At 38.5% G+C, this 277,124-nt stretch overlaps 11 protein-coding genes and 2 long non-coding RNA genes across 23 annotated transcripts; 6 read left to right on the plus strand and 7 right to left on the minus strand.

The window, feature by feature from the left end:
• The first annotated feature begins 25,398 nt into the window (after positions 1–25,398).
• On the plus strand, positions 25,399–39,680 carry nags (N-acetylglutamate synthase). Its single transcript, XM_041976170.1, has 8 exons — positions 25,399–25,880; positions 29,869–30,149; positions 31,012–31,225; positions 31,321–31,501; positions 31,700–31,739; positions 31,833–31,964; positions 32,053–32,235; positions 37,422–39,680. Exons 1-8 carry the CDS (start codon positions 25,425–25,427, stop codon positions 37,588–37,590), a joined length of 1,656 nt encoding a protein of 551 aa, XP_041832104.1. The 5' UTR covers positions 25,399–25,424; the 3' UTR covers positions 37,591–39,680.
• Positions 39,681–41,748: 2,068 nt separating this feature from the next.
• LOC121634655 (cytochrome c oxidase assembly factor 3 homolog, mitochondrial) lies at positions 41,749–44,433 on the plus strand. Its single transcript, XM_041977482.1, has 2 exons — positions 41,749–41,978; positions 44,156–44,433. Exons 1-2 carry the CDS (start codon positions 41,819–41,821, stop codon positions 44,260–44,262), a joined length of 267 nt encoding a protein of 88 aa, XP_041833416.1. The 5' UTR covers positions 41,749–41,818; the 3' UTR covers positions 44,263–44,433.
• A 116-nt stretch (positions 44,434–44,549) lies between these two features.
• On the minus strand, positions 44,550–48,375 carry LOC121634660. Its single transcript, XR_006009269.1, has 4 exons — positions 48,347–48,375; positions 47,722–48,042; positions 46,669–46,961; positions 44,550–46,585 (listed from the first exon to the last, which is right to left on the minus strand). It is a non-coding gene; the product is annotated as an uncharacterized LOC121634660 (long non-coding RNA).
• A 7,308-nt stretch (positions 48,376–55,683) lies between these two features.
• On the minus strand, positions 55,684–73,369 carry LOC121634732 (macrophage mannose receptor 1-like). Its single transcript, XM_041977631.1, has 4 exons — positions 73,300–73,369; positions 58,035–58,346; positions 57,325–57,617; positions 55,684–57,241 (listed from the first exon to the last, which is right to left on the minus strand). The coding sequence occupies exons 2-4, from the start codon at positions 58,330–58,332 to the stop codon at positions 57,047–57,049; spliced, it is 786 nt and encodes a 261-aa protein (XP_041833565.1). The 5' UTR covers positions 58,333–58,346; positions 73,300–73,369; the 3' UTR covers positions 55,684–57,046.
• A 10,645-nt stretch (positions 73,370–84,014) lies between these two features.
• On the minus strand, positions 84,015–87,524 carry LOC121634740 (C-type mannose receptor 2-like). The gene is made up of 4 exons (XM_041977643.1): positions 87,502–87,524; positions 86,863–87,183; positions 85,843–86,135; positions 84,015–85,759 (listed from the first exon to the last, which is right to left on the minus strand). The coding sequence occupies exons 2-4, from the start codon at positions 87,155–87,157 to the stop codon at positions 85,565–85,567; spliced, it is 783 nt and encodes a 260-aa protein (XP_041833577.1). The 5' UTR covers positions 87,158–87,183; positions 87,502–87,524; the 3' UTR covers positions 84,015–85,564.
• Positions 87,525–99,654: 12,130 nt separating this feature from the next.
• On the minus strand, positions 99,655–100,530 carry LOC121634749 (homeodomain-interacting protein kinase 1-like). Of its 2 annotated transcripts, XM_041977653.1 has the most exons (4): positions 100,447–100,530; positions 100,262–100,330; positions 99,985–100,166; positions 99,655–99,897 (listed from the first exon to the last, which is right to left on the minus strand). In XM_041977653.1, the coding sequence occupies exons 1-4, from the start codon at positions 100,486–100,488 to the stop codon at positions 99,846–99,848; spliced, it is 345 nt and encodes a 114-aa protein (XP_041833587.1). In that variant the 5' UTR covers positions 100,489–100,530; the 3' UTR covers positions 99,655–99,845. The 2 variants fall into 2 exon arrangements, 1 of the variants encoding a protein (XP_041833587.1); XR_006009286.1 differs by having other exon boundaries at positions 99,981–100,528.
• Positions 100,531–104,370: 3,840 nt separating this feature from the next.
• LOC121646465 lies at positions 104,371–105,491 on the plus strand. Its single transcript, XR_006011646.1, has 4 exons — positions 104,371–104,421; positions 104,518–104,625; positions 104,782–105,250; positions 105,354–105,491. It is a non-coding gene; the product is annotated as an uncharacterized LOC121646465 (long non-coding RNA).
• A 15,317-nt stretch (positions 105,492–120,808) lies between these two features.
• emp2 (epithelial membrane protein 2) lies at positions 120,809–137,238 on the minus strand. The gene is made up of 5 exons (XM_041975537.1): positions 137,103–137,238; positions 127,374–127,661; positions 127,165–127,273; positions 126,945–127,085; positions 120,809–123,166 (listed from the first exon to the last, which is right to left on the minus strand). The coding sequence occupies exons 2-5, from the start codon at positions 127,449–127,451 to the stop codon at positions 122,997–122,999; spliced, it is 498 nt and encodes a 165-aa protein (XP_041831471.1). The 5' UTR covers positions 127,452–127,661; positions 137,103–137,238; the 3' UTR covers positions 120,809–122,996.
• A 19,302-nt stretch (positions 137,239–156,540) lies between these two features.
• Positions 156,541–166,341, plus strand: nubp1 (nucleotide binding protein 1 (MinD homolog, E. coli)). The gene is made up of 10 exons (XM_041973665.1): positions 156,541–156,635; positions 157,809–157,913; positions 158,030–158,163; positions 162,056–162,124; positions 162,306–162,338; positions 162,429–162,519; positions 162,607–162,761; positions 163,959–164,069; positions 164,999–165,185; positions 165,582–166,341. Exons 1-10 carry the CDS (start codon positions 156,605–156,607, stop codon positions 165,632–165,634), a joined length of 969 nt encoding a protein of 322 aa, XP_041829599.1. The 5' UTR covers positions 156,541–156,604; the 3' UTR covers positions 165,635–166,341.
• A 1,595-nt stretch (positions 166,342–167,936) lies between these two features.
• On the plus strand, positions 167,937–190,715 carry ciita (class II, major histocompatibility complex, transactivator). Of its 3 annotated transcripts, none has more exons than XM_041973558.1 (21): positions 167,937–169,296; positions 178,921–178,974; positions 180,538–180,573; positions 180,714–180,773; positions 181,165–181,263; positions 181,373–181,429; positions 182,504–182,731; positions 185,355–185,405; positions 185,523–185,636; positions 185,735–185,788; positions 185,871–186,088; positions 186,239–187,569; positions 187,808–188,344; positions 188,797–188,976; positions 189,070–189,141; positions 189,220–189,300; positions 189,388–189,471; positions 189,559–189,642; positions 189,763–189,846; positions 190,033–190,116; positions 190,205–190,715. In XM_041973558.1, exons 1-21 carry the CDS (start codon positions 168,003–168,005, stop codon positions 190,278–190,280), a joined length of 4,878 nt encoding a protein of 1,625 aa, XP_041829492.1. In that variant the 5' UTR covers positions 167,937–168,002; the 3' UTR covers positions 190,281–190,715. The 3 variants fall into 3 exon arrangements, with proteins under 3 accessions (XP_041829492.1, XP_041829501.1, XP_041829509.1); XM_041973567.1 differs by lacking the exon at positions 167,937–169,296 and adding an exon at positions 174,986–175,136; XM_041973575.1 differs by lacking the exon at positions 167,937–169,296 and adding an exon at positions 175,261–175,725.
• Positions 190,716–192,619: 1,904 nt separating this feature from the next.
• On the minus strand, positions 192,620–194,625 carry dexi (Dexi homolog (mouse)). The gene is made up of 2 exons (XM_041973681.1): positions 193,684–194,625; positions 192,620–193,588 (listed from the first exon to the last, which is right to left on the minus strand). Exon 1 carries the CDS (start codon positions 194,075–194,077, stop codon positions 193,808–193,810), a length of 270 nt encoding a protein of 89 aa, XP_041829615.1. The 5' UTR covers positions 194,078–194,625; the 3' UTR covers positions 192,620–193,588; positions 193,684–193,807.
• A 723-nt stretch (positions 194,626–195,348) lies between these two features.
• clec16a (C-type lectin domain containing 16A) lies at positions 195,349–242,581 on the plus strand. Of its 8 annotated transcripts, none has more exons than XM_041973617.1 (24): positions 195,351–195,563; positions 196,905–197,033; positions 198,268–198,401; positions 199,914–200,062; positions 201,664–201,769; positions 203,630–203,635; positions 204,597–204,720; positions 204,988–205,147; positions 205,845–205,895; positions 206,326–206,442; positions 211,452–211,749; positions 214,644–214,755; positions 214,872–214,972; positions 217,154–217,273; positions 217,549–217,658; positions 218,975–219,019; positions 222,582–222,632; positions 222,766–222,894; positions 223,927–224,047; positions 234,434–234,585; positions 234,953–235,157; positions 236,244–236,414; positions 236,754–236,891; positions 239,870–242,581. In XM_041973617.1, exons 1-24 carry the CDS (start codon positions 195,490–195,492, stop codon positions 240,445–240,447), a joined length of 3,381 nt encoding a protein of 1,126 aa, XP_041829551.1. In that variant the 5' UTR covers positions 195,351–195,489; the 3' UTR covers positions 240,448–242,581. The 8 variants fall into 8 exon arrangements, with proteins under 8 accessions (XP_041829579.1, XP_041829551.1, XP_041829543.1 ...); XM_041973590.1 differs by having other exon boundaries at positions 195,352–195,563; positions 204,988–205,162; XM_041973636.1 differs by having other exon boundaries at positions 195,352–195,563; positions 204,988–205,162; positions 239,975–242,581.
• Positions 242,582–249,220: 6,639 nt separating this feature from the next.
• socs1a (suppressor of cytokine signaling 1a) lies at positions 249,221–251,228 on the minus strand. The gene is made up of 2 exons (XM_041977397.1): positions 251,002–251,228; positions 249,221–250,044 (listed from the first exon to the last, which is right to left on the minus strand). Exon 2 carries the CDS (start codon positions 249,985–249,987, stop codon positions 249,355–249,357), a length of 633 nt encoding a protein of 210 aa, XP_041833331.1. The 5' UTR covers positions 249,988–250,044; positions 251,002–251,228; the 3' UTR covers positions 249,221–249,354.
• Positions 251,229–277,124: the final 25,896 nt, after the last annotated feature.

The following is a 277,124-nucleotide window of genomic DNA, read 5'->3' on the forward strand; positions in this document are numbered from 1 at the left end:
CTCAGCGGTGGCGTCAACATCTCTGGGCTCGGAGGCATCTTTGTTAGACCATTACATAATAGAAACATGGGTTCTGCTCCAACCAATCAGTATTAAAAAAGAAAATGAGACAGTTTGTTTCAAATCAAAGACAATAAGACATAATCCAGGCTCAGGGTGGGTTTAGTATTATTTCTCCTGACAAAGCTTCTGTGATTAATGCAGAAAATGTCAAAGATTTTAGAGAAAATCCATGCATTTTTAACTGGACGATGCAAAACAACATTCAGCAAACATTATAAAAACATGGCTGAGGAACAGGAGGGTGCAGACGCTGGACGGACCACTGTGACCTTGTACTGTTGCAAACCTTAAGACATGTTTGCAGGAAGACAGGAATAAAACGACACCTGAAACACTTCATCACATCAGGGTAAAAACGTCATGGTCCCAGATTTTATAAAATGTGTTGCAGACCTGAAAGAATGGTATTATGTGAGTTATTTGCAGTTTTTGTGTTGAATTAACACTTTAAAGCTTCAAACTTCAAATAAATGTGTTGGAGCAGCACCATTTTGCCAGCCAGTCCTACTTTCTCTGTTCTCTTTATTAAAAAAAAATGTTAACCATCAAAGAAAGAAAGCTGTTGATGTCCACTGATGTGACATGGTGTTTGTAACTAAAGCCAGGTTTAAAAGAAAACTCTTTGACATGAAACCATGCATTATCAAACATACATTTACTGCCTTTTATATGTCTGAAAGTAAACAAAGCTGTTGTATGAGAGAAAAACATCCCTGTCACACACACAGAGGCTGCTAGCCGTCTAATCTGAGATGCTCCAAAGCTTTAATTCAATCAGGCCTCTCACCCCCAGAGGGATGATGGACCACAGTCTGTGTTTAAAAGGCCACCCACACGGACACACAAACAGACTGACGGACACGCAGCCACACAGGTAAGAAACAGGCAGGTGGGCAGATGAAGAAAAACCACAGACCAGCTTTGCAGGAATTAAAGTTACTGTTTTGAGCCGATGCAGAAGTCGAGTCAGACCAACAGAAAACAGTGACAGCACAGCTCAGATAAACAAGTTTGTTTTTATTTAGACTCCTTATTTCATTATCATGTGACTAATGTAATAAGAAAATGTCATTTTTAATTAAATGAACCCATTTCTTTAGTCTTTAGCAAATGAGCTGTTATTGTAGCTGAAAAGGAAAAACATGCTTCACCAAGTTATTCTTTAACTTTAAATTCAGGGGAACAAATGAATGAAACTAATGAGCTATTTTTTTCCACAAGCTCTTAAATGCATGGCCTAAAACTTCTCCAGGAATAATCTAAGCAACAAGTTCCAGTTTAAAATTAGTAGAAGTTCAGATTTGCTGGTGTAAACAGGTTTCACCACCAGGTCCTGCTTTTATGTGTCTGACAGAAAGTAGGTGCATAGTGTCTGTTAGCACGGTTAGAGCTGATTACCTTGCTGCTCCCTTCAGTCATTTTCACTAACATGTTGTTTTTATTACTTACACACACCAATGAATTTAATCATTATAAGCTTAGATTATAAACATAATAACCACTATCATTTTTACTGCTGTTGTTAGTACAATGATTGTTACATAACTCCATGACAAAAATGTATTTAAAGAGATGTTGATTATGTAAACTGAATATTGTTTTCAATACTATTAGAAACTGATGTTAAACTTATCAATAAATGACTATAATGAGGTGGTATTTTGTGGTGTTTTACTGGGGTGTGGGTTTACGCTTCCACCTGCTCCTTATGAACCTTTTTTTTTTTTTTTTTTTGGTAGGGGGGTTCCATATTTCTCACTCTATCAACAGATTAAAAACAGATTTAATCTGAATGAGACAAATTCTTGCTACAGAAATAATAACTAGATAAATAGAAATTAATGATGGCAGATTAGCAGCTGTGATTCAGACCTGCTTATTTTACGAACTGTTGAAGGTTTAAAAAGTATTTTCAGCTTAAATGACAATGACATAAAAAAAAATCATTCAATTAGATTTTTGATTTAAAAACAGAATTTAATTAAAATGTGAGATATCACAAAGTTCATGCTAAAAAATTTATTAAAACAAGGTTTGGTTCAAAAATATCAGATGTGGCCCCATTTTTGCTTGATAACTGAAATAATTAAAAGCAGCAATCAGCTCAACTAACATGATGTAATATTATAATGTACTGGAAAAACAAACAACACTGGCTTTGTGTTTACAGGCCAGTTTCAGTCTTTTTGTTAGTGTGGACTCTGTCGGATCTAACTGGTGCATTTCAGGACCCACTGCAGAGTTTTAGTGGTGGGAATTTAGATAAACAAAAAGCAGAAAGCCCACAAAAAAGGATAATTGATGTTTTGTAAAAAGAGCAAAAGTAAATCTTATTTGAAAAGCTGGAATTTTATTTGAACTTCCATCCACAGAGTTAAGCATGCTGTGATTTTGGTACAAGATGTTTGAATTTGGTTGCATTAAGTAATAAATATTTGATCAGAAAATTGTGAGAAATGCTCAACCCAGTTACCACAAGGACACCTTCATTATCACAACGTGATAACCGATCAATAATTGAATCAATTAAATAAAACTATTGTGAAATTAAATAAATTATTGTGAATGATTCTTTACTAGAATAAAGCTTAAGAAATTTCATTTTAATGTGTTTTTAAAATTAAATTAATGTATTTAAATTGAAAAAATTATTGTTATTAAACATCTGACCCATAGTTGACATAATAATTACACAGTTATTTATTTATTACATGTTTCGAGGCAAAGATAATTTCATAGTTACTTTTAATACCATTTTTACCCATAACAATAACACTTGGGAAAAAATATTCCTTTTCATCACTTAGAAAATCTTCACATTTGGCAGATTTATTATTTGGAAATGTTTTTTTTTTTGAGCAAGTCTTTTCCACACAAAGCTTCATCTCCAGAGAGTTCTGTCAAAACCAAAGTTTGTCGTTTGTCTAAACTTCATTTAAATGAAAAAATAAGAAACAAACAAATGTTCCAAAGACATCCTTACCATAAACCTAGACTTAACATTAACCTGACCTTAATGCCAACTTTAATCCTATAAATCTTAGATATAACATCCTTAAAAGAAATAATTTTGCTCTCCAGAATTTTCCTGACAGGAGGTCTAAAGCTTAAACTCAAACAGTCGAGTTTGCATCATTTTATTGGTTTAAAATTATTTTCTAAAAACTTATTATAACCATCAACTTGCCACCTAAACGTGACTCTAACGTCAAGATAAAGTCTTCACATTATGGATGAACTGAACTTTGTTCATGGCTCTTGGAGAAGTTTGAGTTCTCATCCACACATTCTTCAACAAGTCCAGTTGATTTTATTCAGCTCTAAGGCCTAATATGAGCTCAGTGACTGAGACTTTATGGATCCTTGCTGTTTGCCTGCAAAGAAAAAGAAAGGAACACACACCTATACAGGCCCTGGTGTCTCCTGCCCTCTACTGGTCTCATAACAGTCAAAGAAAATAAGGAGAAAGGATAACAATGATAAATAAAGTTCAGTTTTCATTAAATGTTTGTTTTTTCTAAGGAAAACCTTATTAAAATAATAATAATAATATTAAGTACATGAGATACATGAGTGTGTGTGTGTGTGTGTGTGTGTGTGTGTGTGTGTGTTTATGTTTAAAAACAAAACATGAAATTTAAAAGAAAAATAAAATGATTAAAACAATTAGCAAATTCTAATCCAAATTATTGAGCATATTTTTAATGTTAATACAACAGTAGTATAAGAAGCACCAGCATGCATATTATATCAAAGTCACAACATTTTTGTTGATTTGTTTTTATTTGATTAAAAAAATGTTCTAATGTATTTAACACTCAATGTAACATATTTGATTTATCCAGTTTCTGAGACCTATTTAGACACCATATGGTAAAAACATTGCTCGTAAACCTGAAGCTTTTCTATCCATGTTTTCTTGGGTCAGAATTTAACGGGTTTAACACAGTGGTGTCAAACTCTTTTTACTCCAGGGGCCACATTCGGTGCAATTTCATCACAAATGGGCTGGACCAGTAAAATAACAACATAATGACCTGTAAATAACTAAAATCCAATGATTTTAAAAATCCCTTTTTTATAGCACAACGAAGAACAAGAAAATTCTCAAGTTATTTACATTTAATGAAGAGTCCTTTTATAAACACAATGAAAATCCTGAAATTCCTTGGCAAAAATAAGAGCAGGTTCAACATCATTTTGAGTCAGTTTAACATTTACACGTGCAGATTGCAATGGATCTAAAATGTCACAAAACATGGCAGGAATCTGGAACAGTATTTCACATTATGATCGGAGTGACTTTTGAAGAGCTGAAAGTTGTTTTAAATGTATATACGTGTACTACATCTGTATAGTAATCCTGACCAGCTGAACTGACTCCCTGTTATAATATAAACTGATGTCAGGTCGATATTAAAAATTTTTTTTAAAATGTTGCTTTTTATGAACCATTGCACTAAATGCTGATTTAAAGGGTTAGTAAAGTTAATAGTAGAGCTAATAATGAGATGTAGGTTTTCTTGGTTTTTGACACATTTGGACTATCAAACATGGCCGGGGTAGACTGACCCAGTAACAATATTGCTGCTCCTGAGAAACAAACATAACACACGGGTCAAGCAAGAAAAATTTAAAAGATATAAAACTAAACATAAAAAAATTAAACCCAACATAAACATATTAAGAATTGCAGATCTCTTCTATGTATTTTCACATTTGTTAAATCCAACCCCTGGGCCAGATTGGACCTTCTCACTGGTCCAGAGGTTTTGCCCTCTGGGCCTTCTATTTGGCATCCCTTGTTTAAAAGCCCATTTATGCTCTTTGCAGAAGACTGATACTTCCTTGCGTCTCAAGCGTTGTTTAAGTGTGTAATTTGTTCAGTTTTCAGGGGTCCAGGTTGTACATAGATAAGCATAAATGAAAATAAAATAAATAAAAAAACATGAGCATAAACAGACTTAAAAGATCCATTTATGCTCCCTTACATATGTAATAGTCTTTTATAAGCAATAATAAGCAATGTGATACTTTGCTGCCTTCATACTTTCATGTGTCTTGTAAGTTACCATGGTTGTTAGGTCATTTTGAATGATTTGCAACCACCCAACACATTTATATGCCTTTACATCTTCCGTCATCTCTACAGTTCTTATCCTCGTCATCATTGTTTTCTTTTCTTTTCTCTGGTTTGTTCATTGTTAATTTCTCTGGTTGCATATCAGCTATACTGCTCAAAGCAATAACCCCCTGTAGTTCAACACTTACACCCCCACACAGTACTCGTACACATGCACCAAACCCTCCACAGCCACACACTGAAGAGTCACACTTTCTCAGACACACACACACACACACACACACACACACACACACACACACACACACACACACACACACACACACACACACACACACACACACACAGAAAGAGACCTCCATCCTTGTACTAAGATGCACTTTATCCTCCCTGTAAATATTACTGTCTGTCGTGAATTCTTCTGTAAATATAGAAGTGTTCTTATATACTTTTTTTTAATCTTTTCTATTTTTATTTTTTATGTGTTTTATAGGGGGGGCTGAAGCTCAGGAGGAAGAGCAGTTGTCTTTCCACCGGAAGGTAGGCGGATCGATTCCAGGCTTCCACTGACTACATGCCGAAGTGTCCTTGGGCAAGACACTTAACCCCACGTTGCCTCCCGATGTGCCTATCGGGGTGTGAATGTGTGTGTGAATGAGTAAAATGTGATAAGTAGTGTAAAGCTCTTTGAGTGGTCAAACTGGCTGGAAAAGTGCTATATAAGTACAAGTCCATTTATCATCCATCCATGTATTTATGTGTGCCTTTTATAGTTCTATTCTTTTTTTATTTAGGTGTGCTAAGCCAGGAGACTCCTCAAAATTTTGTTATGCTTGCATAATGACAATAAAGATCTTATATCTTGAATCTTAGGCCATGGATCCACAAGGCCCTTGAAAACACACCAATTACGCCCGTAAACAAGTTCCAGTAAAAGTACCATAAAACTACGATGATTGTTTAAATATATTCCATCTTTGACAAATTCAAACAAGAGTTTTTCATCCATTATTCATTCATTAAGAAATATTCAGAGAATATTGATCTAAATGGCTTTTGGGGCATTTTTTAGAAGCTGTTTGGGCGTCAGTTGTGTTGAGAGATGCAAAGTTAAACATAAGGAAGCTGTCTGTTGTATGCCCTGATGTAGGACGGAGGGAGGAATGCGTCCCTTTGATCTCACACCCCTTAATCACTTCCTGAAGATTATACAGTGCATGAACCTCCACGCTGAGTGTGTGTTTGTGCGCATGTGCTTCTGTGTTATGACCTGAGGGCAGCCGGATGTAGTCGTCCTGCCTGATGACAGACAGCGATAGGGAAGCAACAGAGACAGACGTGTGATGTCATCAAACAGTGACAACCAGGGGAGATATAAATAAAACTGGCAGCTGCACTGAAAGGCAGAAAGTAACCAAGAGAGTCAGCACATTTTTATACTACAAAAATGCAGAGTTGGAAATGCTAATAAAGTAATTTGGCTCAGTCCTCAGTGTGACTTTGGCATGTTGGAATGTTATTATGGTTTGTGGGGGCAGTTAAATATGTGAAGGAGTCAGAACTGAGGTTCCAGGAATGAGCAAGAGATAAAAATGAACTTCATAGAGGTCATATAGTTTCAGTCAAGAATGTTGAGGTACCATATCTGTGTGGTTACAATAACTTTTAAAATACTGAAGGTAGAGAAGTCATGTTTAGGTAGTAGTGGTCTTTTGCTCTGTGTTGCATTTGCTCAACTGAATTTTTCACCAGTCCATCACTAGGCCAATACAGAGAAACAAACACCTACTCAGAATATAGGAACACCCAATCCACCTAACTTGTATGTGTACTGTGGTCCCTTGTCATATCGCAGTTCATCTTCTGCTGTCTGGCTGTTTCGCGGATTTGTTTTGTATGCAGCACTGCATATTTAAGTATTTGTAAATCCTATAAACCATTCTATGTCCAAGAAATTCACGTTGTTAAATATATGTGTGTGAGAACATTCATTATTGTTTGGGAAAGGTCTATAAACATTCAGAGGAGAGATAATTAGGCCTAAACACACATTTGTATTATGAAAAATGAGAAATAAGATCGTCATTTTGTGGATTTTTATTTATCGCAGGGTGTTTTCAGAACGTAACCCCCGCAATAAATGAGGGACCACTGTACTCATTGTCCACTTTATCAGGTCCACCTTGCTATTTCTGGGTTGGAGTTGGAGGTGTGCAGTCCGTCTGATACAACACATGCACAATAACCCATACAAACAGTTGCAATAACTTATACGTGCAGTAGTGAACTGGGAATCTGTACCACCTCTACTGTGTGCAATGCTTGTTTATATTATTTTATTTAACTTATCTTATTATTTATTGCATTCTATTTATACTTTTCTTGCACCTTATTGCCTCTATTTTACTTTATACCTGTATATATTATATCTTGTGCTTATCCTGCTTTACTGTTGGTGTTGTATTGCTGCTGGTACCCAAATTTCCCTGAGGACTCTCCAAAGGGATTAATAAAGTATTTTTATTCTATTCTATTCTATTCTATTCTATTCTATTCTATTCTATTCTTTTACCTTCAGAACTGCTTTAATTCTTGGTGGCATAGATGTTAGAAACCTTCCTCAGAGGTTAGGCTCCATATAGACATGATGGTATCACATGATGATGGACTGAGCTTTGTGACATGGAGCATTATCCTGCTGGAAGTAGCATCAGAAGATGCTCCACTGTGGTCATAAAAGGACATGGTCAGCAACAATACTCAGGTAGGCTGTGGTGGTTAAACTAGACCACGTTGGTACAAAGGGGCCCAAAGTGGGACAAGAAAATATCCCCCACACCATTACACCAGCAGCAGCCTGAACCATTGATCCAGGGCAGGATGGATCCATGTTTTCATGATGTTTCCACCAAAATCTGAGCCTAGCATCTGAATGTGGAGCTGAAATGGAGACTCATCAGACCAGCAACATTTTCCCTTCTTCTGTTGTCCGGTTTTGGTGAGTCTGTGTGAATTTCCTGTTCTTAGCTGAGAGGAGGCACCCGATGTGGCCTTCTGCTGCTGTAGCCCATCTGCTTCAAGGTTGGATGTGTTGTGTGTTCAGAGATGCTGGTCTGCTGACCTTGTCTGTAACCAGTGCTCATTTGACTTCCTGATGGTTTTCTATCATTTCCAACCAGTCTGCCCATTATCCTCTGACCTTTGAGTCTCTGTAAACCCTATAGATGGTTATGTAGGAAAATCCCAGTAGTACTGAAATACCAACAACCATGCCATGTTTAAAGTCACATAAATATCCAACAAATCTGTGTCATGGTCTGTGGGTTTTTGGCTTAGTTCTTGTTTAGTGTCCTCTTTTTGGTGTTTATTGTCTCAGTTCTGCCTACTTTCCTGCTTTATTTTGTAGGTTTATCTCCTTCCATATTCTCTTTTACTTGTACATCAGCACACCTGGTTTCATTCACTAATTTGCTTCACCTGATCCATGTTAGTTCACCTCAGTGTATATATCCCTTAGTTTTAATTATTCACTGCTAGATAGTCGTCATTTCCCACTGTTATCTTCGTGTTATTGTATAAGCCTGCTTCTAAGTTTTTGGTTTTCCAGCCCTCATATTTTTGAGTTCATCATCATTTATTTACAGACCCTTTTGTTATTTTCATTAAACCTTTTACTTCCAACATCTGTCTGTCTCCTGTCTTTCCGCTCTACATTTCCTACACGCACCTTGACATTCTGCTTATTTTCCTCTGACATCATCAAGACATTTTTGTCCAGACAACTGCTGCTCACTGGATATTTTCTCTTTTCAGAAAACTCTCTGTAAACTCTAGAAATGGCTGTGTGAAAATCCCAGTAAACCAGCAGTTTCTGAAATACTCAGATCAACAACCATGCCACGTTCAAAGTCACTTAGGGTGCATTTACACCAGCCTTTTTAATTCGAATCCTAATCTGTTTGCTTAGAAAGTCTGCTTCATTTAGGGTATTGTGAATGCACAACTAATCCTCAGTCGCGGACTTGGTCTGCCTACAGAAGCAGATCATGGTCCGTTTCAAGTGGACCAAATACAGGACACGGACTACAAAACAAAGAGCATTGTGGGTTCATCACGCAGCATCGTGGGTAAACACAACTACGTGTGTGTGTGTGGAAAGATAGCTGACTCTGGTCAGCACAAATGGCGGTTAGACGTAGAACTCAGTAAAAGTTTAGAGCGAAATCTGATCAAACAAAGACCACGAAGATCTAATGCAGCTGCATGTTTAGCTGCTGGAAACCACAGTTGTCCTGCATTAACCAAGAGATGAACCAGGTTTTACTTCCTCGTTGTGTGTCTTGTCTACACCTTTAGAAAATCTCATACAGCTTATACTTAAATCTTATACAAGACACCTTTCTATCTGTCATCTTTTCTCCACTTCGCTCACAGCACTCATCACTCTGTTTTCGGTCGTAACGCCTTCCACTTTTCTGCTGCAAATGACTGGAACACACTGCAGAACAGTCTTAAATTTCCATCTCTGATATCTGTTTCTTTGTTTAGACAGAGACTTCAACAGATTATTGTTGACACTTGTTCCTGCTGACGATGCTGACTCTCACTTAGATACAAACATTTGTCTACTACTTTTTCTTTCATATAGATCTGCCCCATATACTGAGACTTCCCCCTTTTATTTTTATATATTTGTACTTGCTCTGCATTGTTAGGTGTATTTTTTGTATTGTGGTTCTTGTGTATGCACAGTTGTATGTTTGTATGTATGTACGTAATTTTTTCCTGCTGGGGCCTCTTGGCCAGGTCATGTTTGCAAATGAGAACTGGTTCTCAAACATTTTACCTGCTTAAATAAAGGTTAAAAAAAAAAAAAAAAATCTTGGTCAAGCTGGAGGGGAGTGGAACACGTAAGGTCTGATTTCATTTGAGAAATACAACATCAATGCAATCTCACTCCAGAAGAAAGTTATACCCCAAACTGAATAATCTGGTGGACTATTCTGGTTTGAATGCATCCTTAAATCCTCTTGAACTTCAGCAAGTCATCTTGACCATGTCTACATGAATAAATTTAGTTGCTTCCATGTGATTGGCTGATTAGATTGCTGCGTCAACAAGTCATTTAACAGGTGGTACTGATAAAACGGTCAGTGTACATATATGAGCTGTGGGAATAATCCAAAGTTATGAGCTTTCTTTGAAATAAAATCAGTCATTAGAGGGTGCTGCTGTGCAAAATGAGCATTTTAAAACTGTGGCCCTTAGATTCCTGAAAGTGGGGTCCTGCAGGAACACAGTATTGTGTAATATTGTCCAAAGTTTGAACTTTTTTTTAACAGCTTTTAATGATTTTGGCTCATAGGCCATGTGTCGCATCACTTCTACACATTTCTGCATTAAAATTTTACCATAATGGTAAATATATTCCACTACTGTGATAGAGTCCTGTGCCATCATTTTGCCTCAAAGGAGCAGGACTTGCCTATCAAGTCTGAAGGCCTTTCAAAGCTTGTCTTTGGGCATTGGCTGCTTCTCACTCATTCTCCGTCCAGTCCTCATTAATGATGAACCAGTGTTGTGGTATGCACGCATACTAGACCACTTACCAAAAAAAAAAAAAAATTATTAAATAAAAAATTAAATGTTCGCACTTTGTTATTAATAGCCTTTACAAAGGCACATGATTTGTCCCAATTTTAATCACACCTATGAAATATTTAAAAGGTAACATTGTTTTCCAAACATAAAATGTGTTCGCAACAACAGGGCAATTCCCAAAGATCTATTAGCTAAAAATCAAATTAAATCAAACTTTATTTATAAATCACTTCATGCATCCAGCAGCACAAAATGATTTACTCAATTAAAAACAATTTCTGGATATTAAAATAAAGTAAGCTTTCACACATTAAAGTGTATAACATAGCAATTTAAAAACACACACATCATGATTGATTGATTGATTGATTGATTGATTTTCCTGCCAATACAAGAGTAGCACTTAAAAGACACAGAATGAGGTTGTTTGCTGTACTTGTAATTTGTTTTTTAATTTAACACTAATGCCAGAGAACCAGGCAGAACATGCATAAATTCCCCTATAAGTGACGGATCAAATGTTAACCTCAAATATATCACATTTGATTTAGCCACTACTTTTGCTCCATTACACATTTAAAGCATTAGATTTAGCTAGTTTTCTTTTTGCTCCAAGTAAAATGACTCAGTCTTACCCAGATGTATAGAGAGGTTATCATCGAACAGCCACTTGTTGACTGACTCAAGCTCTTTTCCAAGAGTAATTCCAATGTCCTCAACATTACTCTTTGGGACAAGTAACACAGCATCATCGGCATACAAATGTAACTTGCCCTGTGTGGCAGCTGACATATAAATAATGTAAACCAAGAATAACATGGACCCCACATGTCATGCATGGAGGATCAGAAATGGTTCCGTCAATATCACAGACTGAGTCCTGCCTGTGAGGTATGAAGATAACCATTTCAGTGTAATCTCACTAAAGCCCATGCACTGTCATTTTGAGAGTATTACAACATGATTGACAGTATCAAATACCTTTTGCAGATCAAGAAGTGGTATACCAACAAAAATTTCCTTGATTGAAATTCTGACGTACATAAAGAGATAAATGACACAGGTGTCAGTTGAGTTTGCTGTTCTAAATCCTGAATGGAACTCATATAGCAGATGTTTAATAATATACTCCTCCATCTGCTCATATATGAGAAGCTAAAGAACCTTTAGCACAGTGGTCAGAATTGATACTGGCTATAATTTTCAACATCAAATCTACTATTTTTCTTAAAGAGGGGGACAACCCTCTTTATTTAATTTGAAAAAAACATCTTGACTAATGGAGAGATTTGTTACCTGAGTAAGAATACTAGACGTTACAGCACTATCTCTCAGAAACCGGGGGGGAATGAGCTCCAGACCTGTGGCCTCATCAACTGACAGGGAGGATAGGCTCACTCTCACTTTGCCCTTACAGGTTGACTTTGACAACTGCAAGGTAATAGTGTCATTTGCCAAAATTGGGAATGCACACTGAAAATTCTTGGTTAGTAAATGAAAACAATTATTTCTTTCATCCACATGTTCAATTCTTATTTGAGAAAATGGTGAATTTATTTAATTTTACATTTGTTCTTGTTGTTACAGTACATTGATGTAGGAAGCAGCCATGTGTACTTGACTGATCCAGCTAATATTTCGACAGAGCAAGAGGAGTGTGACCATGCTACCGGAAGATTCTGGCAAATTACATAATTTATACATATAAAGAGTGCTTTTTAATGTGTTATACACATTTGTGATTCTGAGGCTAGGCTGTTAGGAGAAGATATGGATGTAGAATGACGAGATAAATGTGACTAATAAATAAAATAAAATTATGAAGGAAGTTGACATGTTTTATGTTGAAACAGAAATTCATTTTTATCATAATTAGTGATGATCAGACTATTTACAATACAAAGATTGAAGGTATTTGATTGAAGTTTTGTCTTTTGGGATAACCCGAATAAAAATTTTCTTATATCTCTATGTGTTTACACATTCATCATGCCAGACAAACAACAAATAAGGAATTTCAATTTTAAGATAAGCCGGATATTCTACAACAAAACTGACTGGGTGGATCTCAAACTCAGGAGGAGTCATACACACCCAGTTCAACTGGAGGCAGCAGCTGTGGTGTGATCGTCTTCGTGGTAAAATGACGAACCAAACCTTCTTAAAGACTTTTAGAGTTAATGTAATACCAAGTTGAGGTAAAACAATGTTAATTTTAACCAAGTATGATCCTGCTTTAAAAGTAATTCTTAGTTTCTAACCTGGACAATTAGTTAATTAATTATTATACACGTTAAATCATCATAATTCTTTTTATGATTTGATAAATGGACTTACTTTTAAACACAGAAAAATGTAAAAGTAAAATAACAATAAGTAACATCCTTTTTTAATTAATTTCAAATGGCTTTTCATATTAATTGATATTGGTTGGTTTTTCTCTCTATGTCAGTGTTTGACATGATCACAGGCCAAAAAAAAAGCTCAATAATAGTCTGAACAGACCTTCACACTGATGCAGAGGCTTCTCTTGATTTTTTGTACAGAGCTACTTCAGGAAACTCCACTGTCAAAGATTTATCATTTCACTGTAAAACAGCAGCCATAATACACTCATGTAAACACCACTGTATAGCTCCAGCAGCTACAGAACTCTTCAAAATTATACCAACTTGAGCGATTTGATTTTTGCTGTAAGTTCATGTAAGTACGACAAACTTAATTTAACAAATGTCACAAAAATTAGAAGAGATATTTCACAATCTAGATGGATCAGCCAAACCACCACTTCCAGGACCTTCATTCACAGACTAGGTAAGCTGTCTAATTATCTTCCTTATTATTTAGTTACTTACTTAAGTCTATATATTTTTTTAACCACCTGGTTAATAGCAGTCATTGTGTCCCGCTGCGCCGCCCATCCCGCTGGAGCAGCAACTAGAAAGAAATATTATCTAACACTAAATAAACTGCTGCCAATTTCAGATGTCTGTTTATTTTATAAATGAAAACAAATTACCGGCATCATTATTGTCATTTAGCAGATGCTTTTCTCCAAAGCGATTCATCACTCTGGGTATCGAACTTTGGCCTCCCACATGGTAGACAGATGCGCTACCGACTGAGATATCCAGCCACATGTTCTGATGCTTCTGGCTTGTCTTGCCACCTCCTGCCACTATTCTGCTTTTCTGACACAAGTAATGCCCACACCTTGCCCACCAATTAAACATTTTTACGTTTGTCATTGTGGTCCATCAGGATCTCAGTCTTACACCCTGAAAAATTCCACTTCTTAACTCCTTTTCCCTCCCGAGGCATCATGGAAATGATGTGATGAATATGTATTATAGACGTCCACCTGACCATTTACAGCCACCATGTGGGCGTGGGAAGGTGGTCCCTCACGTGCGCTTTAGAGTTGATTGTGATTTATGAACGGAAACAGGCGTGGGATGTGTATGTGCAGGCTTTTGTAAATCTAAATGTAGAAGTGTGCAGCATTTCCTTTTTGCGCAGCAGACGCCACAGGTCTATTTTACTTAATGATTTCTGGGATTTTATCAGATGAAGACATCTGTGGCAGATTTACTTCACATCAATATTGTCCACACCATGCAATTGTTACAACCTCACCTGGCCAGGGCTGGTAGGCCTCCGGCAGCTCATCTCATTCTCCAAACCTGGTCCTGATCTGCTCACCATAATCAAGCCCAACCAGTCACACCTGTCTCCTGGTCCTCATATACACCAGCACTAGTTGGCTTTATTTGTGTGTGTGTGTGTGTGTGTGTGTGTGTGTGTGTGTGTGTGTGTGTGTGTGTGTGTGTGTGTGTGTGTGTGTTAATTTGAGTGATTCAGTACAATTAACTAAAACTGTTTTAGCTTTTAGCTTTTACAAACTTGATCAATTTGATTTTGCTGTAACTAAATGAGGTGGTGGAACAAACTTGACTTCATAAATTAGAAGAGATGCTTCACAAAATGTTGTTTTTATTTTCTACACATGATGATTTTAAGCCCCCTGACTTAAAGTAATTGATGGATTCATCGTTGTTCTTGCTGTGCAGCAGGAATTTGGGGTGGGCTAATGTCAGACCATAGAAGTCTTTATGATACGCCTGGACAACTGGTTTTAAACACACGGATGACCAGTAGACAAACTGGAGAGCAGAACATGTCGTCTATTCACTGAAACTCAGAACATGTTTTCCTGCGTGTTTGGCTGAGAACTGGTTTCCTCACACCCAGAGATGTGGAGGAAGAGATCAACATGTATAACATGGGATTATGGTTATTATTATTATTAATAATAATAATAATAATAATAATAATAATGATGATGATGATGATAATAATATTACCAAATAATTTTAAAAAAAGAGTAAAGAAAGCTAAGGAAAATTTGAGCTATTTTAGCTTGGATGATTGGAAAATGGACATTTAATTTAGATTTTTTTTACATATTTCTGAAATCAGTCAAAAACTTTTTGTGTAATTTGAATTATTCATTAACCAAATAAATAAAATAAAAACAAAAAAGTATTTTGTAATTTCAACTATTACTAATCTGCTAAAATAAAAGTGCAAAGTTCCATCTCTACCTGTAACTTGTTTAACATAGGTGAACTGCATTGTGGGAAGTCCTGCTCCCCCACTGTCATGTACTTATCTTAGTACACTTATTCAGCTTAAGCATGTACATTTATTCAACATTTTGCTCTCCAAAGTTCACATATTTTTTTTTTTTTATATCAGTATTACTAACATCTATATTAAAATGAAGTTATATCCACTGGTGTTGCTGTTGGCAGACATCTTAGTTTTTCTTGAAACTAGCATATTCAATAACTTTGTCAAATAAAATCATGGTTCTCGACTTTTCTAAAAATTAGCTCTGTGAATTTTCATTAAAACTACTTTTAATATTTAGTATGTAAAGGAGAGGACATATAAACAGGTGGTCTTTCTAACCAAACGAGATTTTGTGCTGTTCTGGTTTTAGTTTCCTGACGTTGTGGAAGAGATAATGTGGAGGTATTCTGTAAAGGATGCTATGCAGAGATGGATCCATGCTGTATTATACAATATACAGGACCTTGATGGAATAAATGTCCACATCATCATCAAGAAGTGCACTGAAACCCAAACAGATGAAAGTGGTTTCGTCTGGCAGCAGAGTTGTTACTAATCATTTGTAGATCTTTCTTACCTGTTTCAAATTATCTGTAACAAAAAGCAGTGTCCAAATATGAGGAAACGATGTTTCAAGATAACAGCAGAAAAACGTTTATTTAAACAGTGGTGTAACAAAAGAACACGTCTTCTGTAGACATAGAACAACTAAGAACACGTTCTTTAAAACTAAATTATATGTGCATGCTGCTTGCAATGGACGGGTTAGCAAAAATGTGCTAAAAAAGTGTATATGAATGTAAACTAAAACATTCTTTTAGTTATGGGGAGAAGCTTTTCATTTTTTTTTTTTTTAAGTTCTCTACTACGGACACAATTGCAAGGTCATAAGACATCTGAACACTTCTGGATAAAGGACTGCAGCGTCAGCGTTGCTCCATTTACTGGGGCACATGCCCCAGTATTTAAATAAGCTGTACCCCAGCATAAATGCTACAATTAATTTTCAACAATAAATATTTATCATGCATTAATTCAGATAATTCGGATGGGAGAAGATTTATATTTCAACTCAAACACATAGCCAGAGTATTAACTCAAATAGAGAAACAGCTCAGGGTCACATTCTGTCCCTGCTTATCACCGTGCACGAGCAGCAGGTGAACCACACACACGTCACGCAGCTTTCCATGTGTCAGGAGGGCGGTGAGCGCACAGCGCAGTTTGAGGTCTCGTAACGTCACAATAACAGTCAATTTTGGATTATTTTCATAAATGAAACCTGTCATGGTTCTCTGTGTGTGTGTCCTGCGTGTTTGGCTGAGAACTGGTTTCCTCACACCCAGAGATGTGGAGGAAGAGATCAACATGTATAACATGGGATTATGGTTATTATTATTATTAATAATAATAATAATAATAATAATAATAAATGAAACCTGTCATGGTTCTCTGTGTGTGTGTCTGAGTTTGCAGGTAGGGCTGAGCAGGTTGCCATGGGGACTGAGGGCGGAGTCTGGAGCCACAATTGACACCACCTGCAACTTATCAGCAGGCTCGTTATCTGGCTCTACTCCCTGCTATTTAGGGTCAAGCAGGAGCTCCAGTCTTCGCCAGATTGTCACACTTTACTGCGTGTCTTAGACCTTGCTTCCTTGGATCACCACAGCACCTTGGATAAGGACTGTCCCTCATGCCAATTCGACTGCCTGCCTGCTCGCCCTGCCTGCAACCAAACTCCTTCCACCTCCGCCAGAAACCATCTCCTGGCTCACTCCTCCACCGTCAGTCTTCCTCTGGAATACAGTAAGCCGCTGCTATAGCAGACATAACCCAGCACCCTCTCAGACCCACATTAACCCTCTGCCCTCTCATAGGAAGAGCTTCCCGGACCTGGACCAAGCCACTAACATTTTATTATAAATAAATATTGTTTGCATCTCCCTCCTTGTCTCACTGAGTGTTCTGCATTTGGGTCTGCTTCTTTGTACCGTGGTCTCCAATCTTGTCAAAACCAAATGACCTTTTACCAGGGGTGTCCAGCTCCGGTCCTCAAGGGCCACAATCCTGCAGGGTTTTTATGTGTCCCTGTTCCAGAACCACCTGACTCAAATTTAGGAGTCATTGTGCAAAACCTAATTGGCTGTTGGATCTATTTCATTTGAGTTAAGTGTGTTGAAGCAGGAAACACTGGAAAATCTGCAGGACGGCAGCCCTCGAGGACCGACTTTGGACACCCCTGCCTTATACTAACAAACATATTCAGGAAATTCTTCACCCGAAGCAGAGACAGGAAAGCAGCAAGGAGAGATGAGATAAAAGGAGGTAAGACCACAGTGAAATCAGTTTTAGGTTGGATATTCAACAGATTTGCACTGGATCAACCAGCATCTTGTTTACCAAACAAAACAATATTTTATTCTAAAGAAAAGCAGACTTGTGATGTAAACAGAGAGAAATAACACATATTTTTGGGTTTTTATACATGGTGCCAAATCTTTTGAATTGATTCACATTTTAATTGAGATTTTAATAGTTTCTTAAGAGAGGAAAAAAAAAAATCCAACAGCTTCTAAATCAAGTGACCAAGTTACTTCAAACCACAGCTGAATTGAACCAGATGACCATCCAAACAAGATACTACTCTAGTCACAGTCAAGTGATCGACCACTTTGTGGAATTGAAAAATGGGCAGTACGCTTTAATGCTCAAAAATTAAACAAACTGTTTAGAATGAGTTGAACTATCACCCTGAAAACCAGTTAATAACCATTACTGTGGAATGTGTATGAAGTTCTCTCCTGCCATCGTTTGTCATGGCATTTATGCTTTTGCTGCCATATTGAAAGTGTTTGTGTTTATTAAATGTGAGCTGTGTGTGTGTGTGGGAGACGGGGATATGTGGTAGGGGGCCTGTGCCCCAGTAGAGCTTTATGCCTAGCAACGCCCCTGACTCTGTTACTGAAAACACAATGCTGTTAGTAACGGCGTTATACTTAAACGCTGTTAATTCCATCACTGGTAAAGAAACAACCTATTAGTACTGAGATAAAACTAGTTGTAAACCTGTTGTATCAGTGAACTGTATTGTAAAACTAAGAGGATAATTATAATTTTTGTCTTTTATCCTGTGTTTTGCAGGCTCCCCTAGATCCAAGCATAGACATCTCTCTTGAAGAAGCAATCTATACTTACCCTCCATAAACTCACATAAATAGTCATATAAAGAAAATTTCCCCACTAAATCCCTTTGTCTGGTCCAGCCATCAATCCACTGCTCAGCTAAAGACGATACAGAGTAACACCAATTACCTCTCTTTACAAACTTAGTTTCCTTCTTTTTCTTCTTCTTGTGTACTTCTTGCACTTTTCTTCAGTCTTTCTCTGATCATCAGAAGATGAGGAGGAAGAGGATGATGAAGGGGAGTAAGATGCTGCTTGCTTGAATGACTCTGATGAGTTAGAGTAGTCTGAGTTATGTAAGTCAGTGGAAATATCTAATCCAGCCCTAATGTTCTTCCTGTCTAATGAAGGCGAGAGAGAGCGACTAGTAAAAAGCCAAAACACAAAGGTACAGTTATAACCTACCAAGTTATACCCAGATAAGTTGGGGCCAGTTAAAATACCCCATAGTTTTTTTTTTTTTTAATTTAGTACAAACCCTTGAGAATGACATTCAATAATTTTCAAGGACGGTGTAAGATCACACATGTTGTCATTCCCCAAAAATGGGCAAAGAGGGGGAGCTGAAAGGGGGACTGTAAGGTGGGGGTGGATGATTGACCCATCAAACTCCAAGCTGCCGTTGCTAAGAGCTAACTGAGCTAACCCAGAGCTAACAGTAGCTAACCAGCTAATGGAAGCAGGGAGGCTAAAGCTAAGGTGCGCTGTTACCGGCTAAAAACCGTGTTTGTGCTGCACTCTCCCTTCTTGCCACAGATATTGGACACATATCAAGCAAAAGGACACGCCCCTAATTATGATGAATTTCAAGATTAAATAACATCCAAACGGACGAGTTAGAAAAAATTTCACGCCCCTCACAGTTGTCATGAAGGTAAACTTGACCTATTAATCCTAAAATGGATTTTTGTACCAGGCTTTAAACATGTTTATTTCTACTGTGAAGTTCGTCTTTTTAACATGGGAGTCTATGGGGATTTGCTTTGTTTTGGAGCCAGCCCCTAGTGGATGAGGGGTGAACTGCAATTTTTTGCACTTCCACATAGACTTTACATTTTACCGCCAGAGGTTGCTGCTTGGTTTTAACATTTGTAGCGGTGCATGCAGAACTCTCACTACTCACGCTGAAAAGGACACCATTTCCCTACGGCGGAGAGGCAGATGCCGTGTGAATATAAATCCACATTAGGTGTCTCACATTAAAGCCCAAAGGCCTCATGTTGGCTAGAGTTTAGTGATGAGCAGACTGATGTCCTTGGGCCACAGACTACAGTCGAGCAGGCTGAGGGCAGCTAGGGACAAAGTAAATGAAACTGGAATTCTGTCTTCTCCAACACTAACCCTCCAACAAGGGTTGCCAGATAACTGTAAAAGATATAAAGCCTAAATTTATCAAATAAATTGGATATTTTTTACCAGGGCTATAAAAATGAACCCAATAACGAAGAGACAACTCTTTTAAGTCAACATCTTTTCATACACTGACACATTTTTCTTCCTCTGTGTGCTTCTTTGATGCTTCAAAAACCACCTTCTTACATGCAGTTGACATTATCATAAGTTTCGGTGCAGACTTAAGCGGGATACACACATAAAGATTACCGTGCTGTTTTTGTCCAGATTTTCCCCTTACCGACCAAGGACGGCAAACGACAGATTATATTAGGTCTGATTTTCCTCTAAAGATTTTCTGCCCACATCTGCAGCTCATCCAGAACGCTGCTGCTAGAGTTTTAACCAGGACTAAGAGATCTGAACACATCACACCAGTTTTAAAATCTTTACACTGGTTTCCAGTCAGTCACAGAATAGATTTTGTTTAGGCCCAGAATACATCTGATATGTAAGAGAGAATATAAACCTAGCAGAGCTCTTAGATCCAAAGACTCTGGTCAACTAGTCCAAACCAGAGTCCAGACTAAACATGGAAAAGCAACATTTAGCTGTTATGCTGCAAACAAGTGGAACAAACTGCCAGTGGAGATTAAACTTTCACCAAATGTAGACATTTTTAAATCCAGGTTAAAAACATTTCTTTTCTCATGCGCCTATGCATGAAACCTGCATGTTAACTTTTTTTTTAACTTATCTTGCTATTAATCATTTTAATGTAATTTATTATTTTATTGTGATTATGTGTTGATGCCTTTTACTATTCCTAAATATCTGTAATGCCTTTGTTTTATGTAAAGCACTTTGAATTGTCCTGTACATGAAATGTGCTGTACAAATAAACTGCCTTGCATCTAAAATGATCATTTAGTCTGAGGTGTGTTAAGAGCGAATTCATCCTGACAATTGGCTCCAAAACGGGTCGTGGCCAACAATCAAAAGAAATGAACATGTTCAATATTTACGACTAAAGATCTTAACGTGTGTGAAGAACGCCGACGACTCCTGAGTTGTGACAGTGTTGGTGGTGACGTGGAACGCGAGAGAGCGAGTTGACTGGGGAGCAAGGAAGGATATAAAGTCCGTGTTCATGCCGTCCCCAGTCTGTTTTTTTGTTGTTTTTTTTTAAGTTCTGGCTTTTTATGTTAATAATAGTCCCAAGACCACCGTCATTCCCTCGTCCTGTAGATCCTCTGCCATGCTGGGTGTTGGTGTTGTTTTCTGGTTTTTGCCATGGTTCTTCTTTTTTGTTTTTGTCAGATTCCGTTTGATGATGACAGATGTCCAGCTCGGAGGACTAGATTCTAGATCGATTGTGGGACAGTATTGTGTGTGTGTTATTCTGTGCTGAGATTGTCAGAGCTACCACACACAGTACAATCAAAACTGTTAATGCCTGATGTTTTATCTTCATGTGTGAGTTCCTGAACAGATAAGTACATATGAATGATAAACGCACTGAAAGAACAAATATGAGGTCGAACTCTTATTCTTCAACACCAACATATGTCATTCTGGGGGTCGTTGCTCAAAAGGTTTGAGAACCACTTCTCTAACAGACAGGGTGTGTTTGTTTTTTTATTAGATCCCCATTAGTTACTGTTATCTCACAGCAGCTATTCTTCCTGGGGTCGCCACAAATCATCAACTCAGTACATCCATTAATTAAAATACATAACATACAAGCAAACAACCAAAACATCAAACACAAAGACACTAAAGGACAAAAATAACATCTATAACATAGCAGGCAACACAATGGCATCGTAACTCTACATTTCCTCTTTCCTAACTAATGAATTACATCGTCTCCCCACCAGGGGCGCTTCCTGGACGTGGGAACATTGGGGGCTGAGCCCACACCATCGTTACGAAAACTCAGTGAACCAACACAGTAAAAACGGCTTTTTATTTAAGCTTTCTTGAGCATTGTGTCACTTTGTTTAAAGCCAAATACTGCAACATGTGCTTCGATATGTATTTATCTTCAATCTTAAACGTGACAATGTAAACAAGATCTTTAAAATCAGTATTAAACTTTTCTTTTCCAGACATCTGCTGTTTATCTCCACAACCTGCTCTTTAGTGCACATCTTCTGCAACAAAATGATGAACGTGAACTTTTTTCAGTCACTTGTAATTTTCAGAATAAAGTTCATGCAGTATTTACTGTACCTCTCTATCATCTCATCTGTCTTTTCCTTCTTTCCCTACAGGCTTCATCACTTGTTTTCCTTTCATTATTTCCCTTCCTTCTTTCTTTCACTTGCTGTTTTCCATCTTTACCACCACTACTTTTTCAGTAGCATAGCTGAGTTTAAACTACTCTGATTTTTCCTTCCAGTCTCGAACACCTCTGTCCTGGAGCAACACACACATACAAGAATCACCAACCTCATTAATACATAAAGTAAACACCCACACAAGGGTGAGACAGTGAAAGACTGGTTTTGTATTCCAAATATAAACATATTGTGAGCAACATAAAATGTAAAACACTCTTTAAAACTCTTTAACTACTGACCAGCCAGTGACATGGAGGTGAACAAAAACATCAGTAAATAAATTTATAATAAAGCTTTATCTATATTTAAACTAAAGCAGCATCTAGAAACCAAACATCCAACACTGGGAAAGCCGTTTCCATTTACTACAACACAAATGCATGCATGCGTGCGCGCACACACACACACACACACACACACACTCACAGCAGCGAGTAAACCAGCGAAATACATAGACTTCACCACTGGATTTAATGCAAATGTGTAGAACAGAAAAGGGCAGGGCTAATGGTTTAGTACAGCTAGCTTAACCTTCTAAGTATCAAGTACTGTCACGAATGATCTGCCTAATGTTCATTTAATTTTTAAAACATACAGGGTTTAAATTATTTGTGGTTTACCTGTTTCATGTGTTGGCCAAAGTCTTACAGCCCATCGGCAGCGATCACAACTGAAGAGTTGTCTCTCTTCTCTAAATAAAAAATTGTCTGATGTCCATTTTTGACCGCTAATGATGACCGCTCGAAATAACACTACAGTGTGTGCAGAATTATTAGGCAAATGAGTATTTTGATCATATCACCCTCTTTATGCATGTTGTTTTACTCCAACCGGTACAGTCTTGAAAGCCTACTACCAATTAAGCATATCAGGTGATGTGCATCTCTGTAATGAGAAGGGATGTGGTTTAATGACATCAACACCCTATATCAGGTGTGCATAATTATTAGGCAACTTTCATTCCTTTGGCAAAATGGGTCAGAAGAGAGATTTGACGGACTCTGAAAAGTCAAAAATAGTGAGATGTCTTGCAGAGGGATGCAGCACTCTTAAAATTGCCAAGCTTTTGAGGCGTGATCATCGAACAATCAAGCGTTTCATTCAAAATAGTCAACAGGGTCGCAAGAAGCGTGTTGAAAAAACAAGGCGCAAAATAACTGCCCATGAACTGAGGAAAATCAAGCGTGAAGCTGCCAAGATGCCATTGGCCACCAGTTTTGCCATATTTCAGAGCTGCAACATCACTGGAGTGCCAAGAAGCACAAGGTGTGAAATACTCAGGGACATGGCCAAGGTAAGGAAGGCTGAAAAACGACCACCACTGAACAAGACATACAAGATAAAACGTCAAGACTGGGCCAAGAAATATCATAAGACTGATTTTTCTAAGGTTTTATGGACTGATGAAATGAGAGTGAGTCTTGATGGGCCAGATGGATGGGCCCATGGCTGGATCAGTACAGGGCAGAGAGCTCCGCTCCACTCAGACCCCAGCAAGGTGGAGGTGGGATACTGGTATGGGCTGGTATCATCAAAGATGAGCTTGTGGGACCTTTTTGGGTTGAGGATGGAGTCAAGCTCAACTCCCAGTCCTACTGCCAGTTTCTGGAAGACACCTTCTTCAAGCAGTGGTACAGGAAGAAGTCAGCATCGTTCAAGAAAAACATGATTTTCATGCAGGACAATGCTCCATCACACACATCCAAGTACTCCACTGCGTGGCTGGCCAGAAAAGGTCTAAAAGAAGAAAAAATAATGACATGGCCTCCTTGTTCACCTGATCTTAACCCCATAGAGAACCTGTGGTCCCTCATCAAATGTGAGATCTACAGGGAGGGAAAACAGTACACCTCTCTGAACAGGGTCTGGGAGGCTGTGGTTGCTGCTGCACACAGTGTTGATCGTGAACAGATCAAGACACTGACAGAATCTATGGATGGCAGGCTTTTGAGTGTCCTCGCAAAGAAAGGTGGTTATATTGGTCACTGATTTGTTTTTGTTTTGTTTTTGAATGCCAGAAATGTATATAAGTAAATTTTGAGTTGTTATATTGGTTTCCCTGGTGAAAATAAATAAGTGAAATAGGTACATATTTGGTTTTTGTTAAGTTGCCTAATAATTATGCACAGTAATAGTCACCTGCACACACCGATATCCTTCTAAGATACTAAAACCAAAAAAGCCCCACTCCAACTTCCAAAAATATTCAGCTTTGATATTTATGAGTCTTTTGTGTTCATTGCGAACATAGCTGTTGTTCTATAATAAAATTAATCCTTAAAAATACAACTTGCCTAATAATTCTGCACACCCTGTAGAGTTCAGATTAGAGATAAAACGCCGGGCTGTTAGCCAACATGGAGAATTCCCTGCTTTCATGATAAAATTCCTTTGTGATTGGTCATATTGTACCTGTGTTGCATTCACATAAGCCAGGAAATTACAAAACTACCATCTTCTTTAATGTCATAAGGCGGCTGATAGAATGTAAACTTATTCCTTCTGGGATGAAAAAACATTGCTTGATGTGAAATGTTCGGGGCTAGAGCCGGGAATGCCCAGGCCAGGCGATGCCCCTGCTCCCACTCTCAAAAAATGTAAAGTAAAAACAACTCAATAGTTCACCTCTAAACAGGATATGTTGATGGGAGCAGCTTCTCTGGCAGAGCACAGTGGACTAACTACAAACTCATAAGGTTAGAAAATCCATTCACTACTTCATTTTTTCTTTGACAGGTTCCATATAGTAATTTCTGGAGGCGTTGGTGGCTTTTCTAGAAAGGTATTTTAAAAACAATGCACATTTTTTTACAGTTGAGTGACTTTGTATAGTTTTTCAAATGTTATGTTATGTTATGTTATGTAACCTCAACAGAGAAAGTTGTTTTAGTGACTTGTCTGGGTGTTGGCTGTTGCATTTTGGCATCTCAACAGATTCTCTATGGCATCACCTCAGTTAAATGAATGTTTAATTGAGTAAAAAATATATAAAAATAAAAGGACACAGCAGTTAAATACGGTTTTGACAAATAGCAGAATAATACCCTCATAATCTTTCTGTAGCCACACTTCAGCATCACACTCCCTCAGCGGGAAGATGAAGCTTGTTGCAGCATGGCCCTCCCCCCACCACCCCCACCTGTTGAAATGTGAGAAACGCCGACGCAGCAGCCGCGTGTTAAATGAAACTGTCCGCACTCGGGAGAGCTCCAGCTGTCAGCTCGGCAGGGTTCAGGACTGCGCCAGCTTTTAGCATGTCCAAAGTGAACAGCGGCTCCACTGGCTGTCGGGCCATGGTCATGGCTGGAAAGTACCTGGCGAGTCCCAACCCGCCCTCCACCTCGCTGAAGCGGAGCTCCAGCCAGCAGCAGCAGCGGAGGATGTTCGCTCCCCAGCGCCGCATGGTCAGTTCCGACGCAGCGAACACGAGGGTGAGAGTCCCGGCTTTGGCTCAGCAGGAGAACCTGGGGTATTTCTCCGCTGCGGATCGGCACGCGCTCGCCTCCCGGAACCTGATTTACCGGGATGTGAAAGCTTTTCTCAGTGAGGTTGGAGGAGACCCCCGGGAGGCCCGGTACTGGCTGACCCAGTTCCAGAGAACCACTACGGCTCAGTCTCCTGCCTTTGCTGTACTGGAGGTAAACTTTTAAATAGTTTATAGTTAAGTCGTTGTGCACACGCCCTGGTTTTGTCTGTTATAATCAATTACACTACTAAAGTATGTAACATTTGTTTATTCTCAATTACATCTTGTCAGCAGCTGATACATAGGCCTACAGTTGTTTGAAGAAAGAAATGTCACCCTCTTTTAGTTCTAGGCTTTAGAAGTAATAATAAAAAAAAAAAAACCTGATGCCCTGTTTCCCTGTTTATGGTCTTCTTGGAAAAGTCTTCCAGCTGCAAGTCCGTCCAAACAGGCCAAACTTGTTTAGTGTCAACTTAAGCTTGTTGCTATGGAAACCCATTCTCACCACTTGTGAATTAACAATTTTGACAAAGATTGTCATAATTAATAAATTAAAAGTAATAATATTGAGATTTAAAGTTATAACAATGAGATTTAAATTTATAATAATGATGTGTGATGAAGCTTCGTGAAGCATTGAAGCTTTCCAGCAAATGAGTTTAAAAAAGGGGTTCATTCCTGAGGCTTCGTGTTCACACAAAACCACCTGCTGAACAAGACAGCGTTAATCTTAACCACGTTTTATGTGATACTCTGTATTTTGTAAAAGCTCACAGATGAATTTACATCTTTATTGGTCAAATTAGGGCACTTCCTGTGTCTTCATCAGACCCACAAGTGAACACATGAAATGGGCAGATAAATAGATAGATAGATAGAAGTACTTTATTCATCCCAAGTTGGGAAATGTAGGTGTTGCAGCGGTACAGTCATTTAGCAGTTGTGCTTCTAAAGGTAGCAAAATAAAAAACAGTATAAAAAATTTCAATATCTACAAAAGACTTATATTTCAATATCTACAAAAGACTTATAAAGACTTATAAGTGTAGACAATTTAAGCCATGTGTACAGAGTTCATCAGTAGAATCATGCCAAAAGCCCAGTGGTCAAAACAGAGTAAGGTGGAGCTTACCTTTGTGTTCACTATATGCTCACCCAGCAACTTTCATATAGTGAAGAGGAGCATAATAGATCACAAAAGATAGTCAAAGATCATGAGCAAAACAAAATATTGAACATTTATCAGTTCAGCCACGTCATGGAGATCAACGCAAAAATCTAGCAACATTTTAAACATGACAGATTCAGATCTTCATCAACACCAAAGGGTTTCACTGTGTTAAGAGTACAAATCCACTGTGCCTCTCTGTGAAGTAAAAACCTAATAATGTCTCCTCCTTCAAAGGAAGGGAGGATTTTTTCTATTCCCTAGAACTTCAAGGATGCTGCGGGACCATGATTGACTTGTGCATAATGCCGGGTGATCGCACAGTCCATATTTTGTGCAAGCTTTTAGAGCTCTATTACTCTGTACGAAATAAACCAAACTACAAGGACATTTCAGTAGATACACAACATGTGTGCTGCTAAATAAATAAATAAAGGACTGAATGGGGTGTTTTTTATTTGTACGTGGACGAGTGAAGAACTTAGTATCAGATGAAATGTCCACAGTGAAAAAGTATGAAGGTAAAAATGTGCCAAAATGAACAAACTTGTAGATTTGATGTGAAAACTTGTAGAATACAGTTGCACATCAAAAATCTGAACTTGTATGTCAAAATTTTCTGCTGTAAAGAAAACTCACACACATGTGAACTGAATTTGAAGTTACAGAGAAAAAATAGTCCATCTGACAAATTATCTTCCATAGTTTACTTGTAATAAAAAATATTTTCAAGTGTTCATTTTGCTTTACAACTTCAACTTAGCGTTTCGGGGCTTAACCAATCAGAGTGAATGGTTGTGAGCCCATTTAAGTGGATTAAGGAATATAAGGAATTATTATATTTCAGAAACTCAAACAGTTCTTTTTCAATCACCTCCCCAAAAATTCAAGGATGTCGTCAATATATCTTTTCCACACGACTATTTTGGGAAAAAAAATATATTAGATACCGGGTTGGAAATAACTTTTTCTTTATCACTAAGCAAGCATAGGAAGGGACAAAGGCACTACCCATAGCTGTACCTTGAGCTTGTAAAAAGAAAGGATCAAATGTAATTTGAAGAAGTTGATTGAAAGAATAATTTCTGACAAGGTCAGTAGAAACTCATTTGGAGGCAGAACACTCTCTGGTCTATAAGATGGTGAGTTAGAGTATCACGGCCTACTGGACGGGGAATGCATGTATACAGGCTCTGTAGTGTTATAATATCCTGCTGTTCATACCTGAACTCTTTAATAGTAATAAGAATATCCACAGTGTCACCAAGGAAAGAAAGTAGAGTAAAGACATGTTTTATACAAAAATGCCACAATCGGGCAAAGAAGCGGATATTCCAAACATTTATTCACTTTAGGTAAGCCATAAAAAAACAGGTCAAATAAGATTCTTAGCAAGTAAGGCCTGGTACACACATCACCATTTTTGGGCTGTTTTTGTCCCGATTTTTCCTTTTCCTGATCATCATCGTGAGATTTCCCTGTCCAATTATCATTTGGTCTGTGATGTGTTACGAGCCGATTTGTCCCGATAATCCTCTCCGAAACGGGTCATAGCCGACAATTGGGAACATTGAACATGTTCAATATTTCTAAGACTAACTTTAGTTAATAATAAACATGCTGATGGTGGAGGAGATCATAATAATGTACATTTTCAGGAAGAGACATAAAAAGAGGCAACACAGTAGACATGGTGGTCTGTGCAGTCATCAAATACATTGCAGATTCTTCTTCTTTGTTTCTTTTGCAGGTCACATGTTAAATATACCTTTTAACACTACCACTGCGGTTTCCGGTGGTACAACTCTGTGTGCTCTGTCAGGGTACGGAACACATTACACACTTAAAAGATGCTAAAGACGGACAAAATGCTCCATGTACGTCTTTAGCATAGAGCGTAAATTGGCCTAAAGTACGTAGGAGAAGATGGCTGAGAATCTAACCATCTGAAGACTGAGCTATGATGAGCCTGCAGCACTGAAACTACCGATGTTCAATACAAAACTCTACCGAAAGTTTAGATAATTCCTCTCATGTCTTACAGTGTGACAGAGGTATATCATGTTCATATGAGATTAAAAGGTATGACTATTAGAAATGTTGGTAATTAGAAAAATAAAAATGAACAAATGTATGTATAGCTGGACTCGTAAAATTAAGCATTGCTTTGAAACCACAAGGAATTATGGGATGGAATTGTCTCCTTCCTTTCATAAGAAATGGTCAAGTGCTGCTTGTGCTAAATGTTATAAACAAGTAAGCATCAGTATTCAATTTCCTTATTTAAAGGATTCTAACCATCCTGAGTCAAAAAGACTCTGACTGGATATGCAAGATTAAACTGGAGACTATGTTCAGCTGGTTTCACTTTAACAACCCCTCTTGCTATGATGAGTCAGTTTAACCTGGGAACTGTTTCAGTTCTGAGTTAAAAGACTTTAGTTTCTGATAAACAGGCTGGCCGTGTTCTCGTTTGATGTTTTTCCAATGGAAAAGTTTCAGGATGAATGGCTGTTCAGGCCTCTGCGAACTTTACATGCTTGGTGATCAGCCTGAAGATATTATAGATCATTACTGCTATCTGCTGAGTGTGATTTTTAGTACAAGAATCATCATGAGTCATACAGGCTGCGGGTGATGTGGTGGTTATCGCCGTTGCCTCACAGCGACCGCAGTGGTTTGACCATCAGATGGGATCGTTCTGTGTGGCGTTCCAGGTTTTCCCTGTAAATTCTCTCCAGGTATTCCTGCTTCTTCCACCAGTCCATAAACGTGTGTTAGGTTAACTGGTGGTTGTAACTTGACCCTTGCAGTGAGTTGGTTGGTCGTCTTCTTTGTGTCTGTGTTGACCCTGTGATGGAGCGGCGACTAGGGAAATCACTAATTTCCTGAATCGATTCGATTCACAGCAGCAACTTGAGTTTTCCTTTTTTTAGGTATTTACCAACTCCAGTCAGTGTTGTATGTGTTTGTTTTTTTTTGCCCATTTTAGGTGGACAGTTCTGTTTTCCGCAGCAGGGAAACGGTTCAGAGCCTGGCCTTCGGACTGTCCTTCCTGCAGCGTATGGACATGAAGCCTGTTGTGGTGATAGGCCAAACTCAGCTCCTGGAAAAAGAGCCTGCTGAATCAGTGACGGGGTCTTGGTGCACCAGAGTGCTGGTGGAGCGGTGCCAGCAGCTGACCGAGGTTCTGCAGCAGCACTCTGCTACTGTCCTGCCGTTCTTCTCCGCAGAGTCCTTCCTTCAACTGCATGAAGCACCACCAGGAAGCAGGTAATGGTAAATTACCGAGTTAAGAGTTCATTTTTTTCTTTTTTTGGATTAACCTACGCTTTTGGGTAATCAGAGGAAAATGACAGATTAATATTTCTCTCACTTTTTTTGCACAGATCTTTCAATTAACTTCAGTCATAATAAAAACTACCAAATATGTGATTATTCAAATTATTATTATTCATTTTAACCCTTTAAATGTTGGTTTGATGATGTACTGTCACAGTTTTAGGAAATGAAAAACACAAAAATGAGAATCTGTATAACAGATTTTTAAAACTAGGGGATTTTATTTGTAAAACAAACTAAGACTGATCTGTTAATCAAATCCCAGCCACCACAATCTATTATATGAGGAAAAAATATTTTTGTGTGTTTTTTCTTTCTTAAAAACAGTGACATGATGTCGTGAAGTTTGTATTTACATGGTTAAAGTTTAAACAACTACCTATTTGGTATTTTTGATTAGGAGTGAAGTTGATGTAGTTATTTGAGTAAAAGAAATTGGGTTAAAATCGTTAGACTAATTATATATTCAGTGTTTTTCATGAGGACTGAAACTGATTCAGTGATTTGTGCAAAAGAAATTGGAAAAAAATAGGAATGTTTTGTTTTTATAGCAGTTTTTGAGAGAGGACTTTTTGCCCACCAATGAGCTCAAAGGGCTGTAAAAGTTGAAATTTCAAAGTTCTTTAACAAAACACTTTCTTACAAAAAATCCTCCCATATACCAAAAATGGTGGGGAAAAATTGAGGGAAAATTTAATTGAACGGATAAAAAAGGTCCATAATGACCCACACGGGTTAATGTGACTGGAAAGAAGCCCAGGAGATGTGTCCTTTCCTTCTTGTTGCCCTGCAGTGCTGCACCCTACATTTCTGTGGACACCAGCCTCCTCCAGTGGAGTCTGGACTGTGGGACAATCCCGCTGGTTTGTCCGGTGGGAAGGGACTGGAGGGGATGCTCTGTAATACTGGACCCAACGGAGGTGACGGTGGCCATTTCCCGAGCTCTTCAACCCCACAAAGTCATTTTCCTGAACAGCTCCGGTGGCCTGCAGAGCCCAAAACACAAGGCACGGTATCTGGTTTACTTCCTGAACAGTCACTCAAATCTCAAAATAGCTTCGGTCTGAGGTGCGTAACTCCTCTGGTGTTGTTTCCCCTACAGGTGCTGGGCACCGTGTCGTTGCCCACCGACCTGCCCAGTCTGTCCGTGGCAGAGTGGCTGAGTGGTGCAGAGCGCCGGAAAGTGAGCGCCATCGCCAGACTTCTCAATCAACTGCCCACCGAGTCCTCTGCTGTGATCACGTCAGCGGGAACGCTGCTGACTGAGCTGTTCAGCCACAGAGGTGAGGCATGTCGTTGACCCACCGACCGTCTGCAGCATGCACACACAGAAATAAACACACACACATATATTTAGAAAGCTGTCTATTTTGAGACTTACCCTGACTTACCCTGAGGACACCATATTTGTAGGAATAGGGCAGATGTTTGTTGCCTCCTGAGAAAACTTTTTTACACATCTCTTTCTCTTTCTCTCTCAGGCTCTGGGACCCTCTTTAAAAATGGAGACCCCATACACCGGTTGGTAGATATCACACATGTCCCACACTGGTTAAACACCCAAACAGACACAGCTTTGTCGTGCACTAACACACCTTGCTGTTTTGTGTGCAGGTACAGCTCTCTGGATGAGATCGATGCAGACCGTCTGCTGGCTCTCATCAACAAGTCCTTTGCTAAAACTCTGAGGCAGGATTACATCGACTCTCTGAAAGGACGGCTTCACTCCATCTACCTCTCTGAAGGGTGTGTGGAATCATTCCGGGAAAAGAATTTCCAGAATTCAGCATCAGTCTTACAACCATAGACCTGTTTTGTTTGTGTGTTCCTCCAGTTACAGTGCGGCGGCCATCATCACCATGGAGCCAGTGAACGGTGGCACCCCCTACCTGGACAAGTTTGTTGTGAGCAGCAGTAAGCAGGGTCAGGGCACCAGTCACATTCTGTGGGAGTGCATCAGACAAGACCTGGGAAAACTGTTCTGGAGGTCCAGAGCCACCAACAGAATCAACCCATGGTAAGACACGCACACACATTTTTGTTGGTATTCAATCACGTAACTTGTGCCGCCCCACGTCCTTCAGGTTCAACGAAGTGGTGGTCAGATAAGCAAAATGCTTAATGTATAAGTATTTTCACAGTTTAGATACGAGTTCACATACTAGATACCTTAACTTCTCCTTGACGAGGTATATTTTTCTGTCTCCTGTCGGAGATGACACCCAAAATGAAGTCTAACTACTGACACAAGCTGAGACGTGAGATCAAGATGTGTTCATGTGTCAGAGGAAATTCACCTGGAACACACTAGAAAATGTAAATGATCTCCTCCTAAAAGAAAACCACATGGCTTTGAGTGAAAACCAGATGATAGAAGCTCAGTTCATCTAGAAATGAGTAAAGTAATGTCTGATAAGGAAATAGAAAAAGGGGAATCTGGGCTGTTTTACAGTTGTTTTAATTAGGGGTGGGACTTGATTCTAATAATCTAGTTTATTCGAGGCTTTGTAATGAAGTAATTTTGATTAATTGCATTTTAATTGTAAAACAATATTTGTCCCATACAGCAACTAGTCAAGCTCTAGTAATGTCTGGAAGATTAAAGCTTTTAATTGCAGTTCAATTAAAAAAAGTAAAAAAAGAAATAGAAAATATCCCTAGCCAAAACTGAGCAGGATGTTCTCTAATTAAGAGTGTAAAACATGTTACGGTACTTTTAACATTTTAAATGGTCATGGAGCTCTGACTGCAGCTGGTTCAGCTGCAGCGAGGATGGGGGAGTGTCTGCGGCTGCTCCCGCTTCTCACTGAGAAAAGTAAACTATACATGCTTTTATGTCAGGATCCAAAAGTCTCCAACAACACCACTAAATTTGTCTCTAGTCATTGTTTAGAAAAAAAGTTAAGGGCTCTGAAAACTCACTAAATGTAGCAGCAAAGTCACTAAGTTGGCAACTGGTGTTAGCTGAGCCCTGACTTGTGCATCAAATAAAGTCGGTGTACCAGGAAATCGTGCACTGATAAACGACTTGTTTGGAACACAAACTACGATTAAAGATGTCAGTTTTTTTAACACGTTCATTTTTCTGCAATTAATTAATCAGAAATAACGAGTTAAAGTCCCATCCCAGGTTTTAATAGAGGTGCAGGTAAATATCTTAGGAAGGGATTGGTCGATGATGATGATGATGATGATGATGGACACCTCAGTCAGGAGAATCCAGGGATAGCCCCGCATTCACCTTAGAAACACCACAAGGACCCAGAAAGACCTGAAGCCCAAGATAGTCTATGATAGGAAGAGTGAATACTTCACTATAAAACCTCCTTCATCTCCATGGAAACCAGCAGGACCTTCATGGTTCATGTCCAACAAAGGCAGAGTCATAGGAGAACACCTTAGTAGAGTTTTTAGAGCTGGAATCAAACTTTTCACCACAAACAGCAACAGTGTTGTAGAATAAATTACCAAGAGCCTGGGATGAGTGAAAGCATATAAGGTTTATTACAGGAGAAGTATAAAATACAGACAAAACTTGCAAGCTGTCTTGCTGACCCCAGAAGCCGACAAGAGGACTCTGCCTTGCTGCATTTTCGGAATCAGTTTTATTCAACCTGATCCAAGCTGAAGGCCAGTCTCTAAACTGATAAAAAGGAGAAGGGAGACTGGAAAGCACAGCTCTCTTACTGTCTCGCCCAAACAGGCTGCTATTTTCTAAACAACTGTTTGTATCTAGCAGCTGCTCATCAGTCTCAACTTTTCCCCATATCACGAGTCAGGAAAAAAAGTGGTCAGCCTGACCTCACACAAGAACCCAACAGGAGAATAATAACTTCAGTGTTCTGTATAAGGAAAATACACTTTATGAAATGTAGTTGAGGGTAATAAATGAATAAATGTATTGTATGAACTTGTGATTATTATATGAGTAAATATGATTGATCACCGTATGCATTAAAATTACTTCCACAACAGTAAGACCTGATTTCTGGTTCTGGCTGCTAGCTCCAGAGTTTCTGTCCCAGTGATGAGACAGACGTCTTTGTAACCAGCAGAGTGCTGCTGTCATGTGACTCCTTGTTTGTGTGGAGAAATTAGCAGAAGCTCTAAAGTGGACAGAGCCGTTCTCATGTCTTTCTTACATTCCCATATAACTGCTTGGGGTTTAAACTGTGTTTGGTTTGGATGCCGATGCTTGGCAGAGTCTTTTAGCCGAGTTTCTCCCTGTCGTTTCGCTACATGTTAGGATTTCTGCTTCTTAGCATGTGCAAACATCTTCTGTACTAAAGAAGAAGTGAAGAAGAGGTTAAAGATGAGCTGTGTGATGTCATAGATCCCCATTATCTTGAGCTTTGTGGTGCTTCAGACGAGTCTAGATTCTCTTCATGCGTGGTAAATGAAAACAGTTGGGATTAAAACCTTTCATGACAAATCCTGCATTGTTCCGGCTCCTGTATGTACCCACGTAGGTGTTTTATCATGTTGCTACGTGTGTTTGTTGTGGATGTTTCACTTTATCGTGGTCTAGATTCTTTACAGGAGCCCAGTCTATCTCGTCTCCATCAGACGGGTTGCTAGGACATCATACTGGATGAAGAAAAACTTTAGCTCTTTAGTTCAAATTAGCTCAACTCGCATGTTGTTTGCTTCTTGCTTAGCAAACAAGTCTTGATTAATAAAACAGCTTTATTTGATCCCACAGAAAGATTTACATTAGGCCTGAACCATATGAGAAAAACATTTCATTGCAATTTTTTCAGACCAATATTGCAACTTGGTTTGCAATTTAATCTTTAAATTCCTGCTTCTGTTCAGTGCTCATGCAGAAATGTATTTTCTATGAGATGGATGATTATCACATGACATCTACATAAGAACTGCTCCATATTCTAAGAAAGATTAAAAGATGAGATGAGACTTTCCAGCAACATGATGCAACCTGTGGCTACAACATTCCGTCACAGGGTGCAGCTGACTCAGCCGTCATTCCAGCCAATTCTGAGTCGGATTACAGCTTAAAACGGGTCCAGTATTCTCTGGAGGTTTTTTTTAGCATCGACATGAGATCTGAACTCCATGAATATTTAGAGCGACTCTACTCAATAAAACCGTCTTTATTCAGGTCATCGGGGCATTTCAGAAGTTGTGTTATGTGTTTGTGTTATTTTGTCTCAGCGTTTCAGTATTTTATGGAAAATTAGTCTGCGACGAGGTTTAACTTCACAGTTGAGTGCAGCTGTCACACAATGCTTCATTTAAACCTGTAGCGTACCCCGTCTTTGCCTCAACTTATTCAGGTGTTGAACCCTCTCGCCGGGAAACACTTGATAAGCTTTGCTTCCTCCACGGGTGCGAAACCCATCCGAGACTATGAGGAATGAGAGTAACTCGCAGGTCTGCGCGGTTTTGCACAGTTACTCTGTCCTCCTGGTGCTGCAGATTCCTTCCTTCCCGCCTTCTTATCGGCTGTGAGAGAGCAGACGATAATAAGCGAGGGTGAGAATGAAACGCAACACAAATCCAATAGAAACACATTTGAAGCTCAGAAAGAATCACACCTGAATGCATTTTCTACCCTACTGTCACACAAGAAAGGATGCTGCGGGTTTAAAACCTGGATCAGGAGCCGTGTAATGTTTAACTTTATCGCTCTGTTTGTGATTTGCTAAATGAAACAATGATTAATCATTCAGCCCCAGTTCTCAAACCATTTGTCCCAACATATGTCTTTCACTCACTTCCCCCTTTTTTAACCCCTTTTCAAGGAAACCTGAAGTCACTTTGGTCGGTTTTACAATTTGAACATCTGGAACAGCCAGAAACAGCAAACGTAGCAGCATCTTCCACAGGTCAGGAACGTTTTCCAGAGGCTGCAGTTTCAGGAAAACTGTTTCAGGACCCTCAATTTCAGGGTCATGTTTGGTGCTTTTATGCACATTTTGAACTTTTGCCTCATCATTTCATCATTTCAACACAGTAATTTAATAAGAGTAAAGGCCCATTTTTCGCTATGCTTGAGATGGATACGGAGCCTTCTTCCCATCTCCTGCATCCTTCTCGTGTTATTTTGTCTATTTTTAGAGCGCTTGCGGATGTGTCTCCTGACACAGCAAATGTAGATGAGAAAAGAATTAAGACAAACAATTCGGTGGTAGAAGTTGGGGAAAAATGTAATACTGCTGATATCCATTAGACAACAAGTCCGAAACTTTCTGCCACCAGTAGTCTCCCATTTAAAATACATTACCTTAATTATGTAGTATGAACTCTGATCTTTGTTCTTGAGGTCATATTGAAAATGATGCTGTTATTAAAAAGGGATGAAGCGTTCCACTGCGCACTTCAGCTCCATCCTTTGGTTCAAATAAGCTTGTTTTGGCTCCACAATAATGTAGCTTCACCTGTATAATGTAGCTGGTCTACAACCAGTCAACCCATCAGTCCAGATTGACTGGTTGATCTTCATGATCTGCTCTGTAGATCCCCAAGACTTTAAGTAAATATGTCGAGCTTTCTCGCTTGTAGCTGGCACAGCTTCGTTTAGATGGACTTTTCAGAAACTCTCAGTAGTTCTTTGTTTAGAAAAAAGTGCCGAGCAACAGATCTGGCAACTTTTAGGACAGCTGGCAGTTCTGCTCGGCTAGAGTGTGTTCTCTGTCCCGCTGAGGCAGCATAGTCTTTGTGATGTGGATGATGGTGCACTGTGTTGGAGACAGGGGCTGTCTCGCATTGTGAATATGATCAAAGTTACAGATCAGACATCCTGTAAAAGAATAAAGACAGAAAGACTTCTGTTGTTCAGAACATTTCAGTTCTCATCTAAAAGAGTTCTTTACTTTCTGTCTTATAAGATGATAAGAAATTAACACCAGTTTGTTGTTTGGGTCATTTAAGTCACTTGACCTATGAGTCATAACTGTCATATTAATCAGTTTACACTGTGCCGTACATGCACAGCACAGGAGAACCACTTCAGGTCAGGATTTAGGTATCTCACCTTCATCTCAAATAGAGATACAGTACTGTCTACTATGAGCTTTGTGACATGGTGTATCATATTTTAAAGCCACTTTCTTCAACAAGTCGCCTTGATCTGGTCTAAATAACTAAATGTACTGAGTTGCTGTCACATGATTGGCTGATTATTTGTGTTTACAAGCTATTTAAATTGATATTTATGATGTAATCTGTCTATCTGTGCAGGTATTTTAAGCACTGTGACGGCAGCTTTGCGAATGGAGCGTGGATCGTCTTCTGGTTTGGTCTGACAGACATCAGAGATTCCTACGCGCTGGTGGAGCATGCCAAGAACCTCCCCAACTCATTCCACAACTCCTCCTCTGAGCCTCCGCCACCTGATGCAGGATGCTGAGCAGCTGCCTGCAGAGCTGCCGTTCACTGTAGCTCAACCCTGAAGAACTGAACATTGTTTTCTAAGGTTTACTCTGACTTGCTGTGGCCGGGATTTGCAAAAAAAAACACTACATCAAGTGAAACACTTTTACATATTTACATCACAGAAACCATGTTTACATTTACAAAAGTACAAAGCTGAAACACTTTCACCAAGGACTGCATTTCAGAAAAAAACACTGTACAAAACGTAAAACACTTGAATAATCCTTGATGCAAACTTGCACCTGGAAAACACAAAGTTCTGAGTACATTGCAGAAACATTTTTACCAACGACAAAGAAACTTTACATTGGCGTGAAACACTTTCACAAGTTCAGGAAACACAATTACAAAGATGAGAACTGGCCGGTGGTACATCAAAATCTTTGACTAGAGGGTGCAATAGCGTACATTTCTCTGCATGTACGTCTTAAAAGACGAGCAAAGTCCGGGAAACACCTTTATTGAAGAGCTGAGTTCATTTGGATGCAGGCACAGTGAAGTCACACATTCTGGTTGCTATCAGACAAAGTGGCATCTGTGACTGTGTGAGGGCCACAAAATGTTAGAAGAGTCCAGACTTAGGGGTGACATAGGTACATGCAGAGAAAGGTACACTATTGCCCCTGGCGGTCACAGATTCTGATGGGTCACAGATTTTGGTGCAACACCAGTTCTTTGTAAAAGTGTTTCTGTAAACTTTTAAAAGTGTTTTGCGTCACTTTGCTTTGCAGTTGGTAAAAATATTTCAGCGGTGTATTCAGAACTTTGTGTTTTGCAGTTGCGCCTGTAAATTTGCATCAAGGATTGTAAAGGTGTTGTACGGTTTGTACCGTTGTTTTTCTGTAAGGAAAACTGGTTTAGCCCTTGGTGAAAGTGTTTCAGCATTTTAAACATGTAAATTTGCATTGCGACAATATAAACGTGTTTCACTCGATGTAATATTTTGCACTTCGCGGCCACCATAATGACTAGACTTCCCTCTGCTTTGAAACCGAGAGCGGTATTGTTCTTAAATGTAGAGAATGCACGTCTGTCCACCATGCTGGGGGAATATTTTCTGTCGCTGGTACCGTCTCTCTTGTTGCGCTTGTCTTCTCTAAATATTTGCTGCTGTGCAGATGTTAGAGACACAGGTTTGATCATTTAGGGGCCATGAATGATATATATATCATATATATTATATTCTAAAATAGAAATCAGAGCAGCAGCATTTTTCAACAAAGTAGCTGACAGCTGGTAGAAAGGATGTATTCTTTAAAGACGCAGGACGAGTCTAATGAAGTTTCGATGGGGGACCAGGAAGGGGTGATCAGGAAAAGGAGGGCACAAATTGGACCTTTTTTTTCTTTTTTTTCTTTTTAAATGTCCAGATTTTTTTTTATGAAATATTGACATTATTACAACTGAAGTGATGATCTACTAGAATGTAGATAAGTGAAGAAAAACCCAAATAAATGTTAGTTAACATTTAATATTTATAAGCATTGGCTCTTTCTGTTGATACGATACTGTAAAAATGAGCATGTTCCAGGCATAGTCGCGATGGATATTAATCATGATTAATTAATTTGTAAGCTGTGATCAATCAAATCATTTCATTTTTTTGTAGTTTAGCCATTGAATTGCATTAACAATATTTTACATCAAAGTCTACAATAAATATAATTTCTTTAAATGGTAAATTTAATAGACTTCATAATAAAATAACGCAGGTATTGGATCAGTTCTTGGGATTAACAGATACCTAAACTCCAGGTATTAAAATCGGTAAACAAAAAGAAAAAAGTTACCGGAACAACCCTGTTTATAACACAAACGATGGCTAATGACCAACATGGAGACAAAGTGCCACTACAACAGGATGACAAATTACAAGAGAAAATAAAGATGAACAATCAATTAAATAAATACAAGAATAGAGAAATAAATTACAAGTTGTTTAGGTTCAGGTTGCCTGTCACTGTACTAAAAACAACAAAGCTTGGTAAGCATAACTAAACACCCCACAAGTTTGAAATGACCGGAACCTCTGAAAACAGTCCTCACTCCCTGAATGCCTGAATTTAAAATACGTTAAACACACACAGTGAACGTCTGCAAACAGAAATGTTACTCCCCCAACATGGCGGATCCGTTCCACAGCTCGTGCGTGGTGACGCTTGTGTGCAGATTCTCTTGTTTTTCTAGAGGAAATGCTCTGTGTAAAGCTGGGTTTAGCCTAGAGTGTGGTCATGAGACATATCTCTGGGTTCTGTCTTTAAAAAAGAAAAAACTGGGGACAAATACACATCAAAAACGTTCTCATCCTAACATGATCTTGTAAAGTGGACCAGGAAGTTGTAATGCATCCAGGTGCTGCTCCACACCTGTCACATGTCTGCCAGGAGGTGTCATTAAACAGGCTCTATGCCGATTTTGCACATGGATGATGTCTGTTCGTTTCCTTGAAAGAATTTTAATCGCCCCCTATGAAATTAGCTAAATTTAATTTATTTCTTTGGGACAAAATATAAAAACCCCAAAGGTGTCACTGCTGTGCCAGTCAGGCTGTCTTTGGTTGGGTTTAGAACTAAATGTAAAGCTGCAGTGTTTAGAAGAGGCAGGTAAAAGTACAGATTTATTCATGGGAAATGTGGGAGCTAGGATTTTAATAAACACAAAGTGAGGATATAACTTTTGATATATAGACTTTCCAACTTTGATTTTCACCTCTCATGTTTTCATTTAAAATAGCTGGAAAAGTGTTTGTATTCCTCTGTCTGAGGGGAAAATCTACATTTTATTGGCCTGATTGTCAAGGACAAAGTAAGTCCGTCCAAGCACAGTTCAGTCTACACTCTAATCAAGCTTTCCTGAATCTTCCCTTGTTCTTTTACAGGAACCTGTGCTGTTTTTCCATTTCCAGCCCACTAACACATAATTAGCTGTTTTCATAGACGATCTTCTGGGTTTTGGTGCACATGCAGTGTTAGTTGATAAGATGAAAAGAATGATGAAACAGGTTTACGGATTGTATTTTCTGAATTGAAATGCATGTAGAGATGAGATTTTTCCTGAGCCTGAACTCAGAGCAAGACCCCCCCAATTGGCCTTCCTGTGTTTCTACTGGTGGTTTTCCTCTCTACTGTCTCCTTGTGCAGCTCAGAATGGAGGATTGAATCAAAGAGAAGATTTGATGCATTCTGATGGTTTCATTAGTTAGGTAATTATTTTTTAAGAACTCGTTTATATGATCAATTATTAATTGGACTAATGTGGATCATATAATGAATTTAATTGTATTATAGTTTAGCTACAATGAACTTGAGTGAATTGGACTGTATTTTTAAAGTTCCTTGAGTTAACTTTGTTGTGAATTGGCACTAAAAACAAATAAAGCTGACTTGAACTGAAGATCTTATTTCAGTAACTGAGATATGAAGAAATAAAAGATAAAAATGGTAAATGTGTGCACAACCATGACATCCACTATACGACTTTGTGGCATGGGAAGCAGTTTGCAATGATGATCTTTGAATAATAATCAACTAATAATCAACATATTAATAATAATCATAATCTGGCTCGGAACAAGCTGAACCAAATACCATTCTTTGCACAAAGATAAATTGTTTTACAAAGAAAATGAAAGAAAAAATTATTTGCTGTGTAAAGTGTATAAAAAAAATAAAAGGAGAAAAAAAAGAAAAGAAAGAAATTGGTTTCTGGACCTTATAAACATTTTATTCACAATCGGACACAGAAAACGTATCAAATGTTGAAAGTTAGAAATTTTACCATTTAAAAAAATAAAGTTGATGTGTGAAAAGGTGGCAACCAGAAAACATGTCTGGGAACCGAGGAGAATGTTTGACCTTTGTGAGAGGCATGTTGTCCCATGCTTGTCCGATTCTTCGGGGATCACAGCTGCTCAACAGTTCATGATGCACCACGTGTTTCCAGCTGGTTAACGTTCAGCAGGTCTGTCCAACAGCCATGCTGGTGTAGTAGATAAAGTTTAGCATCGTCTTGCTGAGAGCGTAAATTTGAAAAACAGTAACTCAGTTGACAATAAATTCTACGTATGTCCTGTAGGGGGCGGCAAAGTCTGCAGGTGCTTTTAATATAATGCATTTTCTCAGAAGAAGAAGACGTGACGGGGAACTTCCGCTTCCCGGTTCTACAGCTGAGTTACCAAAACACGTACGACCGACACAGAAGCGATGGCGGAGAAAGGCACAGCCAAAGCAGCGCAAACAGCGGCAGAGAAACAGCTTCTTCTCCGCAGACAGCAGCTCGACTACTTTAAGAAAAATGCGGAGCGGCTCCGCACGCGGAACCTGCTGACCGGACTGTGTATCGGCGCGTTTGTGGCCGGCGTGTGTATCCTTCACAGGTCCTTCAGACTGATGGACATCATCACTACATCGCATGTAGTGATATATTTATATATATATATATATATATATATATATATATATATGTATATATATATATATATATATATATATGTGTGTGTGTGTGTGTGTGTGTGTGTGTGTGTGTGTGTGTGTGTGTGTGTGTTTATACAGACAGCATTAATGAGGCTTCACATAGTTGCTAGTTACTCATGCCATGTAAGCAAGTCAGATGTCAAAGAATCATTTCCAGGTTGATCAGTTTAAATATGATGAACTGCATTTTACCGTATTTGTTTTTTTAATATAGTTTCTTTTTTAATAACAGGATGTTGGACACTTCACTGAGCTGCATTATATCATGTGTTGGCTGCGTTTTTTCTCTGCTCCTTTTATTTCTTTTGAACAATTCAACATCAGACGAGAAAGATTTGCAGTGATGCTGGAAGTGTAAGTTATGTCAAATCATGCTCCTTACACACACACACACACATATATAAACAATGTGTTGATAAATATTATTTAACATTCCTGTGACACAGTATTCTGATTTGAGAGATTGGATCCAACAAATAAAAGCTGCAGACAGAAGGGAGCTGGAAATGATTTGAGATCAAGATTAAATCTGTCAGGTCTTCTTGTTTAATCACTATCAAACTAAAGTAACGGCCCCACACAGACCAGACGTCTCTGCAGGAGGACAGAACCCAACAGAAGTTTTTCCTCTGCAGGTCTTTGGTTAACCACAGTCGCTTCTAAATATGCTAGATAAATAGAAGTGGCCTGATTTGATCATTCAAACACACAAATTCCCAGCATCACTGCAGCTTGAGGCCAATTTGATTCTGATTTTCTTAAAGAGAAATAAATTTACTTTCATCCCAGAGAAGAAACCACATCCAACATGAATGTCATAACCCGGCTCGGCGATCGTCTGATCGGCTTTTTTAGGGTTCCGATCCATTTCTGATATCTGAAATTGGATATCGGCCGATACCGATATTTTCTGATACTAGATCTGTTTATGTGAAATTAAATAACAGACTATGTCTGTAGCAGCTACACAATATTAAAATCAAAGGGTAGGCATAATTTAGCTTATTTAACAGTCAGTGTCCATGAGAACATGCTGAAATGGAAGTAGGATGTATGTGAATAATCTGGGAGCACTAGACAGTCTGACAGCGTTACAGACAGATTGTGGTCCGCAGTTTCGGCTCCGAGGACTCGTTTCTGCTAAACCTCTGATCACAGAAGCTGCTTTTCAGTCTGGCCGGATCATTTTCATGAAGCCGATTTTTATCAGCTTTAAGTTCAGTTTGCAGGCGCTACAAACGGGACTGTGTAGCTCCGCAGAGGCTCGATGCACACCTCTTCCAGACCTCACGTGCACCCCTGCTACGCAGACGGTTATATGGAGTCTTTTGTGATTGGTCAGTTTGGGATCACGTGTTGCCAGATTTCTGTATCTTGCTGAATTTGTATGGAAACCAAGATTAAAACTAATTTTGGCAACCTAATAAAACCTATAAAGGAGATGAGGTATTACACTTTAGAGGAACATAAATTTGAGAATCATCTGTGTAGCATATGGAAAATAATTCTTTTTTTCTTTTTTTTTTTTTTTGCAATAAATAAAGTTTACATATATTTAAACAGGCTGTTACGTCCCTAAGGCAGTTTCAGGAGAAGAAGGGACTAACACAACTCCAGAAGATGCTAATGAGAAGACAGTCTTAAGTTTATGTTACCTTTAATGTGTGTATGGCAGTTAAAATGCAGAAAGGCCAATACCGTCAAGGAGAGCCAAAGACAACATAACACAACATCCCTGACTGAAAACAGAAAAAACTTACCTAACCACAAAAACAAAAGAATACAAACCTACTTCTGAGCTACCCGAACTTCAACATAAACATGGCAGCTTTCCCCTACCAGGCCAATCAAAATCAAGATGGCCGAAACCTTAAGGTTACCAGAAGGAAGTGAATTGGAGGAGGGCACAAGGGTTCAAGGCCAGATCAGTCAGTCGTCTGACTGATCAAAACACTGATAGACACTTAAAGTGTGATAACATTGCATCCATGTGACTCGTGTCTCAGCTGTTCACAGCTACTGACTTCTGTGAGGTGCAATGTTTTCCTTTAACCAGTGTTTGTCTAGTTGGCTACACCATCCTGTCGGTCAAACAGGAGCGAATCGTGGAGGAGCTGGATGAAGAAGCTAGGATCCACGTCATCAGAGGACCACGGACTGGTGCCAACTCCTGATCATTAACCTTTTTGGACTTGTTGCCATCTGGACCCTCTTTAGAGGGTTTGGCTCAGATTGCTGGTGTCATCTCACAGTGCATATGTGGATATTACTTTTTTATTGCCTTTTTATTTGCTGTAAATTATATAAAAACATGTAAGGTGGAAATAAAAGAAGTTTTAAAAAGCCTTCAGCTAAGTGTTTGTACACTCCCTCCCAAAAGTACTAGAACAGTGAGACCAGGTTCTTTATTTTTCCTGTAGGCTGCAAACATTTGACATCAAAAGATAAAAATAAAACAATCCAGATTTCAGCTTTTATTTCCAGCTTCTTACATTGAACTAAGTAGAAAAAATTACTTGTAACAAAACACAAAATTCTTAGCTGAGCAGAAGTATTGGAACATGTGACTGACGTGTTTGTTGATGCCCAGATGTGTCATATGAAATAGAGCTGAATGTCTGCTTACACAGCCAGCATGGCCATGTGGCCTCACCTGTGTTTACCCATATGGGTTGGTTCTGACTGAATTTTAAGCCCATGAGGGACCCATATTTCTAAAGAAAAAATGTAAATTTTCCCTGTTTTTGCCCACTAAGCCCACCTATATCCCATATTGTGCTCATACAGCCATCCCACAGGGGTTTCACATATAGACCCCATGTGACTGAAACCACATGGGACCTGCAAAGTTTGCAGGTCGAAGTCCATGCAAATAATAATAATGTATAATAAAACAGAAAAATACCAGCTGCTATACCTGTAAAAAAAAGCATATAACCTTAATATTGAAATTATAGAACAAACCCAAGATATGCCAGGAAGAATCATTGTATTCAGGATGCAATTATACAATAAGAAAGCTGCATTGGTATCAGTATGTATGCTCCCAATCCAAGAAATTCTATGATTCACTCACTACGTTTAGATCCCACAGGAGCTGATTTAATGCTGTTTGGAATCATGAAAAAAAAGGACCGTCATAAATGAAGCAAAAATCTGCATCAGCAGATCTGATCGGGGGCTAGTAGACATCTGGTGTGTGGCCAGTCCTACTGTATGTGGTTTTCCCACCTTTCGGCTTGCTATAAATCCTGGTCTGGAAATGATTTTGTCTTTGCCACTAAGAACATTTTCTCTAATATTATAAATTACTCCCTATTGCTAATGACTATCATGAATCACAAGGCGTCTTCTGCATAGTATCAATTGACAACACTTCAGCTTGTGGGACCAGATGTGTGTCAGATATTAGGATGAGAAGTAGATAGAGAAGCCCCCAAGCACCGGGCCACCAGCAGCCGTCCCGGAGCACAGAACCAGGCAGGCCACCACAAGGAGGACCAACCACCCACCAATAAGAAGGCAGGAGAAGGCAGCAGTCAGAGCCGAGGGCAGCAGCTTTTCAATGTTTCCCTCTTCCAACATATTGTTTAACATATATCTAACAAATTGCTGCTGTCGGGCAAAAACCTCCTAATGTGTTTTATAAAGAAAATATATATTTATTTCAGGGCATTTCATCTTTTTTGGGGACGTCTAGTGTGGATTTCTTGGTATATTTACATCACTGAGATTTCAGACAAAACAAGGAAAATTTGTAAATAATCATACAATTAAATATAAGTATTAAATGCTGTTATAGAAGTGTTGATAGCTTCATGTTCCCAAACAGCTGCTGATAATCTGTATAACTACATCATAAACTAACTGATAACGAGACTTACTCAATGTTTTTAATATGAAATCTAATCAGTGAAGGACAGACTCTACTGATCCATCACTGATCTGTTTTACTGTCTAACTTCAAACTTCTTATCAAATATGTGTTTGTACATCTGAGTGTGTTTCCAGTGATGTGAAGCAGAGTAGTTATGTGGAGCATTTACTAAGTAAAGGTTCTTCATTGTTGCTGCTTTACTGAGATAAACAACCATGCTGCAGTTACTGTCAGACTCCTGAAGGTGGAAGCAGAGGAACATTTACCTCTTATTCTTTATCAGAAAAACAATGGCAGCAGTCAAGCAGCAGCAATGAAGAGTGTTTACTTGTGGATGAGCTGCAGAGATTCCAGCAGTGTTTCTAAACTCCTGGTGTTGTTATTAACAGCAGGGAGAAGCAGCTGATAGATGAGCCCAGTGGCTTTCAGTCGTTTTAAGGCCTCTTGTAACAGAAGAAGTTCCTTCTCTGACTGCAGGCTCTGAGCCCAAAGGATGTGTTGCTGTTCTTCTCCAGGACACCACAGCCGTAAACCGAGCAGCTTGGAATATCCTGGTACTGCACTGGTTCTCCACCCACCCACAACCAGCCATCACCATGGAAACGCAGGCCTGTCCACACCTAGCAACATTTAGCAGAGACCCATATAAACACAGAGGATGAGCTGCTCAACAACACCAACACCGTGGAGAAAAGTGGCCCACCTCATCAGTGGTCGCCTGCTGTGCTTCCTCTCGTGCGTAGTCATGATCATCTTCAGTGATCAGGGTGGCCAAGTCGTAGCTGGGCTTCCAGGACACAGAGTCTGGATTCTTTGAGCCCTTTCCCCCCAGAGACCTGCAGTGGTCTAACGCCTCCTCCCACGTCTTGTTCTCCGTCACCAGAACCAGATTGTCATCATAACACAGGAAATTATATTTCTCCTGACACTCGTTATTCTGCTATTGACCATTATTCCACCTCACAACACAGAGTTCAGTTTGTGGGTTATTTGGTTCTGTAAGAAACAGGAGAAGAGAACAGATGTGGATGTTCTGATTACAATTTTCTAAAACTAAGAAAAAATCTTTTTTCCAGCTCCATGAAGGCCATCATACATGTAACAAGGTTTGTTAACAGATTTTAGCTGAAATTGTAAATAAATGGCGGGAAAAATCTTTGCTTAGATGGACACATCTTGTTTTTATCCAATTTCTCTCTTTGAAACTCTCCTATTTTTAATGTTTCATCTTCTATGTCAAGCTGTTTGAGTGATCTTATACTGCCCAGCAGCGTCCTAAACCTGCTCTATACCACGTTTTCATCCAGCATGCATTTGTTTTACACGTGTTACATGCTAGCAAAGAGGTATAAACACAGGGGCCGTTTTGAATGTGCACCGTGGTGGATTCAGCACAGAAACACAAGAAGACATTACCAGAGGAAGAGGGGAAAAGAAAGAGAGAAAAGGAAAGAACAGGAGTCAAGATAAGACTGTCTTTTACTAGCTGGAGAAATCTCACAGTGCAGGTAAGATGGATGCTGAATTAGCTGTTGGTAAAGGGAACATCACAGAAAATTGCAAAAGTTCTCTAGTGCATCTTTAAAAACGTAATTTCTGTTTGATCATCACGCACATTTCAAAGAAAAATGACTGAGTGAAGCATGAATATTAACATGATCTGACAAAAATAAACAAGTGGAATCTGCAGAATCATTTTGAATTTATTAAACTAAAATCCTGAAAACTTTCACATCATTAAATCAGTTCTGCTCACCATTATGTCCCCATTTGAAGTAGGTTGCATTCTCTCCACTGCTGGACCATTTCCATGGACTGTTCTCATCCTCTCGGTACAATCCGATCCAGCTCTTGTCATTAGCAATCAGCTGATTCTCGTCTTCATTTCTGATAGTGACTAGATCAGTGTGGTTCTTTCTGCAGAAAGACTGAGCTTCGTTCCAGGTCTTTTCTAGATGATACTGTATAAAGCTGGTTTTTCTGAGCCTTGATTGCTGCCCACAGACAGGAAGGACGAGCAGCAGGAAGAAGATGCAAATGTTCCTCATCATGTTTTTACTGAAGTATTTCCCTAAACCTGCAGTCACATTCAAACATTTATTTAACAATTCAAAGAAATTTACATCATCATATTACAAAAAACATGTTTAAAAAAATGGTTCTCACAAATTAAAAGGTTTAAAATCATCGAGGAACATAAAGGCAAAATATGTAAAAGGCTGATTCTAGGAGCAATGATCTAGATTTTATGGAATAATCATTTTCAAAAGTATTTCAAACTGATCACACACTGATTTTTTTGTGTGTTCAAACAAACAAATAAAAACCTCCTGCTGCTCCATCAGCCTCAACAATCCAGACCTGTTTACAGAAGTACTCACCTCAGTGTGGAAGACAGCTTTCCAGCTCTGCTTCAGGTAATGATGCTTCTCTGTCAGAGCGCTCAGTAAAAAGACGCCACTGTCCAATCACAGCACAGCACCAAACCTACCTGGATATGCAAAGTAACCTTCAACCTTCACTATGCTGGAGGTCACCATCCTGCCTCTGTTTCTCCCCACTGAGTTCAGATTTGCATCTCTTCTTTAGTCCTTTCATTCCAGCTGGAGCCTCACACTGTGTCATTGTGTCTCCTGCATCACTTATATCAGTTCGTTTTTTTCACCCTCACTGGGGAAGATTCAAATATCCAGCAGTTCAAATAAAAACAGTCCCATGCCTAGAAAAGACTAACTACACATGTAGAGAAACATACAGAAACAAGAGATAAATGATAATAAGGACCAACTGCTCCTGCATCTTCCAGCCAAAACCATCTCTCCATGTTGGTGGGGGCTGCTGGGAAAATAATTACAGGAAATACAACAGAAAGCGCTCTCTGGAGGGAATGACTGCACATGTCAACGATGCTATTTAAGAACTCTTGAGCACAAAACTGTTACACAATGATTGAGTTTTGTCTAATAAACTGGATGAAATCCATGTTTCGTTGTAGGAGTGTTGATGGTGATGGAACAAGAGAAAGACACATGCATGTTGGAGGCTGTTCCATGTGTTAGGTAGGGAACTGTTTTATTTCTGTTTTAAATATTGTTTTGTAATTTTGTTTGTGTAATATGTTGTATGTTTTGATATTTAAAATCAAGCTTTTTGATAATAGATACTTTGCACAGTGACTGTATCGTGATGTTAGAGGCGGTGTGGTGACTGTTGCTTCTGTTTGTCCATTTAGGTGCCATATTATACAAACACATTTCTACCTATTTTCTGTACTGGTTCTTTTTCTTTGTGCCATATTTTCACTATTTGGCTAATAAGTGGCTTCTGTAAATATATCTCAAGCCCACTTTTGATTTATTCTTTCTCTAGCCACAATTAAATATTACTGATAATAAACAAAAGAAATTAAACCAAGGCTCCACAAAGACAAAGAAAAACTGCATTTGGACTTCTGTGTGTCTGTTATACTGGTTTCATATTTTTATGGGAATTTTCTTAAAATGTCCTCATAAAATGTCCTATAGCATTTCGGTCAAAGGTCCTCTGAACCTGGACCTTGTCTCCACCAGGAAATGTGTGTCTGCAAAGTTGAAAGATGTGTGTCTGCAAAGGGAATATTAGGAATATTCCCTAATAAATTCAGATTAAATTGTAATGTCTTTTTATTAAAAATATTACTCCTAATTGCTAAGAAAAGGATTACCATCTCCTGGTTAAAGCTTCAGCTCCCCACCATTACTCATTGACAGAACAAATTCCAAGAAGTATTCTATATGGAACAAATAACAGCGGGATTACAGATGAAAACGGAATCATTTACCTTTCAACTTGAACTGCTGTACTCACCTGCACTTAGGATAGACATCTCTTTTCATTATAATGCTGACTGTAATTATGTCTATGTATATATGTATGTATGTATGTGTGTGTGTGTGTGTCTATATATATATATATACCTACATATACCTACCTATCTGTCTGTCTATCTGTCTGTCTGCCTGCCTATCTATCTATCTATCTATCTATCTATCTATCTATCTATCTATCTATCTATCTATCTATCTATCTATCTATCTATCTATCTATCTATCTATCTAGCATGCAACTTTCTGTCTTTTAAAACATTAAAAATATTAAACTTTTTCTAGAAATCTTTTATGTTGAATTCAGTTAACTTAATGCTTGCATTTAATCAATTTCAAAATCTACCTCCTTCCACAAAACATCATGAAGAGACATCATTCAAGTAATTTGGTTATTGAACTAATGTTCAGGTCTTTATTATGTTCACTGGTTTGGACAAAAGTCACATTCAAATGATTCTGCATGTAGGATTTTATTTGATGAAACATTTGGGTTTTCATTTTTCTGTGTTAGATTTATCTTGTGTTGTTCCTCCATCGTTTTAGATCGCTGATAACCATCTCACACAAGGAGGTTGTTCCACATTATTAAGACTGCCCCAGTTTCCATGCAATCTAAAGGAGGATTTGGAACTGGATTTGGAAACAGGTAAAATGTTCAAGAACCAGGGATTTGCACGACTAGTCGACTAATCGATTAGTCGAAACGACTCACAAAGTCAACGGCTTTTCTTTAAAGTTGACTTTTTGTTTGGAGGAGTTGTGTGTCATTGTGCAGAAATGGTGGTGTTTACTGCGCTGTGTCACAAGAACCGCGTGGCCTTTTTAAAGGTGAATTTATACTTGCATGGCGTCTGCATCTGCGTCACCACCATAGGTGCCTCGTAGGTCCGCAGAGGCTCGACGCGCAACTCTTCCAGACCTGACGTGCACCCCTGCTACGCAGATGGTTACGCAGAGGTACTCCCTTGTGATTGGTCAGTTAAGGATCACGTGTTGCCGAAAATCTGGAAATTCTCACTGAAAAACTTCCTGTTTAACGGTAAATGTTTTGTTTCCAGCTTTAGCAATAAACACCAGACAGCTCTGGTAGTTCTGGCAGAGTCCCGTGTCTGCTTTAGCATTGCAGGGTAGAGAAGGGAGCTAAGACTTAGGCTAGCTCCTGCTTCACCCTGGAGGAATCACCTCTCCTCCGCCTCCTGACCTCAGTGTGGAAGCAAAAAGTTTATAGCTGTTTCTATTGGAGTTTTTACCGAAAGTGGAACAAAAAGACCAGATGGAAAGACAGGCAAAATAGCTGGTTTTGCCGTTGCTGAACACTCCTGTGGGTGCGGTGTTTAGCTCATGTAGCATAGCAGGCGCTAGCCTATAAAAAGCAGCCAACCCAGGTTTATTCTTGATGTCTCCCTGACCCACTTTCTTATATACCTATATCGACTAAACATTTTTGAAAGGTCGACTTCAAAAATCATCTAAAATGCTCATCCCCATTAAGAATCAATTCTCTTTTCAGACATGATCTGGCTATTATCTCCTATGTAATGCAAAAATTACAACAGGTCAACATGTTCACTCTTTACAGCCTGTTTAATGTTTTGACACTTTTGCAGAATAATTTGGAGCACTTGGTTTTAAGTGATTATATGTAGTTTTGTTGTAGAACCTAATATCACTTTTGACAACTAAAAGATTATATCCACTGTCATTCTTATGGATTCTTTAAATAAACAAAAACAACTTATGAAGTACAATTCAGAACACAGTGTAGTTTTGCCTCAACAGTAGTTATACAGTTTTTAGTCTTTTACCTCCATTCCTTTAAAATCTTTGAGTTTTTATACATATAATCAGATGTTCAGGACAACATGTTCTTGAATCCAGTTTTGAAACACAAGAATTTAAAAGCCTCCATCACCAAGTGAAAAATAAAACAGAATTTGATAAACAAATAAGTGATACCTCTCACCCACCTGGTTTCACTTGTTGTTTGTGTTTCTGCGTGAGGCAAATTGCAAATTTTCTACAGGAAAAACACATGCTGTAAATAACTCATTATTAATATTATACATTTAAAGTATTGTCAGTTAGTCTATCAGTGGGATTGGATTAGATTAAATCTATGATTCATTAATTAATTAGAATTAGGGCTGTCAAATGATTGAAATTTTCAATCAAATTAATCACAGCTTTCAAATTGATCACAAATTTCAAATCATTTCCAAATGATTAATCACCAAAATTTGTGAGTTTTTATTTGTCTGAAATCTGTCAGTTTTTATTGTATTGTATCAACAGAACTAGCCAAAGCTACAAATAGTTACTCTAACTGACCTTCTTTTGGGTAAACGTCAGGTGTACAAGGGTCAGTAAATGCAGCATATAATGTGTTGTTCTAAATTATTTCTACCATGTTCTAGATCAAAATGCAGAATTCATATATCATCTCACCAACCGTCTCTATGGTGATAATTTCTGTCCTAAAACCAGCAGATGTGATAAATGAAGTTAAACAGCATTGATGAAGAAACTCTGATAAAACTGATGATCTGGATAAAAACAGCTTTTTCCTTTTATCATTGAAGTGTGAGTGTTGGATACATTGAAGTGTATAACAGTGATAAAAGTCCTACAGCAGCATCACCCAAAGTAAACACCTGCTGATAAAATACGTCATTGGCTGCTTGTTTTGTTTTTTGTTTTTTTTTTCATTTACACTTTTTTCCTGGTCAGTGCTCCTGCCTGGCCCCCATCAGAACTTTTCTAGACCCGCCCCTGCAAAGCTAAAATATAAATCCTTTCTACAGCTACATCCATTCATCAGCTACTGTGTTAGAGAAGGTCCTGCCAAAAACAATACTTTGTGGTAATTTTGTGATGGTGTGAACCATGAACTGCTAGTTTGCTCCTTCTCAGCTGAACTATTAACAAACGTAACAAGAGAAAAGCCGATCAGCTGATCACCGACAGCCATTGCTGCACAGAGACGACCAGAGATCCTCTAGAGCAGAGGTCCCCAACCCTGGTCCTCAAGGCCCACTATCCTGCAGGTCTTAGATGTCTCCCTGCTGCAACACACCTGAGCAGACATGTTGGTGCAAAGCGCAGCTGGATTGTCGCTAGTTAAAAAAAAAAAGGGAAAAGTGCAGATGTGGAACCCTCTCACCAGGAAAAGAGTGTGTGTTAAAACACCCCCATTCTCCACAGAGGCGGTATTTAACGCTGGTATTTTTGACAGCCCTAATTAGAATGTTTATTTTACAGGCAAAAATACAATGATTTCAATTGCCTTCACACATGGAATCAATGGTAACTTTCCACACAGACTATGAAGATATCAATGCGATGAATACTGATGCACCCCCTCAAACCATCACAGAGTCTGAGAACAGCCTGGATGGTCTTTCTCATCTTTGGCCCATGTAACTAGAAGTCAGTTGTTTTTCCCTTTTAAAAGCAGCTGTAACTCGGACTTACAGACCACAGAACTAAGTTAAATTGTGTTTCTGTCCATCTGAGATGAATTTCTGTCTAGAAAACTTTCTTGATAACACAGATATTTGGTTTGCTGCTTGTGTAAAACAGTTCTGGTTTATATTTCTGGAGGCTCAAAAGAAGTCGACTGGATGAATATGCACAAGCTGTCCTCAGTGCAGCTGGCTCTTGTTTAAGTCCTGCTTTGGATCAGTTGCTGCATGTTATTTCTCATTCCTTCTCTGTGACTTCTCTGCTGTCTGCCTGGTCTGATCAGATTGGACAGGGCCTGGGTAAAGGACACAGTGTGGCTGAACTTGCGGAAACTGTATTTAAACTGTGGTTCGAGTATACCTGAAATTAATTGTCATCTGAGGGCGCATTTACTCTGTTGCTGTTTGATCTGCTTTTAATGAACCCTGGTCTGCTTCTATGGATAGTATGATTAAACCCTGCTTGAAAACCAGGTGGTCTTGGTTTACTTACAAGTGAGTTCTGGTCCAGTTTGCTTGCAGACAGTGGACCGAGGAGAGAAAGTGATGTAAGAGCAAAATAACTCGCTGCCTTTCCTGCTGCTCATACTGGACACATTCAGGTGAAAACTGCCTTAGATTGAACACCAAAGTAAAAACAGAAACCCAAAAACTAAAGAAATTTATTGTTGTTTCATTGTTTACTTGTGGTAAGCCAGTCGTTTTTTTAGTCCTGGGGCCTAAAAAAAGAAAAAAAAAATAGACATTCAGGATGAATAACTAAGCTGGGCTGAAACCATTACAACTACAATCCACATAGTTAATTAATGTTTCCAAAAATGTAGTTGACGGTGGGCTGTGCTGTCCTCCACAGTGTGACCATTTTAGTATTATTTTAGTTAATATGCATGCTTTCAATTGAATATGACCTACACTGGCTGCGGATTTAGTGTCATTTTAAATAGATCTGGCCTCGTATGATGTGTGTGCTGTATACTGTGTACACAGGCCTGCCAGGAGATGACTGCATCCACTCATATGTCCATTAATTAGTTGCGCCTGGACGTGTCCTGCATTTATTACAGTGTGCAGACATGAGGGTGTATTATGTACAGACCTCTGTGAATGTCTGTCTTCTCTAGTGTTGTATAATATGCTTGTACTCTGTGCTTTTTAACTTTTCTATCTTTCAAACTGGGATCCCACAATAATTTCAGAGAATCTCTAGGAAAAAACAAAAGTATAAATATATGTTATGTGTGCGTGTGTTAGTGTACGTAGTGTACGTCATGTACGTTAAGTTGGATGTTGGGGTTCAAAATGTTTGGGAACCCCTGTTCTGTGTAAGTTCATGTTTGAACGGAGCTCATGGTTTAATTGCTTTGATTTGTCCGTATTTAATACAGAAATTGTGAGTTAGCTGTGTATTTATATGGGAAGTGCATTTTATATAGAGTCTAAACTAAATTATCTAATGAATGTAAAATCATTTATCTAAAATCATTAAATAATGACAATGGATCTAGTTGAATGTGATAATGTGTAGCGGACAATCGAATAAATATTGGTTTCCATTTGTAGTGACTGCTGGTTGTAATAACGGATGAGATTAAATAAATCCTGGAACTTAGCAGGCTCGGTTCACAGAATAAATCTCCCTCGTAACTTATGCCATAACCATCCCACTTTCCTGTACCCCGCCTTCATGTAACAATATCATGGATAATTTGATCCAGATGACCAACATATCCCGACTTAATCTTTTGTGCAATAGGCCACAGTAAGTACTTGGAAATCATATACGTGTGTACTGTTTTTTCTATGGTCCTTTTTGGTGTTACGTATTCTAAACGGTACTCCAGCACCTTTCAAACAAAGCTGGTACTGCAGTTTTCAAGAGGAGTTGTTTGTCCATCCAGAGACTCCGTAGTACACAGCTGCCTTGTATGTGGACCCACAACAAGTAGATATAAATGGCTTGCTCTAAGACAAAACATAAGCTAATTTAGTAAAATGATTGAGTTTTTAATATATAAAATTGTTCTGTCATTTACCTTGGATTTTGTTACATACTGCACCTTTAAGCAAATTTGCTTCTGCTAGAAAAAGTAGGATTAAAAAGAAGGATAAAGGAAAGTTTATTCTCATTACAGTTTTCCACAAGGAAATTCTTTCTGGGTTTATCACAAGCAGCAGAAATTGACAAAAGTTAACATCCCAAAAAATAAACTTACACAATTCTACAACGTGAACATGTGGAGGCAGTCTTGATGGTTTACATTTAGTTTATTGTTTAACCCTCTAAGGCCCGACCCATGAAAAAATGGTAAGAAAAGTCTATTTTTTTTAAATATATGAGGTCTTTATTTGTCCCTTTAACAAAATATAACAAAAAATATCAGATTGTGTTCAACAGGATTTTGAGCAAAGTTTACACCATAAATTGAAGTAAATGTCTCAGAAACTGTATGTGACAAATATGTCACGTCGGGCTCTTATGGCTTAAACATTTAAAAAAAAGGTTCCATCTCTTCAAAAATTTAAGGCCAACAAAAATCACATCATCCCTGACGAAGGATGAAAACTGAAAGATGAATCTAACAGGATTCACATCCAGTTTTCCATCACTTTACCAAACTCCCAACAATTCCTGAAGATAAGAACCAAATCAGATGACCTCAACCTGAACAGCGTAGCTCAGGATGAAGGTTTTATATCTGATTCAGTGCAAAAGAGTTTTCACTTAAATCTAAACCAAACATGTAGATTAAAGTATGATGAAAAAATATCAGAATAAAATGTTATCAAATCATCTAAAGTGTTTCACACTTAACTACTTCATAAATGAACAGCTAAATAATCTAATTACAAATATGAATGTAAAACATAAAATTACAAAGAAAAAAATGGTAACAGTAAACTTTAGAATAAATAAAAGACGAACAGATTACAGAATTTCCCTCTGAACTGCAGAAAACAAGTACTGTGATGAGTTAAAGTTAAAGACACACTTTAAATTTCTACTCCAGTTCACTCCAGTAAATGTATTATAATCCACTGGTGTCGTATTTTGCCTGCTTTTACCTGCCGTTCATGTTTTAATAAAACCACCAGATGTTCACACACTGAAATAAATTTTCAACTATTTAAACTGTCGTCATCTAATCAGTGAAGGACAGACTCTACTGATCCATCACTGATCTGTTTTACTGTCTAACTTCAAACTTCTTATCAAATATGTGTTTGTACATCTGAGTGTGTTTCCAGTGATGTGAAGCAGAGTAGTTATGTGGAGCATTTACTAAGTAAAGGTTCTTCATTGTTGCTGCTTTACTGAGATAAACAAACATGCTGCAGTTACTGTCAGACTCCTGAAGGTGGCAGCAGAGGAACATTTATCTCTTGAGCTTGTTACATACTCTGCACTGTTACATAGTTTGTTCTTGTTCTCGAGGCCGCAAGAACAAGAAAAAAGTTGGTATTGGTCCGGTCGTACTCTACGAGAAGCTTCGTCCATGACGGGGCGGGGATTACTGCAGGGGGGATGTCCGTTGTTTTTATGTGCAATGAACAGCAGACTGTGTTATTTCATATTTAAGTTTACACTTCTCGCAGAATTATTTTCTTTATCAGAAAAGCAATGACAGCAGTCAAGCAGCAGCAATGAAGAGTGTTTACTTGTGGATGAGCTGCAGAGATTCCAGCAGTGTTTCTAAACTCCTGGTGTTGTTATTAACAGCAGGGAGAAGCAGCTGATAGATGAGCCCAGTGGCTTTCAGTCGTTTTCAGGCCTCTTGTAACAGAAGAAGTTCCTTCTCTGACTGCAGGCTCTGAGCCCAAAGGATGTGTTGCTGTTCTTCTCCAGGACACCACAGCCGTAAGCCGGGCAGCTTGGAATATCCTGGTACTGCACCGGTTCTCCACCCACCCACAACCAGCCATCACCCAGGAAACGCAGACCCGTCCACACCTAGCAACATTTAGCAGAGATCCGTATAAACACAGAGGATAAGCTGCTCAACAACACCAACACCGTGGAGAAAAGTGGCCCACCTCATCAGTGGTCGCCTGTTGTGCTCTCTCTCGTGCGTAGTCATGATCATCTTCAGTGATCAGGGTGGCCAAGTCGTAGCTGGGCTTCCAGGACACAGAGTCTGGATTCTCTGAGTCCTCTCCTCCCAGAGACCTGCAGTGGTCTAACGCCTCCTCCCACGTCTTGTTCTCCGTCACCAGAACCAGATTGTCATCATAACATGTGAAAGACTGTCTGGACTGACACGGATAACTATGCCATTTACCAGTCTTCTCCCTCACAACACAGAGTTCAGTTTGTGGGTTATTTGGTTCTGTAAGAAACAGGAGACAGAAACCATCTTGAGGAAAAAAAAGTTTTAACTTGAACGATATTTTATACCTGTTATGTCCCCTTAATGTTATCATGTTTGTCCTGTTTTAGTAGTGAGGTTTAATGAAATATGTTGACAGGTCACCTTTAATTTGAGTTGTTTTTATGACTGACATTTTTCTACAAACATCATTTATGTCAGTCGAGGTCGGCTGAGGACAACAATATAAAAATGTCACACTTTCTGAACTCAGATTTCTTTGGAAATACATCTTTCTGTTTAATCACCATGTAGAATTAAAGGAAACATGACTGAGTGGAGCAGAAATAGTAACGTGGTCTGATTAAAATAAACGTTATAAAAATTATTGAACTCATATCCTGAAAACCTGAACATCAATAAATCAGTTCTGCTCACCGTTTTTGTCCCAATTAAAGAAGGCTGCATTCTTGTTTCCTCTGGACCATTTCCATGGACTGTTCGCATCCTCTCGGTAAAGTCCGATCCAGCTCTGGCTTTCACGAATCAGTTGATTATCTTCTTCACTTCTGATAGTCGCCAGGTCAGTGTGTTCCTCTCTACAGAAAGACTGAGCTTCTTTCCAGGTCTTGTGTTCCTCATAACATATAAAACTGATGCTTCTGAGGCCTGATTGCTGCCCACAGACAGGAAGAATGAGCATCAGGGAGACGAAGATGTAAATGTTCCTCATCATGTTTTTACTGAAGCCTGCAGACACATTCAAACATTCAGTTAACATTCATCTCAGGGAAAAATGCTGAAATGTTTCATGCAGGTTTTACTTTTCAGGTACAGTTAAGGTGGCGTGACAAGGAAATTATTTTTAGTTTGTTCTAGTGAATTACTTGATCTTTGTATTCAATCTCTTCTCTTTGCAGATCAATTTTACTGAGTGATGGTTTTACTGGCCCTCATTTATCAAAAGAAAGTAGAAATGAGAGCCCATGTGATCAGATTTCATTTATGAAACATTTGTATCTGACTCTGGACCACGAATAATTATAACCTGTAAATGATGATGGATTCCAGCCACTGCATTTATCAAGACCCGATCATTCCTACGTATTCCAATATTGATAAATGCAGTGGCTGGAATCCATCATCATTTACATGTTATAATTATTCGTGGTCCAGAGTCCTTGCCCAATGAGGTCAAGCCATGGAGAGATGCTCTGCCAAAAAAAAAAAAAAATAAATAAATTTTCAGAGGTTGAGATTGAAACTCACACTTGTGAGGTGGAAAAGAATAAAGAGGTGCTGCTTGGAAGCCTAAAATTCTACGAAGGCACACGGTTTTCTTCTCTCTCCCTCCTCCCCACGCTTCCCTGCTACTTGTCCTGTCATCTCTGAGACTTTCTCTGCATTTCTGTTCTGAATCTAGAATCTAGAACCATGGATTTGATCAGCTGGTCCCTAAATGCAATCGACCAAATTTATTCGAACCGGAAAACAGGCGTAGGAGAGCCTGCTTGTCCTGGCAGAACGTTTTCGGCTGGATATGTGATGGATTCCTGGGGTGTGTGGAAAGTCATGTGCCTGTCGATTCTCTCTGTTGAGGACGCAGAAGACATATACACATTCGGATTCATGATAACTGGGTTTCTGCTGTTTGGAGCGGGCGGTTTCCTGGCGTTTCGCAAAATTCGGATGATTAGAGTCGCCAGTGGGACCACTGAGAGACTCAAGGCAGACGAAACAGCTCTGGCCTGAAACTAAAACAAATGCTGTTATCTAATTTGGCTCCCTGTACTGGCCTTGGATGGCTGGTTATAAAGTTCTCCTGGAAGGTTTTGTTGACGGATGCTCAGTCCCCCCCACTCTCCTCTCGGGCGGTGGACTTTTCCTGGATCAGCTCTCAAGGACGCCCCACTATCATCAGGTGGCAGAGACTGGAGAAAGGAACTGGAAGAAAGTTCACAGGCTTACATACTGCACACACACATGCACGCACCACACTCACATACACCACTACAGGCACACCTCCCCTGATGATTCACTGCCTTGGTTGGTTCTCCCCCCACCTCCCTCCACTCCTGGGCGGCGGGTCGACTGGATGCGCTCATGTTCTGCTGCGTCCACACTTGGCTACCATATTCTAATTTTCTGGGATTTTGAATTTGAGATTTTTAATAGTTGCCAGTTATAATCATCAAAATGAAAAGAAATAAACATTTGAAATATTTCAGTCTGTGAGAAATGAAAGCCCACATTCCAATACAAACTGGGTTGCATGACGGGTGCCCGTTTCTTTTCTTCAGCATATGGCAAATATGAACTTTACAGAAATACTTGTTATACACCATGACTCTCCACAGTCTGTGTAATATCTTTAATGTATGTATGAGAGAAATATTCCTGCTTATCGTACAATAACGTGCAGAGAAAAGTCAGCAGGTGAGGCAGGCAGTACTCTGCCTCACCTCAAGGAGGCATAGTTGCATGCTGTTGGATGAATAGTGAAATAAAACGCTCTTTTCAGATCTTACGATAGTAAATCTGACTCCAGAGGAGTCAGTGCTTCACCAGCCATGAACCCCACCGCACGTCACTGATCTCCATCAGCATTCTTTGTTCAGCTGCTGAGAAAATGACAACTCTCGGCTTGCTCTCTTTTTCTGCAGCTCCTCTTTTCCACCATCCACTCATCAGGGCTTCCTACGTTCCTCAGGACCTCCCACATAGCCAGGCTATGTAAGCCTCGCTTGAAGTAGCCTCAAGTAGATGCAGCTGAAATGTGTTAGTGGAACAGCTTGAGCCTTAATGCAGAGATGGTGTTAGCTCAGCCTGGCTTTCATACAGTCGTGGAATATCCTCCTGGTGAGACGCTAACAATAGGTGCCCCCTAACTAAGTACTGAGTGCTGTACATGCTCATACTTTTCATGTTCATACTTTTCAGTTGGCCAACATTTCTAGAAATCCTTTTTTGGTATCGATCATATTCTAATTTTCTGGGATTTTGAATTTGGGATTTTCATTAGTTGTCAGTTACAATCATCAAAATGAAAATAAATAAACATTTGAAATATGTCAGTCTGTGAGGAATGAATGTTGACATTATAGAAGTTTCTCTTTTTCAATGGAATTACTGAAATAAATCAACTTTTTCATGATATTCTAGTTTTATGACAAGCACCTGTATATGCCCATGATTTTATAATTTTTTTATGTTAATATTATGTTAATAGCCTAAACCTGATAACTGAAAGTCACAATTCTTTACTTTGCGCAAAAAAATAAAAACAACACGCAAGAGATCAATGAAAACCTTAAAAAAAAGTTAATAAAACTTTTTCAAAAAGCTGAACATCTGTGTATACTTGCATTAGCTAAGCATTATTGTGTTCAAGGTTCTCTTATATGAAGCCACTTTTTATAGCCTATAAAATAGAAAATTGGTAGCCTACAGCATTTCCACTTGTCCAGTAAAGAACTTCAGATTCCTTTAGTGCACAGCATTGGAAACATTAGCCTACTTCTTAAATAGAGCAGTTATACAACTTTAAGGAATAGACCACTTTACTTGTTAGAATAGTTTACGTGATAGAAGGATCGGCTCCTGTCTCCTCCGTATAGCAGTGAAGGCTGTGCTGGGCACGATTCCCTGGGCATCCGCTGCACCAGGGCACCAAAAGGCTCCATTAGCCGGAGCACATTGTAAAGGACTGCACAGCACTTATGTCACAGACTTTGTTTGGAGAATACAGCAGCGTCCCCCAACTGTTCCGAGACACATCCACCTGCCCTTCAGCTGTCCGAAGGAGCGCTCCACCGTGCACGTGTGTGTGCACACTGTTGAACATGGGCTCCTGCTCTGTGGCAGGGTTTGCCAGCGGGGTGATGAGATGCTTCAAGAGTGAATATAGGTATTAGTTTGTGTGCAAATACAGATCTCTGTTTGTATTCATCATTATTTCAAATTGTAGTGTATGATATATTCATTTTAAGCTATTCTAATTGTCATGTGTGGCACTCCCAGCATATCAATAAGTTATTTTAAGTTATTTGTTTTGGGGATCCATTTTAACATGTTTTTTTCTTTTTTGGCAAATGGGTTAATTTTGAGTACTGAATATGTGGCTGCTTATGCTTAGATGATGGTTTGAAAATTGTTTAATAATTATTTTCAGGGTCTGCTGAGCTGCAACACTAATCCACATTGACTCATACTTGTGTAGCAAGGAATAACCCCACTAGGTAGGGGTGAACAATAAAAGCCCACCCTGAAAGACTGAGAGAATACCAGATCTAGGCCTCTATTCCCCCAGTACCAGTAGCCCCAGTGTATATGGTTATCTCATATCTCATGGGAAGTCTACCTCTTTTTTGCCTGACTGGATTGCTAGGTTGTGACACTCGTCCCACACTTCATCACTTTCTTCACCTGAGGCTGCCATAATCTTACACTGACCACTTGACTCACTAGGGCTTTGTAGGCTTTTAAGTCTGAACCAAGCGGCAACCTCTGGCGGTGAAATGTGAAGCCTATGTGGAAGTGCAAAAAATTGCAGTTCACCCCTAATCCGCTAGGGCCTGGCTCCAAAACAGAGCAAATCCCCATAGACTCCCATGTTACAAAGTTCACAGCAGAAATAAACATGTTTAAAGCCTGGTACAAAAAACCATTCTAGGATTAGTAGGTCAAGTTTACCTTCATGACAACTGTGAGGGGGTGATTTTTTTCTAACTCATCTGTTTGGATGTTTTTTTAATATTTAAATTCTGCATAATTAGGGCTTGTTCTTTTGATGGACAAGTATCCAATATCCACAGCAAGAAGGGAGAGTGCAGCACAACTGCGGTTTTTAGCCGGCTAACAGTGCTCCTTATCTTTATCCCACCTACCTTCATTAGCCAGTTAGCTACTGTTAGCTCTGGGTTAGCTCTTAGCTACAGGCAGCTCAGAGTTTGATATATGTCAATCATCTACCCCCAAGCTCACAGCCCCCCTCTCAGCTCCACCACTCTAACCATTTTTGTATTTTCCGGGAGGGACGGCAGGCGTGATGCTGCCAAGATGGTGACAGTAGGAACCGCCCAATGAGCTTCACTTTATCATGAGGCTCTGTCCATCTTTTATATACAGTCTATAGGTGGAACCTGACTCTCCAGCCACGTCAACTACCACAACCATGACATTTTGGGCTGCTGGCGTAATTGTGTCTGGTGTACCTGTGGTTCGTGTGTGACAAATAATTTGCAGACAATCATTGTCCAACTCCATTTGTGCTGATAGCCGGGGCACATTCTGCTGCCAATTTTGTGGGCAACTCAAAAGTGCACAACCGTAACAGCATGGTGTTGTCCACCCTCACTGGTTTGATAGTGTACAAAGGAATGTCTGGGTGGTTTTGTTTAACTACAGCATAAGACTGCAATTCCCACTTGTCTTGTACTTTATTTCTGCCCCTGTAGTTATGGTTACATAGCAGCACATGGTCGCCCAACCTGATACGAGATCAACGGCCGCTCACCCTTTTCTCTCTCCACTTGACAGGGCTTGCATCTCCAGTGGAGATACAATGAGCAACAGTGGTTGAATGTTCATAATCCCCCTCACATTCAGAGAATACATCCTCATGGGCAGCCAGCAGGTGTCAGAGTTGGTGATGTTGGGACTCTGTGAGATCCTGAGTGTTCACTGGGACTGGGACGGTTAGGTCTTCAGGCCCATCCACTAATTGTCTATTCTCAGAGCAACTCAACTGTTTAATGACCCCCCCTTCCTCTCTTCTCTCTGTACCACCTCTTTTAGAAGCACACCCTGTGGTCTACTTACAACTGCTACTCTTGCCATGGCATTAGCTTTGCAGCCCTCTTACCTAACTGGGACCTTACTGCCTGTGGTCTTTGCTAAGATGTTTGCCACTATGAGCTCCTTTTGGGGACTGGCCTTGGCGCAGCCTCCACTAGTATTTGACATTCCATCTTGTGTGAGACTCTACAGCGACCCTCTACTACTCTCTTGCTCAAAGGGAAAATGACAACGGGTTCTCTGCCTGCCACTTTTACAGATCCTATCTTGCCATTTGGACCTGGATACAGTTTTTTTTTTTTTTCCCTAACCTTGGCCATCAGCTGGCAAATATTGGCCTTCCTCTCATCAAAAGTGTCCATCTATATGTGATTGCTCTGGGCTGTAAAGAGGGTCTCCAGATCTTCAATCACATTCATTTCTACAATCCCTGGGAGCCTGCTGGACTTTCTAAGTGAGGGTGTGTATCTTTCAATACAAAAAAATGCACTTTTTGCCCACTGGTCTTCAAACACACTCCATCTCCATTTTCAGACATCGTAATACAGGGATATCAGGCCCATTAGCTGCAGTGAGTTCAATCCAGTTGGCTGACATCATCTTCTGTGCCTCAACATAGTTATGAAAATGAAAGTCTTTGATAGCTGTTATGTTGGAGCTTATGTGTCACAAATACAGGTTGTCTCGACTACCCTGATCTTTAGATTGACTGTTCAGCACTTCCTTAAAGCACTATTTAAAGGCTATCATTCACTTCTGTTACAACACAGTTTGCCATTTGACTCCCTGTCATTGATGGATGAGGAATTTTCTTGGCCCTATCAGGATTACTGGACCCTGTTGTCCCAATAGTGGTTTCATGTAGGGCAGTAGTGATCATCTTGTCTGCTTTCTTGAGCCAATGACAGCTGGTGTGGCAAGTTTCATCACATGTATAGCAAATATACCTCCCCTCATCGTCCTTTAAGGGTGGTTTTCTAGGGAGCATAGTTCTCTGTCCTTTCCCTGTACAATACTTGATACAAGCTACTGTAACGTCAGGTTGGACCTACCCCTCAGACCAGGTAATTGCAGCCTGTAACAGTTCAACAAATGTTAAATCTTTCTCATCTTTAACCTGCCTCTTTGATTCCTTTCTTAGGGAACTGTCTTTCAGACCCAGAACCAATTGTTCCTTTAACACTGCATCAGGGTGTGGGACACAGACTCCTTCCTTATAATATGTCCCAGTCCTTCCTGGAGGTCATAGGCATAAGACCTTAAGGTCTCCCCACACAGCTGTTTCCTGTCATATAATTCATTTAGCCTTGTTAGGTTTAACAGATTATTCAGACATCTTTTTACAAAATATATATATATACACAATGCACATTTATGTAAAAGAGAAAAAACTTAAAGACAGTCTGAAAAGGGTATACAGGCAGAAGCAAAAGCTTATAATGCCCACCCCCCCAAATCAGTTTACATCAAAATATAAAAGAAGCAAAATAGCTACCGTGACACTTACAATAATAGAATAGAGAAAATAATATACATATATCTACTGTTAATTAATTTGTTTCATATATCAACCCCGACAAAAGAAATACAACATTGTTTTATGTTTGTTCTTGCTTTTGGTTTTCTAAACATATTGTATCTTCTAAGATCATACATGCTATCTCTGATCGAAAACAAGCCCTGGATGTGTACAGGCAACAAATTATTCTTTACTCTATACATAAATTAAGCAGTTTTAAAGTCAACCAAATCTTAAACTTTAATGTTTTTAATTTAACAAAAATTTGTTTGTGAGCTCTCTGTAATCTGCTTTATTAACAATTCGAATTGCTCTCTTTTGAATTATGAACAAGGGATTTAAATTTGTTTTGTAGGTGTTTCCCCACACTTCAATAGAATACATTAGGTAAGGCAATACTAAGGAACAGTACAAGAGATATAAGGTTTTTTTTATTTAGAAACTCTTTAACTTTGTATAACACTGCCATTGATTTAGACAACTTTACTCTAATATGATCAATATGTAGTTTCCAACTTAACTTATTTTCTATTCTTACCCCAAGAAATTTGACATCTTTCACTATTTCGAGTTTTTTATCATTTATTTTCAATTTAGTGTTCACATTGACAGCAGAATTTGCGAATATGATAAATTTAGTTTTCTTTAAATTCAAAGTTAATTTGTTTGAATCAAACCAACACTTTAGTTTATTTAGTTCATTTTTGATTGTGTCCATTAGGTTTTTTTTTTTAAATCTTTGCCCGAACTAAGGATATTAGTATCATCTGCAAATAATATGAAATGCAATGTTTTCGATACTAAGCATACATCATTAATATAAAGAATAAATAACAAAGGACCCAACACTGAACCCTGTGGGAGACCAGTGGTCATTGTCAATAACTGCGAGTCAGTGTTTTCAATGTGGACATGATGACATCTATTCTCTAAATAGCTCTTAAGCCATGAGAAAGAGACACACCCCTGATTCCATATCTACACATTCTTTTAAGTAATAATTCATGGTTAACGCTATCGAAAGCTTTAGTTAGATCTAAGAACACCCCTACAGTATATTGTTTATTATCAATTGCATCAGATACTTTTTCCACAAGATCAGTAAGTGCCAGAGTCGTAGTCCTATCAGGTCTGAACCCATATTGTTGTCCACAGAGAATATTATGTTTTACAATAAAATCATAGAATCTTTTATGAAATATTTTTTCCAGTATTTTTGAAAATTGTGATAATAGGGAAATCAGTCTGTAGTTAGAAAAGTCATGTTTGTCCCCAGCCTTATAAACAGGGGTAACCTTGGCGATCTTCATCTTTTCTGGAAACCTGCCGAACTGCAAGGACTGGTTACAGATGTGTGCCAGTGGTTTGGCTATATACCCAATGATTTCTTTTAATACTGACACATCCAATCCATTCCAGTCTGCTGAGGTTTTATTTTTGAAGTTTTTAACAATTGTAATAATTTCATTTTCATTTGTACCCTGTATAAATATAGTTTTATCTAAATTTGTTATTTTACCTACAATTTTATCTACATCATCCTGATTAGAATAAATCTCCTTTGCCAAATTTGGCCCAATATCAATAAAATATTTGTTGAATTCATTTGCAATATCATTAGATTGTTCAATTTTATTTTTTCTTTTGTTAAAAAAGAATTAAGTAAAATAGAACTATGACTGCCCTTTTTTATTATCTCATTTAGAACACGCCAAGTATTCTTGATATTTGATTTGTTTTATTCGAATATATTAGTCTAGTCATTTTTTTTTACTTGATCGCATAATACTTATTAATTTATTCTTATAACTTTTATATTTTTGTTCTGTTTCCTGAGTTTTTTTTCAAAAAATCTTTGTGCAACTTATTTTTCTTTGTACAAGCTTTTTGAATAGCCTTAGGTAGCCATGGCTTTTCAGCATATTTATTTCTCTTTACCTTATAGATTAAAGGGCAACTTTTTTCATAAAGGGTAATAATGATATTCAGAAAATCACATTACTCTCAAACTGATCTTCAGTATAATATTCACACTGCGTACGTACTGTATTATAGAAATTATTCTCTGGATCAATATCATTTTGCCTATCCTGAGATATATACTCTGTGTAATCGAACATTTGCAACTATAAACTTTCATAGACTGCTTTACCAGTTTCTGTTCTTACTGCTGAGGATTTTGATCCATCCAAAGTCTTAGTAGGTCTTATTTTTTATTGTCTATATATTGTGAGTAGTCCCCAAAATAGTGTCATTTGTATTGTTCAAGCTCTAAAATATCATTGATAAAAATCACTTTGCCTGCTCTGGGGTTCCATTCAGCCTGCAGTTTCTCATCCAGGTGTCATGAATCATCTTCTCTCTTCTCAGAATCCTTGCTTGTCTTGCAATTTCAGTATTTCTTTTTGTAAGGTGCTCATTCACATATACGCTTGTGCCCTTCAATTTTTTTAGCATTTCTCAGCACCTCCATTTTGCGTTTCCTGTTAGCAAGCCTGATGAGAATATTTGGCTTTTTGCTATTTCTTTGAGCCAAAGTATGACAAGCAACAATATCTTTACTGTCTATTGTTATGTCTCTGCTATTAAAAAACTTGATTACCTGATCTTTCAATGAAGAAGTATCCAGATTTAGAGCACAAGGTAGCTCACTGTCATCTCCCCTCTCACCAACTGCAGCCTGTGCACAAGTGCGATGTATTTCAAGCCCCGATATCAGGTGGTCATCCATCCTTGAATAATGCTCCAAATCATCAAGTGTTTGTTCCAGATGTTCAATTTTTTTATCCTTTTCTTGCATTAGAGCCTTGAGTTGTTTGATTTCATCCAATGCTTCTTGTAGGCCTTTCTGTTATTTCTTGTGACATAAAATCAAAAGATTTCTTCTCCAAATCTTGAGCCAATTTCCCTGTGGGCATTGTTGCAGCAAATGTAGTCCTTAGATGATACAAAAAGTTTGGTGATGGTGTCTGCTTGCCAGCAGGTTGTAACTTTTGCTGAAAAGTTCCAAATATTTCACCAAATTCAAGAATGATTGTAGTCCAGAGATATTTGTGTCCTAAACCAATCGAAAAGTGGTTGAGATTAGGTGGATGTTGATTGATTTTTTAGAGATAGTTAGATTGTTGGAGCTCAGTAGTACCACCACATCGACACGGCAGCCATCTTAGCTATCTTGTGCCAATTGGGACCTTATTCCCATAAGTTTGGAGCAGGACATCAAATATCTCTTCCACTGAGTTCTTAGAGCCTGTTAGCATGAATTTGACTGTGGCGTTAGCTTCATTTTTTAGGTGCTGTTTGATGAGCTCTACTTTATCGTCTTCTGGCACCTTCATAATCTGGTATACAGACTTTATTACAGAGACCCATTTCTCAACCATTTCATCTCCGCTTTTTACTGGGTAGCTGGCAAAATCCAGAAGTTTACGATCCGGTGACTGTAAACAGTGGCAGGGGCTTTTAAGGCTGCTGTTTGCTGATCTACAACTGCTTTTGCAAGCAAAAGAGCTTCTCTTTGCCAATACCTGCCTGGTGCAAAGCACCTGCCTGCTCTGTGAGTTTCCTCTGTAACTCAACAAAATCCTTCAACTTCTGACATATTGGACCTGCTACATAAAAGCTAAATATGATACTGTGGGGTTTCCTTAATATAAGCAAATATGGGGCTGTTTCCTGTTCATGACGACACTTTTGTAGCAGTGAATAACCCCACTAGGTAGTGGAGAATAATAAAAGCCCACTCTGAAAGACTGAGAGAATACAAAATCTAGGTCTGTATCCCCTGAGTACAACAGTAAGTATGTGGGTAACTTTCTAGCTCAGTTTTTATCCAGGCAACAGTGTGTAGTTATGAGGGCCTAGCTGAAGTTTAAAGCACTCTCTTTATGCTAGCACAGCCTTCTCCTACCTTTATACTGAGCTACATAGGTGGGGTGCCCCTACTTCAGGGCAGCTTATAAACAGAAGCTAAAACAACATAAAACAGCTGGGAATTTATTTGAGTATCCCAATAATAAAGAAAACAAAATTAAAACAAATCTTCCGCTACTTAACCAGGGGGCATTCGACAAAACGAAAAATAAAAAAAAGGCAAATGCAGTAGAGGATCACAACAAGTGACACACAAGATGTGTTTCAAGGCACAAGATATACTCAGACAATATTTTACCTCAACATTAAACCATGCGTTCCATTAACAACAGCTAGCTGAGGAAAAGCCTGCTGGCTGATTTGCAGTCAAAATGACGCTTCAAATGCCCAGCAAGATTTCACCAATCTTTAATAAACAGTAAGAAAATAAACTTAACTCGACCCGTGCAAAGGAGATATAACAACAAGATGCTTAAAAAGTCCACTATAAGATCCAAGTTAGCTTGAGTAAGTTATTTTACATGCACAGTCCTCCTGATGATGCAGCATTAAATTCAAAGAAAAACTTGTCACAGTCTGCTGGCAGTTGGTTGCAGTGCTGACCTTAACTGGTAGTGTTAGTTTTACAGTGTAGTAGTTCTACTGCAGTCCTCCAGATTAACTGCTAAAATGGAAAAGAGAAAACTGTACCTCAGTCTCGGATACATAAAATGGATGTGTGGATGGCAGGTGACTTCACTCACACACAGCAGAAGATGGGGTTGATCGCTGAGATGGCAGCCTAATGGCAGAGCATCACTCAATTAAAGTTTATCCCTCCTCTGAACCACTGCTGAAAGCTCCCTGAAGCCAGCTGTCCTCGGTCTGTGGCGGCTTCCCTCTAATTCGACACGTAATTAGCCGACAAACTGTAGCTGCTATGTCGCTCTCACGCACTCCAGCACGTGGGAGAACTATATCCAGAAACTCATTCAATGTTCCACTGTAGGTCTGCAGTGGACCTAAACACAGCTGTGCCCGCACCTCAACACAGCGGATTACAAGCCTGAATGGTCTTTCAGACCTCTGTACATATCAGTTAATGCTGGGTCTCTAGCTTAGAGTCAACGTGCTCTGCCATCGCCATTGTCACCCGCTTCTCCTACATCACCTTGCCTACTTCTTCATCCGATAGTCTACATAGGCCCAATCGTAGACATAATATACATAGAAGGCTCATTACACTCTGGAGCATGATGCTGCATCACCGCCATATTGGATGGGTCTTTGGATTCCAGGCTAGCTTCAGAACCAACCGGAGTCAAGACAGCGCCAGCAACTATTTTAACTACTTTGGAATCTTCTTGTGTTCAGTGTTTTTCAGGTCATAGCAGTGTCAAATGGTATGTATGGCATGTTCTTATTTTCAAACTCTCAAAGTTCAGTTTTGATGTTGTTCCTAATTGATGGATCTGAATAATTTATTTGAAGGAAGCAAATTCTGACACTGATTTACACCCTCAAGACACATCTAGTAATTTTACACCCAGTAAATTTGCAGTGTGCTTGAATCATTTATTAATCAGGGACTGTACTGGAGCAAAACATGTATTGCTGCTGCTCTGTCACCATGTGTTGTGTTACATGTTATGAGTATTTGTAGAAAAGTCAGTAACTAAAATTACTAGGTGCTCTTGGGGTGTCTTGTTTCGCCGTGATCATATTGGTGAAACTTTTCTTTTGAAGGTATGTGTCAGTCATCGGCTTTGTCATTGACACTGACGCGTTGTTGTTGATTCCTGACCTGCTCCAAGTTCAGTTGTGTCAGGGCATCAGGTAGAATTTCCATATTTATAATTAGTGCTTATATGTGGGCTAGATCGGATATCAGTACCATCTAGGTGGGAAAATTCTAGTGGTGATTTTTTTTTTTTTTTTTTTATTCCCTATACATCACTAGTTTACAGTATGTTTTGATGTGATTGACCTCTCAGCCTGGTCACCTATTGGTGGTTATGACCTCATGAAGTAACCCAGTGGGAAAAAAAATTGGTATACAGTTTCCTTACTTACCCTCAAAAGATATATATTTTATGCCTCTCACTGTCTCCATCAACCAGCTCTCTTAGTGTGCTATTTTTTTTTTTTTTTAGGAGGCTGGAATAACAATCCCACTGCAAGGCAGTTCCAGGGCATTTTTGACCGTCTGAACCATTGTGGTGTCACACCAAGTGCGTCAGGCACAAATTGGAACCCAATTGTGGAGTTTGAGAAGGAAAACCCAATTCGAAATTGAGGACCACCATTTTATGCTTTTGTCTTTTGTTGTCTCTGTATTTCTCAAAGTAAGGCTGCACTACATTCCAAAATTAACTACCTAGAGTTACAGAGTGTCAGCACATGCAAGAAGCTGTGCAAAACAGGTCATTTTCAAGGGTTTTGCCCCCTGTGTGTGTGTGTGTGTGTGTGTGTGTGTGTTTGTGTGTGTGTGTGCACATGTATGTGTGTAACTTTTATTTAAGGTGTAAAATGAATTCATTTATACATTCATTAATATTTTACCATGTCTTTGTTAAAGAGCATGATAAAATGATTTCAGCATGAAAGCAGGTATTTTTAATGTGTAACAGTGACCTGTATCATAACTACATCTCTGCTGTTTTGTAACAAACGTAACCGTGGTAAAAATTTGTGGAGTTTCGATGGTTGTAGTTGGGCATACACTTTAGAAATAAATGCACTGGCGGCACATGGGAGACCCATCCAATATGGCGGCCGCATTGATGCGTCAGCTCCAATATGCAATCTCAGTCTACGAGGCGTTTGTATTTTATGTCTATGGGTCCAATATCTTCAGAGCCGATTGGAGACCGGATTTACCCTTATACTTAGGAAAACAATCTGAGACCTTTCATGAGATTTGATCGTATTGTACACTCACATCTTAATTAATAAATGCTTAGTCTTTCATGGAAATGGTTGTGCGCACAGATTTCCATCATATGTTCATTTGATAAATAAGGGCCACTGTGTCTCAGCAGCTGGTGTCAGAACATCTTTTGGAATTAATGAAGCTTATCTTATCTTATCTTATCATGGTATATACCACCTGACAGACCTTAATATCTGACAGACACTGAAATCAGAAAATCATTCAAACTGACGCAGATATCACTGATGCTTAGAAAATAGTTCAAAATACAGAAACTACAAAACCAAATGAAAGCTGCAGCACTGACAGTAGACTGTACTGACCTTTACTGACAAGAGATTTAGAAATGATCCAGTTAAAACAGTCTTTCTAATCAGAATCAACTTCTATGTGATCAATAATAAAAGGAAGTCACTTTCTGCAAACATTCATGTTTTCCTCAGGTGTGAAACTACAGCAGAAATGGGTTCAGTATATGTGTAGACATGCAGTGTCCCACGTCTCATGGGAGGATGCAGGTCTGCAGTCTGTATTTATGAGGAAGCTGTTTTACAAATTTGTCTCAGAAAAATTATCAGGAACTGATGGAGGGAGACTTTAACTCTACACAACAAACTGTTTACAAAAAAGCAGCAATATATATGAAACTCCTATATTTCTCTGCACTTGGAGACAAAAATGTGGACGATAGTCCTACAGAATTTAGGTTGTGTCCATTATAACAAAACAAGCAACATAAATGAAGCAAAGAACAAAACGTGGAAATCTAAGTATCTGGTACAGCAGCATGACTCTGCTGGAGTTTCCTTCACTTCCTCTCCTCCCGTCATTGCTGTGAAACACCTCCTCTGCACAGTTATGATGGACGCAGAACTTTAGACCTGCTTTTATCGGTAAATAATGACGTAATCAGTGTTGAAATGTCGATGCAAAAGTTGTAGTCAGCAGTGGGTCATGTAAATACTTTCTCCCCTGAATGTTGCCCTAAATAAACACACAACAAACCCAAAACATCAGCCTCCACCTTCTCCTACACAAAGTCAACTGCGCCTGCTAAGTACAGACAACCTCTTTTATTTTTCTTTTGACACTTTATGATTTTCCATATTGAGACATTTGCATCAATTATCAGACTTTTTTTTGTCACAAACTTTAAACCCCCACCCCTAATCCTGCGGTTATCCTCACAAACACCTCCACCCACACAAGCATAAACCAATAACGCACACAAAAGTTAAATAAACACATAAATTAATCTGTCCTTTCTTTTTTTAAAGTCAAAACCACATTTTAACTTTGATGCATTCTAACACACAAAAAGTTATTGATTTCTGACGACAAATCAGGGCCAAAAACTAGAAAGGGTACTTTTCCATAATAAACAGTTAAATTCTTCTTTAAATTTCTCATTGATATTTTTACAGTTTATTTCAGCAAAACATTTTATGGTAACAAACATTTTACACCATGGCTTTTTCTATGTGCAATAAAAATGTCAATAGATCCTTGCACATAATAAGAAATGGACAGAAATCATGTTTTAGGAAGGAGGCCATCATCTCCTGCAGGAATAACCCCCAACCCCTGTAGTGTTGGTGTCTCACCTTGCAGCAGCACTCAGCTCGGCCAACCAGCTCTGAACCTCTGCTTCAGGTAATGATGCTTCTCTGTCTCTGCACTCAGTAAAATTTGTGTTTTTCCAGCAATCACCATGTAGATGTAACACTGATGACCAATGCAAAACCTGTATGAATATTCAAAGTAACCCTGCACCCGTATCATGCACTAATTACATAGCACCACCCTCCCAGCCTGTCTCTCTGGTTTAAAGTAAAATAAAAAAAAAGGTTAAATCTTTTTATTTTCATTAACTAAAATTTTTTTTTCAAATGATATACTTAAAAGTCCCACTTTGAGTGATTGAGGTTGTTATAGAAACAATTGTCCCATCAGTGAAGTGGGGTCACATGATCAGTCATATCAGTGTTCCTTCACACGTCGGCTTCCACAGAAAGACAATATTAATGTAAAGGCTGCAACAGCCATGGAAGCTGAGTTGAAGTTTTATTTTAATGGTGAAGTCAGATTAAAATACTCTGGAAGAAAATAAATATAACAATATATTAAGATATTTTACATAATTAGAATGTTAAATTATTATCTATACATAATCTTTTACAGCACAAAGCCTTTTAGTTCTGGATTCATTATTTTATATATCATTTTCTGTTGTTCAGTACCTTTCAGACATCTTGTTTTCTCAGCAGATTCAAATCTGTTCTTCCAGCAGCAGTGAATTTGTTCATGGTTTAAACAAGGACAACATGTGACAGCCCGAAAACCAAAACAAGCCACAGCAGTCGAAGCAGCTGCTTTTCCTACCAAATATCACCAACACAGAGTTCCAACTAACATGTCAGTAAATGTCACAGGATGCAAAATGTTGCCTTGAGTGTTTACAGTATGGTCAGGTAACCCCATATTTTCATCTCATTGTTGTGCGTTTTATTGTGTGGTGAGACTTGGATGGTTACCTAACCATGAGCTCTAAACGAAGGCACACACTGCAGATGGACACACCTGAGCCTAATTGCGTTTGACTGCGATCTCCAGTTGTCTCTCCCATAAGTAAGGCACCAGATACCAAGCAAGGCAGGCAGGCAGGGAAGAACATGAACACACGGACGAACAGGTGGACTCCTGGATGGCGTGATAGGGATGTCGTCGCCCTGCTCGCTTTGGCTGCTGTCTCTCGGGCCGCGGTAGGACTCGCTTCCTTGACACCAATCATCTCCTGGCTTCAGTGGCGTTGTGACATCCAGATTCCATAGCTCATGAGCTCATCTCTGAAAGCTGTGGCGGCAGTGCGGAAGACCCAGCACTGGAAGTATGGAACAGACTGCAGTGGGAAGAGTCCAACAGGTGCGCCATCTGGTTGACAATCAGTGGGCCAAGGAAGGCCTGGAGCTCACACTGGACTGGACTATGTGGTATCACGAGTATAAAAAGAAGGAACTGCCTAGTCTAGGGCTTGCACAGCATAGGGTGGACTTTTATTTTCTTAAGTCTTCCTTTTTTTTTTTTTTTTTTTTTTTCTTTTAATTCATTTTTAGGTTTCTAAGCACCTTCATTTTATGGTGATTTCGTTTTAGTAATAAATACATTGTTTGTTATATGCTAAGTCTGTGCTTCTTACTGTGTTGGTGTGGCCAGGAATCTCAAACTACTTTGGAGTAGTATCATCTAAACTTCGTTACATAAACACACCATTCATCACTGTAAACACAGCATGTAAGAACATGTTCACTGCTCATCATAGTTAATAGAATAGCAGCTTTAATAGCTGTGTTTTCATTACACTATTTCGCAAAATAAGAGCGATATTTCTAACATTTCGATAAAGTGCAATCGCGATTTGCAGGTGTTTCCAATGAATTGTGTTTAGCGCATTAGCCATTATTCTCATAAAATCTTGTCCCACGAGACTCCACTTTAAGGAGGATAAAGATTTCTAAATCTTTGTCAAATTTTTGCATTTTCGCCGTTGTTTGCTATCAAGGATGACGATATTTTTTTCTTTACTTGTAAAAAGATTTCCGTCTCCTCCTGCATCTACTCAGACAATTCTAGAAGTAATGTAAACACACCTATTGTTAGTGTCTCACATGGGGGGTATTCCACAAACGTAGCTAAGGAAAACCAGGCTGTATTGAGAAAGCCTTGCTTGAACAAACGCCATCTCTGCATTAAGGCTCAAGCCGTTCCACTAACACATTTCAGCTGCATCTACTTGAGGCTACTTCAAGCGAGGCTTACATAGCCTGGCCGTGTGGGAGGTCCTGAGGAACGTAGGAAGCCCTGATGAGGGGATGGTGGAAAAGAGGAGCTGCAGAAAAAGAGAGCAAGCCGAGAGCTGTCATTTTCTCAGCAGCTGAACAAAGAATGCTGATGGAGATCAGTGACGTGCGGTGGGGTTCATGGCTGGTGAGGCACTGACTCCTCTGGAGTCAGATTTACTATCGTAAGATCCGAAAAGAGCGTTTTATTTCACCATTCATCCAACAGCATGCAACTATGCCTCCTTGAGGTGAGGCAGAGTACTGCCTGCCCCACTTGCTGACTTTTCCCTGCACTTTATTGTAGATCAGCAGGAATAATTCTCTCACACATACATTAAAGACATTTCTATAACATTTATTTTCTATAAAGTTCATATTGGCGATATGCTGAGAAACAGAAATGCGTCGTGCAACCCAGTTTGTATTGGATCATGCAGTCAGAGGAGGCACAGCTCGCCACTGCCTCACCTGGGATTTCTGCCCTGAATTTGATCGGGACATCCTCAAATTCGGCAATTTTTGTGTAGAGTCATACTGAAAATTCATTTTTAACACAGATCAGTGGAAAATATTAATATTTATTTTATGTACTTTTTTCTTTTTACTTTTTTATCCTGACGCCTCTCCTGACCGCACATCACTGCTGTCGAGTTCACCATTTTATGTGTCTTATTATTTATAATAGATATTGTAAATGCGTCTTATCGTCTACCTCATGAGTTTTTTTTTTTTTTGTTTTTGCACAGCTGATTGTTGTTGAATGTGGCACAGCAGTTTATAGCACACTGCACATTTATGTACATAGATTATTTAGTTTTTTATGTTATCTTTATCTTCTATCAATTTTTTTATGTTTATTTTTTATTTTATGATGTTTTATGACATTCACTGTGGATGGCAAAGTAAGATTTTCATTGTTCAGGGAAACTTGTTTCCTTACTGTGCAAATGACAATAAACACTTTGAATCTTGAAATGAATTATGAGAAAAATGCTCTGGCAACTTTGTGATGTGTCATAGATTTTTATTTAAAAACGTACTTCTCAATAATGTTAGGCTTTAGTCTGCTCCTCTTCTGGCACACTACCTTTCCAGCTTTGGAGAGGATGCACCTGAAAGAGATACAAGAATAAAATTGTAATTAACCAACTTTAAAATCATTAAAATTCTCTGCTGATGGTGATCAGAAACCAGCTCGGCTGTCTAAGGTCCTGCAGGTTGTGGTGTTTATCTGCAGCTGCAGACTGAGACGTTTCTTCTGATGCTTCTGGTTGAAGTTTATGATAAATTTTAAAGTCTGCTTTTTCCAAGGCTATTAAAAAAACAACTATATAAAGAAAGGGAAATAAAGCCTACCTGTGATGTTGAAGGCACCGCCTGCTCCGTCCTCTCACACTAAGGGCTGATGATGTACTGTAACAAGGCCTTGGTTTGTCTATCACGTGACTTTTGGCATGCTGAATCAATGCTCAGAAACAATGCTCGCAACACTTTCGTGTCACATGCTCGACACGTGATCGAGCAGATTGGCTGGAGCATAACATCCCTACTCTTGGGTATTGAACTTTGGACTGTTATAACAGACTGAATTTGGATTCTGGACCAAGCTTATTTCCTTATTGAATGAACTGAAGAAAACACTGGACCTCATGCAATTCCCTATTTGGATCACAGTAATCAAGCTCGTTTAACCCTCCAGTTCTCATTACAGTAATCTGTTCAGCAGTTGCTCACAGCTCCCAGGAGAAGATACCAGATCAGAATCCCACCATTTCTGCTGGTACGTTGCTTCATTGCCAAAGACGTTTTCCAATGGTTGTTCTGTTTCTCAAACTCTGTTCTCTTATGCCCACAGAAGAGCGAACTGCGAAGGACCAGATATAACAATCTTAAGACACCAACCTGAGCAAAATAAAATCTTATTTCATCCAATTCTAAGGTCTCTAAACTTTTGTGGGTCATATCTGCTGAACCAATACATACTGCATGGGTGATGATCTTCCAGCTGGGACAAAGTTATTTAATTTCAACTGATGTAATGAGGAGCTTCTCATAAACAGCCTGTTGTGGCTTCTCATAAACAGCCATGTGGAAAAACACAGTTTCAAATCATTGGCATCAAGCGGAGAAAACATCTAAAACAGCTACTAAAACTGAGTTAAGAACTGTCCAACGCATTACTAAAAACTGGAAGGATAGTGGGGAATCATCATCTTCCAGTAAGAAAAATAATCTTGAGTGATGTTGATCAGCAATCAACATTCGGTGAAATTAAATGGAAGAAAAACAACAGTAGAACTCAGTGTAGCATGCATAAACAATGCTGAGAGAGCAGAAGGGTGTCTGAGGTCAGAATCAGAAGATGTAGGTATCAGCTCTGGGAGGTGCAGGTACAGTAAACACACAGGCAAGATTTTGACTTTTAGTGGGTTTTTTGCCTTAGTGAAAAAATGACAGTATGTACAATATTTACAATCCGCAGGAGAAAAAAAAAAACAAAACAAAAAAAAAAAAAACATGTTAACAAGGCTTAACTTCAGGAGTTGAATTATTACAACCAGATGATTCACAACACTTAATGAGGTAATATGCACACTCAACCCAGTTGGAATTGCTCCATAAAGGATATCAAATTTATACCACAATCACTCTGTTCACATTTCACAATGCAATGTGTATAAATTGTCCAATAACAAAACCAAGTCCATGAGAATTGAACAAATGTCCAAATGCGCGCTACTCAACTGGTGTGAATGTGGATAATGAGTAGGGCAAAAACGTTGAAGTGGGCTGGCTTGCAGCAACCTCCTACCAGACTGCAGAAGGTTGTTGTGTGGTGTAGGGTTCAGACTCGTGAGTCAAGCTCGCCATTCAGGAGGGTTTGTACCCAACAGGACACACCTGGCCAGTCCTCTTAAAAATCCGTCCACCCAAGAACCCTGGCATCGGCAGTGGTTTAACAGCATATGTTGCAGCCTTCCCACTGCCTTACTCCCATAATCTGGAGAACACAGATTAACACAGGCTTGTATGGAGGCTACAAAGAATGGGATTGGCTGAACAGGTGTCATGTGACCAAATTGTTCCATCATGGACAACCTGGAAACCAATTATGGTTATATAACACGACCATTAGGAGGAATTTTCATATGGGTTACATCCTTCCCGCCTTAAAAAGTGCATGTCTTATAATAACGTTTTCTTACCTGGCCAAGGGAAAGGTGTATTTGAAAAATGGTTTGCAAAAGGGGTCAAAACAGTTGGGGACCTGTTTGAAGCAGAGACACTTATATCATTTAAACAACTTCAAATTAGATATGGAATATACCCCACTGATTTCTTTGCATTTACAGATTAGCCATTTTTTTATTTACTGACTGCAAATTTCTTGATGACAAATACACTAGGAGCCCTGTTGATAACTTTTTTCTTACACCAAATATAAAAAAAAAATCCTATTTTTATCAGAAGTGCAGCATCTGGATCCTTATAGAATCGATAAGATCTGTAGTACTTGGGAAAAAGATCTTGGAGTTAAATTAACTCAGGAAGAGTTGTCCAAAGTATTTTGGAGTAAAGCAAAATCTTCTTATGCAGTCAGTTAAAGGAAAGCCAATATAGAATTCTCCATAGGACACAACACACACCACAATTACTCAGTGAATATAGATCTGATTTTTCTCCTATGTGTAAAAAATGTAAGAAGGAGGTGGGAACATATTTTCATTTGATATGGCAATGCCCAGTGATCGCATGTTTTTGGAACAACATTGAAAAAGAGCTTTGTACAATTTTACATACAGAAATCAAAAGGGAGGCCACAATGTTTTTGTTGGGCTTCCCTCCAGAAAATTTTCATCTTAACCCCTCACAGCATTTTCTTGTAACAAAACTACTCCTATTAGCTAAACGATGCTGTCTGTTTCAGTGGATCAAAGATGATCCACCAACAGTCACACAATGGTACAGAGAGCTATGATTTGCCAATCGAGAATCTTTCTGCTGCCCTAAAGGGAAAAAATGCATACTTTTAACAAGTATGGTAACCAGTGTTATCTCATGTGCCACATGAAATTTCAGGCTTGTTACAAAAAGGTGGATTAACTTTTAGAATGAATCCTATAGATTCATTCTAAAATTCTATAGAAACTGGAATGAAATAAATGAAAATCTCATGTTTGTTCTTTTTTTTCTTTCTATTTTTTTGCTTTTGTAATTCTGACCATCTGAAATGAACCCAATATTTTCTTTCATTATTCCTATAACAGATTCTTTTTTTTTTTTTTTTTTGCTTCTCTCTCTCTGCACTAATGTAGTTTAGTGACCCACTTTTGTAATGTCATTAACTGGCTGGATGTTATTTATTTATTTATTTATTCTCATTCTTCTGTTTATAGGTGCTGTCATGAATGTTCTGTTATTATTTGGTTGTTCAATAAAAAAAAAAAAAAGTGCACGTCCCGGTGCATATAAAAACAGGTGGTAGAAGGACAGAATGACTAAGACTGTTAGTAATGACTGACCAACAAAGCGTCAGACAAACCATGTAACATTATTTGAACTACCGAAATCAACGGATTACCATGGGTGGAATACTGTATTCTTTCAGGTGGTGCTCTTCGTTGCTGTGAACGTCTAAGAGTAACGGCAGCTACGTCAGAGTCATTAGACAGTTCTACAGGATCAGACTCTTCAGGAGAACCTACGGTAGGTATTTTGTCAGGATCAGGTAAGGCTGTAGACGGGTCACAAAGATTAGCAGGGTTTTCAGGTTGGACCTCAACTGGTTCAATGTTAACAGTTAATCCAGTAAATCCTCCACATAGAACGGCTTGCCGCTGGACTCCACCACTGAAGGTGGGGTACTGGACAGAGTACATACAGGTTCTAGTTCTCTCTAGTGCTCATTCTCAGTGATGGGATTTGAAATAATCTGTGTGTGTAAGCTGTGTGTGTGTTTCAGGTGCTTGCAATCAACTTTATATCAACCTTACAGTGGTGCATTCCTGCCACCAAATGGTGTCTGAAACTGATGGCAGAACGTGGTAGTGAACTCTAAATTCAGTACTGCCCACTATTGGATGAATTGACTACAAAACCATGGCAACATAAAAGACACATGGAAGTATGAAGGGCAGTGATCTGTTACAATGCTTGGTCCTTTTTAGGCATTCCTTATTCCAAACAGTACTCTAGCACCTTTCCAACAAAGCTGGTACTACAGTTTTACAGCTCAGAAGGTTCTCACACAGAGTTGTTTGTCCATCCAGAGAGTCCGTAGTACACCACGGTACAAATATAACAGCTGCCTTGTATGTGGACCCACAGCAGATAGATGGCTCGTTCTAAGACAAAACATAAGCTAATTTAGTAAAGTGATTAGACAGATAGAAACACAGTTTTTAATATATTTAATTTTTCTGTCATTAACCTTGGATTTTGTTACATACTGCACCTTTAAGCAAATTTTCTTCTGGCTAGAATAAGTAGGATTAGATAGAAGGATAATAGGTTCATTGTCATATCAGTTTCCCACAAGGAAATTATTTCCGGCTTTCTCACAAGCAGCAGAAGTTAACGTCACAGTAAATACACAGTAAAAACACTAGCAGCACTAAATATCAAAAACTGTAAATAATATACGTGTATGTGAAGACCACGTCTACATTTTTTAAAAGTACATGTAAAAAGTAATCTATTACTTGGATGAAAAGAGAAAATAAATGGTGAGTTTCATTCGTGAGTGTTTTTTCTTTCATGTTGGTCTAAAAATAAATTTACACAATTCTACAAAGTGAACATGTAGAGGCAGTCCTAATGGTTTACATTTCATTTATTGTTTAAATGGTTTTTTTTTTTGTTTGTTTGTTTGTTTTAACTTGTCCTGTCCAGCATCATAGCAAGCAAAATGATAATCTGGTTGCTGTATCATGCTGAACAAATTTGCTCTGCCAAGGGGAGGCCTATGGGTAAGGCTCCTCTTGATAATCTGATTCATTTATTTATTTACTTTGAATCGTGGAATCTATGTAATCTTGCTGGACCTGACCGGAGGGGACAGAAAAAGATGGAAAATAGCAAAAAGAGCAAAAGGGAAAGAAGAAAGGAGACAAAAACATCACAGACAGAAGGAAACGACCCTTCAATCCACACCATCACCAGACAACAAACTGTTACACCTGTACATGAACACACCAGAAAATTTCTTTTATAAAAATTTCTTTTAATGCTTACAAAAACAAAACCAGAAACACACACACAGAAAAAACAGAGCTGCTAGTCATTAAGAGTTTTTAAATAATAACCAAATCAAAACGACACAACAACGTCCAGATACTAACTCACAGGAAATATAAACAAAAGAATTATCGCTTAGTATAAAAACCCACTGGACAACTCAGTGACTGTGTCAGCATGCAGAGGATGAGGAATAAGGAGTGATTAGTGATGAAGAGTGGTAGGTGAGATCGTGCAAATGCGACCACGCCTCTACGGAGGCCAGAGGCAGACCAGGGCCAGAGACCTGGGCCCTCAGCAGCAGCCCCGTAGCACCAACCCAAGCTACCCCATCACGAAGACGACTCCAGCCCCACCCGAAGGGCGGCAGAGGAGAGCCCCAGCAAGAGCCCCCCACGGTCTTGGGGCACAGGTCCCAGTGGGCCAAGATCAGCAGCCGCCGGCCACACCAGGGTCTGGCCACCCGGGGCAGCCCAAGCGAAGAGCCCAGGAGCCCAGAGGTGGCCGCCCCACCCCCCAAAGGCAGAGGGCCCGCAACATGCCGAGGAGGAACAGGCCCCCCCAGACAGCCACCCGGCGTAGGCCAGCACACACCCCGATGTTCCAGCCGCACACCCCGGGAACCAGGGCGCTGGCAACCACCCATCCCCCCGCCCGCCCACACACTCCTGACTGTTTATGCAGTGTGTGTTGTGTGCAATTAAAATTGAGGGGCAGTGACCGCAATGAGCCGAGCCACCTAAGTGGTCCCGCCCGACATGCACCGCATGCCATGCCCCCCAGGTGTTGTTTGTGTGTTGTGTTTCTTGTGTTTAGGTGTCTCGGTGCAATTAAAACTGAGAGGCGAGTCGCCACGGGGTGCATCCAAGGAGACCACTGAATGGCCCCCTCCTCTCCACCCCGCATGGCTCCATGCCTCCCAACTCCCTACGTGTGTGTGTGTGTGTGTGTGTGTGTGTGAGACAGAGAGAGCGGGAAGTAAGAGGGGTCCGGGGATGTACGTCCAGAGGGAACCACAGCCAGTGAGCCATCACCCTCCCACATCCCTAACGGGGAATGAGAGGATGGGGACAGCGGCAGACCCACGGCACCCCACCCCCAGGCCCGCCCAGGCCTCCCCCACAAGTGCACTTAACCCCGCCATAACCACAAACAGAAACACATGCACACACCTATTTCCTTGCACACTCCCGCTCATCCTAACGTATACATGCCTTGTTTAAATTGTTTATTGTTTAAATGTTAAAACAGGCATCATCTCTTAAGAGATTGAAGGCCAACAAAACACATCCTCCCTGACTAAGGATGCAAACGGAAAGATGAATCCAACAGGATTCACATCCAGTTTTCCATCACCAACAATTCCTGAAGAGAAGAACCAAATAAGATGACGTATGATGTGTGTGCTGTATACTGTGTACACAGGCCTGCCAGGAGGTGACTGCATCCACTCATATGTCCATTAATTAGTTGCGCCTGGACGTGTCCTGCATTTATTACAGTGTGCAGACATGAGGGTGTATTATGTACAGACCTCTGTGAATGTCTGTCTTCTCTAGTGTTGTATAATATGCTTGTATTCTGTGCTTTCTATCTTTTCTATCTCTTAAACTGGGGTCCCACAACAATTTCAGAGAGAGAGAAAAAAAAGTATAAATATATATTATGTGTGCGTGTGTTAGTGTACGTAGTGTACGTAATGTACGTTAACTTGGATGTCGGGGCTCAAAATGTTTGGGAACCCCTGTTCTGTGTAAGTTCACGTTTGAACGGAGCTCATGGTTTAATTGCTTTGATTTGTCCGTATTTAATACAGAAATTGTGAGTTAGCTGTGTATTTATATGGGAAGTGCATTTTATATAGAGTCTAAACTAAATTATCTAATGAATGTAAAATCATTTATCTAAAATCATTAAATAATGACAATGGATCTAGTTGAATGTGATAATGTGTAGCGGACAATCGAATAAATATTGGTTTCCATTTGTAGTGACTGCTGGTTGTAATAACGGATGAGATTAAATAAATCCTGGAACTTAGCAGGCTCGGTTCACAGAATAAATCTCCCTCGTAAATTATATCATAACCATCCCACTTTCCTGTACCCCGCCTTCATGTAACAATATCATGGATAAGTTGATCCAGATGACCAACATATCCCGACTTAATCTTTTGTGCAACAGGCCACAGTAAGTACTTCGAAATCATATACGTGTGTACTGTCTTTTTCTATGGCCTTTAAGCAAATTTTCTTCTGCTAGAAAAAGTAGGATTAAAAAGAAGGACAAAGGAAGGTTTATTCTCATTACAGTTTTCCACAAGGAAATTCTTTCTGGGTTTATCACAAGCAGCAGAAATTGACATTAGTTACATCCCAAAAAATAAACTTACATAATTCTACAACGTGAACATGAGGAGGCAGTCTTGATGGTTTACGTTTAGTTTATTGTTTAACCCTGTAAGGCCTGACCCATGAAAAAATGGTAAGAAAAGTCTAATTTTTTTAAATGTATAAGGTCTGTATTTGTCCCTTTAACAAAATATAACAAAAAATTTACATTTTTTTGTGGGGGATAGCTACCATTTATTACCATGTCATAGTTTAAAAATATTATAATGTGTTTTTTGCTTCTGGGAATCTTTTAGGGGACATCCCTGACGAAGGATGAAAACTGAAAGATGAATCCAACAGGATTCACATCCAGTTTTCCATCACTTTACCAAACTCCCAACAATTCCTGAAGAGAAGAACCAAATCAGATGACCTCAACCTGAACAGCATAGTTCAGGATGAAGGTTTTATATCTGATTTAGATTTAAGTGAAAACTATTTTGCACTGAATTAAACGTAGATTAAATTATGACAAAACAAATATGAATAAAACTTTCAAATCATCTAAAGTGTTTCACACTTAACTACTTCATAAATGAACGGCTAAATAATCTAATTACAAATATGAATATAAAACCTAATATTACATAGAAAAAAGATCATAACATTTAAATAAAAGACGAACAGATTACAGAATTTCCCTCTGAACTGTAGAAAACAAGTACTGTGATGAGTTAAAGTTAAAGACACACTTTAAATTTCTACTCCAGTTCACTCCAGTAAATGTATTATAATCCACTGGTGTTGTATTTTGCCTGCTTTTACCTGCCGTTCATGTTTTAATAAAACCACCAGATGTTCACACACTGAAATAGATTTTCAACTATTTAAACTGTTGTCATCTAATCAGTGAAGGACAGACTCTACTGATCCACCACTGATCTGTTTTACTGTCTAACTTCAAACTTCTTATCAAATATGTGTTTGTACATCTGAGTGTGTTTCCAGTGATGTGAAGCAGAGTAGTTATGTGGAGCATTTACTAAGTAAAGTTCCTTCATTGTTGCTGCTTTACTGAGATAAACAAACATGCTGCAGTTACTGTCAGACTCCTGAAGGTGGCAGCAGAGGAGCATTTATCTCTTAAGCTTGTTACATACTCTGTGAGAAGTTTGGTCTGGTGGTACTCTACGAGAAGCTTCGTGCATGACGGGGTGGGGATTACTGCAGGGGAGATTGTTTTTATGTGCAATGAACAGCTGACTGTGTTATTTCATATTTAAGTTTGTATTTTTCTCTCAGTTTTATTCTTTATCAGAAAAACAATGGCAGCAGTCAAGCAGCAGCAATGAAGAGTGTTTACTTGTGGATGAGCTGCAGAGATTCCAGCAGTGTTTCTAAACTCCTGGTGTTGTTATTAACAGCAGGGAGAAGCAGCTGATAGATGAGCCCAGTGGCTTTCAGTCGTTTTCAGGCCTCTTGTAACAGAAGAAGTTCCTTCTCTGACTGCAGGCTCTGAGCCCAAAGGATGTGTTGCTGTTCTTCTCCAGGACACCACAGCCATAAGCCAGGCAGCTTGGAATATCCTGGTACTGCACCGGTTCTCCACCCACCCACAACCAGCCATCACCCAGGAAATGCAGACCCGTCCACACCTAGCAACATTTAGCAGAGATCCGTATAAACACAGAGGATAAGCTGCTCAACAACACCAACACCGTGGAGAAAAGTGGCCCACCTCATCAGTGGTCGCCTGCTGTGCTTCCTCTCGTGCGTAGTCATGATCATCTTCAGTCATCAGGGTGGCCAAGTCGTAGCTGGGCTTCCAGGACACAGAGTCTGGATTCTCTGAGTCCTCTCCTCCCAGAGACCTGCAGTGGTCTAACGCCTCCTCCCACGTCTTGTTCTCCATCACCAGAACCAGATTGTCACCATAACACAGGAAATTATTTTTCTTCGAACAGTCGTCATTTTTCCAGTCATCTTTATCCCACCTCACAACACAGAGTTCAGTTTCTGGGTTATTTGGTTCTGTAAGAAACAGGAGAAGAGAACAGATGTGGATGTTCTGATTACAATCTTCTAAAACTAAGAAAAAATCTTTTTTCCAGCTCCATGAAGGCCATCATACATGTAACAAAGTTTGTTAACAGATTTTAGCTGAAATTGTAAATAAATGGCAGGAAAAATCTTTGCTTAGATGGACACATCTTGTTTTTATCCAATTTCTCTCTTTGAAACTCTCCTATTTTTAATGTTTCATCTTCTATGTCAAGCTGTTTGAGTGATCTTATACTGCCCAGCAGCGTCCCAAACCTGCTCTATACCACGTTTTCATCCAGCATGCATTTGTTTTACACGTGTTACATGCTAGCAAAGAGGTATAAACACAGGGGCCGTTTTGAATGTGCACCGTGGTGGATTCAGCACAGAAACACAAGAAGACATTACCAGAGGAAGAGGGGAAAAGAAAGAGAGAAAAGGAAAGAACAGGAGTCAAGATAAGACTGTCTTTTACTAGCTGGAGAAATCTCACAGTGCAGGTAAGATGGATGCTGAATTAGCTTTTGGTAAAGTGAACATCACAGAAAATTGCAAAGTTCTCTAGTGCATCTTTAAAAAAGTGATTTCTGTTTGATCATCACGTACATTTCAAAGAAAAATGACTGAGTGAAGCATGAATATTAACATGATCTAATGAAAATAAACTAAACTAAAATCCTGAAAACTTTTACATCATTAAATTAGTTCTGCTCACCATTATGTCCCCATTTGAAGTAGGTTGCATTCTCTCCACTGCTGGACCATTTCCATGGACTGTTCTCATCCTCTCGGTACAATCCGATCCAGCTCTTGTCATTAGCTATCAGCTGATTCTCGTCTTCATTTCTGATAGTGACAAGATCAGTGTGGTTCTTTCTGCAGAAAGACTGAGCTTCGTTCCAGGTCTTTTCTAGATGATACTGTATAAAGCTGGTTTTTCTGAGCCTTGATTGCTGCCCACAGACAGGAAGGACGAGCAGCAGGAAGAAGATGCAAATGTTCCTCATCATGTTTTTACTTAAGTATTTCCCTAAACCTGCAGTCACATTCAAACATTCATTTAACAATTCAGAAAAATTTACATAATCATCATATTACAAAAAACATGTTTAAAAATGGTTCTTACAAATTAAAAGGTTTAAAATCATCGAGGAACATAAAGGCAAAATATGTAAAAGGCTGATTCTAGGAGCAATGATCTAGATTTTATGGAATAATCATTTTCAAAAGTATTTCAAACTGATCACACACTGATTTTTTTGTGTGTGTGTGTTTAAAAAACAAACAAACAAATAAAAACATCCTGTTGCTCCATCAGCCTCAACAATCCAGACCTGTTTACAGAAGTACTCACCTCAGTGTGGAAGACAGCTTTCCAGCTCTGCTTCAGGTAATGATGCTTCTCTGTCAGAGCGCTCAGTAAAAAGACGCCACTGTCCAATCACAGCACAGCACCAAACCTACCTGGATATGCAAAGTAACCTTCAACCTTCACTATGCTGGAGGTCACCATCCTGCCTCTGTTTCTCCCCACTGAGTTCAGATTTGCATCTCTTCTTTAGTCCTTTCATTCCAGCTGGAGCCTCACACTGTGTCATTGTGTCTCCTGACTGATTGAGTTTTGTCTAATAAACTGGATGAAATCCATGTTTCGTTGTAGGAGTGTTCATGGTGATGGAACGAGAGAAAGGCACATGCATGTTGGAGGCTGTTCCATGTGTTAGGTAGGGAACTGTTTTATTTCTGTTTTAAATATTGTTTTGTAATTTTGTTTGTGTAATATGTTGTATGTTTTGATATTTAAAATCAAGCTTTTTGATAATAGATACTTTGCACAGTGACTGTATCGTGATGTTAGAGGCGGTGTGGTGACTGTTGCTTCTGGTTGTCCATTTAGGTGCCGTATTATACAAACACATTTCTACCTATTTTCTGTACTGGTTCTTTTTCTTTGTGCCATATTTTCACTATTTGGCTAATAAGTGGCTTCTGTAAATGTAGCTCAAGCCCACTTTTGATTTATTCTTTCTCTATCCACAATTAAATATTACTGATAATAAACAAAAGAAATTAAACCAAGGCTCCACAAAGACAAAGAAAAACTGCATTTGGACTTCTGTGTGTCTTTTATCCTGGCTTCATATTTTTACGGGAATTTTCTTAAAAATGTCCTCATAAAATAACCAATAGTATTTCGGTCAAAGGTCCTCTGAACCTGGACCTTGTCTCCACCAGGAAGTTATAAAATGTGTGTCTGCAAAGTTTACAATATTAGAAATATTCCCTAATAAATTCAGATTAAATTGTAATGTCTCTTTATTAAAAATATTACTCCTAATTGCTAAGAAAATGTCTATCTATCTATCTATCTATCTATCTATCTATCTATCTATCTATCTATCTATCTATCTATCTATCTATCTATCTATCTATCTATCTATCTATCTATCTATCTATCTATCTATATATATAGATATATATATTATACAACTTATTCAGAAGGTTCCAGATAGCATGCAACTTTTTATTTTTTTAAAACATTAAAAATAGTGAGTTAGTTGTTTCCTGTACCCCGCCTTTATGTAACAATATCATGGAGAAGTTGATCCAGATGACCAACATTTCCCGACTTAATCTTTTGTGCAATAGGCCACAGTAAGTACTTCGAAATCATATACGTGTGTACTGTTTTTGTCTATGGTCCTTTTTGGTGTTACGTATTCTAAACGGTACTCCAGCACCTTTCAAACAAAGCTGGTACTGCAGTTTTCAAGAGGAGTTGTTTGTCCATCCAGAGACTCCGTAGTACACAGCTGCCTTGTTTGTGGACCCACAACAAGTAGATATAAATGGCTTGCTCTAAGACAAAACATAAGCTAATTTAGTAAAATGATTAGATACAAACAGTACAAACACAGTTTTTAATATATTCAATTTTTCTGTCATTTACCTTGGATTTTGTTACATACTGCACCTTTAAGCAAATTTTCTTCTGCTAGAAAAAGTAGGATTAAAAAGAAGGATAAAGGAAAGTTTATTCTCATTACAGTTTTCCACTAGGAAATACTTTCTGGGTTTATCACAAGCAGCAGAAATTGACAAAAGTTAACATCCCAAAAAATAAACTTACACAATTCTACAACGTGAACATGTGGAGGCAGTCTTGATGGTTTACATTAGTTTATTGTTTAACCCTCTAAGGCCCGACCCATGAAAAAATGGTAAGAAAAGTCTATTTTTTTAAAATATATGAGGTCTTTATTTGTCCCTTTAACAAAATATAACAAAAAATTTTATTTTTTTGTGGGGGATATCTACCATTTATTACCATGTGATAGTTTAAAAATATTATAATGTGGTTTTTTGCTTCTGGGAATCTATTAGGGGACAGAAAACAAGTATCAGATTGTGTTCAACAGGATTTTGAGCAAAGTTTACACCATAAATTGAAGTAAATGTCTCAGAAACTGTATGTGACAAATATGTCACGTCGGGCTCTTATGGCTTAAACATTAAAAAAAAAGGTTCCATCTCTTCAAAAATTTAAGGCCAACAAAAATCACATCATCCCTGATGAAGGATGAAAACTGAAAGATGAATCTAACAGGATTCACATCCAGTTTTCCATCACTTTACCAAACTCCCAACAATTCCTGAAGAGAAGAACCAAATCAGATGACCTCAACCTGAACAGCGTAGCTCAGGATGAAGGTTTTATATCTGATTCAGTGCAAAAGAGTTTTCACTTAAACCTAAACCAAACATGTAGATTAAAGTATGATGAAAAAAATTCAGAATAAAACTGTTTAATCTCTTAAGCTTGTTACATACTCTGCAAGAAGCAAGAAGTTTGTTCTTGTTCTCGAGGCTGCAAGAACAAGAAAAAAGTTGGTATTGGTCCTGTCGTACTCTATGAGAAGCTTCGTCCATGACGGGGCGGGGATTACTGCACGGGGGATGTCCGTTGTTTTTATGTGCAATGAACAGCTGACTGTGTTATTTCATATTTAAGTTTACACTTCTCGCAGTATTATTTTCTTTCAGAAAAGCAATGACAGCAGGCAAGCAGCAGCAATGAAGAGTGTTTACTATTTAATGTTGCACTATAATTCTGCTATTGCAACAAACTTCTTCATATCTCAGTTGGGCTGATATTTACTAATGTTTTCATCGTTGTACTGATGTTTACTGATGCCCTAGCTATGCATTTTATGATCTATTTTCATTCCACTCATTTACTTATACAGTTAATTCATATCCTCTATATATCCATATTCACCTGTGTAATTTTACCTCACCACTGCACATCACACTGGGTGATGCTGTGTATATAAATACTGTTTGTTTCTTTTCTGTTATTATTATTATTTAATATTTGTTGTACATACTGTTTTTTGTGTCTTTATTTTTTTTTTAATTTTGTATGTTGTTTGTCTTGTTTACTTTGTGTTTGAGCTGATGTAACAGTGAAATTTCCTCACAGTGGGATCAAAAAAGGATCTTATCTTATCTTATCTCATCTTATCTTACCTTTTCCAAATAAAGGCAAAGTTTAAATTTATTATCTTTATGGTTTATGGAGGGACAGCTAATGAATGTGCAGGGTAAATCAACCTGGATATAGATTAATTTTTTAGGAATTGTGATCTGAGATACAACTCTTTCAAGCCAACCATTTAGTTTAATTTGGATTTTTTAATAGCATTTTGAATATTGTGTGTAATTCCAGATTCTTAACATTTAGTTATCCTGATTCCTAAATATCTGACCTCTTCTGTTAAAGGAATGTTCCATAGTGATGTGTGGGGGCAGCCATGACTACTCACAAGTTTGCAGATGTCATCCTGAGGCTTGAGAAAATAGGTCTATTGTTTGTAATCCAACAGGAATTTGCTTTTTGTCTTTGAGAAACATTGTTGTATCATCTACTAACTGGCTAATAACCAATGTTGCCCATTTATAGCTAGTCCTTCAACACTTGAATTTGCCAGCAGTTCACAAAGAGGTGAAAGAGTACACCCCTGTCTTATACCTTTTCCTATCCTGAACCTGGGACATGCTCCTTCTGAAACAACACCACTGTTAATATCAATGTGTAACATGATAATAATGTTAAAAAATTTATCACCAAATCCAAAGTGTTTGAATATTTCCAAAATAAAATTATGCTCAACCAAAACAAAAGCCTTACACATGTCAAAGAAGAGTATAAATCCATCTTCATTAATTAAATGTCTATAATCACTAAGATCCTGAACTAATCCAACATTGGTATGTATTGATCTTCCTGGAAGGAATCCTGATTGAGTTGGATAAATGACTTTAAGCAGAACGTCCTTTAATCGAGCTGTAAAAGCAGATGTAATGATCTTATAATCTGCATATAAATTGTAATTCTTTTATCTTTACCTGATTCAGGTAATAATTTTATTAGTCATTGCTTCATTGTTGTCATCAGTTTTTTTATTACTAATGTATTCCTTTAAAGAAATGTTTGTAAAAGTTTTCTGCTATACGATCTGGGCCAGGAGAGCAATCTAAATCTTTTTTTATGTCACAGTCATTAATTTTAGGAATCCATTTCATTACAGTTTTGAAGAGCATTTTAGTCTTTGGTTACTGTAGAATTTGCAGACTTCTCTTGATATTTGCTTAGAATCAATACAATCTTTTTTATCTGATCCTTGGCTGCAGAAGCTAGCTCTAGGGATGTGGAGCGTCACCTCTCTGGCAGAAAAGGAGCCTGAGCTGGTGCGTGAGGTTGATTGGTTCCGGTTAGATATAGTTGGACTCACCTCAACGCATGGCTTGGGTTCTGGATCCACTGTCCTCAAGAAGGGCTAGACCTTTTTCCATTCTGGAGTTGCTCCCAGTGAGAGGTGCTTAGCAGGTGTGCGCACTTATATCCCCCCGACTTGGTGCCTGTACGTTGGGGTTTACCCCGGTGGACGAGAGGGTAGCCTGCCTCCGCCTTCAGGTTGTTGTTGTTGTTTGTGCTTATGCACTGAACAGGAGTTCAGAGTACCCACCCTATCTGGAGTCCTTGGAAGGGGTGTTGGAGATCGCTCCTTCCAGGCACGCACTCATTCTGCTGGGGACTTCAGTGCCCACGTGGGCAATGGCAGTGAGACCTGGAGGGGTACGATTGGGAGGAACAACCCCCCTGATGTGAATGTTGTTTTTTAATGGGACTTCTGTGCTCATCATAGATTGTCCATAACGAACACCTTGTTCAGGCATAAGAGTGTCCACATGTGCACTTGACACCAGGACACTCTAGGCTGCAGTTTGATCATCGACTTTACTGTCGTATCGTCGGACTTGTGGCCGTATGTCTTGGACACTCGGGTGAAGAGAGGGGCGGAGCTGTCAAATGATCACCACCTGGTGTTGAAGTTGGCCAAGATAGTGGAGGATGCCAGTCAGGCCTGGCAGACCCAAGCGTGTTGTGAGGGTCTGTTGGGAACATCCCCTGTCAGAAAGAGTTTCAACTCCCATCTCCGGCTGTGGCCGTAAGGTTGTCGGTGCCTGTTTTGGCAGTAACCACTAAGTGGAATGCAGCTTCAGCGGTCGCTAAGGCAAAAACCTTATGGGAGGAATTTGGAGAGGCTATGGAGAATGACTTCCAGACAGCTTCGAGGAGATTCTGGTCCACCATCTGGCAGCTCAGGAGGGGAAAGCAGTGCTCCAGCAACACTGTATGTAATAGGGATGGGGGCTGCTGACCTCGACTCGGGACGTTATAAGGTGGTGGAGGAAATACTTTGAAGACCAATCCCACCAACACATCTTCCAATAAGGAAGCAGAGTCTGGGGACCCTGCTGTTCACCCTCCCATCTCTGGGGCTGGAGTCATTGAGGTGGTTAAAAAGCTCCTCCGTGGCAGGGCTCCAGGGTGTGGAAGAGGTCCGCCCAGAGTTCCTTACGGCTCTGGATGTTGTAGGGCTCTCTTTGCTGACATGCCTCTGCAGCATCACGTGGACATCGGGGACAGTTTCCCTGGACTGGAAGACTGGGGTAGTGGTCCATGTTCCTGCTCTGTGGTTATGGTGGGCATGGATGTTTCACCGGCAACCAGGATCTTCACCCGCACCTTATCCACAATCAGCAGCAGCAGTATTTAGACTGGCTCAGCCTTCCAGTCATTTCCAGATTGTTGCTTTACCCGGTGATAGCAGCTCTCGGCCTATTCTACATTTTTGTCTGTCTTGACCTTCAGCCTGCTTACAATAATCTTTGCTTTGCTCCTCTCAGAAACCCAGAAACCCTGTCTGCCTACCTGCCTGCCTACTTGCCTACCTGTCTACCTGCCTGCCTGTCACACCCTCCTCATTCCACTGTTCATCACCAGTGAATTATAATAAACCTTTCACTTCTACTCAGCTCTATGTCCACACTTGGATCCTGGTTTTACTCTGAACTCACAACAAATAAAAGCATCATGGCTTCTTCCTCTTCTCAGTATGAAATAAAGCGTGTGGTAGAAAATTTACTTTCTGTCTCACAAAGAAATGAGAATGTGACATTAGCTAGCAAAACAAAGGGAGCAGTACACAACACATATTTGTTTATCAAATTCAGTGTTTTGCTTGTTAACAAGGCTTGGGGGTATTTGAATATTTATGTGTTTGAGAACACAAACAATCAAAACTTATTTGTTTTAAAGAATTGATTTGGATAAAAAATTACACTTTTAGAGAATAAAGGTAAATGATTCAAGACTGATGAGGCCAAACTAGAAGCAGACATGTAAACTTGGGCTGATAGGAAGAAACGATAATATGAAAAAGCCAATTGAGTGAATCCTTTCCTCTTCTTTTTTTTCCACTTTCCTTTTAACTTCTACATCTCTGTCTTTTTTTTCTGTCCCCTACGGTCAGGTCCAGTGAGATTACATAAATTCCATAATCCCAAATAAGATAAAACAATATATTTGAATAAAAAAAGAAATAAAAATGAAATTACCAAGCGGAGCCTCATACCCATAAAGCTCCTCTTGGCAAAGCAAATTTGTTCGACACAACACAGCAGCCAGAGTATAATTCTGCCGCTACCATGCTAGACAGGACAAGTTAATGTTATAATCTTATTGAATCATTTTAAAAGCTTTTGTAATCCAGTAGAAATGTGAAGTTATAGCTGATGGATCCTGTAGTATTTGAAAACAGACATATACTGTAGTTTATAATAGCTGAGAAGATAAATGATAAAAATATTTTACTTAAATTGATGAACAAAAAGACGTGTTGAAGTGTGTTGAGAGACATGAGTATCTAGGAAGTACGTTGAACGTCCTGTCTGTGCATTTTTTTGTGTGAAGGGCTGTATGTATGTGTGTTTGTGTGTGTGCGTGTGTGTGTGTGTGTGTGTGTGTGTGTGTGTGTGTGTGTGTGTGTGTGTGTGTGTGTGTGTGTGTGTGTGTGTGTGTTAGAGAGAGACAGGGATTGTGTGTGTTTAAGCAAGTTAGCCTGTGTGTATGTGTGTGTGTGTGTGTTGGTAAGTGCTTGTACATTTAATCTATAAACATTAACGTGGTGCAGAAACCAAGGTTTAAACTGCAAGCTTTAATTAGTTTCTGCTGTCTGATACATCGAAATAAAAATCATTCTCACTAATAAGAATCTTCTCTTAATAAACATAAATTAATACAGTAGCACAGAAAATTAAAAGCTGAGCAGCAGGCTAAAAACAATGTCATTTCAGGGCACTCTACAGACACCAGTACAAGCCAATTTATAATGGACAATAGCCAGTTTAAGGAAAACCAACAGATTCCATTGTAGATCAGCTCATTGGTTTCATTGATGGTCATTGTAGGAATCGTTCTCAAAGCTGCACTCACATCTTCCAGGAGACTTTCCGATGGTGCCTCGCTCAGCCTCTGTAATTGGTGTCGGGGATGCCTGATGTTCATTTTTGCCATGCTCTTATCTTTTAGGTCAGTCTCTGATGATTGTGCTTATTGGGGCTTCGTACCCAATCTCTGGTTGGGGACTTGTTGTTAACTCCCCCCTGACCTGGCATCCTGGCTCCCCCTTGCCATAGCATTTGTGTTGTACCTCGTCACTTTCAACCTTATATATATATATACTGCGAACGGCAGTCAAATCGGAGCACTTTTAGGAAACATATCCCCCCCCCCCCCCCCCCCCCCCCCGGACCCCTTTGGGGCCTCGGGCAAGTAGAGGAGGCCCTTTTGGCCCCCTCCCATCGAAAGCCGTGGGCCTGGTTGGTCTCAGGGTCAAAAATCATTGCACGTGTATACATATTCCAGTTCATGGTGTGGGTGGATGGCTATCTACCTAAGGAATGGAAGCATGCCACTATCATCCCGATTGTTAAACTGTGGAAAAAGGCTAACGATCCAGGTTCTTATAGACCCATAGCCCTGACCTCAGTTATGTGTAAAATAATGGAGCGCATGGTTACACACAGGTTAGTTCAACACTTGGAGAAGAGTGGGTTTTTTGCGTGTTATCAAAGTGGGTTTAGGCAGGGTAGATCGACCATGGATGCTGTCTTGAGGCTGGATGTGGATAGTAGAAGAACTATGGCCAACAGAGAGGGGGTTGTTGCTGTGTTCTTGGATATTGAGAAGGCTTATGACATGCTGTGGAGGGACGGGCTGTTGATTGCCCTGTTCAATGCTGGGTTTCATGGGAGGATGTTTAATTGGATCATGGATTTTTTTGATTAAAAGACAATACTAGTGAGGTTGGGACAGGTGCTCTCTGAGGAGGTAGAGGTTGAAAATGGTACCCCACAAGGGAGTGCTATTAACCCTGTGTTGTTTAATGTCCTGATAAATGGTATGTCTAGTGGTGTAGGGACAGGGTTTGGGTTGTCTTTATTTGCTGATGATGGTACCATCTGGAAAAGGGGTAGGAATTTGAAATATGTTATGGAGCAAGTTCAGGGAGCTTTGGAGAAAATATGTGCTTGGGTTGATGATTGGGGTTTTAAGATCTCTATTGACAAATCTAAGTTCATGGTGTTTGGGCATAGGTTTGTTCGGGATGTAGATTTGAGGATTTATGGCATGAATCTTGAGAGAGTTAAAGAGTTCAAATTTCTGGGGATGTGGCTTGATGAGAGACTGACTTGGAAAGCTCACGTTAAGAAACTTTGTGTGAAGTGTGGAAGGATTATTAATGTCCTTCGATATCTTGCAGGGTCTGACTGGGGAGCTAGTATTGAGGTGCTGTTGATGGTATACAGGGCCAGTATCAGGTCTGTCTTAGATTATAGCTGTGCAGCTTATGGGTCGGCTACTCCGTCTGTGTTGAAAAAGCTGGATGTAATTCAGTCGAAGGCTTTGAGAGTGTGCAGCGGAGCTTTTATTACCACACCAATTTCAGCACTGTTGGTGGAATGGGAGAACTCCCGTTCAGCCTTAGAAGGTGTCAGTTGGGTTTGCAGTACCTTGTGAAAAGCAGAGGATGGGATGAGACTGATCCGGTTAAATCTCTGTGGAGTCAGCACTGGGATGTCCTGGGTCCTGCTAAGAAAGTCCGTACTAACTTTGGAGAGCAGCTGAAGAGTGTTGCTAAGGAAGCAGGTGTTGGTGAGCTGGATGTGTGTCCTCCAGTCTGCTGGTCTGCTGTTCCATCATGGCTGGGGCCGGCTGCACTATTTATGCAGTGGATTCAGTGAACATTAGTGATGCTGTTTTTATCATTCTAAAGAATCTTATTTTCCATTTTTATTTATCTATTCATTTTTGTTTCATTTATTCATTTGTTTATTGTTTGTTGGAGCCTCTGATAAGAAGGAATCCAGTTATTAAACCTGTTCACAGCTTGGATGTGAACACAGTCAAAGGTGGACTTAAAGCTTGTGTTCATTTTTATAAATAGGTCCTGTTGAGTTGGAAAGTCACGTATACACATGATGTTACTTCACACTTAACCCCCATTTGGAATAACAGGCATGTATTACAAGCTAGAAAATCTGAAAGTATACTCAGTGCAACAGTGAGAGGTGGAATACTGTTTGCAGGAGACGGGATCATTCTACCCAGTACCACGAGATCTGACATGCTTAAAAATGCTACATGTAGCTCATCGAGGGATGCAACGGACCAAAGCCCTGGCAAGGATGCATTGGTACTGGCCGGGGATGACCAGAGACATTGAAAAAACCTCTGCAACATGGTAGCAGTTCCAACCTGAAAACCAGAAGAAACCAATGACCTCACATCAAATTCCTGAACTTCCTTGGATTAAAGTTGGAGCTCGCATGTTTGAGTCACTCCTGATTATTGTAGATTACTTTTCAAAATGCCCTAAAGTGGTGAACATCAGAGACAAACCACACTGTCATCAGCAGAATGAAATCTGTCTTCTCTACACTGGGAATACCAGAAGAGATGGTGTGTCATATCCCGTTTGCAAGCCAGAAGATGAGAGACTTTGCAAAATTATGTGGCATGAAGCTCACGCATTCCAGTCCAGGCTATGCACAGTCTAATGGACTGGCTGAAAGAACCATAGACTGTGTAGCATCTACTAAAGAAAGCTCAGCAAACAAACACAGACCCTCATCTTGCACTACTCAAGAAACACACCTACAACTGGCATGGACTATTCTCCAGCTCAGCTGCTTATGGGGAGGGTCCTCAGACGTACTCTCGCAAGCTCCAACTTATGTCTGCAGCAGCAGTCTTGACTGTTTTTGTCTCCTGTGTACTTGTATATGTACTTCTGAGCATTGGTACTTAATTACTCACACAACATGTATTTGGTGATTGGCTGGTGGTCTGTCATTCTGAAGTAAAATGAAATGGATAAAGTGTAAACAGATCAGCGTGACAAGGCAGGATTTTGGACTCTGATTGTAAACTTCAAACTCCAAATGAACAATCTCTGTCTGTGATGCTCATTTTATTAAGATAGTAAACAACATTCTGCCTCTGTGTAGCCAGATGTTACTTTTCTGTTACACTATTTTCTCTCCTTATGGGATTACTGGAATCTAAGAGAAATTTATACTTTAAGATTCACATCCAAAGATGGAAAGTCATCCAGGCCTAAAACTGATCGGTTTCATCTGCTTCTAAGATAAGTTTATCAGAGAATATTTGCATGTAATGAAAGTTTAAGCTCTGATGTCTTAAATTATTATCCAAGCCTGCAGTCGGAGGATTGGCAAAACTGGAAAATTTAGCAGGAGTTGACATTAATTTATTATTGATGTAGTTGTTTTGTGTTTTTCCTTTGGTTTCAGGGTTCATTTTAAATCTGCTTCCATGTTAATTTTTTCATTTATTGACGCTGGTTGTGGAGCATGAACAGTCTGGTGGCAACATGAAAGAAGCTGCAGAGACGCTTGCAAAGCTGAGAATAGACTTTATTTACAATGTCATGCATACAAAGGCAGCTGGCTCGATTCTCAGCATAATTGTTCATGTACTTGACTCTGTCCCATGTGATTTGACTTTGGGGCACAACACAGCAGAGATCTCACAAAATGTGCTCAGATAAAACCTCTGTCCATCAGCTCCATGGTGCATCTTGAATTCACTGATCAGCATCAGTTTCTGAGCATGTGCACATTTAAAAAGCAAATATGTTGTTTTTTGCTTCATGAGCTCAATTCCAGTTAATAATCCCAGAGACATTTCTTCATGTGAAAGCTTCCTCCTCCATCCAAAGTCAATGTAACAGAAAAAAAAAGTTGTCAAAAAAGTTGAGTGAACTTTTAGCAAAGTTTGAGATTTCTTTTTTCTTTTTTTTTTTTTTTTTTTAGTATGGGGTTCTGGGTAAGATAGGATAGAATAACTTTGTTCACAGCATGTTCACAACTATGTTCACAAGCTGGTCGCCTTACTTTTTCAGGTTTCTTAACTACTCATTCTTTAGTTGTAGTCTTTAGTTTATACTCATTTTTTGGGTATAAAAAATGGATGGATGGAATACAGACTTCCCACCTGAAGAAAGAGTAGTTGAGAAAACTTAAAAAGTAAGACAACCAGTTGCAAAACATTTTTGAGTAAACAAACAAACAATCAAACAACAACAAAAAAACAAACAAAAATAAGAGTTTAAATCAAAACGAGAAGACGTTGGACAAACTGGAGACTGCTGTTCAGATTTACTCACGCAGTTAAGTTGAGGCAACTTGTGAACATTAGCTGCCTCAACCTTTCAGAGATATTTTCAGCTGAACAACTTGAGTTGTTTCAGTTCAAATGCACGTGCAGACCTGAATGGTCGTCATAAATGTGCTAAATTAAAGTGAGTTACCCTCTTTACTGGGGTTCATACATCACCAGAAACCCCTTAGTTGAGTTTACTTAAAATAAAAAAATGTTGCAGCTGGATGCTATACTATTTCATGTTCACCCAACTTTTTTTCTCTCTTTTTTTCCAGTGTGGAATGGATTTTACACAAAGCTTTCCAAATATCCATGGAATATCTCTTGCCAGCTAACTAAGCTAAGCTAATCAAAACATTGTTTAGGTCTCTCTAATCTCAGTGCTAGTACTTTCACATATGCACTTGTTTACTTCTTTTGTGGGAGATGCACTCATTAGTAGTGCTAGAGTCAATGGCTAATTAGCTTACATTTTGCAGTCTTCATCATCATCATCATCAGTGCCTCTTGGTCTCTTCTTAGCTTTTCTTCTATCAGACTGACCCATGATGGAAGGACCCTCAGCCTGGCAAGTGCTAAGGCTCAACTGAGCCTCATCTCCATTACTGATGGTCACCCTGCACATTTCGCATGTACTCCACACAGGATTTCACACTGCAAGACAAGGTGTCGTGTGGTCAAACGTCCTTCTGCATAGTCTACAGTATAGTCACACAGATGTCTTAACACACACACACTTACTGGAAGCTGTTACCAAATTTGTCCACCAGGTGGCTCATGGTGACAAATTGGTGCTGAAGAATTTGGTTTGGTTTGATTCTTTCAGCAGGATCCACCTTCAGCATTTGACGTATGAGCTGGATGAAGATGGTCTGGTCACAGCTGTCTGCGTCCGCATCTTCTCCCAAGACTTTCCAACCCATCTATGGTGGGAGCAGAGAAAACTAAACCATAAGATCATCTGAACTGGTTCTGAATACTTGCTCATATTGAACTGAACCTTAAGGAGGTGTCCCACCATGTTCAGATCATCTAGGCAGGAAATTGGACGGATGTTGCGCTTAACGTGCCCCTCCTCAGTCACTGACTGGAAAACAAATGCTTGAGTTAGATTGTTTCTTCCAAATGTAGTGACAGATCAAAGCAAGGATGAAGAAATCTGGACAATAAATGAAAGCATTTAAAGCTGTCAGTGGATGTTACCATGAATCTCCACGGGTTGGATTCTTCTCCATATTGTTTCATGAAAAAAGATCTTGTATGCAGCCCTGTGTTTAACAGCTGGTCTGGTGGCTTTTCAATTGTGCAAACGATTTGTCTCATCTGTGGGTACAACACAATGTTGGGTCACTCTGGGGAAAACTGAACATTCAAACAGAGTCTATAAGTCAGTCTTTAATATTTCTGATCTTAGCCCAGTCTTTTAAAGGTTGTTTTGTTTCTTCATAACTTGTGATACAAAGACCTTCTTTCTGTTGTATTTTCAGTGGACTGACTTTAGAGTGTTATACTGACCAAATCATATTTATCAGTGCAGGGGAAGAGTGGAGTGCCAAGAAACAACTGCACAGCAATACAACCCAGAGACCAAACATCTATGGCTTCATCAAAAGAAGCTCCTAGCAGGACCTCGGGACTTCTAAGAGGAACACAAACAACAACACCATGACTTGGTGAGAAGTAAACACTTCTTTAGTTTTCACTCAACATGGTTACAGGGTTTGGTCACTGTAACGTTGAATAAACATCAGATAATAGTATGTTTTAGTTTTCATTACACAGCTCATTGCAGTATAAAATATGTGCTGGCAGTTACCTGTACCACAGGGTCTGAAGTGTTCTACCCACATGTGCCGCAGGGTTTTTGATGGCCAAACCAAAGTCAATGACTTTGACTCTCAGAGGCTGCTTTAAATGGTCCACCATCATGATGTTTTCTGGCTTCAGATCAGCATGAACAACGCCTGCATGCTTCAGGAAGTTAAGAGCTTCGGCCAGCTGGGATGATGGAAAATCAACTGTTAGACTGTAGAAATATTTAAAAACTCCATTTCTTCATCCATTAACATGTCCCACCAATAACACAAACTGTTAACTGAGCTATTTGCCTGTTTTAGACTACTGGGACTTTGCAGTATACATGCATTAGTACTTTGCATTAGAAAACTAACCTGGTGGACAATGGGGCGAATCTCCATCGGTTTAAGAGATTCAAGTTTGCTCCTCTTCAGAAAGTCTAACAGATTTATGTCCAGTTTTTCAAACTCTAGGCAGTAGAATCCTTCATAGCTGAAGGAGTCTTTCCACACGACAATGTTAAACTTCTCCGAGCTGAGTCCCCTCATGAATTTCAAGATGGCTTCCTAGGGGGTCAGTTAAAGTGTTTGAGAGATGTCAAGTCAAAGTTTCTGAATGATTGTCCAAATATGTGAAATGTGTATTGAAATAGTTTTTACTGCACCTCTTTCTTCCCATCTTGAATGCTTGTGCTGTTCCTGAGTATTTTTAAGGCCACTGTTTCATTAGTGGCCACCTTTCTGCACTGGCTGACAGCTCCGAAGCTGCCAGAGCCCAGGAGATGCTGCACCTCGTAGTCCCATGATGCAGATGAGATCAGTTTTCCCACTGGGATCTCAAAGTTTTTGTGACTGTACATGGTGTTAGTTTTTATTTCTGGAAGATTGGAGGTAAAAACGTAAAAAAGTTCTTGCTGATTTAGAGATAAAACTGACAATCAGTTATGTAACTGATCATTTTCATCTTAAAGATGGATAAAGATATTGAATCCAGAGATTAAACTAAATATAGCTTAATTAAAGACCAACAAATGTTGCTCACTGATATAATCTTCCAATGACATACATGTTTATAGTGAACATTATTCAACAAAAAGGAATTAGCATATTTAAACCTGTTTAAATATGCTCACATACCTGCAAACACCATAGCTTGTGTTTATTGTTGTTATTCTTTCTATATTTACAAATGCCATGTTCATAGAAAAAGAGTTTAAAGAGTTTTCTATTTTTCTTTTTTCCCTCTCTCTCTTTTTAGTAATAAAACTGAATTTTCTTCAGAATTTTATATTGTAACTTCTGAACAAGCAACTTCTGAGCTTCACATTCAGAATTAATTGTGATTTATTTCAGCAAACATATAAATTTATGTCAACATTGTGATATTAATAAAATCTTGACTCTGGGTTTGATATTTTACCGTGTCAGTAGGAAAAATGATTAAACTTACCGAGGTGTCACTCCAGGTCACGTGATGTAGATAAAGTGTTAAATTAAATCAGTGTTTAAGCCTGAGAGAGGTAGATGGATTCTGCCAGAGGTACAATCTGTTGGAACGCATGTTTCCATTAATCAGATCATCATGTAATCTCTGAAAGAAAAAAGTAAAGGGCAAACATGAAATCAATGAAAGAGGATGTTATTATTAACAGCTAAATATGTTTAGTAATTACCTTTATCTGATCCCTGGAAAACACGGCCAGAACCCCTCCTCTCTCAACTGTATCCACAATCCTGCAGACAATGATAAAAAAAAAATTAAAAAAAATTAATTAGAAGCAGCTTGTGCAAAAATAAAAGATTACATGACTATAGTGACTTTATAAACTACATGGCCAATCATTTTTTGAAATGTAATTTTATAGTACTAACAGATAATACTGGTTTTTGTATGTTTTTAAAAATTGACTAATGCTCATATCCATTAGATTTACAATACCTCCAAATTTTTTTATGATTAATGACTAATGTCTTGAAAAGACATGGTTTTAGACAACTGAAAGATACTTTTTTGTTGTAAAGATGACAAGGATTTAGGATTAGTAATGCTCCCAAGCTGGCATTTTACTATGTTTAAATCAACATTCATTCAGATTTTCTTAAAGAAGTGCAGTACGCCAGCAAAATGTTCAACTTCTGCTGCTTTTTGCTTCTGTTATTCTTATGTGACACCAAAGACTACATTAACAAGAAAATGGTGTTGTGCCTTGTCCTGTCACTGGAAACTGCACATGCACAGTTGAATGGCTAATTTTTTATGAATGGTCTACGCTCACTAATGATGGCATATAGTCCATTGTTGGTTGGACCTTTAGTGAGGATGACTCTGATGGGGACACCACTATTGTATCACCTTTTTTCTTTTTTTACATTCGGTCAGATGGAAAGTTGCGTCATACGGGTTATAGTCTTGTCACAAAAAGGACAATGGAAATGACTTCCAACTCGGCAGGACAAATTACACCTGCAGATGACGTTTTCTGTAAAAGGAAAGTAATTTGTCTTAAAAATGTTTATATTACTGGCATCTTGCACCATTTACCAATACAGAAAGCAAATTGGGGAGGAATTACAACTCTGTAGCCACAAAATTAATAAAAACTGATATTAGCAGTATTACATACGTTATGCTATTTGTTTACACCGATTAAGTTCAGGTACTGGAAGTGACTGAACACAAATATATTTTATACCACAGCCCACCAAAAAGCAGATTAAATTCCCATACAACGTTGCCAAGCTTCTGATTAAAAGGACAGCTATTTAGCTAAGCCAACGTTAGCCCGGTCCACCGAATCGGAAAGTCCACACTCGCTTTAGTAAAGCTAACGTTAGCCCGGTCCACCGAACCGGAAAGTGCACACTCGCTTTAGCAAAGCTAACATTAGCCCACATCGTTGTATAAATCTCAAAGGGGGACTTTGTGGAGAAACAGCAGGTAATGACCTCTAAATATTTTATATGTTGTATTTGTATATACCAAAAAGAAGAAGAAAATAAAAAAGCATATTAGAGACGATACCACTTGTTAGATAGATGATAATTAAAACACTATTTTACTTACGTTCTTTCTCCGTCACGTCTCGCTTCAAGTAGAAGAAGAACTTCGGGTTCTGGACGCAAGCGCGTGTTGCTGCCACACGAAAAAGAAAACTTTCGGGAGTCGAGGTCTACTTGCATTCCGGAATAGAGTTGAGGTATGGCAGCGCTGTGTCCGCCATCTTAACTGCAGTTGGGTGCCTCTCCAAGTTCTACAGATAATTTATTCATTTCAGTCTTGTTTGTGAATACATTAAGTCGCAGATAACAGTACAGATTTTTACTAAGAACAGTCATTAAACAGCACCTTAAACTAAGGGCGCTGAATTTAAGTGACCAGCGGGTAAATGAAAATGTTATCAGTCACGTGTATGTATGTGTGTTCACACTTATACTGTATTTAAAGATGGATTTTTTGTTTTGCACCTTTTTCCAACAGATCTTTGAGCTTCTGAGGGTGATAGAGGAGGTCAGGGGTCTAGGAGCCAGGATAAGGAAAGGAGAGATCAAGCTTCTAGACTTCGTGTTTGATGTCATGCTCCCAGAGGTAATATGGTCAGTTTTGCTGGTTTGGGAAATCAGAGTAAATTATTGGTTGAGTTTGATCAGTATTTTATTCATTTGAAACTTGTAAGAAAAAAACAAAGAAGTGAATTCTTTAGAGCACCACAAGGTACGATTGGATCATTTAACTGTTTTTCAGATCCTGATAAGCATCCTGGACGATGAAGGACTGACCCGGCTACAAGCTGAGTTATTAATGACTAGAGGGAGACTTTTTTAAGTGTAAACCTCCATTTTGTTTATTCATTTTTCGTTTTTGACTCCTAATTTTGGAATATTCTTTTTTTATTTGCTCATCATTTTTGTTAAAGCTTCTACCTTTTGTCTTTATTCTTAAAAGATTTAATAAAGTTAATTGCAAATATGAGAACTTTTAAGTCAATTTCTTAATGTTACCAGTGTGATGGTGTCACCAAAATACTTGATTAATCCCAAAAAGTCATTTCAGTGTTGTGACAGCGTTTTATTAAGAAAACAATTATGATGATGAATTACTTAATCCAAAGGACGATGGCTACTGGCTGTAATGATCTCTTATACTTTTCTGCCTTCAAGCTAACCCGAGGAAGACTGATTGAACATACTATTTCCTCAGTGTTGTGTAGAGGGTGTGTAGTTGTCCTTTATGTCCAGCAGCTTATACAATATTTGCCTCTGGACAGTCACATCTCCCTTAGCTCAAGAACTAATCGGTTTGATCACTTTCTTTAGGGCTCAGGTTATGCTGCCCCAGCAGATGCTGGAAAGCAGATTGCACTTTCTACAACAGACTTACAGAAGACATAAAACAATCAGACATTGAATGATTTTAGCTTCCTTAAGAAGTAAGCTCAGTCCTTTTGTTTTTTCTAGACTACTCAATTTGGGCCCACAAGGGACACGGGCTTGCAGGTTTTCAATGTCTCCCTACGGCAACACACCAGATTTAAATTAAATGAGTCCATCAGCTTATGAGTTCTGTCCAATGACTCATTATTTTGAGTCTGCTGTTTTGGAGCAGGGATTCCAGGGAGGTATCATCCTGGAATTTATGGAGCTTCTTACAACAGAGCAGCTGAATTTTATCAAAAGCAATTGAGAAAATGGAGAACATGGTCTTGAAAGTGCTGCCTGAATGCTGTCCAGGTGAGAGTGGGCTCTGAAGCAAGTCTTTAACACCAAGAACAATATGATATGCAAACTGTAATCAGTCCTGGAAGTTGTTGACTTGCTTGGAGGTGAGTTGATAAAAGTCCTAAGGAGTGATATGTAGTCATGTTGTGTTTAACTGGATTATAGTAATAAAATGCTAACAATATGAAAATGCAGTGGTTACCTGGATACCATGTCTTATATATATGCACATACTATTCACAGTTAGGAATAGTCAACTTTCTGTTGAAACTGACACAAAATGCCCACAGTTCACAAAACAATGAGATCATGAATGTAAGACATTTAATTACAATCATGAAATGGTAATTACTTCAAAAACAATTTATAGAAAGAACAGTTAACAACAGTGGTGGGTATATGCAACATAATTAGTGTCATGGGTTCGGTGTAGCCTAGTCTAATGGTGTCTAAACAAGACTGTTCACATACAAGCTCTCATTGACAGAATATTTTCTAGTCCATTCATGGTACAGACGTTTTTGGAATTTTTGGTGGTTAATAATCTTAATGAAGTGCAGGATGTTGTGCAATTAAAAACATAAGTTTATCAATAAAGGTTATAGCGCAAAATAGATGCATTCTGACATCATACAAAAGCCAAATATCCTTCATTTGTATGTTTATTTGTTTTATTTATATAATGTAAATATTGGAATGTTTTAATATTTGAATGAGCACATTTGTGATCAATAAAAATACATGTGTTCATTAACTGTCAGTTTGAAGTATTTCAAAAGTATGTATAATAACAGTCAACTATAATTGTTTCATGTTTGATTCAAGATTAATTACATTCTCTTATGGGTGTGATGGTGTATGAAAAGTGTGTTTGCTCCTTAATTTAGGCAGGCCTTTTAAATCTGAGAAATATAATGATTATGATAATAATAGGCTGAATAATAATTATATTTAGTATTAAATGGACAACCACATCTACTTTTGACTGAAACATTGATATTTTTTCCATTCATTATATAATCAACTTACTCTAAACAAACACCGTTGAACATCTGTCTATGGTTATTATTGAGCAATTACATAGTAATTGTTTAATTTCTTCCACCATATATTTGACAATGAAAAAGAAAACAACAAACCAGTCAGCTGCAAAATAAAAAACTAATGTTACATTAAAATGGGACGTTTTAATGCAACATCCGTCCACTGTTCTCAAACCATGATCAATATGGTGGACGTGTTCATCGTATCCTAGCAACGGGCCGAAGCGGCTTCTATTTTTGCCGAAGAAGAACAATTTCCGGCGTAGAGATTACGTCACTTCCGGGATAGAGCTAAGTCACTTCCGGGATAGCGCTACGTCACTTCCGGGATAGAGTTGAGATATGGCGGCGCCATTGTCCGCCATCTTAACTGCAGTTGGGTACTCTTGAGAACTTCTCTGTCTTATGAACCCTGCCACATTCTATTCCGTCTTTATTTCATCACAGTCACTGAAAATGATGGAATGGAAGCTTTCCATAGAAGGCAAGGTGTCATGTTTAAAAAATGCATATAGAAAGACATTAATTATAAAATGTTTGTAATTGATTTCTTATGCTTGCCAACCTGTGATGCTTAAACACGGCAAATGCTGCAGCAATAACAAACACATTCTGATGAATTTGGGCCTAAATGTCCACCAGATGAACCCTGATTTTACTGATATGAAATTTACATTTGAATAGTTTTATTTATGCTAAAACATGTATTGATAACCATTCATTTGCATATAACTCTGTGTTCATTCATTCATTCATTCATTCATGTATTTTTTGTTTATGTACATGAATGTGTACAGTTACTGTATTGTGTACAGGGTGTAAAGACTTGTCCGTGATATTTAGCAGCTTGTGCATCACTGTTCTCTGGACAATCAGCTCCAGCAGCTCCAGAGTTATACCCAGCACAGAAACAGCCTTCTTGATGACTTTAGTATCGGCTCTGACGGATCTGTCAGCTCCATCAGGTTGGCCATGCCTATGAATAACAGCTGATGAACAACACGTCACAGCGGTTAAATAACACTTCTGAGCAAGAGTGCAGCCAGAATAGTCTCTATTTAAGAAAGAAGATTAAATAATTATTTTTCAGCCAGAAGAACCACAAGAGAAGCCAGCATTATGTATTATATTGTATTTTTGACACAATTAACAAGGTCTGAATTCTTAATAATAAACAGCACTGAGCAGTTAAATAATTCAGTTTATTTAATCAGTCACCAATAAATCATATCAATTAAACTTTACAGTCTAAACACAAGCAGCCAAAACAGTAAAGCAGCAACATGCTTGATATGGTTTCTGATTACAGCAAACCTCTTCATCTGCACTTGTAGCTAATCCGTTAAAGAACTACGTTCCGACATCATACTTCCTCTGTTAACATGGACATAATGTCAGGTGTGTGTGCTGTTATGTTGACTTGATGCTGAGAGGGACAGATCTGACCAGAAACCTAAAAAACTGAGCAAAACGGCTTTTAACTTTTGCTGCACAAACACTTCTACTCCATGAAATAGAAGAAAAACCTAAATCTTAAGTTTTATCTGTGTTTCTTCAGCATTATTGATCCTTTCATTCTGCACAATCTTCACATTTAGTGGCTTTATGACTTTTACATCCTCTTCATATGATGGGAACAGTTTGGGTAGATAAATATTATCATCCATATAAGCAGTTGGTGAGATGATGCTGTAAAATTCAGCTTTATTATACACATCATTGTATCCTGCCTGGTGTGTCCCTTGATTATTATTGTGTGTGTGACCAAATCACTGACAATGAACTCTTTATGGAAAGAGAAAAACAAAAGAAAAACAATTTTATAAACTCTTAAAAAGCAATAAAACACATCTTTATTTATTCCTTGGCCATGGTAGGATGAAATCAGGATTTCCATCATGGTTTGCATCATTCTGAAGGCATCAGATTTTATATTTTCCCTCAAATCTAGTTAATTTATGCATTTCATTTCATGCTGAGCAGCAGGCTGCTGGCACTGAGCTGCTCTGCTGACAGACTCAGGAAATCCTTCCTCTCCAGGGCCATCAGACTGTTCACTGGTGCACTGGTGAGGGGTGGAGGGAGGAGCCACTGTAGTACCAGACAGTGCTATGGACCACAGACATACGTATATATGTCGATGCTATGGACCATATCTATAACTGTCACTCATTCTGCCACTTTATTGACGTGTGAATTTAAGTGTCTTTGTCACTTTTAATGTGCCCCTGTGTGTATAATTTTCTGTTTACTTATTTGTACATTTTCATTTTTACCTCATTCTTTTTCCCCTTACCTAACTGTTACAGCTGACACTCATTGCCACCACCTGGGACTCATCCTGCATGTAAATGCCTGCCCTTTTTTTTTTTTTTTTCCACACTGAATTTATTGACTTTTTAGGGTCAGTACAACAAGTCAGGGTGTAAACAATCAACATTACAAAGTATAATAAAGAGCAACAGAACAAGAGACATAAAAGAGGCAAGGAGAACAATGAATGACAATAACAAATGCACAATAACAAATTAGAGCACTGTTACAAAAACAAGGACTTGCAGATACAGGTATAAATTTTGTTAGCTTTTAGATTCTTATGGACAAGACATTTAAGTGATTTAATGTAGCTGATAAAGCTGTTTATGAACCCATTGAAAGATGGAGTAGAACCTTTCCAAGTATGAATATGGTATTTCCTTAGCAAAATAATAAGATTGACAACATCTGCGATGCTTGTTTCTAGATTGTCCATGAAATAAATAATATCTTTGTAACTAAACAAAGGAATGTTATTCATTCTTAAGGATAGCCAGCTATGGATGTCAGACCAAAACAAGTTAACAATAGAGCATTCATAGAAAAGGTGTTCAATGGTTTCTGCCTTGGAAGAACAAAAGGAGCAAGGATCCACATCAAATTTAAATTAAATTAAATTAAAGCTAAAATTTCATTACAGAACAGCTTTTGATTTAATAGATGACTGTTGAATTTCCAAAGAGATTTTTTTGGTAGTGGGTGGTCCTTGTGTGATGAGATGGAGAGGATAATAGCACGGTGGTCAGTAACAGGAGAGGCACAAATTTCACAACTGAAAGAAAATTCCATCAAGTTGCTTGATCCCAGCCAATAGTCTATTCTAGAACATTTGGGACAGTCTGCCTTATTACTCCAGGTATATTGTATTTTGTCTGGGTTTTTCTTGCGCCATATATCAATAAGGTCAAAGGACCTAGAGAAATTGGAGATTAGAGGGTTGAAAACATGTGTAGTCAGCAGGGTTGGTGACCTATCTTGCCACTCATCTGGGACCACATTAAAGTCGCCTGCTATTATGACCTTGTCTGTAGAGAACATAAACTTCCAGTCGTCAATCATGGTATTCACGTTGTGCTTTAATCTCCTATTTTTAGATTGGTTATTATAGCCATAGATGTTAACCAAAATGTATTTACAGTCACTGAGTTCAATAACAACCATAATCCAGTGGCCTTCAGCGTCACCCTTTTGTTCAATGATCTTGCCATCATGGTGGTTGAAAAAAATAGCAACACCTGCTGAGTGTGCGGTTCACGTGAAAAAAATAAGTCACTGGTGCAGCCCCACTGGGATCTTCAAAAGTTAACATCATTTTTGGTTGAGTGTGTCTCTTGAAAAAGAAAACAATTAATTCTGGGCTGTTCCTTGCAGAAAAGAAAAGTTGCCTTGCGCTTTGTGCTGTTCCTTAAGCCTCTAACATTTAACGAAAACAAAGAAAGTGTCATAGGTAAAACCCGAGTAAGATTATCTATACAGTGCAGGTTTAAAATGAACATTAACCACACAAGGAGGACAACGAATCCTCAGCAAGACCCAAACTCGGGAAAAAAACATATAGCCTACACTTGAAACGCTACTACTTGTAGATGACAAAAAAACAACAACTTCTTAACAAGTTGCTTATTACTGTGAAAACATAAATGTAAACCATATAGGAACAAAATATGATGTACCTTTATCAATAAGCAACTAGAACCAGGAGGAAAAAAAGAGATCAGTTTGTCACCCGACGTCTGTTGATGAAAGCGCAGCCATCACGAAGGAAAGCTTTAAGTCCCTTCTTCCTCGCTTCTTCCACCTTTGGCCACAGGCGGCTGTGTGCTTCGCGATCTTCTTTGCAGAAATCCTCCTTGAATCATATTTTCAAGTCATTGCAGATCCTGGAATTCTTGGACATTTTCCAAACTTGATCACGAACAGTTCTCATCCCGAACTGAATGATGGTCTGTCTGGGTCTGTCGGCTGTAATCTTCTGGCCCAGCCGGTGCACCGTATCCAGTTGCTGTGTTTTTGTTCTTCCAACAGTATTAAAACTGTTTGACTTTGTGTTATATTTTGGTTCACTGACTGATAGTTGTTTTCGGTTTTTGGTAAGACTTAAAGCCCTTTTGGCTTTTCTTTTTGTTGTTTTTTGTTACTTTATTGGTAAAAATAGAATGTGTTGGGCTAGTTTAGATTTGTAGTTGTGTATATAGTATTTTTGGTTAAATTTTAAATATTGGAGCTGTTTCACCTTTTGTTAAAATATTGTAGATTTCGTAGGCCAGTTTTTCGTTCACCCTTTTGGTTATTATGAGTTTTGCTTTTTACTGGCTTGTTTTGAGTTGAATTTAGAAAATAGTTGTTATATTGTGTTTTGGTTTAAACAGCTTTGCTACGCCCAACATGTGATTCATAGCCTTTGTTTTATGTATGGTTCCTCAATTCCACTTGACACAATAAAATCTCTTAACTCCCTGTTTTACATCCATCGCAGTTCTCATTTTTGTTACGCTTTTCATACCCCTGTATTGGGTCATAACACTAACATTACTTTATTTAATTTCACTTTATGTTTTATGTATATGTTGTTCTTTGAAACGCTGCTGAGTCCTGAGATCTATCTTTGTTTTCCCTCCAAGAAAAAACCATGTCTCATTAGACAAAACAGAAATTAATTAGGACTTGTCATAATTTCCATCAAATTCTAGGATTACAGGCCACTGTGACATAATGAAATAAACAAAAATTAAATTTTTTTCTCCTATGGATGGTAAGGAGTCATCTATGCTGTCCTTGAGGATGACATCAGTTTTGTTACTGCAACACAAGTTAAAGTTTTAGAGAAATATATGCACTGCCTGGCCATAAACAAGTCACCACCAAAAAGGTAAGATCACTTCTAATTGTGTTTACTTTCACTTTTTATTTAAACTGCTTGCCTCAGATAATGTTTCAGGACAAAAACATGTGATTAATGCACCATAAACACATTTTTAAAACATGATAAATGCAAATAAATAAATTAAAAAAGTGACGTTGATCTGTCTCTTTTTTTCTGTGTTTTTGTTTGTCGGTTTATATTACAGGGACAATGTACATTAATACACACTATGTAGCAAAATTAGCCAAATAGCTATTTTTCATCGGCAGTGGCGTGGAGGGCAACAGTCCTAAACTTTAAAAGGTTAAAGTTTAGGACTGTGGCCCTCCACGCCACTCTGTCATCTGAAGACCAGGCGGCTGCCTTCATAGTGCTCCCTGCTGGTCCTGGGAAGGTACTTAGAGTTAGATAAATTGGACTTCAGGATTCTATTCTATTCTACAGTCATTTAGCAGATGCTTTTATCCAAAGTGGATAATAACTCTGCAGATCAGACGGAGTTTGGTAGATCTTTCCACCACCAGGGAACAACAGAGGAAAAGAGTCTACCTACTGATTTTGGGCCACGTTGTGGTGGGAGCACTGGGAGTCTTTTACTGGCAGAGCGTAACTGTCAAGAGGGAGTGAAAATAAAACACTACACAATAAAACAATAAAAGCCAATTAAAATTAAATAAATAAAAAAGAAAATCAATTAAAAAGGTCAAATCAATAAAAGAATAAAATCAATCAAACTAGAATAAAATGTAAAAGATGCGAATGTCATGCTCAGTTCATCACAGGGACTGACAAGATGCAGCAAAAAGTTAGTTAAAACAAAGTCTAATTAAAACTGCAACATCACATTCCACATACAGATGACTTAACCATTTCTAATGTGTTTCAACCATCAGGTGATGCAGGGGCTGCGGTTTGCACTGCAGCCCGCTGTGGAGGACATCTCACTAACATGGGATTTACCAAAGGGAGCGTCAGCCACCGTCCTCTTTCCACTAATCACAGCAATTTTCCAGGGGCAGAGGTCACTGATTTCTGTCTAGCTCACTGGACCGGTAGGAGCACCACCATAACTCTTGTTTAAATGGTTTTGGTTGCCAAAAAAAAAAAAAAAAAACAACAACAAAAAACATAAAAATAAAAAATAAAAAATCACATGTGCTATTATTGAAAGATATGTGTATTATTTAAAGCCTGTAATGATTTCTCAGAGTTAAGAGGCATCAGAACCAGCTGCCCTTCCATCTTAAACCAGTGGAGGACACTGCACAAATCATCTCCTGATTTGTTGTCAGAAATACATGCTGAGCTTTGAAGCAATGAGATGATTTTGGTTATGTGTTGGGCATTAAATTAGTCACTGTGAACATGTGGTTTATGACCTTTAAATGCATACCAAGCACCATTTTTTTGTCCCTATCTATCTATCTATCTATCTATCTATCTATCTATCTATCTATCTATCTATCTATCTATCTATCTATCTATCTATCTATCTATCTATCTATCTATCTTAGATCGGCCATTATTCTTTGTTACACATCGGTCTTCTTGTCATATGCCTTGCTGTAGCTGCTCCTGGATTTTGATTAAATCTTTTTAGTAATTAAAATGTGATGTTTATTATGTTTGTCTTCTTCTGAAACATATAGTTTTACATTATTGGGAGAACACCATGGACCCTCTGACTTGTTAGTCTGAACTTATTCCCATGCATGTGGCATGTTAAATGATCTGTCTATACATGTGTCTGCTATTCTTATGACACTTTGACTTGTATGAATAAATGCATCAACATCATCAGAATACTTTATTAATCCTGGAGGAAATTGTGTGCACACAGTTGCTCCATACCTAATAAAGAACGGATAAGATAAAGATAAAAATCACAATAAGAAAAATCAATAAAATCCCAAATTAGTTACAATATTTATATAAACAGATAGAGGATAAATCCTGCCAGTGAGTAATATGTACAGTATTATCAATATGATAAACAGTAAACATGTAAATGTAATGCAAAGTGTAAATGTATAACAGTAGATGTTGTTGCTCTATGGAGGAGTTGTACAGTTTAAAGGTAAGAATGATTTCCTGTGTCTATCACGGTTCAGCAGATTGGACCCACAAGGGAGAACAGAGGTGAGAACTGAACAACTGTAGGGCAATGTTTCAGGTATATTATTGACATACCGGCAGGAGTGAAGTGATCCAGATCTGGAATCTCCACCGGGAGGCTGCGAGCACTGCTGAACAGGAGACACTGAAAGATGGACTGAAGGGTTAATTGTGTCAGGTTAATATGATTCGGGCAGAGAACTCCAAGAGGTCTGGAATATCCTCCTAATCCTCCAAGAGGGAAGTAAACAGTGTCCACAATCCAAATCCAAACATTTAAAACAATCCGAAAGTCAAAGTTCCAGAGAGCCACAAAGAAACTGAGCTACAGAATTTTGAGGTCTGATTTAACCAGTTAAAAAGCCACTGGTAAATTAGTTGGTCATCTTCCTCATTCTGGCCCGTAGAGGGCTGTTCCCTGCCTGCCTCACGGTTCTCTAGAGGGAGCGACACCCTGGGCTGGGCCTCCCTCTTTTCTTCAGTATTTGCCATAATGATTGTGGGTCACAAATCCTCTGAATCTTTATTAATAATATGGACATAAAAACACAATTAATTGTTTAAGGGAAGAAAAGTGGCATTCAATTAAATTTACAAAAATGATTAAAATGGTGGTTGAAATTAGTTTCATTGGGATGAAATGTTATTGGGACTTCCAGGTCTTTTCATTATAGTCTAGAAGATTTTCTCAGATGGTTATGAGCTGAAATGATTCACTCCAAATGACTTACTGGCTTCAGGCTGCGTGCCCCTGGAGCACCAAATAATTTTTCGTGAGCACTATTATTAGTATTGTTTTATTGGTTTTTTTTTCTTCTATGTTCTATTTTCTATGTTTTTGTTAAAATTTTCTTATTTTTGTTAGTTTTTTTTTTAATTTTATTTAATTTGGGGGGGGATTTTTGTTAGATTTTTCTATTGTTTTATTTATTTATTTATTTTTGTTAGTTTTGTGTTAGTTATTTTGGGATGATTTTTTTTGGGGGGGGTTGTTGGGTTTTTTGATGTTTTTGCTTTGTTTTTTGGTATTTCTTAAGTGTTTTTCTTGTTTTTGTTAGTTTTACGTTTCATTTTTTGTTGTGTGGAAGAAATTTTACTTATCATGCTCTATATATAACATTATAATCACACCTATAATTAATTCCTTTACTATATTCATTTACACTTTTTTACATTGTACATTTTTACTCATCATGCTTTTATTCACTTTTAAGGTTTATTCTCTTCATATACATGTTCTGTTAAAGTTCACTACGAGGGTCAGATGACTTTTATCTGGTCCTGCCCCAGACTCTTAGTCAGACTGGTTTTGGTGGAGACACAACTATGTGAGGTTGTTTTGACGCCAGCTCTTGGAGTTGTGTGTCCACCCAAGGTCTTCAGCAAGGAGGACTCTTTCTACAGAAATATATAACTATTGTTTTTCCTCTTGCCTCCCCAGAGTCTCTCTCAACTTCACGCAAGTCGGGACGACCACTCTCATTACTTGCAAGTAATTCTTTATTTAATGCTTCTCCTGTAATAAACTTTTTTATCCTTTTACAGTTGTTCTGTTTTGGGGTTGCGCATGACGGTTGTTTTGCTTTCAGTTAGTCAGGTATGATTTCAGTAATGATGCAATGACAATTTCGGTCTCTCTTAACTCCCTTTTTAAAATCTGGAAGCCTCTATCCAGTCCATTTTCAATCACTGAAAAAAACATTGCTACTCTGCTCTTTTTTTTCGGTTTCCTTTCGACAAATAGTTGGTATGTGATAGATTCTAAAAGACCGTTGTCAAAACGTTCATCTTCTAATGTTGCTGCTTTCAAAAGGTTTTCTGTTGTGTGAAATGTTTTGTAAAAGTCTTTCACTAAAATCTCTCTAAGCTCTGCAATGTTTTCATTATTAACAACTACTCTGGTGTCAGTATGAGAAATTATCAGGTTTGAAAGCCTTTCTTTTATTTTTTCTATGTCAAATTTTGAGTTTTTGTCCTTGTCTTTGTGTTTAGACACAAGGCTCATCAGGAGCGCAATATCAAGGCTATCTTTCAAATTCTGGGCTTTGGAAGATGTGACTGAGTCTCTAGATGCTAAAGGACTTTTACTTTTTTTGAGATGGCATGATAATTCAGAATTAAAAATGGAAGTGTTCTCAGCTGAAACCATCTTGTCACGCTTTGTCACATCAGTTAAACTATGCCAGTCAGTTTTTGCTAAATCTTTTCCACTATGATCCTCACCTTCACTCATTCTGGGTTCACTTTCGGTATAAGTGTGTGATTTTGACCCTTTAGAGAACTTTGATCCAGGCTTCATATCATCTGATGTCATAACCCCTTTTGGAAAAAGATTTTTAATATCTGTGAGGGCACCTTACACTTTGCTTTGAATCGTTTCTTCTGATGATTCCCTGAGTTTCCAAAGAAAAACTTGATGCAAGAGTGAAAAAGTTTAGGATTTTTTCCGCTACAAATGCTAAATTTAAGCAAGCTTTAGGCGAGACTCGGCAGAATCCAGCAGGGGCTGCAGACTCAAGGCTTTGCACATTTTCTAACATTGTGTTGACGATTTCAGCAGCTACGCTCTGTTTGGAAGGAGAGAGCTGGATGGGTGAAGGGGCAACTGCAGTTTCTTCGGTTTGTGACCATCTCTCTAAGATGTTACTTACACACTTTGTTAATGCTCTAACAGACTCAAGGTTTTCCACGTTTTCCAGTATTGTATTGTTAATTTCAGCAGGTGCACTCTGTGCTGAAAGAGAGCACCGGATGGGTGATGTGACATGTACAGTTTCCTCGGTTTGTGACCATCTCTCTATTATGTCACTTACACACTCCATCACTGTACAAACAGACTCATGGCTTTCCTTGTTTTTCAGTACTGTTTTGACAATTTTAGCAGCTGTGCGTTGTGCTGAAGAAGAGGGCTGGATGGATGAAGGGACATTTACAGTTTCCTCGGTTTGTGACCTTCTCTCTAAGATATTACTTACACACTCTGTTACATCTTGAAAAGGCTCAAAGCTTCCCATTTTTTCCAATATTGTGCTGACAATTTCAGCAGCTGTGCTCTGTGTGGAAGAAGAGCGCTGGATGGGTGAAGGGGCATTTGCAGTTTCTTCGGTTGTGACCTTTTCTCCATATAGTTACTTACACACTCTGTTACTACACGAACAGGCTCAAGGCTTTCCAACTTTTTTAATACTGTTGTGAAAATTTCAGCAGCTGCACTCTGTGCTGGAAGAGATGTCTGGATGGGTGTAGGTCTGCGTGTAGTTTCCTCAGTTTGTGGCAATCTATCTTGGAAGTTCCTTTCATGTGTTGTTATAGATTTAGGAGATTTGCTGATGTGTTTTTTTAAACAGCAGTAAAAAAAAGTTTTGAACAGCATCTTCTCAGACGTTTTATATTTGGCGTAAAGCCGCCAACATAAACGGCAGGTGTTGGTGGAAGAACAGGTGACTTACATGCTTCTTTAAGAACTGAGCTCACTTTCTCTTCTATTTCCTTTTCAGCCAATTTAGTTAGTTCTTGGCAGTCTTCAACATTTTCATGTATTACATTTAAGATTGTGGAAGAACTTTTGGTGATGGAATCGCTAAGATCTGGCTTGATGGACACTGGTTCCGCTAAATGTGTACTTTGTTTAACATTCTCTTCAATCATTGGAAGTGCAACTTTTAAAAGCATGGCTGATATGGTTTGAATAATCTCTGATATGAGATTTGCAATAATGGCTTCCATTTCTGAATCGTTTTTTCCTGTCGCTAGCAAGGCCCAATTGGCTGCTGTCAAAGTGCTTCTTCTCTATTGGAATCAAGTGAAACTCTGTGATATGCATGATCTTTTCCACTGCCATTTTTCTTCTTTCTCTTGACAATTCTCTGGTGTGTGTGTATACAGCAAGTCTTCTGAAAAGTAAAATGTTGGTAAAATCCCTGGGAGTATATCTGCTCTGGAGATATGGTGTGTCACACTGATGTCGCATTGTTCTTTTAATCCGTTATTGCGTCATGTTTCGAACGCCCGGTGCAGTTCATTGCAAACTCTCATGACTTAAAAAAAAAAAAAAAAAAAAAAAATAGAAACTCTTTGTCTGTAAGAATAAATTATATTAGGACTCCCCAAAGAGCACAATTAAGTATGAATAATTTTAGACACCAGAGCAGGGCATGTGACCACAATGAGCAAGTAAGACATACACAGGATTAAGAAAACTAGACTAGGTAACACAACACTAAAATACAAAACCTAGACAAAATAGTAATTTAGTACAGTACTTTACACAGACATTACACACAGTCCAAAGACATGCATGTTAGGTTAATTGGTCAGTATAAATTGAGTGTGTGGGTGAATGGTTGTCTGTTTCTGTTTGTGTTGGCCCTTTCGATGGACTGGTGACCTGTCCAGGGTGTACCTGCCTCTCACCTGCTAAAATGCTGGGATAGGCTTCAGCTAACCCGCGACCTGCAATGGACTAAGCAGTAGAGAATGAAAAAAACATTAAACAGAACTATTTAACCTTGAAAGGACCATTACACATAACATACATAGCTTCTTGATCTGACATCCTTCTAACAGAAGAAGATACAAAAAAACCTGTCTAATATAGCCATGGATTGTAGGGCCTCTTGTTTTGCCTAGGAGGCCCTTACTCTTTATGTGTCGCACAAAATCTGTAACTCCCTGGTGGCAACATGTATTTTCCACATGCATACAGAGCACCAGTAGTGTGTACAGAGGCTTTCTCTAGTGATGAACGGACATGTTGTGGTCCACTCTTGTGGTCCACTCGTTCTTAAAGACCAATGTATATGTGGCAGCTCCACAGATGGCTTTACTCTTCTCAGGCCCCTGTCCTTGAGGTTTTTCTCTCTGCTATCGTTCTGTCCTTTCTGACTGTTCTTCTGTCAAGGCTTTTTTGCTGGACTTCTGATTATCTGAAAAATGAAACAATATTTTCCTCTTTCCTCCTGCCGTTGTCCCTGCTGCTTCACGGTGCATCCTTGAAACCGTTACAAATTCAAGTGGTCATATTGGTTTAGCAAATCTACACCAGTCTAACAGTTACTGTCTCTTAAACAGGTTAATGTTACAGGTAAAGATGATTAAATACCTCAGCATTCCTCCTAACCTTTTCTTTAATAGGTAAGAATACGATGTAGTATGTAAGTAATCATGAACATGTCCTTTAAAATGATATACATAGACATAAAATCATGTAAAATAAATGTTTAGAAACATTACAAAAAATCTTTCTCTTGCATTTGTCATATTAAAGGGCTGACCTTACCCTGGCACCAAATATTTGTGTCAGGCTTTGTCTCCCACTACTAACTAGAAGGCTTAAAATCATAGGATATGTTTGTTCTGTCCTGAAGTATGTGTTTCTCTTCTTAAACTATCCGGTTCCACCAGATGGGAGGACTAACTTAAGCGAACTGCTGCAGCAATAATTAAATTTAAATCTCAAAATAATGTTAACAATATGCTCGAAATGGATTAAAATGTTTTCACAACACACACAATGAATTAGCAGATGTTATTTAAAGCTTAAGGGCATAAATATTTAAAAATACATACCTGAAAAGTATGAAATCAACCACTGACAACACCTCTCTTGCCACTCAGTCCAACATGATGCAACTCTGGTTGAGAGTCAGGTTGCGTGTGCATCTGCTGTGTTGATAAACGGATAATCCCTCTATATCGTTTCCTGTTGTACCCCTCACAGTCTGCTGCATGCATAACTTATCGATCACGAGAGGCTCAACAGATAAATTACAAATATACTCAGCTGATGGCAATGCTGGACTGGCTAATATTTATTACTGCACAAAGTTCTAAAATCCTGCTGTCCTTGATGTGTATTTCAGCATGAGATGTCTGAGGTGTGGTGTGAGAGTGTGTGAAACCACTGAAGTGCGTGAGTCTCACGGCCAAAGCGTGAGAGTTGGCAGCCCTGTATTGTCAGAAAGTCTATTAATGAAGAGTGTGGAGGAAAACATTTAAATAGTTAAAATGCAGTGACGTCTTGCAGATTCCTAATTAAAAAAACAAAATACACTTAATAAAACTGAACTAAAAAACAAAAATATTGACCAAAGAATTTTATTTTTATTTTATTTTATTATTGTTATTTATTAAGTGGTTCTGAACATTTTTAGGTGGTCTTTTTTGTCAATTTTTAATTTTCCCATGACACGCCTGTCCACAGCAGCATCCATTACAACTGTACCAGGTTAATTATGCAAATTAGATAATGTCATTTAGCCACATCTAGTGACTTTTAGGACAGCCAATAGCTATTTTTCTCACTGAGAAGCTGGCAACAGTGCCTTTTGCTTGCCATGCATGCACATAAAAATGCCAGAGAGGCTAAAAAGGATAATTGCCTCCGTCAAATTATTCATCCAAGCTCAGTGCTTGTGATGCTGTAAAGCTCATCATCTACTTTGATATCTAGTCTTTTTTGGGCCAATGTTCAACCAAACCCCATCTTTTTTGTTTAACTTTTTCCCACGCTACAGCCTCATTATCTACTATTTTTAAATTTAGCTTTTAGATGTACTTCCCCATAATGCTGTTTTGCTTTTCAAAAGGCATTGCTGCCACCTGTCTGAAGTAAGAAACAGTGCAGAGGCAGAAGAGGTGAGACAATATTGCTTGTGAGCAACAAAAAATTTGAATTGAAAGGCAGCATGAGGGTCAAGAAGGCAACAAACAAGCACTGATGTATACATTTAGATTTATTGAGATCTTTTTCAACAGGTGAGGGGCAAAATTCTGAAGCTTAAAACCAAAATGCACACATGGCGCAGTTTTACATCAGTCCACTTGGTGTAGTTTAAACTGAATGTTTGATACATGATTATTTAAAAGAGGACTGGAGCTGCCACTGATGTTGCACCAGAGGTCAAAATAAATAGCTTCATGTCATTTAATCACTACAAAATAATGAATGCAGAATGCATATAAGAATTGATCAAATATAACAGGAAAAAATTAATTCCTTGCAATAAAACAAAATTATTTAATTAAACCTCTTAAAAAATGATAGAGCGACATGAAATCCTTAAATGTGGAATTAATACTTCACCAAAAACATCTTTTTAAATAAAAATAAAACAATGTTCAATACAGTTTTGGTTTCAATAGCTTGTGCTCATTTGTCAGCATGCTCCTGCGTTTCATAGTGTCTCCAAAAAGTCAAGTCTTTAAGACATTGTGATGGTTTGAGACTAATTTCAAGATTTTTAAAGAAGACACTAACAGCCAATTTTGACCTCTGCATTAATTTGGGGATTTTCTGAAAGATGAAAACCTTAAAATGAACCCTAAAGATGACAATTTAACCAAAATCCACAATAAACATCATAATCTATGGTATCTTATATCATTTGTTTATTTTCAAGTATCAGCTTGAGATAGCAGAGCATAATAAAATCACTTCCATGTCTTTTCCCCTCGATGGTTAATATTTTTTAGCTTGTCAGTTACCAGGCTCTGTGATCCAATCACTTTTGTGAGCTGAACATTTGCTTCAGCGAATTTTCTGGTTATGTCAGCTGTAAAATTAATATCCCTGCTGCTTTCCCAACATGTTCCACCCCCAAATGCCAACACCAACCAATATGACTATAAAGGCTGTTAGAAACGATTTAGGGAAATTGATGACTGGTAAAAGGTTGGGGCAAAATGGTAATATTCTGCTGAAATGTCCCAGCAATGGACCAACAGTAGCCTGCTCAGAGAGGGGAAATATGGCAAGACTTCATTACTTCATATATCCTCAGTAACGTTATGCTAAAATACAAACAAAACAGTGGTTTTTTTAAAACAATAAATAGCTTTTGACTTTTATCAGAGAGACTGAACAAAAAAGTAATTAATAATTGTAACAAAGAAATGTTCATTCTTATTTCAAGTTTGCATGTTTCCATTTTTTCTTTTTTTTTCATTTTAAATCCCAAATATCGCAGCACGTCATTGGTTTCTTTTTCACTATTAAAACACAAATCAGTACTGAAATAATACAAAAAAAATTAATGAGATTAAAATCCTACATTTTAACTTGGAACTACAACTTTACTACACTTCATGTTTATCATGATTAACATGTTCTTTTTTTGTTTGTTTTTTTTTATTACTAGAATCTAAGATGAACTATGCATACACATCAAATATGTACAAAACAAATCACGTTAAGTCTCCTTAATAATAATGGACTCGTTGGTGAATCCAGGTGTCGTGTCCCAGTCAGACAATTGTCAAAATATTCCTATGAAAAGTTAATGCCACTGGGGGGCAACAGGAAACAACAAGACAAAAAGAGGAGACTTCCGGAAACACAGCTTGGTAAAGATGCAGGATGTTCTCAGAAAATGCTACAACGAGCTTCAGGCGCCAACGCTGAGCAGTAAGTAAAGGATGAATGCTGCTGCATGTGGTGTGCATTTGCTACACGTGAATTAAGTTATCCAGCACAGTGGACTGAGCTGGCAAAAGTAACCCGACACTTTTCAGTTGAGGCATTTTTGGTGCATTTTTTTTCTTTTATCTTAAAAGTTTTCAGAAAAATAAAAGCAGAAAAATGAGGGTAAATCTGGTACTGCTATATCTTTGCAGCATTTAGTGAGAACATCACACCTTCAAGAAGGAGGAGGGCACCATGACCATGTTAATGCCACATCGACACAAATCTGTTGCTCAATATCATATAGGGAGATGTCCAGTTCTGAACATGTGCCTTAAAATAACACAGGGTTTGCTATGCTTTTGGTGTTTTTTTTTTTCTTTTTTTATTTCAATACTTAAAAGAAATGGTAGGGTTAGCAAAATAATGTTTATATAAATGTTTGTATCTGTCCAAGTTTCTATCTAAATGTCTGAATATCCTGTGTTGTAAGCGATTCCCATCTATTTGCGTTTCCGGAGCACCAGGTACATGAGGCCGCTGATGAGAGTCATGGGGAAGCTGATCCATGCCAGAACAAAGGAGGAGCCATAGGAGCCTTGATGGAGACTGCGCACATGAAAACTCTTATGCTCAGCTGTGTAGATGGATGCTGCAATCATCACACATAGAGCTGGAAGGAGGAGAGATGAATGGATATATTACACACAGATGGTGAATAACATACTATAAAGTATTATTTCCAACGACTCTTTTAAAAAAAACGTTGAGTGAACTTGAGTAGATCTGAATATCCTATTCTAACTTTAGGATTCCACTTTGAGTTGCCCTTTTAATTTAGATTCACACAGTACCAGAACCTCTTAGTTGAATTTACTCAAAAAAGCTTTGCAACTGGTTGCCTTATTTTATCAACTTTTTAACAACATGACAGTGTAGCTGTCATTTGCAGTCAGTTGCAGGCATTCTGTTCTTCGTTATTGGAATTATTTCACTCAGTTAATATGCTGGATACCAAAATGACTTAAAAGATATTTCATCTTCCCTTAAATGTATAAAAAACATTAGAGAAATACCTCAGGAAGCTTAAATTGTCATAATCTAACATACATATTGCATAAAGACAACAAATACATGCATGCATACATGCAGGTGACATCCAGGAACACCACAAAAGATATTAAGTCATGGATAAATACTGTTGGAAGTAAGAGATTATAAATTAACTAAACTACTGTAATGCTTTCCTTACAGGTCTCCCTAAAATGTCCATCATACAGCTGCAGTTAGTCCAGAACACTGCTGCTCAAATCTCCAGTCCTCAGATCTTTATACTGGCTTCCTGTCTGAAGAACTGACTTCAAAATCCTACTGTTAGTTTACAAAACAGAACAGTGGTGTGGTGGTTAGCACTACGGCCTTACAGCCAGAAGGTCGTTAGTTTGCGTCTTGGCTCGGGGGAAGTTTGAACAGTGGCCTCTTTGTGTGGTGTTTGCATGTTCTTCCCGTGTATGCGTGGATTCTCTCCAGGTACTCTGGCTCCATTGTCTGCCACTTATCTGGAGTCGGGTCACGGGGGCAGCTGCCTAAACAGGGAAATCCAGACTTCCCTCTCCCTGGCCACATTCAACACCTCATCCAGGGGGATCCCGAGGCGTTCCTAGGCCAGCCGAGAGATGTAGTCTGTCCAGCGTGTCCTGGGTCTTCCCTGGGGCCTCTTTCCGGTGGGACGTGCCTGGAACACCTCACCAGGGAGGCGTCCAGGAGGCATCCTGACCAGATGCTGCTCCTCCACATCAAGAGGAGTAGCAGAGACTCTACTCTGAGCCCCTCCTGTGTCACAGAGATTCTTACCATATCCCTATCCCTAAGGGCTACCCTGCAGAGAAAACTCATTTCGGCGGCTTGTATTCGCGATCTTGTTCTTTCATGTAATACCCACAGCTCGTGACCATAGGTGAGGGTAGGAACGTGGATCAAGCGGTAAATCGAGAGCCCTGCCTTTTGGCTCAGTTCCCTCTTCACCACAACAGACCAGTGCAGAGTTCGTATCACTGCAGACTCTGCACAGATCCCCCTGTTGATCTCCCGCTCCATCCTTCCCTCACTTGTGAACAAGACCCCGAGATACATGAACTCCTCCACTTGGGACAGGACCTCACTGCCGACCCTTTTCCGGCTGAGGACCATGGTCTCGGTTTTGGAGTCTCATCCCAGCTGCTTCACACTCAGCTGCGAATCGCTCCAGTGAGAGCTGAAGATCATGGCCCGATGAAGCCAACAAAACCACATCATCCGCAAAGAGCAGAGACCCAATCCTGAGGCCAACAAACCGGATCCCCTCAACATCTGCGCTTAAAAATTCTGTCCATAAAAGTTATTAACAGAATCGGTGACAAAGGGCAGCCTTGGCTGAGTCCAACCATCACCAGAAACAATTCTGATTTACTGCTGGCAATGCGGACCAAGCTCTGACACCGGTCGTACAGGGACCGGACAGCTCGTACAAGGGGGTCCGACACTCCATACTCCCGGAGTACCCCCACAGCAGTCTCTGGGGGACACGGTCGAATGTTTCTCCAAGTTGAGCGAATTCCCATGCCCCAACTAAAACCCTGAAGAGAGTGTAGAGCTGGTCCACTGTTCCATGACTGGGATGAAAACCACACTGCTCCTCCTCAATCCGAGATTCGACTATCTGACGGACCCTCCTCTACAGTACCCCTAAATAGACCTTACCACGGAGGCTGAGGAGTGTGATCCCCCTGTAGTTGGAGCACACCCTCCGGTCCCACCACCCCAGTTTATCAGTCCAGGGGAACTGTCCCCAATGTCCACACAATGCAGCCAAGACAGCCCTACAGCATCCAGAGCCATAAGAAACTCTGGCCGGACCTCATCCACCCCTGAGCCCTGAGCCCTGCCACTGAGGAGTTTTTTAACCACCTCTGTGACCTCAGCCCCAGAAATCGGAGAGCCAACACCAGGTTCCTCAGACTCTGCTTCTTCATCTGAAAACGTGTTAGTGGGATTGAGAAGGTCTTCGAAGTATTTCCTCCACCACCTCACAACGTCCCGAGTCAAGGTCAGCAGCCCCCATCGCCACTACAGTGTTGATGGAGCACTGCTTTCCCCGCCTGAACCACCAGATGGTGGACCAGAATCTCCTCGAAGCTGTCCAGAAGTCATTCTCCATAGCCACGTTGGGGGGCAATGAGCATGCCTACACCTGCTCGGCGCCTCTCACCAGGAGCAACTCCAGAATGGAAGAGGGTCCAGCCCCTCTCAAGGACAGTGGTTCCAGAGCCCAAGCCATGGGTCGAGGTGAGTCCAACTATATCTAGCCGGAACCGCTCAATCTCATGCACCAGCTCCTTCCCCGCCAGAGAGGTGACATTCCACGTCCCTAGAGCTAGCTTTTGCAGCCGAGGATCAGACCGCCAGGGTTCCCGCCTCTGGCAGTCGCCCAGCTCACAATGCACCCGACCCCTATGGCCCCTCCTGCAGGTGGTGAGCCCACGGGAGGAGAGGCCCATGTCACCCCTTCGGGCTGAGTCCGTCCAGGCCCCATGGGCAAAGGCCGGCCGCCAAGCGTCTGCCTTCCAGACCTGGCTCCAGAGGGGGGGTCTGCTTACCCACGTCCCGGCAAGGGAAACCCTGGTCCTTGCTTTGTCATCATCACAGGGGTGATTTGAGCCGCACTTTGTCTGGTCCCTCCCCTAGACACCTGTTTGCCATGGGTGACCCCAACAGGGGCATGAAGCCCCCGACAACATAGCCGCTAGGATCGTCAGGATGCACAAACTCCTCCACCACGATAAGGTGGCAGCTCAGGGAGGAGCCCCACTCTAATGCTTATAATGTTTTATGTGAAGCATTTTAATTTGTTTTTCCTACTCTCTGTGCTCACATTTACTTTATATTAATAAAGCAAATAAATGAACTTGGTCTTATTATTTACACATTTTTTTGTTCTTCGTCAGATGACACAACAAACTTGAAATTGTGGCATATAATAAACTCATAAAAGTTGTGTGTTGCCTTGTGCCATCTATTTCAAGCACTTCCATGGTGTTGCTCTGCTCTGCTAAAATTTTCATTTTGTAGCACCCTCCAATATAATCAGACAGTGTGTGTGTTACACATATTATGAATATAATGCACTTTTGGGTATACATGCATCTATTTCACATCACTAAATTGGAAACACTGGCAGTGTCAGCCTGCTTGCTTGATATAGCCACTCTGTCATTCATTCATTTGTTTTTCATAACGTGACAAAATGAATGTGTGTAAAAAAAAGTGTTAATTGTGTTATTATCATGCTCATTCAATGGTAGAGGTACTCTATGGAGATTTCATACTGATAATGCAAAAGTAAGGGATTGTAATTCAAGGAAAATGATAAATCAGACAATTAGCTTTGTTGTGTGTGTGTGTGTTTTACATACAGGCCAACAGCTGGATAATAGCTGTAAAAATGAATCGCTCTCCCTGCTTGATCCTGAAGAGTTGAAGGAGGAAGACGAAGAAGCTGACGCTACATAAAATGCTGGCCAGGATCATAGTGGCCTGGACTGCCTGCAGATAAGCTGAGAAAGAAAATGAGTTATATATACAAAACACACCTCAAGCACTTGTTGGTGGAACAAAATTACTGCAAATTCTCACCTGCATCAGCAGTGTGGCTGTTCTCAATGGGGTAACAGGTGGAGTTACAGGAGTACCACAAGTCAGAGTAAATTACATCACGTCCACTCGGAGACACAATCCACCATGCCTTTGTAACAGGAAAGAGGGGGGGCAAGTGGGTGGATTTAACATGCAACCTGGACTGTCACACTATATTCAAACTATGTTCATTTTGTGTGTATACTTACATTATGAATAGTAGCAACGAAGAGTATGATGGCTGCAGCCATGTGGAAAAGGATGATGAAGGCTAGGATGATCAACATGGCTCTCTTTCAGTGCGGCCCTCTATGGACAAAATAACTTGCAGGCTGTTTCACTGACTTGTTGCTGCTCCTGCTACCTTGTAGAGAATTTGCAGCTGTATGTTGCTGGTTTGGGTGGGATGTTTTCTGAGTGTTTATGCAGGCTGTCAGACAGGTGAGGCTGCAGGCTGATAGTGAAGACTGGATCAAGGTGTCTCACATTAAAAGATTCTGTGGGGAGCAACAAATGTGTAAGAATTTAATAACAAACACACGAACATGACAGATAAATTGCTTTGCAATCAGGTCATATTAATCACAAGTGTAGTATGGAGGTCTGCACATGAACAAAAGAAAATAAATACAGGATTGTTTTGAGTCAACTTTAGACTAACTGGTAGGTGAAGAAAATACCTTAAAGGCAATTCAAGCTGAGTGTATATGCACTTATAACTACTGGTACATCTGGAGCCAATTACCAACATACAGCATTTCCAAACAACTGAAACAAAATGCAGGGTTAATGAAACATAGAAATATTTGTCGCCTCGAAGTCTCCCCTCAAATTACAGAAAATGTGCTTGTATGTAAGCCAAAGTGTGTACATGTATATACACATTTATATTATGTGGGAGTGTGGTGTTTACTCTGCAGAAATTGAAGGCCTTAATCCAGACTAAGAGTTGTTGATGGAGGCTGACTCTACTGTAAATGCAAAACTTCAGATGTGTAAAGGCTTGCACTGGACCAGTCCAGGAATAATACATCTACATGACATGTTATTGTACATTCCCAAAGAATGTTATGAACTGATTTTCATGATGTTTACATACTTTAAATGAAACAAGGACACACAAATGCCAGCTTATCAGTTTTGTTTTGTGGTGTGATCTTGGAATCTATACCATTATAATACAAATGAAACACCCAGTAGTTTATGGCTACAGTTATAACAGATGTGTCTGTGCGTGACTCCGCTGAAGATGTGACCGTTTATCTAAATAAGGATTTTGTGCACTTCTGTTTCTGAACAAGCAGTTATAGTGCAGATGGAAAGTTTTTGGACCCTTGTGGTAGTACAGTATCTCTTGGTATCTAAACATAAAACTGGCATTTTGGATACTTTAGGGTTTTTAGATATGAATATTTTAAAATATCCATATAGGATACCCATTTTATTTTAGATATTAATCTTTGACTGCATTTATCAAAAACTTGGCTGTGTAATGTGTGCCAAAAAACAAAAACTCTAGGTTCTTGCTTACAACAAAGAACTGATGCAACGGAGCAGGTCATAAAACTGAAGAACAAACTAAGGCTAAATTTGGGCAAGGTTTAAGTAGTTTAGGTAAGGCAAGAGTATCAAAAACTAAATTGTTGTTTTCTCCCCCTGTTAATTAACACATGATAACCCAGAATTACAAAGCAAAAACAGGTTTTTGGACCATTTTGTTGCACAATTAAATATAATAACTGAAAATCAACATCAACAGAGCTCTATTGCATCCTATTTCTATTGATGGTGCCTGAAATGAATCTGCAACTTGAATGGAGCTCAGCTGTGTCTAAATCATTTCATTAGACAATGTGAAAATGGTATTTTTGCAACTTTCAATATGCAAAGAAAAAAAAAACACCCTGAAATATATCATAGCTGTTTGAGAACTACCACTAGACTTCCTAGATCTGGCTACTCCATCAAACACAGTGATCAGGAGCAAAAAGGTGGTCAAATGAGAAGCCAACAAGCCAATAACCACACCACCAGCAAGACCTTCAGCAAAGACAGAAGCCATTCTTCACTAAGAGGTACACAAACTTTTCTCAGCAATAAAAACAACCATCTGATCTGATTCATTTAAAATTGGATTAATTGGCCACAATCCCCAGTGATATTAGGAAAATCATGCACGGAGCAAGCATCCCCTCCTATACACCATTCCCAACAGTCAAACATGGTGATGGCACATTCACATTCATCCTGTGGGGACATTTTCTGATACAAATACTGGAAGATTGGTCAAGACAAAGAGAAAAAAAGATCTATGCAGAAAACAGAGGACATTTGTGAGTGAAAAGCCTTTCCAGATCCCCAGCTGTATCATAGGTTTACATTTCAACAAGAGAATGAATTTACTTTGTTAGAGACGGAGATTTGATTAAGCTTTTAAATGTTCTTTCAACACAACTCCACAAAGCCTCCAAAAGCTTCAGTTTATCTGTTAAAGAAAACTCTTACAGCAGTGCTTTAATGACTGTTTAAAAACTTAATATGAGTCCAGAGTAAAGGCAACATCTGTTCTCTGTCTGGTTTCATACATCAAACTCACTCTAACCATCTTCAGGGGATAAAGCACATAAAACTACACATATAGTCCACTCAGAATGATTTTGAATTAAGGAACAGCCTCTTATCAGCACTTTAGAAGTTGAGGAGGCAGACACACACACACACACATACACACACAGCCAGACAGCAGAGGAATTGGCCTTGTCTGCCAAAATGGAGTCACAGTAAAAACAACTGCTCCCCGCCAACAGGAAGCAGGCCACCGTTTTAGTGTGCAAGCATGTGGCTGTGGGATGTGACAGAGGATCAGTCCTCCCATTCTGAGCTGGGGGAAGAGGGAGGGAGGACAAGGGGTTAAAGAGTAAAAAAGGGAAGTGGGTAAACATATGGAGTATATGGATAGGAGTTCAGTTTCAAATAAGAACATAAATAGTAATGACTTTTGACTTTCCCAAGAGTCTTCATCATTATGCTCCAAAATCAAATTAAAGACTAAAAAGGATGCACGATGCAATTTTGAGCAATGAACTGGTCAGGCATATTTCAATTTACTCTTGATGCTTGTGAAAATGTTTGGACATATGTAGCTGAACTAATTAAGTGATAAATGGTATGAATGACAGTTCACACTGGGTGGGTAAGAGACGCACACTCATTTTTAGGCCTGACAACAACCTTCTAGAAGCCTGGGTTTTGCATCTTCAGACCTTAATATTCCCAGATAGACAAACATTTTATTATAAAGTAACAAGTAATAAAAGAATCACAGTTAAGTTTCGACCGTAAAACATTAACAAGTTTAATCCACTACATCAAGTGCAGAGCATCTCTATGGCAACTAAGTCTAATCTGACCTGCAGGAGCTTTCTTTGGAGTGGCAAATAACCTCACGGACATACACGTACATCCACACACACATACACACACACACGCGTATACAGCTGGATCTGCTGTCTGCCATTTCATCTCAGTGGAGAGAGGAGGAAAGAAAGGAGGGGCAAGGGGAAGAAGGAGGAGACAGGAGAAGGAAGGGAGCCCCATTGGAGGGAAATGGAGGGAAGAGAGAAAAACAAAAACATGAGTGTAGATGTATGCACACAAACACACTCACACATATTTGTGGTCGATCAAGGAACTCACAAAGAAAAAAGAAAATTGAACATGAGGTTCTCACAATTTATATGATTAAAGAAAGCAAAAAAAAAAAAAAAAAAAGCATAGATAACAGACTTGAAAGACTGGCAATAACAATGTATTTTTGCATGAATTTTATTTTAAAAAAATGTCCAGTCATCTGACTGCCCAGCCTTTTATTACAGAAAAATAGACATTTAACAAAAACTGCAATCATGCTCTTTTTTTTCCATCTTTCACTTTCAAGTGGTGCGATGATGCTTTGCAATATGTCTGTTACTTTGGTTTTACTGAGCAAACATCACAGAGTAATCCTATTTAAAATGAATAGCAAAAAGTACTTTGTTGAGAAATGCTCAAAATACTAATACACACACCTTAACACCCACAAAAACATACTCTTATAAAGGTTTGACTTGGACCTAATCACGAAAGAGACCCAAAAATACTCCTGACACTTGGCATTAGTCTTGCAACCCTGGTATGAATAAAACTGATATTTCACATATTCATGCATTATCTACCATAACAGACCTTACGTACTCACACACAAAGGAATATTTCTTCAGCTGTGGTGTCAATCAGAAGAACAAGCAGCTACAGTCCTCACTCGAATTTGCCATGGTTGCATTAATCTCTGAAGTCATTAATGAGGCAATCTGCATTATGATGAACTGATGTCTGTCCAACAAGAGACAATTTTACTGCTCCCATAGAAAGATGAAAAATGTAACCGACAGTGGCTGTGAAAAGCAGGTTTTTGGAGACTAAAACCTTTTTTTCCTCTTTAAGCCTGATGTTTTTAGAACCATCAAAAGAGGGTTTATATCTGGTTTCAGTGGCTTTAGATTTATGAGAGTTACTCTGCACATAAAAATGACCATGGAAAGTCTGTAGTTGGAGAAAAGGAAGCACAAAAAATGAAACAGTTTTATAATGTAAGTCACTTGACTATAAGCACATTATCCTACATTTTGTTTGTACAAGATGAGACTGTGACCTTTGCATTTTACTTTTAGGAACACACACTTGACACACACTTAAAGGAACTGTATAGAAGGAAACTGAAGAGGAGAAACCTCCAGCACTCTTCCCTCCCCTGATTTATACAACACATACACTTACTAACACACACAAATGCAGCCGTTCCTCCGCTCCACTCAGCCTTATAATAGGAGGCAGGGGGGACTCTGTGTTTGAGTGTGTCTGCATGTCGGCTGATTCCCTTGCCTGGTGGAAAATGCTGACTTTTTATGTTTTCATAAAACACAAAGCCACAGACTTAACTGGGCCTCTGAATCTCCCCTGTCTCGCTCACTGTCCCACTCTCCCCGACTCTGTTTGTCTCATTCCCTCTGTCTTTGGCCACGGAAAATCCGATTAAAGAGAAATGTCAAGAAGACTTCCACCAGAGCTTTCTGGCCCCTTAACCACCTTTCGAATGTAAATCCTGTTCAGATTTACTACTAATGGATGCTTAGCTGGTAAATGTTTGTTTTGTATTATTCCATTTAAAAAATTCAGCTGGATGCAATTTACAATCTGTGCTGCTTTTTTGTTTCTTTATCTGCACACTTGATATTAATCAGTGTAACAGAAGAAAATACTATAATTACTACAATTATAATGAATAGAAATTAACCTGAAGGGCTTTGAGATTACATTTGTTTCCCGAATTGAAGCTATTCAGATCAAAATGTGCTGTCTATTTTTGCATATAACATAAATTTGGTGTTATAATAAACCCATCTATGGAAGAAAAGACTGTAATATTTGCACTATATAAAAACAGAAGACCTGCATCTCTTGATGATATCAGTTTGATGACACCATATGCAGCAATACAGAATTCAGGAAGAATCTAAAGAAATGCAGCAAGACATACTGACTTTTGTCCTGAGAGCAGACTTGGAGTGTCTGTGCTCCCATCTGTGCAAGCCTATAAACAGCTGTTAAAGCATCTCTCTGCATCGTGCATCCAAACAAGTTTGATTGAGAGTAACTAAAACCCTGTACAGACAAACTAACTGTAACGTAACTGTAGATTTTTCTGTGTTTACATCTATTGTTCAAATGCAATTTTGAGCAGTCAACTGGACTTTGTGGAAAATGCCTTCCAGGGTGAAGAGTTTCACTGATTCCTACTGGAACATGCATGGACATAAAAACCAGGGTTTGCAATGTCAGATTGTCCTCTGCTCTCATTTTGGTTTAGCATCACAAATATGCCTTCATCTATTTAGTATCAGTCAAAAAACTGGACAAAACTTTGTCCTAACTTTTGACTGGTACTGTATAAGACAGCAGTAGACCTAGCCAGGACAGCTAACCTTGCTAACAGGACTAACTTTGCACTTAGCCAATCATCTACACTGAGGAATGGAAAAGTTACAGAGTAAATTGCTGTATCACCACACCCAGCACCAACATAGTTAACTTTTGAACCAGATTTGGTCAATCCTTGAATTGGAAGGTCAATTTTGATTTTGACTTTGCTGTTTCATTAGACCAAGCTACTTTGCCTGGGCATTGAAGGGCAGACAACTGCTATAAGATCATTCATCAATCCTGTTAAAAGGAGCAGCAGCCTGTGTTTCATACAAGCAACATACTTCTCACTCCCTATTACTAGAAAACTGCCCATGTCTGACCTGTGTATTTTGCCTACAATGACAGAGCGCAAACCAGGATGGTTGGCACTGACTGACAGCTTCAGTGTTGATATTAAAAAATAACAGTACGTTGTATACTGTTGCTGTAGCAAGAGATGAAACATGAGAGTTCTGTTGTTTTGTCTAAAAACTCAGGTTAGTGAATGTGAGAACTTCATAATTTTCTTCGTTAAGTCTGAGGTCCTCTGTAAAATCTAAGGCTTCATTTAAAAACACATAACATTTACTCAAGCAAAACTTGAAAGTAAATATTTCATATATTATTTATAAATCATAACTATGTAATATATATTATTTATCTCAAATTGGCACATTCTTGTGTTACAGCCTAGGAATGGAAATGTCTGTGCATATAAATTCCCCTCCTTGATGCTTTGAAATATTTATCATTGGTGGAGTTTTGTTGAGTACCAAATGAAACTAAAGCAGACATTAATGGCGACATGGTTGCAAAGGAATGTAAAAAAAAATGCACAGAACTGTCCTCCTGCTGTGTTTAAAGACTTCCCTCTGACACAAGAATTCTTTCAAGTTGGACACTAACGTGGTTTTTATGTATGTGTGTCTTTTCTCATACATTCCTTATATGACAGTGCTGAGTAATGGCTTCCACATGGCAAAGTGAGGCTGGGTAGCAAGAGGTGAAAAGATCTCCACTTACATCTCCATTTCCCTCTGTTTACCATTCCTCTCCTATCTGTCTGCACCATGTAAAACTTCACACTTAAACCTCCTTTATACTATCACTCTGTCCCATTAATTAGCAAGGCTAAGTAAAATTTAGACTGCTAGCAAAACATGGACAAATTTGTGAAATTTGGGCAAATGATGATGAATCAAGAACAGAGATTTCATCTACTAATAACAAAATATGATGAGGCATGTCTTTCTCTAGGTATGACCAGGTAATGGTCAAGTAACTGTAATGGTCGATGGTGGATGATGAGACCACAGTTAGTTTTATGTCTCAAAATTCTGACGGTAAAATCAGCATCTGACGGTATGAAGCCAAACAAGTTACAGCGCTACTTGGGGACTTCTCATCCTGAACACAAAGAAAAGCCGGTTGATCACTTTAGAAATAAACTACCTGTCATATAAAGCAGAGCTGTTCTCCTAAAGCAGTATTTATCTCATTGAAAGCTCAATTCACCTGAAGTAGATTTGCAGTTTCCTGGTTTAAAAGCCTCACGCTATAGTAGAGGAATTGATTATTCCTTCTGCCACTGACATGGTTTTAACTATAGTTAACAAAGAGGCCACCAATAAACTAAAGACTATTTCGTGGTACATTTCTTTGTGCGTTTCGTTGTAAGCATCGGGGTGCATGTGGTAGTGGAATTGGAGGTGGGTGGGTGGGTGGGGGGATGTCAATTATTATTAACTGACATCGTTGGCAATGAAAGGGGGCCCTGCAGAAAAAGCTTGGGAACCACTGCATTAACCTCCACACCATCCTGCACCCTCAGGAGCTCTGCTCTAGCTGGAGTCAAACACCCTCTGTTTTGATAGTTTTACCTATCATGAAGCTCCTACGACCAACTTCCATGTATTTACTTAGCTGTAAAGCTCAACATTGCTCAACACATCTTTTTTTAATGCATTACTTGGCAAAAGCCTTAAACTACACTTTATTTATTTACATTTGACTTCCGAGAAATCAGACTTTTTAATATCTTAAAGTGAGTCCAGTCCAGTCCTTGACATTTTATTTGATTTTAACTATTATTTATTTTTGCTTTGTGAAGCCACTTAACACGTATCGATCAATCATTCAAGTAATGAACCAGTGTTGTAGCTATAGTAACCAAAAGCCTAGCTAAGAACCAACTGGAAATAGTATCTTTGATGACTTTACCAGCAGCTTGTCAAAGATATTCACCCCCCCACCCCCCACACACATTTTTTCTGTTTTTGGTACGTCTGAGAAATAACAAGGATAACAGTTTGACAGACATCAAATTGTTTTTGTGTATCAACAAGGTGACTCCCAAAGAGCTGTTAGTTTATCTATACAAACTGTAAGGTGTGACCTTGAATAATTAAAGGAAACTGGTCAAAAGAGGGACTAGAAAAAAAAAGATAAAGAAAAAAAGTGTCAGGCCTAAAAAAAAACAAAAACAAAAACAAAAAAAAAAACCTTTTTGAAAGAGATCACTTGTCAAGGTTCGAGGCGTGGATGAGGTGAGGACCCAAATGCAGGCTTACGAAGAGGTAGGAGGCAGACTGATGCAGAATAACATTTTAAATAAACAAAAACTAACCTTAAAAAAACAAAACAGAGTTGAGGCAAGAGTGTGAGACTACATGACACGGCATAAAGACTGCGACACAAAGACTACCATGCACTAGAAACATGAAAAAAGAAATCAAGGGGTACATATACAAAAAAGGACTAATGATGAACAGGTGAAGTGAATGAACAAATCAAACCAGGTGAACTAATGAACAGGAAACAGGAAGCAAAACAGAATACACAGGGGGAAAAAAATTCAAAAGTAAAAGAGGAAACAGAACTAAACACAACAAGACCCAGGACCGACCCCCCTTCATGTTAAGCACCAGTCCCAAAGAGCAGGTTGCAACTTTAGGGGGGCCTAATTCTCCTTCATCTTTCTCTCACTATTTCTTCTTATAAGCTGTTAATAACTGCATTATAGGAAATGGGGCACAGATCAGTTTTCAAAAGGCTTGTGTGTGTTTATAATATGATGTTAAAGTTACACATTATGTCACATTATATTAAAAAGTGTGTGTTGCTTTGCATAGATTCAATTCTCCATTTAACTGCGTTCACCTCAGTAATTAATATTTCTAATTTTAACCACAAGAGGGCACAACAAACAAATGGAGACTGGAACTGTGATCAATTGTCACATAGAAAATACAGTAAAATAAGTTAACTATCACGAATACACTTAAATAGTTCTTAATAATACTTTTGAGATTATTATATATATTTTACTCGAATAATCTGACATTTTAGCATAAATACTCAAAAGTACTCAAGTGTGTTAGTGTATTTCTTTTATTAAAAGTTAACAAATCCTCCAAACCCAGTTGACGTTAAAAATGCAATTAATGAGCAGAACAGTAGCTTCTGTGTCTCATTAAAAAAAAGAAAAACATCATAAACGCGACACAAACACAGATTTTCTGCGTCCCTTGGGGAAAATTTGACTTTCTCTTTCTTTGCAGCCTACAAACATTCATTCAGTGTTTTGAGCCAAACGGGCTACGTTTCATTAACACACACTACAACACACACTTCTGGCTGACAACGCCCCTTTCATTTCCATCGGCTGAACTTATGAGCTGTGTAAAAACTGGGGGAAAAACTGCACCGGAGTTTTCTAACTATCCTTGACAAGTTGAAAAACAATCATCCATCCTATCCCACCAGTTATCACTAAAATCCTAAAAAAAAAAATGTAGGGGTAGAGTTATTTCCAACAGCAGCGGGCAGTCTAAAAACACCGCATGTCTCCGTGACATTTTCAGGAATTCCACACAAAAAGCTCCGTTCAACATTTCGGTTCTAAATAAAATAAAAATAAAAAGTCAAGGCTGACTCACCGAGGTTGAACCAAGAAGAAAACAAATCTGCGTTCAGTTTCAGGTGTAAAACAGAGAGAGACGAGGATAAAAAGGGATAAAACAGCTTTCTAACTTTACACACGCTGGAACGCTAACTTGGGGAAAAAAAGAGAGAGAGACAGAGAGAGAGACAGAGAGAGAACGAGAGACTGAGAGTCGTATGTGCACGCTCTCTCTAGCCCGGCTCTCGTGAGCGCGTGTGGAAGGTGTGGGCGTGTTTTACTCGTGCTGTGGATGCTTACTTTGACAGGGCTCATTATGAGAAAAATAGTTAAGTGAAAGTTAATATAAAGTTAACACAAAAAGTAAGGGAATTATGTTTGGTTAGATATTTTCTCCCTTAATAATACCAGTTGGGTTGTATTATACATGTTTGGAAAGCCTGATTAGTGACCTTCACAATGAGGGATAATTTGTAAAGATTGTGCTTCTGTGGAATAAGAAACACAGCTAAATGTGCTAAAATCTCTTGCAATATTCTCTTGTTTTGAGTTGCTTGGAGCATTGGATGATTGCTCCCTCAGTAGCATGTGGAATCCATATGAAGACATAACAGCCTGGCACCTCCTCCTCATGCTGGTCACCAGCCTGGACATATTTGCTGTTTGATGGTATCCCGTTCCTTAACCAGGGGTTGTTGAAGGTGCTTGTGTTGGACACTCTAGCCCCCCAAAGGGGATCCCACAGGTGTTGTTTCTAACAGGGGTTCAACAGGGTTTAGGCCTGGACTCACAGCAAGTCATTCCATCCTCTCCACTTCCAAATGTTGGATGTACTTCATGATGATCCTGACTCTGTGGGGGAGAGCATTGTCAAGTTAGCTAGCTCACCAATGACTCCAGAATCGCATTCCACTATACCTGTCTATCAATGCAGTGCCAATCAGGTGCAAGTCTGACTGACCAACACCTGGCACCACTTGAATCTCGAAACATGATGAATACCAACAGGGGAATATTGCAGGTAATTTTGTTACATTCTTGGTAGGTACTACTCACATGTTTAGCTGTGTTACTCATTTAACAGAAGAATAACCCTTACACGTTATACCTCGCTGTAAAAGTGACTAATCAGGCTTTTTAACCATCTGTTATACACCAGCAGTTGGTATTATTAAAGGGGAAAAATAATCAACAAAAGGCTAATTTAGATGAATGAAGGCAAGTTTAGATGAATAAAGTTGGCATTGTCTCAGGGAAATTAATGCTAGTGAATTATTGTTGACAAGTACGTGGGGTTTGGCAGTGGAGCAATGATTAGAGTAGCGTGAGGGAAAGTTTGAAAGTTTGTTTCCCGACATGGCAGAAAGAAGGGATAACAAGCAGAGGAGGTCAGACCAAAAGGGAAACCAGAGGAAATTAAAGAGATGAAAAGGGATGAAAAGTAAGGAGGAGGAGGGCAATAAAAAATGGGAGGAATATTGAAAAGATGGTGGGGGCTGAGCATGGAGGGAAATGACTGCACAATGATTGCAAGCAGGTTGTGCACATAACGCCAGTCCATCCCCTTATTTGCTGATTTCATTCATCCTGCAGGGCAGAGTGGTAGAAGTAGACACTTTACTGGGTTTGAATCACTTATTTCTTTGCAATTTCATGTGATTCTTATTCAGCTTGTTGTTGAGTTTGAACTGCATGTGATGTTTACTTCGTATAGGCTGATTTCTATCTTCTGGCTTGTCGCCGTCGCTCACTTCAATTCAATAGTTTTCCCTTTTATTTACTACTGCAGGTATTATACACCACACATTGTTTACTTCCTTACAAAGTGTGACCATCAAACAGTAAAAGCAACTCATGCTTCACAATCATAATCTCTCTGTTTTTATTGACATGTACAATCAGATGCTGCAAAAACTCTTCTTACAGTAGCTCCTGTGGTCTTTCTTGTGCATGACAATAAAGTTAACAGTTTTTTTTAGTAAATATAGGGGCCAAAATCAGAAGCTGGTTAGCATTACTTTGGACAAAGCATAAACAGCGGAAAAGCTAACCTGATTCTCTCAAGCTTGTACTACGTCCATTTATTAGCAAGCTAATGACAGAACTCAGTCAAGTCACCAAACAAGTGTAAGAACAATCTAATCTATAAAACCAAATTATGTTGTATTAATTTATTTGGACTGATTAAATGTGAAGATAATGGTACGTGTAACTTTTCAAGTTTTGGAAAGAAGATATCAGTTGCTTCACACAGTTTACGCCTATAAACTGAATTTAGCTAAATGAGCTCTGGAGACATCTTCACAAAAAGTAACACGAGAGCATCAGTTTTCTCATCTGAGCTGGAGCACCTCTCTATGTAGTGCTCTATCAAAAGCAAACAATACAATACACACTGTAAAATTTAAAAGCATGAATTGCCATCAGAAAACGTTACAGCGGATGCCTTTGTGCTCATGAGGGTGACATTTCTACTGCTTCATCAAATGCTGTCGGGCAGAGTCGGGCCTTCCTGGCTTGAGTTAACTTTACGCCTATAATCCCTCGATCAACGCATGGCATCAGCTTTATGAGCTCTGAGTTGTTATCTTTGTGCAGGATTGCATTGAAAAAATGACCCAGAATCCTTTAGTCAGTGGACACAGTCTACACAGTACACTATGTAGACTGACGCAAAGTAAATATCGACTCCAACTCTAAAAACTGACCTTAATCATTCACAAAATGTTGAAAGACTTTAAGTTTCTGACCTTAAAACTCTGTGCATCTGACTTGTTTTGATGGGACACTGATATTCATTTTGCACACTCCTGGGACCACCATTGCCCTGCAGTGTGCAGGGGCTGAGAAACCGCCTTCACAACTTTACGTTCCTTCCTGGAGCATCACGTGACAGCTGCATTTTGTCTTATGGCACTGCGGGCACCAGGATATCAACTCAATATAAACACACTGGCCATTTTGGATGCACACCATGTGTGATTCAGCAAAGAAACACGAGAGGACATTATTGGGTGGGAAAAAGGGTAGACAGTAACAGAGCCAGATATAAGACAAGAGTCAACATCAGAATGACTTTTACTGGCTGGAGAGAGCTCAGAGAAGAGATGAGATGCTAGGAGGCACCAAAGTATAAAAATCTGCTAAAGTTCAATGATGCCGCTTTAAGTCACCTCTGAGTATAAAAAACCTGAGTTTATGTAACGCTACAATAATTTTTGAAGGCCTCAGCTGTTGGGTTGAGCTGTAAAACAACTGTCCAATCAAGATTTGTCATTGGCAAATAATTCACTACTGAATAAATCAACATGTATTCATTATTTAGATCCTCATTAACTGCCACTAAGTTGGTAGCTACTCTTCCTGAGGTCTGCATACGCTTCCTGGGGTCCAGTGAAACCTCAACAATTTTCACACATGCAAAACTTGTTGTGACCAGTTGTATACTTAACAAAGCTTAGATTATGACTTCAAGATGTCAGGTTAGTACCTTCCTGTTCTTCATGGGCTGGTGTTGCCATTGTGACAACATGAAATTCTTTTGTGTGGTCATAAGGAGATGGTTAGTTTGGACAGACATGAGGTCATGGGCATGAAGGGGGTATTGTTGCAGCTTGCTGTGCTGCTCATAATTCCCTGCATTTTCCTGACAGTCACATGTTGGAAGGATGAGTGTCAATGGTTCAACAGGTTGGACCATTTTTCATTTTTGGGTGGGTGGGGGGGGGGTGGAGTTGAAAGTGCTTTGAAAGTGATGTCTAGAGAGTCAAGGACTCTCCATTCTATCACACTTTTATTAAAATGTAGGATTAAAAGTGACACTTTAAGTAATAAGAGCATAGTGCTGTGACACTCCTTAACCTCTTTGTTTTTACATGCTTACATAGCAAATAAGGCTGGAAGGTTAAGCTTCTTGGTTTTCCTTTAAAAAAATCATTCATGTTTCTGTTTGAGAGGCAGATTATTGTGGATAGAAAATCTCATTAAGGCCCTTTTGTTCATCTTCTGTGTTGGTTGCGGCATGTGAGCTAACCGGCTAACGAAGGTAGGTGGGCTAAAGCTAAGGTGCAATGTTAGCAGGCTAAAAATCGTGTTTGTGCTACACTCTTCCTTCTTGCTGCGGATATTGGTTACCTGTCAATCAAAAGGAGATGCCCCTAATTATGCCGAATTTCAAGATTAAATAACATCCAAATGCATGAGTTAGAAAAAATATTCACCCCCCTCATAGTTGTCATGAAGGTAAACTTGACCTTTGAATCCCAAAATGGATTTTTGTACCAGGCTTTAAACATGTTTATTTCTGCTGTGAAGTTGGCCTTTTTAACATGGGAGTCTATGGGGATTTGCTCTGTTTTGGAGCCAGCCCCTAGCGGATAAGGGGTGAACTGCAATTTGTTGCACTTCCGCATAGGCTTTACATTTCAGGTTGCCGCTTGGTTGAGTTGCAGGAGTTAACTCTTAACCTAGTACTGCCCACATGTGGAGAAATTGACTTAACAACCATGGCAACGCTAAAGACGCATGGAAGCATGAGGACGGTGACATATGACAATGTTTCAAATGGATGTTGCAGTTTATGTACGTAAGGGAGCATAAATGGACCTTAAAGGCATTACACTACATATTATACTCAGAATTTTAGTGTTTATGTACTAATTCCCATTAATGGGAAATATCACATACAGGGCTATTTGCAAGCTGACAGGAGAAGAAAAGAATCTCAATGCTCATCGACCACTTATTTAGGTACACCTGTTCAATTGCAGCAACTTAGTGTGTGTAGGCATGTGGACGTGGTCAAAGATGATTTGCTAAAGATGAAACTGATCGTTACAATTGGGAAAGAAAGGGAATTTAAATGACTTTAAACGTGGCCTCGTTGTTGGTGCCCAACTGGCTGCTCCAAGTATTTCAGAAACTGCAGATCTAAGATTTTCATGCACAATCATCTCTAGCTTGTTTGGTCTGAAAAAGAGAAAATATCTGATGAGCAGCAGTTGTCTGGACCACAATGACTTGTTGATGTCAGAAGTCAGCTGAACTTGCAGACTGGTTGGAGATAATATAAAGGCAAGAGTTAAGTCAAATGACCACTCATTACACCCAAGGTATGCAGAATACCATCTCTGAACACATGACATGTCAATCCTTGAAGCAGATGGGCTTCTGCAGCAGATACCACTCCTGTAAGCTAAGAACAGGAAACTGAGGTTACAGTTCACACAGATTCTCCTAAATTGGACAATGAAATATCGGAAAAATGTTGCCCGGTCTAATGAGTATCCTTTTCAGCTGCAACATTCAGATGATTGAGTCAGAATTTGGTATACACAACACGACAGCATGGATCCATCCTGCCTTGTATCAACAGTTCATGGTGGTGCAAAAGTGTGGGGGATAGTTTCTTGAAACATCTTAGCTCCTTAGTACTAACTGAGCATGGTTGCTGACCATGTCCATCCCTTTATGATCACATTGTACCATCTTCTGATGGTTACTTCCAGCAGGATAATGCTCCGTGACACAAAGCTCCAGTAATCTCAAACTGGTTTCTTGAACATGACAATGAGTTCACTGTGCTCCAAAGCCTCCACAGTCACCAGATCCCAATCTAATGGATCACCTTTGGGGCGTCGTGAAACAAGAGATCCTCATTATGGATGTGCAGCCGACAAACCTGCAGCAACTGTGTGATGCTTTCAGGCCAAAATGGACCAAAATCTGAGAGGAATGTTCCCAACACCTCGTTGAATGTATGCCACCAAGACTTAAGGCAGTTCTGAAGGCAAAAGGGGTTCAACTTCACACTACCAAAGTGGACTTGATAAAGCAGTAATGAGTGCACATTCAGCTTATAATATCATAGATACACATAAAACAACTGCTCGGCATCAATAAGGTTGAACATAGTTTTGCACCCTTTTTTTGTTTTGCTATCCTTAATTACTTAATTTATATTCCTTCTTCCCACAGACAAAGCATAAAAAAAGTTTAAATCTGATTAAAATACATTATTTTTTTCTTTTATTTAATCTGTCACCCATGTAAGACTACTGTACTCTTGTTCATTTCACCATCACAATTCCGTCCAAATACACACAAAAACCTTAAAACTAACAGACCAACTTAATCTTCCTCAGTTCCTCAGGCAACCCACACCCCCACCCCCGATGTCCCACACACATACTGGGAGCTGTGGGAACATGTTTAGCTCCTCTGACAGGTGTCAGGTGTCCATCACACAGGTTAATGCACTACAAACATTGTAGATTCCCTCATGCAAATAGACACACACACATACGATATACTATACACCTTTGTGGACACATGTAAGTTACCCTCTATTGTTGAAGACTTTTGGGTGGAACCAATAAAAAATAAAGAAATCTCCACCCAAAACCCTGCCAAAAGGATTTTTAGTAGTGTACTATCTCACCTGGGGCCAAATAAGATTAGTACTATTCATCTTTACTGGATTATAATTCTTTATAAATCTACTTATTGCAAAAAGTCAATCTGATAATCAGCACAGTAAAAAATGCATGTGAAACCTTAGTTTTTGAAAAAGATGCACCCAAGCCACATGGTTGTGTTCTGGCTGCTGTTAATATATAAATGAATTACTACACAAAGAGGCAAAGAGTATTACATAATAAAGGTGGGAGCGTCCCAACTGTTGCAATATACAATCAACAGCTTTCCTCTTTAAACAACAACAAAACAAGCAGGCAACACATAAATAAAAGTAAAAATATAAATAAATATTGATGATGTAATTTTAAACAAATGATGTCAACAGGTGATTGCAGCATGATTTGATACAAACTCAGTATCAGTGAAAGATCTTCCATCTATCTTTGCTCTTTTAAGACTCAATCTTTGTCAACAATTGCAGGAAAAATCACCAACATGTTCCTTTAAGAAAGATTGAAATGATTTGATTATTTCCCCCTTCTACAGTCTATAATATAATTAAGTGATTCAATAAATCTGAAAGAATTTGTGTGTAAAGGGCAAGAGTGCAAAATTTGATCCTGCATCTCTGTATCATTCATTAATAGCTGATATAACCACATGAGCAGGGATGGCTCTGAAAAGCCTTTGTCAAGTTCTGCAAAATGAAGCTCTGCTCAAAAATGCTATAACAAACTTTTCTGTGCTGCCTTGTTCAGAGGTAGTGTTGACTTGTCTGGGCGTAGAGGTACCTGAAGTGGACCATCACACAGTGGAAATGTTAACTGTGGTCAGATCAATCAGCTTTCCATAAACACTGCTCAAAACTATAAAGGGAACGCTTAAACCACACATCTTACATCCTGATGAATGAAATATTTCAGGTGAAAATCTTTATTCATTTCATAGTAGAATGAAATGAGAACAAAATAACATAAGATGATCAAAAGAAAGCAAAATCATTAACCCATGGAGGTCTGGATTCAGAATCATACTCAAAATAAAAGTGCAGTGATCAGAAGCTGGCTGACCCAACTTATGTGGAAATTCCTCAAGACAATTCAAAATGAGTTTCAGTTGTGTGTGTGGCCTCCACATTCTTGTATGTGTTCCCTACAACATCTGGGCATTCTCCTGATGAGACAACAGATGTTGTCCTCCCAGACTTGGACCAAGGCATCAGTCAACCCCAGATTTGGTAAACAGGAAGGCCAGTCCATAGCATCAATGCCTTTGTCAAGCAGGAACTGTTGACACACTCCGGCCACATGAGGCCGAGCATTGTCATGCCTCAGAAGAAATCCGGGTCCCACTGCAGCACCATATGGTCTGACAATATGTCTAAGGATCTCATCCCAGTACCTAATGGAGGTCAGGATACCTCTAGCTAGTGCATGGACATCTGTGCAGCCCTACAAAGACATGCCTCCCCAGACTATTACTGACCCACTGCCAAACCGGTCATGCTGGAGGATGTTGCAGGCAGCAGAACGGTCTCCATGGTGTCTCCAGACTCTTGTCTGTCACATGCGCTCAGTGTGAACCTGCTTTCATCTGTGAAGCGTACAGGGTGCCAATGGCCAATCTGCCAGTCCTGGTGTTCACTGGTAAATGTTAAGCGGGCTGCATGGTGTTGGGCTCTGAGCACAGAACATCACAAAGTAGAAAAAGATTTACCTGCCCAACCTTTTATGGGATGTGTTGCAGTCTGCACAGATAGACATTGATTCACAATCAAAATTAATTAGACAGGACAAAACATGTAATATTTTAGCTTCATACATCTACAGTGCAAAAAAATCAAAGAAATTTTAAGAATGACATTTTTCTCCTCTATTTTTGATGATGCAACTTTATCTGATTTGGGGTTGTTCACTGTTGTAAGCATGTGTAATTGTGCATCAGTAAACCCTTAAAACACTGGTCAGTGGGGTTTCTGTCCCACTGTGTTGAGCTCTTTGAGAATGAGAGCTAATACAATGATAAAAGCGAATACAGCTGTTCAGCCTTTTCAATCTGTTGTAAATGTAGCACAAAAAGTAAAGTAAGGCAATTTGTATAATAATTCTGCTATCTTATACTGGTGGAAAGCCTGATTACTTTCTCTTTAATTTTATGGAAATGCATTTATAAGGCAAATACATTTGTGGAATGAGTGGCAGAGCTGGGTATGTGGGTTGCACCCATGAAAAACTTGCTATATCTTCACTGCTAATGTCAAAGAGCTTATGCTGCTACTTGGCTCTCATTTTGAACTTTTTGACTTGCAGTTTTGAACAGGTGTTGACAATCAGGTGCCTGATTAGGAGCACCTGAGTATGGACCCTACTAAAGTGGTCAGTAGGGTGAAAGTGTCTGGAACACGCTACGCTAATAACTGAATACGGTAACAACTTTGGTAAATTTTCCAATCCAATAAATGACACCAAACTAGAATCAATAGCAGAGTAAGAGGCTGGGCATTGGCAGAGAAGATTTGGCAAGTTTGTTATGGGCACAACCCACATATTCAGCTCTGCTGCTCATCCCACAAATGCAAACATGGCGCCATTCAAAAGAAAAATAAACAAGTTTTCCAACAGTATACGACGTACTGCCAAAAAGCATTGTTATGTAAAAAATTTTAAAAATCCACCAAACACAAATGACCTTATTTTCTGTCTTAAGATTATATGACTTGTCAAATAAATGGTAGTCTTTTAAATATATACATCCATCACAGTTAAGAGATTTAAGTAATTCCTCATGCATTTGATGTTTCAGAGTTTCCATTGATTAAAAATGAGCAGCTTTAAGGTTACTGTATGTATGTATGGCAGCGTCCTTCATTTACAGCAGTGCTTCAAAAGTGACCATTGAAATCTTGTCACGATCTCTGTCTCATTCCCTGCACACACACGCACACACACACACACACACACACACACACACACACACACACACACACACACACACATACAGAAGCACACACAAAGATCTACAGCCAGACAGGAAGCACCCCCACCTCTCCTGTTCCTGTTTCTCACAGCATGTGTGAGTGTGTGCATCCATGCTCGCTCAGTAGAGTCCTGCTACTGTTGGCAATCAGCAGGAGGCAGGCTGAAAAGCACAGGGAAAAAATAACTACACCAAGAGACAAGAAAATAGATAGAGGATAGAAGAAATATTACTGGAGAGGAACAAATATGCAGAAGATTATACAGACAGAAAGAAATCATGCCAGAGGGATGTGATTGTGGAACAATGCTGGCAGTAGAAGTGTTTCCCTCTCCTCTCCAAGAAGCTCAGGCAGAGTTCACAAAGAGACAGAAAAATGTGAAACAAACCGTTGCCCTTGTGGGACCTTCTCAAATGGTTTGCTGTGTATATTGCAGTGCATCAAACAATAGAAGTGTTCTCTTCCAGTTTACTCTAATGACAGCTGTAGGTTGGTACCATTACTTAACTGGAAAGAAAAGTACTCTCTTCAGCTCTAAGATTTTAGGTATTAGGACAAAAAAATTAAAATTTGGTCCTTAAAATTAGATCAGTTAAATCTTAGATGAAAAACAGCACATTAAAGGATCGTAGTTGTCATTATTTATCCAAAAACTAATCCAAAATGCAGAGGCAGTGTTTACGCAAAGTGCTTTTGGACTGTGACGGAGGCATTGCATCACTGATTATTTTCTTTTTCAGACATTCTGTTGCACGTTTACTGCTGGTGTCATGGTCTTTGTCCCGAATGACAAATTTCAGCCAAGCTTTGGCTGTCAGACACTTTTGACTCTAAAATAGTTTGGTGAGTTTGTGGTCGACTCAATGACTGCAAAGTGTCCAGGTCATCAGCCCCGTACTGCCATGCTTGACATTTAGTATGAGGTGTTTGTGCTGAAGTGCTTGTACTGTTTATTGTGACCAAACATTCCCAGTTTGGTCTAATTTGGCACAATAACTCTGTAGTAATTTTCTTGGTGGTGCAGCTTGTTTCTAGTTGTACTGTGATGAACTTTAATGTGGTCACTGAGATCTGTAGAGGCTGAGATGATTTCATAGTTTCTCTGAGCATCATACAGTCTGATCTTTGGGAGAACTTGCTGGGACGTCAACCCTTTGGAAGATAGACAGCTGTCTTAAATGCGTTTCACTTGTGAATAATCTTTCTCACTGTTGAATGATGGACTCCAAAATAAAATAGAATTGACATTAATTGAGCTGCCATGGGGAAATTCAGCGAGGTTAGCCACATCTTTATCGCTCTGTCTTGCTCCTGGGTAGGATGAGTCTGTGGCTGAATTTGCTGTCCAACTGCTCTGGCAGACCAGCCACTAAGCCACCGTTCCTCACAAGCTTGTTCAGTTTGTTGGCATCTCCAAGATGCCTCCATCCCAGCACGTCACTGAAAAGAAGAGGGTGTTGCCGACTGGTAGCACGCTTTAGCAGTTTAATGCACACATACTGAATGATCTGGGTCTCCTCAGGAGAGTTGTTGTTTACCTGCATTCAAGATCTAGTAAGGATCAGATGATTTCTTTATTATGTCCCATTATGTACAGTCCTCAAACTAAAAGATGTTTTTCTTTGAAGTGAAACAACCCTGGGGCATCCTTGTGACCTTTTTTATTGCTTAGTTTGGATTCATTTGTGCCCTCCTTGATTTTAAGGTGGACACAAACATTTACATTTTAAAGATCCTATCTTGCAAGTCAAAACCGCCCATCAGGTGAATCAAAAAGAGGATAAATGAAATGCTTCAGAGCGAACACATTTTGGATTATTTTTCCTCTCCCATGTTTGTATCATCAGCCTAAGGAATATATCATTTATTTTAAAAAAAGAAGACAGGAATTTATTGGCTCATCATTTATGCATCATTTATGCTTCCAGCTTCTCCTTCTCCCTACATGTCCACGCCCTATGCTGGCCCACTGGTTGCTTTCCATTACATTTGCATCCCCAGATTTTCATTCATTTGCATGAGTGGCTGGCCAAAGGAGGAACAGAGCTTCAGATACAGAAGGAATCAACAAATGTGAAAACTGCATTGAAAATGGCAAGATGACAGAAAATTCTTTAACGAAAAATCTTTAACGGCCTGCTAATATCAAGGGCTTGCACCTTGCACATACACACCCCAGCAAAGCAGGTCAAACCACCCAAAGGCTACAAGTAAATAAGGAAATGACCACTGGCACAAATGCTACTGTGATAAGTAGCCAATATTTGGGATCTGTAATTTACATTGTGGTTTAATAAAAAAAAAACAAACAAACAAACAAAACAAAAAACAAAGCACACCCAAGAACAGCACACATGCACAAATTCAGGCAGGAACAAAAGAGACTGTTTAATCACCCAGTTCTGCAAATCAAAAGTTTCATGAGGGTAAGACTGAAAAACAAGCATACATCTGTTCTGCATTTTAAGAACATCAATTTTTATTTGCAATAAAAAAAACTTCTGAATATCTGTAGATCCTTAGATTTTATCTCTCATCCCAGTCTTCAAGATGAAGAACTCCATGTGTACAAATGCAGTGGAAAACATTAACATCTAACTCGTGTGCCATAAATAGATCACTAGCCTCACTTATCTTCCTTCCTTTACACAAACACTATGACACGCGAGGACACGCATTTACAACTCGCCTTCCTTCTTTGGAACAAAGATATTTTCATTATCATCACAAGTCTCCCCAGCTGTTGAATGAGGACTTACACATACAGACAAAGAGATAACAATGGTTATCCTGAGATTATTCTATTCAGGCACTCCCCTACTTCCTGCCACTCAACATATGACCTCTCCAGTGGCCCCTAACTGTGTTTGTGGGTGTGTTATGTTGTAGGACAAAAAGCACATCCTCATAATATAAATCCAGAAATATTAGTCCAAAGAATTGCTTCTAGGCTATATAAATTCCCTCACTAACTTCTGAGATTACTCTTATTTACTTATGATCAGGGCTCTAAATCAACATGTGCCAATCTGCCTAATGTGGCCTAAAGTTTTGATGACTGTATATAAAAAGTTCCAGTTTAGCAGGTGATGAATGAAGCAACTTGGTTCTTTGTCCCGGCAGTGCTATCAATACATTTCAGATGAACACTACTCCATGATGTATCAAACGTCCATTGGCTGCGTGCTTACTTTACCATGTGTGGTGACAATTACTGCCTGCATGAATAAAGTGCACCTGAATGAGGGCTGAAATTTCAACAAAGTGACGTGTAAAATGAAAAATAAAAAATTTTTGCCTGGTTGGACAGTGTCGGGGAGAATAACGATGACAAAAGAGGAGTTGAAAAAAAATTCAGATATGGTATGCAGACAATTTTAGTTTGCGCTCACACAGGCTAGAGTTTTTGCGCAAATTCAAATGCTAAAGAAATTGAGAATATCCAAGGTGGCACAAATTCAGTCAGAGGCTCTGAAGATCATGGTTCTGATCAGACATTTGATTACTTATTAATAAAATGATGAGATGGAGCTAATTTGTGCTTTCTTCAGGTTTCAGATGTTGTCAGCTATCACTGAGCCCTATATGTGCTTTACTTTGGCATGTCTGTGGGACAGTACATCCACATGAAGGCGATGCAAAGTTCAGAGTTATATCAGTTGCAATAGCAATATACAATAGCAAACATGGTGACGGTGGAGGAGATCAGGATAATATGCATTCTAAGAAAGAGATATTTAAATCTTTGTTCCTTTCTCTGGTCACGCTAGCTATACTGTGCAAAACTGCCCCCTGGATTTTCAGTGTTACTGGTCCGTTTGTTGCATTTGGGAACCCATCTGCAAGCTCTCTGAAACTGTACTAAAATATGCACAAAATTACTCCAGAGGCTCTGTCTGTAAACATATGTGTATTAACAGTGAGCATAAATAAGGATGATGATTTAGGGGCAATTTAATGATGGACAGCAAAAATAATTCTTATTTAACTGATGTAAAAAGTTTGTAAGCTAAAGTTTAAAGTGGACCATTTCAGATATGTTAAGAACAAAAGTTTCTTTGGTCTTTGCTGATGTTGTTAGACATTTTCATGGAAAAAAAGTCAACATTCTGTCTTTTCTCTGAGCTCTCACCAGCCAGTAAAAGTCCCTCCGATGTTGACTCTTGTCTTATCTCTTGCTCTGTCTCTTTTTTTTATTCACTTTCTCCGCTAATGTCCTCTTGTGTTTCTTCGTTAAAACAGACAAGGTGCATATTTAAAACTGCCAGCTGTTACGTGATGCTCTGGGCTGGGGAGACAAGTTGTGAACTATGTTTTTTTTTATTTCCTGGACACTTCAGGGCAACAGCAGCCCCAGGAATGTGCATAATGAATGTCAGTATGTCATTAAAATGAATCAGAAGCACTGACGTTATAGGTTGGAATTATGTAGTATTGCTTTAAGATTAGGGATCATTTAGCATAGTTTTAAATAGAACATTTTAATGTCGGAAAACTTTGCAGCCCCTGAGAGTCACAGTTAGGAGATATCCTACAATCTGAAAAATGAGTACAGGAGTACCATGTACATGGATTCTGATGTCACAACAGAATGTCCAAAAGCTGACCAAATATCAGTGTGTGATGGGTTCAGTGAGAGAACAGCCTGGTTATGATAAATAATCAGTATAAGTGAATGTTTGGTCTTCACATGCCAACTAGGAGGCTGTTTTTAAATTCAGTTCAATTCAGCTTTATTTGTGTATCACCAACGGATTACAATGAACCTCAAATAAATAAATCCCCCACCCTGAGGATACACAGGGCGACAGTGGAAAGGAAAAAGAACTCCCTTTTAACAGGAAGGAAAAACCTCTGGCAGAACCCAGCTCCGGGTAATTAAGGGAAATCTAATCCCACCTTATGTTAAAGTATGAATGTGTATCAAGTACTATGAGGCTGCTCTTGTCGGAAAAGTAAGAAACATGTTTTGTCCAGTTAAAGCTTCAATGTGTAGCATTAAAGATGAACTACAACAATTGGACCAGAGCCAATTATTCATGTTTTCAAATTGATGTTTTTATGAATAACTTAAAAGTACAGTATCCTTGGCTCTAGAGCAGAGAATTTATACTTTTATTTGCATACAGGGATTATTGATTTGGTAGCAGTTAGCAGTATGAGTCACTATATATCAGTAAATATCACACGTTAAATGTTTTTTTAGGTGGTATCAACTTTTAGACCAATAAAGTTATAGAGTTTTAACCAGGACTAAGAGATCTGAACACGTCACACCAGATTTAAACTCTTTACACTGGCTTCCAGTCAGTCACAGAATAGTTTTTAAACCCTTCTGATCGTTTACAAATCCCAAAATGGTTTAGACCCAGAATACATCTGTGATATGTTCAGAGAATATAAACCTAGCAGACCTCTTAGATCCAAAAACTCAGGTCAACAAGTCCAGACCAGAGTCCAGACTAAACATGGAGAAGCAGCATTTAGCTGTTATGCTGCAAACAAGTGGAACAAACTGCCAGTGGAGATTAAACTTTTACCAGATGTAGACATTTTTATATCCAGCTTAAAAACGTTTATTTTTTTTTTTATTTTTTTTTTTGCACCCATGCATTAAATCTGCATGGTAACTTATCTTTCTTTTTTTATTTTAATTTAATCTATAGTTTTATTAGAATTTTAACTTGATTTTTGTTATTTGTTGCTGCCTACTACCTTTAAATGCTTTCATTGCACCATCTGTAATACTTTCAATGTTTTATGCAAGGCACTTTGAATGGTCTCATACATGAAATGTGCTATACAAATAACCTTGCCTTGCCTAACTTAGAAAAATACCTGGCTATGTCAGAGAAGCAACAGTTTCTATGCTTTCATGAAGTATCTCTGCAGTGTGGATTTTCTAGGAAGCCTTCGAGTTTACTAGTAGTGTTAATGGGATATTTTTTTGGAGAGGCACCCCCAAAAAAGGCTCATGAAAACTGAATTCCTAAACAAGCTTGACAGATGTGTCTTTTAACCACACCTTAACAGGTAAATTGAGCTTAATACACTCGTTCACACACACACCATCTTGCAACAGTCAGTAAAAGCTCAGTAGACATTCAGAGATAGGGTGTGACAAGGTTAAGTCGCTCTTGGAATACATATCCAACAAAATAAAACACCACAGATAGTAAATGATTCACTTTAAGAAGGGAGAAACAATCTGTCCATGCGTGATAAAATCAGCCCAAAAGCCAATCAAAATCTCTTCATTAATACAAAAATGAGAGCGTACACCGCAGCAGACTCCAGCAATAGACTGCTCTGTGAGAAAATTGCCCAACACAAAATCATCAATGTTACTATTGCCACAGAAAAGACAGGACAAATAGATTACTGATATTTTGAAGTACATCAGGACAAATGTCTTTAGATAAACAAAGTGGTTCAGTAAAGTCTTCTTATCCCACTCTTGTCAGGAAGATAAATATGTATTTCCAAGTCATAGAGGTGAATACGGATTTCCCACTTATCAGAGGAAGCCTGCAGCTGTCTGCATCCTCCTCATATCAAAAAATGCTGTTAGACGCTTCAGGAACGGTCCCTGCAAAACTACTGAACCTGCATTTTTTTTTATATTTATGCACATTTTTGCAGCATTTCATTCACACTGTGAGACTACAATGATTGCTATACAATTATAAGCTGATAGCAGGTGTCCAGTAATGTGTCACTACACTGACACTGTTTCAGTCCAAAAAAATAAGTACAAAATATATTAATATAAAGTCATTTTTGTTCAGTAACTTAATTTATTTGCATGTGTTTTCATAAAGACTGAGTCCTTACCCATGCAAACACATGAACATAAGTTCATGCACACATGTGCATACAGTGTGTTCATTGTGTCTGTGTGCAGTTGTTTTGCATTAATCCCTGTGCTTTGCATTTGTGTTGCTTGTGTATAGTGAGAAACATTCTAGTTTGTAAGTGTGTTGCCAATTTTTGGAATATACCATAGAAATGTTTTGTACAAATTTATAAAATTTCAAGCATGAATTTTAAAATTGCTGCTCAGAAACAGACACATATAGATGCCATCAAGGTTTAGTTAATCTTGATGGCATCTAGTTGAAAGTGGAACCATCAATGACCAAAAAAAGGAAGAAAAAACCTCTAACGTGCTGTTTGGGGCAAAATCACTGACCTCAGCTATTTCAGGTTTAATATTTAAATTGTTAGATTAAATCTGGCAACATTTCCAACTATAAATTAATATTAATCATAGTGTGTGTTCTACTTGTGATGTACTTGTCGTATCCAAACAGCAAAAGGTTTTTAAAAGCTAGTAAAATGAACACTTTCTTTTCAGTGTTCATTTTGTCTCACTGGACTTGTAAACTGCATCCAAGTCACACCCATCTTTCCCCACCCCATAAACGACCCGCTTCCTCTTTCCTCTTCACGGTTTCCCCAAACAACACACTCACACACGAACACGCCCAAAACTCCCTCTGCTAATCTGCTAATTTTACAGAAAGTGAGGGTTGTGTTAAGGCTGGTGCTGTGTGGATGAGTGTGGCATTGTTCTCAGTGGAATAGCTTAACTTTTCTGCTGAATAACTCAGTGACCGAAGTCTGACCTGCGTTGTGTGTGCGTATGCATTGCTGAATCGGCAGAATGTGCCTGATCGAGTCAACTGAACTTGTGTTTAGGTTATCACTTAAATGCCACACTCACAAAATATTGATAATATTTAGATTAAATAATACTATTTAATCTACACATGACTATGCGACTGAAAGTGTGTAACACTGGCTGTTTGATTGGTGGAATGCTGGTGCACCACTTAATGTATGCAGATGACCTTGTCACCTTCAGTCCGAGCAGGTTGCAGCAGCTTCTCAACATATGTAGAGGAAATGGTGTGCAGTATGACATAAAGTATAATTGCCAGCAAGACTGCTGTGTTAATATGTAGAACCAAACAAGATAAATGGCTTGAGGTCAGTTAAAAGTAAATCGTATTTTTTTAACAATGATGTGAGTGATGATGATGATATATATAGACAGTGTTGTAAGTTATATGCACAGGCAAACACCGTTGCCAGTTAGTTTTTGCTCTACTCAAGTTAAACTGTCCTTGTTTAAAGCATATTTTTTACCACTCTACACGCCCATCTATGGTCATCTTCCATGTTGATGTTTAAGTTTATGCAATGTCTGGATCTGTCCACAACTAGTATTATTGTAGCATCTCACATCCTTCTCATCCTTATAGTTGACATCTCTGTTCTTGATTCATCATTGTTTGCCCATTGTTACTTTCACAAATTTGTCCATTTTTTGCTTGCAGTATAAAACTATTAGTTATTTTAGTTTTGTTAGTTTGTTAAACAGGTAATACATGTGATTCAGCTCTGTGTTGCATGTAAGATAATATGTTCTTTTTTAAAAACTACTTCAGTATTTGTTGTATTTCCATGAAATGGTGTAGGGAAGCAGGATAGAGACAGCAAAGGGGAAAGAGAAAGGATGTCACAGGGATTCGAAGTCCAGTCTCCAGATGTTCTGTTCAACCATGAAAACTTATAAGCTTTTTTATTGAAACATGACAGTAATTCTTTTTTCTTTTTCTTTTTTTTCCCTCCTTGGACAATGAGCTCTGGCAAACAATACTCCAACTCTATTATTTTTTTCAAGAGCTAATGGTTGACAACCTTCCTCAAATATTAAAGCATAGATGAGCAGAGAGTAAAGCTTGTTAATTTTTCTGTGAATACACCTGACAGCTAGAGATGAATGGGCCAACAGAAGGAAAATATCACATTACACAGTCTCAACAATGCAAACAGTTGAAGAGGATGGGACATGCACATGCAAACAAACACACACACACACAAATTGTGTGCATACAAGGATGCTAAAACACACAAACCTTGCTGAAAGACATATTAAATAAATTTAATTAAATGACAAACAGAGTAAATGAAAATATTTATCCCAAAAAGGAACATGTAAAATGCATTGCATGTCAAAGTATCTATTCTCACCACAGAAACTCACACACTGAAGCATTTACATGAACTTACTTGCACACTAAACACATCTCTTTTGTTCTCTGATTACAAACCCAAACGAATGATGTTATCCAATCAGCTTTTTATGCAAGCTGTTTGATGCAAACCAATCAAACAGCTTGTTCAGAAACTTTCCATTTGTTTGAACAGACTCCAGTTACAGTTGAGAAATATGCTAATAGTTGAACTATGTTTTTATTCACTGTCACTTTAATTGTTACTGACTTTAATGCACATAAATACCAGCTGTGTTGTTTTTCCAGACTATTACAATTGATTGGCCATTACAGTAAATTATTTTGGTTGTGCTCCTGAACTCATCACACTTAGATTTTATGTTCACACACGTTCAAATTGATAGAAAGCTGCTCTGTCTGAATGACAATATTGATGAAATAACAGACAGGGTAAGCTTTCTACAAAAACTAAACTGTGCCGACAGTGTAGCCTGCTTCGCGTAAACAAATGTAACTTGTCAAAGATTTTACAGTAATTAAAATTTCTTGCTGAATGAACACTGCTCCCTAGTGGACAACGTCATGTACTTTTAAGTGATCGCCTGGCTGTAGAATGATTACTTAATTAATTAATTAATTTATTTAATTTTTTACGCTTTTGAAAGTTTTATTTTATTGTTCACTTCTTTTTGTACTCTGTGACTATGACCAAGACAATATGAAACTTAGAAAGAAGTTCAGAAGTTTTACTAGGTTTTAATTGAAGCTTTTAAGCGTTGTATTAGCTACAGTTTAATTCCTTTTGCTTCTTAGACTGCATATGCGGGTTGTCTGGTAAAAACCAAATAATTACGCCTGCACGTGGAAACCAACCCTCAATAACTGTTAGGTAATGTAATGTGCCGAATATGTCGCCTTATTCATTGGGGACGGATATGGCACTATAACATGCTATTTCCAGAACATTTTTTGCTTGCCTGGAGATGTTGCAACTTTATCTTTGTGGTTATAAGATATGTCTTTGATGCGAGAGTTATTTTAGATGTAGAAGGTTGATACTTGAAATATTTATTCGGCGGAACCTTTGGTGGGGAAGAATATACCGAAAGGACCCAGGCGACAATGGCAGACGTACCAGAAAATGCACCAGAACGTGAGTGCTTGATATAACTTTAAAATAAATTAGTAACCAAATATTATTCTTCTTAAAATTATACAACTTTTCAAAAAGTTATTGTATTTTTATATGGTTTGGGGACTTATTGGTGAGTGTCAGTATTCCTCTCACATTGTTGTCCCTTTGAATTGACGTCGCATTTGTAAACACTGCTCGTACCGAGGTTCTGGTGCTGTCGTATGGTTTGTCTAAATGAAGCCGGGAAATATTAAACATAATTCAGATTTATGTCAATGACCGAATACTGACTGATTAAACAATTAGTTTATCATGTTTGCAAAGGGCTTTAAAGTGACACTTGTTAACGATGAAACAGCAGCTCAGTTGCAGGTGTTTTTGTTAAAAGGTGTGTGAAACTGTATCATTAATTCCATCCACCTGTTTGAATAAGTTCCACGTTGGATTCATTGGTAAAAATAAGTTATCAACAGCTTTAAAAGTACATCATTAAGCATCTTGTTTTCTCCTGGAAGAAAACTAAAAAACTACTAAATTGATTATGGCTTGTGCTCAAGGTTAAAGCATCCGTGAAAGTATATGTTCAAATTCTACACTACTTAAAATGTTGCTGAGTCATTATGACTCAGCAGTCAGAATCAGTGTGAAAAATGCTAACCAACTACAGCATGTTATTTCTGATAATTAAAAATGATTACTTCTACTATTATCATGCTTAAATTAGTTACATAATCTTACTAAAGTTATAATTATTTTGGGTAATTTCTCAGTTGAATTAATTGATGGACTCAAGCCTGAGAAATCAAATTGTAATTGATGCATACCTCTTTCAAATAGCATAATGCTAGATATTTTTGTATTATTTTATATAGGGATGTAAATCATTGCTTTGATTACGATACATTGATTTAATGGATAGTAATTTGATGTTTGCCAATATCTTAAATTCAGTTATGATCTGATTTTGCATATTTGGCGTCTTTACAATAATAATAATAATAATAATAATACATTTAATAAAAAAGTAGGTTTGAAAGTCCCTCCAGTAGTGGCTGAAGAAGTAAAAGATGTTTTATAATCTTGCGCTTGAGTTAAAACCACCAGAACCAAAAGATGTTTAGAGGTTCTGATTAGTTTAAAATGGTCACACAGTGCCATCGAGGACTCTGAATGGACTCTTTATCCTTTTAGACTGCCCAGGTACCACAAGTGAGCAAGCAGGAAAGTCGTCATCATGCCAGGGCTGTCCCAACCAGAAACTGTGTGCCTCTGGAGCCACAAAAGCCCCAGATCCTGGTGAGATTGGAACTTGTTACTATATTTTAACAATATTTTGAAAAATACAGGTCCTTAAATATATATATGGGATTGTATAAGACTTCAAACATCTCATTTCTGCTCACTGCTCTCAGCTATCGCAGAAATAGGAGCAAAGCTGTCAGATGTCAAACACAAGATCCTTGTGTTGTCAGGAAAAGGGGGAGTGGGGAAGAGCACCTTTAGTGCTCACCTGGCCCACGCCCTGGCAAGTGACAGCACAAAGGAGGTAATTATTAATCACTATTACATATATTTCCTCAGGGATCAGAGAGAGCTGGATACTGCATAACAGCTTCTTGTTTTAAAATTTAGGAAATAGTAAATATAGTATTATCTGTAACAAAATCACATGCTTCCTTTAACTGACTGCTCCGTCCTCTGATGCTGTTGTTACAGGTAAAAACAAAAGTGTTTCCATAAACACCCCCCCCCCCCCCCTTTGCCAAAGGGCATTCACCAAAATATTCATATCTTGGATTTGTTCGTAGCTGAGAACAAATCCTATGAACACTCAGGAGTACTCTGATGAACATCTGAAAGCTGACGTGTTAAAACAAAATCGGCATTTGTGTTGTTTTCTGCTATTCTGTTCATTAAAATCCAACAATAAAACTACAGTAATGTTGTTTTCAGATTTCTAAATAACTTTTGGGGAAGTATAGAGTGTTTTGTTATTTAAGATAAATACTAATATTGCAGAGCCAAACGTTATAATTTCCCTCAAGGGAAAATTAAACTATTTTTAATCCATATCATTCATTCAAGAACAAGTCACTGTCTTGTCGGATTTAATTCTGTTGCTGGTCTTCCTAACAAAAAACTGCACACACTCCAGATCCATTACCTCAACTACATGAATATCACTCCATAAATGTCCAGGCTACCTGTGACTTCCAGACCAACCTGCTGAATGTGGTCTTTAATAATTTAAATATAATGCAACCATGTCTTTTTATCACAGTAATTAATTTTATTAAGAAATCAAGGATATTTCCTGATTAAAAACACCCATCAGACTCACCTGGAGGATTCATGAGATGCACCACTCGCTCTGTAAGCAAACCACATCCTAAAATGATGCCACAGCAGGTGGAAATTTACCTACCTGTATGAAGTACAGTAGGTTATGTAATGAGATTTTATTCTACAGTGTACCACTTTCCTCTTTAGCTACGGCACCGCGAGGATGCGCATCTTGATGCGCTCAAGGGACCAGACTGCTGTCCGACTTCAGGAGTAATTAATGATCCGTTTGTATATAAAGCAGTTTTTATATTATTTAAAGCTCAACATGTGATTATTTATGATCAAGTAAACACTTGAAAAATGAGGAAAATCAGGCTTCGTTGCACATCCTTCTTATTTTTTTGTTTTCATTCATAATTTTTTCATTCTGTGGTATTTTTCCTCATTTATAAAGTTCAGCACGAACACAACGTCACTGTTTGAAAACATTTTAATTTGTTGGTTTATAATAAGGCATGCTTCAAAATGAAGATTTATTGGTTGATGTCAATTTATAGCACTGTGTTGGTTAATGCAGAATGATGCTGATAAATAAAAAAAGTTTTATAGATAACACCTGATGCATTTTGAACGAAAGAGATACATTTTTTTCTGTATCTGATGGCATTGTCCATCCATCCATCCATCCATTTTCTTCCGCTTATCCGGAGTCGGGTCGCAGGGGCAGCTGCCTAAGCAGGGAAACCCAGACTTCCCTCTCCCCGGCCAAATTTACCAGCTCATCCGAAGGGATCCCGAGGCGTTCCCAGGCCAGCCGAGAGATGTAGTCCGTCCAGCGTGTCCTGGGTCTTCCCCGGGGCCTCTTTCCGGTGGGACGTGCCCGGAGCACCTCACCAGGGAGGCGTCCAGGAGGCATCCTAACCAGATGCCCGAGCCACCTCATCTGGCTCCTCTCGATGGCATTGTCATCAAAGTAAATCACTTTCTGCAACTTAACAACTTTCCCAGTGATTTAAAAACCGATCAAGTGAAAATTCTTTTAAAGAAAGAGATCCTGGATATTCTAACACCCAGTAAGGTTAGGCCAAATTCAAATCTCCCATTCTTGAGTGATATTTTAGAGAAATTTGTTTTTAATTCCCCAATTACATTGTGAAACTCAAACACATCATTAGAGCTGTTTTAATCAGGTTTTACGTTGTCAGAGAACAGAGAGAGTCCCGTTAAACACAATGAAAGAAACAGACCTTTTCCTCTGTTGTTGCTGGATCTGAGTGCTGTGTTTAATACTGTTTACTACCAGCAGTGGCGGTCCTGGCTTGTTTTACGCATTGGGCTTAAAACCAACACAGACTGCTGCAGCAGTAGCAAGGTGATGTGCATGTCTCCACAGAAGAGGTTTTGCCCACAACCATGACTTGGAGTGGAAATGAAACTTTTTTTTTTGCTCTTTTTTTTTTTGCTCTCGTGCACTTCTACACAGATATTGGCTGTTTATAAAAAAAAATGTTACCTGAAACCTGTTATGGACTGTTTATCTCCTGTCTTTGTTTGTGGTAGAAGGTTTTTTGTGTGTTGCTAATGACTCTGCTTTCAGAAGATTGTGGGTCAGTGGACTCACTATTTTTTATGTATTTTAAAAATCAAAGCCTGGAGGTCGAGCAATGTTTTCCAGGTTACTTAGAGAGAGACAAAGCTATTGATTATTAATTCAGTGGCTGGGGGTGCCATGTACGTGTGTGTTTGACTCTGATTCTTAACTCTAAGGCTCATGAGTTAACAGCTCTGTATATTCTTTTGTGTATTTCCAAAATCTGGCCATATCTCTGTCCAGCATCACGACAGCAGAATGACGGCTGGCATGTTGTGCCGAACAAATTTGCTTTGCCAAGAGGAGCATTTTGGAAATGAGGCTTCGTTTGCACATTAAATGTCATTCTTTATTACTATTTTATTTTTATTGTATTGCCAAATTTGCACATAGCCACTGGACAACCCAGAGGAACAACAGAAGGGAGAGGGTGAACAGAGGAGAGAAGGGAAGAGTAAAGAGAGGAAAAAGGAGAGACACAAAAATTAGAAAACAACCACAACAACTAAAATCAAACCCAAACATAAAAACCAGATGACCAGCTGCTACAACTGTAAGGAAACTGTAAACATCCTGCCATGTAGCCCACACAACCATCCACCACAGACCAGCACCTGCCCCAGCGCCCCAAGCCAAGCAACCCAGACAGCACAAAAAAATAAAAGTACAAATAATCCCATCAGGGAAATTCTAACATCTCACACATTCTTAACTAATTTGTCATCTTACCAAAAATAAAAAAGAAAGCTGTTGTTTTCTTTTTTTTTTTTTTTTTAAATGTAGGTCATCGCCTGGTTTACCCTTATTATGTAAGACACGTACTTCCTTCCCTCCACCTTCACTGGTGAGCGCTTTGGGTTTACATCCTGACTGGTGTCTGCAAGTTGTCGTTTCAGAGTTGTGCAATGTTGTTTGTGTGAAGAGGCCCATCAGGAGGTCACTGGTTCTTTAGGTTGGTTTGGTGTAAAAGGGCCTTTAATCCTTATGCTGCACACCTCTGAAGAGCTGAAGTTTGTATATCATTAAATGTAAATTAAGAACACAGTTATTGAATCTGGGTTTATGTAGCGTTTTCTACGTTAAAGGAAAAAATAGAAAATGTAATTCATTGCAATTCTTTCATTCAACAGTTACAAAATAAAAGCATGCACGTACATAATTTTGGAGGGGCTCCCAAGTTAAAAAGACAGCATGATTTCAGTCTTTCCATTGTTCAGTTTTTAAAAAAAATTGGGCTAACCAAGCTTTGACGTCACTTAGACAGTCGGGGTGTTGGGGCAGCGGCTGTTTTTGGAGATTGGCACACCTATCCTCATTTAATTCATTTTTATTTTTCCCTGTGTGTATTTATTACGTATATATGTATATATTTTACTGATCTGGTCTATTATTTGTAAATGTTTTTGGGATACATCTGAGTTGTTTAAATGATGTTTTATAAATGAAGTTTGATAGATTAATTGATCGGCCTTGTGTGGTAATTTGTTGTTTAGATCAACTTGTGACTTTACTGCTGTTTATTTTCTGCCTGTTTGCTTTCTCTCTGTTTTGCTGTTTTCAGGTTGCCCTGCTGGATGTAGACATCTGTGGTCCATCCATTCCCAGGATCATGGGTTTAGAGGGAGAACAGGTCGGTTGTCTACACAGTTAAACACACCTTCTTTTTTTAAGCCCACTTTGAGATTCAGTCCCCACACATTCCTGATATTTTGGACAGCTGTTTGTGTGTCACTCACTGTAATCACAAAGTACACACAAGGAAGACAACAGCATGTTCGGATTTGACATTTGTTATCTGATGTGACACGTAGGTTCACCAGAGTGGCTCTGGCTGGTCCCCTGTGGTGAGTCACCTCAAAAAATAATTAAATATTTGATGGTTTTTTTTTTCTAATAAATTTCACATGACATGAATCAAAATGTATGTTTTGCAGTATGTTGACGACAACCTGGCAGTCATGTCTATCGGCTTCCTGCTCAGTAGCCCCGATGATGCTGTGATCTGGAGAGGACCCAAGAAGAATGGTGTGTTAAAGTGTGCAAGTACAATGTTGATTTTGCAGTTTTAAACTGTCATAACACACAATCTGTGTGTTGTTTGCCTCCAAACAGGGATGATCAAGCAGTTTTTAAGGGATGTAGACTGGGGTGAGCTGGATTACCTCATCGTGGACACCCCGCCGGGCACCTCGGATGAACATCTGTCAATCGTCCAGTACTTAAGCTCCACCCATGTTGACGGGGCAGTTATAATCACCACCCCCCAGGTACACAAACTGCTACATTGTGCTGGTTAGATATTTGAACACACCTACACATTCAGATGAAGGAAGTCTGTGTCATTTCGTTGTGTATTAACTAAGAAATGAGTAAGAAACTGTTGATGTTTAGCTCCGTCGATAACAACAGAAACTACAGTTTCGGTTACAGGGAGGGATAACTTGTGAGAGTTGTTTTTCTGTGATATGAGCAACACAGCTAAACATGTGAGCAGCCCCCCTCAAAAATGTACAATGCTAGAGTGACCACGCAACCACACTGGTTAACCTTCAGCAACTCCGGGTTAAGGAATGGGATTCCCTCCCACAGCAAAATGTGACCAGCATGAGGATGAGGAGCCAGGCTGTTATGTCTGCATATGGAGCTTCCACAGACCACTGAGGTCCCTGACAGTGTAAAACCAATAATGTGTAAAAATGGTCAAAATGTGATTTTGTTTTTTGTTTTTTGGGGTTTTTTTTTTTTTTTTCTCTCATTGCTGTTGGGAAAGTGCAATCATCCAATCCACCAAGCAACTCAAAACAAGAGTGATTACCAACAAGTTTGGCATGTTTTTATGGGACACTACCCACATATTTCTCTCTGAATGCAAAGGTGTTGCTTCAGTATTCCTTCTCTTTGAGACAAACCTGATTTTACTGAGGATATTTAATGAAAACGGGAATGTTTTCTCCTTGGTTGAAGCCACAGTGGAGATTCTCAACATGTCAAATGATTATTTAATGGAATTCAGTTCAGTTTCTTCTCTGACGTTTCTGTCAGAGGGTGGTAACCTGAGCACTTTGGCAACAAATTCTCATTTTCTCAAACACAACCTGCTTTGAGTTTCTTCTATGTGTCCCAAAATCAGGTTTTTTTTCTGTCTCTGGGTGAGTTTGTATTTTTAGCTGATATTTCCTGATACTTCATTTTGTTGTGGAGCTGTGAGATTAAACCAAAACAAGAACGCTTCCTCATTCCTTTAGTTCCTGCTCTACCATAATCAAACCAGGTCCCAGGCGGGAATTACCCACTGAGAAGCCAGCGTCTGTGACATTTAGATAAATTGGGCAGCTATAGTTATCTCAGAAATGCTTTACCATCAAACATTTCAACATACTTATACATGAAGGCTTTTTAGTTCCTCCATCATGTGTTCCTTCTCTTTCTGCCAACATGTTTCTGCTTCCTGTCGGTCTATGTAGGAGGTGTCATTGCAGGATGTGCGGAAAGAGATTCGGTTCTGCCAGAAGGTGAAGCTGCCCATCATCGGTGTGGTGGAGAACATGAGCGGCTTTGTGTGTCCAAAATGCAAGGTCACTGGCAAATACAAATACACAAACAGGACAGAAACTCTTAAAGCTGCATCACGTTCTGCTCTGCTTGTTATATCAGATATAAAACTATTTAACATGTCAGAGGGACCACACACTGGGAAGAAACTGAAAGAGGGCTGGCTCGGCTTGTTTTATCATTTCCCTTAATTTGAATTGTGTGTTTTTCTCTACATCATTTGATAAAAAACACTTTTTCAAAACCCATTAATGCCATTTATTATTTCCCTAAATACATTTTTATTACCTGAAATAATATTCTTCTTGGAAAATCAGCCTCTGTCCCACACAACTCTCATATAGAGATTAAAAATGATTTAAATTAATTAAACTGTGTTGTTGAATGCGAAGTCATTCTTTCTATTAATTCCTGTTTCTGTTTTGCTGACGTGGATTATTCTCACATGCTGTTTTTTTTGTTTTTGTTTTTTTTAATGTTATTAAACTGCAGAGATATTCTGCCAATTTCACAGATGACTGGTTATGTGTGATATTAAAGACCGCTGAACCAGTGAAAATGTTAGATGGTCTGTGGCTCGGAGCATTTGAGGAGCCCCTCAAAGTTAAAGAGAATACCTGGTGGAAGACTACAAACCTACAGCAGAAAGCAGTCCAGACATGGAAGTGAAAAAGTCTGCAGAGTCACAAAGTGTTATTGGCTTTGACTCAGTCTAGCTGGTTAAAGTGAGGGGTATCTTTACCCACAACTGCCTATTAACGCTATCTCTTACAACTCCTAAAACTTAGTCAACATACACCATGGATTGTATACTTTGGTGAAGCTGCATTCATGATAAATATGTCAAAAATGGAACAATTTTCCTGCCTGAACGCATCATGTTTAGAGTAAAACAGCTGTTGTGATGGAAATGTAGATGAGTGATCCTGTTTTCTTTTCTCCTCTCTTGCAGAACACATCGCAGATCTTCCCCCCCACCAGCGGAGGGGCTGAGAAAATGTGCGCAGATTTAAAGCTGCCTCTGTTGGGCAAGGTGCCCCTGGACCCGAGGATAGCACGGAGCTGCGATGAGGGCAAATCTTTCCTCAAGGAAGTGCCCGACTCTCCTGCTGCTGAAGCCTACATGAGAATTGTGCAGAGTGAGTCCGCTAGCGTGCCCGTTAGCGTGCCCGTTTGGCCTCTTACGTCATGTTGTTGCGTTCCTGAATATGTAACTTAAATGCACACTCAGTCATATTTCCTTTTCCAGCGAAATTTCTTCTTATTTTTTGATTACTACATTATTTAGTTGATGTTCCCAATTCCTGATTAAATGCAGTGAAAGGAGAAGTATTGACTTTACAAACAGGAAGCAGTCGACTAAAGAGGAAGGAGAAGAATTGTATAGAAATTCCATAAATCCACACTGTGGTCGATTAAACCTGCCGAATCAGTTTTTTTTTTTATATAACTGACGTTATACACCAAAAACACACATCCTTAATAGAGGTAAAAACTAATTAGAGGTCACTCCCATCTTCTCTCCCCTCCATCAGGGATCCAGGAGTACTGCGCTAACAGAGAGACCGAGGAGCGGAGCACAACCTGAAAGCGTCAGATGACGGCCACATTGGACTCAAACACCGAGCCTGATCACACAACAAGTGTGGTAGAAACTGAGTCACAAACACACATAAGAAGGCTGAAGTTCTCAGCTTAAAAACCTTAAGAAAGCTGGTCAGATTGGGTCAAGCAGCAGCTTTGATATCCGTTTAGTGAGTTGACCAGACAACAAATAAAGATTATTTCTAATATAACTGAGCTGAATTTTTAGGAAAGAAATATTGGTTACAGCTTGATAATACAGGTGGTTTATCTAAATAACACACAACAATAAAGAAAACATACTTTCTGAACAGAAAAGTCAGAAAACAGCTAATTTTATTAAAGAGCAAGTCCTATAGTAGTTGTGGACGGTTCAGAGGACTGATGTTGGTCGTGAAGGCGTAATAGTGCACTATTAAAGTTTAATTGTTTTTGTTGTGTTGAGAAAAAATCTCTTTGCGTTCAGTTTTTTAATAAGAATGAAATTAAGACAGTACGTGCTTTGTTCACTCTTCCATTCATAGCTTGTCTTTTAATGGAGTGAATACAAAAACTATAATTAACCTATAATTAAGACTTCTGATGGGAATTACAGTGTAGGTGTGGACCTGTTCAGGATCAATGTCCTCAAATAACATGAAGTTAATGTAGTTTGTTGCCATTGTCCTGTATACTGGATTAAAGCAGTAATAAAAAACTCTTTGTGCTTCAGCAGATGAGATGATTTTTTTTCCCAGAGATACCTTGAATTAGATTGTAAGTTAAGTTGTACTGGCATCCAGCCATTTTCTGCTTTTTCCAGCCTAGTTACATTTCATTTACTGAAGTCATTCCTCACCCGAGATGAGCAGGCTGTTGACAGAATTTACTTCGTCAGTGGATCAGTTCAGACAGTGAGTGGCAGGATGTGTAACTCATAAAATGGTGGATTTAGTAAGATTAGGTTTTCTTATCCCTGATTTTGCACACGTGCCAGCAACAACATAAAAGTTTTTTTTTTTTTTTTATGATTTGACTTGTTTTCTTAATAAAAAAAAAATCAAAGTGAGCAAATACAGGTTTTTCTGTGGTAAAAGCAAGAGTACATGATTTGTTTGTCCTCATCTACTCCTCTGTAGTTGGATGTAGTTCCTCCAGAGTTCACTGAAAAACACATGTGAAACTGCATCTGCATCCTGTTAACAGACAAAACAACTGCAACCACAGGTCACGTATTTCATTTCTCTCAGAATTGACACATAATGTATAATCTATATATTAACCAGAGCCTTCTAGATTAAATTCATCCCTCTGAAACCCTAAACTTGTTCAATAATCTGCCTAAAGGACATCAAACCTTTGAACCCTGTAAAACTAGTTAACCTAAACTGACAAAGCTTTGATTGTTTTCTGTCCATGTGGACGGAAACATTTGTGAGAAACTAAAACTACAAACAAGAAGCTGTGAGCAGTTTGCAGTGTGGATATTTTTTTTTTTTTGTCATTTGAGACAAACTACGAGTATTCAGCACCAAGTTGGCATTTTTATTTGTTTATTTTTTTTCCCACATAGACAGGAACATCAGAGATCTTTGTGCCCTATGCTTTGGGAGAACATGTTTCTTTGTTATGTAACCAGCTGAACATGACAACATCTTGGTATGGCACCGCATGAGGGCATGCAAATTTAACCGCACCTGTTTTTATCTCATAAAGAGATGCCACAGTCGGCCATTTCCTCGTTCAGACGACACAGGTGTGTACATATGCCTTTGTGTTGTGAGAGTATTTTGTGTCTCCATTAGGGTTAAGTTGTTAATCAGTGCTTTTGATCGAAGGTGAATGTGTCAAAATGTGCTGACCAGTTTATAGGAGGTTAGACTGGATCTTTAAGAAATAAATGTGAGTATATCCTGTAACTTGAGATCAGGTGATGTTCTGGGTGTATTTGTTGCAAAGCATTTTCAAGGATTTATAAACAGATGCCTTTAGGTGCTATGCTACTTTTAATAGTTGCATATTCAGTGTCACACTGAGTATATTTGTGATCTGTGAGCTAAGAAACTAGTTTAATAAAAGCTAGTTGATATATCAAAGTTAAAACATGAAACAGAAATGATGCCTCACCTCAGGTTCTCTCTTTAAATAAGCATTTTGCAACCTCACTTCCTAATAATGATGATGATACTGCCACCTCCAGTCTGTCCTGCAGACATTATTAGAAGCAGACCTCCCATCAAACCTCAAAAACACCTCCCTGTCCTATAGAACGCCTCCTGGACAAAATCTATGTTGGAAGAAAAAACAAACCCCAAACTTAAAACTCCATCAGACTTATTAGACAGTGCCTTTTTTCGTAAGAGCTTGATGACTCAGAGGCAGGCATCATCGCCATGGCTCAGTTTGCAGAGGTTCTAGACAAAGTGCGGGCAGTTCTGACCTGGGCCTCTCCAGCTGAGGTCCAAGCTTTGCTGAGGGGTTTGGTGGAGGAGCAGATCATCTCGGAAACATACAGCAAGAGCTTGAATCTGAATTGGCTTACGGAGCCTTATGTGCTTGAAGCCGGATGTGAGGGAGCTGTACATTCTCCAGGACCGACCATGGGCCAGCACCTTAACCAGACACAGATCAGTCGGGTGAAGACTGGAGGATCAAAAGCTGCTGTTGATGACCTCAAGCTGGACGATTTAAGGTGTGTCTCATTTCTGGATGGGCTTTACGGCACAAGACCAAGGACACAGATGAACCCACTTTTTGAATGTCAAGATATTTACAAAATTAATTCGAAGGAAATTCATGAATTTAGGGAAGAGGCAGCAAAGGGAAAACACTTCCTCAGTCAAAGAGGCTTTTCTACATTAATAGCATCCGATTATCAGTGCAGCCTTAGATTCAGTAATGAAGAAGTGCTGAGTGGAGAAAAACAAATGCAGAAGCTTGTAAGTGATAATGAAAGGGTGAATGAGGGGAATTTGGAGAATGAGGAGTGGTTAGAGCAGGTAGAGGAAGCTGCAAGGAGGATGGCCATTCCTTTGTGGCAGCACTGGGACAGAGGGCGAGAGATGCTGCTGCCGCTGGTTCCCTTCATGACTACTGGCTGCTCAACAAGTAGCAAAACGATGTTGGACAGTGAAGCACCGTGCTCTGTTTTGGATATGGAAGAGGAAATGGAGCTTGCAGCCGCTTGCAGGATGCTTGATGCTTACATTGGTAGCCCTGAGTGTGCAGAATCAGGGATCACAAACTTCACACTTGATACAGAAGCAGCTAGCCATGAGCCAGAAAGGCTTTGTTTCTCTACACTCGACACCACGGCAATAACTGGCTCAAACACGGATCACTTCAGGATCCTCGGAGCAGCAGGAAATGCCTCACCTGTTGAAGCCTGCACAGCAACCGAAACAAACAACATCACCGACATGCTGGAGGGCCGTCAAGATGTGTGCTGGTCGGCTGACAGGACAACAAACACAACAGAAGACCTGCTGTGTCTGACAGCAGATGCACAATGTAGAACATTTTCTGGACCCTTAGAAAGTTCTTTAGAGGCACCTAAAGTTTCTAAAAATGTTGCACAAGATGACTCTGTTTACTTGAGCATGATGGAGGAGATTACAGATAACAAAGCAGAGGTTTCCAGGAGTGCATATAGAGCAGAAAACTTTGATAGTGTGGATTTACTTTGGGGTAAGTTTATTCATCGTCTTATAACTGCTTTGAATTCTCATCTGTCGAATGATGCTATCAGCCGATGTTGGTGTGTCATAGATGTTTTCTTTGTCATACATTGTTTTGTATTCATCATATGCATACAGGACATAATGCAGGAAAAATAATAATTTTTTTTTTTTTCAAGTTCAGTGTTAGAATATTTTGCCCGGTAATCCAGTATCACTCTCTCGTGTTCCTTCTTTTCTGTTTTTCTGCCTCCTTTTTATTTCCATGACCTCTAATTTTCATGAAAAATCTAGCATTTACAGGAATACTGTCCAAGCCTGCATTTCATGTAAGTCTGGGCGTCACCGTGGAGCTAGAGACGGTTTGTTTTGGTCTTTGTAAGTGTTCCAGGTGCTTTCCTTTTTTTACCCTCTCGGCTATAGCAAGTCCCCTTTGTTATCTGCCAAAAGCATGCCATGTTTCATGTTTAGTAAATGCCTTGTGGTGAATGTGAGGCTTACTTTCACTTTCATTTTGAGCCAGTCCCAAGTCACCCTCAGGCTGCCACACACCCTTTCCCTTGGTAAATAAATTAGCCAAATAACCAAGGTCACTGCCGGCTAATTATATCCAGCGTTTACAGTTTCTGATTTGTGATGGTGAGGAGCTCACCTCAATTTTGGACTAAAAACATTAACAGTGAAGATGCACTTTATTGTAGGCAGTGTCAACACCAGATTGTTGGTAGTTTGGGGGATTTTCAGTGAATCCGTAGAAGAGAAATGTTAAGACTTGCTATGCAAAGTGAAGACCACAGTCATTTGCAGTGGGGAGACCATTGCTGTACATTACACAGTTTTTTGGCAAAGCGCCTGTCCAAATAACATTTATATCTGTCAAGGTTACCACAACATGGCTTATAAACAAGGGCGGGCCTCTGTTTTCTGGGTGTGATAAGCTCTGTGTGTGTTGAGGTAAATGGTATCTGCTAGTAATAATGTTGCATTGTTTGACTTGAGTTAGAATGATACGTTTTTTAAAATCCTGGCTAGATCAACAGGTTTTTGAAGTAAAAGGAAAAGAGAGTAACTGAGCTGATTCAAGAGGACTGCACACTTATTACATAAAATTTAAACAATAATGTATTGTGTGTGCCAGCATAGTTTGGCAAGTGGATATTAAAAACAGATAGACAGGTTGAGCAGGTGCTTTCCAATAAATCTTTATTGTTCCTGTTTCCAGTTGAGATTTTTTTTAAGTCAGGTGCAACAGGAAGCTTTACCACAGGATTTCAAACCCTGCCAATCGGCGTAATGATGTGCACCTGTTTCCAAAAGAGTTTTTTTATAATGTGAATTTAAAAAATGAATTGATTTTCAATTTATCGGTGTGAATTGTGTCATTTAATATATTACCGACATGTGTTTAAAGTGAAATTCCTTTGCTTTTAAGGCCTGTTCTTGTTATTTAGAACCACATCCCTGCAACACTTTAAAACAAGGATCTGTAAGATGAGACTGCTTAACTTAACTTAAATGATAAATTAATCCATACAGAAATTTACATCACCCTATATGAGGATCGTGTAGTTGCAGGTCAACCCCAGATGATGAAGGAAAGACATCCCTAAAATATATTTCCAAATTATTTTGTACAGCAGTGCCTGGGAAGAAAAGAGACGACTTGATGGTATTAAATTCTTAATGTTTGAAAGAAATTTTACCTGTTTTGTTTGTAGTGAAAATCACTGCATGGGCTCACAGCACAGCTCACTTCTGCATCCAAAAGCCACAACAAATATAACTTATAACACATATAACAACGAAAAGAGGTAAAACTTCTACAACTTCTACAACAAACTGGGATGCTTTGGAAATGTATATAAAACCAGAATGCAATGATTAGCAAATCATATTTTATTCCCAGTAGAACATAAACAACATATTAGATGTTAAAATGAGATATTTTATCATTTTAGGGGAAATCTTAGTATTTAAAAGTTGGAACAGGGTGATGTTTAGCATTGTGTAGCATCCCCTCTTCTTTTAACAACTGTCTGGAATCGTCAGGGAAGTGAGGAGACCAGTTACTGGAGTTTTAGGAGAGGAATGTTGTCCCATTCTGGTCTGATTCAACGGTCCTGGATCTTTGTCGCTGGATTTGTTTGTTTTTTAATGCTCTAAACGTTTTTCATAGCTGACAGAGCTGACCTGCAGGCAGGCCAGTTCAACACCCGAACTCTTCTCTTGCGAAGCTGTGCTTTTGTAAAGGAAGCAGTATGTGGTTCAGCGTTGTCTTGCTGAAATCTGCAAGACCTTCTCTGAAAGAGACGTCTTCTGGATGGGAGCAGGTGTTGCTCTAAAACCTCTGTATTTTTCCTTATTGGAGCCTTGACAGATGTGTAAGCTGCCCACCATGAGAGATGCAGGCTTTTAAACTGTCTGCTGATAAAAAACTAGATGGTTAAGACATCTAGTTCCAAAAATACTTTAAATTTTGATTCATCTGATCACAGAACAGTTTTCCACTTTGCCTCAGACCATTTTAAATGAGTTCTGGTTCACAGAAGATGGAGGTGTTTCTGGGTCATGTTCACATATGGCTTCTTCTTTGCACGATAGCGCTTTAACTTGTATTTCTGGATTGCACGACTTTATTTTTATTTATTTAACCTTTATTTAACCAGGTGAAAAATGTTTGAGAACCAGTTCTCATTTGCAAACAAACGAAGTTTGTTCACAGTGATTTCTGGAAGTGTTCCTGAGCCCATGCAGTGATATCCAGTAGAGAATCATTCCTGTATTTAAATGCAGTGCTTAGTGCTGAGGACCTGAAGATCACCAGCATCCTATTTTGAGCTTTGTCCCATGCGCACAGAGATGATTTGATGATTTCATACAGTTTAGATGGTAAGACCTTCAACTTTCTTTTTTTTTTTGTTTTTTTTTTTTTACGTAGAGGAACACGTTTTTAAAATTGTCCAGCAATCTGTTTATTGCAGATTGGTGAACCTCTCCTCATCTTAAACCCCGTCAAGCTACTGACCTGTTACCAGTAAAACTAATTAGTTGTCAAATCCTCCTCCAGTTGTTTATTTGTGCCATTTACTTTTTCAGCCTTTTGCTGCTCCTGTTCCACGTGTGTCATCTGTGTCTGCCATCAAATTCAAAATGAGCTAATATTTTCCATGAAATGGTAACACGTCTCACTCTCAGCATCTCATATGTTGTTCCTGTCCTATTGAGAATATTAGATTAGCAAATCATTGTATTCTGTTTTATATACATTTTACACCACATCCCAGCTGTTTTGGAACTGGGGTTGTACAAAATTTGCTAAAAATGTTGAGCAAATATAAAAAAATTAGGACAACTATCTGCAAAACTTGAGTAAACTCAACAACGGGGTATAAATGGGAGCTGACTCAACTTCTGGTGTGGTGTGACTATAAGTTAAGAGGGTAACTTAAAGTACAGGCTTAAATTGAAAATCTTGCGGTTTTTAGAAAAATAATCTTCGGGCTAGGTTTCAGACCATTGAGCACAAGGAATACCTTCTGAAACACTTCAGAGGTATGTTTCAGCACCTTTGGGTATATATAACTCCCATTAGGAAGGCTCAGGCTCTGAGAACATCAAGTTCTTGTAAGACTTTAGTTCCCTCTATTATGATTCTTGCTCAGGCTGGGTCAAATGCTGTAGTCCCTCCAACGATGATGATAGTCGTCATCACTTCACTGGCAATATCCCATTCATCCTAAGTAAATCAAATATAAGTAAATAAATGTCAGTATTTTAAGTCCATCCATCTTCTATACCTGCTGCATCCCCAATTAAACTCTATTTACTCACGCTCATGCCTAAAGGCACTTTAGTATTAAAGTTAACCTTACGTGTCTTTTGAGTGTGGGAGGATGCAAGAGCACCCAGAGAAAACCCAAGTAGGGACAAGGATTATATGCAAACTCCACAAGAAAGGCTTTAGCCCATGTTTTAAGGATATATACATGCCATATATATATATATATATATATATATATATATATATATATATATAATTGAATTCAAATTTTAGTTAACATACCTGCTGTTATTGCTGGAGAAAAACCGGTCAGTCAGCATTAGTTTTGAATTTGGACAAGCTCAACCCTTGTAGTGACAATAATTGCTACAGTTGTTAAATGAAAACGATTTTAAGGTTCTAAAGTAAAACCGAAAACTACATAGGAGACACTAGCTAACTGAAAAGCTATCAACTTGACAACTAGAAAAGTTTTCAGAGTTTCATTTATGGTGGATGCTTTTTCAGCAAAACTAAATGAAAAGAGAAAAACAAAAGCAACTTACCAGAAGAACGTAGCATGAAATCAAACAATGCAAATGCAGCCTCCACCGTCTGCGCTTTAGCAGGCACGGCCTTGACTCCAGGACATGTCTGTGCAAATAACCCTGTCCCCAGCTTTTTAGGTACGCTTATAAAATAAATGAGTTCCCCTTGTTGGAAGGAGGTAAATTTGTTATATTCAAAATGTGTAAATTTTCAAGTTAAGACAATCTTCATTTCTATTTCTATGAACCCTTTTAAAATAAGTTAACAACTTATTAGTATGTGTACATGCAACAAAGTCTTTTGTGTTGAAAATATTTATTATTTTAAGCTTTACATACTAACCTCATGAATCATTTCTTAGAGTGCATGTATTTGTTTTGTTTTTGTAAACCTGCCCTGTCCTGCATCTTGACAGCACGATGACAGTTGTGCTGAACAAATTTACCTTGTGAAGAGGAGCCTTTTGGATGTGGGGCTCCAAAAGGTGTATAGAGAAGAGATGGGAAAAGAAAAGGTAGAAAAAGGGAAAACAAACCATAGCAACTGCAATCAAACTTAAACAGAAAAAGTAAACATCCAGCTGTTACACCTGTAAAGAAACAGTAAACATCCTAAACGCTTCCAAGAAATCACAGCAGACAATCATCAGGAGCACCTGTGAGAAGGAAATCTGTAAAAGCCATGATCAACAATGAACACAACAGCCACAAGGAAATGTGTGTGGGTGTGTCTGTGTGCAAGGTTGTGGGTGTGTGTGTAGGTGTGTGTACTAAACATTAGGGGTGAGTTGTGGATATTGATCTGGGTTTTGAAAGACTCTATGGCCTGCCTGCTGCCCACTCTTGTCACACAAAGAAAAAGTTTGGTACATTAAGAAATAAAATTTTGAACAAAAGGAGGTGATCACGTTTTCAGTTACAGTAAAGTTACAGTATTTGCAGATCTTTTATGTTAACATTTTGCACAGCATCCCAGCTTTTGGGGAATTCTGTCCAGTGTCCTGAGCGGGAGTTGGGAGCTCTAGTCTTTCCTTCGTATCACAGTCTTTATGATTGTTCTTTTAATATGCCTGGTGAATTTGCTTATGTACTGACAATTATTCATTTTGGCTTCAGATTTAATCTCATTCTTTAATAGTAATAATAATAAACGATAAAACATTAAGACTGACCACACAAAAGCAGTTACACTAAAAATATAAATGAGTAATAAAAGAAAGCATTAAATATTAGAAAGTAAACCGAATAATCACGTCAACGGACACCTTGTTCTGAATACACAAAACTGAAACTTCGTTGTGGTTCTAGAAATAGCCTGCAAAAAAAACACGGACTTGCTGCAAACCAGCCCCTCTTTGTCTGAGTCTGGCGTCTGTGGAAGAGTGAAAGTAAAAGTCAACGGTAAAAGCTGCAGTGAGATGGAGCAAGTTGCGCGCACTGGCTGAAGGAGTCATCTGAGGACAATCTTTATGCAGCTTTGTATGTAACTTACAGTTTTTGGAGTTTCTCATAAACAGCTGGGAGTTCCGTGGAGTCCATCAGGTAAATGTTATCCTCTGTGATCAGGGCTGGGTGGGCACATTTATCCAGACTTCGCAAGATGATATCTGAGATTCCATTTGCATCCTCAGTTTTTATTCCTTGCGTTTTTAATTCCGCGTAGTGACGTTAATACAGTGATTTTGATTTTTACAACTTCAATATCATCTTTATTTATATGCTGTATTTATAACTTGCTTTAATAAGTTGATTATCATAAACTAAATCCATTTTCCAAACATGCATGCAGTTCTCTGAATTAAACATAAAAACGAATTAGTCATTTAACTTAAACGACCTTGCTAAACGCACATGGGTTTACAATGCAAACTTTTTGTCACAGCATGCGCCATTACGCGCGTGCCGTTATGGTTAAGCCCACCAGCGTGGTGTAAAATGGTGTTTGAGTTCCTGTCGTTGTTACTCTAGCCGAAATTAGTCAGGTTGGTGTTTAAAGGAGTTTACAGGCAACTGATGTGATATGAGTAGGCCGTGGTTGGAATAGGCGCGTTTGGGAGTGCCAACGCGGAATTTTACACACTGACTATCAGGATTTAGCAGGCGGTTAAAGCTCCTCTCTCTCGCTGTCTCTGTGAGTTGGTCTGCGTTCATATTAATCAATTGTTAATGATAAACTTGATGTGAGAGCTTACTGTATTACTTGAGTTGCTAGGGTAACTTGTGCCAACTTGGCAACAAACATTTTTTTAATAATTTGTTCCAAATGCGCTGTGTGTGTGTAACCTTTACCCAGCAATTATGTAGTAAATACACCCAGAATCCTCAATCTAATAGATAGCTGTACTTCTGTTTTTATGAGAACGGTACCAAAAAAATAAAAAAAAAAAATAAAAAAATGGCAGATTCATAACAAAAAGTCTTTATTTATGTTTATGTTTTCATTATTGTTCTGCTGAGATTATATATGAACTGCGTGTCTTTTGATGATGGGATCAGCTATGGCCTTTGATCCCCATCCAGTATCGATTCAGTGCATAACAAAATCATAAATTCTGCTATGGCCCAACTTCAGTTAATTTGTATTAAAACAAACCTGAAAGAATAAATTGCACATTAAAGCAGGGTACTCCTGTAGTCCTGTTCAGTCTCAAACTAAATATTTTTAGATCTTCCTTATCAGATATTGTCATTTCTTAACTAAAGAAACTTTAGTTGTTAGAACAAAGCAAGCGTAAACAACTCCACATGCTCTTTCTTAAGCATGTCTTACAAATACTGTATCAGTGTTTTATCTGTATTTTCAGTTTGGATTGATGCTATTGGATCATTAATCATTGCATCAATGTGGATTGATGAATCATTACACCACGAGTAAAGACTGAACAAGACTTTTTTTTTTTTTTTTTTTGCTTTCCTGTTATGGCACATTGTTCCACTATCTCATCACTAAAACTCTTTCGGTCATTTGATCCTTATCAAACAAAAGTATGGGTGTGTTATTGCCATACAAGGGCGTGGCTGAAAACCACCAGAGGCTAAGCTTTAGGCTTGTGGGATGTAAGATGAAAAGTAAGGAAAGCACCTATCTGTGTTGTCACACCCCTTAAAACGCTTACACCAATAGGAACAGTGCTACCACCCATTTACCTGCATTTCCTTTACTTTCAAACAAAGGTGGTGCCCTTATTGGACAGACATTTTCAGTGGAATCGGGTGGTCTGGCAATCAGAGTGTCACACTTTTAAAATACTTGTACACCGAAAGATTGGAGACAACATCTAACTTCTCTTTTATTTGTCTGTCAATGTAAATGCAGAATTTGCAAAGCAAACTAATCTGTATGGAGCTTCAGTTCAACATGCTGGAATGACTCAAGCCTGCATGTCAAGTAAAATATCTACAGGAATTGTATCAACACTGGCATACCATTATATATATATATATATAGGTTTCAACAGTGAAGTCAACTTTTTTCTTCTTCTTCAGCTGCTTCCTGCATAATTTCCCACCATCCTATATTTTCATTTTCATTCACTTTCCCAAACTACCTTTCTTTCATGATAACTAATCGATCCTGTTGCACAGATCAGATGAATCCGAACTATGTGCAAATGTATGATGCACTCATGGCCACTATTAGGTACACCTTGCTAAGTGTGGCAAGACAAAATGCTCCACATTATGACAGTATAACACTGCATCAGGCTGACCCATCGATACAAAGCAGGATGGATCCATACTTTCATGTTGTTTATGCTAAATTCTGATCCTGCCATCTGAATGTTGAAGCTGAAATCTAGACTTATCAGACTGAGCGAAACTTTTCCAATCTTTTATTGTCCAATGTTTGTGAGTCTGTGTGAATTTTTTGCCTCAGTTCCTTGTTGTTAGCTGACAGAAGTAAAACCAAGTGTGTGTTTTTGCTGCTGTAGCCCATCTGCTTCAAGGTTGGATGTGTTGTGTGTTTAGAGATGGTATTCTGTAACAACTGGTTGTTTGAGTTACTGTTGCCTTTATATCATCTCGAGTCTGTCAGTTCTCTTCTGACCTCTGACATCAACAAGGCATTTTCATCCAGACAGCTGCTGCTCACTGGATACTCTTTCTTTTTCAGACCATTCTCTGTAAACCCTAGAGATGGTTGTATGTGGAAAAACCCCAGTAGATCAGCAGTTTTTTAAAAAATACTTAGACCAGCTTGTCTGGCACTAATTACCATGCCACCGTCAAATCACTAATCCCCTTCTTCCCTACTCTGATACTCCATTGGAACTTCAGCAAGTCCTCTTGACCATGTCTACATGTCTAAACGCAATGAGTTGCTGCTGTGAGATTGGTTTATTAGATATTTGTGTGAACAAGCAGTTGAACAGATGTAGTGCAGATCTGATTTTGGGCATATAGGTGCTTTTTTACAACTCAACAAAATCCATCAAAACACACTTAATCCTCCTTATTTATAGAGTTTCTTATATTTTTCAAGCCTTACATTTTTTTCATTGGGTTATCACAGGTGCTATTAAAAAAAATAGCCAGCAGGTTAAAATAACAACTGAACAGGCCTGGTGTAACCTTCCCAAAAATCCCTGGTGAATTTTAAGGTGGGCAAAACATTAATGTAAGTCAGCTCTAACTGTTTGTTGATTATAAAACAATGCTACTGTTGTCCAAAATAAGTAAGCTAGCAAGTTACTGCGGCTGTTGGAGCAGTGTTAACCTTGATCCATAAATCATTAATTTAATTTACTTCATTATATTAAGGGAACTGTACCTGTGATACTGTGATTTTCCTCCTTTCCTTCTATTCCTTCCTGGACGTGTCAGGTTGTTTTAGCCTTTACACATTAATTCCTCTAGAGTATAAATCAATATCCTGGTGTTGGAATCACATCCAGTGAGATTCAGACAACTCAGCTCCCGACCCACCCCAATCCTTACCGAGGACAGGTAGGTAGGGTGCAGTGAGTCACTCAGCAACCCCCTAAAAAAGGGCCACTCCATTAGGCTATGGATGTGTTTGCTATGAAGTTTTGTTGCAGTGGGCTTATGTAATATTTCAATTACTAATCTATGATTCAGAGGATTACCATTTGACCCAACTTTATCTTTTTATTGTTCTGATAGAGTGGTAATAACAGAAGAGAGGAATCACTGCAGACATGTGCAAAGCCTGATAACAATAACATCCTCTGAGAGGAGTGTTAACACCAAATCATCTATTGACTACTTTAGTCTTGTACTTACGTGATACTGCCATTCCTTATTGATCTTTATTTACATTCTTTGTCGTGTGTGTGTGTGTGTGTGTGTGTGTGTGTGTGATCAGATGCCATGATGCAGGAGATGGAGCAAGACCTTCTATTTGACTTTAATCTACCAGGTTAGTTTAACTACATATTTCTGCAACTTTCTATAAGGTTTTCTACATGGAAGAGAAACAGATTATCTGCTAAGCTTGAATCATCGAGCTTTACATACCAAAACTGTCCCACAGATACCCCCCACCTGCCAAAAGCTAACAACTTTTAACAAGCAGAATAAACATTAAATGAAAAAGAAAATGTGAATGATTGAAACTAATAAATCATAATGACATTATCCATAAACCCTCACGATTTGGATTGCAGGGTGCAAATTATTTTAAAAATATACTGAAATAGCTGAAAAATATGAAACTGCATAAAGCACCTGATCAGCTTGACATGTATGAGTTCAGTCAGATAAATCTTGCATGACTCCAATCACAGGCTGTATCAGATGATGATGACCCTTTAGCTTGTAGTGTTGTGTTTGCCATTAGGTCTTCCTCTCATTCAGACCCACTCCTCTTATAGAGAATGTGAAATTGTGTCATATCTGGTTTGTTTATTTAGAGGCCATATTCCTACTCGCTCTAAAGGTGTCATTTACATGTACAGACTTGAAATCTGACTTCAAAATAGTGTTTCTCAGACAATGAAATGATTGTTCATTCCAGTTTCCATTGTTGTAATTGACCATATACTGTATGTTCAGTCCTGGTTAAAAAAAAAAAAAAGTTTTCAATATTGAAACTAATCTTTCTTTTTATAGTGACTCATATAATCAATTGCATGACTCCATAAAATCATCACGTCTAATTATTGATTCATTTACTTCAATATAAAACAAGAAAACAGGGTCAGATGTTGTGAGGCATCAGATTTTAACATAACACCAACCTTGTTTTTGAGAAGAACCAAACAAGCTTCTCTTTTAGTTGATTTAAAAGACTTAACATAATTTGTTACACGTGAACTGTAAATATTGTGTGGCAAATTTAAAAACAACATAAAATGTTCAAAGCTATAAAACTTTTCACATATCTTTAGAAAAAAAAAAGTTAGTTACTCATTAAAACTAACGGGATTCAAGGTAAGCTGAGCTAAATTGGATCCTAGCTTAGGAGAAACTAAAGTTTGCTTCGCTTGCTAATATGTTAGTTTAAATGCGACCAAATGTTCGGTTAGGCTAGCTTATGTGAAACATAGCTTAGCTTGCTAATAGATTACCTTTTTAAAGTTCTTTTAGATTTGATAACTTGTTTGTTTTTCAAAAGATATTAGAAATGCTTTATAAATTTGTTTATTTTAAGGAACTTAAGACTAAATGTCAGTGTTAGCATTTTGTGTTACAATTGCTACAGCAGCAAGGGGAGATATTTCAGGTGGGTGACCAGCACAGTGCGTGGAGAACTGCTGCCAATGTTCCAGATAAGTTAAGTTACATTAAGTTAGTTAAGTCAAGGAAGGAAGTTCCTTCATAGCAAGCATTCCCGAAACCAATAGCATGGCACTCCAGCTAAAATGAAACTCAGGAAACACTGGTCCATTGAACGGTAAATGAAGATGACTTATAAGGAAATATGATGAAAACAAACTGCTGCAAATTTCTTGTCTGATATTTATTATTATTTCTCTTTCAGAGGATTTATCTGAATACATGAATGAGGATTACATTGGTAAGTTGCTCCTGGGAAATTTATAACAATGTATAATTTATTATGCATGTAATACAGATCTGTGAATTCACATACAGCCACAAACACACAAATATAAAGGCAATTTATTTTCTAATTATGTCTTTCATTCACTTTTCTAGATCCATCTGTGTTCTTAAATGATTTTGGGTTAAGTTGTATGGATGAACTCAACTCCTACAGTAAGAAACTCTTGTTATTTTGTAGTTGTTTCTTATGTAATAATAATAAGAGTTTTAGTAGCCCATGTTGCACATTAAGGTTACAATCTTTATTTAATCAATGAAGTAATAATTTTATTTAATTGCTTATGTATCACTGCAATAGTTTGGTGTTTGAAATACTAGACTAAAATGGAAAAAAGCTAATGCCCACAAAGTATTTTTATTTTCTGTGTGTTTGTATGTTTTAGACCACATTTTATACCCCACCACTTCCTTTTTTAAAATCTTAAGGATGTCTAGAAAAAGCACCTTTAATGGCTGTGCTTAACAGATCACCACTGAAATACGTCACTATAAAAACTAAGTTAAGTCAGTGTGTCTGACTCACTTCCTTTTCCATGCCAATCAGGTGACGTTCCTATGGCAGACGTCCCTTGCCCATCCAACAACTGCAAGCAAGGGAACAAACTGCTTGGTGAAAGTAAAAAAAGGAAAAAGAGACTAAGAGGTAAAGAACCAGTCATATGAAGCTTAATTTTAAGGTTTACAGCCCAAAAATACTGAACATGTAAATTAATTGTATCTTATTGTTTATAATGTAAATTTATTCTTTCCAGTTTCTCCATCTCAACGGTGTACTAACAAGAAGAAAGCAAGAAGAACAAGAGTTAAAGGTGTTAAATCTGAGCTCCTCCTCTATTTTTCTGTCTATTTAACTGTAAATGGACTTTTACCTAAATAGCGCTTTTCCAGTCAGCTTCACCACTCAAAGTGCTTTACACTACATATCACATTCACTCATTCACACACCCTGATAGGCACATCGGGAGGCAACGTGGGGTTAAGTCCAAGAACACTTCGACATTTAGTCAGGGAAAGCCTGGAATCGATCCACCAACCTTCCAGTTGGAAACCAACTGCTCTTCCTCCTGAGCTACAGCTGACAGTGTGTGAGAGCGACAGAGATAACCTCCACATTCCTCTGTTAGCTTTTCACCTGAAATGTTTCATCATAACCCATTCGCCAATCCCAGTGAATTCCTAAGGAGAATAACAGATTTGAGAACATATGGATGGAACAACCATACAACCAGAACAATAAAAACAACAACAACAATGTTAGGTAGTACTAACTTATAATGATCTAAATTACACAAACCAAAACAACAGATCTCATCATTCCCATACCATTTTACAAAGAAGGCATATCACATGATGTTGTGGTATGGACATTCTGTGAAAGGTATTCTGTTTTTTAGGGGTTTTTGTTTAAACTTAGTTCCTTTCTTGGTCTATAATGGTGACTCCCACACCGAAAAATAAGGAAGTTTCATCTTAACCATGTCAGATGCAACACTGATAAATCAAAAGTAGAACTCTCACCTCACTCGACTTCCTCTTTCCTAGCTGCAAACTTCAAGTTTGTACTTTGTGGACATTTCTTAACTTCTGTAGCCGCATTTCAAACGTTGCATCTGTGTGCAGCTGATAACTGACCAGAAAGAGTTGCTGAAATTCTAAACATAGATGATACGGTGAATATGAAGTACACATAAGCTGTATTGTGGATTTTTATGTGTCTGTGTCTGCAGTGGGAACAAGTTTGACTCCAAATCTAATTTCTTTTCAGAATCTGCTGAAATTCATGTTGTATGCTTGTTGTCTCTCCACCCATCTCTGATTAACTGAAGATTAACAAAACCTGCGTGCAGAAACTCATAAGGATTTTCCATCTGGTTGTTTTGCAGAAACAGATCTGGAATCGGTGCCAGTTCCAAAAGAGGCTGTAAAAGACCTTCCCACCCCTCCAACAAAAATCATTCATGTTATTCCCTCCCAGCCAACAACTCCCATTCCTATCCAGTTCCTCGCATTCCCTGACACTTCTAGATATCAGGTGGTCCAGCTGTCTTCTTCTCCTCCTGTTATTAGACTTCCACTACCCAACACACCTGCCACACCTACGTACATATTCGGTGAGTTCATACACAAAGCTGATACTGCAAGGCCCAATTTCCATTTTGTTCTTGATTCTGTTAAACATTGGAACCAGGGAATAAAATTATTCAGATAGCATCCCATTGTGGCATTAGTTCTCATTTCAGCACTATTTAGACCAGATCATTCCAGACTATGTACAGGAAGATTACATTCAAGATATGTCAGGGGTGTCCAAATCCAGTCTTCATGGACCACAATCCTCTAGGTTTTAGATGTTTCCCTGCTCCAACACACAGAATCAAATTAAATGGCTCCTCTCAACAGCTTTTTGTCAAGTTCTACTGAAGCATGCTGACTTATCAATCTGATTCAGGTGTGTAGCATCCAGAGACATCCAAAACCTGCAGGACAGTGATCCTCGAGGACCGACGTTAGACACCCCTGACATGCAGAGTTAAAATGTCTCGGAACCTGGAAATGATTAACATGAGCACTGCACATCTCCTGGAGTTTTATTTGAACATTGATTGATTTGAGGTCTGGATGTCTAAGAGCTGTTTTTCAACCACTAGAAGTGAAGTTACAATATAAATACGCCAAAATCTCACAATTAATTTATTCAGTTGCAAATTTATTGGCATACATAATTAAATTTAAGTTTGTTGTACAAATGATGAGTTGCTGCGTCATGGTAGAACATGACATGATGAATTATAGGAAAGGCTCAGAGTCCAGACCCTGGTGGTGAGCTGTGAGAAGTGGACGTCTCAAAATTTAAAAAGAGAATTACAGCAGAAGGGAGACTTCAAGAATGAGAAATAGACTGATTAGCTGGTGGAGAAAGGAAACAGAAAGACCATTGGATCAGAGCAGTGGCATCATATTAATAAGGTTTGAGTGTATTAAAAGAGAAAGGTTTAGGGGGATATCAGATCTCCCTGCTTGACCCCACCCTTTATGTTGATAGGAGGCACAACCTCACCTGCACTACCAACCCTTTTCACATTTACAAATGAGTTTAGAATTACACGGATCACATGGTGCTCCACCTGTCTCTGCTGTAGAACTCGGGAGAAATGTTTTGTGAGTTGCCTCTTCATATCAGAACTTATGTGTAGAGACAGGCTGTTCCACAGATTAGGAGCCACAACTGATACGGCTCTGTTGCTAATAATCTTTAGTCTGGATCTAAGAACATCCAAGAGTAACTGGTTCGTAGACATCAGTGCTCTGAACAGCACAGATGTGATGTGGTCAGGCTGCATATTCCCTATCAGAGTGTGGGCGGCTGCATTTGTACAGCCTGCTGACTGATCAACACTCACGTATAAAGAATTACAGTAATCTAAATGAGAAGTAATAAAATCATGTATCACTCTAAAAGTTAGGCAAAGGGATGTAGGTCTTCACCTTAATGGGTGAGCTTAAGACTACACATTTATAAAATTTAATCTTTTTGACTTTGAGAAGCTGCAGTTGTGGCTAAAGGTCTAAAGACAGTTAAACATCTGTTTAATATCTTTGAAATCTAATTGTTCATTCTCCCAGTGATGGTGCAGTTTATTAGGCGGTGTTATTTGGTTTCATTTCTTGAAACTCTGATCTCTGTCCTACAAATTTATCACTTGAGTTCATTGAAGTGTTTGTATTTATTTTTTCACACTGTATGAGTGCAATTTGCGTCATATATCTGTCTGCTCTGATAAAAAGAAATGTGACATATTTTTGCTCACATGGCACAGTCAGTGGCAAATACTGCCAGGCAGTTTGGTTTAGTGTTACATGCTCTGAGCCACAACCCTTTAGTACTGTGTTGTGTAAGCTCTATTTGCACTATCATAATCATAACAGGTATTAAAATCTGAACCTAATCATCTACTCTTACTGCAGTCATTGGTGAGAGCTAAGTAAAAAAGTGTAAAGACTCATTCAGATTCAGTTATATTTTGTGATGGACCAAGCAGTTGAGGTAAAAAAAAAAAAAATAATAATAATATTTTTTATTATTTAACCTCCCCAAAATAATATGCAAAACAAAAAGGAAATTATGCCTATAAACGAGGTCAAAGTAGCCAAACTACTCAAAATAACTGGTAACAAAACAAGAATAACTCAAACAAATTTACTTAAATAATGAGACAAAGGGGGGGTTTAAATTGTGGCCCACAAAAAAAAAAAAAAAAACACACACACACACACACACAAAGGGGTAAGACACACAGAAATTTAACTGACACTAAAACAAAGCAAATCCATTTCCCCCATGATGTTGAACTGTGGTATGATCCAGTCATCTAGTCTTAGCATGCAGGTCTGCTCCACCCTTTTACCACCACTGTTCTTCTGCTAAGGGACTAGAGAAGTAGCTCAACAAAAAGAAGAGAAACCGTTAAATCAACTAAAAGATGACAAAACAGTGTAAACTACAATGTATGCACTTATTTCAGGATACAGTGTTGTCATCGTCTAAATAAAATGATGCCAAACAAAACTCAGCTGTGTGTTGCTCTGTAAATTAAATCCATACCTAAAGAAAACAGAACATAAATGTATGTGTAATGTGGTTTATTGTAAATGTAATGTTTCTAGTTACCACATTCGTGTGGCTTTAGATGCATCCATCACACACAAGCTTAATACACTCTGTTTCTAATACAGTTCCTGCTACCTCACCACCCTGCAAACGTCAAATACCACCACTCTCCCCAGGTGAGTAAGAAATGCTTTAATCTGGAAAGTTAATGTAAATGTTGTATAAGCCAGTCCTCACTTAATGTGTGTAGAGAAAACATGTATGTGTGACACCATTTTTCCATTTGTTCATAGCGAACGGCGCCGTAGCGCCAGTTCTGATGAGTTCGTCCCCTTCAGGTTCTCGATCAGACACGGCTAGCAAAGCCATGTCTCCTCCTTGTGCTTTACCTCCTTCACCCAGTAATGGTGAGCTTCACCATCTTTCTCCTTCCCTCTTCCTCATGGATACCGTTGAACTTACATGCAAATGAGAAACTGAGTTTGAGTAATTTGTCACATTTCAGAGTCACCGCCATGCAAGGATTCACCTCATTCTCCGATTGTTCTTGACATTCCACGTAAGTCAATAGCTTCTCTTGTTTTAGCTGCAGTTTCTTCTTTGGAGTAGGAGCTTCATAGTTACTTGTGTTTGTTTCTCAGAAGGTGTAAGGGACTACATCCGGGAAGCCAAAGCACATATGTGTGAAACTTGCCAGGATATGGAGGCAGGATTGAGCCTGACTTCTCATTACGTAGATGTGCGAGTAAGCCAGAGAGAGATTTTACGCTCAGGAAAAAACCCAAACAAATGTCTGGAAAAGGAATTAGTCATCACTGGAGATACAGATCGGCAAAAAAGCTCACTGGAACACAGTCAAGTAAGAGTGCTGCTGGTGGATATACAGTACCAGTCAAAAGTTACCCAAGAGATTTAATGTGTCCAGCCTTTTGACTAGTATTATACTGATTTGTCTGCATCAGTAAAAATATTGTTGGATGTGTTTATATGTTTGTCCTTTCCCTTTCAGATCTTTGAAAGCTCAAATGGGAACAAATCTAAACAGTATATTTTGCTTTTTGGAAATGCTGGCATGGGGAAAACCACCTTTATCAGGAAGCTGTGCCTTGATTGGTCAAGAAACTGCATCTCTCAGTTTGACTTTGTCTTCCTGTTTGATGGCTCAGCGCTCACTTTAACGGAGCCCATCTATAGCCTTCAGACGCTCCTTCTCAGCCTTTCCTCCTTTGCTCCCTCCTGCATGGACCCAGAGGCAGTATATGCTCAAATCCTTGCAGCTCCTAAACGTGTGCTCATCATTTTTGATGGGTTTGACAAGTTGCGGGATTATGAAAGTCTACTCCAGGCTCAAGAAAAAGACTTGGTAACATCACTGCAGAAAGACAGCAAAGCACAGATCTTCACAGTAAGACAGCTGTACGCCGCCATGCTTCAGAGGGTCCTGCTTCCAGGCTGCACCCTTCTGCTTGCCAGCCGACCAAGAGGCACTGCCAGCCAGTTACTCCGGCGGGCAGATAGCCTTCTAGAGGTGTGTGGTTTCACTCCAGCAAATGTGGAGACATACATGTCTCAGTACTTCACAGATCCTGAAGTCAGAGCGCCTGCCTTGGACTGCTTAAACAGCAGCAGCTACTTACGTCTCCTCTGCTGCAACCCTGGATTGTGCCGCCTGGTGTGCATGGTTTTGGAGCAATCCAAAGGTTCAGAGGCCCTGCCAAGAACTTTAACTGGACTCTGTCATCAAGTACTTTGTCTGAAAATGGAAAAGGACAGAGGGAGCACACAGTCACATGCTGAAAAGGACATATGTGTGCAAGCTGAACAAGAAACACAAACAGAAATCTCTAACAGTTCTCAACCAAGGAGGAGTCAAAGAAATAAGTCGACTCAGTCTAGATCACAGGTACACACCTCCACTTTCACCTCAAGAGCAAGGAGGAGAAAAGAGCAGGAGAAGCTGGAGGAAGAAGAGGATGAGGATGTTTGCAGAAAAGGAAGGGACAGAGAATTATTGTCCAAGCTGAGCTCTTTGGCCTGGGAGGACGTCAAAGCCTCTTCCCCTATTCATCCAACAGGACGAGGCATATCTGCCAGACTCAAGGAGTTTGGACTCAAGACAGGACTCCTCGTCTCACAGCACCTGAGAACGAGGCCCCTCGTCTCAAGAGGTGAGAGAGAGGGAGGAGAAAAAGAGGACAAAAATGAGATGGGAGAGGAAGGAGAGAACAAGGAAAACAGAGAAGACAATGACATCATCGTGGGCTGTGATGAGCACATCCTGATGTGGGCCAACCCTTTTCTTCAGAGTTACATGGCTGCAGTCCATTTGTCTCTGTCAAGGTAACATAAACTGTTTCTGCTTTCACCAGAAAGTACAAGGGATGCAACAACTAACTGAAAGATTAAATTAAATGTGTCTTATTAAAACTTTCATTTTCAGTTGGGATAACTTGGTGTCTTTTTGTTGTTAGAGTTGAAACAAAACAGCATATCCTTTCCTCACCAGGATCTTTTACACTTTTACTTTCAGCACTGATTCAGCTTTTCCCTGACTCACACTCATTTTCCATTTCCCCAGAACTGTATCAGACCGTTCCTTTCTCCAGACCCTACCTTTCCAGACGAGTGCAAAAGGCCAGCGGCAGCCTCAAAGGGAAGAGCTTGAGCTCACTCAGCAGATTACAGTCGGTCTCCTGTTCCACAAGAGGACAGAGCTGCAGAGGCTGCACTCCTACACAGAGACGGTGTTCAGAGATATGCTGGCCAGCAAGCAGGCTTTAGTAACAAAACACTTGGAGAGCCTTTCCTATGGTGAACTGAGCCCCGCTCAGGTGCTGGAGGCATGCCGCTACATTTATGAAGCAAGCTTCACACACGAAGAGACAGGCAGAGACAGTGGAAGCACTCAGCTGCTGACCCGTCTGGCAACAAATCTTCCAGAACTCCTGACATTTCATGGAGTCCCTCTCAGCTCGCCAGATGCATTTACTGTGCAGAATGCCCTCGATCGTGGTGGGGCTGAAGGTAGAAGTTTCTGTTTGGATCTGGAGGACTCTGGGGTGCAGATTTGTGGACTCCGAGCTCTTGTGAGTCTCAACAACATCAATACATACAGGTAAACAGCTGCCTTGCATCAACTGCGTTACTCACCCTTTCCTGATTCGTCCAATAAAACAATCCTGTTAGGGCAGGGCTGTAGACCTGCCCAGTGAGACATGAAATGCAAATTATTTTTGTTTAAAGGTTGGTATTGTCATGATGGAGCCTTTCTAAGGCAAAGACTAAAAGTGTCATGGTTTAAACTAGGTGTTTATCTTTACTAAGACACATTAAGTTGCTACTGTTAGCTTGTGATGCTATTTAGCTTACTAGTCACTGAAGTTCAATACTTCAAAGAACAAAAACAATTCTACACTGCTTTACAGAAGAATGATTTCTAATTTTTATGTAGACCATCATCCACATTATCGTCCATGAGCTAACATGAAACTGGCTAAAAAAAAAACAAAAAGTCCCCTTTATTGTTTGTCCAGCCTCTTAAACAAAGCATTTGTGTGTGTCCTTCAGGGCTTGCATTGCCGATGTCATCTCCCTTTGGGAGCAGCTGGAGCTGAGTGGTGAAGAAAAGCTCCTACAAAAAGCAGTGTCCAAGTTTAAGATCCACCCTCTGAGAGTCACACAAGTGTGTCACATAGAGCACCTAGAAAAGCTGGTGAACATACACCTGCACAAGAGACTACCAGACAGGTAAGACAACACAGATCCTGTATGCTTAGTTAAACATCGCTACACACTAGTTCTTTAATTGAATCCTGAAATGTGTGTTGCGTTTAATTGCAGCTCCGGCCAATCAAATTCCATCCTGACAGAGGGAGTACCAGCAGTCAAAGAGCTGCACAAGCTGGAATTTGAGTGAGTATTTCTGACATTTGATATTATAATTTAATTGGAAAATGGTGATGGTAATGATAACATAGTGTTTCTTCATAGGCTTGGTCCAGAAAAGGGTCCTCTGGCTCTTCCTAAGCTTTGGGACCTCCTGCCAGGGCTGCATAACCTACAACACTTGGAGTAAGTTAGCTTGTTCTATTCTATTCTATTCTTTTTTTTTAAGATGCATCTTATCTCACAGGATATATATTTCTTTTCTTTTTTCAGTCTAGAAAAAAGTAAGATAGGGGACAAAGGTGCAGAGAAACTGGCTAATGCATTAACATCACTCCGGTCGCTGGAGGTACTCAAGTGAGTAAATATTGAGCCCTTTCTCATTGACTTCTCTTTTTTCCAATGAGTTGGTCTAAACAAGTATTTTCTCTGCTCAATGTTCAGTCTTTCACAGAACTGTATAGGAGACCAGGGAGTTAAGAAACTGGCACTTGCACTAAAGGACCTGCCCAAACTGCACTGTTTAAGGTATATAATACACACTCATGCACACACACTCATGCACACACACACACATGCCCCCACAGCACTTATAAATGGCATCTTTCTTTAGGCCCACATATTTTCACTTCCCTCTTCATTTTCCAGCCTCTACAGTAATGTGATTTCTGACGAAGGGGCGGAGAGTTTAGCAGCTGTCCTTCCGCACATGGCTTCCCTCACTGACCTCGAGTGAGTATGCTCAGAGAACTTACGTCCCCATATAATACTGTGTTTGTATACCAGGGATAAATACAATGTAAAAAATGAACCACATGGATATAATGTTAGTGGTCAAACATTTACAGTTGATTTATTGGTCCATAATCTGAGAAGTTGGATTTGTCGCCGATATTTTGTTCTCATTCTTTTTAACAGTGTGAAGTATAACAAGCTGACGGATGTTGGAGCGCAGAGCCTTGGAGCCAGTCTGAGAAACTGTAAGAAGATTAAAACTCTGAGGTGAGCTGTCATGTCATGTTACTCAATAAAAAGTCTTTTTCTCAATCTTTCTTTCTTTTTAAGCTTGTTTTGTCTCATCTCATCCCAGGATGTGGAATCAGTGTATTCCCTACGGAGTCTTTGAGAGACTTCAGCAGCAGGACAGCCGCATCCTTTGGCATTAGAGTGATGATTAAAGGTCTTTTCTTCCAACCAGTGAGCTTTTCATCAAGCATACAGCTGAACACTACACAAGTCTTCCAGAGCATGACAAGAAAGAAGCGCTTGTGCCAGCTTGCACTCATCATGTGAGATTCATATTGTGTCTGAAACTGTACTTTAATATGTGCACCTCAATGCGCTGCATATGGCTGACTGTAATACTTAATACAAACTTAATAAGTAACTTTGCACTACTTTGATGTTGTTTTAGGGTTGTTTGTCCTTGTATATATGTTGTTTTTTTTTTAAGTATTATCGTTTGCAGTTTTTGTAGCTGGACATGATAATTTTCTTATCAGCTGGCACTTTATTAGAATGACAGTATTCAGTTTTGTTCTCTTCTTTGTTCTGTTTTCCATTTTTGTCTAAATTAGTTTTATTAAAAAGTGTTCCTTTCACTTCCTTTGCTTCAGGTTTCTGTTCTCCATTTTAATGCAAACTGAATCATGTTGTCTGGAGTTCTGCATTGTTACATGTTGCCCCGTACGTACCAAAACATTAGTGAATCAACACAATGACGTTTTGGAGATCTGATGTTACCATTTCCTCAATCTTAGCATGTTAGTTGATACTAATCGTAATACCTTTCTTGGTCATTGGTTAGTGTGCAACTCAGCCAAGTCTAGTTTGAACTACCTGTGGTTGTTTTTTTTTCTATCTGATATAAATTAGTTTCTTGTTTATCTACAACCACTGTATTCTTCCTGGATCATGCAATGCATCCCATAACAATGAGCTTATTTGTTGATTTTAATTGGGACAATGCAAGTTAACAAACATCAATACATGAATGCATGATGCAAACATGCTTTATATGCATGGATGATAGTAAAGAACGCTCATTTCCATCTGGATCTATTTTCACTTGTTAGAAAGTATATACCCAGCGTGCTTTGCAGTATCTAACATAGGACCTTCTGTAATGCTGATGCTTTGCTTTTGTTCTCCAGCTCCCTCTTGTGAATAAAATGTAAAATTACACCAACAGAGAGCTAATTAACATTAGAAATGAGCCAGTTCAATTTATGTTCGCTTAAGATTTATTAAATACATGTTTGGAAATAAAACTTTGTAACAGCTCAAAGCTCAAGCTCTGGCTACAGGCTTTATGCTGATGAAGTCAGCAGACTTGATCAGATCCTGACCAGCATAGCATAAAGTCATGATCACTGTCCTACATCTGCTACTAACTTGGGGTTGATCCAGAGTCAGAGTGGTTTGTTTATAATTGCTGCATGAATTCAGGAAAACCGCTTATAAAAAAAACATTATTGGTAAATAATTTGTTGCTGCAACCACAACTGAACATCTGCCATGCAAAACAAAATATTTACATGTATATATTTGATCAATGAGACAAGTGGAAAGATTTAACATCATTTTGGTAACCGTGGACATCAGACTACTGAGGTATGGGGTCATCAGCTCAGTATTATCAATTAAAAAGCCATTATAAGTGTGCACTGTATGAGCTGCATACGCATCGGTACACAACACCGTAACTGGGCTGAAAAAGCTTTTTGTGAAATAATCCTATATTAAACAGTTTGACTGGTCAGTGAGTTCAGATCTTTTTTCTTTTTCAAAATATACATAACCTCCCAACACATTTTTTTTCCAAAACAGCACTTTATTGCAGCTTTAATCCAAGAAGCAGCAGCTCTCAGTCATCCACATTGGTTTAACCGTATCAAAAATTTTGCCACTGAATTGAATATTTCTTCATGAATCCTAGAAAGATAAACCAATGTTGTATTATTTCTATTATTAAAAGAAAAGTCATTGTTGAGTCAACATATAAGGCTACAGCATTCACCAAGAATGATCTTTGTTAACTGGAGTCCTTATTGCAGTCAAAATAAATAGTCTTGCACTAGGATCTATTTTATTGTCTAGATTCTTGACAACAGTGTGACATTTCTTTTGAATTCATTCAGCTGGCTGTGCAGGGTTGCTTTTGTGAACCATGTACAGTACAGTACAGTCATCTTGGTGAAAGGCTGTCTGGAAGAATATATATCCATTAAAGCAAACATGCTAAAAAAAAAAAAAATACCAGATTAAGCTTCAGAATGACATGCACATATTTAGACATTTTATGTTTTGTTTTTGGTCCTTACTGCTGCAGATCTTTGCTTTAACAACCACATCACCATGACTACCATATAAATTTAGCTTATTCTGCTTGACTGCTGGACTCCGCCTCCTCTTAGATATGCATCTTGTCCTCATTCAGCATCAAACCAAACAGAAGGGTGAAATAACAGTTATGTGAATGATTTATTAAAATACTTAACTGGCCCCTTGTTTGCCTCCAGTTTATTATTGCTGTGGAAACATACACTTCATAAAAAGGAATTCTAAATTTCTAACAATACAGAATTTAGCTAACTTAAATTTCAGTTAAATCAAATCCTTTAAAACACAACATCATGCATTGACAGTCGTGCTTTGACAGTCGTGTTGAACAGAGGATGAACATTATTAAATCTTATGCAATCATTTAGATTTTTTTCCCCTTCCATGAGATATGGCACATTTAGCCAAAATGTGTCTATTGTGGACTATTAAATTCACTTAACTCAAATTCTTGTGACTATTAAATTCTTTTGTGGCTAACACAGACGTACTGCTTCAACCTATATCTGGTTACTTGAATACATTCTGCATACCAGTGAAAAGCATGACAAGCACATTAAAAAAAAGTTTAACTCTCTTTCATCCTGCAGAAACACACCCTGATCTCCAGTGTGATGTTTTGCCAGCATGCCCAGAGTTCTTCACGGTGCTCCTGAGAGTGCATATCCCTGATGCTGAAATACAGTATGAATAACCCCAAGACATATTTTGACAGAAGCCTGGAGGATGAGTGAGTCTGCAAAGCAGCAATAGATCCTGTGTACAAATGGTGAAACAGTTTGTTCTCAGAGTAATAGAACAAAGCAACATGCCTACAAGGGATACTGTCCATCTGCTTGTAACCAGTTCATCTGAAATGTCTCAGCTGGATCTAAACAATACGGGAGGAAAGAACCTGCTCCAGCTTTAAGATAAAGGGAGCAGCTGTCCCTTTGCAGTTGCATACAGCATGTGCTGCATCCTTTTCATTATGATTTAAGTGCGGGTCACATGTGACAGTGCTGACCCCCTGGTGTCCAAATAGAGCCAACACAGCTGATCTGGCAGAGACTGATCTTCCCATGGGACAGACCATGTGGTCAGCATAGTTTAAATATCTTCTTTGGGCTGTCTTCTTTTGAGCCAGGGCACCCTGAGGACACAAGCAGCATAGCAAATGAGCAAAATATTTTTTTAACACTAAGTTATTGTTGATCCAACTTTATTTTAAAATACTCAGTCTCTTACTTGTTTTTAAATGTCTCTATGAGAGGAAGGTTGCAAAAGAGCCGAGTTTGAGGCATTTTCTCCCATAATAACGGGGGGATTGTTCACACTGGCCCACAGCCTCTGCCTCCTCAGCCGTGTCAGGTCATTCCAGATAACCCTCAAACACATCCAACTCCGTGTCTGTGTCGTAGGGGACAGAGGCCGGGTCAGACAGCACCCCGAGATCCACCAGCGCCTGGTCCATATCCTCAGGCAGAAATACTATCCCCACATTCAGGACGATGTACTCCATCAGAAAGGCATAGTAGAGGATGAGGACGTTCACAAAGAACAGGCCCAAATAAAACATATATGGGAGTTCGTCCAGGAGCGATTCCACTGAATCTAGCTGGGCATAAACTGGGTATGTCATAGAAAACAAAGATAGACACGATTTGGTTTGTAGTCACGGTAGAGCCTGTATGTGATGGTCTGGAGTTGTCGGTACCGCTAGAAATCTGTTTGGGGTGATGGGACTGGGGCGTCCATTTCGGCTCGTCCCTAAGAAGAAGATCGAGGAGGGGTTTCCAGTAACAGTTTATCTGTACGGCACAGGAAAAAAAGACAGGAAATCAAGTAGTCCAAGCGACGTTACGTTCATTGCTAAAAATAACAAGCAGCGGATAGTATTAAAATATCGTGTTAGCTAGCTCGACGCATTCTTGACCTCCTCTGGTTTGCGGAATTCATGCCATGCCAACTGGCTGGCTAGGGCTACAAACAGTAGCATGCAAGGTTAGCCGAAACAAACGCAAACATGTCTGCAACTAGAATCTTTGCGTTTCCTTAAACATATCCGTATCGACTAAAGCGTAATATTCACAAATACATGCTTCTCACTATATAAATGTCGTTTTTTGCCAACTGCATCAAAATAGAGCCGACCACAAAAAAAACGACACCTGAAGCCTCGGCACGTGATTGGCTCACAGATTAAGATTCTCCACTCTTATTGGCTGTTGAGATGTCAATCACTATGGAAGGAAACGCAATTGTAGTCGCGTGATTTATTCGTCACTGCCAATGTGGGAAGTTGTAGTTTTTCTGGTCTACATTATTTTCGTTTAGTTGTATGGAAAAGACAACAACTCCCAGACATACATACGTGCTGAAAGTGGGTCCGCACCATTTTAGACGCACGGGCGACCCGGCGGAGAGCCTGGTAGGCGGAGTTTTGACGCCAATTAAACCGGGCGATGAGCCTGATAACCCGTTAAGATTCGATGTCCTGTTCGGTGAGGACGCCCATATTAAACACATAGGTGGAACAAACAAATTGCAGATAAACTAGAAAAATGTTCCAAATTGATAAAGTTAGTAGATAACTTAGCATTAATATGATTCCCCAAACAAGTTTAGCTGAATTGATTACTCTTTTCACCCGTTCTAGGCAGTGAAGTTGTATTCCAATTAAACTAATTGTCCTTATATGTTAAGAAACCTCCAGTGGACATTGTTGCACTTTGCTGACTACAACCTGAAACAAATATGTAAACAGTTATGGCTTTATTGTTTTGGCAAAGCGTCTTTCCACTGGCAAACGCTCTCCCATTCTTTCAGCGGTAAACTCTTCCTCACCGCTCGTCATTACTTTTCCCTGGGTCATCGTCCGGCTGACAGTAAAGGAGCGGACCCAGTGTTACGCAATGACCCCCCCTAGTGCTGCCATCTCCGCCCATCACCCTCTATCCGCTCCGTAAAAGTGGGTGCTATGGAGAGGTGTAGTCACTAACCTTTACAAAATAAATCACCTGTCGAAACAGCAGCACCCTTAAAACTGCAACTATGTTTGGCCGGTCACGGAGCTGGGTTGGAGGACAGGGAAAAACGAAAAACATCCACTCCTTGGACCATTTAAAGTGAGTAGTTAGCATCACGTAGGCTAATGTTAGCCTATGTAATCGCCGGGGTTGAAAACGACTGTCCGCGTTAACATTTGTCCAGTTTTTAGCCATTGAACTAACTTTAGCTTTTAAAAACTATTCAGTTGTCTGCTCATATACCAATAGTTATTTGTTGTTTCTCTATGGTTTCTGTTAGGTTAGATAACAATGTAAGCTAGCTTGTAAACGTTGACAGCATTCTATGCTAATGTAGATCTTTTTTCAATTTATTTTTATTTTTTTACCAGTATATATTATTAAATATCTGCACGTTTATCTGCAAACATCTACGCTAAAATTGTCAGCTGAGGTTTTTTACACTTCCAAACATAATTGCAGAACAGATTATGTTAAATGGGACATTGCTTTAAACTGATACAGTTGCTACTCTCCGTGGACTAAAAAAAAGAGCCGTCGTCCCACCCCAACATGTGCATCAATAATAAAAAATAAATAATAAATAAATAATGTCGGTTATCCTCAGGTTATACTAGTCAGTAAAAATTCTCATGGGGAGTGAACGCAGGTGGTACTTTACTTTTTGGACACTACTGGCATTAGACAAATGCCTCCATCAGTAGAGCTGAGGCTGGTTTAAGTTGATATATTGATCAGACGTGCGGAACAGCTTCTACATAGATCACTGCAGAATGTGCACTTACTAGTAAGATCATGATAGAATTGGGTATGCAAAAGTATTGAGCCATCCCTTATTTCTGCATACTTAACCTTCAAGCAGCTTGACTTGTAGCATTTAAAGTGGCCTTCAACAGTATTTTTCCAGGGTTTCTTGGGGTCTTTCAAAGTTTTTCTTTGTGCATTGGCTTGTTTTTCACTCATGTTCAGTCTGGTCTTTGTACTTGAGCATTTTCTGAAGGCTTTATGCTTTTTGATTTTTTTTTTTTTTTTAACTGGTAATCCACTTCACACATTCCTATGAAATATTCAAGGAGAAAAAGATGCCTAACTCAAGGCATGAGTCTGTGTTGTCTAAACATAATAGAAAACTGGTTTTTAACTGAGAGCACATAAATGATTCCTGTTTATATAACTACATCCCAAAATACTGAGGCTAAGCCAGTCTGACAGGCATAAACATTCTGTATTTTTAAAAAGCTGTTAGCTAAAAACCTGACATATCTCAGTGCGTCCTTAAAACACATGAAGAATCCTATGTCATGTTCCTGGACAATATATAAAGAAATGAGGGGAGGTGTAAGACTTTAGCACAGTGCTGTATTTTAGAAAATTTATTAGAACAATCCTTTAACTTTTTTCTGTCCTTACTTCTTTCCTGTATTCATGTCCCTCTTTCAGGTACATGTACCATGTTCTGACCAAAAACACCACAGTAACAGACCATAATCGAAACCTCCTAGTTGAAACCATCCGCTCCATCACAGAGATCCTTATCTGGGGGGACCAGAATGACAGCTCTGTCTTTGAGTAAGTGTCAGTTAATCTCCAGATGAGTCAAAGTGACATCTTTGTATGAACTTGGAAGTTTTGTTTTTGCTAGAATTGTGCTCAAAGTTACACCATGTTGATGTGTGTGATAATTCCTGTATTTCCTATTGTTTCTGTTTGTTACTTAAACTCTAGAAAACAAGAAAAGCCCCCACCCGTACAAAGGAAAACTGCTAAATGATTTGTGCAGTTGAGACTAAATCAAATAAAAAAAAAACTCTGTAACTCATTTCAAGTAATGAAATAATGTCAGTTATTTCCTAGGAGTTAAAGAAAGCATAATGGGTGCTGCCTTCAAGTCACCGCCTGTGATTAGTTACCATCTGACAGGTGATGTAATTTGGCATGTGTAGGTAGGGATGTCACAGTGAATTAATTTCATAATTAATCAGGGTATTAAACACCACAATTTGGGTTGTCACTTTCCATAGAAGGTCATGTCTGAACGTCAAAGTTAATTGTCAGAAACTTCATTAATAAGGTGGATGAAGTGGTTTTAGGTGGATGGTTGTGACAATGCACTCATATGCCACGAATACCCGGTGACAAAATTCTACATATAAGGCTTAAAAACTGTCAAAACCTTCCTGAATAAGGAGGAAAACGTTGTTTTTGGTGGATTCTGGCACCTACATGCTCTGTCAGCTTCTCTCGCTGAGATATCGACAAATTAAGATTTTTTAAATATGGCATGATTAATAATTTAGTTGTTTGTGTGTTAATTGTTTACAAATAAGTGAAAATAACACCTTAATTCCACTGTTTTATCTCTTTGTATTAACATGTTAATTTTGGCAGCTCTAAAGACCTTTAAAGAGTGTTGATGAGATTTTTACTGATTTATAGTATTGGGAAATTAATTAAAGCATAATAGTTGTAATAATTTTAAAATCGTGATAATTTCTTAGGTAATATTCATACCAAGAAATTCTCTAACCATTGCATCCCTATAGATTAGTGACCCGGGTTTGTTTCAGTGGATTAAACTGAATACTAGAGACATTTTATAAGCATACATTTATATTTTATTAACATATTTATACACATTAGAATGCAACAAATATCACCTTCTGAAAGGACTTTGTTGGGACCTTGTATGAATCTTAAAAAAAGAAAACGGCAACCATTGTTTTTAACTATTAAACTTTTTAAAATCATATCATCTTTAATTGTGCTCTTTATTTCTTTGTCTGCTCTCTTTTTATGCAATTAGTTTTTTCCTGGAGAAGAACATGTTTGTCTTCTTCTTGAACATCCTGCGTCAGAAGTCTGGTCGCTACGTCTGTGTCCAGCTCCTGCAGACACTCAACATACTGTTTGAAAACATCAGCCATGAGACTTCACTGTGTAAGTATCTCCATTCACTTATTGAGGAGGGAAAAAGATGGATATATGATGCCATAGTGATGAGTTCTGGTAGCTGAGATCATTTTCTGTCTGGTTAGTGTCTGGCTAGATCTTAGCAATAAAACACATCTGAAAGGAAGATGTAGCACCTTCTTCTTTCTTCTCTCTATGGTTTTTATTTATTTATTTATTTTTAAATTTGATTGTTGCTGCTACTATGTTAAATAACAGGTTAGAGCTCCTGTAGCTAATTAAAGCTGATTGTTTGTTTGGCTTGCTCTTGGCAGATTTTATGTTTTGAAGCTGCGCTCTGGTCGCGTTGTGTTGGTTTGCATTATACTGTTATATAATAACTCTATAGAAACAGACCCAGTAAATGAAAAATGCTACTAAAATGCAATGATTATAGGTTTACTAGCCCTTAACCACGTTATTCTTTTTTTTTAGTTTGGTTAATTTATTTGATTACACTAATGCTTAAAAAAAATTAAAAAGGAAAAACTATAAAATATGACTTTGTGTATTATTTGTTACAAAACTGTTGGATTGCACAAAAAGCATAATATCTGGATGTGCATGCAGAGCTTTCTAAGATAAACTGCAAGGCATAAGCCTGACCTTTCTTGAAATATTGTATGCATAGCAGCTTGCACTGCATGAGTTTCTTGTTGCTAGGCAACTAAAAACTCAACAGATGATATACTAGCTATTTCTCAAATCAAAGATGCATCCTTGGTAGGACGGTGAGATTCCTTCATACTGTAATGGAGAAGTCTTGTGAATGTGTAAAGGTGTGTCTTTGAAAATGTCTTGAACGCACCGTGGGCATGTCACCAGTCCATCACAGCCAACACAGAGACAAACTCTTCGAAAATGACTGGCTTTTAATTGCAATTTGCAGGGTCCTTGCTGGAATTTTTCAGCGTTTGGAACAGAAAGAATTTGGTGATGTAATTGAGGATCATGTCTTGATTTAGAGTTTAACAGAAAGCTGACATTTTATAAATACATACAGTTCCTGAGATATTAGGGGAAAATAACGTTTTAAACCTTGAATTGCTAAAAGTAATTTAATCTTTGTCATGTTGCTACACAGGAGAGCAGAATGCATAAACTCATAGTTGAGCCGATGACAGCAGAGCAAATATGAGACACCGTGCAAAGAAACGATCTAGTTTCACACTTTGACCCAATCTCACCTCTTCCCTTTAGTCCTACCACTTTGCACTACTCCTCCTTTTGCAGAGTTTCTCAAACAGTAGTGGACATCTACTCATTCAACTCGGGCTTAGGGGTAATTTGGATGACTTGATGGTCACTGCTTACTGATCTGTACATGAAAAGGGACCTTGGACTGTTGTAATATTATCACAAAGTGAAATAAAAAGTGCTTTAGTCATCCCAAGAAGGAGATTTCAAAGTCTGATTCGGAAGGTCTTCAGCAAACCATGTCCTTTCAACAAATCTAATCAAGCTGTTCTCCAGGTTGATTTTTCTCTCCTCTACTTCCAGATTATCTCTTGTCAAACAACCATGTCAACTCCATCATTGTCCACAAGTTTGACTTCTCAGACGAGGAGATCATGGCTTACTACATCTCATTCCTCAAGACCCTGTCACTCAAATTAAACAACCACACTGTGCACTTCTTCTACAATGAGGTGAGGCCACAGAGGGTTTGGGTGTGTGAGAAAAAGACAAAGAGGGACTAAATGATGAAACACTGGTGCAGTGTCAGCAGCTGCTGCTGTGCTCTGCATGAAAATCAAGAAGAAAGGAAGGATGAGTTCAGATATTGAGAATGATAATAAAAAGGAGAGAAGGAATTTATGCTAACACCAGCTGAGAAACGTGTGTTGTGCTGAAATTGGACAAACTTCATATGCATGTAAATTTAAGATAAAAAGTCAAAACTTTTTGAGCGATAAGAGGATTTTTTTAAAAGAATTTTGAGGCTTGTTTGTCCCTTACATTGGCTGCAAGTTGATCTTATCAGTTTGCATCTCTTCACATAATGTGCAAAACACTTCCTGTCAGTGCAGCAACTTCCTGTGAAGATGGGTTTATTTAGCAGCATCTGCATTAAGGATCTTTGTATTTAGAATTTAATACAAGCATTTTAGTTTGAGCAGGGAATTAATGTCATATGTATGTGTATAGAAACCCAAAAGGATTTTAAACCACCTCAACAATTAGACATGTTGTTCCGCTTTATTTTCATAGTGGTATTCTAAGTCTGTTCGTTGGCCTGTGTGGTCTGGGGAAAGTTATTGGTGTACTGTCGATGGCAGCTGTATTCCTGAAGCCAGAACCAGACCCACTGTGTAGATCTGAGAGCATGTTGCTATGCATTGAAGTAACCAATTTCAGTTTTTCTTCTTTTTGTTAATTTATTTTTTATTTATTCTATGTTTGTCAGGTAATAACCAAAGTAAACTTTATATTTTTTAAAAATTAATGTATTTTTTTATTAGTAGACCAGTTTATATTTAGTAAGTTTAAAGGCAAATCATTTCTTTTTTTAAATTTCTTTAATACTCTTTATAAGTCCTGTTCATGTCCTTTATGATTTAACAGCACAATCTAGATAAAAAATGTATTCTCTAGATGGCGCCATTGGGTTACTTTTGTCTACTCTCAGCTCTACACAAGTCTTTTTATTAAAATAAATAAATAAGAAAAACTAGAGCACAAGCTCTTGGTCTGGGCTTGGTTTCAGGGTCATTTTCTTCATTTGCTGTGACTTCTAGGTTTCTGTTTCAACCCCGAGTCTCAACTTACTTGGAGGTCGCAGTGACTGAGGAAGAGTAGGGTGGAGGTTCAGGCACTGGCACAGAGAGAGAAAGCCGCAAGATTCGGTTGTCTGTTTGTCTTACAGAGCTTTATTAAAGCAGCGTGCTTTTACTGTGTAAGCAACATTAGCTCAGCATGATGGGAGTTGGTCCTGACAGGCTAGTTTTACAATGAGACAAATATCCTAAAGAGTTCATTTGGCCAATTTTTTTTACAACACAGTATATTTCTCTTTGTTTTCCTGTCATATTTTTGTAGATTTTTCTAGATTTTAATTAACATTCCTTGTACTTTTTTTTTCTCTACGGAGTGATGATGCTATTCTTTGCAAGTCTTATAAAAACTGATGCTGCCCAGCATTTCTATCCAGCTGTTTTTTTTTCTCTCTCTCTCTGTGTTCATTTGCGGCCTGAGCGCGGCGGTGCGTTGCCTTGCTCACCGGCGCCCCCTCTCTGTCTCCCACACACAGCACACTAATGACTTTGCCCTGTACACCGAAGCCATTAAGTTTTTCAACCACCCTGAAAGCATGGTCCGCATCGCAGTCCGCACCATCACACTCAACGTCTACAAAGGTGAGTTGCAGGAGCACGCATGTGCACATGCAAACTACACACTTGCGCATACACACACAGACTCCGGGGACTCTGGGACTGCCTATCGCCTTTCTTTCTGCTTCCTACCCTCTTCTGCTGCTGCATCTGGTGCATGAGCATGACTAACAGGTAACATTGGTTTATTGTCATACTTGTGGCATGTGTTGTCTTTCAGGTGAATTCATATTTAAAATCAAGTATATATTTTTCTTACTGCTACATATTTGAAAGGTATTGAGCCGTAATCTGCAGCTGAAATGACAGAATTACGTTAAATATATTAGAATTGTTCTAATTTATTCAGAATTTACATTCATGAAGATGTAATATCACTTAACCAGCAGATGACTGCAGTTTTGACAAGTGATAAGCCTGTTTTGAGATCAGTGTGTGTAGTATTATTAACCGTTTGGACCTGATGCAATATATAGATACCTGAACTCATCTATAGCATGCACCTGAGGAGTTTGTAGGCTGAGGTTTTTTTTTGTATCATGCAAAACTAGTTCAAAGTGTTGCCGCTTTACTTTCAGTAATATTTAATATTTAATTTTTTTCATAGTTATAATTTTATAAAATGACATGTTTACATTTGTATAGAAAGTTTAGGGTGCAGATGAACAGGCCACCCACATTTATCCTCTGTCATTTAATAATCATCTTTTTTTTTAAATCCAAAAACATCCTGAAACATTCTATAATCCCTGAGAGAGAAGATGATGTGGTTTAAGTTTATTTTAAGATTATCTAATATTTTAAAGTTGTGTAATCAGAAACGTCAGCATCACTGCTTCACTGATCTCACACACTCATATTTACCAACTATAAGGAAAGTAACTCCTCAGCACATTTACTGTTCCCAGCATTTGTCATGTGCTGCAGGTCTTTCATGATGTCATGTTGTGGTACAGCAGTGATGCTGCACTGATGCTTTCCGGTGGCCGTGGTCCTGTCTGCTCTGTGATTCTCCAGCCTTTGCATTTCTCTGGGCTTCTCGGGGGACTGAGCCAACTTTCCTGGGGAACCAGCTTCTGTCTTCATGCTTACTTTCTCTGTATATGCTTTACCAGAATCTCAGGATAAAGTTTCTGCCTGTCTCATCCTGCATGCAACACTTTGTAATCTACAGCTCTTTCTCGCGTCACTCATGCCATCCTGATTCTGTAACTCCACAGTTACAGTTAGCAAAACTGACCTACTGTAATTGAACTAAAGTAATATATGACGTAACACCATGGTATAGAGAATTTATCATTGCTGGCCTGTTTGTGGGCTGTGATACAGCAAGGAATCTGTTGGTGTGGGAAGAATCAGTTTATTGAGCAACTCTGACGAATCCATTTTAATGAATGTCAAAGTACTGTATAAAATTTAAGAAATCATGAAGTGTGGCCTACTACCAAGTTAATTCTTAGGATACAACACTGAAAATCGGGGATTATGTAACAGAGGAGACGTGTAACGTCTCAATGTTGAACTGATGCTTCCTACTTATTCCTTGGTATGTTTACTGCAACATATGACAACCTGGGAAACCATTTATAATTCAGCAATTTATATATGATCAGATTTAACACAGCAACACAGAAAAGAAACCACAAAATAAGAATATGATGTTAACTTGTCTACATTGAAACCTATTTTCCAAGGGTGCCATTGTTTGCAGTTTATTTAAGACACCCGCAGGGTCCGTTCCACCTTCCACCTCCCACAGCCGCCCCCTTACTCACATTAACCCTGTGTCTGTTTCCCCCTCCCCTCTCCAACCACTCCTCCCAATCTTCCTCCCCTTGTCTCTCTACTCCTCTCCCTCTACGCGCCCCATCTGCCTAACTGCAGTTTCATGTAAGTTGGTTCCATTCATTCAGTCTTTTTCTCAGGGCTGGGTATCCAGGCAACATGTCGAGTCATTGCTGAGAGGCTGTTGTAGCTGTTCACACAGTGTGTTAATAACACGACCGTGCAAATTTTAAAGAAATTGTTCAGGTAACCTGTTTAAAGGTTCAAATTTTAATCTCTCTTTTTTTACCTTTTTAATGAATCAGCCCTTGTTTGTGGTTGCCCAGCCCTGCTTGTTCCAAATGATGTATTTGTTTTAATTATATAGATCTGTGTACTCTTGTAATTCATTTATCACCTTTTATCCACCTGCATACATGCAGAAATACATGCATGCCACTTAATGTTTTATTATTATTATTATTCTTTTTTTTTTTTTCAGCCTAATTGCTCTAAAGATTTAATTTTAGCACATGCTAGTTTTTTTTTCCCCCTCTTTTTTATATATTTATTTTTTTTTTTTTGGTGGCGGGTTTGACAGTTTTGGTCTCCATGGTTAGTCAGCATCTCCCTCTCTGTTCATTAATTGGATTTGGCTACTGTTTAGTTTTTTTTTTTAACTTCATATCTCTAGTATCTCTAGACGCTAACAATGGATTCAGCTTCCATGCTGCTTCCCGTGGATGTACAGAAAGCTATAAACAATTTCTTTTTCCCACATATTCAAGTCCTTCCAAAAACCTGTAAACACTCTTTATGTTTAAAAATCGCAGACTTTCCTTCAATTCTTTGCACATGAATGTTTTTTTTTTCTTTTTTAATATAATACAGTTTTGGAGAAAATCTGGTTTAAATCTTCTGTATTTTTTTTTCCTTTGCACTTTGTTTTTATGATCATATTTAATCGTAACATTTTGGTATTTCCTGGGATCGTACAGTGTGTCTGCAGCCGATGAACTCTGTGTTTGTTTGATATTTGTGGACAACCTCTGTAACAACTTCCCCCTCCTGACCCTGTTCCCTCCAGTGGACAACCAGCACATGCTGCACTACATTCGAGACAAGACAGCTGTCCCGTATTTCAGTAATTTGGTGTGGTTTATCGGCAGCCATGTCATTGAACTGGACAAGTGTGTGCAGACAGATGAAGAGTAAGTGATCTTGGTCTTTTCCTCTCAAGACCTCTAGGGGTCAGGCTTGTCTTGGAATTGAAAGCTTTGTGCTGCTGCTTATTGGATAAATCTAAGATTGTACACACTGCATCATAGGACATCTTTATTTGTATTTGTTGTTGTTTTTTCCTCCAATATTTTAATCTAAGCCTGAAAAACTAATATCAAGTGGATTAAAAGTTGGACAACAATTTTTATGTGCTTTACAATAACATCAGTGTTCTGCCTCTCACTGCCGTTTCTTAGGCATAAAAACAGAGGAAAGTTAAGTGACCTGGTAGCAGAGCACCTTGACCATCTTCATTACCTGAATGACATCCTCATCATCAACTGTGAATTCCTTAATGACGTGTTAACCGACCACCTCCTTAACCGTCTCTTCCTGCCCCTTTATGTCTACTCATTGGTTAGTCCTGAGACGGTACGTTACCTTTAAAAATGAACTATGTGACACTGACCTTTGAAAATGGGAAGCTATATTTGGGTAAATATGGTTTATTAAAATAATTTCCCACTTCTGGTACACATGTTTTTTCCCACAGTCTGATGGTTAAGGCTCATGATATTATTAGTATACAGTTTCACCATGTATAACTACTGTGTACCATGCTGTGTGTTATATCTTTACATCTTTTGATAAATATAGAGCCAAATACATTATTTTACAATGACCTAAAAAAAAAACCTTAACTCACATTTGTTTCTAAATGCATTTTTGTCACCTTTCATGGCCACATTGGGCTTAATTTAGTAAGTTATTACAGAGCTCTCAATGACACTTGAAACTTCCTCATTATGGCTGAAAACCTCATAGTGAAACAGACATTTTCCTTGAAGTTTCTTAATTTTAGACTTTACTATTCTTTCAAATCTAGTGTTCATGTGGAGAAGTGGGGGGTCTGACTGCAGAGCTTCTCTATTCATTTTTGACTCAACAGCTAAAAATCTGAGCATGTGTATGATGCTGGGTGTATTTAAAAAAAGAAAAAGTCTGACTTCTTTCGGTGATGATATGGCACTTATTATCACTTATCACAAACATGCAACAACTTCTAAAACCAATTTGTGTTTAATCTTATATATTCTGCCTTTCGTTTTCTTAGTCTGAAGAGCGGAAGATTAACCCTCAGGTGTCACTATACCTGCTGTCTCAAGTAAGCAACCCACACACTTTCACACTAGATACCATCAGCAGAGTACTGGTATATTTAATATAGGATAGATAAATGTGAAGTTATTTATCGTGTTTGTTATATTCAATAAGTGGAGAACAATATATTTATATTTGGTGGTTTTTCGTATTTATCTGAGCCGGAAGAAGTTTTAAGTTTTTGTTTTTTGCTTCTATGTTTCAAAGTAAATCTTCGTTTTTTTGTGTAATTTTAAAGAAGTTTGTCTAACCTGCTTGTTTTTGACAACATAGAAAATCAAATACTTTAAAATTTAAAAAGTAGTAGTAAAAAGCAGTGATGGTAAAATCCGATTATTTAGTGGGAGGCGGTTGTCAGTGGGAAAATGTTAATGTGTGGAAGGAGAAAAGTCATTTTCTTTTCTTTTTTTTTTGTGGGGATGTTTGTTTTCTAGGTGTTTCTAATCATTCACTATCAACCGCTGGTCAGCGCCCTCGCAGAAGTTATTCTCAATGGAGACCTGTCTGTCTTCACCCCACAGACAGATGTGCACAGCACCCATAAAAACACGGTAATACTACAACATGTGGACGTTCTCTCCATGTTTCACATAGCAAAACAAAATACGACACCTTCAGCAGTGTACATTGCAATGTGGACTTTAAAAAGTAAAACACACACAGAGTACAGTTCCTGAATAAGAAGTGAACACCTACACATCCAACCACACGGACAGACACACACACACAGTTCCAGAAATGTGTGTGTGTGTGTGTGTGTGTGGGTAGATTTGAGATGGTGGGGTCATTGGTTTTCTCCATGCTTCACCCACATCAAAACAACAAAATGCAAATGCCTTTTTTTTTTCTTTCCTTTCCCCTTTTTCCATTTTTCAAACACTTCCTTCATTTTTGTTATGATCGTCCCTTTTATTTAATTTAAATGTTCTCTTTCACTTTGCTTCAGTGTTTTTTTTTCTCTGAATGTTTGCCTTCATTTCTGTTTCTATGGTCATGTAATTTCCCTTTTATCTTCTCCTCTGTCTCCCCGTTGTGCCCCGCTTTTTTCCCCACTGATTCCCCTCACCTCTGATTTTCTGTCTCTTCCTCCCTTCTTCCCCTCTTCCTTTGATTTAGTTTCTCTTCCCTTATTACCACTCCTCCATTTCTCAGTGTTTTGACCATCTCTTTGTACTGGCAGGTGGGCGTGCTGAGCTAGTGAGCGTTTCTGAGAACCCTTGTGGTTATTCTGTGTGTGTGTGTGTGTGTGTGTGTGTATGTGTGAGTGTGTATGTATATGCTTAATCTGTGGCTATGGTAAGAAACAGCCTACCTTTTCAGTGAATGTGACTTGAGGTGTGATGTATTCACAGTTCTGGTCTACCACAAGTGGAGACTACCATGCTCGTACTACCATCATATATGGAATATTAGATAAATGTTACTAAACTGTCGAAATCATTGAAATTGACCGAAATGTTATTTTAGAAGAAGACAATTAGAACTGAAGTGAATTTGCTGTCCTGAGCTTTTTGGTTGATTAGTCCTACTTTTTTTCTTCCTAGGACTTTTCACACAGGGCCAGGTTTAACTTTAATTATTTAATTTCCGTAATGAGGAATCCGATAAATTGAGCTATAATAAAAGACTGATTAATACCTAAGTTGAGTTTATGTACTTGGATTAAACCTGCAGAGATGTCAGTTCCATTGGTTGAGAGCACATTGAACACTTTTGTGATTTATAGAAAGAAAGGCATTACAGTTCCTAAAGACGCCTAGTAGATGTAAGAAGTTGCGTGACAAAATCTTGGTATTCATATTCTTTTTTTTCTCTCTCTCTCTTTACCTGTATGTTGGGTTATGGATATTGATTATGTTTCCCACATCAGATATGTGTTATTGTTTGATTCATCAGAGATGAAACGCAGACAAATGAGGCACAGGCTCTGTTTCTTCGCAGGTGGTAAAATGGTACTTCCTGTTTGTCTGTGATGTGGCAGGAAATTGGGTCACATGATGGAACACAAACAGAGCTGGCTCACCTAACCCAGATCTCTTTCCTGGAAGAAGTGTTTTTTTCTGTCTTTCTTTTGCTTCTGTAGATGTTTTGTGGTAAGTGCACCATCGGGATACATAATGCTGCAATTTGCATATGTGTACCAGTATTGAGTTTTTCAAAGCAAATGCAGCTGTTTTACTGTACTTGCAGAGGTTTATCTCTGATCTGCAAAAGGTGCTCTATTTTCAAGTGCTGCTTAACGTGTGTGTGTGTGTGCGTGTGTGTGTACGGCATGCTCTCTGATCTCCATTAATTTCTCAGCAGCGGCTGAGACTGAGCGGTTTACCAGAACATTGTCAGCTAACAGGTGCAACACGCAGACAGATACTAGCTTGTGGTTTATATCTGACAGCATGCATGCTGTGTTTTTAGCTGCAGCTACAGCACAGTCCTGCTCAGACACATTCAGCAACACAGTGAGGTGATACACATATCAGTGTTAGTTTAGTTTTTTTTTTGTTTAGTTTTATTTTTTGTGTATTTTTGTTTCTTTCAGATGGTCTGCAGAGGCTCAGATATTAAAAACTTTATTAAATTTCAGGGTGAAACGCCATATTAATATGAAACCGTATTAACTGAAACCATTTAAATGCTTCCTTGTATGATCACAATCCTATAAAATAATAGTGTGAATGCTCCTTTGCAGACTGAATTAAATAGTTATTTATATTTAATTGTTATGTGACCATTTTCTCTTCATGAGAACGCCGAAGGAAGGAAGAAAACAAGAAGTAATGGAGAAACGAGTAGAAAATGTTGATTACAATAGAACCTTGCTTGGGATTTGTAGGGTGATTACGAGAAATTGCTGCAGAGGTCTTTTTTGAGTTAAATGTGACTGCTATTGGTTTTGGTTTCAGACTGTGCGCCGCAGGTGGATGTGCATCCATATACAGTATGTTCTATTTGGCTTTTTGTTGGTGCAAGAGGTTAAATAAAATGGGGCCACCTAGTTTCAATGCTTCAGTCGGTTTTTTGTAAGAGAAGAACCGTTTGAAGAAATGAAACCACTAAGACAAACTCATACTGGATTACAATGACTTCTTGTTTCACATTTCTGACTGTATGTATTTTAAAGTTGCAACTATAGTCATTATAATGTATTAAGCAGAATAAAAGGTGTCCAGCCCATCTCAGTTTAAATGTCTTTTAGAAAACAAACCAACCGTAATGTTTGGGAAATGTTTAGTTTATTACATGCCAAAGCAAGAAAAGTAGCAATGCCTTTAAGAATGATAAGCCATCTAATTTATTATCCAGTTAATATTGCTGTTCAAAATTATTTTGAATCTTGGTAGGATGATTGATATGAAGATAGTATGACATATGCATAGGTTAAAAGTGCATTTAAGGTTTAAACTGCAGTTAGCCGTCCAACTTTAGTCACTTTTGTCTGTTAGCAACATAACTTTAAAAATAATGTACAGGTTTTTAAGACGTCTCTGAAATGGAAAAATAAACAACTGGTTAGATTTTGGAGGTGATCTGGATCACCGCCTGGATGCAGGAATTTTTTTTAAACACTAGAACCGCTGACATTCCAGTACCCCACAGAACCACCAGAGGGGGTCATTTTGACCCTGCGCCAACGCAGCATAAAAGTACCTAAAGCCGGCATTTACCATGGGCGTCGCACCCGTGTGGGTGTGGATGTTTTGACACCCACACTTTTCATGGTGAGAGGGTCCAACACAAACACTTTTTCTGCTCTGTTTTGTTTTGTTGCCTCTTTTTTTTTTATGAACGTCACATAGTTTTGTGCAAATGTTGCTGCTTCGATCACTCGCTGTCTCTGTGCTGTGCAGCTGCTTCCTCCCCCCTTCCCACTCCTGTTGCTCCTTGAATCAAGACATGAAACTAGCAGGGTGTTGATGCAAAACATTGGCTCATTATAATTAGATAGCCTGTTGTTTGCGTTTATTTTATGATATTATATTCAATATTAGCTGAGGAGCTAATATAGGAGAGGAGATAATACAGCCAGATGGATCAGGTTCAGATATACTGTGAGAGTGAAACCGCAAGATGAAACAAAGGCATGTAAATGACAAACCTTTTTTTTTTTTTAAAGCCTAGATTTTAGTAAATAATTAACCGATTATTACAACTTTAGATATTAAATTTGTAAAAATAAACAGCCCATGACATTTTTCAGTGTTGGTGTAGAACAACATGTCAAAGTGCATTACATGCTGACATCTGAAGTTTATCTACATTTAAACTTAATATTTGTTACTATTCATTACCCCCAGTCCTGCCTTTCTATGCAGATACACAGCCCTGTGATGGTAAAATTGGTATTTTTTTCATTTGTTACCCCCAAGCCACTGTTATGGTTCAGAAGAAAGTCCTGAGTTTGTTCAGTAATGTGTTACTGAAGGTAGCTGAAAACATCCGAGGTAGCATTCATTTGTTGGAGCGTAGCCAAAGCTCATCGTTCTTTACGAAAGGGGGAAAAACTCAAACTAAAGATCTGAAGATCTGGACATGGGGTGTTTAAACTGTTGATTTTGGTCACAGCTGCTTGAAAACCAAGTGTATATTTTTCAGAAGTTACATGAGTTTAAGATATGCCAGCTCCTCAGTTTGTATTTAATCTTAAGAAACTTACTGACATAAAAAAAAAATATATGTGTTTTAGTTCCCACAGTTTTATTTTTGAATCTCAAATTCTGGTCTACCCAGAAGTCTAGCCCCCTCATGGTTTCTCATTTGTACTTTCCTTTGAGTAATTTTGCCTTTTTTTTAATGTGGAAGCTTTAAATAAGCGATTTATTAATAGAATATGCTAGCTTAATCTTTATTCTGGTTATTCAGTTTTACTGTAAGTGCATCACAGCTCAGCATCTGATCGTCTACCAGCTGCTTCCTGTGTAGTTTGCTGCAAGTTTAAGGGCTTTTTTTAATTGATAAATAAAAAATGTGTTTCTTTTCATAGAATGAGACTGTGATCAAATTGTGTGTTGGTGGATGTGTGTGTGTGGGCGTGTGTGTTTGGTGTTTTCTCTTGCAAGAAGTGCTAAAAGGAGGAAGTGTTTATTTTTGTTGGTTTTTTTTTTTGGGACTTTGATCGACATGATAGTGCTGTCAGCTTACGGTAACTATCTTCTTTTTTGTGTGAATGGTTGTGAGCATTTTCACACTCAGAACCACTATGTGTTTGTCTGTGCATGTCAAGTTTATATGCAAACACATTTACCCTTAAAAGGTTGCAATAATATTGCTCACTGGAAACAGGATATCTCTTCTAAGTAAATAGGCTCTGAGTGCATTTTCTTCAGAACATAATCATCTGTCCTCTCATTTTTCCTCTCACTCATTTTGAACCATTATCAGCAGCAGCATCTTTTCAGTCCATATTGCAGTGTACTGTGCTGTGTTATTGACTAAATTTATGATTTTCTTTTGTCTGAAATATAGTTGGTAAAATAACTTCTTTATCCTCATTTCCAACCGTGTGTTGTTTCCCCACCACCTCTCATTTTTTCTACTTTGTCCGCTTTGCTCCTTTCTCCCCCAGCAGGCCAGTGCAGGAGGAGTGCGTCGGTTCATCAAACCTCCTGAATCTCTGGAGCGCTCCCTGGAGTTGTCCCGCCATCGTGGCCGCAAGAAAACACAGAAAAGACCGAACTATAAGAACTTGGGCGAGGAGGAAGATGATGAAAGAGCAGGGGGAGGAGGCAGCAGTGGTGGAGGACTGGAGGAGGGCTGGGATGATGACAGTGGCAGAGGAGGAGAGAGGGAGAAGGGAAAAGGTACAGAGGGAGGAGGAGGTGGGAGTTCTAAGGGAAGCAGAGCGAGTGGGGAGATGGCGGAAGGTGAGTGTGAGTCTCATTGGACACAGCAGTACAGGTGTGTGCTTGTGAGTGCGTCTTTAATCCCATCAATCAGACCTATGATCTCCCATACAGTCTAGTCTTCCAGCAGCTACTACTGAAGCAATCCTGTGTCCCCAAACAGTGAAGAAACAACTCATTAAAACAGAGAAGAGCTTAAAAAAAAGCATTCATAATAGTACAACAATAAATCCATAAACGCTGGGGTGCTTCTTAAAATGGAAGGAAAAACAGTGCAGCATGTTGCAAACGTCATGAACTAATATTTTATTCACAGTAGCAAATAAAAAACAACACATCTGAAAAACGTTGGGACTGGGCCTGGTTTACCACTGTGGAGCAACTCCTCTTATTTTAGTTGCAGTTCCTACACACCTGGAAACTGAGGACAACAGCTGCTAGAAGCAATATGTTGTCCCATCTGTGTCTCATTCTTCGACGCTCTAAAGTTTTGTTGTATTTTCTTGTATTTTGTGCCAGATGTTGGTAAAAGGTCTGGACTGCAGGCTGCATGTAGTTTAGCATTGTCTTGCTAAAATAGGCAAGGCCTTCCTGGAGAAAGACGTGGTTGGGAACGTATGTTGCTCTAAAACTTGTATATACCTTTCAGCAATAACAGCATATGTGCAAGAAGCCATATGACACTAATGCACCCTGCTGCACCCATCCACAATGCTTAATTTCATTAAGCACTAATATCAAGTTGAACGGTGTCTTTCCTCTTCCCTCTAAGGACTCAGTGTCTAGAATTTTATTTATTTATTTTTAAGTTTTAAATTTTAAGTAATCATGAAAGGATTTCCTACTTTGTTGTAGGATCATCACTCTGAAATGGCTTCGTAATTTGTAGACACAGTTCTTTGTTGTTGAACCTCAGCCCACCTTTACCCCTCTCTAAGGTGCTCTTTGTACACCCAGTCATGTTTGTTCAGCACCATCTTAACTTGCTTTCATCAAATTTAAAATGATTTAATATTTTTTCTGAGATAGTAAAATGTCTCACTTTAAACATCTGATATGTTCCCCATGTTTTATTGTGAAAAAATATTGATTTGAGACTTGCAAATCATTACATTCAGTTTTTCTTTACTCTCATCACAGCGTCCCAGTGTTTTGGGGAATTAGTGTTGTGATGCTTTATTGTTTTTCATTGGGGTGAAGAAGTAAACAGTAACACGATTGTCACCCCATGCTTCTGCTGCTTAAACTTTCTAATCAGCCTCATCAACAGTCAAGAATTTGTGAAAATAACTGGTTTAAGAAGCATTATCAGGCCTCACTCTTTCCTCTGTTTGGTGCATCCTGATTGTCCATATTTACAACTGATCATATTCCCACACAATCCTCATGACAGCAAAATGTCCATTCCCACAGTGACACATCATCCATGCTGTGCTCCTCACTTCTCCGCCTGTCTCTCACTCCTGCTCTGAGTGTGCATGTGTGTTTGTTAGCTCGACATCTGTGACCATTTCCCTCATCTGAAATTATTCCTTCGTGACTTTGACAAGGTCCCTTTGTTGAATTATCAAACCTCTTTAGTCCCAAATGAACACAACTGGTTGTGACAGTGGTGGATTTTAGCACAGATCGCATCGTGGGCTGAAGAGCCAGAAATGGTTTCAGAATGAGATGTGTACCATACAGCTTGGAAAAAAGACACCTACCCTATTTAACATATTGATAAAAGAAGTGATAAAATAAACTTTTTAAAAAGATCAGCTCATAACTTCAGTTACTTTTGAGCTATATAAAAATTGCATACTAAATTTTACCTGCTCTCTGCTTGATAAAGGGGACCACCATGATGTTTCTTTGCTGCTATAAAGAAGGAACCACTTCAGATTGTGCATTCATAATCACATAAACCTTGTTTTATTTATAACTTTGAGTGTGTTAGATGTTTAATATGTGGGGCAGTAAATCTCCGCGTTAGTGTACATTTAAAATGTAAGACTGAGGTTTTAGTTATTGGGACTGGAGCGGAGAGAGAGAGAAACTAAACAACGAACTGTGAACTCTGGCATTAGAACCACAAGAACAGGTGAGAAACCTCTGAGTCATATTTGACCTGAACTCAGGTTTAACACCCGCATCAAGAATGTCACCAAGACTTCTTTTTTACCACCTGAAGAAGTTCGCTAGAGTTCAACAGTTTCTTTCTCAGGCCGATGCAGACCCTGAATCCACGCTTTTATCAACTGTTGTGACGCTCTTCTTTCTGGTCTCCAAATGAAAACCTCTGCACCTACAGGTGCTGCAGAACTCCGGGGACCAGAAAGAGAGCACACATTACTCGCACACGTTCTTTTACTGGTTTTTAAAACTTTAACAATCTTGGGCCTTCTTATCTTTTAGACATTCTCAGTAGCTACGAGTCCTCCAGAGCCCTCAGGTCCTTACTAATAGATGACTTACTAATACCAAACATTTACACAAAGACTCATGGGGAGTCCTTATTTAGTTTTTATGCTCCACATTTGTGAAACAGTCTGTCAGAGGACCTGAGGGCAGCTGAAACCCTTGAAGTTTTTAAGGCCAGGCTCAAGATCTATCTTTTTACCCCTGACTTTTAATTAAATGTGTTTCTTAATGAAATTCATTTAATGAAGGTCTGCTACCCTTTTTGTTTTTTTTCTATTTAATGCTAATTTTTTTTATTTTTACCTTTTTTTTTTCATTATCTGTGTTTTAGTTGTTTAATTTTGTAGTTTATTTTAAACACAACCTATTAATAATAATAATAATAATAATTTTTAGGTTTATTTGATCATTTTATACTCTTTAACTTTTTATTTCAACCCCAGTTATGTGGTATGAAAAGTGCTGTATAAATGATTTGATTTGATAAGTACAAAGTGTGTTTCTGTGTGCAGAAATAGAGATGGTTGTGATGGAGAAATGTAAGGTGTCGGACCTGACCGAGCAAAACATCACGGATGAGGAGAAGACTGCTGCCGCCACCCGCACACAAGCACAGAGGAGCAGGTACATGTACACACTTCATCACACGCAGCATCTGGACATGTAAAAAAAACAGTGGAGGTATCTGTGGGATGATTATCTATCTCTATCCATCCTTCCTTCCTTCTTTCTCCTTGCAGACCGTTCTTAGACATGGTGTACAGCGCCCTTGATTGCACCGATGATGACTACCACGCTTTGTTTGTCCTCTGCCTGCTTTATGCCGTCTCACACAGCAAAGGTTGGCTTTTCTCTTTGTTTATACTTTATAGACAAGATCTCATTTTTAACATTTATCTGAAAAAACAAGCTTATTTAAATGTTTCTTCAGGAAAAACTATCTTTAATTATGTGGTTATGGGTAAAGTTTCCATTTGATGGAGCAATGGAACTGCTTTTCCCACTGCATCGCTAATTATTTGATAATGTGATGATACTGAACAGCAAGGGCTCAGCATTCTGTTCAGGGGGGAAAAATCTCTTTTGTAAGATTCAGCTCTAAAGTGAGGTTGCAACCACAGTATTTGTGTCAAGTGGAAATATGTTTTGGTGGAACAGGTGGGCATGAAAGATCTGTCAGCAAATTGTTTGCTAATCTTTACCATCGTTTGCAGAAAGACCTGCTTTATATTTATGTCTAAACTTGCTATTTTTTGTGTGTAGGTTGCTGCTGAAAGGAGATGTATGCACACTGTATATTTTGGTCCAGCATCTCTTATTAATGCATTTAACATATTTCTTCTATTTCAGATATAAATATTATATTTACCTTATACTGTTTTTTCCTCTCTCTTCAAAAAGGTCATTGTTTTGAGCTTTAGCTGGGGAGTCCTTTCAAACAAGGGCCTTTTTGTGTTTTTTGTGCGATACCTGTGTTTTTTTTATTAAGAGGTCTGTAAATTTTATTTTATTCTTTAACTTCACGTGACAGGAACATGAGTCTGATTCACATGAGACTGATCAATTTTTGCTATTACAAAATACAAAAAATACAATAATACTTCGGGGTAAATATGAAATGAACCACAAACAAGCCAACAAGAAAGACAGTGCTAGCAACAGAAAAGCCAATCAGCTGATCACCTACAGCCGGTCACATGACAACAGAAGAGGGAGGAGAAATAGATGCGGAGAAGGTATATTAGTACAGAACTGTGGGAAAAGTCTTTTTTTTTTATCTTAATGAAAGGGTGCAGGTGTTGCACCCTCTCACCGGGAAAAGTGTGGGGGATGAGGGAGCAATAAAAAATTAACACGATTAATGACATAAATTAGCGATCAACCGTTATCGCGTCTAAATTTGCGTAAATTCTAAAACATTACCAGTTATTGTGGTGATGTCCTCACCTTTTTTTTAAAAAAGCTTTTGCCAGCGATTGTTGATGCTGCGGTTAGTTGCCTGGCAACAAACTCCTCGCGCTCTTTCATGTGATGACAACCCAAATGCTTTATAAAGTCGCTAGTGTTAAATTTGGCATCATTCGGGCTAAAGGTGCCCAAACATTTGCATTGAAGTGCATGTACAAGCATCTCCATGATACCTTATGTGGGATAAGATAACCTGCTCTGGAAAAGATAATAACAGCTGCAAAAATCACTGTTTCTGTAACTGTTGACTAAAAAAAGCATGAAGGACCCGTTAGCAGATGAATGCTTATGTAAAACCAAGACTAACTACTCAAAAGTTTGTTTATTGCTCATACACAAATATTTGCAGTTAACATTTATTTAATGTGTTTTTTTTTTTTTTATGAAAATGCTGGACTATAGATGATTTTTGACATTTTCTTCTACAGCAAATTCATCTATAATTTCATATTCATGTACAGATTCATTTTAATGTTTCAGAAACATTTAAATTCACTGGAAAACAAAATAAAACAAAACATTTTCAGCTAATAAAATGTAATGAGATATTTGATGTAAAGAGCATTTAAATTTTCATTAACAGACGGCTGGACCTTTTCCAGAGGCCTTTTAGAACGGACACACTTGCAACACATTTTTTTATCTTGTGTCTGGTCAGATGTGTTTATGCTTTACTGATGCAGCAGTTTCCTTTATGGCAACTTTTCCTTTCTGCCAAATATGTGTGAATTTACCACATTTGTTTAGGATTGTATTTGATAGACTTGTTCTCTGTTTGCATGATGTGCCACCAGACTCATGATTAAACACCAGAGTCTGAAAATATTACTTGCAAAGCGGAGAACAAGTGTTGTTAGGGTTAGCCAAGCAGGATAACCGAAAGGTACCTAAGATATGTTGAATTTTCTTTTTAGAAACGACTCTGTTGTTGGCTTATTGTATCTCACAAAAAACACTCCTGGCTTGTTGCACTGAATTAGACCTTTAACCTCAGTTTGTTTTGTTTGGTATTTTTGTTTGTTTGTTTGTTTACTTTTGGTTTGTGTGTTTGTAGGTGTAAACCTTGATCTTTTGGAGCGTCTTCAGTTGCCAGTTCCAGACCAAGAGAGGAGCTCTTACAGCCTGGTGCTTGCAGAAAGGCTGATTAGAGTTATGAACCAGGCATCACAGCCAGGTGACACACAGTTGCACCCAAAAACAGATCTGTTTTTTTTATTATTAGCATTATATCTTTTTTTCTTTTTCAAATGAAATACTTTTTTAAAGTCCTGTTGTCCTTTTTTGTATAGTTATGTAGTTACTGAGCTTTCTCTTGCAACATAGCAAATGTGATTGCATTACGTTCATTAATGGAGCCGCATCACACAGAACCTTAGGAGAAAAGTTACAGAAGTAAATGCAAATGTCTGTAGTATGAAAAATTGATATATTTCTGTTTCATTTGTCTAGATGGCAAAGTGCGCCTTGCTACTCTTGAGCTGAGCTGCCTTTTATTAAAGCAGTCTGTGTTGTCTGGAAACCACTGTATAATCAAAGACGTCCATCTGGCCTGTCTGGAGGTAAAGCACACGCTACCATGCACATGCTGCTCTTAGATTTATACAGACCTGTCAAAATTTCATAGGCACTCTAATTTATTTAACTCACAAATACATTAAAATAGTTAATAGAGGGCTAAACAAAACAGAATGTTGCTCCAACCCTGACTTCTTGAGCGAGCCTATGTGATTCTCCTTAAAACACCTTCAGGCCTCTCTTTTAAATGTCTTCTGGTATTCTGCCAACACCCTCTCATTTAGTCATTTATTCTCTTTAACTCCTCTTCCTCTTTTTTTTTCTTTCTAACTTGAGCTTCCACAGTATTCAATGTTCGTTCTTCTTTCTTGGAAAATGTTCATTTCCTGTGATTATGGCCACTTCAGGCTAATCCTCCCCACCTTTTTCTTTGCATTCTAACCAATTCACTGTAAGAAGCTTTTCAGAATTGATTTATTGATTTAAAAAAAAAAGGAAAAACTGAGTTTAAACCATCTATTGTTCATTCGAAAATCAGACTTAATTGTAAAATAGACCAGTTTGATTTTCATCATCACTCACACCATACTTCCCATTGCTAAAAGCTGACCATAAATCACTGAAGCTAAAAGAGCTAAAGCTACTTTGACACCACATTTATTTCAGGGAAATCTGCACAAAACCCCTTCCCCAAGCTTTCAGAGAAAAGAAGAATGTTTATTGAAGTACAAGGTATTATCGGAGTGGCAACATCTTGTTTAAAGTACAAAGTACTGAAAGTTCACTTTCAGATAGCTTTTTCAGAGAAATGCTAGCTCATGGCAACAGTCAGCAAATGCATACTCAGCATTTATGCATTTATGCTAATGTGTAAAGTTTCGATCTGGTCTGTTTAGTGGTGCCATGATAGTTTTTTGGTTGTTCCATGGGAAAGTCAGCGTTCTTGTAAAGGAAATACGGGCTCGTTAGGAGAAATTTGTATACTTTTGTTACAGAGTCAGATAAGAAGATTAATTTCACTCTATTTGAACTTCCTGGAACTGTTTACAATCTCCTGGACGTTGTACAGAGACAAGAAGAATCAGATAGTTGAGTTATTATACAGATTTAACCAAATGGATAAGAATGGCAAGTCAAGTGTCAAAAATATATAGTTTATCTTCAACTAACAGCCCCTTAAAAACAAATGATAAAAAATAATCTGCACCGTCATCTGTTTCGTCTGAACTTGTATCAACACTGATACTGACAATGTTTGTTTTCTTGCATGTTTACTTTTTGAAAATGTAAGTTTAGTGAATGAAGAGTATGTTTGTCTCTGGATGGGGAAACTGGAAGATGATATGATTTTTGTTTCCAGGGTGCCCGAGAAGAGAGTTTGCATTTCCTGCGAAGATTCTACAAGGTGAGCATACACAGTGTAACCCAAAACACATACACTTGTATAATCATGCAATACACTTATGAACCCAGTGGATAATAAACTAAAAGCAAGTGGCTCTCTCGCTGTCTACCACACACACACACATACATACACAGTGCATTAACACAAGTGTAGGAGAGGAGAGGGTAAAGGACAGCAGACAGCTGTAAATATACTTAGACTCACATTCTCAAGTAAATTATGCTACAAAGGACTTTTCTCTCTTACTGACTTATGTAACATAACAGGAGTGTAATATAGAAGTTTGTCACATGAAGGCTTAGGTGTCATTCAGAAAAGAATAGACAAAGGGAAACTGGAACAAGAGAAGTTCTCATGTCACATCCAGCTCTTCCTGAGAAGACTGTCAAAACAAAAACAAAGGCTGAGTAAAAGCCTAACTGGTTAAGTCCAATCTGAAGTTGGAATTGAAGGTAAAGGTCCCAGAAGATAAGACATGTTGTTAAGTAATTCCTCTGCAAGTACAGACAACTAACTGAAAGAGCTTGTTGTTTGCCTGTATGACTGGTGATTGTGAAACGCTTTCAGCACAGTCAGTCCTTTCTGTTTCACTTTGACCGCCTCTGGACAACAGTTTTTACATCAGTCATGTCAGTTAGATTAATTACACTTATCCAGAAGTCCTCCTAGAACATTTGGATTCATTTCACTGTGATCAGTTTGCTGGCTCAGTAAAATGACAATAATGTGTTATATTTCTGCTATGAAGTTGTTACCCAGAAAGATGTTGGTGGCCTAATAACTATGTTAGATAAGCGATAAGAACGCATAGTCCCAAAATGTCTTGCCCTGGCTCTAAGACTGCAGCTTTCATACCACAAGACATGGTAAGAATATTTGTCTGCATGACGCATGTATATATGCACACAATTTCCACTTGAATAAAACTTTGTACGTGGTTGATCCTTTATAAATCTAAACAAATGTGAAATTAGGCACACCCTCCCTTGATTCTACCCCTTAAATAACAATTTAAAATAATAATGCGCCCTTCCTGTTAGCTAATGTTCAGTCAACATTTGGAGATCATGCTGCCGATGAAGAACTTTAACCCAATGGTACCAGATGTTCTGTGGGCCGGACATGACAAATAAAAATGCATTTTCCTCAGTCTCCCTTCCAAGTACCTATACATCTTGTACACCATTGGACAGCTAATATTCTTGAGATATAAATGATGTATACCAGTCATAACTGTTGCAAACTCTTGTTTCTGACCAGCCAGACCAGTGCAGTTTATCGTTGAAGCCACATTTGTACTCCACTAGCAGGTCATACTGCAAACATAATGGTCCTGTTACACCAGCAAGGGTAAAATACTTGCTCCACAACAAGTCTTTTATCCATAAAAACCCGTTTTAGGCAAAGTTTTAAGTGGTTAAAAGTGTGAGATTAAAATGCTGATTGCAGAGGTGGATTATTAATTGGTGGTTTATCTCTGGATCAGAAACAAACATAAAAAGATGATCCGTGTGTCACACTTATTTTTATTGTAGCTTTCATAATTACAAAAAAAAAAGTGGATGCAAGAAGAGGATGAATGCTCACTGACAACCTGGATGATGTAGGTGGTAACCCAGGAAAGTTAGCACTGATGCAAAGAGGGGAGCAAAACTGGGCCCAGTTCAGCTCTAGTTTTAAGAGAATAGCTCCTGATGTTCTGAAACGGCTCACCAGCCAGTCATTATCTCCAGCCAATAAATCATTATGGTCTCAACACTCTCTCTCTCGCTCTTTACTCTGCCAGTTGGGAATTCCTTCAGCAGCTAAGTGCTGACATCATATTGGCATTTATATTATCCACCGCATCATTCATACATCCATCAGGAGGTTTCCTCCTGTGCGTCATTAGAACCTCTACACATTTGCACTGGTGATCATTGTGGGAACTGATTTCCATTGAGTTTTCAGTTCATTCAACAACATCAGTTCTGAATATTGTTGACAAATAGTTATTTCTCTTTATTGTGAGGGTAACTGTAAACTGGAAATAATGGTGTCAGATGGGTTTGTGGCATTTTGATGTAAAATTTGATTCTCATAAATGATCAAACTCTTGATTTATCTACTAACATAATGGTGCTTCTGCTGTCGTGCATGGACAGCAGAGTAACTAGAGTGGAGAGGTTGTTTCTTCTGTGAGGAGAAGGTGCTTTTTAACTTGGTTCTGGCAGGTGACAGAAACCCAACTGTCAAATATAATCAAAATTAGTGTGTATCTACTATTTGTATATAGACATGTGAGTCTTTATCTACATGTTCATCAGCAAACTGTTTGTTTTTGTTTTGTTTGTTTTTTTTCAAGCATGCATCTCATGCAGTTCAGACATTTGCACGTAGACAGCAACACTTTGTGATGCATTTCTGGGGAATTTATTTTTTGCTCGTCCTCAGAACTTGAAATCTTTTGTCATTAATTAGAGTATATAACTTTTTATTGTCTGCTTTTTTAAAGACGTTCTAGTGTTTCCTTGTTCAGCAATTTCCATTAGATGTACTAACTTTTTTCATGACTTTAAAAGTAAAAGATGAAATGGGAGATGTTTTGTGTCTGATGGTCAAACTTTATGTAACTTTATGTTTTATACAATCTGCATGTCTAATCAAAACTTTCCAGGAGGGACTTTTTAGTTCAAAGTGGGCAGGTTAGCCATATTTAAACAGGATGTTCAGTGATGTAATCTTGATGAGTACACACACAGAACATACTGTGCTGTAGATGTTAAATGTTCATTTTCAAGCAATGCTGGACTTTCCTGTTTGTGGGTTTTTCCTTTTTTAAATATATAAAGAGTCGTCATTTGAGAAATCTTCTCCAGCTGTTTGGTTATGTGGTTGATGGGACATACTGTATCATGTTAACTAGAAGTGGGGCAGCTGTAGTTTCATTTTTCCAGATAATCTCTGCTGGGATTTCTTTGCCCCTTTTTTCCTATTCAAAGGAACAGGAGTGTGGTTACAGTGAGAAGTTATTGTTGTCAAGAAATATGAACATGAACCCAAACACACACAGCACAATTCCAGACACGGATACTTACCACAGAGTGTAATGCATTTCGATAGAGTTTTTACACTCTGTACGCACACACAGTTTACTCTGTTGACAAGGAATGCAACCATCAACTTTTTCTTTACTGATGAATTTCAAATATCAGATTAATTTGATATAATAAAATTAAGTTTCCCCAAAGTCTAAATCGATGTCTTTTTAAGTGTTTGGCCCAGTCATGCATCCGTAGATTATTATTATTAAACAGAAACGTGTCCAATTCTGCATCCAAAGGAATTTACCAAGACTGAAACAATGATTTATATTTTGGTGTGTGACAAAGTGGTAAAGAAACAGAAAATGTTGAAGTGGAAGTAGTTTCAGATTCTACATCACAAAACCATAAAACCAAACTGCTGAAAACACACACACACACACACACAGTGAAAGTGATCTGCTGCAGGTGGTTTGTCATGAAATGTTTTTCCACACATTTTTTTATTTAATCAACTTTAATTTTCTCTGTAACTACAGGGAGAGGAGATCTTTCTGGACATGTTTGAAGATGAATACAGAAGCATGACGGTTGGTTAACCTTTTATTTGATATAATTTGCCTTGAAAATGTTTTGGTTTAACACGCTGCTGTTGCTGTTCATGTGTGTTTGAGTGGTGGTGTTGTTGTTGTCTTGTTGCTCATCCTTGTTTGTTTGTTGCAGAGTAAACCCCTGAATGTGGAGTATCTAATGATGGATGCCTCAATATTGCTCCCACCCACTGGTACCCCTCTGACTGGCATAGACTTTGTGAAAAGACTGCCATGTGGAGATGTGGAGAAGACTCGCAAGGTGTGTCCACACATACACTCAAGCTCAGTCCACAGTACATAAAATTTAAGTCTAACCCCTCCTTTACACGGGGTGCGTGTGCACCACGTTACGGCTGCACCATGGTTTTGTTCTGACCTCTGTGGCGCTGCAATCTATACTGTACGTGTCAGGTGTGAATCTTGTGATTCTCCACTTCCAGGATAAACGTCTCGTCGTCTGTGATGACAAAAAAAAAAAACCTGACCAGTTATACGTGTGACGTTTACATGGTTTAGCAGCGCAAATCTGCACAGGGGCTTTTATTTTGAAAAATACCGGAAGCTTTTACACTGCTCCTGTGTCTGATTTCCTGTCTGCCCCTATCTGAACTGTGGAAGCTGACGCATTCTGGGTGGAGCATCAAAAATAGAATTGGTGCATAAATTTAGCGGAGAGCCGCGACAATGCGCTTCTGATACGCGCTGCGGCGCATCCGATGGAAACCAAACCATTGACTAAAACAGCCGCGAATAGCAGCAGAGGTCGGGGCGCCACCTTAACGTGGCATACACGCACCAGGTATAAAGGAGGGCTAACCGGTTATGAGAGTTTTATGGTTAAAATTAGAAAATAAACCAGCAGAGGTCTTACTGTGTATTTTATTTCACGAACTATGTTTTTCTAATTCTTTTGGTTTTGTACGTCGAGCACACCACAAATGTACAGAGAACATACAGCGCGCAAGTTCTTAACTTATAGAAAAAGTTTCATAGTTAATTTTGCTTTTCCAAAATTCCACACTTTAATGCGTCAAATGATAACTGCATATCTTAGTTGTGTAATACAATAGTTTACTTTTAGAATACCTCACTGTAACACAGCCAGTGTGACTCATGTCACATACTTTTTGGTTCGGTAGTTTGCCAGAGTCAACAAACCTGCTAAAGAGCGCTAATAGAAAAGTTTTTTTTTTGTAAGTTTTTCTTTTTATTAAACTGTTACAGTTACCTGTTCGAGACAAAATGTTTCAACAGCTTTCTTTTGTCTGGGACCTCTCTTCTCTTCACCCAGGCAATTCGAGTTTTCTTCATGCTGCGGTCGTTGTCACTTCAGCTTCAGGGAGAGCCTGAAACGCAACTCCCTCTAACCAGACCTGAAGATCTTATCAAGACAGATGACGTTTTAGATCTCAGTAAGAAACACGTAAATATATATTCATGGGGGTGAGGAGATAACCAAATAGAAAGCAAAAAGATAAGAAAATAACTTAGAGATTTCCCCAAATAACTAGAATAAAAAAAAAATCCTTGAAATTCTTCTGAGAGTTTCATTCTGTCCACTATGACACTATAGATATATGACAAACATAGTTTTCCTACACATGAGTAGTCATTACAGTCTATACATACATGTGTGTAAACTCTGATGATGACATCGATGCAGAGATGAGCACACACTTAGCCATGTGATTTTCTCTTTTTGTTTTTCAAAGCCTGTGAATGCATGCGTTTGTCTTCCTTTTGTATTATACTAATGTTGAGTATAAGTGTGCTCCATCACAGTGAATAGACTTTCTGTCAGTAGTGACCTATTATGTTTTTAGGGTTACCTGTGGTAGGCCTAGCCAGTTAACCTCTTTTTACCACTAAGGACTTTAATTTTTCCCCTAACTGTTTTGGCCATTTTGGTTGCGTACCCCATATGGGATGATTTTTGTAGGAATGTGTTTATCTTAAAGAATTTTGAAATACCAATTTCAATTTTTCTTAAAAGGGCAAAAAGCTAAATATTTGTACATTAGGGCTGCAACGATTAGTCGACAATAAAAATAGTTGACAAAGAATTGTCGCTTGTCTGCGAATGAATGAGCAATGTGCAGACACGCTGAGCAAAACAATATCGTCATTTTGTGGAACATGTTGAAGTAACTTATAATGTTTATGTTGTTACTCACTGCCCAGGAGAAGAGCTAGCTCCAAGTCAGATTGTAGCCTCTTTAGCCCTCACAGTGCTCTCCACTTTGGAAACACCAGGCCAGCGTTTATCTGGGTTCTGTTCCTTTCTTTATCCGATAACTTCTTCGCTGACGACTGTTTTGTTTTGTTTTTTTTTTTCCTTCTTTTTAGAGGTAATGTCAGATCCTGGTCGTCTGCTGGTGAACGTTTGTTCCGTTCTCAGTTATTTCTCTTCGAAAATATGAGCTGCCATTGCTCATATGCTCCGGGCTTTAATAGGGAGGGAGGTCTGAGGACCCTGAGAGGAGAGAGGAGGCGACAATTTATGTGAACTTACATAAACGTGCTGCCAGACCAGCTGGTAAACACGAGGCTGGAGATCAACAGAGATGGTGTGTGACGTCATGCTATACCCTAGATGAAATTACACCTCCAGTTCTTCACATAGCTATAGCTTAATCAGGCTGTTTAATAGAAAGTCATTCTGCGTATGTGTCCACAGCAGGGTAATTAATTTATTGACCAAATATATCTGATGCCACAGTGGTGTTTTAATGCCATGATGTTGTGATTATGCTATCGGAGGAATGCATCCAAAATGTCCCAATATAATAAAACAAACAAAAAGCAGATCATAAAAACACTTCACCAGAGATTTAAGCAGGTCAAATATCTTTTCTCAGGCTTTAAAAAGTCATTAACAATCAAACGTCATATACTAAATGTTGGAAAAAACAGTGGAAATTTTTTGGACAATTTTCATTTATTTATGTAAATGAAACTTGTGTGTTGTAAAAGTAGGTTGTGGCCTTTTAGATGCTATCATTTCATCTGTGCTTTTTGGAAACTTGAACTGAACGAACAGTCATGTAAGCCTGTGCCTTGATAAATGGAACAAACCAGTGACATCAGTGTGCTCTGATACTGATCAGCTTTTAAGATCAGTTTTTCAGTGTCACGTCTCCCTTAGACCCCACTGTGAGGTTACACTCCTATGACTAAACTTGATGAGCTAATGTCTATGAATGACATTGCTAATCAATTTAACTTTTAAAACCAGATGGATATAAAAAGCAACTTTTAATGAACAAATGGAAACATTATTATCTGTTTAGTAATAACGATTTTCTGGTTTATTTTTGATTTTGAAAGACTTTCCCTTGTTGGCTTTACTTGTAAGCGAGGTGGTTGACTAAGAACACACTCTTACAGAGTAACTGGGGAGAAGGAGGGTTTTTCCTCATTCGTGGAGGGGATTTAAACCTGCAATCTTCCAACTACAGATTTCTTTTTCTGACCATTAGAGTTCCACTGCCCATGTATTACGTTGTGTGAAATCCCACATTTGTGGTTGAGAAGTGCTGCAAGTAAAAGCTCTATTTTCTTAAACATGTGAACCAGTGTGCCTTTGGTTTAATACATGGAAGTGTTAAACCTGCAGAAACATTGCTTCACATTGATACATGGTGGCTCTGGAATTTGCTTCAAAACATAATTTATATGAATTTAAAGCAAATGAAACAATACATTTCTGTTCTTATGTTGTTTTAAGCTTATTTGACTAGTTTGAAGTGACTTTTTCCCATTTTTCAAGAGTAATTTGTGTCTTATTTTTCTAAATTTAACCATATTGTTTAAAGTATCATGTTTTTTCTCTCACACAGTCACTCTATTGTCTATATTAGTGATGTTTACCCTGGCAGGTATAACTCAAGAGAAACTAGACAGGCAAGGTGAACAACACAGTCATTTAAGCATGGCTGCAGCAATGTTGACTGGGGCCTTTATACTAAACACCTGAAACCATATTAAGCTTTGTTTACCTGAGAAACTAGTGTGTTTTACTTAACTTGCTTTGTGGACAACAAAGAGCCATGTTTTTGAACAGCTTCCTTCCTCTTGGAGAGGAATCAACAATGTCACCTGACTAACCAATTGAAATGGTATACTGGACCTCCTGACACCAGATTTAAGAGGCGCTTCCTCACAGTTTGTCTATTTCAAAGGATTTTAAAACCAAAAATTGTGGTTGAAACCGTCACAAGTTAAAGATTCCTGAAAGAATTTGTGAAAAACAACGAGTCATCCTGTTTTTCCTTTGCTTCCCACATTCTTAACAACTCTGTAGAAGTTGAATTTAACTGAATTGAATAATACTTTCTTAATTCCAAAATGGAATTGGGATTATGTAAATTATGTTGGAAAAATAAATCATAATTAGATTAATAAAAATAAGAATTAGTTAACAGACTGCTCGAAAAGTAAATTAGTAACGTCTGTTCATTTATTTATTTTATTTTTCCCAGCACCCTCCTTTAGTCTTACTGTTCTGTCTGCAGTCTCTGTCCTGGTGTACTGTGTTTAAATCGGGTTTAGAGATGGTAGCATTAGAATGTGCTCCTGGAGTCGTGTCAAAATCAAATCCTTGCATTCAGATAATTCACTGTCTCTGTCAGTGCTCCAAGCACATTCATTTTATATGCCAGTGATCTCACTTTCATGAGAGATAAAGAAAGAAAAGATTTAAATTTCCTCAAAATTCATTTATATATATATATATATATATATATATATATATATATATATATATAAATATATATAAATTCTGGTCAGATTACTAGCAAATGTACAGTCATTTAATGTCTATATTATAACATTTGGGCTACAGTACTCTCAAATTTCATTATTTACAGAGTATATTCTTATCACAGTATCAGGTACGCTAAATATTTAAATTTTAATATAAAAATGCCGCTGCTGCTGCAGTGGGCATGTTTGCCTCTCCACCGTCACTCTTTGACTCAGAGTCTGATTCGCTGGGCAGGTAGCCCGCTAGGTACGGTTTGGTCCTCCACCGTATACCTCAGCATCACTACACTTTTCTGAACTGGAATTGGCTGATGATTCCACCAGACAAACCACACTTTGTACTGGAGCAGGCATCTATGTTTTCAACCACTTCCATCACGTGTGTGGAATGGTCAGCCAGCCATAAGCTGTTCTCCCGTTGACGTCACAACATGGCGGGGGCTTTTCCAGCCACTTGTGAGACGTTCTTTTCAGTGTCGGATATTTGCGTGAAAACAAGCTGATTTGATTGATAACCATCTATTTTATCATGTTGTATTATTGTATTGCAGAATTATATAAAGTCTTCATGAGCACTGTCATGTCATGTCGTGTCATGAGCACTTTAATAGACAAATGCTCACTAGAAAAAAATCTCATGCATATGCAAATAGAGAAAGAAATTACCCGAGGGTACTTGCACATTCGAAGTAAACATTTGGGGGTGCTGATTTTCTTTTTCTCCACTTCCTCTGGGGTTCGGTTGATAAAACTTCCCCTTATTTATTAATTTTACCATTTGTCTGTTGTTTTCCCTATGTTGTCACATGAAATTGGGGACTACCTCTCCAGCTGCAGGTACTTTTCATTGCTTTCAGCTTCAGTAGGTACCACCAGTTCCTGGCAATCCCCTTTGATCTTTAAATTAGCCACATGTATTAAAAACTGAAGCTATTGAATTTTCTACAGCTGCCTGGTTTCTATGGAAACATAATGAATAGTCTATTCCTCAGAACAAATATATTTACTGTATATATACTTTAGGAATTTAAATGGTTCATATTCTACAGTCTAAATGACTATAGAACAGGAACTACTGAAATTTACAATACCTCAGCTTTATGCAACTATAGAGTTTCAACAAGATTAACTTAAATAGCATAAGTCACAGTACAAATTTAATTGGCCATAATACTTGGGAATAAAAATAAAGGAAACGAAACAAAAAGGAAAGAATTATAAAAAGAAAGGAGTGCCAAATGCTTTGCAAGAAAAACAGAACTTCATCAGGGGTTGTACATCTGGTTGTGTTGGTTTACATTTAGAGCCAGTCTGAGTGGGCGGTTTGTCAACCAAAACTACTGGTGTCAAATTGGCTCATCAATAGTTCCAGATTTCATGTTAACTGGGTGGAAGGCTTTGTGGTACAGTAAGGTCAAGATGTGGGTGTTTCATTTCTTTATACTTCTTAAACATGTGGGAGCAGAAATCCTTCTCTGTCCTTTTAAGTGCATGTAGCATGTTGACTCTGCTTCTGTCTGTCTTTGTATGTACTTATAATGCTGTGTAAAGACAAAACCCACAGCTCTTAACATTCTCTTTATGGGAAAATCAATAGTAAAATTCATGTCTAAACCTGAAAGATTATCCATCATTATATGAAATAGATTTTAGATGCTGAAAACAGGATACTATTGTTTCAGTTTTATTTTTTTTTCTGTATTTTATTCTTCATAGTTGGCTTTTTTTTTTAAATGTATTCTCATTAGCTATTAATAATTTGTATCTCTGGTTTTTTTCTGACACATTGGATGGTCTGAATGTCATTAATAGCATCAACCAGAAGTAATCTCCTCAAACTTAGTGTTCCATTTAATGTAGCCATACATTAGTAATCAGGTGTTTCGCAATGTTTTTTTATTTATTTATTTATATCCTTTATTTAACCAAATAAGAACCCATTGAGATCAATTCTCTTTCACAAGGGTGACTTGGCCAAGAAGTCTGCAGCACATCTCAGTATAAAAGCCAGGAAATAAAGCTATAAAAGTAAAATTTGATACACAGACATGTGCAAATCATGAGATTGACAAAATATGAATGGAAAAACATGAGCACCGCCCAATGCTCTCACATTGTCTTTCCTGTTAAATGTATGAAACATACTGAAATCAGACCAGACAGCTCCAGGTCATTTTTGTAGTTAGTTTCGGAGCAGCAAAACTAAAAGCTCTTTTCCCCAGCTCAGTATGCACATGAGGGGCAGTTAGTTTGTAAAAGTCATGCACGCAGAGCATACTGACTTTCAACCCTTCATAAATATATTCCTAAATATGAAGATGAAATTGCACAATGTTAAAAGCCAACTGTAACTGATTAACAGACTGTGTTACAAATTTGTTGCTGCTATAAATGGCAGTGTCATCTGCATAAAAGTGATATTAGACATTTGGCAAATCCTCACACAGATTCTTAATGGTAAATCAAATATGTCCCAGGATTCAGCCTTGGGGCACATCCTTGCAGACCTAAACTAAAAGAGAAGTGAATCCTTTAGACTATGTTGAGGTTAGGGTGACATTGTGTTCTATTTTACAGATGATTTCCAAACCAGCCAAGTTTATGTTTTAGAAAAACAGTATCTTGCAGGATTTTCAACGACAGTTTATGGTCAACTGTATCAAAAGCTTTGCATATGTTAAGAAATAATGCAGCACAACATGTTTAGAACCAAGTGCTTCCATTATGTCATTCATTACTTTAAGAGTAGCTGTAGTAGTGCTGTCTTTTTCTAAAACCAGACTAATAAGTTGATAGAATATTGTTGGTCTCCAATAATACTTTCAGCTGATTAGTCTTTCTAGAACTTTAGCCAAAATACAGTTTTGAAATTGGTCTGTAGTTGTTCATGTCAAATGGTTCCCTACCCTTTTAATAGTGGAGTGACAAAAGCAGACTTTCAGATTTTGGGAATTTTATTACTAGAAATGCTAAGATTGAAAGGGTAAGATATTTGTTTAGAATTTGTTTAACAGCATAATTTGCAGCTAGCTTAAGAAACAAATGTGGAATATTATCAGGACCAGCTGCTTTCTCATTGTCCAGTTTTGTTTAGTTATTTTTTTTTCTGGATCTCTATGACTGACACATATTTAGACTGGAAATAAATGTTCAGACTGGTATTGACAATTGGAGATGTTGGTGAGGCATTTACATCATTAGGGCCTGGCTTAGGATACAGGGATTCCAATAAAAAGCCTGCTGAATGCAATTTTTTTAAAAGTAATTTGGTAAATTGCTTGTTGCCAAACTGCTAGAAGATGTTTTTAAAAATTTCCAAAAAATTTTTGGATTACTTTTTTTTTTTTTTTTGTGGTTTTAGAGAGATAAAAATCAGACCCTAACATTATTATACTTGAGGACAATTAGTTATAAATAAATCTAATAAGGAAGATCTTATGGGATATTTAACATTTGGTTGGGTTGGACTGTTTATCAGTTGACTCAGATTAAGTGATTCACAACTAGTTTTAAAATAATCTGATGTCAAACCAGTCAAAATTTAGATCCCCAACTACTACCCGTTTGAATTTGACTCAGCAATATAATAAGACAAGGAAGATAGGGCCTCTTTGCAGACTGATGGAGGTCTGAAACACCCCAATAAATAATGACAAACCCTGAAGAAATTGTCATTTTAGGGCAAGTAGTTCAAATTATTTGTTGATCGATGAAGAATAAAAGAATATATGAAACTCTTTTCTTTTTTATTTATTTATTTATTTTTATATTTATGTTTTTTTTTTTACAAATATGGCAGCACTTCTACCTTTTCTTATGCAGTCACACTGAAGGACATTAGAACCTTTAATTTCAATATTCTTGTCTGAAACAGCCCTATTAAGCCAAGTTTCATATAAAACTGTCAGTGTCAGTTCAGCAGAGCAAAATCTTGGCTAGATCTAATTTAGGGAGCAGACTGCAAACATTTAAATGAACAATACTAAGGCCTGATCTAAATTCCTCAGCTGTGTCCAGACTATTTAAATTATTTAAGACTGGACCAGGATTTGGTTGGGTGCTACCTGATAACAGTAACATAAGCATAATAAAACATTTCTGCCTCACATTTGCCAGGAGCCAAATGTTGGTATTTTGTCCTAACTAAGGGTTTGGAAGGAAATATGGACATGCTAAGATGGCTAGTTGGAGCAAGAAAATCTTCTAACTGAGACATATTAAACACAAGCGGTTCATCCATGAGAAAATATTCTATTCTGTTCTACAGTTATTTGGCAGATGCTTAACTCCAAAGCGACTTGCAGCTGAGAGTAAGAACAACACAAACAAGAATTCAGACAAGATGAGACATTTTAATTAAGTGGTCATCAGACTGCTGTGAGTCCATTTGGACTCAGGTGCTGTCGTGTAGTACTAGAGGCAGTGCTTTTTTTATTTTTATTTATTTTTTTAATAATAGTCCTTTTATAATTATTTCAGATCATGAAAATGATTTCAACACACAATATCATCTTGGGCGTAAGTGCACGCAGCTTTTTCAGTGCTGAGTTGAGCCAAAGACCTGGACAAATCTTTCTAACTCATTCCAACGAGTAGAAGAGTTAAGCTACGTGCAGAAATGCTCCTTAAACAACTGAGTCTTTAGCTTTCTCCTAAAAGTGGATAAGGACCTTACGGATTGGACGGAGTTTGGTAGATCGTTCCACCACTGGGGGACAACAGAGGAGAAGAGTCTAGCTACTGATTTTGCGCTACGTTGTGGTGGGAGCACTAGGTGTCTTTCACTGGCAGAGTGTAACTGTCGAGAAGGAGTGTAGCTCTGGATTAAGGAGTGAAGGTAGACCGGAGCCGTTTGGGTTATTGTTTTGTAAGCCAGAAGCAGAGCTTTGAATTTGATGCGTGCTGCAACTGGAAGCCATTGAAGAGCAATTAGCAGCGGAGTGACATGAGCTCTTTTGGGCTGGTTGAAGACCAGACTTGCTGCTGCGTTCTGGGTCATCTGCAGAGGTTTAACTGAGCATGCAGGCAGGCCAGCCAGTAAGGAGTTGCAGTAGTCAATGCGTGAAGTGACCAGGAGCTGGGCCGTGTGTTCAGTCAGGTAGGATCTGATCCTCCTGATGTTGTAGAGAGCAAATCGGCAAGATCGAGCAACAGAGGCAACATGGTCCATAAAAGTCAGCTGGTTGTCTACCATGACACCAAGATTCCTGGTAGAAGACGTAGGCACAAGCCTGATAGAGTGAAGCTGCACGCTTATCTGTGGCGGTAAGGAAGGATTGGCTGAACAGACAATAAGCTCAGTCTTGGACAGATTTAGCTGAAGGTGGCGATCCTTCATCCATGCGGCGATATCAGCAAGGCATGCTGATATTTGCATTGAGACGGTTGTGTCGTCAGGTGGGAAAGAAAAGAAAAGCTGAGTGTCATCTGCATAGCAGTGGTAGGAGAAACCATGAGAGCTAATGACTGCACCGAGTGAGGAGGTGTACAGTGAAAAGAGAAGAGGGCCAAGCACTGAGCCCTGAGGCACTGCTGTTGTCAGCCCATGTGATCTGGACACTCATCCACACCAAGATACTCTGAAGGCTCTTCTTGTGAGGTAGGGCATGAACCACGAGAGGACAGATCCTGAGATGCCAAGCTCCGAGAGTGTGGAGAACAGTATATGATGGTTGACCGTGTCAAGGGCAGCAGACAGGTCCAGCAGTATAAGGATTGAGGACTGACTAGCAGATCTGGCAAGCCATGGGGAATCAGTAACTGACAGGAAAGCAGTTTCAGTAGAGTGGCCTTGCCTATAGCCAGATTGATATGGATCTAACAGGTTGTTGTCTTGGAAGAACAATGAGACCTGACTGAAAACGACATGCTCTAGTAGTTTAGACATGAACGGAATCAGTGTGACCGGCCGGTAGTTTTCAACCTGGGCTGGGTTGAGTGTGGGTTTCTTCAGCAGCGGGGTAACCCGAGCTTGTTGGAAGGCAGAGGGAAAGAACCGAGATTTAAGAGAGGAGGTGAGAATATGGGTTACTGCAGATTTGATTGTAGGTAGAATGCTCTGCAGGATGTCAGTAGGAACAGGATCAAAAGGACAGGTTGTGTGTTTTGAGTTGACCAGAAGTTTAAAGACTTTGTCACCAGTAGTAGCTTTGGTAGGGCTGAGTTGGTCAGGCTTAGTGAATTGGTTACTGATGATAGCAACCTTTTCAGTGAAGAAGAACATTTCTGTAGTCAACACAGTGGGAGGCTGAACAGGTGGTGGAGATAGAAGAGAGTTAAACACCATGAACACTTGTCGTGTGTTGGTAGCATTGCGGATCTTGTCCTTATATCAGAGGCATAATAAAATAACTGATTTTGCGACAAAGAGATTGTACAGGAGTGACACAAACGGATGTTGGGCACCTACACCTTTGCATCACTCATTTCTAAGTCCACAGCATACTAATTTGATAACATAAGGAAAAGCACAAGTATAATCTTCATTATTAATCTAAGTTCTAAAAAATGTCCAATAAATATTTGATGCTGTAGCAGAAGATCAAGGGTGAAAGTCAAAAAATGGAGACAGCTCGAGATCCAGCTTATCGGAAGCGATAAGGTTTTTTTTTTTTTTGTCCTTAGCAGACACTCATAATCAGTGTCTTGTCAAACCGTGGCCCAGGAATAACACCAGCAATAGATGTAGTGAGGGAAAACTCAGTCTGGTCCGCAACCACTCCAAGTCAGCGACCAAGGCAGAAGCACTCACACACCTGAACAGAAGATATGAATGCTACCCGTCAAAAAATTAAATCAGTGGACAGGACCACAAATCTACCAATAACCATGACCACCGTCACGAGGACCACCGTGTTACATTTTAGCTTTGATTAAACAGCATTTTACAAGTTTTCTGCACTAGATAAACAACTATTACTTGCCTCACCAGTTAAACCTCATACATATTTAATGGATAATTTATTGTGGTCTTTCATTTAAACCATTGTTGTAATACATTTGATTGAGTGCTTTTTTATTTATTTTTTTTTCAGATAACAGTGACCTGATAGCCTGTATGGTGGTCAGCAAAGATGGTGGCCAAGCCCAGAGGTTCCTCGCTGTAGACGTATACCAGATGAGTTTGGTTGAACCAGAAACCAAACGACTTGGATGGGGTGTTGTCAAGTTTGCTGGACTTTTGCAAGTAGGAGAAAACTCTTGTTTTGTTTATTTTAACCTGTATCTGTGTGTTTGTCTTTATGCTAATAGAGTGAATGCATTTTCATGTGGTCTCATTATTCCCTCTGTCAGTATGTTATTTATTTGTAACTAACATTGTTGTCTTTGTAAATGCAGTCAAATTTATCTCCTGCCTCATGTTTTATCATTTACACCTTAGTTATTTTGCAGCTGTATTTCCTGTTTATCAAAATTTCTTGTTACTTTCACTAGTACAAGGACTTGAGGGAGCTTATTAGTCACACAGTTTTCACCACCTCATTCCAACTCTTTGGGTCTTGCAGTTTGATTCCTAAAAGTCTTCTCATCCTTTTTCCTTCTTCTAATAACAGGACATGCAGGTGTCTGGTGTCGAGGACGACAGCAGAGCTTTGAATATTGTTATTCACAAACCCAGCTCCAACCCTCACGCCAAGCCCCTGCCCATCCTGCAGGCCACCTTCATCTTTGCCGACCACATCCGCTGCATCATCGCTAAGCAGAGACTGGCCAAAGGTCGTATTCAGGCCAGACGCATGAAGATGCAGAGGATTGCAGGTGAAAAGACAAATGGACTTTATAAGGCTCCTGTCCTTCTTCAAATGACTGAAATTACCTTTGGAGAGGAGACAGAACAGAAAGTGTTTCACAAGGGTACAATCAATCAATCAAACTTTATTTCTAAAGCACTTTTCATGCTGGGGCAACACAAAGTGCTTTACATGAAAAATCTATTTATGCATATTAAAGCAAAAAGAAACTACATAACAGAGGGGAAAAAAAATCTGTGGGTTTTACATAAAGCAACCTTTTAACTCTTCCTCTTTACACAAAGATAACATCAAAATAATGCAAAAATACATTTAAAAAAAGCCCAAACAAATCACAGTTTTATTGACTACATTTAATACGAGTGAAACTTGTGAACAGAAGTGAAAGCTAAGCTCTTAGGTGCGTCATAGTGTTTCTTTTCCTTGAATTAGATGTCTTTCTGCTAAATTGAAAAGTCAGTTCCTTAGTTTTCTTCACTTATCACCATTTCCTTTTCATAATAATCATCAGAGATGTTTTCACAGCACATTTCATACTTATTATACACTCATACATACTTATTATTCATACTTATTTTAAACTAAATTAATTTTGATTTTTTAAACATTGCATCTTTTTTTATTTTGTATTTATTTGAGGTGCTTTAAAATGTTTGTCAGGAGCATGAATCCTATTTTTACATTTGTACCTGTGAATCTTTGATCGTTTACTGGCCTTGGGGAAAAAAAAGACAAAATCATTTTGAAACTTTTTGTACTGTGAATTGTATTAATTTTACCCACCGGTCAGTCATACTTCCCCGCCCCTCAGGGTAATTCTTCAGAAATACATGCAAAACTAATGACACATTAATAAAATCTTTCTAGTGCTGCAAGTCAAGATGGTTATGACCCCTGCCAAAATATCCACTTCAATCACATAACAGTTTCAAGATTTCTCTTTACCAGCACAGTTACACAAACAGTTTCTTTTTCTACTTTCAATCTGAAACAAGATTATTATTTTCTTAAGTTAAATGAAGTGATTAACAGTAACATGAATCTGTCCCAAAAGTTTATTTTATTCCTTGTCCTTTCACTTATACACATTCAGCTCTGCTGGACCTGCCGGTACAGCCCAGTGCAACTGAGGTGTTGGGTTTCGGTCAGACAGCGAACGCCTCACCCAGCGGCCTCCCTTTTCGGTTCTATGAACAGTCAAGACGAGCACCCAATGACCCCACTGCAAACAGATCTGTATTTGCTGCTGTCGACAAAGTGCCAGGTGACACACACATGAACAACATTTATCTTTCTCCTGCTCATTATTACAGAAATGACCAATAAATACGGCAGATGTGCCTTTTTTACACACTGAATCTGATTTAAAACACTGGATTTTATTGTAAAAACTTCAATTTAAGTCTTTTAGAAAACTTTTAGGAAAGTTTCCATGTCCTTCAAAGCCAAAGAAATGGGATTGTGATTTGATCTGAAGGACCATATCTTGCTATGTGGAAATGGATCAAATAATAGAGCTGAAGAGACCCCTGTTCTTGCTTTCAGTTTTACACACATTTGTAATGTTTGTGTGTGTTCATGTGTTGCATTATGTGCACTGCAGGTTTTGCAGTGGCACACTGTGTGCCACAGCACAGTCCGTCACCCCTCTCATCCCCCTCGCCTCCTTCCAGTGGGAGTGGGAGCACAGGGAGATGCGACTCTGTAACTGCGAGCACAATATCGGCTCAGAGCCCAACAGGTAGTACACACAGTTGTTCGTAAAGACTCCCAAACACAGAAACAGCGTAAGCACTGTACAAAATGTAACTGAAGTTAGGATGTGGCTTGCAAAGCTATATTCACACGATTATGCACATCCATACCATCATTACACGTGGGGAAGCCTTGGGTGCATATATAGTCAAACCACCAAAACCACTAGTTTGTAGTGGTGTGTCACAGTGAAAAGATCTCTGCCACGGAGTCATATAGATATCTATATGAGAACATTGGTAAACACACGGTGCCCTTTTAGGATACACAATGAGCTGGTTGTGCAGAGGGGAAAGGTAGGTAACAAGTGCAACCCTGAGCATTTTAAGTAAATACAGTATGGACAGACAAACAGGCCAAATGAGAAGGCGGACTGGCCAGAGGATGTGAACAATAAACAAGTTATGTGAGAATAGACTGCTGACCTACTGAGGACTTTAACCAGCTCATCTATTACATAACTGCATAAATAGATAGACACGTTGCATATACGCTGTGTTTTGTGTTTGTGCACATTACTGAGGAAAAAACAACCCACAAGATGTGTTTGTCTTTATCTTTTTATTTTTACTGAATCTTTAGAGGTAACCCTGCTTTAACATATCCAAACAAAATAAATGGCTTGTTAACAGGCTTGCAAAGAACTTGATGAGGAAGTTCATTAATCTGAATCAGGTGATGTGGAGTAGGAACATGTAGACATGAAGGGCGGTGGGTCCTGAGGTCCTGGATTTAAAAAACACTGGTTTAGACTATCAGTACTGCTGCAGCTGCTGCTTCTATTTACAGTAGGCTGAAGTTAAAGGTCCCATATTATACACTTTATTCCCAATCTGAGACCATTCATTAATATCTAAATGAAATATTTCCGCCATGGTATGGACAAATCGACCCTCAGTTTGAGTGCAGCGGCTTCTCTTCACCTCCCTCTTTTTAGCAGCTTCAGAAATGTGCCATTTATGGTGGGCGGAACCCTGGTGGAGCAGCTCAGCTGTTGGCTCCGCCCATCGCATCGCCCGTCATGAGGGGATTGACAGGTTAGGCCTTAGCGGTTACTAGACGCTGATTACAGCGTAGTGAAGGATAAACAAACGCCGGAACACCGGAACCCATTCCTGAAGAAGTTCGAGCAAGAAGACTAACAGGACGTTAGTGAAAGGTTAGTGTGACTTTTACTCGTCCAGCCAGTAAAATTTCAGCCATTCCATTAGTCCCTGTCTTGAATTTTTTCCCCCTCTTTTGTAACTATGTTCATGGATGATGCCCGTTCATGCCGCTCTCGTGAACAGCAGCGTTATGGCAACTGGTAGAGACGCTGTCGTTCTCCCTTACCAGTTTGAGCCGATAAAATAACTGCCAGCTCTTACCTCTCCAGCTGTGTCACGGACAGTTGGTATTGAACCAAGGGTTGCCGAAGAGGGAAAAACACTGGGCGCTAGGTGATTTTTAGAGGGCGGGCTTTGAGAGTCGGTAGGCGGGTCCATCGCTCTGTGGGGAGTGGTTATTGTCCCTTATGACGTCATAACGTACACGCTTTCAAACAAGCTCATTTCAGCGCTTACTTCCCTAGAGGTGGAGCAGGGGGGAGAGAGAGCGCCTGAAAGAGTTTCACACTTACGGGTCTCCTACACATGCGGGGGGACCAGTATGACTGTTCCAAAACCATTAAAAAGTGAATTTTGCATAATATGGGACCTTTAAGGCATCTCTACACAAAGACACCTTTTAATAATTAGCCGAGTAATTTGTGAAAGTGAAAACTAACATTTAGATACTGTATAAAGTGTAAAGTAGAATGTAATAATTTATAAATGTTATAGGGCTGCAACTAATGACTATTCTGATAGTCGAATAGTCACCGACTATTAAAACGACTAGTCGACCAATTGGATTATGTATCTCATAATTATTAAATGGCTCATATTTCACTTTCAGCTTTGAAATCTTGCATGAGGTTGTTATGTAAGTCCAACATGCCTCCTGTTTAAATGTTCGAGCATTGCAGACGTACTTCCGTGATACGCAAGGTCCTTTTTACAAATCTCACATGTATTAATTTATTTTATAAGTTTAACGTGAAGTTATCCCAGACTTTTGACGTCCTCTGCCAACTCTCAGAGATAGGGAAGAAGACGATGTCTCACTCTTAAGTTTTTTTTTTTTTGTCAACAATAGTCAATGAGTAAATTCGTTGTCAACTATTTTTATTGTCGACTATTGTCGACAACGTCGGCTAATTGTTACAGCCCTAAAATGTTATAAACCAATATTTTATTTATAGCAGAACACTGTAAACATATCAAATGTCCAAATCACTTTACAGAGAAAGTAAATAAGTTAAACTAATAATATTTAGTACAAAATTATCCCAATTCAGTCAGCTTTTTTTAAATTATCTCTTAAATTCTGAAAAAAGTCTTTTATTTTTTCAAGTGAATGAAATATGCTTTCATACAGTCCAGTATAATAGCATTTATAAAATACCAGCTCCATGGTTTGTTATTGATTGATCATTAGAGGAAATGCTCTGTGTTTACTTGAAATTAATGCAATGACTGAGAGGTGATGCAGTTTTGAATAATTTAATATGTAAAAAAATTTGCACAGAGGTCAAGTTTGTTGTATGTAATTTACATTACAGTCAAACTAAAAAAAAAATAAAAATGGTTTAACTTTGTCAGAGTGGATTAGCTAATTCAACCAACTGTGAACATTGACAACAAATGGAGATGCTCTGTGAACACACTGTGGTGTTTCGTAGACGTCAGCCTGTGCCTACCAACATGCATGTTATCTGTATAGCTCAGTTACAGTTACTGTTTTTTTGCAGTATGTTTAATTATAAGCTACACTTTAGGTTCCCTCAGTTCCCCTCTGTGAGACAAAAGACTTTTCCAGAACTGTTCTTTCCCATTTATCTGGGAATCCTTAAAAATGTCCCTGTTTTTCTACCCTCCCCTGTAGATGATGGAACATTTTTGGAGCACACGCCACCCTCGTCTTCAGGTGGAGAAAGTGAAGGAGGAGGCGGAGAAGTAACTCTAGTTTCCTCTGCTCCTTCTACCACAGTCCCAGCTGCGAATCCAGCTCTGGCGCCGAGCCTCACCCCGGCCTCCCAGCCCACCATCTCCCTCCTCACGGACAACAACACAGAGACCCTGAGTGTGGAGTCGCTCACGCTGCTGCCTCCCGCCGACTCACCGCACCTGCACCCGTGTACTGTTACCCACTGCCTTCAGCAACCAGACGCCACCATTGCAGAGGAAGAAGAGGGACAGAAAGAAGAAGAGGAGCTGCAAGAAGAGGAGGGGTCGCTGATGGATGATACGGAGACGGATGCAACAGTTAAAGAGGAAACTACTGAGACGACTGAGCTGCTCACACCTACTGATGAGGCTCCAGAGGGAGCAGACAAACTCGACGGCGAGGACTCACCTCTGAAAGTCGATGGGGATTTGCTGCAAGAAAGAGACAACATAACAGCAGAGTTTGTAGAGAAGAGCAAAGATACAGAATTACCAGACTCACCTGAGCTGGACTGAAGATGCACACATTTTGATTTATGCACTTAATGTAATTTACACACAGAGGACAGACCAATAGGACCGGTAGGCTATCCAGCTTGGCTGCAGTATATTTTCATGTTGCCTCCTGCTGATTTTGTGTGATGTAAATAGTCTTAAGAGACTTTTGGAGGCATCTCATCATTTGTGTTTGCACGTGAAGAAAGACTCTTTCTACTCCCGATGACGTAGACATTTACCAAGCTCCAGGCTCAAAGCACATTTGTCTTTATGTTTTAGCACAAGTGTCAAACCGTGCAACCAGCAACATTTTGTACTGATTCAGACTGCATCAGCTCAAACACACACATTTACCAACCCCACTCTGATTCTGTGAGTTGTTTAACTCACTTCCAGAAACCTATTTTTGTGTCTTATTGTTGCAGAACATCACTAATGTTTGGCAGAAATGTCACAACTATGCTACACACAGGACTCAGCTACATTTGCCTTTTCATTGTAACATGTCAGACCCATTAGCAACTACTGCCACTGGCATTTTCTGTTTCTAATCTTGGTTTAGTTGTTTTTCCCACATGTAAAGTCATCTGACACTTTTCTGTTTACCGGCTGGTCTCAGAGAAAGCGGCATCAACAAAGAAGGAACAGGTCTCAGACTTAAAACAATAATGCAGTGTCGTGGCCATCTTGTTTCCTGTTCCCAGACTTTTAAATAAATTGATCTGGAGCACATTGTGAGGTGTGTGACAGCAGCTTTTTAAATGTGGCACTTTGGAAAGTTATCACCACGTGTTGGTCTGGTTCCACGTAACAAAGATTGTTTAAATATGCTGCAGTAACATAACTTTAAGCTAGTTGGATTTTTTTTTTCCTATCACTGATTTTGATTCCAGATTAACTTAAATCTGCAGGGACAGTAAATTGCTCATTCGAGTGGGCAATTCTACGATTCTCCCTTCAGCTTTACTACAAAGATAAGTGATGTAAGTGGTCTTATAGTCATTTGCAAAACTGTTATTCATATGTGGTGTCTTTAGAGGTCATGTAGTTCCTAATACTTTATTTTTTTTTTGTCTGTAACTACAGGGGTCACTAACTAAGCAGCCACGAAATGTTTGATAACTTAAGATAAAAAATATACATCCATCTATTGTCTAGACCCACTTATTCCAATGATGAGTCCTGGGGATGCTGAAGTCTATCCCATCAGCCACTATTCCATCCCAGGGCTACAGAAAAATATTAAAATATTATTTTGTGTGAATAAAAATGATGGGTTATTGTCACAGACAAACTATGTAAAATGACAACTTCAGGTCTGCTCATCATGGCAGCATCACTTAGGCTGAATGTATTTTTGGGCTGGATTTTCCAGAAGGAGCCACCGTTGTGTTTTAAATCTATAATTATTGAAATAGTGCTGTGGAAAAACAAAGGAAGTAAAACCTAGTTATACGGAAACCACTTGTTGCCCAGAAGGCAAACCCCTTGCCAACATCCTTTAATTAAATTAATAAAGCTTTACTGCTGCAATAATCTTAAGAGCTAAGCAGTGAGGGGAGAGACGAATGTAACGTAAAACCTCTCTCTCCGAGCAACAGGTTTGTTTCATATTAACGGGACTGGTGTGTTTTGACTTTAATTCATGACTTTTTACAGTTCAGGAACAAAGCACACACATTCTTCACATCGCATCCTTGTTTTCCTCTCTTCTCTCCTGCCTCTCTTTTCCAGCTCACTCACTTTGTTCCTGTGCCATCATCACAAGTCTTAAAAAGCTCGATCATTCTTATTTTTCAACTGCGCAGCCCTGAAGTTTATAAATGAAGAATTCAGAGCAATACTCTGTTTTATAAGTCTGTCTCTAATTATTTCCATTGTGCTTCTGTAAATAGCAGCAGATTGATTACACACATGCTGAAGAGGCTTGGCACATTTCGTAGAATTGATCAGGGGGTTTCTTGGGAACATGTTTCCTGCTCTATCGAAACATGCCATGGTGAGCCTCCATTATTATCTGATTGTAGTGTGTGTGTGTGATATGTTTGTATGTTGTGTAAATGCTTCATGCTTTTAAACTTGTAATTATTGTTAATGAACTGAAACAGAGGATTAAATATAGAAATGCAATAAATTATTCTACTTAACAACAGTCATACTGAAGTTTGTCATTACCATCACAGAATGAGTGGGATTCTGTACACGGAGAACAGAATTTGTTAGGCTGACATATTTAGTATTCAGTAAGGAAATGGGCTTTAAATACTCAGATTTCTCTACATGGTTCAGTTTTATTGTTTTTATTAAAAACTGCAAAGCCCACTTTTCTGTAAAACAGAACAGACTTGCACCACTCATCTATAAACAAGTATAAAAATATCGTTTAAAAGCTGAGAAACTGATGTGGCCTTTACCTGTTTGTGGCTGCTACAGGGGCCCTCAGTTATCTTGTGGTCTGTATGTGTTACTTTTATCGTGGTTCCTCTCTTCAGGGAAGTCTGGTTGTGTGTGCGTAAACGTGAATAGGTTCCTGGTACTGAAGCCGTAGTGTGTGTGTTTTTTTTTGCTTTTTTTCTCTCTCTGTGTGTGTGTGTTTAAACCACATTCACAGCTTTAGTTTGTTTTGAATGTAGAGATCTCAGATTTGATGTAGTCTGTGCAGTTGCATACAGATGCACCACTTCACATTGTGTCAGCTCTAAAAATAAGCTCTTGAAAAAGGATATATAACTGTTTCTTAGTTAGTACTCAGTAATGCAACAGAAATAAAATAAGATTTGGGAAAACCTACATTTTTAGAATCTGTAAATCAGTTAATGCCACGTCAGTTTGTTTAGATCCCATATTGTATCCCACTTAAAACCTTAGAATCAGCCTTTTATATCATATATCTGTCCATTTTTATTCATAACCAAATAATATCTACAGTATCTGTCCAAACGCATCTAAAATGGCTTTATTATAAATAGTGAATAACCATAAGGATTCATAGAATCCAGTGCATGAGTTCATAAAATAAACACATCACTGAATGAAGTATATTCTTAACATATTTAGGCTGTTTAAGAAACAAACAGGGATCAGATTTTGTGGTGTGATTCAGAAACCCTTGGTAAAGAAGATGGCATTTCTGTTCTGTTATTTTTTTTGCTTTTTGTTTTTTGTTTTTTTAATAGCAGCAGACAAAATTAGCTAGTTTAGCTTAGCACGGACTTAGCAAGACTGTAAATGGGTAAACTGGGTAAGTTTAAATAGGCAATTTAGTCACACCTCTTCATGAAGCTAACATTTAAGGATGTTACTAAAAGTAACTAAAAGGATATTTGAAAATATTCTCCTTTTAGTTTGGTTTTTGGACAGATTAATAAGAAAAATAGTTAGCTGAACAAAGCTTAGCTGCTCTTCTGAGCTTTTAATGTACTTTAAAGGTACTCTTGTTAAAAGTCTTGTTAAAATAGGTTAAAGATTTAATATAAATGAATAAATCTCAAATATATATTGGAAAAAATACTTATATATCTGTCATTGATGCTTCTACAGGCATAGTTGTATATGAAATACTGATCTTATTAGATAGACCCCCACCACCCTAGCACTGCTGAGTTCAGTGATTATTGTTTCAGAGCCCATTTTTGGAAGTTTCTTGTCAAAACATGTACCTCTTATCCAACATATCCAGTGTTTCCAATAAGTATAGGATGATCATGCTGTGAGTTATTTTATTAACAAGAGCTGGAGCAAACAGGAAGACATGACTAACGATTCCCTCATTGTTTTTCAATAAGAAAACTGGGAAACTACAGGCACACAAACACTGTTAGCAGTTAACTGCTAACTTGGAAGTAACAGATGTTTTATATCAACAGGGCCTATTGTGTCAGTTCTGAGATACAATTAGAAATCTACATTTTTCTTACTCAAGTATAATGTCACACATTCTCTCCATATTCTTTCTCAGAACAACCTGTTTCTGTTCAGGTGTCTGATTTCATTTGGTTTCTGTATAAGTTGTATGTATACGATTAAAGATCAGAAAACTCCCAAGTAAAGTGTTCCACAGAAATCAGCTGATAAACACTGAGTCACTAAACACCTCACTTCACCTTTCACTTCTCAAAATAGTCGGGAATGTCCTGCGAACAGAGAAGTTGAGTGAAACTGACATATGATTCAGTCATCACTATGGCCACAAAAACTCACACTTAAAGCTATCATTTTATGCTTGACTATATTTAATTTCAGCTCAAGAAAAATAAGAATGACCAACGTCAGCCATAGAAGGAGTTAAATCACTCAGTACTGAACAGTCATGACTCAATCTAAAATGTGTGTCACTTCTGAAGAGTCTCTTCCTTAAACAGATCATATCTTTTAACTAGTCTGGCTTAACTTGAGTATTATAATCAGTATGACTCACCTGTATGTGTTTGATTACATATGTCTAGACCCGAGAGAGTTAGTAAAAAGAATGACAAAAAATCCCCATCACAAAGACTTATGTTGAGGTTTGGTTTTAGCGTTGGAGGTCTGGTTAGGTATGAGGAAAGACTGATGGCTTATGAAAGTTACAACTTCAGAACATAAATTAAGTTTGCATCAAGCTAAGTGACAAAGTGATGTTCACAAATGTCATGGTTTTCATAAGATAAACATTTGTGAGCAAGCAGACAACATGGGAGTAGGTTTTAACTAACTGAATTTTGAAGGGATGGTTTCACCAAAGGAGGTAGCCCATATTTGATAAAATATACGTGTCTGTAAAGCTTTATTTTTCCATTTTGTTTTAAAACGTAAAAACAAAAGATGTGAAGTAGAAGTGATTCAAAGTTAACAAGCCCATTCAAGCACATGAACACAGTACCTATCCTTTTAGACCACACATCCCAGTAGTGAAATTGTAAAGTGACATTATCACCACGAACTTTGTTTTCTTCCTGTGTATGAACCATTACTTTTTCATGACAGAGGATTGTTTTTTCATTTGTTCACCAGTTCTCTTATCAGTTCAAATTTGGAAACGACAAACCACTGGGTTTTGTTAGGGACCTTATGTTCTAGGATCCAAATGAAACTCTTTCTAGTCACAAAGCTCAGAAGTTTGCTAACAAAAACCAAACTTGTTGGTTGAGAAAGACTTTTAGAGAGGAAACCAGCAGGAAAATCACTGAGTGGATGCCAAAAAGATTGAGATGACAGATAGCTGAGGTATTAGCTTTAGCCAACTACCGATCCACTGATACACTAGTGATGGTAAAGAGGACAATGATTCATCACCCAGAGACAACAACCTGTTGGTTCAGTTAGCATTAGCACATTAGCATCTCCGCAGTCAAAGTAATTGCTAGCTGCTCTAAGTTTAGAAAATCCTTTGACGGTAAGCACACTGTGCCAACCTTGATGAAGTATTTATGTTTTTTGACTTTAGACACTATGAAAGCTCAATTTAACCAAAAGTAACCACATAACATTGTACTGTATTTGTTTAGTTACACTTACGACCAGGGAGCGATATATCAATACTCTGCAACTGATACTTCGATATCAATCAGTCAAAATATCAGATTTGACACTTTTTAAATATAGAGATACTACCATACTCTGCTGATACAAAATATGCCATTTTTTCACTTCTGAGAGTTTTGGACAACACAGTTGTTGTATGTGATTATGGTAGCCTGTCAGATGTCATGATGATGCTGATACTGTTAGAGATAATGAGGTTTTGATATTTTACCAGTTTAATGCAGGTTATTGCTCATTGTGTTTTATTATATTTATCATATTACTTTTACATATTGGATTTTTTATTTTCCATTTAATAAATGTGAACAGTTGTAGTTTAATTATTTTATCATTTTTTAAAAGATGTTTTTTCTTACTTTTAATTTACTCATTATAATTTAATGCTGTTTTAAAAGCTTGTAGGTATTGATGTTCTTGGTTGTTCAAATGTAATCCAATCAGATTTCACATAGATAGCGTCAAATCTTGAAAATGGGTTGTTCAAAAGGGAAATCCAGATTCCGAAATGCTCTTGGATCACGTAATCCAATCCTGGTTGTTATCCGTATGAAAATCCACAGTTTGGGTTGTTCAAAAACTCTGAGTAGGATCTGGATAACCTTGATATAAGAAAACAGGATCAACCTGATCCCAACAGAGGGTAGGATTACAGGGCGGATTTCAGGAGGAAACTGCGGTAAAACCTCAGATTTGAACAAATAATAGTATCTTTTTAGTCAGTGCGTATGCTAATATTTAAATGCTGCACCTGACTTGTTTAACCGTTACAGAGATAAAGAAGGCATAGGCTACATATTAAGCCTTTCAGCATAGTAAAGCAAGAATAAAATATAACATCATCTTGTCCCCACGAAGTACACCCCCAAACAAATTCAATAACAAACACATAAAATAATCGATTTTCCTGTCAGTCAGCACTGCATAATAAAAAAGAACCTGTCACAAATAATGTCTAACATTGCATCCCTCACTACACGTCCAGTTCGTCCCTCAATCTGACAGAAAGCCAGAGGTTGGTCCAGTTCCTCACCATGTGGCTCAGGTTCATCATTAACATTGTCACAGAGAGCGAAATTGTGCTTTTGTGAAGATATTTCCACAATAGCCACAATGTTGTTGTTAACAGATTAGTTTTATAGTTGTTGTAGCTCCAATGGGAAATCATACAATTATACATAGTTGGATGTTCATGATCGTTGTGTGTTGTCACCAAGTGAAACTTACTTAAAGTGACTCCATACCAACTCTTCTATCTGTTGTTCTCACATTGTCGGAAGCCCACATTGTTTTAAATGCTGGAAATCCGGAAATTTGGTGATCCTGAAAAACGGGACTCTGGAGCAGGGTGATCCAATCCAATATTGCTTTATAAAAGTAAGCTGGATTACGTGATTTGCCATCCTGAAAAATGGGATTCCCAAATCTGGATAGCTTTTACCCGGATTAGATTTTTAAAAAACAACCGTTCAAAAATTTATATTTAATTTATATTTCATACTGCCCTGGCAATACAGATATTAATGTACACTGTTCATTTGTGATATTCTTTTAAGTGGCAAAAATTATTAATATCGGTATCAATATCAATTAAAAAGGACCAACTAGTGATATTGTATCAACAGGAAAAATTTCAATGTCACTCATCCCTGCTTACGTCTATATCAAGTTATTGCAATGAGGTGATGACACAAAACTGCCGGGAATGGCGTATCATTAGAATGACATCACAAACTGGATGCCCCACTCAAACCAGCAACATTAAACAATGGGCATAAGACTGATTCATAAAACACATTCATCCAAGTCTAAAAAGCGCCCTGAGTGCCTGGAGCAAGATTTCACTTTGAATTGATAACTCATATTGTATGTGTAACATCCTTAGCCTAATGATGACTAGTTTTCAGTGCAGTTGTAAGGCTCTGATGAAATGCGTCAGTGAATACGCTGAGCTATTATCTTTGCCAAACACACACATACTTATGAATCACATGCTCAAACTTGATAAGCCCACGTGGTGTAGTTTTGTCTCTATAGTTACCCATTACGTACACTTTTGTGTTCATTGTGGCTTGACAAAGTCTTAGATTTTGTCTACTCCATTCGGCTTTTATGCTGTAAATTATCTTTACTTTAAGTTTACTGTTCAAAACTCTGAAATAAAAATGTAAACTACAACAACCCTGACCTTGATCAAACATGTCTCGCTTCATAACCACTAACCCAAAAAATTTCCCACTTCCTCTTGAGGAAATTTTAATCTGCACTGTGTCCACATTAAGTTGAAAGTACACACACACTCATTCAGTCACACACTTCATTATGTGTCACCTCTGCTCATGTTTCTGGTAAGTGTGTGTCTGTATAAGCGTAACAATCCATTTACTACCAAAGCAGCCCCACCCACCTCTGCCCTACAGAGATGACTCACTGTGGTGACAATACTGTACACTATCCTCCACAGTTCCTGTCTGCCTGTCTGTCCTCTTACCTGTGACATAGCACCGATAAAAAATTGTGAGGGTGTGTAGCTCCTCCTTTCTCAGTCCACTTTGACAAAACTAAACAATATGACAGGAGTAGAGGCAAAGAAATGCAGCAGAGTATATTTAAATATGTTTTATTAAAATATAATAGAAGAAAAAAGTAAAAAAAATAGTTAAGGATTCATAAAATAATCCATTCATCTGCTCAGCAGAGGACGGCTGAATAGGAGGTGCATCTCCTCTAACAGTACAGTACAAGTTGATATCAGAAGTGTCCACAGTGCCATCCGATATTCTTTGCTATACACCTCAGTTACAGGGTGAGAACTCACACACATTTGAGCCTTCAGTGGTGAAAAACATTCAGGTGTGATGTAAACATTGAACAATATTAGAGTGTTAAAATCTGCTACAAAAGGGTATCTCACTGGTGCATGTGCTTTTAAAAGTTCTAACCATGTCGTCCACCATGCCTCTAAAGATTCAGCTGTCCATTCTTTCAATGTCCTTCGGTAACATTTCTGGGCGACAACCATCACAGTTGCATCCGCAAGTTTCTTTATCTTTGAAATAGCTTTGCTGTATGCATACTTCCTTCTTAATGCAACACTTTCCAAAGAATGCTCTGTCCATGTGCAACTTGGAGTGGAGCCTCTAGAGGTAATAAATGCTGAACTCTTATCTAAGTACCATGTCCAAGTAGATGCTGTCTGTACTTGACTGTGGCCATAATGTTGCATCAGAAGGATTTGCAACATTAAAGAGCCTGTTGCTTTTGTCTGTAACCATGGTGATCCAGTCTCAATGTTCGATATGTGATGGACAGGCTTTTTCAATACTTCCAGTAATTCTTTATTTGTTAAAAATCGCCGACTTGAAATAAGAAACAGCAGAGTTAAAACTCTACATGGTAGACTGGTCACAGTTTGTAAGGGAATTCCAACAGAAAGTTTTGGACCACATGTGTGACAGGCAGCTTTAAAACCTGGTTCTTTCCACCGCACTGCTCCATGATCCGCTTCCTGCACAGTTCCTGCAATGTAGGCTTCCATTTCCTGTAAGGGGTGCTCAGACTCTTCTTGGGTGAATTGATGTAATGCTCCAACAGGGCAAAAAGTGTCTGGAAGGAGCGCTCGTTGCCTGCAAGCGAGAACTTCTGATTTTTGTAGTCGATGCGCACACTGACTGGCCCAGTTTTGCCGTGGTAGGACAGAGTGAAGAAGACGTCTTTCTGCCGGCTATCGCGGATGAGGAAGCTGCCTAGAGGAGCGTCCTGTAACATGCGGTGAGCTTCTTCCACTCCCAGAGGACCCCAGTAGAAGCCGCAGCATTCAAGCTTGGCCGCTGTGTCTGTGATGATGTTGCAGTCTTCTTTAGAGGAGAAAGTGGGGAAGTGAGTGCGATATGTAGAGCGGGCAGGCGCAGATGTCAGGTTTGGGTTTGGGTTGGGATTGGCCTGGCGCTGAAGCTGCTCCGTCTCTGTACGAGGTGATGAGGATGAGCATGACAAAGGGCTCTTATTATTCCCTTCCACTGTGCCGTCGGCTACCATCCTACAGAGGAGAGAGGCCCCAAACCCTCTCCCATCTCTAACCACCACAATGACATTCTGAAAGAAACAAAAAGGAAAACAAGGGTTATTATTTGTAGCATGTTTCTGGAATCATATGGGACAATAAACATTTCCAATCCCAACAACACACAAGCTGAAAATCCTTAAACAAGGACCAAGTAAGGCCTTGAAGATGCAAGACTGCATTATTCTGGTTCTTTCTCTGACAATAGGTTAGAAATTAACTCTCATTTCCACTGAGAGGCACTGTCTGCCCTTCATGTGACTGGAGTTTGTGGTTTGGCTTATGTATAATTAACATAAATGTCATCCATATCCTATTTAGTGTTCTGTAAGCAGCCACAAGCATGCACATTTACACTCAGTGTGCTCGTAGTGCAACTTTTCATTGGACAGCTATACTTTTAAGAATGCATTACAAGGTTGAAATCAGACTTCTTGTAACAAGAACCACATTAAAGACATCTGAACTTCCCAAAGTAAAAAAATGTCCTCTTCCCAGTTTGACTTTATGAGGACAGGAATAGTTTGAATAACTAAACAATGATCCGTGGGCGCCTGACTGGATCTGCTGAGCTAAAAGTTAACCAGCCTATGTGAAGTGTGATTCGTCAAAGCTGTCTAGATTTACCCGAATGATAGAAAATCTTACAGTTAAAAGGTGAGGCAAAATGTAGGCCTTTTTATTATACCCTTATATTAAAGAGCTTTATCCTGACAGCACTGCTTATAAACTGTGGATACTGGAAAATCTTGGATATTTGAAGTAAAGCAGCTGAAAGAATGCAAATAGTTGTTTTTTTTTTCTTTCTTTTCTTTCTTTTTTTTTTTTTTTTTTTTCCTTTGGTAGGTTATATATATGCCCTTCAGAAAAACATTTTTTCTTTGTCTTTTCCTGCAAAGGGTGTTTAGAAAAAACCATGATGATAAAACCCCACCACAAACCCTTTATAACAGCAATGCTGCATAACTCCAAAGTAGAAATAACCTCACCGTTTTGTTCTGACAACAGCGGCTGTTAAAGGATCCTTTTCTGTAACTCCCAAAGTGCCATTAAACTGCAGCGGAGCTTAAATCCAGCAGGGTAAATCCGTGACGCAGCGCCGGTTTGGACGGGGAGAGATGCGTCCTTTAAAACCGGAGGAGGCTCGTAGACCTGCTTGGCTGCGATTCTCACCCGTCTACTTTCATATGTGTGTGAAGGCTGGTAAACAAATGTGACAATATATAGGGTTTTTCACCGCGGCTCCTCCCTGCTTCGCGGCAGCCCAGGTTTTTCTATGAAACGAAAGTGAAACTCTGCATCACGCTCTTCCCCGTTCTGATAACACGAAATCCGATCTTCTTTGGAGAATTTCATGACAAACCGCAAAGCCACATGACAGCAGGACGTTTACAGAAATCCAGGTGACAGATTCGAGTAATCTGATGTTTTATAAAAATGATCTGTGTTTAATGTTAATGTAGGCTATAAACATACTGAACTTTCAGTGGTATACTCATTCATTATTCATCATTCTATGCATATTTAAAACATTTTTTTAGGATACACACACCTAGGAACTCTTTATTGGAGCTAAATGTCAACATGTCTTACAGTAGTAGTAGTAATAATAATAATAAAGTCCTCTCAGGAGTTAACACAGGAGTTAGGTGACATAATAGTAAAGAGGACTTTTACAGTAATTATGGGTGTTCTCTGATGTTCCTCTCACTATTTTAAAACGGTGCACAATGGGTGGGGGGTGGCTGAGGGAATGCATGGAAAGAAATGTTGCCCTCCTAAAACCTGAGATACTGATGATGCACCGTCTGAGAACTGGAGGAAGCTACTTGAGTTTTTCCATCCATGCCAGACCTGAGAGGTACAAACGTGCAATGGTTTCGTAGAGAGATCATAGCTAGCTGCTTAATATCTGTTAACACAACTTTTTTCTTTATGATTAATCTGAAGCTGAGACAAGATGCTGGGAGAAATACTAATCCTAATAAAGTAAAATTTGAAGTCCTTGAAAGCTTTTTCTTGTGTTATTATGTTGTATGTTGTAGAACCGCCACTGTTCACACCTGCGTTGTTTAACCTGAGTTATGTAACCTAAGATAAGTGACTGGACAGTGAAAAGTCTCGTCTTTCCCAAAGGAAAACCAGGCTAATTGTAAGAAAGAATGGATAGGCAGAGAGAATGAAGTAAGAAGCAGCTGCTTCCTGATTTATTTGAAAACAGAGATGAGCAGCACACCTGGACAAACAGTCTGATCTGATAACAGTAGCAGATTAGGGACATTTAGGGACAATACAGATAAATTGCTATCCGAAGTTCATCAAATCAAATGAAACAGAGAATATCCCAACTTTAAGGTCATAATGAATGATGAAGAAGGCAGAGCCTGATTATTATATGGCCTACCATTAGTGCATACAAGTCAGATTTAATATCTTATGATAAATTTTCTTGATAAAGAGCTATTTAATAAGAAGAATAATAATTAGAAGAAGAAGAATGATTAGTTAATTACTTCATTCCATGCATTAAAGTTTTTTTTAGTACCATCCACCAAAAAAGTGTTCAGCCTGCATGTTATAAGACAGTGTAGAGGACGTTCACAGTAAGGCAGCAGGTACAACACAAAACATGACTCTTGAACACACATTTTTTTTAACAACATGTTTGTTGGAGCACATTTCCAACAATCTCTAATAGTGAAGTCTGTTCTGGACTGTGCCCCAGTAGAGCTCTATGTCTAGCAACGCCTCTGTCTGTTGTGGCCACAAAAGCAACACGTTAGTGCGGTTTAATCACGCAGAAGAGATTATTTTTCGGTTTATGATCTCTTTTAGAATTCAGAAGAAAGAGAAAAAAAGAAGTAGAGAATAAATCAGATGACTGTACTTGCAAATGAAGTCATACCAGCCCTGATTCCTCTTAACTTTAGTTTTGAGCCTAATTATAGGGTCTTCTGAAGAAGTGATATGATTCGTCTCAAACAAGCTCATGTGTGATATTTTAACAAAACATTGCAACCACATTTGTCTATTTTCATTCAGAATCGTTTTATTTATTTTTTCATTGCATATTAGAATTCCCTTTGAGGTATAGTTTCTTTTTCAGATGTTTCCCACTAAATTCCAGCCTGCAGCCGCAAAGTCTGGACTGCGCTGACTTCTTTTTATATCATGCAGCATCTTGAGCCAAAGCGAAAGCAGACATGTACGATTACATTTATATTTTGCACTTTGACACTCAAAGGCTTTTTTTCTCTTTCTTTTTTTCTTTTCATGGCATGTGCATGTGATGCAAGACACATTTCGGATAAACCTGAAGAAGTTTAAAATAATTAAATCTAATACAAACTCTTTCCTTGCAGTATTTGGCTTTTGATTGACAGTGAGCTGCACTTCGATTTAATTTATTATACATGTCAGTGACTCATGTATTTAACAGCCAGCTTCACTAAAGGTTTTTAATGATGTACCACAGTGCACACTTAAGTTACACTATTGCAGCCTAATGTTGGACAAAATCCAGACTCTGAACATCCTCCCTAACTGCCTCCCTTGAGTTTGTGATTACTTTTGTTGTTATGCAGCAACATGTTGTTGCCATTAAAGTCAGTTTTAAAATATCCAGGACTAATAAAAGACTCCACTGGTGGATACCGTGAGCAATTTGAATTTCCGTGCCAAGGAAACCATGTTGTTATGCTACAAAAGAGCCGGTCAGATAAAGTGAAAGTTAAGGAACTGCAGATCAGCTGTTAATGTCTTTAAAGATACAGCTGCAGGCAGACATATGATAGCTTGTACAACCTGTGTGAAGATGATGTGTTTCAGATAAATGTTGCCGTTTCACCATGTAAATCTGATGCTTTCATTCATTGCCACTTTTTGGTAAACCCTTGGACTACACAACTTCTCCATTTCTGTGAAACGAGACACAGCTGATAGAGGCCCTCCATAGTTTTGTCCCCTCCCCCAAGCATTAAAATTTTGGTATGAGCCTCTTTCATTGCATGCAAATGACTTACTAAAAGGTTTACTTATAATAGACACTCTGGATATGTTTGGATCCCTTTGTACTGTTATGGTTGAATCAATGCAGCCGAATTAAAATAAGGAGGCATACAAATGTAAGGAGGGAGTTTCAGAGCTGCAGTTTGTTAGATATTCTGCTCTGCTCTGTGGTCTTAAGAGTAGCAGTGTGCTCATGTTTCAAACCTAATAAGAAACACATGCTAACTGCCGCTCCCCTTCGTCTTGCATGTCTGTAACAGATTTACTTTGTGCATGATTCTTGCATTTCAAACGGCTATCATCTGGTCCTCTGTGGTGCAATTTTGTGTTTACATTTATCTTGCGTGTGTATGACTGTGCACCTTTGTGTTTATCTGGACTGTTACGCATGTTCCATGAGTTTCATTTCTGTGAAACAGGGACAGACTGTAACAGAGCCAAAGTGTGTTGTGTCTCTGTGCAGGTGTTGTGCAGACCAGTGAGACTGTGTGGTATATAAACAGACATATGCTGTTGATGCATGTATAAATGTAGAAAAATAAAATAATATAGCAACTGTAATTGTACAAGTCTGCACACTGATCTGGGTTCTGATGTTAGATGTGAAATAAAACTTTTTGGTTTTTCTCTTTTGCGTGAGAACATACAGTGTGGAAACCTTTGTTGGCAAATGCTGGTGGAAAATGCTAAAGGGGGAGAAACTTTTGAAGTAGTTTTGAGGCTTCGGTCTGGATTCCTGTGCATGCTAATTGTCAGCAGTGGCTGGTCAACCGTCGCGGATAATCAGCCTGCATGTCAAAGCACACACTCTTTACTGCAGGAACAAGCTGATCCGTTCATGCTGAGCTCTTTAAACTTGCTTACTGTTCACTTTTCAGTTCATCGACCTGTGCTGTAGACCTGCAGTTTAAAGTAAAACAGCAACAGATGAGGTTTCATCCAGGTTTACCTGTGATACAGACAGTAGTAAAATCAACAGGATACGTGGTTCTTTGTAAATGTGTCATCAAACACATTTGTGTGTGGAAAATGAATCATTTGTATGCATGAGATGTGGTCCCATATATCAAAATATGAAGCATTTCCTCTTCCTTGTATATACGCGGGGAAATATCCGAACTTATAATAATAATAGTAATAACAACAATGTTCTTTCTTGTTTATGTACCTCTTATAACTTTCACACATATGGTGGCAGTGTTGCTACTAGATAATAAATGAGTCAAGTTAATTCTGTATCACACCAGGTTTGAAACGGCTGTTAAAAACCTGTCATGACGGGCCTGTCTGATTTTTATAGCCTAAAACCTTTAAGGTAATATTGATCAAATGATAATTTTATTCTTTTTACACCCTTTTATTATCTTCTTTTTGTCTTTTTGTTTTTTCATCATTATTTTTTACCTGCTGATTTACAAGAAAAACTAAATGCTTTTACATTTTTACAACAAGCCATCTGCATCAGTAGTATTTTATTAGCTTTGCTGACACAGTATTATGTGTATTATCAGCACAATCACAAGTGTTACAGTAAGCTGAGCCATAGGTCAGCCGCCTACCCCATCTGCTTTGCTCCATAACAGAATACACTTTCAAAATGATTACAATCTGCAAATGTTTTGTGCCATACTTTTGCTTTCTTTATATTCACTGTGTTTAGTGATAACAGGGAATAGCTGCTGTTAACTGTTAAGCAATAAAAATACATGTAACTGCCACAAACCTTAACTCAAGACTTTATTTTTTTGGCTTCAGATGTTACAGTAATGTTAAACAGTGTGTTATAACAGTGTATTATTAGCTTTTAAAAATTTTCTCTCCATTTTTATTTTCACTCTGTGTAGTTATCAGCCAAAAATAACCATTATATGCTGTGTAACCATAACTGTTTCTTTTGTTACTGTCCTGCCATTAATATTATTTGATTTCAGAAAAAACAAGAACCAGTAGGACTTAATAAGTGTTTATCTAAAGTTCAAACACAATAAATATGATCCATTTAATTCCTGTTTTCATCAGCTGAAACAGCAATGAGTTAGGATGAAAGTGGAAGTACAGAGTTCCAGCTGCATTTCAGTAAATGTCTGCTGATTATTGTAAGGTGGGAATATAGTCATGAGGATATGTACAGAATTGTTTCCCTTTTACAAAGAACCTGTCATTACATGTTTGTTAAAGAGTTAAGATAACGTAAGGATAAACGCCCTATTATTCAGCGCAATTGTGGTAAATGTGAAAGTAAGACTGTCTTCCTGATTCCTGCATAATGGTATGTTTATAATGTTGCTATAGACAAAAAAAAAAAAAAAAAAAAAAAAACCCTCAGAGTGCTTTCTTTTATTTCAGATCCGTTCTTCCAGGAATATCCACTGATAATCTACCTGAGCTGTAGATGAACATATTTAGGATTTGTTTTCTGTTTTTTATGGATATTTGACATTACAATAAAACCAACAATAATCTAAAATAACTTTATAATTTCTTATGTTCTCAGTTGTCTATACTAGTTGTCCTTTGTTTCAGGTCAGGTTTATTTATATAGCACATTTCCAACAGGCCATGCTGCCTAAAGTGCTTTACAAAATAAAATAAAATAAAGTGAAGAATAATAGAGCAATAAAATAAAGCAATACAACAGAACAATTAAAATAATCACAAACTGATTTTTTTTTTCTTTGTGCTTATAATAACATTTTTAAAAGCTAACTTTTTCACTTGTTGTGTTTAAACCAGCAGAAAATGTGTCCATATCTTTAGGGCTGCTACCTAGAAGAATTACATCTGACATCTCAACTCCTAATTCCCAAAACACCTCAGACTCTTCTCTGAATTTGTCAACAGAAACTGGTTCTCAGAAACCTGTCTAACAGCTGTGATAGTAAGAAACAAACTGATCTTGTCATGATGGTAATCTGGTGAACTTTTTTTTTTTTCCTGAATCGCAGGAAAATGCACAATTCTTACTAACAAGGTGGATTCACCAACCAAGGCAAATGCTTGTTTTTGCCTTTTAATTATTTTATTATCAAAATTAGCCACATGGTAGTGTTTGCTGATCTCATATTCTGACCACAGTTAGGAAGAGTAAAAGCTGATGTGTGTGTTGGTACAGGAAGAAGTAAAGGTCTCATGAGGAGTCAGTCTCTGTATTATTTTTTTGGTGATCAGTACTGAACCAGAAAAATCACAAGAAACTTTGGCTTTCATCATGCCCTTTTGGGAGTTTTGAAATTTGCACGGTTAACTCATGGTACAGGCACAATGTGCTCATGTGAGGCAGTCATGTGAAAGTTCAGAAGTCAGTTTACATAAAAGTACCAATACCGTACTTTAAATTACTTAAAACTCTTGCACTTCAAACTGATTATGGCAAAATAGCAAAAGTACAACCAAAATAATATGCTTAAGGTGTAGTAAGTACTCAACGGTTGTTGTAATTTTGAAGCTAGCTTAATTAGCAACATATTTATTTAGCAATGTAGACATGCTAAGTCATCTGTGTAGTTTATATCCAACCAAAAGTGTTTCAGAAAAGGCATAAACTGTGTTTCCCTGACTATTACTCTAACTCGGGCAGAGACTTCTCTAGTATGTCACAACCTCCCCAAAATTTCTACAGCTAATTCCAACACCATGTCCTCTCCATCACCCGCTCTGGTATTTTCCTTCAGGCTAGATGAGCTGCAATAACATATTTTGTTTTTAAATCCATAGTTAATATTGTATTTTTTTTTTTCTAAATCTAGTTCCACAGATTGATAAAGTCAGGAGTCGTCACATTATGTTTTATCTACAAAAATGCCCTCAAATCTCTTAATTTTTCTGATAAAATATGTCTGACATCCAGAAGGCAGAGCTAGCTTGATGTGGCTTGCATCAAAAAGAAATGAGTCATGTATTTTCCTAGAATGTGCTACAGAGCATCTGGTGGGATCACAAGTAATGGTTTTAGATGTTTGCTCTGTCTCACCTTGCTCAGATTTATGTGTCATTAACAAGCTTGTGCAGAACTTGAGGTTTAGCTGTTGAGCATTTTCACTTAAATCTGATATGCATGTCTGTCCTGATGCAGTAATGACAAATATCAAAACGAGCGTTTGTTCATACTCTTAATAATAATGGATTAGATTAATATAGCCCTTTTCAAGGTGCCCAAAGTGCTTTACATAGTTTCTATTGTTTATTAACCCCTCATTCATATTTGGTGATGGAGAGCTGGGCAGACTGACAGCAATGTGGCAACCAATGCACGCCAACGGCCTCTCCAACCACCACCAAACATTCACACTCATTTATACACCAGCAATGCCAACACTGGAGGCAAGGAAGGTGAAGTGTCTTGCTCAAGGACACAACGACAGATCAACTGCGGGAGGGAGAAACGAGAACCTTCCGATCATTGGACGCCAACCCAGGTGGCACTGCATTAAAAACAGACACGATCCTTTGTTGAAAATCATTGCACGGACAGAGTAACATTTTAAGAAATCACTGCCTGTGTGTGACGGCAGTGTGATTGCTGGGGTGATGTACTCTTGGTGTGTCTCATTCTATAATTTCTATAGGAGCAGTGTAGTGTGAGTTTGGGAGTGATTCATGTGTGTGGCCCTGACAGTATTTGGCCTTTTCAAAAGCCTGGATAGTAAGGGGTTGCATTAGTGCCTATGGTGGGGGCAGCTTCTACATCTGTGAGGCCCAATCAAAGTATGAATGACGTAGATTTAAATGTAGTCTTAATGTAAATAAAGGAGTAAACAAAGTACTAAAGCTAGCATCCTGGGAAAAGAGATGAAGTAGTGGAGGAATACAAGTATTTTGCAGTTTAGATGAACCAGGGGTCTGCAACCTGCGTCTCCAGAGCTGCAAATGGTTCTCTGGACCTTTCACAATGGCTCTTATTCCATGGCTAAAAATGCTAAAGAACTAAATAATGTTTTTAATAATAGATATAAAAACAAATGCAGCTTTTTAGCAATATTTCAGGTTTTTTTCATGGAATAATTGCATTGAATTTCCACAACACAATGACACTAAAAGTACCAGTAATATATATATTTTTATCTATTTTTCTTGTCATTAGGTTGAAAAATGTTTTTTTTTTAACATAACTTTCCACAAATATCTACATCCCAAAGAAGAAAGTCTGTCTATCCTCTTTTTGCAAAGGTTTTTTTGTTTTTCTTTATTTTGAAACCTAAAAAAAGAAAAAAAAAATCATCAAAAATCTTTAAATATGACAACAGATTTCCTTTAGTAGATATTTATAAAAAATTATAAGTTATCTTTTTTCATAAGGTCTTGTAACATTTGAATCTCTAAACAAGTTTTATGTAGCTGGGCTGAGGGAAAATCATTCATTCATTTATTCATGTAGGAGGGAACGGGTGGGTGGTGCTGCCTACTGTGGGCTTTTTTTTTCAAGTGTGCAAAACTAACATTAAAAGTAACCTAACTGTTATCGTAGTAGCCTAAATTTGTATGTTTGACACGTTTCCCAAATTTAGTTCTTGCTTTATGTTCCTACACTTTAAACGACTGGGGTTACAGCTGTTATTTAAGGTGTTTACTTTCAGCTGTATAATTTAAGAAAAAGGCTCCGCTAATGGCCTTTTGGTTAATGTGTGGGTGGGAGAACTGATACAGTTCATAAAGACAAGTTTGAGTCATTGACCTCTTGATTTGGAGACTTATTACGTACCAAAAACATTACTCAGGGGTTTTACAATGATGTGAGGAAATGGCTTAGAACATTTTTGGTAATCTGTCATAGAGGTTATCATTTTGTTTCTAATGATGGAGTTATTCTTTAAAAAAAACATTTGAAAAGCAATTTAATGTGTGATCTATTTGAAAAAACAAAAATCAAAACCTTTTCTTTTTTCTTTTCTTTTTCTTTTCTTTTTTCTTTGCCAGTAAATAGTGTTTTGGTAGTCTTTCTCTTTTTTGTTTTATTGGTTTTGACCAACCTTGACAAGCTTCTCTGAACAAGGGAAAGCACACAGCAGAGTAAACATACAAGCACTTGATTAATAGGTTGTAATGGGACCAAATGGCGCCTCTGTAGAGAAAACAATGATATTGCTAATCATCAGGGTCATGTCCTGCGAGATAAAGGCCTTGTCTAATTTCAACCTGACCTTTTTTTTAAATTCATTTTGGCCTTGTAGCCTCAGACAAACACAGTTTCAGGTCAGTGAAGACGAATATTATGATAAACTCCCTCCAGGATGAAGATATTTGTTCAGTTTGAAGTCAGGGCGAAGAAAGAAGCCTGGATTTTAACCAAAACCTCAGCAGCCACATAAAAGGTGAAAATCTGAAATCATCTTTTGTTGAAAGAAAGTTGGATTAAAACCTCATCCTCTAAATACAAATTCAGTGTAACCATAAACACAATGATTTAAATGAATTTATAAAGGTAGGTGTGAAATGTTTGGAGAGGCGAGGTCCAAGACTGAAACAGAAATCTAACGATTATAGTAATCTATTCACGGTTTTATTTTATTCAGACAAGGATTCCTTTTGATTCGTCTTTTCCTATTTCCCCCTTCCTTCTGGGAAAACAGTTGCTGAAGAGTTCAAGGAATGGGTGGAGAACATCTTGTTTTACTTAGTGTAAGTCTACAATGCCAGTTGAATAATAAATGTTTAACACCGTGGCACACCTGGCTGGATTCCAGCACGTGATCAGCTCAGACAAAAAGACTCACATGCATTTAAAATCACTGATAATTTCCTACAAACACAGAAAAACTGCAGACTGATGTTTTAACCTCTTAACACAGTTTTATTATGTGACAATGTGAAGAAATGTGTGTGTGAGTGTGCAGTAATGTACATTACACTTTGTTGGTTTACTTGAGTGTAGGTTTGGTGTACATATATGTGGCAAAGTCATTCTATTTTTAAAGCCTTGTTTTGATAAATGGCAGCTTTATAGGAATGTGAAAGTGAAAGTAAAGCTGTACTATCTGTTAAATATATATATATATATATATATATATATATAAATAGCTTCTTCAACTATTTCTTCTTCAACTAGCTTCTTCTTCCTTTCTATCCTTATCTGTTCATGCATGCGTCCCCATAACTTACCCACTTCCAACTTCTCCCTAATCTCTTCATCCACCCTCACTCTTCCCACCCTTTCATTCATCTTCCCTCTTTTTTTTATCCCTTACATCCTCTCTAACCTCTTCCCATTCTTCTTTGTGTCATGAATCCCTCCTTTTACCCTTCTTCTTCAAACCTCGTCCACCTTGTCCTACCTTAAACCTTAATGTCATCACTAAACTCACATTGTAGTGGCATGACTTTGGCTCATTAAAGACACTTTACAATGATGAGTCTCCACACTGATGGAAAAAAATGTTTAAAAAACTGAATGCATCACCAAGCCTGGATACATATTTCTTCTCAGCTCTTATATTGATTTAATTCTAACACCGAACATAACTCCTGATCCTACTGACCACCTGTCATTATTAGTATCAATACATTTACAGTTGCTTTTTTTATGTAATATAATCATCTAAGCCCATGTATGTGTGAAACATCTTCACTCCACCTGGCTTCATGACCATAAAAACGGTTAAAGTAACACACTCATCTCTGTGTTAACACTGCTTATCTTTCCACCAAACACTAATAAGTTGACCTTTGTAAAACACCCCCACAAATATGCCCACATAAAAACACTCAGAAACACCAACACACATCACAGATCTGTGGTTATCCTTTTTTTCCACATTGACTCAACTCGTCATGTAATTCTGTTAAATTCGTACACTTAAATTATCCAGTTTTTCCTGTTTCTAGTGATCCTTTAAAGCATCATTCCTGACTACTAGTTGGAGCTGTTTTAATGACAAACCATGCAGCATCATTTTGTGTTTGCCCACATTCATGTGCTATAAAAATGCACAGAAAAGTACCCAAAAACCTACCAGAGTCCCATTTTTCTCTTTCAAAGAAACTAAAAGATGAAGTGAAGATGACGTCAGTGTGTTGGTCATTTAACAAAAATGGGGAATAAGCTATAACAGTTACTAAATCAGTGTTTTTTGTTATAGTCAATAGGTTTCGGTCCAAGTTTGTCCAAACGGAGCACTGACTGCATGTTTGAGCTTATTTGGGTGTCTGAAACCATAAAAATAAGGAAATGACACTTCTCCATATTAATAATGTTGAATTTTGAAAGAAGAGGATGTCTGTATAGCACTTACAGTAAGTACAAGACCGCACACACACACACACACACACACACACACGCACACACATTTTAGAAACTTGTTTATAAATTTCTAATTCAACTTCATAGAAGGTAACTCTGAAGTTTCGCTTGCATTTTCATGTGAATTAGACAGGTTATTAATCTTGAGTAGTTCTTTCAAACCAATGACACTGTAGACTTAAAAGTAAAGGATCATTAAGCACAGATAAAAGATTAAGATTCTGTCTGTTTTGGCTGAATATGGAGTTATTTTGGCATTACTCACTACAAACATGTACTGACAGGGAAGGGCTATAATAACCTAACAAGTTAAACCTTTACAAATTATGCAGACTGGAATGTGTCTGCTTACGAGACAATGTATGTCTGAACTGCACTCAATGTCAATTTCCAAAGTTGCCACACACTATAATCAAAGTTATGGTTTATGGCGGCTTGCCATATTGGGCTTTGTGCCTGCAGATACCCAGTCAGTCATACAGGTTTACAGCTGAACCCAACTGGTTTTGTTTTTAAAGTCATGTGACTAGAGGTAAAAGCCACGTTCAGCAATGTACAGAAAAGGAAAGATGAAAAAAAAACTTGGAAGCAACAGTTAATTTGTGCTTGTGTGTGGTTAAAGGCTATTGTGACATGTTAAATGTAAATTTAAACATGGGTGTTCGTGGTGGCTGACGGATGTTGAATGAATCTTGACCAAGTTAGCTTAAATTAGCACAAAGATTTGAAATAAAGAAAAACATGCAACAAATTAACAGTTCTTTGCTTGCACCACATAATACTTCTTATCTTGAATGAGATGCAGATGGTCATGTCTGGAAATGGAAATCAGGTATGAGGGATACCTGTTGATCATTATCGAACTATCTAGTTAACTACTGGGCAGCAAGCACAGAGTACTTTAAATAGTTGTCAATAGTAACGCAGTCATCTTCTGCACACAACTGTAAACATGTGAAAGTGAAAAAAAAGCTAAGGGATGAATTTCTTTGTGTGATCAATACATGAGCCTTCAGTCTTTTTTTTTCCTCTTCTTCTCCAGAACATTAGCCAATTAGTATCAGACATATTGTTGCTGATCCAATTGTTGTTTACATTTATGTTTCTGGATGTGGCATGCAATAACCATTGGGAACAATGCATTGTGTTTCTTAATCATGTCCCAACATGCTGAGGAGACAGTATCTCATTTTTATAACCCTGGATAAACCCTTTAGTGTCATGACTGAGTGAGCAGGAAGCAATTATGTCCTACTAAGTTTGGACTTTTACCTCAGATACTGGAATAAGCTTAACATGCAACAGTTATTGTTGCACTTTCATTTAAGATTTTTTTGTTGTTTGGTTCAGTTTAGGATCCACAGCTAAGTCAACTTATAAAAACTTATGGCAAGGATTTAGCTTTAGTTTAATGGCATTTTTAAAAAATCTTTCTTACATTTTGTTGCATTTCTTTTACAATGACCTTTATGACAGTCAGATAATTTAATGTCTTACTGATTCTATCACAGATTTAGTGGGATTTCTATTAAAGTCTGACTTTGAGATTTTCATGCTACTTTGCATTATGATGCCCAATCAGTCTAAACATGTCTGTACACGAGATTAAAGACCCTTTTTTATCAGCATCCCAATGGAAATAATCTTGTTGTGTTTGATTGTTAAACAAAATTTAAAAAGAACAAGAACTAACATTATTATAAATATAATAGACATTGTAGATAGTCATTTTTTAAGGCTGCTGCTGTGAGCCATAATGACCTCCTGTAGTGGTTCTTTTTGCATAATAGTTGAAGAAGCCTCTGTCTGAAGTCCTCCTTGGTTTGCTAGTATGTTTATTGGTGGCAACTTGTTGTGTATTACATGCAGTAACACTCTTCTCTGCACAATCACTTCCAGTGGCTGCAGCAAAGAGACAAATTTCCTCATTGTTTCTTTTTTCCAGTTTAGGACGAGAAGGGGTTGGACACTGAAAATGTTATTAGACAAAACATTATGCAGCCTGAATCTAATGTAAAGGCCATTATTGGATATATTGCTTCATATTTACTGTGTGGACATGCCTTTAATGACAAAAGTGGAAACTTTTTGGCATTGTTGGAATATCTGTGCCATGCAAAAGTCATCCCTCAGAGGAGACTAATTACACAGGGATAGACTGAGACAGACCAGTAAATTATAAGACATTAAAGGAATAGCAACCAGATCAAAGACATAATATTACATGATAACCATTTCATGCTTAGATGCACGTGCCCTTTCTAGTTATTTAATCTTCTCTGAGTAATATTCCTCACTGTTTGAAGTTTCTTTTGTTGCATGGCCCATTAACTACACAAGTCCAGGATCTGACAACAGTGAGAGCACAATGCATGTCATTGTCATCACTGCTAGGATAATCTGTGATTTGTGTGTTCACGTGGCTCTGCATGTCAAACAAAAAAAGACCCAGCCCAGTAAAATCAAACAGGAAATATTTCAAGGAACCAATTTTTCATTTTGTCGTGTCTCTGTGATTTACATGTGCCCCGTGTGCTGCCGCCTATGATTCATAGTCAAGTCTTTGTGGCAAACAATGAGTTAGTTTAGCTACTTAACACTTTCTGAGGAAGTGCTCTTATATTATTCTCCCGGTTCCCAGTTTGGGTGGAGCTTTGATGAAAAGAGCTAAAGATTAACATAATGCACGGAATAAGCCGAAGAAAAACAGACTTTGGTCAAGAAACATCTCTTATCAAGTAGAGATCAATTACAAAACTCAGATTTTCAGTAGAAAATAATGTTTATTTTGTTTGTTCACCAAAAAAGAAAATAAGTGTTCAAGTCCTCTATGGCAAGTCTGTGACAGGTTGCCTTTTTAACAGATCACTTTTCGTAGAACACCGAGAAACAGCAAACCAAGCAAGTTTGCAACTACAGACATTTTTTTAAGTCTCATCATTCTCTGGACTGAGGGACAAAAATCCACGAAGACACAGGAATAATAAACTTACATAGAAAGTGTTCAGTTGAAGCCCAAAGGAGCCTTCTTTCAATGTGGCTCACTGTATAACAGCACTGCCAGTTACGTTGTTTTGTTAACATGAATACATTATTTTTACACATGACAGCAGGCTAAACACTCAGATTAGAGAGTTAACTCTGAGAAAGTCTCTTGTCTTGTACATAATATGTACTACAGTAAGTGTATGCTACACTGCCAGTTTACCAGGCAGCCATGAACACTTATGTAGCTTTGTCTCCCTCTAGTGGCAGAACAGTGGTATCAAACTCACTTGCTCCCAAATATTTTTCAATGTTCTTCACAGCTGTATTATTATTAAACTCATTATTAATCCTCCTGGATGATAACACTCTCCCTCACAGAGCCAGGATCATCATGGAGTATCTCCAGAATTTGGGAGTGGAGAGAGGAAGTGAGTCACTCACTGGTGAGACTGGTGACCAGCATGTCTGCCGAGCTGTTGCAGCTGCTACTGACACACAATCCTTACAAGTTATACCTCGTTGTAAAGGTGATTAATCAGGCTTTTCAGTGATGTATGATACACCAGCTGGTATTATTAAATGGGATAAATAATCAACTAAACACAAATTTCCTCAACTTCTGTACTAAGTTTATAAATTCATGGTCAAATATTAGACTTTAGTTTAATGAAATAATGCACTCAGCTGGGGAGAAAAACTAGATACAGTGTATATAGAGATTAGCGGATATTTCCATGAGAGGGTAAGGCAAGGGAAGAGAGAACAATGACTGTGGAAGACTGTGTAGAAAAATTTAAACTATGAGGTGAAAAGACGAGGGCTGTGTTAGATAAGCGCAAGCTGCACCTTGTGACCACTAGAGGGCACCATTTGGTCGTGTTGGCTCAATCTGTGCTCTTGCGAGAGGAGAGGGAAACCAGAGAAGAATACTGTAGATAAGAGAGTGAAGGAGAGAGAGAACCAGGTCATAATAAGGTGCAGTGTGGGTGTGTTTTGCCAAATGAGAGATGGAGGTCACCATCAGGCTGGAGGTAGAAAGTTTCTCACGTTTTTCTCTCTCTCTCTCTTTTTCTGCCATTCCCATAAGATCCTACCTTTCTTTATTAATAGCCAAACTCTAAATCGTGTGAGTCTTTTTCTACTCATCACTCATTAAATATTCACAAATGAAACATTTATTCTGTTGAGCAGTAGCTGTTGGCTTTTTAAGACTGGAACCAGCATTAGTCCAATTACCTTATAGCCACACCTTATATTAATCTCTTTTGAGTGGGCAGTCCACTTCCAAAGAAAATACAGAATAAGATGCAGATGACTCACTTCCTCTCTGAATATTTATCTCATGCTGGCAGAGTGAAAGCTCTGGAACAACATCAACACACCTTCAGGGTATTTACAGACCCTACATGCCTCCGGTTGTGAAAAGGTAACTGTGAACCTCATCAAAAACAATAAGAGGAACTCACAGGTCTGAAGCTGCCAACAGGTGGGTTGAGTGTCTTGCTCTGAGAGCACCTGGTTGCTCGGCTTCTGTGCACTTTTATTTTCCCCTGGTGGAGCTCCGGTCCGACAGGCAGCTGTAAGGATGCGTGTCAGAACAGAAATGATGTTTACTCCCTCCTCAGGCCAACAGTGGGAGTTAGCAGCAACAGGAGCTGCAGTGTGAGGGGAATTAGCTGTTCCAGTGTGGAGGAGAAAGGATGTGAGATGTCCTCCAGCAAAACATTGACTTCAAGACAGCTACTGTAGTTTTTCAAGCCTGGCCAACACAGGTGTACTGAGACAAGAATGTGCACACACTTTCATGGTACATTTTATGTTGCAGCAGCTCATCAAATCCACGTCTACACATAATTGTTTTTCAGCATTTTTAATCAATGGCTAATAAATTTGAAGACGTAATACTTTTATCTGTGTAGACAGAATCTACACTAATCAGCCACTTTATTAGGTACAGCTGTTTAATTGCTTGTAGCTAATCAGCCAACTACATGGAAGCAACTCAGTGTATTCTGAGTATTTCAGAAACTGCATATCAACTGAGATTTTTACACACTACCATCTCTAGGATTTAAGAGAATGGTTTGGAAAAGAGAAAATATCCGGTGAGCAGTGGTTTTTAAATGGAAATGTCTTGTTGATGTCAGAGGTCAGGGGAGAGTGGGCAGACTGGTTGGAGCTGATAGAAAGGCAACAGTAACTTCAATAAGCACTGGTTATAGAAAAGGTTGCAGAATAGCATCTTTGAACACACATCAAACCTTGCAGTAGATGGGCTACAACAGCAGAAGACCACACCGAGTGCCACTTCTGTCAGCTAAGTAAGAACAAAACCTGCACAGACTCACCAAAACTGGACAATAGTAGATGGAAACTAGAAATGGAAATTGGTTTAACGAGTCTCCATTTCAACTGCAACATTCAGATGGTAGGGTCAGAATTTAGTGTACACAGTAAGAAATTGCAAAGCCATTCTGCCTTGTGTCAACTATTCAGACTGGTGGTGGTATAATGGTGTTGGGGATATTTTCTTGGCACACTTTAGGCACCTTAGTAGTAACTGTGTATTATTGATCAACACATTCAACCTTGCAGATAGGCTACAGCTGTAGAAGACCACACCAGGTGCTGATTCTGTCAGCTAAGAACAGGAAACGTAATCTACAATTAGCACAGACTCACCAAAACTGGAAAAAAAGAAGATTGGAGCTGTGACATTCAGATGGTAGGGTCATAATCTGGCATAAGCAACATGAGAGTAGGGATCCTGCCTTATAGCAATGATTCAGGCTGGTGGTGATGGCACACTTTGGGCCTCTTTGGACCAATTGCGCATCACTTAAACACGACATCCTATCTGAGTTTTGCTGCAGACCATGTCCATCCCTTTATGACCACAGTGTAGCATCTTCTGATGGCCACTTCCAGCAGGATAATGCACCATATTATAAAGTTTAAATAATCTCCAACTAGTTTCTTGAACATAACAATGAGTTCACTGTACTCCAATACCCCCCACAGTCACCAAATCTCAAACCAAAAAAGCAGCTTTGGGATGTGGTGGAATGGGAGATTCTCATCATGGGTGTGCAGCCAACAAATCTGCAGCAAATATGTGATGCTGTCAGGCCAATATGGACCAACATTTCCAACATTTTGTTGAATGTCACAAAGAGTCAAAAGGGAGTGCAACCAACATACTGCCACCTATTAAGACACAAGTCAGCAAATCAGTTTCTCTCTCATGCTTGGCCTCCAGGTACAGTATGACCACAGCTCGGATTTACTAATCATGTGAAACTGCTGACTGCGAAATTGTAGAAGGATCAGCAGAGTTCTTGAGACGATGCAAAGATTTTCTCCTGGCAAATTTGACAGTGGATCAGCAGCTTTGAGGAGTTAGTCTGACAGATGGTGTTTGTCTTCATAAAGACTAACTATTGATGAGTTACAGCTTAAATAAGACCAAATGTAACTTCCAACTACAGTTTTGAGACTTTCTCAACAGAATCCTATTAAAGGAAACAAACTTTGACCATTTCAGCATTTACATTATCTGTCAAGGAACATTGGTGCCATACTGGAAATATAAATGCTGCATGGTAAGCGGCTGTGCCAACTTCTGAGCCTTTTCACCTCTGGATTGAGCCTGCATGTGCAGATACTCCAGCGCTCATGCAGTGTTCTCTAATGTTATAAAAAGGAATTTTAAAATCTTCTACTTCCTCAGCTGACTAATCTACACCACTTAGAGGGAGTAAAATATATTTCTGGCATTTGTTTTGACCTCAGTGATAATGCTGCTATCATCCCAGATAATTGGCAAACCTAGCTATGTTTGTAAGAAACCTCAGAATTCTGTAAACTACAACTTATCTTCACTTAACTCTGAGTCTGATGAGGATATAATCATATGAGTCAGTGGTGTTTAGGTTTCAGTTGTGAAACATCTAAATGAAGCAGTGCGTCGAGAGAAACATGACAGAAGAAACACATTACAATACAATATGTGATTCACCTAAAGTTCCTATATTTGTTTTCCAAAATGTGCATTTGCCTTCTCATTTCAGCACCCAAAGACCAAATGAAAGCATCTTATATAAGCATCATCTCACAGCAAAAACAACCACAGATAAAGTCAATTATACTGCTGACTTTTTCCCAAATAAGAGGAAGAACCCCAGAGCTGCCTGTACTCCTGCTGCAGATGTCAAACAATAACTGCAACACACACATACACACAGGCAGACATGACAACAATAATTCTAAGCACGACTACTGTTAATATATTTATGCAACTGCACATACACACAGATGCACATAGCCAAAGATAAAGAGTGAGAGAAGTGCAGTTATGCAAATGTGGTGTGAAAGCAGAAGAATGAGCTTGCTGTAGTTTCAGATCAATGATGCCTGAGCTGTTTAACAGTTCTTAAAATCAGACTGAGAGACACAGAAGAGATTCCAGATGACGATACACATATATGATACAATGCAGAGATAAAAGAATGATGTTGGCAGTACACTGAAGTAAAAAAGGAAAAGTTAAAAAATAAAACAGTGTAAAAATTATGCATCCGTGTGTCCATTATTGTAGTCAGTATATAATGAAGGCGGCAACAGGTTTACATAACAGCCTTTGTGGAGGAAAATGATGAGAAATAAAGCCAGAGAGAAAAGATGAGAGTTATAAAGAAAGGTGGAAGATGGAGCTTTGAGACATAAAATGAGGAGGGATTTTAAATATGAGGAGAGACAGAAGACGAGGAAGACCATTTAGAGCACTGCATACTAAGCCAGCCTCAACAGAAAATGTAGGTAAGTTTGTCTAAACCTGCAAACTCAGAGGTGTCACCATCCAGAGGAAGAATTTGTCAGATAGCAACAGATCCTCTGGTTGTTTTGTGTAGGGTAGCAACCAAGTGAGATGATGCAAAAGCCAATTATTAACAGAGAAATTCTTTAGCCCTAAAAATGTATTTTTAAATCCCTATCCATTTATAGTATTTAGTAACAAATTTACCTGCGTTTAAGTACTGACCTAACTATAAAAAAAGTGAGCGCAAAAGAGAAAAGTCAAAGAACTGTGGAAAACACTCAAGGTATGAACTAGTGGTGTTTTCCATTGGAGTCTATGGTTTCATAGAAGATAGAATAAACAATAATACCTAATTAAACCTAGATAGACATTTTTTTTTTCTGAATCCAGGCTACTTATGGCACTTATGGCTCAGTTACAGCACTGGCAAGTATTGTGTGGGCCAGACGTGGATCAGATGCCAGCCTGGCTTGGATTATGGTATGATATTTGTGGCCACACATGGTCCAGATATCAGTTGTTGGTCTGGACAAGCTGTTTGTGGGCCAGAAGTGATCCTCATATGGAAAGCCTGCCTGGTCTCAGACTATTGCAAGTTCCTTGTGGGCCACATGTGGCTGAGATTTGCCAGCCACACTCACATTACATCAACAACTTGAGTCAGGGTCAAATTTGGGCCAAACGAAAATGTACATTTGGTCCAAGCATCTTTTGCTATCTATGAAGGTTGGTAACTGAGAACTGCACAAAGTAGTACAAAAGTATTTAAATAGCTTTCCAATAGTGATCCAGTTCAATTCAGCTTTATATGTACAGTGCCACTTAACAACAACATCATTTCAGGGCACTTCACAGAAAAATCAGTTAGGACAAATTCATAATAAATAATAGCTTAATTATCTTGAATCTTGACTTCAATTCAATCCCCCATCCTGAGCATTAACAGGACAGCGAGTGACAGTGACAAACTCTTTTTTAACGGCAGAACCTGCTCAGGGAGGGCCTGACCAGTTGGAAAGAGAGACCAACATCACAACTTTTAGCCAGGAAGACCTGCTGAGAGAGGAGAAATACAAGGTAATGATGCCAATACTGTCACATGCTTATACATGGGCGATAATGAGCAGAGAGATGAAAAGGAAGAGCTCGGTACATCATGAGACGTCCCACAGTGGTCTAATGGCCCAATCCCACTAGTACCCACTTAGCCCAGCTCGACACTACTCCTCCCAATTTGAAGGTGTTCCCATCAGGATTTTCCCAGGGCAAGTAGATATATTTTTAGTACCTACTCCATCAGGGTTCTGAAAGTTTCACAGCTGGGCCCAAAATTGTGACCTGTTGAGATAGTAGGCCACTATTTGACGTGGGATGAGTCAGAAGAGCGACTCCTAATCCCGCCATCTTTAAAACCCAGAAGCTGCGACTGTGGATGACAACACTGGCAGCAGCGGCAGTAAAGACGGCGATTCAAAAACAAACACCATGGTCCAACACAGAGGTAAGCACCTTTATTCTGCTTGTTGGCCGACAAAAAAATCCAGAGCGAGCTGGACGGTGCAACGTGTAATGAGAAGGTTTTCCAGCAATTGGCGGGACTGTTGTTTCGTGTGTGTCACAAACAAATAACTTCACACTACCAGCCAAAAAATGAAATAGTAGCCCTTTGTTAATGAGTATTATATTTATGCATGGAAAAGCTACAAAAAAAGACATAATCGCACTCAAACCCTTAGAAGTTGAAAATTAAAGTCCATCTTTTGTTTTAAGCTACATTAAATGCTGCATTAAGGTGTTAAATACATTAGCCATTAATAATGTGACCAGTTTCTCAGCTTCCTGAGGCTCCATTATCATGACAATAGCTTATAATGGAAAGGTAATTACAAATCAGCCTGCAAAAACAGAAGAAAGGAGTTAGATGCAACAATTAGAATGTAATAAATATTTTGAAGGGCTACCATCACTGGAAAAATGTACCTTTAAAAACGTAATCAGTTACACTCATGTTTGCCATGTTATGCTTCCAGCAGTGAGGAAGGTCCAGTTTTATCATTGCGTGTTCTGTGATAAACTTCTTATGATAATACTGTAAGTTGATATAAAATGTATGTAAGAAACTTCTAAACATGTCACTGTAAAAAATAAAATAAAAAAGTGGAAGAAGAATCCTTGTTTTCTACAAATTATACATCGTTGGAAACCTAGATTAGTCACTTTTACAATAAGGTAAAACTTGTAAAGATCGTGCTTATGTGGAGTTAACAACACAGTTAAATATGTGGGTGGTGCCCCCCAACAATGTGCTAGAATCCCCTGCAATATCCTCTTGCTGGTATTTGGTGAAACAATCCTTACAAGTTATACCTCATTGTAAAGGCTACTCGTCAGGCTTTCCAGTGATCTCTAATAAACCATCAACTGGTCTTAGTAAAGCAACACTACGTAAGTTTCGTTTTTGATGACTCATTTTGATGACATGCTAACATTTATTATTCCTGGAGCTGTCATTGCTCTTCACAACTGTTTTCCCCCGGTTAAGGGCATCACATTACTACTGTGTGTGTTTTTTTACAACACGTTATGGGCAGCAACTGGATATCAACCCACCGACTGGTTCGGACATGCACCATGGCTGATTAAGTAAATAAAAACAAGAAACATAGAAGAAGAAAAAGAAATAGAGAAAGGGAAAGCACAAGAGATAAGACAAGAGTCAACATCGGTCTGGTGAATAAAGACAGGATAGAAGATGAATGCTGAATTAGTTTTTAGTAGGGGTCGCCAAAGTGTAAAAATCTGCCTAAGTTCAGTAGTGCAGCTTTAAAAGGAGAGAAATAATCAACCAAATGGGAATTTCCATTATTTTTATACCAAGTTTAAAATTGTTTTTACAGTTTTATCTCTGATAAAAATACAGCTTGATCAGGTTTAGAGGAATCAACTGATGCAACCACAGCAGAATATTCCCTTTGTACATTTTATGTCACTGTCCATCTGTGACATGCCATCCAATCAACTGAGCTGCTTTTTTCTACATTTAAACAGACAGAATATTGATATATACGTCAACATGAAAACCACTGCTTATGTCACACAATCAATAAACACTAGTCACCTCAGACCATAGAACGCTTCCATAGTTTTGTCTACTTATTCTGGTGGAGGCTGAACTTTTCTTTTTTTTAAAAAAAAAGCAAGTTGCACATGAATCAAAAATTGAGAATAAAGAAAATTAGGAAATCTCACAGGAATATACCACTGCGTGTCATGAAACAGAATTAAATCTGCCTAAACTCTTCCTCCAGTTTGGTTAATGAATATGTCAAAGTCAAATCTGAGAGCTATATACAATAACACAAAGATGTTATTTTATATAGCTTAAATAACAGAAAATGTGTCACCGTCCTGCTATTTTCAGACCTAACTGTATTGGCTTTCATCAATGATATTATTGAACATGAAGGCTGTGTTCCCTGTATAAACCCACTCTTTAGTTCCATAGCCTTGGGGAAAAGTTGCATCACATCCTGTGTATTGGAAGTAATATAAAAGAACTCATCAGCTCAAGCTATATATGAAATAATGAGTCACTGTCAATGATGAGTCTATACATATATGCAGGCTAATTCAGGTGCTTGCAGGTACGTGGCCACCTGCGTCTCTTGATGCCTGTCACCATTACAAATTAAGTTCTTTTTACAGCAGTCTAGACAGACAGTTATGTAATTCCTGCAGGTAGGAGTGCCTCTGACAAAGAGGTATGAACTAGAACGAGACATTTGAACCAGGAGCTGAATTTACAGTAAATCTATTGACGAGACCAAGCTGAACTGCACATGCTGTTATCTGTCCTGCAGCTAAATCCATCTCATCTAGGTCACTTACTGCCAGCTGGTTGTGAGAGTGCATGTGTGTGTATACATCTATACGTACGCATACAATGACAGGCTGGGACTATGGTTGACATGGTCCTGAAATTAGTTCCTGTGGTTTTACAATTACTACTACAACTACATCAGTTGTCAATATGTTTTTTTTTTTGTTTTTTTTTTCACCTGCACGTGAAGAGATGATCCTTTAAAATCTCCATAAACTTTAAAACTGCATTTGTTTTCAGCACCAGCACCCACTCGTTTTCCCTTCTAAAACATTGTCACCTATTTTTGGAGATTAATCAGAAATATTGATAGTAATTTAATGTATTCAATGCGTACCTTTGATTCAAGGTCTGTGAGGAAATTTGCAGTTTGGCAGGGTGGATTACTGCTGCTCCCATGAAGTGCTCTGCAACCATGTGTAGTGTAGAAGAAAATAAAAGACCAGTAGAGGTACAAATGTTCTCTGAAGATGTCAGGATGACCTGTAAGTTAGCTGTGATCATGTAAGCAGGCAGGCATTGGCCGAAGTCAGACTGATATAAAGGGATAATTTCTGAGTATAGAAGTCAAAGTCTTTTAATAATACTTAAGTGGTCCGATGTTTGTTTAAGAAAATGTTAAGTGTATGCTGGGAAATTCTGTGGGTGATTGGAGGTTTTATGCTTGTCTGTCTGAGCATAGACAGAAAAAAAAAGCTGGAGATAGCGACACTAAAATTTGAGGTCTTTGTCTTGTTCTCTTCAACCTTTTCACAGAGTGATACCTGTGCTTAAAATGCTTTTTCTTTTGTAATTATAATTGACCTTGTACACTAAATGAGGAAATCTGCCTGTTCTCTTTTGACTTGGAGTCACTAGAAGGGAGAGAAAACTTCTCCGGTCTGTTTGTCTGCCTCATATTGAAAATGTGTAAATTGGTTAAGTGAGAAATTTGGACATTACAACAGTAGAAAGGTTGTGCATGTCAAACTAACATCCACATTGCCTGGCACATTGCCATGATTTCCCAGTAGAACATTGTCCAAAGCATCATACGTCATCTACTGGCTCGTCTTCTTTCCATGGTGTTTCATAAGGCCATGTACTAGTGACTGCAAACTGTAACTGTCAACAGAAGTCGCTGTCTTGGATTTTTTTCTGGTCCCAGATTACCATCAAAATGTGGCCTCAGAATATTCAGACATGCCCATTTTTTATGCTTCAAACTAGGGTTGCAAAATTCCAGGAATTTTCAAAGTTGGAAAATTTCCAGGGGAATTAACGGGAATATATGGGAATATATGGGAATAAATAATAAATAATTAAATAATTAAATAATTAAATAAAAATAAATTAATTCATTTATGGGAATTAACCGGACATTTACTAAATTTAGGTTTATTCACTTAACAGGGAACTTAAATGTAGTTCAGAAAAATATATTGTAGCACAATCCTGGCAAAAACAACAAGATCTATTGCAAGCGCAGATTGAATATCTGTCTATGCTATTCAATGGCATGAAGTGAGGCCACACCCCCTACAGGCACTGTGCATTCCTCCATCACACAAACTGGTGATTTCTTCCACCCTGGAGTACTGAGGCCACACTTCAGCTTGCAACTACATAAAGTCAAGTAAGTTTTCATAATATTATGGGGTAAATTTATTTTATATATTAACTGTTAAATATTTGGAAGAAAACTCCAGTTGTTAACTATATATTTGTTAATGCCACTGCATTATTGTTTAGAAAAGTTTTTTTGATTATCTCATTTTACAGAAAAATGACTTTGCCATCTGATGTGTGGAGGCATTTCACATGAAAGAAAGTTGTTGTATGTGTGTAAATATTGTGCAAAGAAAAAGTACGTACAAAAATGCAGCAGCATATTGTTAAGTGCCAAAAAGTTCCTAAAGGCTCAAAACATATATTTCCAAAATTCCCCGGCTTAACTTCCCATGGAATGTTTCTGGAAATTTATTGGAAATTTACTGGAAATTTTCCTCCCCTTTGCAACCTTACTTCAAACACAATTCCAAGAACTGATGTTTAACTTGCAGCTTTTATAATGCATTTGTGTTGTCTACTTTACCTGCTGGGTTTAAGTGATTTTATTTTCTTTAACATATTCACCAGCTTTTTAATTAGGTAAATCCATTCAAATGGTTGTTAACAGAAATAAGTAGAAATGCAAGCAATTTAGTGCATTTGGTAGGCTAATGTAAACATAGTCAAAATGACTTGCTGAAGTGTAATGGTGTGGGGAATATTTCCTAGGCACATTTTAGGCCTCTTAGTACCAACTGAGCAACGTTCATAGTCATCGTTTACTGACCATGTCCATCCATTTATGACCACAGTGTATCATCTTCTGATGGCTACTTCCAGCAGGATAATGCAATGTGTCACAAAGGTCCAATCATCTCAAACTGGCTTCTTGAAAATGACAATGACTTCATTGTACTCCAATGGTTTCCATAGTCACAGCTCTCCATCTTTGGGATGTGGTGGAACTTCAGACAAATTTATTAATCCCTATAGGAGGTTCCCTCAGAGAAACTGAAGTTCCATTACACCCCGCATTGTTATACTAATCAGCAAAATAAAGATAAGAAGAATATAATAATGTGAATATATATATATATATATATATATATATATATATATATATATATATATATATATATATATATATATAAAATGAGGAGATATACATATAAGTATGAATAAAAATTAAATAGAACTACAGGAGTAATAAAACAAGTTTTATATATAATACTTGTATATGTATATATATGCGTATGCATTCTTATACATATACACCTACACCTACTGTATATCTATAATATGCTGGTTTATACATGTGTGTACCTAATTTAAATTTTTTTTAGGTAATTCAATTTTGATGTGTAACGGCTTATTTTGTTTTTAATATGCATGAATTTAATTGTGCTCAATTTTTTTTTTATCTTCTAAAGCACTTTGTATTGCCTTTGGTATGAAAAGGGCTTTATAAATAAAGTTTGATTTGATAATTGTTATATATATTGCATGTTTTTTTGTCATTGTTGTTATGTTATCGGGTCGGGCAGACCTCTCCTCACTGCCTTCAGTTCCTTTACTTTTCTGTTCGCCTTTCTCCTCCCTAGTGATGAGTTAAACAGTTTGATGGCATGGGGGACAAAGAGTTCCTCAGTCTGTT

This window comes from Melanotaenia boesemani, chromosome 2 (genome assembly GCF_017639745.1).
Source record: "Melanotaenia boesemani isolate fMelBoe1 chromosome 2, fMelBoe1.pri, whole genome shotgun sequence".
Taxonomy (NCBI): domain Eukaryota; kingdom Metazoa; phylum Chordata; class Actinopteri; order Atheriniformes; family Melanotaeniidae; genus Melanotaenia; species Melanotaenia boesemani.

Excerpts from the sequence above, each read along its gene's own strand:
- nags (XM_041976170.1), top strand. The coding sequence starts at position 25,425 with ATGAAACTGTCCGCACTCGGGAGAGCTCCAGCTGTCAGCTCGGCAGGG. Across the intron at positions 25,881-29,868 it reads CTGCCTTTGCTGTACTGGAG|GTGGACAGTTCTGTTTTCCG; the intron begins GTAAACTTTTAA and ends TGCCCATTTTAG. Across the intron at positions 31,740-31,832 it reads AATGGAGACCCCATACACCG|GTACAGCTCTCTGGATGAGA; the intron begins GTTGGTAGATAT and ends TTTTGTGTGCAG.
- LOC121634655 (XM_041977482.1), top strand. The coding sequence starts at position 41,819 with ATGGCGGAGAAAGGCACAGCCAAAGCAGCGCAAACAGCGGCAGAGAAA. Across the intron at positions 41,979-44,155 it reads CGCGTTTGTGGCCGGCGTGT|TTGGCTACACCATCCTGTCG; the intron begins GTATCCTTCACA and ends GTGTTTGTCTAG.
- LOC121634732 (XM_041977631.1), bottom strand. The coding sequence starts at position 58,332 with ATGATGAGGAACATTTACATCTTCGTCTCCCTGATGCTCATTCTTCCT. Across the intron at positions 57,618-58,034 it reads CTTTAATTGGGACAAAAACG|AACCAAATAACCCACAAACT; the intron begins GTGAGCAGAACT and ends TGTTTCTTACAG. Across the intron at positions 57,242-57,324 it reads AACAGGCGACCACTGATGAG|GTGTGGACGGGTCTGCGTTT; the intron begins GTGGGCCACTTT and ends AAATGTTGCTAG.
- LOC121634740 (XM_041977643.1), bottom strand. The coding sequence starts at position 87,157 with ATGATGAGGAACATTTGCATCTTCTTCCTGCTGCTCGTCCTTCCTGTC. Across the intron at positions 86,136-86,862 it reads CTTCAAATGGGGACATAATG|AACCAAATAACCCAGAAACT; the intron begins GTGAGCAGAACT and ends TGTTTCTTACAG. Across the intron at positions 85,760-85,842 it reads AGCAGGCGACCACTGATGAG|GTGTGGACGGGTCTGCATTT; the intron begins GTGGGCCACTTT and ends AAATGTTGCTAG.
- LOC121634749 (XM_041977653.1), bottom strand. The coding sequence starts at position 100,488 with ATGAAACAATATGGAGAAGAATCCAACCCGTGGAGATTCATG. Across the intron at positions 100,331-100,446 it reads CCAACCCGTGGAGATTCATG|TCAGTGACTGAGGAGGGGCA; the intron begins GTAACATCCACT and ends TTTGTTTTCCAG. Across the intron at positions 100,167-100,261 it reads GCCTAGATGATCTGAACATG|ATGGGTTGGAAAGTCTTGGG; the intron begins GTGGGACACCTC and ends CTCCCACCATAG.
- emp2 (XM_041975537.1), bottom strand. The coding sequence starts at position 127,451 with ATGTTGATCATCCTAGCCTTCATCATCCTTTTCCACATGGCTGCAGCC. Across the intron at positions 127,086-127,164 it reads CAGCCACACTGCTGATGCAG|CTTATCTGCAGGCAGTCCAG; the intron begins GTGAGAATTTGC and ends TTTCTTTCTCAG. Across the intron at positions 123,167-126,944 it reads TATTATCCAGCTGTTGGCCT|CTCTATGTGTGATGATTGCA; the intron begins GTATGTAAAACA and ends TCCTCCTTCCAG.
- nubp1 (XM_041973665.1), top strand. The coding sequence starts at position 156,605 with ATGGCAGACGTACCAGAAAATGCACCAGAAC. Across the intron at positions 157,914-158,029 it reads CACAAAAGCCCCAGATCCTG|CTATCGCAGAAATAGGAGCA; the intron begins GTGAGATTGGAA and ends CACTGCTCTCAG. Across the intron at positions 162,339-162,428 it reads GCTCTGGCTGGTCCCCTGTG|TATGTTGACGACAACCTGGC; the intron begins GTGAGTCACCTC and ends TATGTTTTGCAG.
- ciita (XM_041973558.1), top strand. The coding sequence starts at position 168,003 with ATGGCTCAGTTTGCAGAGGTTCTAGACAAAGTGCGGGCAGTTCTGACC. Across the intron at positions 180,574-180,713 it reads CATGAATGAGGATTACATTG|ATCCATCTGTGTTCTTAAAT; the intron begins GTAAGTTGCTCC and ends TCACTTTTCTAG. Across the intron at positions 188,345-188,796 it reads AACAACATCAATACATACAG|GGCTTGCATTGCCGATGTCA; the intron begins GTAAACAGCTGC and ends TGTGTCCTTCAG.
- dexi (XM_041973681.1), bottom strand. The coding sequence starts at position 194,077 with ATGACATACCCAGTTTATGCCCAGCTAGATTCAGTGGAATCGCTCCTG.
- clec16a (XM_041973590.1), top strand. The coding sequence starts at position 195,490 with ATGTTTGGCCGGTCACGGAGCTGGGTTGGAGGACAGGGAAAAACGAAA. Across the intron at positions 197,034-198,267 it reads AATGACAGCTCTGTCTTTGA|TTTTTTCCTGGAGAAGAACA; the intron begins GTAAGTGTCAGT and ends TTATGCAATTAG. Across the intron at positions 204,721-204,987 it reads TGTGTGCAGACAGATGAAGA|GCATAAAAACAGAGGAAAGT; the intron begins GTAAGTGATCTT and ends GCCGTTTCTTAG.
- socs1a (XM_041977397.1), bottom strand. The coding sequence starts at position 249,987 with ATGGTAGCCGACGGCACAGTGGAAGGGAATAATAAGAGCCCTTTGTCA.